Source organism: Aedes aegypti, chromosome 3, assembly GCF_002204515.2.
Source record: "Aedes aegypti strain LVP_AGWG chromosome 3, AaegL5.0 Primary Assembly, whole genome shotgun sequence".
Classification (NCBI taxonomy): Eukaryota; Metazoa; Arthropoda; class Insecta; order Diptera; family Culicidae; genus Aedes; species Aedes aegypti.
The window spans coordinates 111740250-112028607 of NC_035109.1; the positions used below are offsets into that span (position 1 = coordinate 111740250).

The following is a 288358-nucleotide window of genomic DNA, read 5'->3' on the forward strand; positions in this document are numbered from 1 at the left end:
GCGCCATCTCATTACCCCGAACACCATAACCCCGAATGCCACTACCACTTCGTGGCTTTTTGGGCTGATCAGGAAAAGGAGGTTTGGTTTGATGATTAACTCCTGACGAGTAAAAACCACCCCACAAAAGAACTAAGCACAAAAGAAAACATTGAAAGCCTTAATAGATCTTGTAGATTATTTGACATAAGTTCTCAGATGAACATTCTTGAGCAGGGGTTTTCAGCCTTTTGGGCTCACGTAATAAAATTGTTGCGCGAAGTATCTCATCGTCACTTCGTATAAAATCTGGATTTTTTTACACGCTTAGATGAATCGATCCTAAAATACCTACGATTTATTTTATTGAGCAAACTTTATTATTTCAAGGCTAGGCTGCTACGATTAGGCATCTCAATTAAACTATACTCGCTCTTTTTGTTAAATATTTCAGAATTCGTAGCTTGAAAATGGTTTGGAAATTTTAAGACTTTTGTTGTTACTTCGAACAACTGAGTTAATTTCTGTAGCGAAATATTTCTTTTTAAAGCTTTCATTAATGACGAATTCCATGTCAAATCGGTCAGTCACAGAACCCGACCATCTTCAATTTGCAGTAAGTTTAACTTACTCCGAAACTTATGATTTTAGAGAAGAATGTTCTATGAAGAAGTTGTAGTGCACCGTTTGGGCTACATGAAAAACAAAATTTATTTTTTTTAACTCAAAAATAAAACAATTTTTAAATTACACAAAAACTCCATTTTGATATTTTTTTTTATTTTCACCGAAGAATCTTGATAGTGAACAAATATTTGTGACAAGGTTTCATGATGGAGAAAATTTTAATAAAAACATCTAAGAACGATTCGATTTTCAAAATATTGTTTTTTCGTCAAAGTTAATACGTTCTGATGTTAAAATAAGAATCTTGAAATGATTCTAAACCATAATAATTACATATCTGGGAAACTTCTCTTGAAGTAGACATTTTCGAATTTTATTGGGTTCAATGGAAAAAATATTAATTAAATATCAAATTTTGAATTTTCATTTTGTTATTTTTGAATTTTCATTAAAAATATAAAATAATTTTCAATGTATGAAAATGGATTATTTTGTTCAGATTTTATATTTTTTTTTGCATTAAACTCGATATAAATCGAAGATGTCTACTTCTAGAGAAGTTATTTTTGAATTTTTTATTTTTGATTTTTTTTTATGAATTATATTATATAATATTTTTTTAATGAATATTGTTTTCATATAGTCCAAACGGTCCACTTAACTTCTAATTAAAACATTTTTCTCTTAAATCAATAGTTTCGGAATTAGAATTTTTCAAAAAAAAATTCATGCAAAAATTTATAGGATCTTTTTAAAACTTATGCTTCAGTCAAAATGGGGTCAACCACAAGTTCAGCACTCTCGGAAATATTCATAATTTTGATAAAACTCGTGAAATATTCCTTATTTTCTATCAAGGTATCTAAATTTCGATAATCAACTTTAAGGTTTGTTAAATTTTGGAAAACTGAATTTTGCAGTTATAACTGTTCCATACAAAATGAATGTGAAAATTTTCACCGTTAGAATGTTTCAAAGCTTCCAATTACAAAATATTAGCCCAAATGCTGAAAGTTTTCGTAAAAATATCCAAGGTTTAAGAAATGTTGACACCATTCACGGAGAATAAAAAAAATGTAGATACAACAAAATTTTCCTTGGTTTCAACCAAAATCTTAGGTTGAAATTTGCACATACATTATCTTAGTTTGATATTCTGCCATTCCATGAAAAACCGATCTAGTGGATCGCCGAATTCCGTGAAAATTTGCTATTTTGTTCCTTATCTGAAATAAGGATACACGTGTTTTGGATTTCTTGATTAGGGTGACTTTTTGCAAAATAGTGTGAACAGAAAAACCACGATTTTGCTATTTTTTTTATTAAAAAAACTTTTTCTAGGACGAAATGAAAGCTCAAGATTTTGACTTTTCAAGAAAAATATAAAATTTCACAAAAATAGTTTTTTCACATAAAAAATTTAAAAATTTCCATTTTTTCGTGTTTTGACGGCATCGGGGCCAAAGGGGCTATTGCTGTTCTCATTTTTCTTGAAAGATCAGAAAATTTAACGTTTACTATCAAACTTTCAGCGATGTATGTTTATTTTAGTTTTTGAGATAATTTTTTTTTTAAAATAAAAACTCAGTCTTTTTTTTGTTGGCACACACTGTGTGTTTTAGCTTATTAGATTTTTTATTTAAAAAAAAACATAAATTTTGAACAGCCCAACCGATTTCCAATATCTTTTTATGTTTTTTTTAGATTTCAACTTTTCAGAAAAATATTAAACTCTGACGGTGACCCACTAGATCAGTTTTTCGTGGAATGGCTGATTACTTTGTGCGTTGTTTGTATCAAACTCAAATTGAATGTAGTTTTAATTGAAAATGTCATTTGATTTTACCATCATTAGTTTGAACCAGCCTAGACATTTGTTTTTTTTTCTTGGTTTGGCAACGGTTGTTTGGTTTGAATAAAGTACAATTTGGAGCAAACCAATTTGTTGTTTGTTGTTTTGGTTACCTGAACTGGAGCGCTTGCAGCTCGCACTGAAGTACATGCGGCTTGAGTGTCAATCACGAAATATTTACACAAATTATCTCACATTTTATCGTATTATGATAACTCACACCGCTTTTCATTTATTTTCTTACATTTCTTCTCTATTTTTTTCATAAAAAAAATCACTTTCATTAGTTAAAATTAGGCTTTCCAATTGGTCGGCGTTTAGTCAGAGTGGACCAAGTGACATTTTTGATATTTTGAGAAAAATGGGTTTAAAGTCTAACGCTCTGTAATTTTTGAACTCGTTTAAATTTCAGTTCAATATATTTACACGTCTTTATGTTACTTTCAAACAATATAATGTGAAGTGATAATCATGAAAAATCATAATCCAAACCTCTAATAGAACGATTTTTTGATGGACTATGTGTACTTGGTCCACTCTGACTGAACCTAAGACCACCGTTCAGTGAGCTGGTTCACTCTGACTGAACAATTTCTGGAAAAATAACAATCATTTAATGCTTGCATGGTCAAATTGGGTGCATATCTCTAAGATAAACAGTTTATCAAGACCCTTTGACACCAGTATCGTACATTCTTAAATAACCCATATAGTAAATACCAAAATCAGTGGCATTACGATAGCTTGAAAATTAAGGTTTTGCAGGGTCAGGGCGTTGAAGACCAGAAATATTCAAATATGCGTTCAGTCAGAGTGGACTAAGTGAAAATCTTGAGTACCGACCAAAATATGCTGGTCCAATAAGCGGATCGTAGGACATGCCATACATACACCATAGAACTACCGTAAAGTTCTATCGGACTCTGAAATTGACTCAAAAAATGCAGTAATCAATCATTTTATTGCTTTTCAACACTTGGTCCGCTCTGTCTGCACAGAATTTGTTGCAATTTCTGACCACCCATCCGAATATGGTAAATGGTCAAAAATCAAAATCAAATGCATCGAATCATGTAATATTTATAAATTTCTGTTGATGGATAAGTAGAAGAAATGATTCGATGTCGAAAAATCTGACAAATCTCCTGAAATGTCTTTCATTTCCTCGCATTCCTCAGCGCGCTGATCATTTTCGCTGTTATGGTGATAAGCACTTGGTCCATTCTGACTGCACACTTTTATCGATTTTTGTTGATCATCCAAAGTAAATTTATTACATATCTCTGGCAGTTTACAGCATTCTTCAAATCTGATCAAAGTGTAACGGAGGTAAAGTAATTTTGCATCTAATGCGAGAATAATCCAATTTTCTCAAGTTTTGTACTTGGTCCCCTCTGACTTAACGGCGACCAATTGATGTCCGGATTTAAAACCACTGACTCGTAATTCCGGACAGTCTTTCAACACACCGTAAAATACATATTTACATTCTTAATCTTCAACAATCGTGTTACCAAACTTTCCAAAAAGCTCCATGTAAACAATGTTGTTCAAAACACTGCATGAAAAAGACTCACACACTTTTTCTGCAACTAAACGTTGTTCGTGTTTTGGCTTGCGCGTCCATAGATTTTTGAACTTGAATCTACGTGGACCGCGACGAAATGACGTTCAACAGGAACTACTAATTTGTTATTATTTTTATCAATTTTTCGGTAGTGGTAACTAGATTTAAAATGATAGTACAATGTTCTACACTGGTAAAAGTAAATAATTTGAATAAATCTCAAATATATTAGCGTTCAAATCAGCTTTGATTAATGAATATTACCAGAGTGTCCGGATATTGGTACCGTCCGGATTTTGATTCATCACGGTATCGTGTGGCAAGTACCACTCGGCTAATAAAGGCCCCGGCATAAGCCCTTATTCTGTTTTTTATAATTTTAGTATAGGTACATCCACCTTTCTTTTTCGTCATTTCTTGAAATAACCTTTGAATAATTCGATATTATGAATGTCGACGTACTACAGCGTTTTGTTGTACGGTCTCTTTTATAAAATTTGCATAACTATTCCAATGATTTTCATCGAACTGCATTAATTTAAGAACATTGAATAGTGTTTAAAACCTAGTTTCAAACTTTGTTTTTCAAAATTTTTATCAATACTGACATTACAAGTGTCGGCATAAACCTATGTTCTGATTAAATATTTTTTTATGATACATAGCTTTTTTCTTGTGATTACTAAAAATAACCTTTGAATAGTTCGACATTTTTACCCTCGGCTTATTTTCTTAATATTCTACCTTAAAATACAATTGCACCGCGAGCTAAAATGCAAAAATAGTTTTAAGTAAAAGTATTTTTTTTTCCGCCTTATCTATGCATCCATCGCATCACCGACCAAAGGTGACTCCCAGATTTTTGTCCTTCCTCACTAATATACACCCTTCCCGTGGCGATTGTGGAGATGCAGAGGTATTGTCGGTGTCTAAAAGCAACAACCATTACACCCTAATATTCCTTTCCCATCCCAACTGACAGTAAGGACTTGGCCGGCGACATTATTGATCAATAATATGAGATTTTCTAAAATTGCACTTCGAGCGTAAGCGGAAACTCCAATCCTTTATTCATTTGGATCGAAAACCAATTCTTACCAGTTCCGATCAATCGCGGAGTAGCAACCATTGACATGTACAGTCAGTCAATGCTATGCTATGTTTTGGCTAGATTACTTTCAAAATGATTTTTGAAAGTTACATTTTTATGCAGCATGAGCTCTAGATCTGACCTGGGAGGGAGAAACCAATACAAAATTTCTCTACGTCACAGTGAGCCGAGATTTTGCTGTCACGAACTGTCACTGTGAGCCCGGATCTTAAACAAAGGACAAACATGATAAAAGCGCGTAATTAGCCTAAGCATATTTTTGCATTTCATCAAAAGTAGCAAAAATCGAATTAAAATCAATTCATGCACATTCAAAAGTAACGTCACGAGAGCACCGTTAATTCTTATTGGATGTAACGTATTAGAATGAGGCTGTTTTCATTAAAACAGGAAATTAAACGCATAGAAAACTGTGGCCCTTTTTCAATGTTTGTCCAGAAAGATCGAAGGCACACAACAATTGAAAACTAGCGATTTTCACTAAGCCTGCCTTGATTGTCGTTGGCAAACTGGAGTTATCTTTCAATTTGGAAAACAATTGTATCCAATTTCGTGTGTAGTATCGGTGCCTCCCTCCCAGGATCTGACCAATTTATTGGAACCCTTCTCATCGTGACACCATGAATACTTGAAGGCTTCAAATTGAAAGTTTTGGATTAAGTGGGAATATTTTGAATAAAATTTCGGAAGCATTGGGAGAAATCTTCCATTTGTGCAAGTATGAAGAAAAAAAACACGCGGAGAGACCTGTTTCATCTACAAACAAAGACTTTCAACATTCCTTCCAGGTTACTCAGATAAGTCAGATGTGAAAATAATGTATAATATTGGTCCATAATGAGCTTTTAAAGGAAGTCTTTTTGATAAAAAAAAATTAGAGAATTAACCTGAAGTATACGTTTTAACAATTATCTGGATTGTCCTAAAAATGTATGCTGGAAAATTAAGTTTTTTTTTATTTTACAATTAAGCCTCCATGCCAAACACAGTCGAATGCGTTTTCTTCGTTTAAAAGAGCAAGATTAAGAGATTCAGATTTGTCGGCACGAATTAAATTCGTTACAGTGGTCGACTATTAATGTCGGAATCCGAACTGTTCATTTTAAAAAGTTGATTTTACATTGATGTGACCATTAGTCTTGATTGAGCAAAATGTTCTTCATTTCTTTCTACAGAATCTGCCATATAATTCTCGTAGCAGGATCGTATATGCAGCTTGGTTTTGCGAGCGATATCGTCGTTAGGTACCCATTCCCCTAAAAAGGGAGGCAACGAGGATAGGGCTGACCATTATTTCTACAACAAACTAAGTATATAGTTGCAGATAGACATAGACGTAGGCCTAGTGGTGTTTGTTTTCCTTGGATCTTGTGACGAATTGCAGCTGCGAATAGGGCCTTATATGTATTATATAACCATCTTGGGTCCCGTTTACAGGAACAAAATTCGCCCCGTATCAAATGTTGATTCTTTTGGTGGCTCTCAATAATACACAGTGAGAAAGTATAAAATGGTGTTTGCTGCAGGCACATGAATCACGAGCTGTATTAAGTATATTGCCCTGCTACACACACTTATCTTCTAAGTGAACTTTATGGATCGTAGGACATATATGCGTAGAACGACATTATATAATTATGCAAATATTGTTGAGTGAAATAAGTCCTGGTGACCCTAAAAGATCGGGCAACTGGAGAAGTAATAAGATTAAACAACTTTGTTGAAGTAGCTTTCGATAATAATCTTATCGGAGAGCAAATCTGGTGTGAAAAATCACCAAGCAAATATTGAGATAATGTGTTAATGAGAGAAAAATTGTATGCAGATTTAAGCAATCAATGAAACCATTAAAATAGGGGAGATATCGAGATGTAGAAGATCGAAACGTGAAATGCTGACTATATTACATACGACTAGTTTTCACAGTAGGTAATAGACGATTAATAATAATACACAGCGTAACAAAAATGACATTTTTGCGTGTCTCAAGGATCAAATTATGTGTCTCTAGTAAATTTGGGGTTGCTGAATCTGGTGCCATTCTCAGAAATGTTCCAGCACGTCACAATTTTTAGCTACAGGTCGCCAAAGTTGTATAAAACACTGGTTTTATTAATGTTTACATGAAATTTAAAGTACAATTTATCATACTTTTTTGTAATCTAATCCACCAAACATGCAAAATACAACTTGAACTTTCATTTCCGACATAATTTGATTGAAATTGCGCGATTAAATTTCGATTAAACCGATTTTTTCAACATGCTTGCAGTCTCCATACAAAATTCTTCGTTTCTGCTATATGGCAAAATACAACAATTCTCTAAACCATCAAAAAATAACTTTTCCGTATCGAAAGTAATACAAACTTTGATAATAAGTATTGTTATACACATAAAGTTTGAATTCTGTGGCAAATTAAGCCAATATATTACCTTACAAGCTGGCAAACTTGCATGCAAGTTGGCTGAAACAGTCATTTTTTGCATTTTCAACAGTCAATATCTCAAAAACTAGACGTGCTATGATATTTCTGAAAATGGCAATGGATTCAGCAACCCTTAATTAGGCGGATAGCGGTATTTTGGTGCTGGAGACAAAAACGTGTTCCGCAGTGTAATCGGAACAGTGCAGCTATAATAAGTTGTTTACATTAGATATATGACGGATTGGATCCGATTTGCATAAATAGTGGTGGCGATCACACTTCTAAACTAGTACAGTTCGACACTAAGCTCCCCAGCTCTATCTTTTTGAAATGAGTTCAAGTCCATTTCACATCGAAGCAGTTGACATTGTATCTGGTCTATATCACACCATGGACTAGCATCAGACGTTCGATACCTTTCGGACATGACTAATAGTGTAATTGCGGCCGTAAGTGTGAGCCAATTTGTAGCATGACACGTATATAATATGCTAAGAATAACCAGTTCTGAAGAAGTGGAGCGTGAAACTGTGATGGGTTTCTTGAGCCCTGCAATCAATTCATCTTACGTGACATCTCACGCTCTCAATCGACCAGAACTATATAGAAATGCATGCAAATTTCCCAAACACTGACTCAGTACCAGTACTACTAAGCGCAATCAAATAATCAATGTCGGCATTTATTTCTGTTAATTATCGGATATATTCGAGCCATGACACAGCCGTAGAATCAATCCACAGAGCAAGCGAGCGTCGATTGTGTCTATTTGCCTTTTTGTACGACGTGAATGTAGAAGGCAGGATTAGCCACTTTGTCCATGGTTTTAAAATCACCGTACATCTCGTATGCCGAGTGACCCTTGAAAATCGTCCTCAGGATATCCTCGAACACGGCCAGCTTGTGGGGATAGTAGGAGAGACGGAATTCACTGGTATCTCCCCTGCCGGTGCTAATGACGTAATCCATCGTCACCAGAGTGGGCTTACTGGCGACGTACAGAACCGACGTTTTGATGTCTGCCGTGTGGCTGCTCTGTAATATGGAGACGAACGAAAGGTTAGAGAGTTCAGCGATGGCGTTAATCTGCGCAGTTTATCGAGTTGAACTTACGTTGTAGTAGATGCTCTTAGCCGGCGCCGCCCCCGTATCCATGATGTTGTCGTAGTTCCTGTGATCGATCAATAGCAGACCGCCGGGTTTAACGCACTTCTCAAAGTTGCTGATAGCTTGAATGTGCTCGCGCTGATCTCCATAATTATCCAGCAGATGGGCAAACGAGTTTCCGAGGCACATCACAGCGTCAAACCCATCGCCAATCAGGTGCTCGATGTCATCGTAAAGCGTAAGCCAATTGGCTTCCTCAATGACTGCAAGTAAGAGGTGATACGTGCGTTTCAATTAGAGGGGGCTGAAACACGTGTCGGCAGCTAATGTGTGTAATGAAAACTGATTCATATGATGAGGGTTAATTTAGGGTTTCTTGGAAAAAGTTTGACGTTCATGTGAACTTGATGGAATGTATCGTTGAGAATCTGAATGGAACTCATCCTGGATTATTTCTAGTCAATAATGTATAGTGTTTAAAGCGGAAGCTGGATTGGCTGACTTGTTTTTAACCTGTCTTTTCATCAAAAGCATTACAATGACAAAATTAGAAATCATAAAAATTTAACTCCTTATTAGAAGCTTCATTATAATGCACAAAGGATGAAGTTGCTTGCTTCGTGTTGCCATTTTCGCATTCGTATATCGTGTGGCAGGTACGATTATACTCTATACCCAGGGAAGTCAAGGAAATTTCCATTACGAAAAGATCTTGGTCCGACCGGGAATCGAACCCAGACACCTTTAGCATGGCTTTGCTTTGTAGCCGCGGACTCTAACCACTCGGCTAAGGAAGGCCCCAAGTTGGAGTTATCATGCAGTTTGAAAAAAACTGTGTTCCATACTGAGTGTGTAGAATCTGAAACTTCTAAAGAAATTCAAGGAGAAATTGTAAAGGGTCTAACAGGATTATATGAAGAAATCCTCTCAAACTTCCTGGAAGAACCTGTGGAAAAAATCATGAAGAAATACCAGAACCCCTGAGAAACTCTCGTGATTCACGAGTCGTGGACATTTCTGGAAAGTCGTGGGATGAACCTGAGAGGTGAAGCTTTTTGTTGCATTTCAAGAGAATATTTTGGATTAATCACTGGAGAAAGACATAGAAGAATCTTTATATTTTTTTTCTGATAGTCCCTGAATAAATTCATTGAAATATTTTAGAGTATTGATTTGGAGGTATCGGTGGAGTGATTATTGAATGAATCTCCGGAGAAATTGTAGGAATGATCACTGGAATGATGTTTAAAAAACAAATCTCCATATTCATTACTATTGCATTTAATTCGTATGGTCAATTTTATATGGAGTAGAAAAGCGTTATTTGTCTAATTTTAACGAAAAATCACTAAATTGATTGATTAAATCTCTAGAGGAATTCCTCGAAAAATCATTTTAAAGCATTCTGAAAAGATTACAAGAAAAAAACATTTTTCGACAAGAAATGTCAAAAAGTCTGAAAAAACCAATATTATGAATATTTCAAGAAATCCGCACAGAAATCCTTAGACCCAATATTGGAGGCAAGATTTTAAAACAAAAAAAAACTTTGTACAATTTGTGGAGGAATAATTGTAGGGATTCTTGAAGGAATCCCTAGATCAATTCTAGAATGATTTAATAGAGATATTGTATTAAAATTCCCAAAGGTAATTGAGGTATTTCTGGAAAAGTTATTAAACTGGTTCTATTAGAAATCCTTGGAAAATTCTCACATATGCTTTGAACAAAACATTTAAGAATAACCCTTGAGGATTTTATTTGAAGCTTTTGGGTAAACCCCTGCGGGATTTTCTAAAGCGATCTATGGACAAACTTCCAGAGATCATTGGATTGTTTTTCAAATGGATCGCTTCACTAGAACTCTTGAAGAAATCTTCGATGAAATTCCTCAAGAAATCCCTTTGGGAATCCGTTAAGTCACATGGGAATTCCTAGTAGAATTTCATGCAAAACACACTGCATAGAGAATTTCATGAAAAAGCTCGAAAAATGAATTATATAATTCCTTAACGATTCTTGCGGGAAACCCTGGATGTGTTCATGAAGATATCTTTGTAGGTATTCCAGGATGGATCCTTGACAAAATCATTGAAAGAATCCCAGAAAAATCAGAAACTTGCTATGCAGTTTTTCAAGTGCACACTTTTAAATTGGGACACACTTGTACAATTGAAAGTCAAGTTACTCAAGATTTTGAAAGTATGCAAAGGTTGTACTAATTTTAAAACTGGACAAAAAAATTCGCAAATGCTTCTAGCTATTGTTCAATCAGCTTGCTTTCCCTCATCAGCAAACTGTTTGAGAAGGTCATTTTGAACAGAAGAATGGTCCACATCAACGAATATTAATTTCTTTTTTTTTCATTTCAAACAAATTTAAACGGCTGGCCTTGGTGGATGCTGTACTAATATGGACTTGCTGTTGTAATTCTAGAAAGAATGCTCTGCAGAGTTACATAGAATATCCAATATTGAAACATTGGAACCAATGTCCAATAAAAAATAAATAATTTTTATCAAAAATTGTTGCAATCTCCTATTGCCACGATAAACGCTTTATATATTTAGATCTCGTTAGGTTTAATTTATTGAAAAACGATTTCTTCTTTTATAAGCAGATGGATTCAATTTACGTATTAGAGTTCTGAATTTCAACGGCAAATTAAATGTAATGTGTTGTTAACAAAATGTGAATGATACAATATAGCTTAAATTTTGTTTTATCAAATATGAATGATAGTTTTGTACAACACAGGACACCGAGATATAAGAAATGAATGTAATGTTGGAAACGAATTAAACAAAATCTTGCTTGATAGTTGATTAAATGGCTCCCAATACAATCTCAATCTTAACGGCTGTCATGAATAATATACGCATAAAAATGTTCTACAAATTATTCTATAAACGATAGGATCAATTACTGCGGCATGCTTATGATAACAAGCTAAAGTGACAGATTTATTGAAGAGGGTATATAATCGAGTGAGTTGTCGGAGCAGCATTCACATCAAATAACTAATGTCTAGTTTCCCACAGTAAGCGTGACTCCACGTGCTTTTGATCATGCTTATTAAAACGATGACATGCAACTACTACCGATACTTACTCCACTTGTCGAACGTGACTTCCTTGCGGCGGTTCCAGCGTTCCTTCAGTGCGTACTTAAGCATCTTGTCGGAGGCGTCGATGGACACCACCTCGAAGCCCTCCTCCAGCAGCATGATCGAGTCCACGCCGGTTCCACAGGCCACGTCCAGAATGCGCTTGCAGCCATTGTCCCGCAGTTTTTCCACCAAAAAGTTACGGTAGTTCTCCGTGCGGGACTTTTTGTCCCCGATGAAGATTTCCCAGACCTTGGCCGCCTTTCCGTCGGCATACTGATCGCGAACACCTTCGGCCGAAATGCCATCCGAGCGCGATTGGAATACGGTGTCTGCTTGAGGCATTTTGCTGCTGAGGTTGAGGTTATTGGTGGCGGAGGGCGGTGGATGCTGTGCGGGCTATAATATGAAACTGTAAGAACGTGTTTGGAGAGATAAGAGAGGTTGAGAGTGTGGCTCACAGCCCAGCGAACGGTAGATTGGCTGCTATGGGGAGGGTCAAGTGCGAGTTGGAAACAAGCTTTGTGCGAGATTAAAGCGCTAAGTCGTGTATGTTGCTTTAACTAATACGGTGGGTAGTTATTTTTCAGAGACTCGCGTCTGCAGCAGACTGATCAAGAATGTTATGATAAAAAAAAGTTATCAATTTAGAATTGATGGCTTACATTTTTATTACTGGGGTTGAAATTCCTATTAGCTAAACTGTAGAATGAAGGTTATTGATTTCATTTCGTTTGTCTCTGGAAACATCAGCATCTTATGACATCTATTTAATCACTTCTCGTTTCGTTTAACAAACATTTTCTTACGAACATGAAGCTGCTCAACTTCTAAACTGGATTGACTTTTTTCATTCTTGAAGTAGTCTAGTGTATATGGTTTGCGGCCGTGGTGGAACCGTCAATGGCGGTCAAGTTGAAGGGAGTTTGCGATTACGAGGAAAATCATAAAGGTCTTGACAATGCTAGGTATGTGGACCTGCTACGTTTATCAGCTTCATATGGCTGAAATTTGTTTTGCATATTTTTCAACCGGTGACCGCTTGAAGGTTTCTGGAAAATATTTATATTCACATAACTATTGGAGATGTTTTCTGTCAAGTTTTGTGTTCAACGACCATTCAAGGATACACGAAAACACCTCTTGAGTATAAACATTGGCGTAGCAAGGATTTTTCCTCGAGGAGGCCACGATTTTCACAAATGTCCACATATTATCGATATAAACTTTGAAGGCATGCCTTATATGGTTCAAGATCTTGGCCTATAATATTCATAAGGAATAAGTTTGACACCTTACTGATGTCAACTATTTGTAAAACCAAGCCGCGAAATGTGTTAAGAGGTCTTAGCGAATGCCGTTTCCTACTTTTACTTCTTCAAGCCTATCTTATGGTTAAGATCTTATAGATAACCTAAAGTAATAATTGGATTAATGAACTCATCTCTTTGAAAATTCAAGGAGAAAAAAAACTCAAAAATGGCTAGCGGCCCTCGGGAAAAACGTCTCCGAGAAATGTAGGAAGTAATCATTATGAAATTATTAAACATCACATATCTAGTTAATATAGAGATGTATCTAAAAAGCTGCATTGCCATTGATTTATCATTGTTTTCAATTAGAAATAATCTTCCCCTTATTTTGTTGTTCGGATAATTTACGAATACCCTGTAGATTTGTATTAATTTTATTTAATTGAGGGTTTGTCTCATATCATTGCATATTTCAAGTTTAATTAAGGAAAATATTGATTATTTGTCTAATCCAGTGAAAAATCCTACAATAATGCCTCCAATGAACTCAAGAGGAATATCCCTCGTGAATTCTTCAGGAACTTTTAAGGTATTCAACCATGGGCTTTTATGAAATTCCGCTGAGTATTACAACGGAGATTTCTTCATGTATTATTTCCGTATTTATAGTGCTTTTTCCAAGACCTCCTTTACCAGTTTTCACTGAGTTCCCCTGGGATTTCCACGGAAAATCATTCCCGGGAATAGCTTTATTGTTCAACAGATTACCCAGAAGCTTCTTTAGCCTTTCTGATCTCTCCAGAAAAATCTCTATAAAATTGCTTTAGAAATTATATTAAACATGTCTTCAGGAAGGTCCTCTAGGTACTTACTACATATAAAAACAATTTTTAGTTTAAAATTTCATTTAGTTCTTCATTAATAATGTATTTTCTTCCTACTCGTGATTTCTTCAAGAAAGAGTTCAAGAAATTCTAGGAGTATCGCCAAAATTGTGTTCAAGATCATCAAATAAAGAATTATTTCCAGTAATTATTCAGAGAGGTTATCATCAGTATTTTCCCTCTATCCCTTTGGGGTTCTTCCTAAAGTTTCTAATCTGATTCCATCAACAAGTCTTTCTCTCAAAAATTCATCAAGGATTGCTTGAAAAATTCGCAGCAAAAATTATATTGAACAGGAGAATGTTCTTCAGAGAATCTGAGAAGTTTTCCGTAAATCAATCTGCAAAAACTCTTCCGCGTAAACAATCAAAAACTTACCGAGTATTTTGTTCATGAATATCTTCGAAGAATTATGTTATTGTTTCCTTCTGACATATTGGGCGGTATGAATAAAATGTAGTAAAGTTGAGAGTGCTACATTATCGGTAGTAAACGCTATATGTGGAACACGAATGGAACATGATTGTGTCATTTCTCTTTCTACACCTTTCGAACATACTACAAACAACGCGTTGCTATCAATAAAGGTAGCATTAGCTTCAGAGGTTGCTACTCATGCTTAGAAATTGTTGAAATGAATGGAATAATTAAAATTTGATTAAATACCATGGGAAATCGATGTCAGCTTTGATATTTAGAAAGATATTTTGAGATTTCCGTAGGAATTTTGATATTTTGACAATTATTTTGAGATTCCGGTAAGGAATTTGAAGTTTATTCGAGAGATTTGGTATTCTGTCTGGCGTTACGTCCAAACTGGGACAGCACCTAATTATCAGCTTAGTGTTCTTATGAGTACTTACACAGTTATTAACTGAGAGCTTTCTATGTCAATTGACCATTTTGCATGTGAATATAATTATGTTGTTTCTTAGGAATTCGCGGATGGCGGATGGATTCCAGCTATTTATAAAGTAATTCTTAATTTTATGTGAGAATTCTGTCATCCCAGATTCTCTGATTTCCTTTGGAATTCTAGAATCTCTATGGTAACTATGGCTTTCCGATAGGCATTCTTGATGCGTAATAACATCCGGTAGAAATCATGAACAACACGTATTTTAAATTATTATTTTCTCGGGCCCCGAGCGTCGCAGCTAATATATGAATAGTGGGATGTGTTCATAAAAATCGTAAGAATACAGCGCCACACTAAAAAACTGATTTCAAAGCGCGACGAGTTGAGGCACGTCGCGAGTCACACTGGCGCGATCTGGTTTAGTGGTGGTGCCACAATATAACAATTCTGGGATTCTGGAAGCCATCCCGGGATTCTTTTGGGAATATTGTAAATCTGACGTTTGATCTGGCTATTAATCATTTGAAATCATTCGGGTATCTTTAAGACGGTATTTCTGTAAGAGTCTCTGAGATTTCAGTGGGATTCCATCGAATTATGGTCCGAATCTTAGAAATTCTTGTAAACTTTAGATCCCTTTGATTTCCAGTTCCGTTGGGATTCCAGAGGAAATCTTTAATTATATGAATTATTTGAATGTCTGAAAGTAATAATGTTGAAAAAATCATTAATTCAACCACTATTGTGAGAATTTATTTTTATTTCTAGGAACTCCAGGTATACTACCAGGAAATTTACCAAAATAACGAGAATACCACAGAAATACTAAAAATCCTATAACCATAATCGGAGTCCAACATGCTGTTTTTTGAAACAAAAAAATCACAGAGGAAGCTCAAAATTCTACTGCTGTTTCATCAAAGTCTCAGTACTGGAATCTTGAAAATGCTAGGAACTTTATAAATTCATAATTGCTGTAATCTCAAGATTCCTTCATAGGATACAGATTTCTAGCTGAAATTCCAAAATTCTCAGAAAAATCTTTGTTGTTAAATCATTTTAAAATTCACATGCACATGAAGGGAATGGTAATCGCCAATTTACACTTTAAATCGTGTAAAATTACATAACCTACATAAGTTTGTGTTCGTGATCGATTACGCGATGTATAGCGAGAATAAGTTATATTCATATTTTCACATGATTTGTTGTATGAAAAACTTACAAATTTGTCATCCCCATTATACAGTCGCCTCTCCACATCTCGATATCGAAGGGACCATCGAGATAGGGAGATATCGAGACAAAGAAGAAATATTTGATGAATACTAGATTGAAAAACACTTCGTTGCCAAGAAAGTAATACACAAACAGACGTCATTTTGCGCTCCTAATTTGTTTTGAATCCCAAAACTTTGGTCTAGTATTCTTCGATATTGGTCATACGGAGAGAAAATTGAGAACGAAAAATCAACAGAAACACATCGAAATATGGAGGTATCGAGATAAGGAGGATATCGAGATATGGAGAGTGAAAATGTATGCAGACTGAAGGGACTTATGAAATCATCGACATAGGGAGAGATATCGAGATGTAGAACATCGAGATGTGGAGAGTCGACTGTATGCACGATTTTTTGATTTTACGCTGCACACTGAATAGATTTTTTTTAGCGTGCTGCATTCGGAATAGACTTTTCTTAACGTGCAGCATCAGTCAATACTCATATTCGAAAGTAGTAGGGTGCCGGTACCAATGGTTGTAATGTACTAGTAGATTGGACTATGGAATATAACGTACATTTTTTGATAAAAATGACATGCGCTATTTTTGGTGGATAGATCGCCTTGTTTAGTCGATTTGCCAAATTTCAGCTTTTTATTTTATCAACAAGTTATATACATAAATAAGTTTACGCAAAAAATTTGCTCCCTTGCACCAATAGTGGATCAAGTGACGGAAGCAGTTTTTTAAATAGATGTATATATATGAAGAAATATCCCAGATGATCTTTATGCTTCATTCGAAAGATTATAGTTGCTGTTCAGAGGGAAAAATACTAAACTTATGTAAAAATCAACTATTTTGTTGAAAGTTCCTTGTATCATTCCAGAACGTCTAATACTGGAGCACTAGCGCAACTACTGGAACACGTGTACCAATAGTGGCTCAAGCGATTTTATGCTCAAAAACGAATAATACATGTTCGAAAGGTTTTTTATTCATACCAAAAGTGTAGTAAACTTTGTGGATTTTGTTTTTGAGTAGATGCTACATTTTGTAAAGTTGTGGCGATTGTTTAGGAGATTTTTCAATGTTTTTTTTCAACAGATTTACTAAAAGATCTTACAATTCATTCTTGATCATTTCTAAAACTTTTTTTTTAAAGACACCTACACGTTAATGCTTCCAGTGGACGATTTGCCCTTTGAAGGAAGCACCACACTAGACATCGGATTAGCATGCAACGCCCAGTGGCACAGTCGAAATACATTCCTGACGAAAAGTTTTACGGACTGAAGCGGGAATCGAACCCACACTCCTTGACTCGATGCGGCTAAATGCTTGGTAACACTAATTGCACGGCCACGAAGCCCACATGCAACTTTTTGACTATAAGCTTAAATGGTATTTGCAGGATTTACTACAAAAGTTCTAGTTATTTTGATTTGTTCCTTTATGATGCGCTAGAAAAGATGAAGGTTTTTGCATGTTAGATGTTTTGCATGAATTCCGAAGTTCCATGATACTATGGTGAACAAATTGATGTATAAACAATTTTTTTCTTACTTTAAGAAATTTCAAACAAAAAACTTTTGGGTGGTTTTTTTTAATTACTGTGGTAGAACTGTAAAAGTTCAACGTGAAGATATTGGTGGTAGCACTGCCAAAGAGAGTGTGAGATTTTAGTAAATTTAAATCTTGGAGGAAATTTTTGCATTACATTGAACATTTGTTGAAGAATTCCTTATAGACTTTCAAATAACAGGAATCATACGTATAAGAATGCCAACATTTTTTAAAAATCATAGAATTTATCTTATTTTACTAACTTTAGTTTATTCGTTGAAATTTTGCTTTTTGAAGAATGAAAAAAATTTTGTACGAAGTTAGTCAAGAAAGTTTTCTGGACAGGAAGTAGAAACAAAAAAATGTTTAGGTAGGTAGTAACAACAGATGGACAGCGAACGATAAATGATTATTTATGATTATGAATTAATTTAGAATTAATACAGGTTATTTGAAATCTCTCAAATCAATAAAAAACAAACTTCTCAAGAATTTGTACATAAATTCTGCAAGAAATGTTTTATGGAAGATCCTCACAAATTTGCTTATCGCACACTACAACAAACTGATTCTAGAGTAACCTTTTGAGTGACAGCTGGACGATTGATCTTTCGGTTGTCGCGCGATTCACCGAACTTAGAACCACCACGCTGATGCTGTTTACGACAATTGAGATTTTTCCACTACTGTTGTACAGAATAAAAGAACGTAGCTACTGAAGAGCTTTTTGTTAAGTTTTTGTTAAGTCATGTAAATTGATTCAGAATATTGTTCTCCACTGTTCCTACACCAATGAGTATATATAGAGTTATATTTTACCGTGACTTGATTTCAAGAATTACTTAGAATACATGTCATCAATCAACATCGTAACCACAACCACAAACAAGTGACTTCTCAGAACATTACGAACAAGGATAAAATCCATACATTACTGAAATCCTAGGATCCACACTGGAATCGCAGAGTTCACCATGAACACCAAGGACCAATGTTCAGATCCCAGGCTCCGCTCTGAAATCGCAAGATCCACACTGGATTTCCAAGGTCCACACTGAAGTTCTAGGTAGCACAATGAATTTCCAGAATCCACATTAGAATCCCAGTATCTACATTGCAATCGCAGGATCCACACTTGAAATCCAGGATCCATTTTGAATTCATGGATCCACATTGGAATCCCAAAATCCACACTGGATTCTCAGGACCCATATAACTACACTACAGTCTTTAAACTCATACTGGAAGCCCAAAATCGACATTGGTTTCCTCGGATTCATATAGAAATTCTAAGTTCGACACTGGAAACTCATAATCCAAACTGGAATTCCTTGATTCACACCAAAATCTTAGGATCCACATTGACATACCAAAATCTACACAGGAATTCCAGTTTCCACACTAGACTCCCAGCATCCACACTGGGATCCCAACATCGACACTGTAATCCCAGGATCTATTCAAAAATCTCAGGATTCACGCTAGAACACCAGGATTTATACTAAAAGACGAGGATCCATACTAGAATCCCAGAATCCATACTGTAACACCTAGATCCACACTGGAACCCAAAGATCCTCACTGGATTTCCAGGATCCATACTGAAATCCTAGGACCCACACTTGAATATCAGTATCTAAATTGGAATATAAAGATCTACACTGGAATCACCACATTTACACTGGAATTTGAGTCCATATTGAAGTCCCTGAATGCACACTGGAATACCAGGATTCACACTGGAAAACGAGGATCGACACAAGTATCCCAGAATCCACACTGGAATACTCAGGGTCTACACTGGTCTAAACTGGAAACCAAAAATACCTGCTAAAATCCATTGAACTTCGATTCACATAACAATCGCAGGATATCTACACTGGAATTTAAGGATCCACACTGGAAATCCAGAATCCACATTGATATCACAAGATCCATACTGTATTCCAATGATTCGCATTGTTCTCAAAGGATCATTACTGAAGTACCAGAATCCAGATTGGAATTTGAGATCAACAAATAATCCCACTGGAATACCAGGACTCACACTAGAATCCCAAGACCTTCACAAGGATTCCACGATTCACACTATCACCCTACGATCTACACAATAATTCCTGGATTCAGACTGGAATAAAGGGATCCACACTGAAATACCAGAGTCCACACTGGAGTTCTGGGATCCACACTAATATCCCTAGATGCACATTGAAGTCCTGCGATCAACACTACAATCCCAGGATATTCACTGAGATTCTATGATCCACATTATCCACACAATAATGGAATCCCAAGTTCTACACTTAAAGTCTGCTATCCACATTACAATTCCAAGATCCACAACGAAATTCTGCGATCTGCACTACAATTCCCATATGAACATGAAAACCTAAAGATCCACACTGGAATATCAGGATCCACTTTTAAATCCTACGATCCACACTACATTCCTAGGATCCACAATGAAATACCAGGATCCACATTGGAGACCAAGAGTCCACACTGAAATACCAGCATCTACACTAGAATCTCAGGTTCGTCACTGGAATCCCAGGATCCACACTGAAATCCCAGTATCTATTCGGAAATCTCAGAATCCACACTGAATTCCAGGGTACATTCTACAATCGTTCAGGAATCTCTGATATGGAAACCACGCTTATTGTAACATAAGACGAGCGTGGTGAAAGAGCTGCTGACAAAGCAGCTCCTAAATTGAAATATTTTATGCTTACAGCGCCATCTAGTGAAAGAAATCTGAATTAAAAAAAACTCATTAGATAACCTTTGAGTTCTTTTACAACTTCAATTTTGTCTTAAAAAAACTGTATTCATAAAAGTAACTGATCTCAGAATAGATCACTTGGCACTAAAGGGTTAAGAGTAATTACTGTGTCCATACCGCTGATGGCTGCATTAGTTCTATATCGAATCAGCCTAAGGTGGGGAACCTCACGAATTAGAATGATGATCTAATTAATGTAGAACGTCGAAATCACTACACACTATTATCTAATGTTTAACATATCGTTAGATCAATTTCTCTTTACTCATTACAATTCAAAATTGCATACTTAATTGATGATAATTATTCCATTGTTTTAGTAGGTTTGTGAAAAATATCTACTCATTAATATGACCGGTTCATACACGGTTAAAAATTGACACACGATTCAAACCACTCTTGTATTGATTTTAGTTTTTATTAAGGTTTAAGGACCAATTTCAGGTATCGAATCAGTTATGATGGCCATGATGAAATCGTTAAATGCTCCTGATTAATTCCCTATTAGAAGTGGTGAGTATGTATGTATCGCCTCAATTTGTAGATAGTGAAACGTGGAATCTTGATGAAAAAAATTGTAAGTTTTGATTAATAAAAATAACACAATTATTGATGAGGTTTGCGTTGCGCAAATCCTATCCACTCCAGTATTTTCTTCCAAGCGTGCACAGAGCAATCTATTTCAATAATCGAATCGCCACCATTATTTCCAGCATCGTGTGCAATCGCGTGCATTCCAACAATGATTGTCAATAATCTTCCCATGTCGGTGCTCATTACTTAACGCATGTGACTTCCTTGAGGCGGGCTCTCGTCAGATAAATCATGAATTTGTTTGGTATCGGCAGTAAGCTTATCTGATTTGGGAATCAGATTTGATTGCTTCTGTCAATTGTGTTTTTTGCACACACAATCGTCTAATTTTAATGGTGGGAAAACGCGATATTTTAAGTCTATATGATCAGTGTTTTCAGCTTTCATTGCAATGCGTGATTGTGAATAACTGTATTTTGGGCATCAATGAAGCTAGGAAATAGTAATTAAAATACATTTGATCACGGAAATTTCCACACCCCAATGGGCGGTTATTAGCTAGAAAAAATATACGATTACGTTTCAATTGGTGAGAGTTGACTTATTACAAAGCAGATGCGCATGTACGATGAAATAGATTACCTGCTTTGCTCTTGTTCATAGTTGATCAACAGAAGTTTTCTCATTTTATTTCGTATGGGGAAAGGCATCTTATTTAAATTTCTTGTAAATGAAAGCATTAATCGAAAAAAAAAAAATATTTGGTAGGTTTTGGTCATTATCATCACTTCAAAATATTTTTTCAAAAAAAGTTCCCAATTTCGGGAAATAGTTCGTTAGATACTTTTCGCCATACCAATATTTTTCGAGTTACCCGCCGTGGAACTCGCTCTGACGTGTTGTTGTTGTTGTTTTTTTTCCATTAATGCATTACGAGCCGTTTTTTTCAATTCGGTTTGGGTTTCTTGTGTTCAATGTAAAACTTTTTTTTCATTTTTTTTGGACCAATCCAATGACCCCGGAGGGATCGGTTCTGATTATTAATGTTTACTGAGCAGAAAATCACACCGTTAATTTCAAATGTAAACTGTAAATAAAAGATATTTTTGCAATTCGGTTGCAAATCAATCAACTTTTCAGTGAGAAGTTGATGAACATAAAGGACTACTTTTCCTACCGAAACAAACAGTGCTGAAAAGTGCTACTTTTCAGTACTCTTTTCGGTGCTGAAAAGTAGCACTTTTCAGTACTCTTTTCGGTGCTGAAAAGTAGCACTTTTCAGTACTGTTTTTGTAGGCGTCAATCGAATAACCCAGTCTCTTCATGTCATTTGTGCTTATTCTGCGCGGCGTGTGAGTCGAGACGAGTCGTTCTCACCTCGGGTGACGTGAGGCGACTAATCAAATGGGAGCGAGTTGACACCTCATCGACTCGTCTCGCCTTATATGCCGCACAGAATAAGCACACTTGCATCTGATTCTAGGGTTTATTCTACGACTTGCGTATGTGAGAATTGTCGGTGTTGGCTAGCGAGGTGACAATTCTCGACTCGAATGAAGTGACTTTCCATTAGGTTTCCAGGACGAGTCACTTCACTCGAGTCTATATCCGTTGTGCGATCTGGTTCCTACGCAGGCTGGCGATTTGGGATCGGATCGTCCAGCATTTGTAGTCAGCTACTGTATGTGCTGTCTCACCTGTTCTTTCCTCCCATAGGGAACATAGAACTGCATGATACCAATGGGAGAGAGAAAAATGGTGACATTCTTGTGTACTACTGTATCACAGCCTACGTGATTGAAAAATGCTGAATGCGTAGATTCACGCATGGCTGTATGCCCATGTGGGTTCTCTTGAAATGTTTGTCTGTGCTTTTAGAGTGCATCCAGCTGAAACGGCATTTTTCGAAATAGCAAAAAATGTTGTATGCAACTCGTTGCAAAACACGATTTTTTTAGCACTCGTTGTATTTATCCAACTCGGCGAGCCTCGTTGGATAAATGTACAACTCGTGCTGAAAAAATCATCATTTTGCAACTTGTTGCATAAATAACTATTTCCTTTTTTGATTGCTGGCATTAAAATGATTAAATTATTAAAACTTTGTCACAAATTCTTTGTATCCATCGCTAGTTTTTCAGGCAATCGTGACCTCACACCTCTCCCAACCTCCACCTTCGTAGCACTTAGGGGTCATGTACAAATTACGTCACGCTCCAAGGGGAGAGGGGTCAAGCCAAGCGTGACAAAATTTACAAAATTTTCGGAGGACTCATACAAAAAGTGTGACAAAGGGGGGGGGGGGGTGGTCCAAAATGTAGAAATTCAGCGTGACGTAATTTGTGTACCATCCCTTATGAGGGTGTCGCTCAGTGGCTTCTCATTAAGTAAGTGCTACATCAACATTTCTTTCCCTTATCCCAAGTTACGGTAAAGATGGGCGTGGTCATGAATAGCAATATTCATGGTTTTGGTACCATTGTTCACGATTGGGCCAAGGTATCCTCCACAGCCTAGTACCTGAAAGAAGTCTGAATGAAGTTATCAAATGACACATGAATGTTGTTAGTATCCAATCTACGAAGTATACCGTAACTACGCTAACTATTATTTTTCCCGTTGCCTTCTTGCGAATTTTCGTTCACAGACACTAGCACATGTGCGTAGCGAATCAAGCCATATATGTAACCCAAGCTGGTCAAATAAAGATTTTGATAACAACATCATATTGTAATTTTCAAATTTCTTTAGGAATATTGGTATGATTTTTTCAGAGAATTATCCTCATTACCTAACATTGTAAAGTCCTTTTTTGTAATATTGACTAAAAGCAAAATCGCGCAAAGTTATCGCAAATATTCAGTATTTATGATGAAAAAATGGAGCTGCCGGTAAACGGCTCAAAGAACCGAAAAGCTACTAAGGATCACTACAAAAGAACATATGTAATCGAAGTTTGCAAAATAAGTTAAGTTGGAGTCTGTTTCATACCAATTAGACAGGTACAGGGCTGATAAGTATCACGACCGACTTGCGACATTTAAGCTGAACCAAACTCAATTCATCAAAAATTTTGAACTTTTATCTGTTTGCTAGGCGGATACGAGTCAAGGAGACGATATGATTTTTGGCGTATCGGACGCCTCAATCTACCTCCTTCTTATTAAAATTTTTGTTACATGTTCATATATTGCTGTAAACCGCATGAATATTCTACGAAAAAAAATGCTATTATCATTTATCAGGGATTGTAATACCTTTATTCAGGTATTTTTGTTGTTAAAAAAATGTCATATCATGAACTAATAATTGATGCGAAGCTTCACCTGTACAAAGATTGCAGAATTGACTAAATTCAGTTCCTCAATTTATGTTCGACAAAACAAGCCTCGATCTTGAGTTGCCCGAAGCAAGATCTTCTATAGCAGCCTGTCTATCTGAAAAGTAGTAGATGACTTTGCCCATTACGTGTTGTTGAAGTAATGATTGCACTCCACACATAATAGCAAATATTTCCCCTTGGAAAGCGGTGCAGAGTCTACCAAATGAGTAAACCTGATTCAGCCTTAGCTCACGAGAATATACACCAGCACCAGCTCTACCTTCAAGAAGGGAGCCATCAGTGTAAAATACTATAGTATTTAATATACTTCTTAACAAATAGCCGGACGTCCACTCTTCCCGTGAAGGGGATTTTGTAATAAATGTACTGTAATGAAATTGACAAGCAATTGTGAGATCACATGGAGCAAGGACAATTTTCTCCCAATTCACAAAAAGTGGAAACAACAGTGTGTGTAGATCTACGATTCACCGATTTTTCGTCAGTAGATCCAGTACCCATAAACGGTAGGAGCTAGAAAGAGTTTCTTGTAAGATATATGTGTAGTGGCGCAACGTCGAAAAGAGCTTCGAGCGCTGCCGTGTCATCTGTAGAGAACACAACATACATCGCCATCAAGCATATCCTTTGGAGATGGCGTAATCTTGATTTGATTGTTCTCACTTCACTTTTTTGTCATAACATGTTGTGTTAATCCATTTGATATACTTGGGATTTGAGGCCCAAATCTATAAGATCGAAAACCGCACTTATTGAGTTGCCTCAATAGCGTGTCTGTTACGAGATTCCACAAAAGTGGTGCAAAGAATACCCCTTGGGAGCATCCGCAAACACTAAATTTTCAAATCGTAGCTTGAAGCAATGTCGAGAAGAGACGCCGATTTTTGAGCAATCGATTAATCCAATTGATAATCATGGTATGTAGCCCATGGTTTCCTGCAGCTTCCAATATGGCATCGAAAGACACGTTATCAAAGGCACCCTCAATAGCCAAACACCCAAGCAGAATTGCGTCTGAGCGAATGCTTTCTTGATACCGTATACAACTTTGTTTAAAAGAGTCACAGTGGACTTTCCAGATATATAAGCATGTCAATTCTCACGAAGAGGCATGTTTGCCAAATAAATATCACGGATATGATGATCGATGCGTTCCGGACATTTCAGAAGAAAAGAGGTTAGACTGGTTGGTCTAAAACTCTTCGCTTCTTCATAGGATGCACGTACACCTTTCGGGAAAAACTTCACAGTCATATCACGTCAGGATCTAGGGATATACCCGGTAGCAAAACTGCTTACAAGTAGCTTTTTCAAAACATGTGTGATAAACTCAAATCCCTTTTGGAGCAGAACAGGATAAATCCCATCCGCTCCTAGAGATTTGGAACAAGCAAAACCATTAAGTGCCCATTGAATCGATTCAGTAGTTACGATACTGCGAGCCGAGGCCACGGACTGGTAACTACATGAAAAGACATTTGGTTCATCCGTAGATGCTATGTCCACACATCCAAAGAAGTGTGTATTGAATAAACTTTCTAAAACTTCTTCATCAGTAGAAGTAAAGTCACCATTAGGTAAGCGTATTTTGTTCACTTTGGAAATCCTTAGATTTTGCAAAGATTTTGTTCAACCGACTGACTTCACTCAAACTGGAAACATTTGTACAAAGGTTTTTCCAACCGGTTCGTCCTCAGAACAAAGAGACTTCTTGTAAGCATTGCGAGCCGACTTGAACGACTCTGATCTAGTTGAACGGTGTCTGTTCCAACTCTTTCTGCATTGTTTCCTGGGTCTAGTCGGATCGGAATTTCACCAAGGGTTACCTCGCAGACCATAGAGGATATTGTAGTATCAACGGCATCATTCAAATCATGGATTTTTAATGGATCAAGAGTGTCCATGAAATTTGGTTGCAACTAACTTAATTTAGAGTTACTAGTTAGTTGATCGACGATTCTTGAAACGCAAAGTCTGCGAAGTTACTTTCGAATGTTCAAAGAAGATGCAGCGATGATCAGATAATGATTCCTCATCTGATACATGCCAATTTGTCAATTCGTGAATGATTATATTCGAGCAGAGCGTTATGTTTAATAGTTCTCCTCTAGTAGATACCATGAAGGGTGAGCGATTGTCTTTATTAAGAAATCCGAGATCTGTACTACTAAATTATAGTCTGATGGAATACTTTAGTAGTACAGAGTCTCTCAAATTGATATCTGAGCTACCCTTTTTTTTTTTTTTTTTTTTGTTTTTTTACAAGGGGGAAATCTGCAAACAGATCCCCTGAGAAGATAACTCAGGGAATGCGGGGATGACGCACCAACGACGACCCGCTAAAACCAGCCTATGCACTGTGCATGAGCAATTCATTTAGAATTGCTCAAGTGGTGAACAGTGCATCGACATGACCCTTGGACTCAGACCCTCATCTCATATAGCACAACACGTGTAGCAGAAGTAGCCTAGGCAAACTGCTTCTCCTAGCCGACTTAAACAATGTTACAAGGGACCAGCCTCGGCAGGGCTAATCCTCTGCAGCCAACTCTTGGTCGGCGCGCCATAGACGCTGCAATTCTAACATAATGTGAGTGACAGCCGTAGTTACTGCATTCCAGCACTCGGCATCCGCACACATTCTCTCTATAATATTGTCGGGGGACGTGTCCCCTCCGCATGTAGTGAGCATGCGACCTCTCACAACAATGAAACGGGGGCAATCGAACACGACATGCTCCGCTGTTTCCTCTACACCAGCACAATTGGGGCACGCAGGAGATTCTGAGTGCCCGAACCTATGCAGGTACTGTCTATAGCAACCATGTCCTGACAGAAACTGCGTCAGGTGGAAGTTCACTTCCCCATGGCTTCTACCATACCAATCTGAGCTACCCTAGATGATGTGATGAGCATTTGCATCACTGCTCAAAGCGGAAGGCCTTTTGCTACACAGTATACGTCAACTCGTTTGAACTCATCCATCGGGAATGATTCATCATGTGGTAAATAAACCGAACAATAGACGTAATTCCTATTGAGGTCACCAACAGAAACAGTAATCGTGACAGCACATACATCTCTGGTTGTTAACTCAGAAATGAGTGTAGCAACGATTGCTTCATTAACAAGCACGCATGCACGAGGCATGACAAACGAGTTCGCCATTTCATGTTTACTGGAAGCAGCAAAAACTGGGTCCACAAAGTTACTAGATAGAAGTTTCCCTTACGAAAGTAAGGTTCTTGCACAAGCGCCACTTGGGCTGCACCATTTTGCATGAGTCTGCAAAGATTGATTGTTGCTGCTTTTTATGCTGGAGTTTGATCTGAGCTTTCCTAACTATAGCCACTACCCAAACTAGGCAGGATTAGGCTTAATTAAGCACAAAATACACTGTGTAAAAGCATAATGCGAGGTGATAATTTAAACTAAATAACAACATATTCATATTCCCAGCCATATTTAGCCTCGAACTTGAGACTGAAAAAAGACAGCCGTTTATCTCCGAGAAACACAAGGTCACATGCGCCATTGCTCCAGGTAGCACAGGAAGGGCACAATACTGTGGAGAGCGATCTGGTACTCCACAGGCACCATTATCGGTTAGGTTCTATTTAAACCCCCCTTACTATTCATTCATGAATTAGGGGTCACGTGTGAGGTGGACTTTTACTACCGGAACAGGCAGTCCGTAGTGTTCATTATTAGCCAATAGGGTAACGACTGTTTTTTTTTTTGATCTTAATCGCTAACAGTTGGCGCCAAAGGAAAAAAGTACAGACAACAACCCTTCGAACATTCAATTTATCTGTGCTGGCCGCCTAGCGGCGACACTGATGTGTGTATTCCTTTCACTGATCGCGCTACGCTGGATTCTCAAATTTTTCAAATTTCAAACACAAGCGCATGGAAGAATGGTAGTCGGTGAACTGTCAAAACGTATGGGAAATAATGAAAAACGTAAATTACTTGCAATTAGGAAACTGGATCGAAAAAGTAGTGATTAGAAATCAAGCGTAATATGAATACATAACTTTTTGTGTTTAGTTCATTTTCCATTGTGCTTTCTTTGCTTCAGGATTTCGTTTTTACTACCACTGAAAAAGAGTCATCTATTGCCTTTTCAGTTTTGAAAATCGCCCTATTGAAACAATCGCAACCGACACAACGCGACTATCTAAGCTGATCGGGAAAAAAAGGTTAATATTGGTGAATAAGTTTCAATATCCAATGCCTGTCAGCAGATGGTGTAGTATCAGACTTCCATCAGAAGCTTGACGAGTGGATTAGCGAAATGAACTAAAACATCAACCTCAGTGATCTGAAGTTAGTCTACGGAGCGGTGGAAACAGTAGCGCGAGAAGTGAAAGGTACTATTCAACGAAGGCCAAGGAACTGTTGGTTTGATGAGGACTGCCAGAGAATGACGGACGAGAAGAACATGTCTAGAAGCTTGATATTGATGATAATAAATCTTCGAGCTGTTTAGTAGAATACCTATAATGAGATGAAAACTCCGAATTTAGTACTATACCATTTAATTCCACTAGAGTTTGCATCCTTTGACAGATACGCGTATTTCGACCTCAACTGTAAGGCCGTCTTCAGTGTCGTGTACTAGACTCGAAGATCTATTGCAGAAAAACAGGAGCATGAAGAGGCAGTATGTGCTCATATACAAGAATCTATGAAAGAGAACGACATGCGTCGGTTCTACAAATATGTCAATGGTGACGGATAAAACAATGGTTGCCGCCAGTTATTTTTGAACGGATGGCAATGCCAGGCTGCTCTGAAGGACGAGCTCCCAGTTGAACTTCTCAAACACGGAAGTGAGCAGCTGCACGTACTCCTTAACCTATAATATTAAAGATAGGTGAGGAAGAACAAATGCCTATTAGTTGGTTGGAGATAACAAAACTTAATTCGGCGTAAAATATCATGACTGGAATTTTATTCATCAGATTGAGACCGCGAGGACCTTAGATGGACTGAAGCGAATTGACGCTTGTTCTAACTTGCTGTTTAAAATAGCGCTCGAAGGTGCTATCAGGAGAGCCGGAGTGCAGAGATGCGGTACAATTATCACACGTTCTCATATGCTCTTTGGCTTTGCGGACGATATCGACATAATCGGGATTGACCGTTGGGTAGTGGAAGAGGCATTCGTGCCTTTTAAGAGTGAGGATCGGACTTACGATCAACACCACAGAGATGAAGTACATGATAGCTGGTGGTCAACGTAGGTCCGTACGTGTTATTGGTAGCGAAATGATGCTAGGTGGTGAATAGTTTGAAGTGGTGGAATAATTCATGTGTCTTGGAACACAAGTGTCGTGCGATAATGATGTTACCCGCGAGGTGAAAAGAAGTATTCGGGCTTTCTACGGGCTCCGTTACCAGCTGAAATGCCGTAGCCTGCAAACGAAAGCAAAACTCGCATAATACAAGACACTGATCCTAATGGCCATAAATCGTGATCATTGAAGGAAGGCGACCGGAGAGCCTTTGGATTTATTGGACGTGAAGTGTTGCGAACAATACTTGGTGGTAAATTAAAAAAACGTCATCTGGCGGCATCGTATGAATCACGATTTGTGTATGAAGAGATGGATATTTATTGTCAAGCGTATAAAACACGGCAGGATGCGTTGGGCTGGTCGCGTTGCTTTCATGCTGGAGAAACGACAAGAAAAAATAATATTTAACAGAGAACCAGGACAAGGCCACCGACTTCGCAGCAGTTGAGGATTTAAGGGCACTTAACGTTCAGGGCGACTCGAAGCAATTGCCCTAAGATCGACCCAGTAGAGAAGACTCATCCATTCGGCGTATATTCATCGTAGCGAATTGTAGACCATCAAGACAGTAAGTAACTAAACTTGTTATTGATTTGGTTCAAATGGAAGTTCTATTTACCGAACATAACTAAAATTCACTTCTGTAATAACAGGATATTGACTAATTTGATCTTTTGAATGGTATTCGAAAAACTTAGTTTGGCATGTCATGTTATGGCTCAAGAATCCATCATTCAACCATTGAAAATAAAAAAAACAATGTTTTCGCTCAAATTTAAAGCAAACCTTATGAAAATCTTTCATTGCATTGCAGAGAGCAAATGCAATGCAATGATAGGGTAAGTGTTCCCTTAGTTGTGGGTGTTCCTATAGTTGCGGTAGTGCCGTTTTCGCAGATTTTATTACATTAACCACAGAACCGACACTGCCAGTCGACATATTGGCTTGTTGATACACTGAATAGTTGAAAAAAGTGCTCGAATTGCTTTAAAACTGATGAAATATTACTAAAATTGCTAAAACTTTACTTGCTTGTACCAATAGTTGCGGTAAAGTGTTCCTATAGTGGAGGATCCTATAAGAAAACAACGGATACCGCAATTATAGGAACAAAAATTAAAAATATACCGCAACTAAAGGAACAGTGTACCAATAGTGGAGGTATTATTTTTCACTGACATGCCGTGGATTACTGCAATTAAATCACTTTTCTCATTAAGTCAACGGTTGTTACTTCCTGTTACAAGATTAACGTGTACATTATTGGCGCATCTTGAATTTGAGTGTTTCAATGAAGTTCAATCGTGCTTAGTACCTCCACTATTGGTACAACTACCCTACATTTCTAGAAACATTGCTTTAATTTTGGGCAAAAAAACTGATTTTTATGATTTGTAAAACAATGATGGTTATTTTCCTCTTATTATGGATGCAAACTTCTTTTAGTATAGTCAGTTATTAAAACTTTGAAGGTGAAGATGCATTGGAGCCACACCTTAAATATTCAAGAGTAAAAATCTGGAGAACCCGGCATTCGTTTGAGTTGAAAACTTAATCGATTGGTCATACGTCATATGGTGGACAATTGATCAAATTTTCAGCTGCCTGGTTCTCTATCTCTATTCTTGAAATTCAAGATATGCCTTACTTCCGACTTGAAGGAACCATTGGTTAAAAATAATATGCAGTAAACTCTTCGGGTTTCCCACAATAGTCATTTGTTTTCCACTTCTTTGAATATACTGCTAATACAAAATTAAAATTTGTTAATCTTTTCATGGCAAATTTTTCAGGCACTTTTTTTTCTTCTTCACAATAATTATTTGGGACACAATTTCTATAATGAATTACAATCATTTTGAAAAACTATTTTGGCAACAGCAGCTTTTCCTAGCAATGAACTTTTTCACACAATTCCTTTTTGATCTCGCTTAAACACCTGAGAGCCCATTTAGTCCTACAAGCGCAACTTACCTAACTTTGGAAATTCTTCCTGTCCTGAGGGAGAAACTACCGATCCTGCGGAGAGGCGATCGTCAACTGCTATGCCTAAAGCTTCCAAAATATTTCGACAAATTTCGCACACGCGTCAATTTCGGCTGGCCCGTTTAATCGCGCTTGATTCCCGTCTAATGCCTTTGGCTTATTGTCGTTTGCGGGGACCGAATTGTGCCGTTTTGTACTATCAGTTCTACCGTAGCAGGATGCTGGATTGTACCGAGCGTCCCGTTGAAGTAGTGTCCTGTTTTCTTACTCCAACAGCTGGTAAATAAGCTGAGTCCATGGTATCGCACCATCACGATGATAAAGCTGTTTTGTTTTTTTCGCAGTGATGATTAATGAACGGATTCCTCAACGAAGATGGGGCTCACTTTCCATCGAATCATTGTCCTTATCAGTTATTTTCATTTGGCGGTAGGGTTGTGCAATATTGTAGAAGGGTTGAGCTGGAGAAGAATTTGTCTGGGCAGGATTTTGAGAAGATAACTGAAGGGATGTACAAACCGGGAAAGGAAATAAATCTAGTAATGTGATATTGGAAAGATCGAGATATTTTTTTTTATTTCTTCCTTAATAGAGCGCAGCCCTATTTTGAGAGGATCATATCGCGCCATAGCAAACGACTTGTTTGCGTTGCGAGAAACCGGAGGTTTCCTGATTTTCAACCGATTTTTGAATAACATAACATACTCTCATTGCAGACAATGATAGCGCTTTTTCACAATAGATTAAATCAAACACCTGCTTTCAAGTTTATTTTCATTGGATTTTCTTTTATTGCATCATAAGTTTACTCTAGTCAATAAAAAAAGTATTGCGATTTGTTGAAATTTGTTCCGTTTCAGGACAATAGTTTTTAGTCGTATTTTTTCTTAGCATTAAAGTTAGGTTATTACAGTTAGTGATTGCACATTCGTTGCCGTTCCGTGTTCATAGGTGTCGATTATTGCACCGAGTTTTGTTTCGAAAATACCCTAGCGAGATTGGATTTGTTTTCCTCGCCCGTAGCCTTTGGAAGTGCTACAGATCCGTTAATAATAAATAGATTGTGTTTATTGCGGTTGCCTTTTTTCAGACTTTGTTTTGCATATGAGCTAAAGCTGTACAGAGTTCAACGGATGGTTATTTTTTGTTTTCTGTTGATGATAGTTTGTGTGTTAATTGGTAGAGTTGCAAAGTAGCTTTATGTCATGGCAGTACTATTATATGTATTTGTGGGTAAAGTATTGCTCCTACGAGTCATGTTTTGTTATGCCTATTCGTTAGAGATTTGAGTTTGGAGCATGAATGCGATACCGTCTTAAAGATTTGAGCTGAAAATGTAAGCTGTCACAGTCGTGTGAGCTTTAAGCTATATGGTATGGGGAATTCAGATATATTTTTTTATTTTTTCTGTCTTTTATTTTAATTCTTGGAGCCCAATAAACTTTCAGTCAGTTACCAAATATTTTTCTCTAGATTTTGTTTAAAGTCTATCTCAAATCTCGAAAAAAAGCTTCCAAGAATCATTGATCAAACTTTCCAGACTTCCACTAAGGATCTCGTGAGCAATACTTTTAAATATATCTAAACACTTCTAATTTAATTATTCCTCCTAGTTTTTAAACCCTTCAAACATATTTACAAGTATTTCGCTTTCGATTTTTTTAACAATTCCATCAAAATATTCTCTTGGGATTCATCTTGAGAATTATTGGAGGAAATTACCTGAGCTTATTTCACCGGGTAATTTCCAAACATTTTCTTAAGAATCAATTCAATAACATCTTCAGAGATTCTTCAAAAAGTTCCTTCACATTCTTTTTCTAATTTGTTCAAAAATAACATCCAGCAAGCGTTTCTTTTAAGTAAACATTTCATACTTGTTAAAGAATCTTTTCAATATATTATTCAAGTTTGCCCGCCATATTATCGCTATTCAAAAGTTCAGAGTAATCCTTCAACATATTTCTTGAATATTTTTTTCTTATAGATCTTTTGAAATTAAGCCTTGAATTTCTACAACAATTCTTAATCCAAAAATCAATGTAAAAATACTACTGAATACACTTCTACAAATTCTTTTAGAGATTCACCCAGAATTATTTCAGGGCCTATATCCACAATTATTTGGAAAATTTTTCCACAGAGTTTGTTGTGAATTTTCACAAGGATTTTTTCCGCAGTTTCCTTAAAGATTTTTCAGTGGATACCTCACCTAGGAGGGGGGGGCGGCTTAACCGCTTGAATTAAGCTAGTGATAAACTTGTGGGCATGGCCTTTGAAAGCTTTTAATATCGTTGGGGATTTCATCGAAGGTACTTTGAAAATTTCAGAAATTTTCCAAAAGTCCAGGATTCCACCAAGAACACCACAAAGCATTAATTTAAATGGAGAAGCAAAGAAAATCCCCAAAGATATTTTTGAATATTTGATTTTTTTATGGGAGGTTCAGAAATGTCTCTTTTCTTTTTTACAAGTTTTTTTAAAGGTTGCTTTTACCTGTTAGTCGGGAAAACGAAATTTGAAGAAAAGTTACCGAGGTCATCTCTATGAATTTCTCGGGAGCAAGCCATTTGGTATAGCCAGAGTTATATCCCTTCTTTCAAAATGTTATGCCAAATGACCATTTTGCTAAATTAACGTTATGCCAAATGTCCTTCATGCCAAATGACACTATGCCACTTGACCTTATGTCGAATGACTCTGCTCCGAATTTCGTCAATGATTCCTCATGAAATTGCATAATTTCTTCAATCAAGCATATGACCTCGCTCCTACCAATTTATTCAACAAATTTACAAGAAACGTCTCCAGAAATTCATCCACATTTGTTTCATGATCTTCTTCTTCTTTTTGGCGTTACGTCCCAACTGGGACAAAGCCTGCTTCTCAAATTAGTGTTCTTATGAGCACTTCCACAGTTATTAACTGAGAGCTTTCTTTGCCGATTGACCATTTTTGCATGTGTATATCGTGTGGCAGGTACGAAGATACTCTATGCCCTGGGAATCGAGAAAATTTCCTTTACGAAAAGATCCTCGACCAGCGGGATTCGAACCCACGACCCTCAGCATGGTCATGCTGAATAGCTGCGCGTTTACCGCTACGGCTATCTAGGCCCCTATTTTTTTCATGATGCGCTCAAGAAATTAAATAAATAAATTTCTGTACACACTTATATGAATAATTCCAGGTATCACTCGAACAATTTATCCAGTAATATCTTCAAAAGTTTTTAAAGAATATAAGTCCATAATACTTCCAAAGATTCAAAAAAAAACAAGACTCATGATGATATTTCTCCAGATTTTTTTTGATTCCTATAGGAGTTCCCTGAGAAGTACTATAAAGATACCATTCAGAAATCTTGCAGAAATCCCTGAAGGATCCATAAGTTGGATTTATTTTTAAATAACAGAAGAATGTTCCTTTTGATATCTCTGCATTCAACGTAGCGAGTACTCTAAGAACACCTCCAAGAAATGTCTACGGTGATTATTTCTGATACGTCTCTGTAAGGAACCTAAAGCGTATCTTGAGATAGTACCAGAGTTCCTGCGCAAAAATTTCTCTAAAGGTTTCTAAAATGTCAAATTTAATTTCTGGTGGAATCTTTTGAATACTTACTAGGATGAATTCATGATATAAGCTAGGTATGCTGTTCCGCTCAAGGAAAGTAAAAATTTCTGCGCAAGAAATGGTCAAGAAAAATTCTACAGTGAGCTCCATGTGAACTGACATTTCTTTTCAACTGCGTACTGCGATCAAAGAAAAGTGCTTTTCTTGAGCATGCGACTACTTTTCTCGAGATATGCGATTACTTTTCTGTTGAAGTGCATACTTGCTATAAGGTTGAAAGGATAAAAGGTCGAAAAACAAAAAAAGGGACAAAAGCTTGAAAGCTTTTTTTTTTCAAGGAAGGAGAAAATTTCTGCCAATCAAATCACTTACGACCTTTTGTCCTTAAGACCTTTTGTCTTTCAACCTTTTGTCCTCTCGACGTTTTGTCTTCTTACATGTTGTCCATATACCTTCAAGGATCACAATAGCTTCTAGGAATTTTTACTCGAAATTTCTTGCAGTTAATTATGGAAGAATTTACTCAGAAATTGGTGTGAGGATTTCTACACAATTTCTTCGTGGACTAGTAAGCAAACTTACTGGACAATCCTTTGGGAAAGCATCTCTATGGATATTCCTGAAGAAATCAGATATCGAGTGGGTTTAACAAGCAATGAGGAATCTCTTTTACATACAAGTCGAGTCGATCAAAATGACTCGACTGGAATCACTGTCGAACAAAAAAATCGCTCGACTCGGCTCTGTCACTCGAGTTTTTCGACAGTTGTCACTCTATGTCACTGAATTACTATGGTAGTTGACGAGTGACTTCTGAAATGTGCGTGCTTACTTTGATCGGCAGTGATCACAGACGAGTCACATGTATCTGCTAGATTTAAACAATAGACCCCTATGCAGGGTAGACAATCGTCGCCGTCGAATGTAAAAAGTTTAGCCACGAGTACCCGGGCTCCACCCCGTACTTAACTTGGTACTTGAGAAGTTTGTAAATAGTAAACAAGTACAAAAGTGAAATTCGGCTCCGTAAAGCGTTAAACGCGATTGAACGTTTAAATAAATGAATTGGTAAAAAAGAATGGAAAAATTCGACGACGAAACTAAAAGAAGAATCATCATCGGCACTCTACAAGCGTTGGATTACTATTTGCTGCAGTGATCCGTTCCATAGGCTCGGCGTCATGGCAACAAACAAGCTTCCTTCGTTATGGTCGAACTTTCATTCGGGAGCTCTGAGCCGACTAAAAGTATGAATCTTGTATTTGACAGGTTAGGAGTTTAAAAAATAAGACAACAAAAAACAAAACATGTCTGGACTCAAACAAACGATCTGTAAATCTTCAAATTCATGCGCTTACCAACAAAGCTATTGAAGAAACATGAGAAGAGTGGGTTCAATCGCCAATACAAGCAATTTTCTTGTTCAGCACGTAGCAAATATGTAACAAACGCCTTCTTCGTTTGAGTTAGGAATGAAGAAAAATTTGTGCGTTTGCTATTTTGGATCGAAGTTAGTTGTGCATTCTTTCGATGACGAGACAACGACCTGGCAGACTTAATATACTGGATGACGATGATTTTTTTTATTTCGTCCTTAGTCGGTGACAAATCTGACGATAGTCGCCCTGCCCCTATGTTATTTTAAGGTTTAGCGAATGTTTTAGTCGGTAGTGACTCCAGTCAAATCTTTTTGGTCGATTCGACTTCTGAAATAGGGCATATTTAATGTTCGTTAGCCTTCGAGCGATTAGTTGTTATGCTTGAAGATCTATGGGCCTTTACGCATAGGAGTTCATGTATAATCTGGAAGTGTGTTTGAAACTGAAGCTTGGTTCAACATTATTATATGAGGCTACATGGGTACAATAATTCATTAATGTCGTTCATTAATTTCAAGAAAATCACTGTTTTTGCTTATAGATTTCAACTCCTTCAATAAACGATCATCTTAGATAACTATTGACAGTCGTTGGATTCAAGGTTCGATAGAATTTAGTTGTTTGAAGTTGCTTGGGTATAAACCTTACTATACCTCAGATCAGTCATTGCACTCGTTTAAATTACTTGTAACGAATAATATACAAGATGATTATTCTCAGATTGTTGGATGACGTAAGATAGGTGATGTATTTTTATTTTCATACATTTTATAGGATTTTCCATGAGTTCAAACCGCAATGGTGAAGTTTTGAGTCGTCACTGGTCAACATTATAAATTTGAAGAACTTTCTTAGAAATTCAGCGTAAATATTCAGTAGTTTCAATTTTAACTTAACAAAACACGACATCCCGAGCAATGCATTTTTTCTATCTTTTTAAGATGATACATTTTTGGGCAGTGACCGGTCATCACGTCATCAGGAAAGTTATTACCCTAAGATTTCTTTTATTGAGATCCAGTATATCCAGACTGGATTTTATTAATGGGATTCTAATTGGATTCTACCATGGAAATTGTCCTATTTTCCAGTTTCATCCTGTTGCACTCATGCACACCACTGAACGGTTCAGGACCGACTAAGCTAGAAGCTGCACTCTTTCTTGCTAGATTGTCGGCGATTTCATTCATCCGGGCACCCAGTATAATGTACACTAACTTTGATCGACATGTAAATGTCTTCATAGCATTCAAAGCTGCTTGACTGTCCGAGAAAATACAGATCTTTGCAAATCAGAACTTTGGAGGCAAACTTTTGTAGGTCAATGATGGCCTGGTAAATTTCAGCTTGGAACACAGTGGGACTGCGCCCCATAGAGATTATCTTGCTGTTACCAAGGCTAAAAACTCCAGCTCCGGGGATGGACCTGGAGTAGTGGTTAGAACACACGCCTCTCATGCCGAGGACCTGGGATCGAATCCCATCCCCGAGATAGTCACTTAAAAAAATCAGTGACGACTTCCTTCGGAAGGGAAGTGAAGCCGTTGGTCCCGAGATGAACTAGCCCAGGGCTAAAAATCTCGTTAATAAAGATAGAAAAAAAAATTCTTCCTTGAAGGCATTCTTTAGTAGATCTTATAAATATTGGCGCACTTCCTAGATTAGCAGAAATTATCAGATCGTGAAGCATAGCTATAACTCATTCGATAATATTTTTATCCAAACCCCTTGCTCCCATGGCTGAACTCATAGAGCTATAGAATGCATTGTCAAATGCTCCTTCAATATCGAGGAAAGCATCAACGGCTATTTCTTTGGCTTGAAGTAAATTCTCGGTTTTATTTACCAGTGACTGCAGCGCCGTATTGGTAGATTTACCTGATTGATACGCAAATTGACATTTGTGAAAAATTAGGCATTTCCATTAGCTTATTGACTTGACTTGATTACGTCGTCAAATAGGGTCACCAATATAATTTTGGCCTCTATATATTTTGGACCCCCTGAGCCATTTTCATAAAAAATCACAGTTAAAATCAAAAAACCAACTTACTTTGTAAGCTATTTGGAAAGATAAAACCATTTCTTAATTGCATCAACTGTTTGTACATAGAAAATATATGTATTTCATCTGAAATTAAATAATCAATCGGTTCATCGATGCAACCGTTACAACGCGTTACACACATTAATTGAAGGCGTCAGATTTTTTTTATATGTAAACAAAACCTTTTTCCAAGCTTCTGTACTAAACGTATTGAATTTCTTCGGCTTTTCATTGGCAAACGATTGATTAGACTATTGACAAGCATATTATACAACCAGTGTTGTGGATTTTGTAGCCAATCGATAGTAAATGCCGAGGGTTCAACATGTATATCGTGAGGGTCCAAAATGTATTGGTGTGTCCAAAACAATGAGAAACAGTTCTTCACAATTCAATTATTTTTGGTGTATTTTGGATCATACATACATTATCTCGTTGAGGAAGTTTTTCTCTACATTGTGGTATGTTGTTTAAGTTGTTTAAGCTGTGCACTTAATTAATTAGAAAGAAAAAAAAAACACTTCATTAGGCGGTCCAAAATAGGACAGTTATACTATTTTTTTCATTTCATCAATCTAGGGAATGCTTTTCAACAGATCCAGTTAATTTGATAGTTTTGCAGATGATATAGACAATGTTGGTCGGTGAATTTAAAACGTCGGAACTCCTACAGGCAGTTCTAGAAAAATCTCTATAAATTCTTCTAATGAAATGATTAGGGAATTTAAATACACGAAATTGATCTCCAAAAGTAGTTCTCTCCATATAACTTTGGGGAATCACTTGCAGGCATTTTCGAAGGAATTCTTAAAGAAACATCTGACTGTTTGGAGGAGCCATGCAATGACGATACAGTTAAAATATGTCTTAGTGTTATTGCGTTACGTCCGAACCGGGGTAGAGCCTGCTTCTCAGAATAGTGGTTTTATGAACATTTTCACAGCTACTGTGAGTTTTATTTGCAAATACTCTGTGCCCTGGAAAATTTCAAACCGAAAAGTTGCTCGGCAGCTGGGATTCGAATCCACTACCCTTAGCTAGGTTTTGCTGAATAGTTGCGCGTCTATTGCTTTATCGCTACGGCTATTTGGGCTCCTATTTAGGCTGAAATTTGTGAATGCTTAAAGGTGCTCTGACATCGAAGATGTTCAAATTCAATTTGAATTGGATTTTCAAAAATATTTCGTATAAAATTCCTTCTAAAGAATATGCATTAGAGGTACTCCTTATGAAATGAAGCTCTGACGGTGAATAGGATTTCGTCCGAAGTTACATAAAAAAATAAGAATTATGTTCCTGTCATAGCCATGTTCAAACTCAAATCTCTATTGTCTAGGTTCTGTTTCACTACAGCCCGACATGTTGCGTCAGCTCATTCCGTAGTGCGGTAAATAATCCTCATCAGCCCTATCCATCCTAATCTTGTCACTAGTCATGTCTATTGCACACGTTTAGTTAAAATCTTATTCCTCATTATCAAGCATCTGCTCCTAAACTACGCATAATATAACTACTGTCCCGAAAGACTCGCACCGCCAATTTGTATCGCTATAAGCTTTCGTATTGTTGTCGTGCCATAAATATTGAAATCGCCACGTGCCCGTCTCACTTATATGCGTTAATCGCAACTCGCCTAGACAGTCGCTCCTTATCATCGTCTGCCCGCTCCTCGTATATGTGCCCGCGTTACGCCGCACTCGCGTCATCATTATTCATTATGCGAATTAATAAAATTTATACAACAAGTTTACACTTACAGCTAAGGCTACCACCAATTTTTCGACTGTGTGTCATCATCTCGTTCCTCTCACTTTCTCAAAGGTATATAAATGCTTTCGTTCGAATCTGTGAGATGTGCGCTTGATAACCGGGCGAAACAAAAGTAGTATGAATACCTAATCAAATTGGGGAAACAGAATTATATACGTTTCATATAGCAAAAGCATATTCTTCGCTGAGAGTAAACTGAGCCCGGAAGGGAGGCTGCGCCCGAGTGGGGTAAATCGTCGTTTACTTTCAGGAAAAAAGATTCTTTTTTCAATTGGAATTAATAGAGCGATAACAATGGAAGCTTTTTTCTAAAAACAAACATTTACGATACTAACGCCTACCCATCTAGGGCAGATAACCTAGGGAGTCCTCCAGCGAAGAACCGACGGCGACATTCCGAGCGGTCATCGCCTGGTACACATTGTCCGACTTAGTCGAGTTGGACCGTTTGGAGGATCGCTTATCGCCCAGCTGCTTTCTCGTGGCCATATCCGTCTGGGACGATTGAATGTAGTGATACTCGTTGTGGGCGATCGGTTCCGCCAGGGCCTTCTTGTTCAACAGCTTGTGGATGGGCTTATGTACATGTTTGCCATCTCCGTGGCGTCTGTGATTGCTGTTGCTGTTGTTGCTACCTCCACTGTGATTGTGCGTGTGATGATGATTGTGACCATGATGATCACTCTTTGTGGCGTGCTTCTTGATAGAAGATTCCTTGTGTTGTTGTTGCTGCTGCTTCTTCTGTTGGTCCTGTTGCTGTTCTTCGTTCTTCAAGTTTGTGATATCGGTCGTTTGGCTCAGCTTGACGTCTGCAAACACCGCCGCCACTTCAACAGTCTTCTTGACGCTCAGCGCTTCCGAAGCCTTGATCGCCCGTCCGTTGCCACCTACAGTGAACAGTTCGTAATCCAAACCCAGTTTGTCGGTTCCGTTCTTACCTCCGGATGGTTTGCTGGCACACTTTTGAACTTGACCCTGTATACGCGTGGGACAGTAACACTTCTCGTGACTCAGACAGCTATCCGTGTCGCACCAAGTCGTCGATCCTTCCTCCTCACCTTGAGTTTCACCCATCGAGCAGTAGCACTTCTCATCGCTCTTGCAACTTGGCAGCGAACTCCGGTTGCTGGCTTCATTCAGTTTCGCGTTGATGTCATCTCCGCCTAGACTACAGTAACACCGATCGGCCGAAGTGCAGGTGCACGCATCCGAATCGTAGCTGCACTCTGAGCAAGATACGTATCTGAAACGATTCAAATTATAGCAAAACAGAAAAACACGAAAAAACACCACCTTCTTACCCGCTGGAGCTGTTCCGGTTGTGGTGCGCCGTCAGCGTATGCTCATGTCGAGCATCTGAAACTTCCGAACCACTTGTTCCAATTCTTGATCGATCCTTCTTATCGGCCGTCTTAAAATCCAGTGACAGTTGGTCGGAGTTGGCGGCCTGGTGTTTGGAGGACTTTCCGTGGACGCCGACCGGGACTGACCGGCGACAGGCCGTAGAGTCTCCGTCGTCGATGAAGCTGGCGTTGGACTCGCCCTGGCTGCCCTGATTGCTTCGGCTGCTGTTGGTGCCGGTTTTGCTGAAGCTACCGGATCGGCCGAGCGATTTCTTGTTCCGAAACTTCCCAAAGCGAAATACCTTCTTGAGACCCTTGGCGCCGATCAGCAGCTTGCGCCGTTGGCTCTGGAATTGAAATGAGATTGTAAGATTTATAATTTAAGGCCATGATAATGCGTTCGAAGATCATTTCTATCAACGTTGGGATGAAAATTATTTTTGTCTATAAGCTGATAAGGTCTAGAATCTCGAATGTCTGCATCATGTCTGGATAACTTTTTCAACCCCGAAAATTTTGAACCCCGAAAATACGATCCATCAAGAGCTGGCCAAGCACATTACGGACATGAGTAGTTATGGAACTGGCATGTCCAGACAAAACCTTGCCTACCAGTTGGCGGAGAGAAAATACATCAAACATCGTTGCTGTCACGAAACGGAATAGGCAGGGCGTGACTGGCTTAATGGGTTTTTGAAGAGGCACCCAGAACTGTCTATCAGGAAGCCGGAAGCTACTTCTCTTGCTCGTCTGAAGGGATTCAATCGTAGCAGCGTTGGACTTTTTTCTTGAACTTCTTACTACGAACAACGGCAGCTGTCAATATCCACCAAGTCGGATTTGGAACGCCGACGAAACGGGTTTCAGCACGGTAAGTGAATCTAGAGCTCCGATTGAACTTATTTTACTAATAAACATACATTTCAATTGCCTACCAGGAGTGTGAAAGTATTGGCGAAAAAAGGAGTGCGACAGGTTCCCGGAGTATCATCCGGCGAGAGAGGTGTCAACACTACCGCATTTATGGCCATGTCAGAAAGCGGACAGTATCTGGCTTCGATGCTCATATTTCCTCGGAAGCGGTAGTATGATGCACTAGGGCTGGGTGCACCTTCGGAGACGATTTTTGCGTGCAATGTGAATGGATGGAGCACAACAACAACTTGTTTCATGTGGTTCGATCATTTTTTATCAGTAGCTCGTCGGTCGCAGGATGCGCCCGTGCTACTCGAGCTACACAAGAAACTTGGACATGATTGAAACGGCCAGACAGAATCTTGTGAAGTTTCTGTCAATTCCACCACATACGTCTCATAAACTGCAACCGTTATGCCGCCCACAGACGCTCAGGCGGTTTGACCAACACTGACTCCACCCCCAAGTTAGTCAAACCGATTTACCGTTTTGTCTCAAATTCCGAACAGACTCATATTCCGAACACTCGCTTTTTGTATGGCGATTTGGTTGAAATGTTTCGCTGAAATATGTCACCAAATAACAAGGAAATGGCAGTCAATTGCAATTCAATTTTAACGTCTCCAATACAATTTATACCGCGTGGGTAGTGATGATTCTCTAGTTTGAGGCCAGTAGCACAAGCTCAGATCAATTTATTTGCGGAATAATTCATTTGAATATGATTCATTCGTGCTGTTCGGAATTTGAATCAAGGTGTTCGGAATATGAGACAGAATAAGCACAGTGTTCGGCATTTGAATCAAAATGTTGTTCCATACTTTTACGTAAAAACAATACTAAAACTAATTAAATCAACATTATTATTGGTACACCCAACAGCTAACAGTTAGGCTTGGCGAAGAAACAAAAATTTACATGAATATCAGCCAATTTATGCCAATCAGATGCATTTGAAGTCACGGTTGGCCTTAAGTGTTCGGAATATGAGTCAAAACGGTATGTTGCTGCAACCGTTTTACCGACTGTTAAAGTTCGTTTCAGAAACACTATATTTCTTCGCATGTTTTGAATGATCTCGACAAGTCTATGGACCGATGCACAAGTTCACTATGGACCAATGCACGAGTTCACTGATTTGACGTTTGAGCGGTGCCGAATTCACTGGTTTCCATGATCACATAAATAACACGGCACCGCTCAAAAGTCAAGGGGTGAACTCGTGCATTGGTCCATTGAATATGGGATTGTTTTTTTTTAATTATGTGGCTGTGGGTGAAATATTTCTACGATTTTTGGGCAGTAATTGTAGTGGCTCACTACTAGTGAGGAAGAGCAGAATTTTCAAAATTTAAGAACTGCAAGAAATCAATATTGATGATGAATCCCAGTTATAATTCGCACGAAGTATTCCGGCAAAACTTAAAAATTATAAGTGGTCTCTGTCGGGATTATTTTGAACAGTAATCGATATGAGAATGGCTATGGTAAATTCTTCAAAGATTCTATCCAGAATCTTTAGTGGTTTCCTCTAGTTAGTCTACTTTGAAGATTTTCCATGAATCCATGGATTATACTAGAAATTCTTCCTGGGATTCTACCAGAAATGTTATCAATAGTTTCTCTAGAAATTTATCAACATTTTCAACCAGAAATTCCTCCGGGGAAAATTCTTCAGGCATACCTTCAGATGGCATTCTGCCAGAGATATCTTCAAAGGTTCCTCTATTGATTATTCAGGATTTTCTCAACTGATTCCTTCAAAGATTAATCAAAAAAAAAAAAAAAAATCTCAAGTAATATCTTCAGTAATTCAGCCTCCAAGAGTCCCCCCAGAGATTACTATAACCTTTTTTTTAGAGGAATTGCTTCAGGAATTCCTCTAGTTCAGATATTTCTCAAGAAATTCATCACCAGATATTCCCCCAAGGATATTACCAGGACTTTGTTCAGGTCTTACTCCTTGAATTTTACTGTTTAAATTTCACCAGGAGTTGCTTCAGAAATTCCAAAAAGAACTTCATCCACGATTCCTTCTTGTAATTTTCTTACAAAGTCCTCCATGGATTAATCCAAAACCTTCCCAAAGAATTTTTTCAGTGATTCACACAATGCCTTCTTCAAGAATTCCACCAGAAATTTCTCCTAACATTCATTTAGAAACTCCTCCAGCGAAACTTCAGGAATTTCTAAACAGATTTAATAAGGATTCTTTTCCTGTGAATCCACCAGGAATTCCTCTAGAAATTCTTAAAGAGATTACTCAATCCAACAAAAATGCTGGGATTGTTCCTATCAAAAATCCTCCAGTGATTCTTCTACTGATTTCTCTAGGAAAACCTTCAAAAATACTTCAGCGAATAATCTTAAAATTCAAGGATTCCTTTATGAATTTCACTAGAAATATATTCTAAAATTCCTACAGAAATACATACAGAGGTTTACTCCAGGAACTCCTACAGTGATTCTACCCAGAATTTCTCCAACGATTAATCCAGGGATTCCTCCAGGAATTCAACCAGGAAGCCTTCGGCGATACTTTAGGAAATACCACAAAAGAATTAAAAAAACTTCATACAGTTTTAGTGATTTCGCTTACAATTTTTTGAGAGGTTCCCCCAGGTTATTGTCAGGACTCTTCTAGTGTTTCCTTCAAAGATTCATCCTCGTATCCCTAAAGGGACCCTACGAGGCATTCGACTTGGGATTTTGAAGGTATTACCACAGATAACAGACGTTGATGTCCGATTGTAAAACTGCGTAAGACAGTTAACGGTCATTTTGAATGGCAACACAAGTAGCAACCTCGTGGTGGCGCTTTCATCGCTAAGTTCCCATGACGATGTCAGTGGTGAATATGAAATATTTCAAGATACTCATATTCACCACTGATTGACGCAATTTGCTGTGTGGCGGCGCTAGTGATTGCAAGGAGTTTTAGTTTGAATATTTACACAGGTTTTCAGAAAATGTTTGTTCTAGCATAAACATCTGTTATCTGTGGTATTACTTAAGAATCTACCAGATATTTCTCCGAAGATTTTTAAAGGAATTTATTCATAATTTCCTTCCAGTGTTCCTTGAAGGATTTTTTCCAAGAAAGTCGATAAGTCTGAGACAAGTTCTAAGTAGACAGCCTTAGTCGCAAGAAATATGAAAATGGCACCGTACGCTTTTACCGCGGTACGTCTAGGGCTTGGCCTGATGTAAACTGGCCCGATAAAGTTTATGACCGCCCGGAAAAATGGATGCGATAACGTGGCTTGCTCAGCCGTCAGCTCATCCATGAATTGCTTCACAGGAGACGGTTTGGCTCTGCAGCACTTGTGGCAATGATGAACAACCTGGCGAACGATGCTCCTTCATTCAAATGGACAATATTTAGCTGAATGGTGCTCAATAGCAGCTGAGTTACAGAATGAAATAGGCGTTCGTTCAACGAGTAGACGAATTAGTGGATGCCCTTTTGGAAGAATAATTGGGTTTTTGAGGTCCCCAGCTTCTGCCGAATACCTCAACCGGGAACCGAGACGGAATCCCTGGAACATCAAATCTCGATTACTTTTTCAAATTGACGTAAGTAACTTTCATACTGTTTTGAGAAAGTTGATTAAGAAGAATCACAACCTATCTTCTAAAACTGTTTTAAAATGAATTCCCTTTTTAACATTTTTTTACCGTGTACATTGCTTAAATTTTGCATGCAATCAGCTCGCGTTACAACACTAGGTAGTTCCTATCATTTCCCACAAAAAAATGTATGACAAAATGATAAGCCGTTTCAATCAGTTACTTTCGACGTTTTTGTACCAGTGTAAAATCGACTCAAGTAGTGTTTTGTTTTGATTCGTGGTTAAGTCACTTTGTCTCCCATACAACTGAGCGGCGAAAGTAGCGGTTGGGTTGAGAAAGTGGAGAATCTTACTTTCGTCGTTTTGTAAATCCAGAAATTAAACGTTCTAAAAGTGAAAAATCGAGTTGGTTTAGAGCGGAACGTGTAGAATTTCTTCTGCGAAATACGTAGGATTGATAAAGTAAGTTTGTTAACTTTTCTGACTTGAGTCTTTTTGAATAAGTCTTCGAGAAATATGCTTTTTGGCTACGCAGCCTCTATTTTGTCAACAGCTTTTTTATAATAAAGACTGTGCAGACAAAAAGAAAATTTCATTATAGTATACAGTCGATTTTCTAGCAGCTTATCCCTAGAACAATTTCTAGAGAAAACCATGAAATTGTGTTTCGGGGCCATTCCTTGGAGAAATTCCTGAAGAACAACTGAAGAAAATTCTGCTGGAATCCATGTACAGATTTTCTTAGAGAAATCTCTGTAGAAGTCTCTAGAAAAATCCTGTAGGAATCTCGGAAGGATTATCTTAGTTAATTACTAAAGGACACCTGAAGGCATGTCTGGAATCCCTGGAGAGTCCTTGGAGGTATCCCAGAAATTATTACTGTATAGATTTTCCTGGTGTCCGTAGAGAAACCCCTGGAAAAACCCCAGAAGAGAATTTTCTGGAGAAATCCTTGGAATAATCCTTGGAGGAATCCATGGATATATTTCTGGTGGAATCCTAGGAGAAATCTCCGTGCAGAGATTTTCCGAAAGGAATTCATGTAGCGATTTTACTGGAGGATTTTTTGTAGATATTTGCCCAATGTAACCCCTGGAGGAATTCTCAGCATAATTTCTGATGAAATTACTGCAGGAATTCATTGGAGAATTCCAAGATGAATTCTTGGAGAATTCTTATGTAGAGATTTTCCTTGGAGGGTACGTCATGTAGCGATTTTTCGGTGGTGATTCTGAGTGAATTCCTGGAGGACATTCTTGAGGAATTCCTTGAGGAATTATTGAACACCTGAAGGAATTCCTGCAGGATGCATTTCTGGAATACCTGAATAATCTTTGAGGTATCTCAGAAAGAATCACATTAGAGATTGTGCTGATGGAATCCGTAGAGAAGTCCCTGGAAAAACCCCCTGTAGATATTTTTCTGGAGAAATCACTGGAATAATCCATGAAGAAATTTTTGGCGGAATCCCAGGAGAAATCTGTGGAGGAGTCCATAAAGAGATTTTCTCAAAGAGAATTTATGAAGAGATTTAACTGGAGAAGTTTTTGTGGAGATTTTCCTTACGTAATCGCTGGAGAAATTTTTTGAATAATTTCTGATGAAATTACAGTAGGGATTCATGGGTAAACTATGGAGTAATTTTAAGAGGAACTCTTTGAGGAATCCCCGGAGGATTTTTGAAGGCCAATAATGAATCCCTGGAGAAATTCCTGTGAATTACAAGAGAAATATCTTGAATAATCCTTGAAGAAATTGTCCAAGTATAACTCCTGGAGAAGGCTTTCAATATATCTCTGCAAGAGTCCTTGTAGAGATTTTCCTGGAGAAATCCTTGGAATAGTATTTAGAAGATTTTCTAGCGGAATCGCTGAAGAAATACCATAAGAAATCGCCGGGAAAATACCTGGAGAAATCTCTGGTGAAATTGCGGAACATTCATGGAAGAATTTTTGGAATAGATTATGGAGAAATTCCTGGAAGAATCCCAGCAATCTTGCAGGAACTACTTATAAAATCCTGTAGATATTATTTTTAAGAATTCTTGGGGTATTCCATATTTCTGGAGCACTATCAGAACCGGTCTGAAATGTTTTTCCTGGATACCGTAGCTTTACAGCAAGATCAAATCTGAGGGGCATGGGTGTGAATCCCATCGGTCGAGTATATCTTTGGATTGGAAATGTTTTCGACTTACCAGAGCATACAATATCTTCGAACATACCACACGATATACACATGCATAATTGGTCAATCAGCAAAGGAAATTCTCAGTAAAAACCTGTAGCAGTTCTCATGAGAAGCAGGATTTATCCCGGTTGGGACGTAACGCCAGAAACTATAAGAATTTTATGTTTGTTTTTTGGCATGGTGTCTGTTATGATCTGGATGAAATATCATGACTTTTGAGCTGTCCGGTCAAATCCTATTGTTGGCTCTCTTAATACCCTTGTATATCGAAATGAAAACACATGAGATTTAAACCATCGTACAATACATGCATATGAACTGCAGTAAATGGTATGTGACAGTTCCTTCTGGAAACAGGTTCCAGATGCCCTTGTGCCCAGAATGGCCATACTCATATATAATATTCACAGTCCCATTCTAGGGTTTCATATATTTCATTTAAAGCTAAAAGATCGAAAACCGGTTCAAAAATAGATTTTTGTGAGCATTTCAAAGTCAGGGGCCATTATGCATTATGCGTAACATTTTCTTAATGCATTAGGAAGGTTTCAAACCCTAGTCTCCAAAAAGGGTGCCGGTTCAGTCCCGTAGATGACGGTGTTCAGCTCGTAGGTACTGATAACCTTCACTGGTGATGAATTCTACGGAATGAATTGCAGCGATCCAAATTCATCACAAACCTGGATTTGACGGAACATTTTCTCAACGTCCGCGACAAGCATTACAGGTATGTTCCGTTTTTATCAACACGATCGGCAATTTTCAGTTGACAAAAACGGAACCGTGACAAAAACGGAATAATTTTCTTAGACAAAATATTTTACAAATTTGGATACAAAATTGCAGGATAACACACATTTTCATCATATAAATTCACAGTATTGATGTTTAGGAGCTGTGAGGAGCATTTATATTGTTCATTCTTATAGGTTCGTAATGAAAGATGGTTGCCTGCAGACGCCTATCAATCAATATGATTTAGTAATAAATAATTAATAGTTTTAGTTTTCTTGGTTAGAATTTCAATAAATGCAATATAGAATATTAAAACGATAATCACATAAATGTCCATTGTATCATAAGGTGCGTCTAATTTGTAAAAATATCTACAGAGTGGGTCAAGCTGATCATTGTTTTTTTTCGAGAAGGATTAAACAAGAAACAACTTCTTTTTCTACTATTCATCTTCATCCTTCTGCTTCTTCTTATTCTTTATGGCATTACATCTCAACTGAGAAAGAGCCTTCTTCTGAGCTTAGTGTTCTTATAATCACTTCCGCAGTTATCAAATGAGAGCTTTTTGCCAAGGTACATTGTACGCATTTTTAGCTTCACCCGATTGGCAATCTGAAATTAATATTTACGGTTTCCTGTGCTTTGAACTGTCAAAATCTTATTAGTAATATGATTTTGGTGATCTTTCTTCTAAAGTTATTACTACCAACTTCGACAGGGATGCACTATCAGCAAATCTGGAACTTCAGCTTCACGTTAGACTGGCAATAAACTAACCTAAAGCTTTAGTTTTTGTTGAGTATTATATTATTATTATATTAAATACTAATGGTCCTTGGAAACTTTGTTTTGCCATCAAGTAGGCTGCTGAAAATTGCATGAAATCTCCCATGCAAAACGACAAATTTGTTTTCAGTTGTTTTTCCAGTAATTCCAGAAAATTTTCCAAATCATTATTATTGTCTTTATTAACGAGACTTTCAGCCCTTGGCTGGTTCGTCTCGTGAAAAAGGATTTCTAAATCATTTCCTTCACTCAAATGCGTCGGAACACATATGCAACAGTGAAATAATCATGCAAGTCTTTTAGCCCGTTCTTAAGCCATTTTGTGATATACAAAAACACAAAAGTATACAAACTTTAGAACAAGCATCACCAAATTAGAACTTTTTGGTAAGGAACTCTTTTGTAAAGTTTTATGAATAAGCTTGTAGCTGTTGGTATATGACTCCTAATTAACCTTTTAGTCTCCATATGGAGAAGGAGTTCATATCTGCTCAAAGATCAAGGTCCCAGCAAATTTGGGATGGCAACGTTCATCAACAGTCTCACAATTTTTCATTTCAGTTCTTTACCCTCTTCCTCGATGTAAACTTAATAAACAGTCAAACAGACGTAACATTTAGAACAAATTTCGATCAAAATCATAGTTGCGAAGACATGTACGCCCAATGCTAAACCAGCGTGTTTAGCCGATGGGCCAACAAGTGGCGGTAGTATGTAAACGTCAAAAACGAACAGAAACGATGCGAGCGCTGCGGTGGTCGATTGACCACCTACCATATATTCTGGACATCGATGAAAGTGTGACGACTGTCTGTGCTTATTATATGGAGATTCCAAAATTTTCTATAGATTGCTTAGTTTCGCTGGAACGCTTCCTCTACCCCCTGGAACAGGATCTAATCAATGACTGTTTGCTATAATTTGTGCAATGCTATCGAGTTTGAGAGACAGAAGATAATGTTCAGAATATGACGGGGTCAACAGTCTTATCAAAAATAAAATAATCTCGATCATGTCTCTTACCGTTGCTCAACAATTCTTGAGTTCATTCCCAAGTGCATCCCTTATAAAAAAGGACTGAACATATATTGGATCGTCCATTAATCACGTAAGGGGTTATGAGGGGAGAGAATTCGAGATACCTCACGTGCCATACAAATATTTTTTTTATTTTCATACAAAAAAAATCATACAATAGGAGGAGGGGGTCGAAAAACTGCAAAAACTGGTCTTACATTATTAATGGACAGCTCCCATGTCTATCACATTTGCATAGAAAATTCTTTAATGCGATGTTATATAAGAAAAAGGAGAGGTCTCTGCAACTCTCTCAAGTACGTATTCCAATAATCACAAATTCCAGTTGTTGCTAGGACGTGGACAGAGCAATTCTCGATTGTTGAAGGATGGGTCAATCTTGCCCTATGCCATGCTTAGTTTGAAAACTCCAATTGGTTAGTGGATAAGAAGAAGTCAAACCTTATCGAATCGTATATGACTTGACACCTACCATGTATCGTAAGTGCTCAACATTAACAAAGTGTCGAAAAATCAATTCTGAGGCAATTGAAAAGCATTTAAATTGCTTCAAAATAAGTATTTAGTTTATATTCTGACCATATTGAAATTTAAAAAAAAAACAATTTTTTTGTGTTGATAAAAATGGAATAATTTGTTAACGAAATCGGAACGTGACGAAATCGGAGCGTGACAAAAACGGAACGTGATAAAAACGGAACATACCTGTATCTGTTTCGTCCGGCATCGCATGATGACTGACATCTTGAATGATCGGTCCCACCAGTAGCGCATCGTTCAATGTCACCCGTGTAAACGTTTTACTCAAGGCGTTGAATACAACACGGACATTGATTGTAGTACTGGCTTTCTTCACTACTGGATGACTGGGACATCCTCGACCTGACACATATGTCTAAGCTAGGAATACTCTTCCATGAAAGCGCAGTATTGCCTACGAAGATCGGTATTTTTGGCTAATCTACGCTCCGTAGCCTGAAGCCGTCGTACTGCGATCTTTTTTGATTCACCAATTCGCTTCAAAACATCTTCGTCCTTTTGTAGAGCAATAGTGTATCGGCCGCCCTCTCCCCGTTAGTACGGTACGAATAAAGGGCTCCTCACAGTGTGCTTCTTGTGGCAAATAGTTTTTGGCTAACCCGACCTGGCAGGGCCAAAATCGGATCATCAACTTCTGAAGCCGACATGGTGCAGCTAATGTTCAGTAACTGAATGGGGACCGACACTCCACCGCAAACCGCAACCGTCCATTCCTGAAGAAATCGAAGAATGATTCGATTCTCAGAACCATATCTACCGTCAATGGATCGGCCAATTCGACAACATCTGGTAGCTACCAGCTTGAAATAGTGATCGTAGGTGTAGGTAGATTGACTGTCACCTTCGGTATAAGGTACCGCGGGGCAAGTGGGTAAATGGGGTAAGTGAAAATAATTGGTATGTTTCACTGAATATGTGAATTAACGTTTTAAACTCATGCGTAAACCTTCGAGGCCATTCAGAACATTACGATAGATAAGAGGTTCCTGAGATTTTTCAACCATTATTGCATAATACAGCGAAAGATTGTTGACCTGTTAAATATAACTCCGTAACAACTTGGCGGCGTGCAATCTTATTTTAATATTTTCAGCGAAAAAAAGTTGCGGAAAATAATTTTCTGTACCACTTTTAAGTTGTCCCCTCTGACAGTTTTAAACTGCAATGAAAAAAGTTTTAAAATCAATTCGACATAGAACTAAAAATAACTAAATTAAAACACCGTCAATTTGCCAATCACGTGGGGCAAGTGAAAAGTTTCTCATTAGAGATTGAATTTGTGTTTTCTCTTTAGGTAGCTATAAGTATATAAGGTGGGCAATTATCATAGAATAGCTGAACGTGCTGATAATTCAAGAAATACTATACTCAAAGCGTTACAAGCTATTATCGTGGTATTTCTCTAAATAAAGGTTGCCAAATATTATGATATTAATATGTGTACTTCGGACAGCCGATTAAAAGTAAGACGTTGATTGAAAAGTTCCAAAATAAGAGAACGCACGGAAATCTCATGGAATATCTATGTAAAGCTAGTTCAAAACATAAAAAATGGGGTATTGGTCTACCCACATAAGAAAGTTTCGAAATACTTTATTGGAGGATTCCGTTTGATTTCTCACGAAGAGTTATCCGACGTCAAATCCGATTTAAATAAAAACAAATAACGAGCGGTGAAAATTCTGCAGAGCAGAAAAGCAATTGCTGTCCCATGATGTAAGAACTACCATTGGAAATGTTGCAGTTATAATGTTGTCGAATCATTTCACCTAACTTAACTGAACAGAAGAAAATTCAAATAACAAGAATAAAATGTTCTTTGTTTACATGTTATTTATGTTATTGTTCATTGGGACGCCTTAATAAATGTTAAAGGTAATAGGAATCGTGAATATAACTGCTAGTTTTTGAAATTATTGCTCAAAACGATAAACTTTTCACTTGCCCCACTTGTGAGGCAAGTCAAAAGTAAAGAAACGTTTTTCAAAAACTTTTTCTGTACTTTTTTCTTCAAGTTTACATAACAATAAATTTCAGCATACTGCTTATATTTGGTGGAAGCCAAGCTAAAAATATACATGACCTCATTTGTTTTAATTTAAAGTCTCTAGAATTTGAAGAATCCCACTTATGCGAAATCCATTACCCACTTGCCCACGGTACCTTAACGAGAAGTCGCATGAAGTCGGGAGAAATGCGAAATGCTGAACTTAGACTGACAATCCTTAGCGTGATGACCGGATTTGAAGCAGTTGCTGCATAGAGAATGGTTTCTGAGGACTACTTCCCTTTTTGATTGTGAAATTTAGGGTCCATTTCTTCACCCCCGCTTATTCCTTAAACCTAATTTAATCATATGGGTAAACGTTTGGTTTACGTTTTGAGCGAAGGTGAAGAAATCGGCATTTTGCTCAACATGCGATTACTAAAAACCCAAAGATAGTGATTGAAAATGTATAATGTTTCAATATAATATCGCAAAATTCCCCCTCTGCACCCACCTGCGCATTGCTGTTCTTCCGCTTCAGCTTCTTCTTCTTCTGGCGGCGCATGATGCTCTTCGAGCGCTGGTACAGCTCGTCCTTGGTCAACGTGACGGCCAGCTTGAGCAGAAACTCCTTGTAGATCGGTTTCAGATCGTTGAACGACATTCCGTCCGAGTTGATTATGGCATTGAGAATATCGTCCAGCGAGTGCAGATTCTCCTGCAGCCGGAACTCGTTGAACAGTTCGGAGAAGCCCAGCGGGGAGCCTCCTCCTCCGCCTACCTTGCCGGTGTGCCGACGGGTGGCTCGTGATTTGTACCTTGTGAGGCCGGCCGTGTTCAGGAAACTGCCGGATCGGGGAATGGCCACCCGGGTCAGGATGTCCCCGGTTGAGTTCTCCGACAGGGCCGGATAGTTGCCTTCGCCTCCCTTCGAGAGGGAGTTGTTGTCGTCGTTCGAGTGACTGTGGTCGGTGTAGATCGCATCCAGTGAGGGCCGATTTGAAACTGCGGAAGAAAAGAAGCATATTACTGAGGAACTAAGAATCATTACGCAAAGAACTAACCTGCCCTTGGAGGATTTGCCGGCAACGGAGGTGGTCGTTTGCCTTTCGGCGATCGTTTCTTGCGTTCTTCTGTGGAAGATTCTTCGTTGGCACCGGTCATGGTGTCGCTTTCGCCACTCAGCGAACTGGTGGCGGTTCGTTTCGTTTTCCGAGGAGGCCTCGGTGGGGGTGGCAGAAGACTTCGTTGGCTGGCACTGGACCGTCTGGATGATAGCTTGGCAGAGCCCGGTTGAATGTGGATGTTGGTCGTTGCGGCACTGCTGGCGATGCTCATGCAGCTGACACCGTTGCGGTTCTTGGGTCTTCGTGGTCGTTGGTTCTGGGTTTGAAGATTTGATTTTTTGAAAAGAGTTAGCAATCATAGTTTTAGGAATCTTTTTATGAATTGTAACAAGTTTTTGTACAAAACACAAAAAAAACTTTTTTAATTTTAGCTCGCTGAATTTATTGCTATTTTAAAGAAGTAAGTACAACTCTGGTTTTTGAAATACAGGTCGGACTCGATTATCCGGAGACTCGATTATCCGGGGACTCGATTATCCGGGATTCGATTATCCGGAATTTTAGACTCGATTATCCGGAATTTGTTTTTTGATGTTCTTGTTTTTCAATTTTTATGCATAAATCTGAGATAATTTGGTATTGCAATATACAATATGAATGGTTTTGCAGTTTAGAACGTATTTAAGAAAAGGTGGATTTGAAAAAGTGGTTTTTTGTGTATGCTAGCCAAAAAATGTTTTTTCTCTTGTTAAGACCCCTTCAGTTCCTAGAAAAAAATTTTCTGGCTACGCCACCGCATCATATATATAAAATAACGAAAAAAGATAATATTTAAGTTCTTTTATCAAAGACATCATTTTTTTTCTTAGTGATTCGATTATCCGGAGGATTCGATTATCCGGAGTGAAAAAAAAATCGATACTCCGGATAATCGAGTCCGACCTGTAATAATGATTGAAAAAGTGTTTCTCATCGATTTCACTTAAATTGAATTTAAATTTATCGAATACTTGAATCTAAATTTATCGCATACTACAGAAATCAGTTTTTATTTTCAGGGCCGGAATAAAAATGTGGAGGTTCTGGGCCAGACATTTGAGAGGGCCTTTAAGATGTATCAGATATCAGATATCAGATATTCAGATATCTGATTCGGTGCTTTAGAATGGATTGATAGTTTTCCAAGAAAATTTTCTGTTCAAGGTGCTCTAATTACAGTTCGTTCTCGGAGTTCAAGAGAAGCAGACGTGTTTCCACTCGATACAGCGCTGATAGTGATCATTATAGTGAACTGCCTACGGGCATCTATTATTCTTTTGAAACAATAGTGTAAGCAAAACGGAACAATGGCGGAAGCAGTTCTCCGAGCTAACTCGCTACGACTGCGTTTCGAGCGTGGCAAACCTGAGCCAACTGATACGGAAATATTCGCTTTCATGAAAGGAAAAATGGGATTAAAGAGTGATAATCTGCTTTCAATGTACAAAGATAAACCGGAGCAGTCGGTGATCATTAAGTTTCAAACTGAAGATGGCTTCAAAGAGGCGCTTTCGCGTCTACCTGGAACAGTGGAATTTGCTTACAACAAATACCAAAGCACAACTGTTCAGGTATCAGCAGCAAATGCCGTGGTGCGTTATGTGCGCATCTTCAACCTCCCGCCGGAGGTGGATGACCGTGAAATTTGGACGGCATTTTCGAAATACGGGAAAGTCCAAAGGACGATTCGAGAGAAGTATGCGGAAAGTACAGGTTTTCCAATTTGGAATTCTGTACGTGGAGTTTTTATCGAGCTCAAGGAAGGATGTGAAATACCCGCGACAGTACTCGTACGCAATCTACGCGCTCGAGTATACTACGAAAGTCTTGTGAATAAATGCTTCCAGTGCGGGAGCGCAAGCCACTTGAAAGCGGAATGCCCCTACCGGGCATCAGTGAACGAGCGGCTGAAAAGAGACCAGGTTGATGTACGCAGCCATGCTCCCTCTTACAGCGGAGCGCTTACGGGCAATTGGTCAAGGTCGAAACCGACTGGAGATAGCTCGGAACAGGGAACAATGGTGAATTTAAACAAGCTATTCGCCAACAAAACGACACGTGGATCAATCACTACGGATGATGGAGAAGTTGCGGAAGATGAGCTAGGCGAGGAGGGGACATCGGTGATAGAATCGTCGATGGAAACAGAAGGTATTGTGAAAGTTACAAGTAATGCTAATCAACCGCCGGAAGACAATGTAGTAGAGGACCAATCTACCGTCGAAGATGAACAAGAGTTGGTATCTACATCAGAAGAATGTGAATCTCGGGAGCCCAGCTGTAGCGCCGTGGGAGTAGTACCGTCGGTGGCCGATGGTAGAGAGAATACCGACTACGTCAGGTGCACCGATCTGACGAACACAAGCAGAAACAATGCAGAAGATGGAGTGAAAGGTATGAAAAGGGGAAGAAAGATATCGAAGGGAAAGCGTGGGGAAAAATCGAGTTCAAATACATCAGAAGAATCTAATGACCGGGGTGAGGGTAACAAGGGAATTTCAATCACGAATTCAATATCGGAACAGCAATCAGCAAAAACAAGAAGTCGATCGAAACAACCAAAGCTAAGCCAGAAAAATGAGAACAAATGAATTACGTAGTTTGATGTTTTTTTTGAAATTGTTATAATTAGATGATGGATTATGTTTTTAAGATAGGTTCCATAAATTTTAACAGTTCTAATGCTACGGTCAACAAATATCTCTTGAGAGATTTCGTTACCAATCATGAAATTGATATTCTCTTTATACAAGAGCTCTGTTTTGAAAATTTTGCGTTTATTCCGTCTCACAATGCGATTGTAAATGTTGCTGGAGGTAGTTCTGGAACTGCCATCTTGATACGAAGGACCTTTGAATATAGCCAGCCGTCTCTCGATTCAAATGGCAGAATATCTTCTATTATAGTTAACAACGTCAATTACGTAAATGTTTATGCACAGTCTGGTAGCAATAAGAAAAAAGAACGTGATTGTTTATTCATGGATAACATCGCTATACATCTCAATAAGTCGGGTGCTCTTTATAGTGTGGTGGGGGGAGATTTCAACTGCATTTTACAAGGATTCGATGCTGCAGGTTCTAATAAGAATTTCTCGACAGGCCTTAGTAAGCTTGTACAGTTATTTGGTTGGAAAGATATAGCTCTTGAACTTAAAAAGAACGTTTTCACTTTCATTCGAAATGAAAGCAAATCGAGAATTGACAGATTCTATGGTCCCCCAGATTTTGTTACAAAAGTGAAAAGCTTCGAAACTATTGCTGTGCCCTTTTCGGATCATTGCGGCATAATAATGAAAGTAACCATGAACAAAAATGAGATTATTGGTCGTGGGCGAGGCTATTGGAAAGTGAATAATAGCGTAATGAGAGATGAGGAAATAATAGAAAAGTTTAGCCGCGGATATAGTTCTTGGAAGATTCGTCAATTGTATGCTACTAACAAAAGCCAGTGGTGGAATGATGTTTGCAAAACGAAGATTAAACAGTTCTTCAAGTTGGAGAGTTGGAACCTTAACTGTCAGATTTATAATGAGAAGAACTATTTTTACGGGAAGATGCAGGAATGGTATAGTAAAATATCAGCAGGATTAGAAACATATTTGGATATAGCAATGATCAAATCAAGACTAATTGAAATTGAATCGAACCGTCTTAAGCACTTCGGTTTTACAATGGATGAACAAAACTTATTGCAAGGCGAAATGATAAATATTTATCAGGTTTCTGCACAAATTAAACGTCTAACGAATAGCAGTAATTTCAAATTGAAAAATAATAACTGTATCGAAACGGACAACCAAACGTTGAAGAATCTCGTTCACGATTATTATGTAGAACTGTTCTCAACTGATAACTCTCGTAATGAAAATATCGAGGCTAGAGACGATCCCATTCGGCATATTTCCAAGGCGCTTTCTGAGGAAGATAGGGTTAGTTTGATGGAACCGATTACAGAAAACGAGTTGAAACATATTCTTGAAAGCTGTTCACGGAAGAAATCTCCGGGGCCAGATGGGCTGCCGTATGAGTTTTCTTAAAATTCTTAAAGTATTCTTAAAAAGTTCGGTTTCCCGTCCGGATTAATTGATTGTATCAAGATATCGGAACGCTACTTCGAGGGTCATGGTTAATGGCTTTCTCACGTCAGAAATCAACATTAACAGTTCGGTCCGACAAGGGTGTTTTTTGAGCATGATTCTTTTCGTGCTTTACATTGAACCTTTGCTTAGAAACATTGCAAATAGCATTCCTGGCATACTTGTTTATGACAAGTTTGTTAGTATTTTAGCTTTTGCAGATGACATTATTTTGTTGGTCAGGAATGATATGGAATTTGATTTGTTATTTAGTATTTTTGAAAATTTTTCTTTTTTTGCAAAAATTAAAATTAATTACGATAAATCATTTTTCCTACGTTTAAATCAAGCTCGCGTGGGACCTCAAATGATTAAAGAAACTGATTCCTTCAGAGTCTTGGGAGTAGAATTCAAGAAAAGTTGGAGCAGCTCTGTTGATTCCAATTACAAAAGGCTTATTGCAAATCTCAAAGCATCCTTGCAGTTACACTATGTAAGAAAGCTGAATATAATTGAGAGATGTCAGGTATTAAATATTTTTATTCTTTCTCAGCTATGGTATGTAGCACAAATATTTCCACCTTCCAATGCTCATATTGCTCAAATTAGAGTAGCATGCGGAAAATTTATTTGGTCTGGGCAAGTCTTCAAAATCAACAGGAATCAATTATACTTGGATTTTTCGAAAGGAGGTCTCAGGTTAGTCGATCCAGAGGCAAAATGCAAATCATTGTACATTAGAAACATTTTGTACAATGTTGATGCTGATGGAAACATGACGGAAGAGAGTTATTTGTTATCATTGATTCAAAGCCAGAAGTTGTCACGGAATGCCAGAGAATGGATCGAAATTAGCAGATATCTCAAGAATAATTTCAATCTGTTTACAACTAAACTACTGTACGATTATTTCATAGACGAGCTCTATCAGGTTCCTAAAGTAGAAGTTGATTTTGTTGCCGAATGGAGCATTATTTGGGAAAATCTTAGTAAAAACTTCCTACCATTTGCAGATAGATCCAATGTGTATTTGTTCTTGAACGATATCATTAGCAACCGAGAAAAACTTAAAGCGTACAATATAGGGAACCTCGCAACATCGGATTGTGTTAAATGTGGAGAAATAGATTCTAATTTACATCGCATAAAATCATGCAAAGAAGCCAAACACGTATGGGACTGGTGTAGCAATGCTATTCATAACAGATTAAAGTTAAATGTAAATGATTTAGAGGATATTCTGCAATTTAAAATGCAAAATGCAAAGAAAGAACATAAAGCGGCATTATGGTTGACTATTCGAGCAATTTCATTCAATGTGGTAGGTCAAGGACAGTCTCTTTTCGTTTTTAAGAAGGGAATACGGGATCTGAGATGGAACAACCGTCGTTTGTATGAAAAAGAATTCGGTAATTGTTTAAATATTTGTTGACCGTAAACGATAGAGTAGGACACTGTTTTAAAGGAATTTGGTTGTTGTTCAAATAGTTATTAAGGAAGAACGAACTATGTAACCTTTATTTAGTTTTCAATAAAAAAAAAACTAATAAAAAAAAAAAAAATAGGTGCTTAATCAGATTGAAACTGATTTGAAACAACATAAATGCTATTAGGGCTCAGAATTAAAAACACTACTTTCAGATATTATTGAATCATAAAATGTAAAAACGTGGAATGTACCGGTGTCTGATTTCAGGAAATCATTAAGGCTGTGCGTGTAGGGAAAGGTGGGGGTGACCCACTTCGCATAAAGACGTTTCGCATAAGGACGTTTCGCATACGGACGTTTGGCATGATCCCCGGGAAAGGTGTGGTTAAATGAACACCGTGCCTTTTACCGAGAAAAAAAAAACAAATTTCGTGGATTTTTTTCACGCACGGACGATTTAGAGCATTAATCGGAGAGTTCAGGTTGATGCGGAAGTCAATCGAAGTGACAATATCAATGAAAACTAAGATTTTAGAAAACCACGTTTGAAAATTAGAAATGACGTAACTTTCAGCTCGGAGGTCTTGAGATTTTTCAGTGAGCTGAATATCGTTTTACAATTTTATTCCGTCAAATCTGATACCTTTAATCATTAATGGATATATTTTCGGAAACGCAATGAAAATTTTCTAAAATATTTGTATTGCTCACGCTTTTTGCATGATGTTTCTTTTACCACCAACAGCTGTTGATTTTACCCACTTAGTGCAGGTAAAATGAACATTTGTATAGTTTTTTATGCTAGGGAAATATGTGAAAATTTAGCTGTTTTAGTTTGAATTTGTTTCGCTGCTTTTAATAACATCCCTATTTTTGATGTTGATGTTGCGTTAGAACTATACAAATTCCTCGTTTTTCTATCAGAAACAAGATGATTACCTTAAGGTGTTAATTTGACCACCCCTTCCTCTATTTTACATTATAACTAATATAACATGTTCCACACATCAGATTTTTCTGTGGGCATTTTCATCAAATGTAACATATTGCTGCTATTTTGATAGAAAAATCCTTCGAAGTTTGAAAAGTGTGTGAATTATTTTACAACTGACAATACATCATTACATAGCATAGACTGAAAATTGATCGGAACTGGTAAGAATTGCATTTCGAGCCAAATGAATAAGGAATGGTTCCCGCTTATTCTCGAAGTGAAAATTTTACCAGATCTCACATTATTAGTCAATAACGGTTCTGGCCAAGTCCTTACAGTCAGTTGTTATGCTGAACATTTTATAATGTAGTCTAATGTGTAGTGTGTTATGATTGTTGCTTGTAGAGACCACGAATACATCTTAAACTCCACAATCACCACGGGGAGAGTGTTGATTAGTGAGAGAGGAAAAAAATCTGAAAGTCACCTTTGCTCAGGAGAAAAAGTACGACTTACTAAAAATTTTTTTTGCTCTTTTGTATCACGGTGAAAAGATATTGGAAAAAGATTTAATTAATACGTCGACATTTATATTATCGTACTAATCAAAGGATATTTTTAGTGATGACGAAAAACGAAAGGTATGTGTATGCGAATAAGGATTTAAATCGACAATTTTAGTGAAGAACCTCCCAAATTCGATTGAAAATTACAAAAACTTAAATTTGTCACGATAAAAATATGTTATCATAAGCATGAAACGAGCTCACCAGTTGACAATCCATCTTCGAATGGACACAAAAATCTTTTTGCACTTGAGTCTAATATTGGAAAGTGGGTTTTATATTATTGGTTTCAAATGAAACTTAAATTAGCTTTCAGCTATTTTTTAGTGGTGAAGTAAAGTTTAAGAAGCCCAAAAAATGTGGGGGCGGGGGTCATGCCATCATGACGATTCCCAGTTGGTCCTGGATCTTTTCGTGAAGGAACTTGCCTACTTAAAAAGTATCATCGATATACGAATGCAAAAATGTCAACTTTGGCAAAGAAAGCTCTCAGTTAATAACTGTTAAAGTGCACATGTTCTAGTGCTTAGTGTTCAGCTGAGTAGCATGCTCTGTCCCAGTGAGGACGTAATTCCAAGAAGAAGAAGAAGAAGAAGAAGAAGAAGAAGAAGAAGAAGAAGAAGTGGAATGCCAAATAGCATACAAGTTCGATCTGTAGTTTGGGTTCTAGAGTAGAGTTTTAGGTGCATGCTGACATTGGGTTGTGTGAAAACATTTTATTGAAAATATGTTAAGTGATTTTGAAAATCATTGAAAACATGACTATTTTCAGAACATAGATTATTTCAATGATTTCTTGGGCAACTTCGATCAAATTACTGAAAAGCATTCTGGTGGAAATGCTCAGGACATTTGTAGCGAAATTTATCAACGGTTTTAAATAGAAAATCTCCTTAAAATCGTTTGTAGATTTCTCCAAAAAATCTTGTATGTGTTTGTTAAAAAAAAACCTTTTAAGAATATGATAAATTCGTAGGGCATTTTATCACGAACTTCATGGAGAAAATAACTTTTGAAACTATTTTAGCAGTTTTAATTTCTTAAAAAAATTACCAGCAACTGTTTTAAAATTTGCGTCTTCGTATTAAGTCATGACTTTATTTAACAATATCCACAATAATTTTAAATAGAAATTTATCTTACTATTACGTTGTTAGAGTGATCATTCATATATAGACTCGCAGGCGGTTTCAAAAGCAAGAAAGAGGGGTTACATTATGGATTAAATTGCCCGTAGGCAGTTTGAACAGTTTGAACGGATTGACGCGGTTCAGATTCTAGCATTTGAATTGAAAAACTTGTACTGGCCACCGAAGAACCATAGGCATAGACCGAAGCCGTATGCTTCCGTAGGGTATTGTACTGTACTAGGCTAACATAACTGTATGAAAGTACTCCTAGTAAGCGCATGTGACGAGCCTCACGAGATGTCTTATGAGACTTGCTCACTAAGATATATTTTGTACGTATCCGCATCTCGTGTCTCACATAATCTGTGAACTGCGATATAAAATATCGCATGGCACACTAGCACATTTAGGTATACATGAGAAATACAACACTCTGAATATAATTTGTTTTTCTATAGCTATTTTAGCTTTCATATAACAATAGACATTTAAGGTTTTCAACATTATAACTCTTATAGTTCGGCTATCTGCTATCCGAATAGATGATTTCGGTTTTACTTTGGATTTATTTGCGAGAGAATTCGCCTTTGAAGGCTAATTTCAATGTATTTTTCATCTAAAATTCAGTATTCCAAAAAAAAAAAAAATTACTCACAATCAAGTTTTTAAAAACTTGGAACTTTAAACTCGTTGCACTTATTTCTCAAGGTGGGTGAAAAGATATACATAATTTGGAGTTGCTTCAGTTTTCCGTAGGTCAGCTGTATAACCTTAACAACTTCATCAAACGGATGGTAAATGACTGGACATTTCGTAGCATTGGTACTTCGCGTACCGGCAGGTATAAAATAGATCCGCGGTGCCGCCTGGGGTATGAGTAACCATAGGAAAGATCGGGTAACCAACCCTGGTGGGACCTTGGTCTAATGCTCTTATGATGGTGTAGCTCATCAGAGCGTCTGTTCTCCTTATTAGGGGCGGCTCAAAACAGCGTATATTCGCCATGTTAAGAGCGGCTGATCATCATCCTAGTGCCAGCGTGGGACTGTAAACAGTGCTGTGCACGATGATCCTCCGGTGAGACAGGGGGTTGGTGTAGGCCTTACAAGCCAGCCGTAAAAATCGTCAGTACAGGAAGCATACAATCTAAATTTGCACCGTTACAATCGGCATATGTAGATCTAGGCATCGAAAACGAAATTACGATTGGAAACTCGGATCATGAAACTGTAAGCCTCTCAATTTCTTTGGAAATACACGCATTCTTTCCGAATTATTGAGGGTCCGCAAGTTCGAAATCGTAGCGCTGCAGGAGGTTTGCTGGAAAGGGTCGACGGTACATACTTACGTTATGAAGACCCCTGCCGCCATCCAACATTAACACATTCAACTGGCCACAAAGCTACATCAATCACGATGCACGCGCCTAGACGAAACCGATGAGCTACGCTCGAATCCAACGGTGACGGGAACGAAGGTCGCACGGAAACCACGCTTTTCCAGGAATGCAGAGTCATCAGTTCTACTCCATAAAAACCATTTGGGAATCAATGTGAAGTTTAGTTGTAAGTGTGATGTTGTAGATGTACGATTACTTTTATGAATAAATGTTTTTTTTTTTTTATGTTAGCTCGGTGAAACGTAGCATAAATCGTATAGGGATCAGTCTACAAGAGCTGTGGCAACAGATATCGAGATGGCCGAAATGCAGAGGTGCGTAATTGGGTGGTGGCCAATCGATAACGCAATGTGCAAGTTGAAGATCAAAGGCCGCTTTTTCAATATCAGCATAATCAACATGCACAGCCCTCACCTAGCAAGTGATGATGACGATAAGGACGTTTTGTACGCGCAGCTGGAACGTGAATACGCCAGCTGCTTAAGCCATGATGTCAAAATAGTAATCGAAGATCTCAACGCTTAGGTTGGCCAGGAGGAGGAATTCAGACCGATTAGACTGACTGATTTCGCCGCCTCCATGAACATGGTCATACGTAGTACCTACTTTCAGCACAGTCTCTTGTATCGGTACAACTGGAGATCTCCTCAACATACCGAATCGCAAATTGACAACGTTTTGATTGATGTAAGACACTTCTAGGCCATTATCGACGCCAGAACCTATCGTGGCGCAAACATTGATTCGGACCACTACCTTGTGATGGTTAAAGTTCGTCAAAGACTTTCCATTGTGAATAACATTCGGTACCGACGCCCACCAAGGTACAATCTGGAACAGCTCAAGCTATCCGAAGTTGCAACTGGTTACGCGAAGACAGCAAACTCATCTATTACGGGATGAAAAGCGCTGCCAGGAAGAGTTTGAGTGCGAAGAAATGTAGCAGCTGTATCGTTGTTAGGAAACGCGTAAGTTCTACAAGAAACTCAATGCATCCCACAAAGCCTTTGTGCCGCGAGCTGAAATGTGTCGGGATGAGGATGGAGATATCTTTACGGACGAACGTGAGATGATCGAAAGGTGGAAGCAGCACTACGGTGAACACCTACACTACCCACCATAAGTATGGAATCGCGTATTGCAACACCTTGAAAAGTCTAGCATCACCTAAAATGAATATTATCTCGTGATTCTGAAGTGCTAGATCAATGTATTTTTGAGGTCATCTTAAAAAATACGTCTTTAAGCCCCTGCGATTTTTCATTTTTGTTGAAAAAACTTTTATCATTGGATTTTGGGTGATGCTAAACGTAAAAGTGCTGCAATACTCAGTTTTGCAACGATTCCATACTTATGGTGGGTAGTGTAAATGGCGCAGAGGAGGAAGACCAAGGCAGCAGGAGAAATGACTCCATCAGTACGGCGGATAAGAAAGACGTGCCAACTCCCACAATAGGTGAAGTTAAGGATGCTATCAAACAGCTCAAGAACAACAAAGCGATGGTCTTTCCTGCCTCCTGTTCAATATTGCGCTAGAAGGTGTTATGAAACGGGCAGGTTTCAACATGCGGGCACGATTTTCAATAAATCCTGCTAGTTTATCTGTTTTGCTGACAACGTGGACATTGTCGGAAGAACGTTGCAGGTGGTTGCTGAACAGTTTGGCAGGCTAAAACGTGAAGCAGATTGGGTTGGATTGAAGGTAAATACGCCGAAGACGAAATATCTGCTGGCTGGAGATAGAGAGCTCTTATTGGATCGACGGAGATGAATTCGAGGTGGTGGACGAATTTGTCTACCTCGGATCATTGGTAACGTCGGATACCAACTGCAGCAGAGATATTCGAAAAAGTATCATTGCCGGAAGTCGTGCTTTCTACGGACTCCACAAGACATTGCGATCTGGTTAACTTCACCTCCGTACTAAGTGTACCATTTACTAGACGCGTAGTCCTCTACGGGCATGAGACGTGGACAATGCTTGATGAGAATCTGCAAGCGCTAGGAGTTTTTGTACGATGTGTGCTTAGAACGATCTTTGAACCACGAGCTTGCCCACCTCTAAGGTGAACTCAGTATCCAGAATGTCGCGAAAGCTAGAAGGGTAACGCCCATTTGTGTGTGGCACGTTGTGAGAATGCCGGATAACAATCCTGCAAAAATGGTGTTTACCTCGAATCCGGCCTATACAAGACGAAGAGGAGCGCAACGAGGTGAAGCAGGATTTTGGAAGTGTGAGGCAATCGAGAAACGGGAGGCTAGCAGCCATGCACCGGGTTAGTTAGCGTAAAATTTTGGCACAGATCATGTCTTGAAGGACGTAGCGCCATCAAAAGTAAGTAAGTAATTGCTTCAAACATTTAGGGGTCGTCCTAAAAACCACCAGCCAACTTTAGAGTACTTATGGCAGCTGGTGGTGCTGAAAATACTTCGGAAAGCATCTCCTTTGGAAATCATGAAGTTTGATGCCCATATTGATATGGTTCCGGATATGTTCCTCATTGACCACTTCCCCCAGGGCACCTGGAACCTACTATAGAGTGGTCTGTGCACCTAATGGTTCTAAATATACTGCTGGAAACATCATTTTGAAGGTTGATGCCCACTTGGATATAGCTTCGAATAAAATTTACATGATTGGAAATACAAACATGACTGACCATGTTTTCCGGAACCAGTTTTACGGAAATGGTCATATTTCTGGAGATTTCCAACGAATCTTAATGCGTCTGGCGGCATTCAACTTCCTATTAGTTATAGTTTCTAGGAAAATTGTAAACATCTATCCAACTTTACACCGCACAAAAATACAAGCGAGAGAAAAAATGACATTTGGACATTACCTTAGAAAATCCGGAATATCTCTGGTGTCCAGTGGCCAATATACATGGCCAAGCAAGTTCCTAGAACAAGACCAAATTTGCCGTCGACTTCTTCCAGATGCATCAAATGTCAACCATTTTTCATAAAGTTATAAGCATTTGAATTCAGGCAAAATTATGCCTATCTCAATCATTTTGCCTATCCCCAGTATTTTGAATGCTTCATAAAATCGTGTAGTTAAAAAGTCTCGGAAAAATAATTTATATCATTATCGAGCTGAAATATTAGTTCCAAGTTGAACGAAAAACTAAAACGGTTAGTCTTGGCATGTTCCACCCTCAAGTTGGTCGAATAGTCAACGAAACAAATATTAGAAGAATTTTCAAACCCTCCGTTGGACAGCTGCTGGTCTGACTTAAATGCTTTCAATTCAATAGTTATCTAGAATATTGCCCATTAGAGTGATGCAAATTTCGAAATTTTTGCTCCCCTATGCTTAAATGATTCAAATTATGGTAAAAAACATCCTCCCAAAATTTGAAATAATTTGGAAGAAAATTGACTGTGCACAAGCCATTTGAAGTTTATATGGAGATTACTATGGAAAACGCCAATCTTATGTGTTCAGCCCTCTATCTCTTTGTCATAAAAAACTATGGAAAAGTGAACACACTCTCCTCATGTGAAATTCTTCCAGCTACAACTTTGCCAAAGATCACATTTTGATTGGACGTCAAGAAAAATTGTTATTCATCATCATAAATTGGGTTTGCCTTCAGTAAGCTTCACCAACTATTCGGCAGGCAACAGTGGTGCTCCTGGCGGGAAGAATAGATCAAAATAATCCAGGCTACTATGTTCTACAGCAAAAAAGCAGTGTTGCTCTGAAGGTAATTGAATGATCATCTCAGCATGGTTAAGACTTTGGAATCAAGAATAACAACCCCAACAAAATGTGGTCTTCGGCAAAGTTGTAGCTGGGAAGATTTTACATGGGAAGAGTGTGTTCGCCTTTTCATATGTTATTATGGCGAGCAGATAGAGGACTGAACACAAAAGGCTTGGCTTTTCCATAGTAATTTCCATATAAACTTCAACTGGCGTGTGCACAACCAAATCTCTTCCAAATCACTTCAAATTTTGGGAGAATGATTTTCATCATAATTGACACCGTTTAAGCATAGGGGAGCAAAAACTTCAAAATTTGCATCAGTCTATTGCCCATGTTTGCGAGATTGATGTAAGCACCACTGAACTTTTACAGTTACCGTTTTGTTTCGAATTTCCGGACGCGTCGAAAGCCGGACACCTTGCACATTTTCTTATTTTTTGTAATGTTTTAGTAAATGTAACTGTAATATTATTTCACAGGTCGATTTTTTTATTTTTAAAGTTTATTGTAAACTAGTGGTCCCGGCAAACTTCGTCTTGCCATCAAGTAGGCTGATGAAAACTGCTACGAATCGTCCCATACAAAATGATAGTTCCGTTCACTGTCGTTTTTCCGGCTTTCCCGGTGGATGTCCTGAAACTTTTATACACACAAACACGTCGGAACCCTTGACGAACAAAACGGAGAAAGAATCATCCAAATCCGCTAACCTGTTCGTAAGCCATTTCGTGACATACAAACACCATTCCATTTTTATTTATATAGATACTGCCCATAACTGCATATTTGTAACATTCGACAAAAGTAGGCATTGAGTAAATGGGATACAAAGTTTGCATTTTACTGCAGTATGGGAGGAAACTAAAATTTCAAAAAATCATTGAGAATTCAAAAGAGCTCATTTGAGGCTGAATTTTTGTACAACTCATATCGCTTCTTCTTCTTTCTGGCGTTTACGTCCCCACTGGGACAGAGCCTGCTTCTCAGCTTAGTGTTCTTATGAGCACTTCCACAGTTATTAACTCTCAAACCCCCAACGTCTGACTTTTCATTAAAAATGAACTTTAAAAAATCATAACTTGGCCAATTATAAATGGATTTTGGATCTTTTGGTCTCGAACGAACCGCATACTCCTCAAGATTTATTGTGTTCTGGAAGAAATGAGATTGGCCACTTGGTTCCGGAGTTATTCCGGATACAAATGGGGTATATTCGTTCCGGAAGTGATAGTTCCCTTAGATTTTTCAAGATTAGCGGTAAGAAAATTATTCATTATGTACTTTCTATAAGTAAAAAGCTGCCAGAAGGTCGAATGACATTGGTTCTCATTGATTCTGGCCATTTCAGATACCCGGTCACCTGGCACCGGTTCCTGAATGTACCCAGAGAGGACATTTTCTGAAACTCAAAGAATACTACCGTGCGACGGCTCAAAATTCCTGATTTTTTATCCGGAACATCATAGATATAATGCCAAAGACCAATATGAGGTTCTGGCCACATCCGGATACCCCGGAATCGGTTCCGGTGGGGCCTCAGTGGGACACTTTTGTAATCTTACTCACTCATACCGTGCGACGGCTCAAAATTCCTGATTTTTTATCCTTAACATCATAGATATAATGCCAAAGACCAATATGAGGTTCTGGCCACATCCGGAAACGCCGGAATCGGTTCCGGGAGGGCCTCAGTAGGAAATTTTCGTAATCCTACTCACTCATATCGTGCGTAGGCTCAAAATTTATTAATTGTCATCATGAACATCATAGCTATATTGCCGTGGACCAATATGTGGTTCTGGTTACATCCGGATACCCCGAATTGTTTATCCAACAGCATCACTCCATAAATCAATATAAAGGTTCTCACTAGATACTTGAAATCTTAGCGAAATGCTGAGGCTGGTTCGAAGGAAACAGAACCTGGACTAGGACACAGAGCCTGGACGCGGAAGCAGAACCTCTTCGTGGAGATATAGCCTGGAGGTTGAGCTGTAGTCTAGAGGAAGAGTTAGCATGGACGAAAATCTAATATAGATTTGAAGGTCAATACGCGTTGAAAAAATTCAGCGTGATGCGACTGCTGACTCATCTAAGGAACTGGTCAACAGTGTTGGAAGGAACTTGGTAGTCTGGAGAAATTGATGCTAGGTGAATTTTGTTGGGAGGAGCTCACGGAAGAGCTTGGCAACTAATTTCAATACTGTCGTTAGCAACTATAATAAGGGATACAAGGTGTAAAAAAATGGCTTCATTTTAAGGACGAATAAAAAATAATAAAATGAGTTAGTTTATGAACCAGCATCAAAGCTTAACAAATGATATAGAATTTCATCATATGACTTTCAAAGACATTTTCAAATTTCTTTATTATTTAAATTTGGAGCACTTCTGCCACAAGATTAACTGATATTCTAAAAATAAAATTATACTTTTCTCTAGTCAATTGCATCAAGGTTAACAAAAAATTGTATAAGAATGTTTTTAGCATTGCGAACGAATTCCAAAAAACGACATGTTGACAATGTGTAGGATGTATAGGATGAAATAGGATGAAATAGTCAAAAGAATTTAGAGCGAACATGTCTTAGAATTTTCTCTAAATATTTAATTTTTTCAACAACATTTATGAAAGGGACTCTATAAATTTTGATAAGGTATAGTGCCGTTTGATTTTGGCAGAATTCCCAAAAAAAATCATGTTGCCAATATCGAATCGTGTCAAAATCAAACAGTTGTTTTTAATCATACTTTTGTATTTATAAACACGGATTAAATTTAACTACAGGTCGGACTCGATTATCCGGAGACTCGATTATCCGGAGACTCGATTATCCGGGATTCGATTATCCGGAATTTTAGACTCGATTATCCGGAATTTGATTTTTGATGTTCTTGTTTTCAATTTTTATGCATAAATCTGAGATAATTTGGTATTGCAACATACAATATGAATGGTTCTGCAGTTTAGAACGTATTTAAGAAAAGGGGGGTTTGGAAAAGTGCTTTTTTGTGTATGCTGATCAAAAATTTTTTTTCTTGTAAAGACCCCTACTGTTCCTAGAAACAAATTCTGGTTACGGCACCGCATCATATAAATAAAATAACGAAAAATAAAATAAAATTTAAGTCTTTTTGTCAAAGATTTCATTTTTTTTCTTAGTGATTCGATTATCCGGAGGATTCGATTATCCGGAGTGAAAAAAAATCGATACTCCGGATAATCGAGTCCGACCTGTATTTTGAAAAAAAAAAGTCACAAAGAAACATTAAGATAACCAAGATCGGGGACTAACCCATGATGTATTTTTTTTTTGTATATAAATTTCAGGACAAGTCGGACTCGATTATCCGGAATTTTAGACTCGATTATCCGGAGTACGATATTTGATATTCTTGTTTTTCAGTATTTGTGCATAAATTTAAGATAATTTAGTATTGCACTATACTATATGAATGGTTTAGCAGTTTTGGACGTAGGCAAGAAAAGGGGGTTTGAAAGAGTTTTTTTTGTGTATATTGGTCAAAAAATGTTTTTTCTTCTCAAGACCCCCAAATGTTCCTAGAAATAATATCTTGCTACGCCACTGCATCATACGAATGAAAAATATTTGAGTTCTTTATTCGCCGATTTCAACTTTTTTTAGTGATTCGATTATCCGGAGGATTCGATTATCCGGAGTGAAAAACAATCGATACACGAGTCCGATCTGTAGTACCAATAGATAATTTAGTTGCATTGTGTAATGAAAAACAAACTAATCTTAATATGTCTGTAGATTCAAATACAGGTCGGACTCGATAATCGAATCGCTAGAACTACATTTAAATCCGCGATAAAAGAAATAAAATAAAAACACGGTTTTTTATCGTGTTTTTTTATGTTGATGAAAACGGTTAGCCAGAAATTTCTCATGGACTTATCGATATGGATTCAACGAAGATTACACAGAGTGAATATGACTCTTATCAGAACAATTCTGGAGTAATCACATGTTACTAGAATATTATATTGATCCATGGCATAATAGCTATGATGGGCAGCATAAAAATCATGAATTTTGAGCCGTCGCACGATATGAACGAGAAGATTTACAAAAGTGTGCCACTGAGGTCCTGTCGGAACCGATTCCGGGGTATCCGGCTGTGGCCAGAACCTCATATTGGTCTTTGGCACTATATCTATGATGTTCCGGATAAAAAATCAGGAATTTTGAGCCGTCACACGATACGAAAGAGTAGGATTACAAAAGTGTCCTCCTGAGGCCATCCCTGAACCGATTCCGGGGTATCCGGATGTGGCCGGAACCTCATATTGGTCTTTGGTATTGTATCTATGATGTTTCGGATAAAAATCATGAATTTTAAGCCGTCGCACTATATGAGTGAGTAAGATTACAAAAGTGTCCCACTGAGGCCCCACCGGAACCGATTCCGGGGTATCCGGATGTGACCAGAACCTCATATTGGTCTTTGGCATTATATCTATGATGTTTTGGATAAAAAAATCATGAATTTTGAGCCGTCGCACGGTATGAGTGAGTAGGATTACGGAAGTGTCCTACTGAGGCCCTCCCGGAACCGATTCCGGCGTATCCGGATGTGACTAGAACCTCATATTGGTCTTTGGCATTATATCTATGACGTTCCGGATAATAAATCATGAATTTTGAGCCGTCGCACGATATGCGTGAGTAAGATTACAAAAGTGTCCCACTGAGGCCCTAGCGGAACCGATTCCGGGGTATCCGGATGTGGCCAGAACCTCATATTGGTCTTTGGAATTATATCTATGATGTTCCGGATAATAAATCAGGAATTTTGAGCCGTCGCACGATATGCGTGAGTAAGATTACAAAAGTGTCCCACTGAGGCCCCACCGGAACCGATTCCGGGGTATCCGGATGTGGCCAGTACCTCATATTGGTCTTTGGCATTATATCTATGATATTAAGGATAAAAAAAATCATGAATTTTAAGCCGTCGCACGGTATGAGTGAGTAGGATTATGGAAGTGTCCTACTGAGGCCCTCCCGGAACCGATTCCGGGGTATCCGGATGTGATCAGAACCTCATTTGGCATTATATCTATGATGTTCCGGATAAAAAATCATGAATTTTAAGCCGTCGCACGATATGAGTGAGTAAGATTACAAATGTGTCCCACTAAGGCCCTACCGGAACCGATTCTGGGGTATCCGGACGTGGCCAGAACCTCATATTGGTCTTTGGCATTATATTTATGATGTTCCGGATAAAAAATCAGGAATTTTGAGCCGTCGCACGGTATGAGTGAGTAAGATTACAAAAGTGTCCCACTGAGGCCCCACCGGAACCGATTCCGGGGTATCCGGATGTGGCCTGAACCTCATATTGGTCTTTGGCATTATATCTATGATGTTCCGGATAAAAAATCAGGAATTTTGAGCCGTCGCACGGTAGTATTCTTTGAGTTTCAGAAAATGTCCTCTCTGGGTACATTCAGGAACCGGTGCCAGGGGACCGGGTATCCGAAATGGCCAGAATCAATGAGAACCAATGTCATTCGACCTTCTGGCAGCTTTTTACTTATAGAAAGTACACAATGAATAATTTTCTTACCGCTAATCTTGAAAAATCTAAGGAAACTATCACTTCCGGAACGAATATACCCCATTTGTATCCAGAATAACTCCGGAACCAAGTGGCCAATCCCATTTCTTCCAGAACATAATAAATCTTGAGGAGTATGCGGTTTGTTTGAGACCAAAAGATCCAAAATCGATTAATAATTGGCCAAGTTATGATTTTTTAAAGTCCATTTTTAATGAAAAGTCAGACGTTGGGGGTTTGAGAGTTAACTGAGAGCTTACTATGCCGATGACCATTTTTGCATGTGTATATCGTGTGGCAGGTACGAAGATACTCTATGCCCTGGGAAGTCGAGAAAATTTCCAACCCGAAAAGATCCTCGACCGGTGGGATTCGAACCCACGACCCTCAGCTTGGTCATGCTGAATAGCTGCGCGTTTACCGCTACGGCTATCTGGGTCCCAACTCAATCGCATATTGGGTGAATAGTCAGAAAATAATTCTGATAGAAATTTCGTTGCTACTACATATGAGGCTCATTTATAATCTCAGTGTGACTGTTATGCGGTTACAATTGCCAATGTGACAAAACAACTTGGTATTTTTTTCGAATTTTCAAGAACAATCTCACGGATTTTAGTAAGTTGATCGAAAGTATTCATCATTTGATGACTCTCCATGGTATTAACTCCAATTTGTCAAAAATGTCGAATGTGACTGTTATGCAGTTATGGGCAGGATATCAATTCATCGTAGTAGGCGCAAAAACGTTAAAATAAAAATAAAAATGTATTTCGTGTCAAGTCGTCTGCTAATTTTCTAGCCTGGTAAACAGTCTCCTAAGAATGATGCTCGGATATGTGCCCAGTGTTTTGATAGCCAGTATGTGTTTCGTTTCCATAAAAAGTGATAAACATTACGAATAATGTGTATATGCGTCGAAAACTAGTAAAATTTATTGATAAACGCGATAAAATGTCGTTATTTACAGTTAAATGCCAGTGTCTGGATTACGGAGCATGATTATCAGCTGCTTCAAAACCCGGAAATCCGTGATTGTGGAATACAATGGGGCCCAGATAGCCGTAGCGGTAAACGCGCAGCTATTCAGCAAGACCAAGCTGAGGGTCGTGGGTTCGAATCCCACCGGTCGAGGATCTTTTCTCGACTTCCCAGGGCATAGAGTATCTTCGTACCTGCCACACGATATACACATGCAAAAATGGTCATTGGCATAGTAAGCTCTCAGTTAATAAATGTGGAAGTGCTCATAAGCTGAGAAGCAGGCCCTGTCCCAGTGGGGACGTAACGCCAGAAAGAAGAAGAAGCATGGGCCGTGCTTTGAACCAAAATAATCAGAAACAGCTTTTCGAGGGTCACAGAAGTGTTCCCAAGAATTTAAAAGCAAAAAACTCAAGCGGTGCCTTTCGTTTTGGTATGTTGGAAATAAATGTGGTCTGTTATATAATAGATGAGGCATGTCGTAAAAGTACACTCAAGCTTAAATATATATACGAATTTGCTGATACAATTCAAGTTTGAAGATACACTTCTTCTTAGGTGTCCGGATTTCGAGGCATAACGGTACTCTACTATCCCAAATTGTAAGTTTTTAAAATGTCCACTAGAGTGATGCAAAATTTGAAACTTTGGCTCTCCTATGCTTAAACGATTTTGATTACGGTAAATAGCAATTTAAAATGATTTAGAAGAAATTTGACAGTGCTCACTCCATTTGAAGTTTATGTGGAGATTACTATGTAATGCGCCAATCTTTTGTGTTCAGTCCTTTATCTCTTCGTCATAATATTTTATGGAAAAGTGAACAAATTCTTCTAATGTGAAATCTTCCCAGCTACAACTTTGCCGAAGACCACTTTTCGATTGAATGGCAGGATAAATTGCTATTCATAATCATAAAGTGGGTTTGCATTTTGCATGCTTAACCGACTGCTCGGCAGGCAACAGTGGTGCTCCTGGCAGGAAGAATAGATCAAAGTAATCCAGCCTACTATGTTCCACAGCAAAAAAAAAAGCAGTGTTGCTCAGAAAGCAATTGTATGATCATCTCAGAATGAGTTAGACTTTGTTATCAATAAAAAATAACAAATTATCCTTACTTCACATCAAAATGTGGTCTTCGAGGAAGCTGTAGCTGGGAAGATTTCACATGAGAAGAGTTTGTTCACTTTTCCATAGATTATCATGACGAGCAGATTGAGGACTGAATACAAAAGTTTTGTCTTTCCCATAGTAATTTTCATATAAACTTCAAATGGCGTCTGCATAACCAAATTTCTTCCAAATCACTTATAATGTTGGGAGAATGATTTTCATCATACTTGAAACCGATTTAGCATAGGGCAGATTTGTATCAGTTTAAAATACACGTCTCAGATGTACACTAATTAATTATAAACGTTTGACATTAAATTAGAAATCAATATTCCACCTACCTCTCCACTGCCCATGTGAGCCATCAGGCTCTGATACAGGGTGGCAGCGATGACAATCGCGTCTTCAGGGGTTTGACAGACGAATCCGTGGCATTCCAGCTGCCTTGGCGAGGCGCTGGAGCGCATCACGATAGCGAACAGCGGCGAATGGAGCCCGGATGACAGTCGGCGCTTGTCCGCGGCACTGCTAAGTATCAAAATGGGCACAATTAAAACTAAGATGGTGTTCTGCGTGAGAAGAATAAAGTAAATTACCTTAGAGGTCGGAAAAGCGCTCGTTTGTCAATGTTTTCGGGATCGGTGATCAGCGGAAGGAAGGCAGCGCCTCCCTCGGCAGGTGAAACGACAAATTTCACGGCGCTCCATACGGCGATGTTCTGGAAGGGCGTCAGGAACGGTTCCCGACCGTTGGTGCTCTTCACCCGCAAACCGATGGGGCTGATGTCCAGTGTGCCGGCGTTTTGGTTCTGCAATAGGGAGAGAGAAACGGAAATCGCCATTAGGGTCGGTGTACCAATAGACAAACAGCGAAAAACAAATACTTGTTTTAAATTGAAATATAGAGCCAGCGATAATATTTTTGAGGCATCCGAAAGATTTTAATCTTGATTTTGTAAAAAAAATAGAAATTTACGAAAACATTTTTTTTTTGTAATTATTATTTCTTGAGTCACCACATGAACACATGTGCCTAGATTTGGTGTGTCGTTTCTAATTCTGAACATCATAAAAGTTTACATGCCCTCAAAATTTAGGAATTGTTTGCTGTCTATGGAGCAACATGCTTTCATTTTGCTTAGGCAATTTCCCTCTACAAGTGATCGAACCTCTATTTCTTCTCAGAGAAGGAAATCCCTTTCCTTTCTTTTTGGGTAGATGATGAAATAGACTCAAATATAGCGATGGCATAAATCTCCAAATTGACGAAGAACGTGCTTCTGGAGCCAGGCTTCTGATACCTGATACAAGTGTGTGGCGTTTAAGTTCTACAGTTGAAAGAGAAACGGAAATCGCAATTAATTACACAGATGATTCAAACCCCAACGAATCATTATCGCTGATAGACAATCGTAGTTAACCCATGGGCATTTGAGTAGCTTTGCAATCCGCCAATCGAGAGTGCACCGGCCGATTCGATTCGATCATAGCCAATCATAGCCTCACACCACTTCCAGGTTCGCTGAACCCTCCCTTCCCAGAGGGGGGGCCGGTAGTTAATCATACTGTGCGTCGACAATAGTTGTGCATCCACTATGAGACAATGGCCATCATCATCGTCATAAGCAGGCAATAGGTAGTTGTCTTGAGCAAAGCGCAACGAAAAACCGCATGGGTCTAGCCAGCGAGTGGTTTTGAAGCGCTTTTGTTCGGGGTTGCAACTTGTGAAGTACACGTGCCCAACCCCAAACGATAGTCGGGACCACTATGGGAGGGTTAAGTTCATTGTGGTGGTTAGAGGTGTAATTGACGATGTTTACTTATACCGATTTAGGGTGATGATAAATGATATTAATCTATTCTTCTTTCTGGCGTTACGTCCCAACTGGGACAAAGCCTGCTTCTCAGATTAGTGTTCTTATGAGCACTTCCACTGTTATTAACTGAGAGCCTTCTTTGCCGATTGACCATTTTTGCATGTGTATATCGTGTGGCAGGTACGAAGATACTCTATGCCCTGGGAATCGAGAAAATTTCCTTTACGAAAAGATCCTCGACCAGTGGGATTCGAACCCACGACCCTCAGCATGGTGATCTAATGTTCAAAATAAAACTTATAAAGAAAATGAAACAAATTGTCATTAAATTAAATAATTGTCCAGATAACGAGAACCCGGTAATTGTCGATACCTTAGCATCTCATTTTTGTCCACCCGGTGTTCCATAGTCCTAAGCTTGGCGTGGAAAAAAGTACCATTTCATCGCGGTCAGACGCGTGTGTACAATGTGGCAAATGAAACGGTTGTTTTTCATCGGAAGCGGCTGCTGCGGTGCTCTTCTCCTGGGAGCAAGGCCTCTTGCCGCGCATAACCAATATTTATCATTCAATCAATGACCTAAACGTGCGCTGGTTAGTGTTTCATTTTTTGTCCAGGTTTCGTTTCCCTAGCTGACGGGATGAGTTTGAGGTTTTGCGGCTATGGTCAAGACCAGTTAAAACATGAGGAACACTATTGGAACTAGTTTCGAGTTGGGCAACTGTTAGTTAGCATTTTCACACGGGACTTGGGAGAGTCTGCGAATTTTGTTGAATAGTTGGATGCTTTTTGTGAAGGTTGATATGAAGTAACCTAATTCTTGTTTGTGAATTTGGCGCGTATGGTCGCAAAAAATTTTGATCTACAAATTTGCTTACGGTGTGGTTCAGATTTGCTGATTTTTTGCCCGTTGAACTAGTTCAAAATTGCTAGTTGCTTTAAATACTAGCAAAAACTGAGTTCTTATACTACACAGATAAAAAAGAAGTAGCCATGGAATGGTTCATTGTACGAAACGATACAACCAACATGATATATGAATAAATGTCTTGAAAAATCCAACTTAAATTGTTTAAACTTTATTCAAAAGCATTTTTAGTAAAATTCTAAAATGAATTCGGAAGAAAATCGACAGAGGGTTTAGGGAGATATTTTTTCCATTGTTATTTATACATGACGAATTTCATTAAGGTGACACTGGAGACCGTGTTATTTTCCCTATATTTTGTCTCACTCAGACAATTATCATCAAAACTTTCTGGAAGCAAATCTCGAGTTTGAGTGAACCTATGAAGCTGAAAATTTATTGGGTTGTGCACTACATATATAGAATCATAGTGATACATTTTTCGCATCGACATATGGAGTGGTTCTTGGGATTTGCTTCTTGAAAAGGATAGGGTGATTACGATGACGTCCGGTGCGGCCTTAAAATATAAACATATTCTGTTCAGAGGATTCCAAAGATTACAGGATTTCACCTGGAAGAACTCCAGAATTCCTTGCCGTAATTTGTGAACTAACTTTTTTAGATAAACGTGAGGGATTTACCTTATCGGTATCAATTCCTTATGTATCTAATGAAAATCATGTTTAAACTATTTGCAAAATCCTAAAAAGAATTATTACGTATTAAAATCACTGGATGAATTTCTGTACATATTCCTACATCCAATATAAGAAATATATGGTGTAAGCTCTAAAAGAAATCAAGACATTATACTTGGAGAAATTCATCAAAGGGAATCTCTGATAAATAATTGATTGTTTGAGTAATAACTTCTTAAGAAATCCTCAGGAGAACTTCAGGGAAAAACTTTGGATAGAAGTTTTAAACAATCTGTTGAATTTTTTGACAAATGTACGCCAGTATTAAGAAGTTCTCATCCTGGCAAGACACATGTTATAATTTACCACTGCCAACTTATTTATGACCCGATCTGGTCATGCATTAAATAATTAATAATGTTGAATTGTAACATGTGTGACACCCGGGTATGCAATTGCTGGGAATTAAAATTCTGAATATATTTCTTTAAGCCAATCTTGGAATCATCATAAAATTTGTTATGGTATTTCTTATACAATTCTCACTAAGTTGTCTTTATGAAACTTCTAGTTTACAAACCTTGGAATAATTGCGTATGTTTTATTGGTACATATAGCCGCGAAATGTCAACAGATTTTTATTGCTGATAATTTATTTAAAAACAATGTTTTAGTACTATTTCAAAAATTGCATACAAAGATTGGACTCGGAAAAAATGCGACACTTTGTTTTGGATTTAACTTTTTATCGCGTGGGTGAAAGTAGTGATACTAGTTTAGAGGGTTATGTTTATGAGTGTAAAATTTTATCGCGATCTGTTAAGTAGTTTTCAAGATGCATTCGAAACAAGAAGAGCTACGCCAGCAAATCTTCTGTGCGATGATTGATAATCCTAGGAACCCACCATTCTACCGTGTCCTGCGTTGTGAAGATGTTCCAGGAGACGAAGACCATCGAGCGGCGCGCTGGAAGCGGCCGAAAACCGAAAACGAATTACCCAGAGAAGGCGCGGAAGATAAGGCAGTACTTTAAGAATAACCTGAACCTTTCCACCCGAGATACCTTGATACCTTGATGGCTACAGCGTAGCGTCACGCCAATGGCGGGCGTATTGTAGAGCTCCATCTTCGTCAGTCTTGGGCAAAACTTCTGCAGTTGCCCCGAAAGTTTAGGGTCACCAGGTCCTCTTCCACTGCGTACAGCCAGCGTATTCGTGGTCTTCCCCGAAGCCACCAACCTCTACCTGGTTCCCTGCTGAATATTATTGTCGCAATTTTTTTTCCGACATTCGCACTAAATAACCAGCCCACTGAAGTCTGCCGTATTTTACACGATTGATAATATTCGCATCTTTGTACACTTGATACAACTCGTGATTCATGCGTCTGCGCCACACACCATTTTCGAGTTTCCCACCGAGTATTATCCTCAGCACTTTACGCTCGAAAACACCAAGAGCTTTCTGGGCTGTCAACGTCCACGATTTGTGCCCGTAGAGAGCCACCGGAAGAATCAATGTTTTATACAGGGCGAATTTTGTTTCCGTTTGCAAGCTGTGGGACCAAAGCTGGTTACGTAGTCCGTAAAGGCCCTATTCGCAGCCGCAACACGTCTTTTCACTTCGCGAGAAACGTCATTGTCACATGTCACAAGTGTTCGAAGGTAAACAAATTCTTCAACAACTTCAAACACATCCTCATCAAACACTACCTCAGCACCTACACCACCATGCCTGACTCTATCTCTACCTGCAACCATGTACTTCGTTTTGGTAGAATTAATGGTCAAGCCTATCCTCGCTGTCTTCCTCTTCAGAGGCACGAAGGCCTCTTCCACTGATCTGCGTTCGATTCCAATTAGGTCTATATCGTCCGCTAAGCCAAGGAGCATGTGCGACCTTGTGATAATAGTGACATTTCTCTGCACGCCAGATCTCCTAGTAGCACCCTCGAGTGCAATGTTGAACAGTAAATTCAAAAGTGCGTCTCCCTGTTTCAATCCGTCTAACGTCACGAACGAGGTTGACACCTCGTCTGCGATCCGAACACTTGATTTCGAACCATCTAGCATAGCACTTATCAGCCTAATTAGTTTCGCCGGAAAACCATTTTCAGACATTATCTGCCAAAGCTTATTTATTTTCACTGAGTCGTACGCCGCCTTGACATCACGAAACGAATGGTGAGTCTGCAAGTTATACTTCCGGAATTTGTCTAGTATCATTCGCAAGCTAAACATCTGGTCCGTTGTCGAACGACCCTCACGAAAACCAGCTTGGTATTCGCCGACGAAGGACTCCTGGAGCGATCGCAGTCTGTTAAACAGGATTCGCGACAGAATTATGTACGCCGAATTCAGCTGGGTAGTTCCTCTGTAATTGGCACACTCCAGTCTGTGCCCTTTCTTGTAGATAGGGCGGATGAGGGCATCCAACCAGCCGGCGGGCAATTCTTCGTCCTCCCATACCTTCAGAAGTTCTCAGTGGATCGACTGGTAAAGCTGCTCGCTTCCGTGCTTGAGAAGCTCGGCCGGGATCTCGTCCTTCCCAGCAGCCTTACAGTTCTTCAGCTCGCTGATAGCCTTTTTAACCTCTCCTATGGTCGTTGGGTCCACAGGTAGATCGTCGTCATCTATGTTAATCCTGTTCCTCGCTACATTTCCATTATTTTCGTTCAACAATTGCTGAAAGTGCTCCTTCCACCTGGCAGCCACCGCCGTTTTATCGGTCAGCAAATTCCCTTCTCGATCATTGCACATGGCGGGCACAGGTACGGTATTGTGCCGCGCACCATTGACCGTTGCATAGAATCTCCGCATACCATTCCGGTTCATGCTTTCTTAAGCGTCAGCTACCACACTTTCTTCGTGCTGCCTTTTCTTTCTGCCTTTCCACCCGAGACGGGGCCAAAAAGGTCAATTCATCAAAGTGGTTCGTCCAGCAGACCACGAAGCGGGCTGGGCTACGTGTTTATAAGGTCAGGAAGGCACCAAACTGGGCTGACAAGCAAAACACGGTGGCCAAATTGCGTGCGCGGAAACTATACCGTGAATAGCTGGTCAAACCCTAAGAGGTGCGAACTCAAACATTTTGGCGCAAACGGATCCTCAATCTTTTGTCGCCATTAAAAAGAAAATGTTTGTGTCTAATTATGGTGAAAAAACGGTGAGGACGTTTTTTGTTTAAAGAGATTACCCAAATTTTGAAAATAATATTTTTTCAAACAAAAATCGTTCATAACTTGGAAAATCATCAAGATAACTCTTTCATCGAGATGTGCCTTAGGCAAAAATGTGCAAAATTAATAGTTCTGGAAGTGTTTCATACAAAATATTTATAAAAAATCAATCAAGTACATCTTACTCACCATAAATCGAAATTTATGTGGTAAATAAAGCGAAAAAAGAGATATTTGCTAGAACAGCCTAGAGATATGTGCTAGAATATACATGTATTGATATTAGATAGATCACAGTTAGCGGATTATAAGGAGTTGAAAAAATGAAAATTATTTACTGAAGCACTGGTTTGTTTCCTTTAGACAGACAATTGGGACTTATATCTGGCTTTTGCATAAGATTCAATCATTCTTTAACCTTGCGAATGCTGCCCTTGATAATTCATTGTGGCAGATTTAATGGGTTGAATTGAATTGAATGGGGTAAGTTGGATGCCCAGATAAGATAATTGCAGAGACTTATATTTCTCTATGAGAGGATGTCACGGGAAGTAAGGTTATGTTAATGTGAAGGAATTCGTCAACGTTTTGTTATTGTTTAGGGTTGATAATGTAAGAAACGGGACCAGTATTGTACGTATAACCTTCTGCTTAGTAAGCCGAAGCGGTAGCAATTTATAATCGACCACGTCATAGGGTTGGCTGGACAAACTTTATTTCGCGTAAATAAAAAATGATTTTCCTAGATCCCGCTTACTGTGATCGATCTAATATCAATACATGTATATTCAATTTTAAATGACTTTACATACAGTTATTTCGGTTATTCTAGCAAATATTTCTTTTAACGCTTCCTTTACCATATAAATTTCGGATTATAGTGAAAATATCTTAGAGCGTTGATTTTTTTATGAACATTTCGTATGATACTATCAATTTTGCACATTTTTGCTGAAGGCGCCAAAGAGCTATATCGATTACTTTCCAAGTTATACACGATTTTTGTTTAAAAACATATTATATTTCTAAATTTGGGTAATAATTTCAAACAAAAAACGTCCTCACAGTTTTTTTACCATAAACAGAGAAAGCAATAATTTTTCTAATGGCGACAAAATATTGAGGATCCGTTTGCGTTTTTCAGAGATGTAGGCATTTGAAAACATCAATTTTCTCGAAGAAAACCTCTGATAAATCTGTAACCATAAGAGATAGAACAGTAGTTTTTTTCAGCAAAAAGTTGCGCAATCAAAAGTTCTAAAAGTGCTCGTTACAAAATTTTTGAGAAAGAAATTATCGTATTAAAAGTTATCAAGAAAAAATTGTTTTTTTTTCAGTACCACCCTAACTAATTAAAAAAAAAAAATCATAACTCGCGAAACATAAGAGATAAAAATTTGGGTTCTGCGGCAAAGCTGCTCCAGATCGATTGTTATAAAACATCGTAGAACATTGTACAAAAAGCGTCAGCTAAAAGTTTATATTCTGGTCTCATGCGGGCCAATTTCACATCACTGGAAAAAACTCTCTGAAAAATATGGAAAAAACTTTGCCGAAGACACCATACATCTAAAATTGACGGCACAAACATTTTTGTCTTCCTAGATATGACTTTGGGACCAATGCGCATTGGGCGTACATGTCCTCATGACTATGATTTTGATCGAGATTTGTTCTAAGTGTTACGTCTGTTTGTCTGTGCCATTTCTTTCTTGTCTCAAGCACCAAAATACCGCTATTTATAACTTAAGGTTGCAGAATCCATTGCCGTTTTCAAAAATATCATTGTACATCTAATTTTTGAGATATTAACGTTTGAAAATGCAAAATTTTAGTCAAATTGCATGCAAGTTTGCCAGTTGTATGGCAATTTGTTTACTTTATTTACCACATAATTCAAACTTCTTGTGTATAACAATACTTATCAGTAAGTTCATAAAACTGTTGATGGTCAAAAGTTATTTTTTAGTGGTTCATAAAAGTATTGTGTTTGCCTTCCCGTGGTGCAACAAATATTAAAAAAATATATTTCCACATCCCACCCAAGCAACACATATGTTGTAATTGAGTATTATCAACTTATATATGACTAAACTTGGTTATATATCTGTTTATAATACTCAATTATAACATATGTGTTGCTGGGGCAACTGATTGTAAGGACTTGGCTGGCGCCGTTATTGTTCAATAACATAGAACAGGTAATTGCGCTCTTAAAGATCCTTCATTCATTTGGATCGAAGTGCAATGCTTACCACTTCCGAGCAATCACGGAGTAAACGGAGCAACCATTGACATGTAGAGTAAAGTGGGGCAAAAGTTCGAGTGGGGTAAGAGTTTCTTTTCAAGATTTCTAGCTCAATTCAAACCAAAACTTTTAAATGTCATGGTGGCTCGAATGCTATTCAAGTATGAGACTTTCACTCCAAATATCATAAAAATCGATTAAGATTTGTAAAAGTTATGGCTATTTGTTGTTTTTCGACGTGAATATTGTAATTTTTGGCCAAAATTCCGTTGCATTGAACCAATTGAAGATAAAATCTTTTTCAATATTTTATGTAAGGGCGTTTCTAGGCTAATTGTAAGGATGCTTTGAGGTGTATTAGTTTTTGCATAAATGCTTGGAAACAATTTTTAGACCATAGCGGGGCAAAAATTCGAATCAGCGGGGCAAAAGTTCGACCCATGTATAAACTCACGGAAAAAAATGCTAATTGCCTAAAATCCATATATTATCTTCAAATTTAGCAAAATTTGTCTGATCGTGCGAAAAATTTCATCAAAATTTTACATTTCCACTTAGTTTTGCGAAAAACTGCTATTTTCAGTATTTAACAATTAACCCTGTTTTGGGAAATTTTTTGATGAGAATTTAGTGTGTATTTTACGGAAAACTTAAGCTTACGGCTGTTGTAAAGTATGCCTGTAATAAAAGTATCGATATTTTGTGTTTTAGCCAGTGAACTTTTGCCCCACACTAGATTCGAACTCTTGCCCCACCGGTGGGACAAAAGTTCGTTAAAGACAATCAATTTTGAAACTGTTATAACTAAAAATGGGTAAATATTTTGACACAAGTATGTTCAGCAAAATGATAGCCACTAGTTCACTGTATGGTATTTGTTTTGTTTCAACTACTATTGTTTTCCTGGAAACTTTGATTATATCACTAAGGTCGAACTTTTGCCCCACCTTACTCTACAGTCAGTATATGTTGCTATGCTATGTTATGCTTTGCTTTAGCTAAGTCGTTGGGATTGGTGACAACCCTCCAAAAACAACAACACTCCACCGTGTCCTACAATAAAATTAGTGCAAATAAGTCATAGGGTAGATGTACCAAGAGTGGAGGTACTAAGCACGATTGAACTTCATTATACCGCCTAAATTCAATAAGCGCAATTAATGTACATGTTAATGTTGTACCGGGAAGTAACAACTATTGACTCAATGAGAAAAATGATTTCATCGCAGTAATCCACGGCATGTCAGTGAAAAATAATACCTCCACTATTGGTACACTGTTCCTTTAGTTGCGGTATATTTTTAATTTGTGTTCCTATAGTTGCGGTATCCGTTGTTTTCTTATGGGATCCTCCACTATAGGAACACTTTATCGCAACTATTGGTACAAGTTAGAAAAGTTTTAGTAATTTTAGTGATATTTCATCAGTTTTGAAGCAATTTGAACGCTCTTTTTAACTATTCCGTGTATCAACAAGCCAATACGTCGATTGGCAGTGTCGGTCCAGTGGCTAATATAATAAAATCAGTGAAAACGGCACTACCGCAACTATAGGAACACCCATAACTAAGGGAAGACTTACCCTACTGTGAAATGAACATGAGGCCGTAGCGTAAACAAGCAGATATTCTTCAAGACAAATCGGGGGTCGTGTAATCGAATCCTGCCGGTCGAAGATCATTTCGTAAATCTGAGAAACAGGCTCGGTTCCATCTGGGACCAAACGCCAGAAAGATGGACATTGAAACGCCGAGGTAAATACAAGAATCGCTTACCCCAAATAAAAAAAATCCCACTCGTTTTGTTCGGACAATAAACTTGATTGGAAGCTCAACCGAAACAAATGTCTCTTTTGGCAGTGCAGTTTAAACAGCACTTGAAAACTTCACTCGAACGCGGATAGGTTACACAACCCCGATTGCTATAACTGACTGACGAATCTGTACCAATTACGTCGAGCCACCAGTTGTTCAAACAAGATCTCGCTCATTGGTACATCGGCTAAATACAACACATACATCAGGCAGCGTGAGTAAACGTTATCCCTCTTTCCAACTGCCACAGATCACTTCACTGAAAAACCCCGTTTCATTCGCAAAGTGCAGCATCATCAAGTGTCCGAAAACTGTTAGTCAATTGATTGGTTTGGTTAGTCCGTACAATACGGTTCGGAGCAGATCACCCTTTTTTGCCACTATCCTTCTAATTCTTGCGATTTAATCTTGAAATCGGATTGACCTTCATCGCGATATATACTTGCGTGCCTTATAAGTTTTATATAGGGCAAATTTCACGGCATAGCGAACATCTCTACGAAATTTCGGCTAGGTCGCCGCACAGCACCCGGCTCATTTGAGGCGATAAACCATGGGTCCAATTATCGAGACCACAACAGTAAAAGTTGACTCTGCGGCTGCGGAGCGTAACAATCGATAGCCGGGCCAAACAATGGTTCCATTCAGCGCAGATCTCCTCTGGTCGGTCTGTGGGTTGCACGGGGATCATCCAAGGTGCACTTCGCAGTCCGGTCCTATTGGCAGCTCCGTTATCTTCAGCTATGGAGCGGAGCAAAGACGTAGCTAGAAGATCTTGGCAGCAAAACTACTATTTATCTTCAATTAAAACCTTTAGAGATTACTCCAAATATTGCTCCTGACTTTCTTTCTTAAATTACTCGTATGATTCTTTGGTACTCCTGATAAATTGCCTTATTGGCATTTACAACAATTTCTCCATGGAAATCTCTGCAGATATCCATCAAGAAGTTACTTAATATATTTTTATGAGTTCTTTCAATAACTACAATCGGAATTCTTCCTGAGTTTATTTAGGAAAAACTGCTGAGAATTGTGCTAAAAATACTTCAAACCATACCTAGAAAGTTGATGTTGGAAGAAGATATTCATATAAAAAGGGCCCATCGGATGATGCAAACGGTATTTTTTGCTTGAAAACGGTGAAATAACTTTGCAAGTCCTACCCCACCACCCAATCGGAAATCCTATCCACGCTCATGGAGCGGTGGCTTTCGATTTTTGGCAACGTTGCGGCGGGACATGCGTTTCTCCACGATGGTCTTCCCGACAAGCCATTTCACACCACGGGAGCAACGGCGAATAGAAGACGGACGGTAATTGCGGGGGGTTTTGATTCACTTTGAGGCGATTACAGTGCAACAACAATAAAGGCTGGTGGCTATCGATGGGTTGTTTTGGTGTTTTTTTTTTCCTCCTCCGGATCCATGCTGCTATCTGTAGGGATGCGGCCTTTATTTATGTTTTTTGATGCGCCTCGGGCGGTCAGTAATTTGGGCCGTGTAATGGAATAAGTGTGGCTTGATAAACTTTCTGATTTGATGATTAATGCAACTGGCACAAAGCGATTGTCGATAGCGGTCGAATTTGTTGGTGCTTCTTCGAGGATTAGGAGTTGAGAAATTATCAATGGTTTTTACACAAAACCAGGTAATTCAATAAGCGGCTTTCTTGGATAACTATACTGCCCACAACTCCATTTTTAGGGGCCCAGATAGCCGTAGCGGTAAACGCGCAGCTATTCAGCAAGACCAAGCTGAGGGTCGTGGGTTCGAATCCCACCGGTCGAGGATCTTTTCGGGTTGGAAATTTTCTCGACTTCCAAGGGCATAGAGTATCTTCGTACCTGCCACACGATATACACATGCAAAAATGGTCATTGGCATAGTAAGCTCTCAGTTAATAACTGTGGAAGTGCTCATAAGAACACTAAGCTGAGAAGCAGGCTCTGTCCCAGTGGGGACGTAACGCCAGAAAGAAGAAGTTCTGCATATTTGTAAGATTCGACAAAAGTAGGCATTGAGTAAATGGGATACTAAGTTTGCATTTTACTGCAGCATGGGAGGAAACTTAAATTTCAAAAAAACATTAAGAATTCAAAAGAACTTATTTGATGCTGAAATGTTGTACAGCTCATATCGCATATTGGGTGAATAGTCAGAAAATAATTCTGATAGAAATTTCGTTGCTACTACATTATGAGGCTCATTCATAATCTCAATGTGACAAAATAACTTGGTATTTTTTTCGAATTTTCTAGAACAATCTCACAGATTTTAGTAAGTTGATCGAAAGTATTTATCATTTGATGACTCTCCATGTTATTAACTCCAATTTGTAAAAAATGTCGAATGTGACTGTTATGCAGTTATGGGCAGTATAGGGCGAAGCACTGGTTTTGGACAGTCTAGGAAAATAAATTTGATTTCTATACATGGGAGGGGCCTTCCTTAGCCGAGTGGTTAGATTCCGCGGCTACAAAGCAAAACTATGCTGAAGGTGTATGGGTTCGATTCCCGGTCGGTCCAGGATTTTTTCGTAATGGAAATTTCCTTGACTTCCCTGGACATAGCGTATCATCGTACCTGCCACACGATATACGAATGCGAAAATGGCAACTTTGGCAAAGAAAGCTCTCAGTTAATAACTGTGGAAGTGCTAATAAGAACACTAAGCTGAGAAGCAGGCTTTGTCCCAGTGGGGACGTTAATGCCAAGAAGAAGAACATGGGAGGCCCTAGCTTCTTTTTTTCTGGCGTAACGTCCCTATTGGGACACAGCCTATTCCTCAGCTTAATGTTCTTATGAGCACTTTAATAGTTACCAGTGTTGGTCACATTTGAACTTCACATTTAGCAAACCCGAAACCCGTAACCCGTAGCCGGATTATTTTATTTCTTCATACCCGGACCAACTCGAATTCGAAACAATAATTGAAAAGCATATTAGAGTAGAATTGTCTAAAAAAGCAGCAATTTTTTTTTCGTGTGCTGCTATATACCCAATTTGACCAGAGTGTTTAAAAATTGTCCACTCTCAATATAAATCAAAGTAATTGGTCAATTTAGGAACCTCTATTATCAACTCAACAAATGAAAACTGCTGCCAATCCGGCAATTCTCGACGAGTTGCTTTAATTTTAGCTCGAAGGGAATCCTATGGATGTCTAGTTATTCGAGATCCATTGGAAATTCCAGAAATGTCCACTGATTTGGAGTTATTCTACATACTAAGAAATTTCATGGTAAGCAAAATACTTAATTTTCGAAATTGAATAACGTAAATTAAATGGTTTTTTGAACTTAAAAAAACGTCATTCTTGTAAAACTACGTCCAATGTGACATAATTTTTTATGATACTTACAATATTAGGCTCAATGTGACGGAAAATTTCGTGTTCAATAACTGTTGATAACTCGGGTAGAACAGTGAATTTGTGCTCGATTGCTTATTCACCACACTACACAACGGGGACAAACTACGCGCCACAGGTAAGTATGAATTATTCTTTTCTTCTCCTTTTCATGAGCTTAAGGGTATATCACTGAACATGTAAGCCTCAGAACACTTTATTTAACTTTTCTAGCGATCAATTCCACTACTTTATTATTTTAACTTAATATTACAAAATTTCTAAATTCTACAAATTCACATTCAGTGGGTGGTAAAGATTTCACTGCTTTGTTGTTCTTCTGCTTTGCTTACGTTGATAATGGTGATGATGGTCGCCGATGCCGTAGACTAAGAGAGGGAGAACCGATGATCAAACGCCTTTTATAGGCCACGGTTTCTCCAAGTCAAGTTACCGGAAGAGCAGAACACATAATTCCGCATAAGGGAGCCATGTTCAGGAGCCATAGTTTTCCATGCTGTCAGATTGCCCGCACTGAAGAACAGATGGAGCCACAATATCTCTTCTGCTATCCGTCGGATTGAATCTCTCTCTTCAGCAAAATTATTTATTATGGTTTGAAGAATAAGTTCTTACTATGGGACAATAAGTTTGTACTTACATTACTGTATTAGCGTGTTTGGAACATTCCTCAAAATTTCTCCATAGTAATTTCCATATAAACCTACATTGTCTTTGGGCCACCTTTAAATGACCACCTAGAAAGCTAAAAAAATCACAGAACACTATTACTATGATATGGTAAGGAACATTTGGGAGATTGGATTCTTAAACATTTTTAAATTTTGAACCGCACTAGTGTGCATGTATGTTTGGCCATATTCTAAAAGTCTCTAGCAAAGATGTTTAAAAGCTATTGTCCTGAACAACTTTGCTGACGACACGAACTAATTCAAGTGATCAGGATCATAAGCTAGATCTTTCTAGAATATGGCCTATTGACATGCACACTAGCGCCACGTATTAGCAAACTAGCTAACTAAAAAAAATCTGTCTCAAATTACTTTCAAGTATCTGATCAACTTTGGGATTTTTTTTTTATTACCGTACAAATTGGGCCGAAGGGTCTCAGATTTTCATGAAACTTTTTCCACAGGCAGGGCTCATGGATATATGAATAAATAAAACTGAGAAAAATTCAGGGTCGCCTATTTTTTCGGAAAACTCAGGTGGAATTTTTTTGTTTTCCCTTGACACTACTTACTTTGAAAAATCATAACTCAAGAACGAAGCATCGTGGAAGCAAAGCTTTTAATTGAAAATTTAAGCAAAGTTTCTCAAAAATCCAAAAAACAATATGAACTGGAAAAAGTTTTCCACAAAACTTTCCACCGTTGGGAAAATTCGTAAAGAAAAGCCAGAAAAACTATGCCCGAACTCGTGGAAAATTTTCAAAAAAATATTTTCGAGAAGGTGATTTTATAAGCTTTAATCACAATTTTTGGAATGCACTTTTTTTTCGTTTTTGAGATATGGCCAATTTTGTGAAAAATGTACAGATGTGCCATATAAGACTTTTCTTTGAAAAATCATAACTCAAGAACGAAACATTGTAGAAACAAAGTTTTTATATGAAAATTTAAGCAATTTTTCTCAGAAATTCAAAAAAAAAATATGAACTGGAAAAAGTTTTCCACAAAATTTTCCATGATCATGAGCTAGAGCCTTCTGAAACATGACCATATTTACATGCACACTAGCGCAACGTAACAGCAAAATTGCTAACTAAACAGTGATGTTGAGGAATTGGAACAATTGTTGAGGAATTGAAAAGAATTAATAAAGGAAATACTGCAATGAATTGGTACTGAGAGTCTAAATTTATAATAAATAAGTTCCTATTTTTACAGGAAGATCGTTGACAAGCTGAAAGATTTTACTGTAAATTTTGAGTTATCGAATTATGAATTGATTTTTTTTTTCTGAAGAAAATAGCATGGTCCAAGTATGGATAAAATTTCTGGCTGGATTTCTGCAGGATTTTCCGCAACATCTGTAAGAATTAAGATGAATTCCTGCATAAAAAAGCCGAGATTTTCGCAGAATCAGCAATGTCTGTAGATCTTTGAATATGAATTCTTCCATGAATCAAATTTATAATTCCTTTTAAAGTTTCTGCAATGGCAACGCCAAAACTCTTCTTAACTTCTGTTGAAACTCACATCTAGAGTTCTGCATAGAGCTTCTCTACCTCTTACTGAAATACCTCTATAAATACCTAAAAGGAATCACTTACCAATAGTTTCCTATATATTTTATAGATTAGCTAATTATAGTTTACGAGATATAGTTCACGAGAAAAGGTTGCCTGCTTTACAAGACTTCTCCTATACATTGAACAATGGCTTTGACATATGAGAGTTCTACTCATAAATACGTCTCACATTACGTATCAATGTTTATCACCCTTTTTTATTTAGATGTATTTTTACTTGATATTGTTTCAGAATGTCAGGATTCAGTACTTAATAATCATTTTCAATGTGTTGCCGAAATCGGGAAGAAATTGTAACCAAAAACGGGTGTTGCCAAAATCGAGATGGTACTGTACTATGATTTTCACAAATAAAAAATAAAATGGTTATATCATTTCTATGAAAATGTGGACCACCGTAATTTTCAATTACACCATGCAAAGGGCCTAACTAATACAAACAACTTTTTAGAAGACTGTTTCCGTCTAATGTTTCATTCTAAATACATCTTTCCGCGTAAACTGCTTTTTAGACCTACACAGTGTGAATATGAATGTGAATGTGAAGAAAGAGAATAAAAAAGAATACATCGATTGATCTTAATCTTTACAATACTGGGTGCCGACATCAGAATTTAAAAATTTTGTTAATTCGTAATCGTTCTATCGATTTTGATGAAATTTTCAGGAAAAGTCATAAATGAGTAATATTTTTGATTCATACATTGAAAATTTCGAATATGATTATGTTTTTGGACTGAGGTCTAAACTTGTTGGGGTGCCTAGGGTTTCTCATAATGAAAATGATGGAAGAAATGAAAGAAGCCTTGTCGACAACATTAAAAAATCAATGTGACATCAATTAACTTGACAGAATATTCAGTTTAGTGATTAAGTGTAGTGCTTCAGTTTAGATATTATTGTGGTCGTTCAATGAACATGGTCACCAAATATAATCTATGGTAGAAATGCTAAACGGACATTTCCAAAATGTCATGCACTTTCGACTCCACAAAAAGCATGAATTTCTACCCGTAAGTGAACAAATGCCATGTCACGAAGTATAAAGTGGTTTTGATCATTTTTGAACATTAGGTGGCAGGTTTCGAAAGGGCTTTAAATGTTCACTTTTGGGACCTCTTGTGCATTTGTCGTGCGACAGCTTAACACTTCAGTCGTCGCGCTGTTGTATTTTGTACAACACTGTTGAAAAAACCTCGCTTTTCGTTCACAGCAGCAGTGTGGTGGTTCTGACGGTGGCGAACCGCGTGACGACTGGAAGGTTAAATAACATGATTTTTCACATTGAATTGAATACACATATCCTCATATGCTTCATTTTCTGTTTTGCCTTACGTCCCCTCCGGAATAGAGCCTCATTTTCCAACCTGGTGTTTTACAAACACCTTAACATTGACAACCTTAAAGTTTTCTTTGCAAATTCGCCATCTGTCGTATTTGTATGCAATATTTTCCAATCTGAACAGTTTATTTGTTCTGCTTTGCGGACCATTTTTACACTAATTTTATAATTATTGATAATGTTCCTTGAATTTCCTTTTCGAAATACCCTAGGTACCAACACACATTTGGACCGAAGTTACCAAATTCAAAATTTTCAATGCACAATTAAAAAATATAACTCATTTGTGATTTTGAAAATGTCATCATAATCGATCTGACGATGGCGAAGTTACAGAAAGAGTAGTGTTTGATCTTTCGATCTTGACGCCTACTCCTGCAGGGGCGGGCGATGAGGGCAGGATCTCGGGTCGCGCGCCTATTTTCTCTGAGTGCTTTTATATCGCCGACCAAACGAGTGAAGCTGAAAGTGGATTGTTGCTGCTCAGTCAAGGTTGACGGATCAATTGGTGAGCTCGTTTTATGCCACTATTTCTAATCTATAAGATATGTACGACTGCACATGTAATCGTACATATGATTTTTCAACAAACTATGAATGGTTCGTTACTGTGAGTGTCGACATAAACTCTGATTCATGAATTATTTATGTTTACCATTTTTTTTTTCAAAACAACGCTTTCTTTTTAACTTTTGTTTTTGTAATTGAAAAAACTTTGAATGGTTCGACACTACAAGTGTAGACTTGCAAAAGGTTCACTTTATTCAAAAAAATTTGGATGGTTCGTCACTGTAAGTGTCGGCATAAGAATAAGAGTGTTAGGAATGTTACATTTAGGTATTTGTTCAACAAACTTTGAATGGTTCGTCACCTCAAGTGTCGGCATAATTTTCCTCTACATAGAAATTGTTCATATCAAATGAAAATATTATATTTACGTATAAGCATGTTTATATCTCACAAATAATTATTTATCATGATCTAACCACTTATCAAAGTGAAACCTGTGACCCAACGATCCTCTCCATTAACAAACATCCCTCCCAGTAACCTTTGTGGAGATGCAGAGGCAAACACGGTCTCCAAATAGCAAAGGTTACACACTAACATTCCTTCTCCCAATCCCACCTGACTGCAAGGACGTGGCCGGCGCCGTTATTGACCCTGTATAAATAGAGGCACTGAATTATGCATACTGAAGAAGATTATGGCCATTCCCAGCCGAACTTCTAGTTGGTTCTTTGTGTATTTTCACTGACTTCGGTCAATCACGGAATAGCAACCATTGATATGTGTAGTCAGTCTAAGTTAAGCTAAGCTAAGCTAATAATCGATCTGACGATGGCGAAGTTACAGAAATTTGAAAGTTCTATATCAGCACCCAGTACTGTAAAGGTTAATCAAATGGTATCTTGTCGGACAAAGTCCTGTGAGGAGTTCGACAAGTATACTCAAAGATTTTTTGTTGGAACTTAAAAGTTTTGTGCAACTTGTTTATTTGGAGTTATGAACAGTTCGGATAAGCTAAAAGTTTCTCGTTCAATCCAGTTTGACTGTATCATTTGATCTTTCCATTGAATAAAATAATCAAATTGAATTGCAATATAAACCTTAAGGCAATGCAAACTGTTCATAATCCCAAAAAAAAAGATTATATGGTTGGTGTTTTATTAGACTGGACTGGTTTTGAAAAAAAACGTACTCCAACCATGGGAAGTAATAGAATATCAGCATTTATTTTGTAATATGAAACTTGTCCATTTGACGAAACACCTGTATCCAAGTAATGCATCATTTTTAAAAATCGAAATTAATGGAGTCGTAGGCTAATTTTCACAAGATCATAATCCAATCATATAGTCCAGTCTTTTTGAACATCAACCGTATCTCAAAACTTAGGAGGCGTATGTAAAAAGTGAGTTCTGAATCTACTATAGTTTTCAATTTTGTTGTTTGAACAATGTTCTATCAATAACAACTGTGTAACAATATGAGTTCAATAAAAATATCATACTCGTGCACAGACATATGTAATGAGAAAGGTTTAGTGCCCACTAGATCTTAAAATTAGGGGTTTCAAACACCTGAAATCCCTTCTTGAAGCACTAGCATCAAGCCTGTAACACACATTTGGATTAGCACTTAGTACTAAAACTTTGAATAAAGAGCTTCCCAATTATGTCTTTATGACTCTGATTCATCACTCAATTGCATACTCACAAATACTGGCAAAAATCATACGCATTAATTTTCTCAACCACATTTTGCAACTATATTGCTTTATCTTAACCAAAAAAGTGAAATTTCAGTTTCCCTTTCATGATCACTATCATCGGGCAGAAGAATCACCACCCCTCACCACCTTGAAAAAAATAGACAACTTCCACAAAAATTTCCTAGCTCCTAGCTCCGAAACAATCGGTTCCCGAAGCATTTTTAGCATATGAACGGATGGATGGTACCTGTTGCCGGTCAGACGAACTTTCTAAAGGCCCGCGAAATTGCGCATGTGGCCTTTTATTTACGGTTCCGTCGTCTATCGGAAACCCAAACGGCAGCTCCTTCAGGGGCGAACAAAAGATATTTTAGGCAAACGAAGACCCTCATAACCATTCATCACCTGTGGCCGTCTCGAGACTGGCACAATACGATGCGATGTGCGGTGATGAAGATCTATGGTACCGTAGAATGAAGTTAGTTTGATGGTGAGAGGTATATTTTAATACATTTCCAGAGCTTAATAATTTATTTAGTAGATATGGAAAATATAGCAAAATACTTGCATTGAAATGGTATTCAATAACAACCCGAACTTTTCAAGAGATTTTCATTCTTTGTCGCACAAATTTTAGAAAAATAGTTTGTCAGTATCTGATTCTGTTATGATGCATAACATGGTCTTCATTACCACTTTTTACAGTACTTGCAGATGACTCCGGTAGCCCGAACCAACCGAACGATGATGCTTCATCGTTTAACTCATTAACAGCCAGGCATTATCTGCCCCTCTCGTCATGTGAGTGAGTGCTTCAGGCTTGAACTTTTTTGTATCCATTGAGGATGTGCCATAAAACAAAACTATGATGAAGAGAAGTCAATCATAGTTCATAGTCTCGTTCGGTATCCCTGCTGATGGCTATGTTTTGGTAGGGAAAATGAGTCGGCGAAATTGTTTTCCCAGCTAATCGCCAACCATAAAGTTAACATATGTTTTATGGATTTTTGAAAAACGTTCGGTGCGAAAGGAATTTTAAATATTTAAATGCACAGTAGTTTCCACCAGCATCGTCTCCATCGATCGAGTGCGCTTCTTTGGAACGCTATACGACCACGTGTGAATTTTACATTCGAAGCAAGCAATTCACTTTTTCCTAATTATTTTCGATCGCCTGCTATCCAGCTGTAAGGTCTGCTGAGTCCCTCACGGACGTGCGTGAGCTGCCTCAGCATCGAAAGTGAAAAGTGTACCCGCTAATCACAACCTTCGTATCTCCCTCTATGTTTGCGGATGGCCAAAATAACTTTCATACGCGCTTCCAAGCAACCAACATTCAGTGCAGCCAACCCATCGAAAGGGGCCATTTTCCGCCACTAAGTGGGGCTGGGCCAGCAAGCGCGACTTTGTTCAATCGGCTGACTGGCCAACATAAATAATTATGATTAATGTTTACTCATCAATCTAGCCGAACAACGCAGCTGACGCAGATTTGCTCAATGGGTTTTAAATTTCGGTTTTGATATTTCTATTTCTGTTTGACTGTTTTCCTTCCTTTAAGGTTTTGGTATGTTCATTTCAAAAGACTTTCTGTCTATGAGGGAATATGAAACCTGCTTTGCCGGGGTGCTCTAAGAGCATTTGCATGCCAGTGATCGTTTCCAATCTTATCAATTTAGCTTAGATTTGAGAAATGAAGGGGCCTAGATAGCCTGGAAGAATGGGCAATTGGAAAAGAAAGCTCTCATAACTGTGGAAGTGCTCATAAAAAACACTATGTTGAGAAGCAGGCTTTATCCCACTGGAACGTAAAGCCAGAAAAAAGATGATGAGAAATGAAATTATCAGAAGGTATTAAAGAGAAAAAGTTGAATGTGTCTCTGGGGATATAATCCTAAAAGAATCACAACGATTTCAAAAATTATACAGTGAAACCGTTTGAGTTTAACAAATTGGAAACTCTTGACCAACAAATAAAAAAACATTTCGTGTAAAATGATTTTTATACCAAGTAGAGTGTCCGGAAATTGAAGTTGTACGATATTTGAAAGCGAACGGTATACTACAGCTGTTGTTGTGAAATGTTCTAATTTTTCATCATACTTTAAAAGAGCGGTCCAATACCCCAAACTGGTAAATATGGGTGTCAAGCCTAATTATTTCCTAAAACTTTTGGCTTGCAGCTTCTGTACAGCTTTGAATTAACCTTAAATTTACTTAACATAAAACTTATGCCTTATCGTAAATAATCTATAAAGCATCAATTTTAACAAATATGGCAAAACTTTGAAGTTGAAAATCAATTCAATGAAAAGCTTGAAAGTAAAGCTTCCGAAAATTTGATCGATTTCTTAGGCAAATAAGATTGACGAACAGCATTCTTCATTTTTAACATATAATTTTTATAATGCAATAATGGAAATTTGTTTTACCTCGCAAGATTGCTTTTATATCGCATTTTTTGTTTTTGTTTTTTTTGCAAAGTATTTGTAATTTCTGACCAGCTGTGAAAATTTCATGTTCATCGGAGCATTAAGAGCCGACATCTAGACTTCTAAACTTAACTACATACGACAAATGCAATCTTTACGATGTCTAGTATCGTATATATGTGTATGCTTCATTCTTCCCGACTAACGACCCCTACTATTGAATAACCATTTCGGAATAATTAAATTCTTTATTGCACTATTCAGCTATACTACATAATACTATACACCTGTCGTATTTACGATTCTTTGACCCGCCAAACAAATCAATAGTACGACAAATTTGACCTAATAATCCTCTGAATTCTAACAGTATGTTCTAACAATTCTTGCTGACAGTCAAACGTTATTTTTGTTCAAAATGCTTTCGCCAAAACTGCCTGCTCTCTGCCAATTTTTGAAATATTGCATAATGGTCTATTAAGTCATCAAGTTTTCGGCTAAACGCTATTCGAGCTCTTAAAAGATCTTGATATTTTTGATACCTTTAAGTCTTACGATCCTTCTGGCCTAACTAACTCGGCTAGTCCACATGCAGTCAAATGGACTTGGCCGTAAGCTATCAGTACAGGATCAGTCAAACATTTGGTTCGGATTTAAACTGTGTGAAACATATGTTTAACAATGCAATGATTTTATCAGCTTTGATCCAATTGTTTATGCGTAGCCAAATGTTCGCACATTTGACAGAGCGTATATTGATAGTTTTACGACATTCTGCCAATCAGATATAAGTCTTATGGGCCTGCTAAAAGAGATTTCAACAGTGTTCAATTTTTAAGACATTCTTCGCAAATGATTTAATTTTTCTTATTCAATTTATAAGTACAGTCATCTCTCCCTTACTCGATATTGAAGGGACCATCGAGTTAGGGAGGTATCGAGTTACAGAACACAAAAGCAGTGCAACTGCGTTCCAAGGGACCATCGAGTTAGCCATGAAAACCAACTTTTACTATGGTTCTCTAACTCGATATCGAGATACGGAATATCGAGTAAGGGAGAGATAACTGTAGTTTTATATGTTTGAACTATCATTTGCTAAATGATCATCAAAATTTCAATCGATACTTCTAGCCTCACTGAAAGCATTCTTATTATTCATTTCAGCGACACTTCTCGTTTATGTCATTCAGCGAACCGAATATATTTTATCAAACTTACCTTCCGGTTCAACGATCCTCAACCCTTTTATACTCTATCTCGCCCTTAGAGCCTTTTAGATATTTTACAGTTTTGCGTAGCTCAGGAATCAAAACAATTTTGTTTTTGACTCGTTCTCACGACATAAAAATAAACAAGGTAGGCTATTTATTGGTGTAAACATCGAATTTGGTTGTAAACATGTGACGTCACTGCTATCGTACCATATACCATTCGGACCACTGGTTATTTTTTTTTTCAAATATTTGTTCGAGATGGAATGACGTCGTCAAGTAGCTGTCAGTTTTCGGAATATATCATCTTCTCACTATAGTACACCGTGGCTAGTACTAATATAGACTAGGTGAGAATGGGGCTCTGCACTGTTTTGATTTTGCATGATATTTTGATGTTTACTAGCCTTGTTGTTTACAAATATAGCGAAGGAGGGAAAGATAGAGACAGATTTTTGTGCAGAGTCCCATAGTCCAATCCAATTGCCTGCGTAGTATTGTAATGTTGACAGAATTTTCTTTGTTTGCTGTGAGAACTGTCACAACATTGCTTTTGTTTGCTGTGAGAAAGCAGCTGCCGAACATTCACTTCCTTGTTGGACTGACGTTGACCAAAAGCTCAAATGACGTCAAACAAACATCGATACGTTTTCATTCTGAGAAAATCGACTTGTGTTAGATTGATTGTGCGTTGGTATTCGTGACAGTTTGCTTGGGGACCTCTATAAGGCGTGCTTCGACGTTCTTCCGATGTGTTTGGTTTGCTTTTGTTGTCGGTATTGGTTAATTTTCAGTTGTGTGACGTACGGTGATTTGGATTTAAGTGATAGAAACGTTAATTCCGTGCATTTTAAGGCCGTTTGGGTCGAAATTATCCAGGTTGGGATTCAGCTGATGAAATGGTCGGTAGATTGAGAAAAAATAACAAGGAACAACAGTTGTTGGTGAGTAGAAAAGAGAAATCGAGTTGAGTGTTCGTGTGAGTTGCGTGAGAATGTTGAAAATGGCAACGATGCAGTTTGGCTCTCGGGAGAGTGATGAACGATTGTCGATTGTGGACGGAAAGAGAGATAAATATCGGAATCGGAAAAATTCGTTATATCCAGTTTTGTATTGCATCTGCGCGGTGTAAAAAGTAAAATGTCGATGTGCATTTCGAATCTGTAGGCTTATGCGGGCAGTTGAACCATTGATATCATGGACAATTAAAGAAAAACAATCCAATTTTACAACTCAAACGTGTGCTAAAATAAGGGCGTAAGTCGCATGATCGATTTCTCTTCATCGATTCTCTCTTCTGTGAATAAAAGTGACAAGATGAAAATTTGTCAGTATTTTTTCACATTAGTACGCAAGATTGCATCGCTGGCAAGCGGTCTGAAGTGAAAAAATACTAACAAACTTGCATCTTGTCACTTTTATTCACAGAAGAGAGGATCTATGAAGAAAAATCGATCATGCGACTTACGCCCTTATTCTAGCACACGCTTGAACTTAAACTTAACGCTGACAGAATATTTGTCAATTACAAAATTAGCCCAAATGCTTAACGCCAAGTAAACATATCCGAGGTAAAAAATGTTCGTTAATGATCGAGAATTTGACACCGTATGTACTGACCATGTTCGCAAAGTCGACGTTAGCGCCACTGACGATTTCAGCATATCTCGCGTTCAGTATCATAAGAGCGTAACTGCAGTGATCGATTTTTCTTCATCGATTTTCTCTTTAGCTGGTTACATGGCCGGGTTTCTGTTTACGACTGCTATTTGGTCGACTTGGTCGAGATATGTAATAAATTTACTTTGGATGATCAATAAAAATCGTGTGAGGAAATGAAAAACATTTCAAAACATTTGTCAGATTTTTCGACATAGAAATTCGTAAATATTACCTAATACGATGGATTTGATTTTGATTTTTGACTATTTATCATATTTGGATGCATGGTCAGAAATTGCTACAATTTCTGTGCAGTCAGAGCGGACAAAGTGTTGAAAAGCAATGAACTGATTGATTCTTGCATTTTTTGAGTCAATTTCAGAGTTTGATTGAAGTTTATGGTTGATCTATGTATGGAATGTCCTAGAACCCGTTTATTGGACCAGTATATTTTGGACGGTGCTCAAGATTTTCACTTGGTTCACCCAATAGACATATAAGAAATTAGACCGCTATTGTCGCTGCAAATCTTGTGACCAACATCTAGTAGGGGGAGATCCCCCAGTGCCGGACAGCACCCAATACCGGACAAAGTTGAAACATTGAGAAATCATGGTCCAATCAAGATGGTGTATTAGTAGAAAAGAAAGCTATTATGTAGACTAATGTTTGCGTAGAATAACACATCCTTGAAAAATGCATGCCTTTTTAAAAAAGTAGAAAAGTTTGAAAATTTTTGAAAAATTGACGTATTTTCTTAATTTTGAGCCTATTTAGTAATTATTTTGAATATGAAAAAATACTTTGGATCACGTAAGCATGATCGAACATAATCCTAATTTGATAGTATGAATGTATTTTGTACCATAATTGAACTAAATATGGACAAATTACAATTTTTGTTAAGCACCTCCTGTCCCTCAGTTTCGGACAGCTTGATTTGTTAGATGGTACATTTGTAATTATTGCGTCAGTGTCTCAAAATACTTTCATTTTTCATGGGTTCCGTCGATCATGGTATTAAACATGCAATAAAATTAAGAAGAATGAACATTCAGAACAACATCGTAAAATGTGCTATTTTTCAGCATATATGGAAGAGGTTTTTGATAGGCATCTCGCAAACTAAGGAAAACTCAAATTATTCTTGTAAATGTTTCAAATGCATTGAATTGGTAATTATAAACTATTCCTAGGGTGTACACGTTCAATGATGTTCAAATTTGCAGAATTCGAGGCATTTCCAGATCGTGTCCGGTATTGGGTGCCACCTTTCAAGATCGATCAATTTCGTACTAAAATACATCATCAAAATGCATTGTCAAAATTCATATTTATATTTTCAAATTTATTTTTGTACACTATAAAAGTTATAATATTTATCATAAATGGGTAACACGAGCCCATAAAATCAATAGTTTTCGAATTATGAATTTAGTGGCTTAAGTGTCCGGTACTGGGGGATGTCCCCCTATGCGAGATTTTGAGGTGGTACTCAAAGTGTCAAATTTTCTCCAATAAAACCATAGTAACCTACTTTGCAAATCAACAAACAAACTTTGCCACAGTACTATCGCACGCACGTTGCGTTCTCGCACAACAATGGACCGATGCACGAGTTCACTAATTTGACATTTGAGCGGTGCCGAATTCACTGGTTTCCATGGTCACATAAATAACACAGCTCCGCTCAAACGTCACATAGTGAACGCGTACATAGGTCCATTGGGTGAAACTTTTATTGTCAATCAGAAAATGTCATAATGCTTAGCATTCGATTCACGTTGAGCCCTGTCCTACTCTTTTATTCTACAAATAGAAAATCACATAATATTTCTAATAAATTCACGATTTGTCACCGTTTGATTGTAAATGCACTGCTGGTCCGCAATATTTAAGGCACCTATCATCTAGTTTGATTCAAACGCAATCAGAACGGCTCCCTTCTGTACGTTAGAACCTTCGGGATTGGAGACGGCCTTCACAATTCCATCACTGGCTGCCTTCAGAACGTGTTCCATCTTCATGACAATCAGCACGGCGAGCGAAGTACCGGCCTTTACCGAATTCCCCGGCTTAACGTCAATTGACGGATCCGCACTGGCACTGTCGGCCGTCACGGGGACCGTTTTCACTGAAAACAAGGTTTCCATGTGCAGATCGATGAAACCGGTGTGGATATCCGCCGCTTGAAAGGGACCATGTCTGGCCAGGTCAATCAGGAAGTTGACGTTCATTTGAAGTCCAACGAATTGATAGTTATGCAGCTGTATAATTAGAAGCCACGGCATAAAAATTAACAAGGCAGTCTCTTCACTGATGTAAATATCGAGTTTCATTATAAACATGTGACGTCACTCCTATCGTACCATATACCTTCCGGACCACTAGATCATTTTTTTCGCAAATTTGTTCGAGGTGGATAGGAATGACGTCGTCAAGTAGCTGTCAGTTTTCGGAGTATATCACCTTCTTAATTTTAGTACACCGTGATTAGAAGCTATAGGGCACTCGGACGGTTCACCCTCCAAACGTCCAACTTGGCAATCATCGGATCGTAATGAATGAACACTTCGTTCTGATGGTTTTTGGCAGGCACCGGGGTGAAGATGCATTTCAAAAGACCAGTTTCAGGAAGGAATTCTCCAGCTGGACCTTCGGTGTAGGTTCTGGCCTCGAATTAATAACCAGTTTTGCAAATTTGATCTGGTTTAACTTGAATTGGTCATCTCGAATGATAAACACGTGATAGAAAACAAAACAATTAGGTTGACACTTTGAGTACCAGTGGATTGTGTCTGGGGAAAATCAAGGTTACTGTGGTTGATTCATCTCCATCACAGTCAATGTATGGAGGTAACAGCGCCCCTAGCGTTCTAAATCTAATATTTCTATTGTCCACCCTGACTGAACGCATATTTGAATATTTCTGGTCTTCAATGCCCTGATCCTGCAAAACCTTAATTTTCAATCTATCGTAATGTCACTGATCTTCTTAGTTCATCTTAGAGATATGCACCCAGTTTGCCCATGGAAGCATTAAATGATTGTTATTTTCCTAGATTTTGTCCAGTCAGAGTGAACCAACTCACTAAATGGTGGTCTATTGTTCAGTCAGAGTGGACCAAGTACACATAGTCCAGAAAAAATCTTTCTACAAGAGGTTTGGACTATGATTTTTCATGATAATAACTTCACATTATATTGTTTGAAAGTAACACAAAGATGTGTAGAAATATGGAACCAAAATTGAAACGATTTAAAATATTACTGAGCGTTAGACTTTAAGCCCATTTTTCTCAAAATATGAAAAATGTCACTTGGTCCATTTTGACTTAACGCCGATCATTTGTGTCTCTGTAGAAAGTACTCATCATCCTTTATCGTACTGCTCCGTAAAATATATCGAAAACCGATTGAATTTCGTGTAATATGGTAAAGATAAAATCGACGAAGAGAAATCGATCACTGTAGATACACCTGCATGATAGTCAATGCGAGAAATAGCTCACTTGAATGGAAAAGCCAGCAGTATGCGGTGCCGCCATGTTTTGGAATCCAACATGTTCTAAGCAACTGTTGGATATTCAAATGCATTTCAATTCGGATACTCAAGTGATCTTGACTACTGTCAAATCTATCAGGTGGGATTGGGGTTGCCATATACGTGGGCAAAGCACATTTTGTTTTCTTTATTTTGGTTCAGGGCGAGTATCGTGAGTTCAGGGAGTGAATCGCTGTTTTTCCGTTCGTTTGGTTCATTTCTCTCTTTCTCTCTCTCTCTCTTACCCGCTGATACACTGAAGCGTTCAAAAGATCCTGTTCACTAAAATGAGTGATTCGGATCGGGTCCAATCATTTAAATGAGCAATTTTGCTCATATCTAGTTCTTGATCGATATTAAATCAAAGTATGCCTAATAATGTAATTGGAATGAAGTAATTCTGTGCTGTTACTTCAATAGTGCGATTTCTTTTCATCGATCCTCTCTTTCGTTAAAAACTTCGCTAATTAGATAAATCTGTAATATTTCTTGTTAATGAATCAAGATATAGTGATTTTTTTTATCCTACAGCACAAAAATATGGTACGAAAAGAGAATCAGTTTTCTGCAATACCGCAAAAAGAGCAACGATGAAGAGAAATCGATCAATGCAGATAAGCCCTTATGAAAAAAAACCCTGAATTGTCAATAGCGCTTACGTTTGCAATTATGACCATACACAGTTTTACCAGGTCCGTCCCACTCGGGTTCAGATTGGGTACCACTTCTAGTACTGCATTTGGTCCCTCGGTAGTGTAAAAGGTACCCAAGTTTGACAGATCGCAGTACACTTTTCTCGGCATTCTAGATTACCTTATGAGCCATAAAATTTTAGGCAACTGCAAGGGACATGGAGGTATTTAATTTGTCTTTGGTTTTACTAGTCTCAGGGGCCGTCCATTAACTAGGTAAGGCTTCATGGGGGGAGGGGGGTTCGCAATTTCTTACGCGAGATCATTTTTTTGTTAATTTTTATACAATTAGCAGTCAGTGGATGCGGGGAGTGGTAAACAGCTAAGACGTTAACAGCGAGAGGAAGAAAATGTCAGCTGGCAGGTTTGCTGATGCAATTTTTCCCTCTATCGGTTGCTACCGTATCCATAGTGCCGTAATGTTTATTATTATGGGTTGAAAATTCAAATGAAGCATTTTCTGCAGATGCAAACGACAACTTCAGAATACAGGTACTAAATAAATGTATTGTTTATATTATGTATAAGCATTATTTCAATTGTTCTGTTTCAGTATCCTGTTATTCCACCACGAGAGAAAATATTGGAAATAAAACAAAATCTCACTGTGAGGGTGACACAGACGATTGCGTAGCGCAGCTCAAGACTTGTTTGGCTCGAAAAAGACAGTTTCAATTATGGAGGATATTATGTACTGCAGAAAACTAAATAAATTTATCAATTTCAGATGCTTCTTGACAACGTGCATTTTGAAGAAGGGAATTTAAAACTAGAAGTCATCAGAATTTTGTTAAAGGGGACTCCTTCATTACATATTCCCAAAAATCCAGGAATTGATATACTCTTCATGTCCTTTTTTACGGTTGGACCGACAAAGGGACAGCTATAAAAATGTCGAATGTGATGTCCATTTAATTCTTATATAGTAACCATAATGATTTTTTTTTAACGGGTCAACTGGTCCAACATCATCTAGGTTCTATATTCTAATAAAATCTCCACTGCACAGTGATTTTTTTTGCCGATTTTGTGATCGAAATAGAATAGCGTCTAAACTGTTGGTTTTAGTGAAAAAGTTTGTTCCGAGAAGTTTCTTGATTTGTAAAAGCGCTTCTTTTGATACTAGCGGCCAGGTGATTAAATCACCTAAAAGTGAGATAAAAAAAATAATGTTTTTACCTGTTCGAGATAGACGGTCGGTGTCTTCAGCAAAGTTGTAGCACATGTTAATTCAAGACACTTTGTCTAAGACACCAAATTTCTATCTCTTATACATTACAAGATATGTAATTTTATCTTAAAATGACCCTTAAAAATCAAAATTTTAGTATAACTTTTTTCTACAATTTTTGACATTTTTTGTATCTTCTACAAAATTGTTCAACTACCAAATCTACATGTTTTTGCTGAACATTGCAACTTGCTATCTCTTATGATAAAATAGTTATTTTCAAATAATCGATTTTTATGGGGCTTTTTTGGACTAATTGCATTAATTGACGCACATAGCGATTTGCGATTCTGAAAGGACTATTTTTTCACTTTCAAATGACACTAAGAACTTTTGGCCAGAAGCGGTCTATTGATTTTTATGTTTAAACTAGTTAAACCATAAAAATACATTTTTTTGCGGTTTTACGACTTTTCTCTCGTTTTCATAACGTTATTTCATATATAACATGTTGGATTTGATACGTTCTGACCATTTATATAATTTTTGATATACTACCTCACCCACAAACTTCATTTAGCATGGAAATGCTTTTTTTATTTTTGTTTAAGTCATAACGTTTGACCCAACTTTTGACTCTCCATAGAGCGTTAGGTAATTTGTAAACGGTGCCATTCGTTTGTTACGCAACCTTCATTTGTGGCGCTACCATGTAATGTCTTTGTTCCTTTCAAAATCTCGCGATACGCGGCATAGCTAATATAAATCCTGTTCGTGTTATACAAATTCTTCTATGATGTAGGAACAAAATTTAAAAAAAACTATCGAGAATAATATGTGTGCTGACACTTCTATAGTGAATGTAAATTTCACTTATACTAATACAGACAAGGTATTTTCTGATTTGATATAAAACTGTAACAGTGAACGCCGATTGGACATGAATCAGAACTTTAAATTCAGTGCATATTATTGAATTCTGTTATAACTGTTAGGAACTCTGTGAATTCAGTGAGAACTGTTGAAAAATGTGTGGTTCAACAAATACAGGTATAGATTTGATTATAAATTAGTTGTACCTTTCCTTATTATCATGATTTATCATTTTCATTTGTTTGTTTTATTTGTTTACCGGCAAAACAGACCGATGCTCCGAGTAGGAGCTATAAAATGCATTTTTATGGTTTAACTAGTTTAAACATAAAAATCAATAGACCGCTTCTGGCCAAAAGTTCTTAGTGTCATTTGAAAGTGAAAAAATAGTCCTTTCAGAATCGCAAATCGCTATGTGCGTCAATCTGCGTCCAAACTAATGCTATTAGTCCAAAAAAGCCCCATAAAAATCGATTATTTGAAAATAACTATTTTACCATAAGAGATAGCAAGTTGCAATGTTCAGCAAAAACATGTAGATTTGGTAGTTGAACAATTTTGTAGAAGATACAAAAAATGTCAAAAATTGTAGAAAAAAGTTATACTAAAATTTTGATTTTTAAGGGTTATTTTAAGATAAAATTACATATCTTGTAATGTATAAGAGATAGAAATTTGGTGTCTTAGACAAAGTGTCTTGAATTAACATGTGCTACAACTTTGCTAAAGACACCGACCGTCTATCGCGAACAGGTAAAAAAATTATTTTTTTATCTCACTTTAGGTGATTTAATCACCTGGCCGCTAGTATCAAAAGAAGCGCTTTTACAAATCAAGAAACTTCTCGGAACAAACTTTTTCACTAAAACCAACGGTTTAGACGCTATTCTATTTCGATCACAAAATCGGCAAAAAAAATCACTGTGCACTGGTTCTAAGCGAATGTTTAAAACGAATTGAAAGCATAAAGTTCTCGACTTTGTTGTTGAACAACGTTTACGAAAAAAACAATTTTAGGGAAAATGTTGATAGGATCTCAAGTCTTGCTGACCTGATGGAGCAAAACAAACTTGCCAGCTGTCAAATATTTTTCCAATATGGCGGAATGCTCAAAGTGACACATTGATTTACCTCCCTTGTAGTAGGATCTACTAATCTGAAACCTTGTCTCAAATTGTTATTCAGACTAGAGTAATATGTTACGGTAATTCAAGAATTCACGGTACAGCCCTTGTTACTAGCAATTTCAATCTATTTTGCCAAGTAGATGATTAAAGGCTCGGAGTTTGCCAGTCCCGAGACAAAACTTGAAGTCAAGACAACAATCATAAATTCTGATTCACAGAGACTTTTTAATACTGGCAGTTCAAGGACTGACGTGCATGTTGATTACTGAACAAATTGATCTGTTAGTCACCTTTGGTCAGTAATGCAATTTTTGAATTAGGAGAAAAAATACGACTTTTACTTATAAATAGTTTTGCATTTTATTTTCGCAGTGGAAATATATTGGAAGAAGGTTTAAAAAAAGAACGTCGACTTTCATAATAAATGATTTTTAGTAATGACAAAAAGGAAAAGCAGCATATAACAATTGAATTGAAAAAAGACTAGGTGTTATGCATCAATTTTCAATATTTTTTGGAAATTACATGAACGTAACGTTGCCACGATAAAAATGTGTTATCATAAGCATGAAACGAGCTCACCAGTTGGTCCAATCCATCGTAGACTGAACACGAATATCTTTTCGTACTCGCACAACGCGAACCGGATACGGTTGATCCTGATTCTGTCACTCATTCAGAAGGAGCATGCAGCAGAATCAAAAGGCATGGTGATATGCAATTCACTCCAAAAATGTTTTGCGTTAGTTACACGATGAATAAACTATGGTTCAGAAAGAAATATAAATTTTCATGTGCTTCAAAGTATCGCAAAAACTAATGATTTTAATATTATCAAAAATCGGCATCCAAAAGAGGTACCAAAACAAAAAAAAAACGGGAAGGATCCTAAGTAACCACTAGCCCGCTAATTCGCCTTTTTGGGCTTAAAGGGCTGATATACGACTTATATGGGGCTTGATAAAAGCCCTATATTAGCACGGAGGGCAAATTAAAGTGCTATTTAATTATTTGGGATGTTCTAAATTAAAATTATTCAAAAAGCGGAATATAAACAGTAGTCACTCTTGTGGGTCACCAGCTATCATGGGTCTTTTGCATTTTAGTTGTATGTAGAACAGAATGATTAATAATCGTTATTAGGTGACAAATATAAGTGTGACCACTAAACGTTTGCGAGTAAAAACAAATCTTAAAAAAAAAAACTGAAATCAACAGTTGGTATCCAAATTTTTATTATTGGGGAAATGGATGGATAAAATCTGTTGATTTTTTCAACCTTATGATCATTTGAATATTTCAACTGTACCGACTTAAGATATTTTTAGTCTTACTCCCACCAGCATATCGGTGCCCAGTAGTGCTTATTATTAAAAACCATCTTCGCAAAGGATTTGAAGAAAATGATTCCCCTACAAATAATTCTCAGAAATTGGATTGCTCTTCAAATAATCTTCTACACTTTCCTGAATTTTGATTGATTAACTTCAAATTATTTTGAGAGCTAAACAAATTCATGAAGAACCTTTTGTCTGCAATTATCAATAGGTTTCTTGCTTCCAACATTCAAAATGTTCTTCACATCTACCATTGGATAATCAATGATTCTTCCCTAAGTTGTCAGATATAACTGACTATTCGATCGTGTCAAAAATCCGTTGAACGTTGGACTTCAATAGTTTTTCAATTTATGATTTTTAGAGTGAACACAGTCAGTGAATTTCTTGCAAGATCACATAGTATTTGCAAAAGAATATTTGGCAAATTCTTATCTAGATTTACCCAGATCATCTTTTCATGGTAAATAACGGAGTATGATTTACTAATCTGAAACCTAGTCTCAAATTGTTTGAAAGACTAGAGTAATATGTTCTGGTAATTCAAGAATTCACGGTACAGTCCTTGTTACTAGCAATTTGAATCTATTTTACCAAGCAGATGATTAAAGACTCGGAGCTTGCCAGTCCCGAGACAATACTTTAATCCAAGACAACAATCATAAATACTGACTCACATAGACTGCTGAATACTGGTGATTCAGGGACTGACGTGCATGTTGATTACTGAATAAACTTTCTAGCTTGATTCCGTTTTGCTGCTAGTACATAGTCTTTTAGTTTATAGTATTTTTCTGAGACTAACCAACAACGTACAGAAGAATAATCCAACCGTTTCGATGCATAGTCATTTACCAATATTACTGATTCCTCAGAAATCAAATGGAGTATGTTTGATAAAGAGCTCGCCTTCCTTGGAATGTAGGTCTCTATGAAAGGTGTAAATAGCGAGACCATTCCATACCATACTGCCTCAATCTCTATGAAAAAAGTCTGTCAAAAGCTGTAAATAATTCGAAACTTCCTTACTCACCAATGGAAATAGAGTAACATGAAATGCACTTTACACTAAGGTTACAGAAAATGCCATAATAGATTAAAGAATGGTCGCAATGAATTTGGAAGGTTCTCAGTACAAATTTTAACGCATATTGAGTATACCCCATTAGGCATTAAGATGTTAGGCATAAATATGTTAGGAATAATGGACATTAGGCATAAAGCCATTAGACATAATGGACGTTTGGCATAAAATAACTTGCGTGTTTGTCATTCAAAAACTCTTCTCATATCGAAAATTGTTCGGGTCCATTAACAAATTCCATTACGTTGATGGGGGTGGGTGGGTGTCTTTAAGATGTAACAGCTCATAAAAATAGTGGAAAAATCACACAAAAGCGTTACGAGGGGGTGGGTTAATTGGTTGATTATAAATTGTAATTTCCGGTGTTATGAAATTTGACAATGAATCGATTATCGCAAGATATCGAAGTAGATTGTTATCATGGTCATTGTTATCATTCTAAAGTCCTGTTCAATCCATTTTTATAGGCATCTTTTTATACTTGCAATGTGCAAGTGTTATTTCTTTCTAGAGATGTTTAGTTTGGTGAGAATATGTATTTTTTACATTTCTTTTTAATAATTGCGTTAATTCTAAAGAAGGGAAATCTTCCATATAATTATTAGTACTTATAATGCACATAATTAACTTGAAGACAGCAATCTAGAGTCAAGCCAAAAATTCATGTTACGATAGGTGACATTATCTTCAATGATAATATTCTGGTAGTGTGACGCCAATAAGAGCGTTACATTCCCACTCCGAGTCTGCTCGTCAATATAATGTGGTGAAAACAGTTCTTTTGCCTCTTCTGCCAACAATTTTCGATGGTTTTCAAACAATTTTGATCAGCCACATTTGAAAACATTACCAAAAGCACCAAATTCGTCGCGTTTGAAAAGTAAAACTTGATTTCAAGTCAATGTAACAGTCAAGCTCAAATTTAACATAACATAGCATTCAGCTTTAAGCATGGTTACAGCGTCGTTCATATTCTCGGAATTACTTCCCAACCCAAGCTCTTAGCTTAGTGTTTTAAGAGCACTTCCACAGTTATTAATCAAATATTTGCTTTTCCAAAGTAGCCATTTTGCATTCTTATTTGTGCACGACGCATGGACACGTTTGCACTTCATGGCCGAGGATCCTGGATCGAAACTGAACTAAAATACCTTCAGCATGGCTTTACTCTATGGTCACTGAAGTTACCACAAAGCTAATGAAGGCAATTAACAGCATTTTCATGCTAATCATTTTTATCAAGTTTTGTCCTAGAAATTGACCTCAAAGGATTCACAACTATGGGACGACTGCAAGGCAATCGTATTTCAAAGGACACAATTTTGATCTTGGAAGCCCTCCACTATTACCAAAAAAGTCAGCTCACTTTTCACACAAATGTTTTTTTTTTTTTATTTTGAGAATTATGCCAATCGTCCATTATGCCTAGTGTCCATTATGCCAAACATCCATTATGCCAAACATCCATTATGCCATTATGCCTTTCGTATTTATGCCTAACGTCCTTATGCCTAATGTATTTATGCCTAACGTCGAACACCCGGCCCGTACTAGGAATTAAACCATCAACGGGGAATCGTTTTATTACCACGGACGTTATTTTATGTCTGTACAACAATAAGACCCATCATTCCTACCGTTTTGATTCATATTACGGACACTTAAGGCCTCAATGAAGAATAACCCATCAGGAAGCTTATGATTCCTCGGCGCTATCGAGCCTTTAAAATACTTAAATTTCGAATAATGAGTGAAGATTTTGTTTCTGATGCATGAATAATTTTAAATAAATAGAAATGTGTGGACTTTTCATCATTCTTATTCCGGACGCTTCACTACTTTTGCCATACATTCCGGACACTTTGATTCAAATTCCAGACAGCTCATGAAAATCATAAAAAGGCAAGTAAAATCATTATTTGAAATTGGTAAACCACTAAAGAGGTGTCTATAGCAGTTGAGTATTATAAATTTTTATAGATATCTATAGAAAATTTTCATTAAAATGAGCCTCTAAAGTGTGAACTTTTGAACGGAAAAAATTGAAACATTTCATGTGAAATGTTTCCTATACAAAGTAGAGTGTCCGGAATAAGAAGCTGTCCGTAATATGAATCAAAACGTACTTACATTATGCTCTCTTTCGACCAACAATTTTGTGTAAATTATGCTATATTAAATCCCATCCTCCAGATCGATGGACATGCTATTTAATTTAATATTCAATTGCGATTGCATTCGCTAATAGACGATCATGGTTGCCCTAATTCCATGTGGCATGATCGATTCAATCTTAAAAGTAAACCATCCTTCGTGAAACCAGTCTTCACACAACATTCCTTGAACAGCAAAGAGTCCTCCATCGAATCAATTTAAAACCCACTCCTCGCTTAAAGGCAAAAATCTTCAACCCACACATTTCCCCCCAGTAGTGCGTGAAAAATGGGAGTTTCTCCAAACTCTGTCAGCACCCGGTCCGGTCCGTGTCGCGATCTTGTCTCTTCGAAGCAGGGAAAGTGCTCGATGAAGTATGACCGATCCAGTTTTCCAACCAATAGTAATATCAGCTTCTCACTTGAAGAAAATTTCTCCACACACGACTCGATTGCCATCGTCGTCGTCTTCACCTTCGTCACTCCACTTACAATCTTGTCCTGTTCACGTTCACTTTTTCCTGCCTGATGTCCGCCAGTATCAAGTAACGGCCACTATCAGTCGTGACGCAGATATGCCAAACAGTGCAATGCAGGCCAAAAACCATTAGATGACCAGTTGTCCAACCCGTGCAAATCAACACCAGCCAATTGAGAAGCAATTTTAAGCGTTTTTCCCCCAACTTGACCGCCGTCACGCGGCGATAGGGGAAGTGGTGGTAAAATGAACAGGGGTTAATAAAAAGAACACTCGCGAATCATTCAAAAGAGTCTGCCTAAAACGAGTAATCGAATTACGGTTCTTTTCAAAAGAATCAAGTTTCACTGGCATCTAAATTTTTGGAGCAAACTACCGTTTTGATTCATATTACGGACAGCTTCAAATTCCGGACACTCTACTTTGTATGGGAAACATTTCACGCGAAATGTTTCAATTTTTGCTATACAAAAGTTCTGAATTTCATGGCTCGTTTTAGTAAACTTTTTCCATAAATATCTTTGAAAATTTATAATGCCCAACTATCTTAGATGTCTCTCTGGTGGTTTAACGATTTCGATTGATGATTTGACTGTTCCATTAATGATTATCATGAGCTGTCTGGAATTCGATTCAAAGTGTCCGGAATATGAGGCAAAAGTGAGGAAGCGTCCGGAATAAGAATCATGAAAAGGCCACACATTTTGATTTATTTAAAATTATTGAAGTTGCGGAAGCGTACTCTTCACCCACCGTTCGAAAGTAAAGGGCTTCCGATGCTCGATAGCGCTAAGGAATCATGCAGAATGATTTATTTTGTATGCTCTATGCTGGGTTATATTTCCCTGAGTCCTTAAGTGTCCGTAATATGAATCAAAACGGTACTTAAGTTTGACTCAAGTACACCAGACATGGAGAAAAAGTTGGAGTAGTTATAAAACATGTGTTCAAACTAAAACTGTTTATTTTTCCAATCTTTCATTAAGGCCCAAGTAAAATTGGAGCAAATGTCATAACTGAGAAAAGCTGATTTTTCCGTTTTGTCGATTGTTTCCGAGAAATATGCTTTTTCAGTTTTGACATTTGCTCTATTTTTACTTGGACAAGACGAAATTATTACCCAGTGAACACAAACTCGTATACGATAGCGCATAAGAGTGCAAAAGTGGAGGCGATATACGTACATGCGTCATAAGGCTTCATGCAATATGTACGTATATCACCTCCACATTTGTACTCTTATATCCTATGATATACGATCGAGTGTTTACTGGGTAGCCCTGGGCTAGTTCATCTCGGCTTCACTTCCCTTCGTCACTGTTACCTTTACGTCATAAGTGGCTATCTCGGGGATGGGATGCATGTGTTCTAACCACTACTACAGCAAACCCGTCCCCACTAAAACTTATATTTTCCTTTTAAAACGAAAAACATGTTTTATTTTCGATTTTATTAATCTCTCAAAATAGTCGATTTACTTTTGAGAGTGAATCACCTGCGATCTACTACCATGATTGAACCATTATGCCCATCTCTATAATAATGCGATAAGACCAAACCAATGCAATATTTTTATACATTAGGAACGAGATAGAATCCCGTAGGTGCTCATTTCTCCATCACTTCCCCTATGAAATTTCCATAACACTCCGATCGATTGGTTGCTCCGCGTTCACGGCCAAACGGGCTTTCGGGTAGGTTCAACATGACTCCGAGGTCCACTTTTCTGCTTTATCGAATCATCGTTTACTAGTGGGGCTTGTTGAGGGAATAGCTTTGAGTACCAGAGGTGGCGAACTTGTCCCATCCACGGAACTGGATGCTCTCTAGGTGAACGAGATATACGCTACCCATACCGAGTGCTGCTAGAAGGAAAAGCTGGTACCGTTTCGAAGTCTTACGAAGATCTTACATGGAGGTTAATGCAAAAAAGGGATATTTATTGCGGCACTTCATCACTTGGTAATGGATAAAATCTTGCTCGAAAAATAAACTTCGATCGTTTAGAAGGAGGGTAATGCGATGCGATGACATGGAAATTGATGCTTGTGCACAATTTCTATAGGATGAAAGGCTCTGTTACACTGGATAAGAGTACTTTCCATGACATAGGTTTTGTTTAGCGTGCAAGGGTTCATATTATTGCTATTCACTTGTTTTTTATTTTTTGTTTAACGACCGTTATACGAAAATTTAAAAAAATCAGACCAAATATGTTATCTAGCTATTCTAATTTCGTAAACATAAGTTTGACTGAATCTTATCTTTTCATTTTTTATGAAAATTCATCGACTTCGATCACACTTATTTATTTAGTAGGAAATGCAACAGATTGTACAAAACATGTTTTTCCCTCGTATACCCCAAACCAATCAAGTTGCCTCTTTGCTAGACATATATTCTTTTCTATCACAGTTACCACAAAGCTGCAGATGGTTGATTACCTGATAAATGGGGCTGAAATATTTAAACTTGAAAAATCTGTATTAAAATAAGGATTAAATCGATTCAACTAACAAAACAAACACTAAGTTACCACCCAACAATTATCGCAGACGATTCTCAAAAGTGTTCACACATTTTTTTTTTCGTCAAACGAACCAAAACAACGTATCACGCTACACCACCAACGCCTTATGCCAAGCTGCTACGGATGCGATACCCTGCAAGGGATGTTTCTTGACTCGTGACCAGACCAGAAACATACCCGAAAAAACAACACTCAAAAACGCGTAAACCATATCCAACGCTGCCGTAGACTTTGCGAAAATGAAAAGTGAAATGTGTGTGCTCATCATAATTATGATATTTATAAGCTGACCACACGGCATCCACAGAGCGCGTCGGGCTTGCTTACTATCGACTTCGGGCATGGGCGGTACCAGAAAGGGGCAGGCCCCATACCCCTGGACGATCTTGTATATGGATTTCTTTTATAAATGGCCTCCAGCACTCATATTTGCATCAAGTTACCTTTCTTAGAGTATTATCGAAGCATACCAAACATTCAGGCCTCTCAAAAAGATCTCACCAGAAATTGTTCGAAGGTTCTGTCAATAGTACGCAGTTAATCTCGCAAAAAAAAAAATTACAAAGGTCCGTGACGAAACTCAATTTTTTTTTGTAAAGTATATTGTTAGCAAATTCACTTGTTATATTAAAAAAATATACAGGAATTAAATGAAGGATTCGAGAAGGAATATTAAAAAATGCACTCTGTATTTTTCCAGCAATTTCTTCTGGAATTCCCCTTTACATTTATATATTTTTTCTGAGATTCTTCAGAGAGTTACTCCAATCACCACTGCAAGGATTGTTCCATAAATCGTTCCTGCGGGCAGGCTTGATAAAACCACTAAACATCACCAAAATTCGGTAGCATGCTCTAGAACAGCGTGCTATATCTACCTCCTTGTAGGAAGCGAAAAAAATATGAAGCCTCTTTGCTTGAAAAATGAACGAGGAAGATGCGGCACAAAACACAACGGAGGAAAGAGTGCTATCAGAAGTTGATTCAGAACTCCACGAGGCTTGTTTTGTTCTGGTGGGTCACTCGAGAGTTTTTTTTTAAGTTTGGGTAAGGGTGAGCATAGAAGCAAGAGAAGAAAAAGCAAGCAATGCACTCTCTCTCAAATCGATTGAGGATTTGTGTTGTGAATTTTGAGTTCAATTTTTACCCCCCAGAAAAATCTATCACCTCATTTTTCCATCGCAGAGAAGTTTTAGTCAATGTTTCCTGCGGGTTCCTGGAATTTCTCCAGCGATTCCTCAACAATACTTTGAGACATATTTTTTGGAATTCTTCCAAAAGATCATTCATAATTCCTCTCAAAACTACTTCTAAAACTGACCTATGGAATCCTGATGAACCCTAAAAAAACGCGAATTCTTGAATTGTTCAAGAAATTCTACCAATAAACCTAGTTTATAGGGGTTCTTGCAAGTGTTTGACTAAGATGGCGCCATTAAGATTTTCTCACATGCTCCTTTTTCAAACATTTTCGTTTGACTTCGTTTAAGATTTGCAACCCAGAACTCTTATTTAGTAATTATTTTTAAACGTATTGAAAGAAACAGTCATTACAGGTTGAATTCATTCAAGCTTTTTTTTTAGTAATTTCACAATATAATTAATAAGGAATCACTCTTGATAATTATATTTCAATTCTTCTATGAATATCTCCATTAAATCTGTTTTTGAAAGAAGTTCTTGTTACGCGGTTTTCTGTTTTAAATACCTTTGAGAACTCTTTCAAGAACTTTTGTGGACGTTCCTTCCAAATTATGTCTTCATGTCCTTCTAGAATTCTTATATAACTGAAAGATTATCGAAAGCTTCCTACAGATATTATCTTACGAAGATTTCAAGAACTACCTTAACAGGAATTTCCTAAGAAATTCTTTCAGATGTTTGTCCATGCATTGCTTATTAAATTAAATTGAAATTTGATGTTGAGATTGTTTCAGCAATTTTGCTTAGATACAATCCATAAAGCCTTTTCTAGAATCTTTGACATTTGGTTGAATAACATTTAGTCGAACGACGTTTAGTCGAAAGAACATTTCGTCGAATTGATATGTAATCGAATATACATTTGGCCGAAAAGAATTTAATTGCTTTAAGACGCGTATGACATTTAGTCGAAAATTTTATTCGAATAGGGATTTTTCAGATTATCATTTTAACGCTAATACACAGTGATTGGATTATTGAAGAAGGGGACAATTTATGCGGAACGTGGTATTACTGGCGGCTGCTAATGGTGAATATTATTGATCAAACTTCAAGCCTTCAACATTCGACGAGTGATATTTTGGGATTCCAATTAATCACCTAGAGTCCCCTACACAGTCTTTTGAGCTTTGGCGTTGTTGACATTACTTGATGTCATTTCTCTCATTCATGCTTATTCTGCAAGTCTGATGAATCGCGACGAGCTTATCTCACATGTAATTTTTACCAACGGTCTACGCTTTGAAACTTGATCAATGATTTAGGTTTAAATCACTCAATTTGAAAGTTTTTCATGGATATAATTCAGAAGTTATGTATAAAGAACGATGACATTTTGAAAGAATAATAAATTCACCAATGCTTAAGACAAAGTTGGCCGTCATTGAAAATTGTACACGTCGTTGATAATTGTTACTAATTTGTCTCACGATTTCGAATCAAAGAAAATCAGTTGGTTTTGCACTGACACTGCTGAAAAAGTATCATCACACTTTATGCATGTTAGTGCGTACAGTGATACTTTTTCAAGTCAATATAAACTATCAAGGCTAAGTTTTATCACTTTGAAATGCAAACAGAAAAGTCATCATTGTTGCCAAAACGAATGACGGACTACTTAGCCTTAATCCTCTTAAATACAACCCCGCCTTCAGACGGGGTAAATTTTGGAATTTTGTGTATTTTTTCTTAGTTCAAAAATCAAAGATTTTATGTTTGGCTTTAACCTTGGGCCATAACACACATACTAGGAAAGTTTTATTTGATTTTTGAATTTTTTTTTTTTTTGAAAAAACGTGTTTTTATAACCTAAAATTGATCATGCAATAAAAAAATTTGTACATTTTATGTTTTTCTACAATCAATCGATCACAGAAGAAGAGCCTGGTGGAATTGAAGTAATTTCAAACCGAAACTAAAATATGAACCAGAAAAAAATTAGTAATTATATTTTTAAAAGTACCACAAAACTTAAAGTTTTATTATTGTCATAAATTGGTAACCTAAAGAGGCTTCATGAAAAAATGAGAAGGATAAGGATGTTCAAAAATAAAAATTAGAAAAATCAAAATCCAAAATTCATAAATTTGCTAATAAAAATAAATCATTGGCCAAAACGTACAGATATCGATTTTAAATAGCAAAACTTAGATTGAAAATAAATATTTAAGTATAAGAGGGTTAATTTTTATATAACTGACCACCGAAAACATATGGTACGCCTTTTTCCGAAGAATGATGAAATTTTGGAAAAATAATAATTTCAACAGAACCATTTTTCTAACGTTGAGCAATAAATAGAGTACTGCCCTTCTATGCCTACATGTCCTATGTAAACTTTATGGACCGCGGGACAAATATGCGTGGAACGACAGAGTACTATTGTGAAGAAAATTCAAAATAACTAACTCCATCCGATTTTGTTTTCTGCACGTAGATACGTTCCGTGCAAAAAAGTTTCCTGTTCGAAACTTCAAAAACCGGTTCGACGAAATGTTCTTAAGCTATTCGACCAAATGTACTTTCGACCAAATTTCATTCGACCAACGTCGTTCGACCAAATGTCCTAAAGCCTTTTTTTCAAATCATTTTTCCCTAGCGTGCGAGATCGTTACTAAGAAGGTGATTGCATTCAAAGCTCTCCCGCATCAATTGAAAAACGCTGATTCAGATACTATCCTAGGAATTCGTCTAGGAATATTTGCTGAGCCTTCTTCAGGAAGTTGGCAAACATCTCAGATAAAAGGAACTTTTAGGAATTTTCCTTTATGTTTTTTTTTCAAGCATGAATTATTGGATTATACCTACCGTAATGTTGGGCGATTATGTTCCAAAATATCTTGTGGGATGAATGTAGTATCCTGGTTGAATGTTTGTCAAATTATGTAGACGATTTTACGACAAAATGTTATCATGATAAGAAAAACAATTTTCAAAATGGTTAAAATAGGTTTCACAATCGGTCTATTTTGAAATTGTATTTTGTGAATTAAAGAATAAACAACATAAAGGTAGGCCATTTTGTTGGGAATTGGAAATCTGCTTACTCAATGAAAATTTTTTCTCTGAAAATGTTTGTTTTTATCTTCATTGCAGATTTGTAACTGGCATAAGAAAACAAATCTTGAAGGTATGAATAAGTTTACTAAAATGGTGTCTTTATACGGCCTTAGTAATTGTTGATTGTGTGGAGAAGAACCCTTCAACCGTTTATCAAATATTTCCCAATAAAACTATTTTTTCATGGTAAAATTTTATTGAATGTCAAACCAATGTTAGGAAAATTAAGAGTAGCTTTTAAACGTATAAGGAGTGTATCGAAAAGTAGTCGCAAACATTTAAAACAGTCTCAAAAATATTGGGTTGAACCCACAAACAATTTTTTGATCAGAAATACTTAACAATGTATTTAAAAATTATGATGCGATGATTGATTGATTTGACTTTATTAACGAGATTTTTAGCCCTGGGCTAGTTCATCTCGGGACCAACGGCTTTACTTCCCTTCCGAAGGAAGTCGTCACTATAACTTTTTATGTCATAAGCAGTGGCGTAGCTAGGGTTTTAGGGGCCCGGTGCGGAGGTAGATTTGGGGGCCCCTCAAATAGAGGTTTGCAAAATATGTCTTATTAGCTTGCACATACCTACATATTTTAGTCAAAAACGTTTAATATTTAAAAAACGTGATTCAAAGGTCAAAATATATTCTGCTAGTAAAAATTTACCCATACGAAGACTTAGCCAGGAAGTCCGTCAAGGAGTAATTTTTGATGTTATGTCTTGTGGAATCAAAAAATATCTATGAAGCAATTGCTGCAGAAGTTCCTATAAATTTATGTTTTAAAGGATCTTTAAAGATAAATATCTTTATTTAAGAAATTTGCAGCCCGAGGCTGGCTCATCACTTTCTTTGAAGAAATTCTCGGATTACTTTCTGTATGATGTACGGTGTTTAGTAGTTTGCTTACGGTTATACCTAGATGAACGCTTTAAAAGCTTGTAGAAAAATATCTCAATTCATAGGAAAATTGCTGTTGAAACGGCACTATTTTAGTATTGCGCAAATCACTGAAATTGTTTTGTGGTTTTTGATGCAGATCTAGGAGGCAATCAAGATTAAATATTGATAAAATTTTGGAATATACCTTAAAAAACATGCAGGAATTCTTCTGAAGTAAAAATATTTTCCTGGAACTCTGTCAAAATTCCTTAAATTTGTGGATTTTTTTTTATTCTTGAGAAAAAACTTCTTATAACAGAAGTCTTCTAGGAATATATAAAAAAAATCTTGAAAAAACTGGTAGAATCTCTTAGAAGTTTCTGGGAATATTACTGCTTTTATCACTTGAAGGACTTATTGTAGTAATGAATGAATCCATGAAGAGCTGTCTGGAAAAAATGAGGGACGTGTTTAAAAGGATTTCAAATTATCTGAGGAATTCAAACTTCTAAGATAAATACCAGATGAAAATACTTAGGAAAACCACAGAATTTCATGGCCAACGGTACGCCAAGAAATCCCTCCAGTGATTTTCAGAGGGCTCCTCAGTGGAATTTGTAGTTAAAACCTTGATAAATTCCGAGAATGATTTCTGTAGGAGTTCTTGAACGATCCTTGAGAAAATCCGGATATAAACTTTAGGATTTTCCGTGGCAATTTAATTAAAAATCCCTTAATGAATTTACAACCATATAGGTAAGCTAGATAGATTATTACTAGCAATATTATAGTGTATTTCTTTCAAAAATTATTAGAAAACTCCTACTGGCATTGTTTTGAATAGTATATACACTTTCTACATGAAAGCGCTGGAAAAAGTTCATTGGATTTGTTGCTCATGTTTATTCCGAAGAAATAAGGAATTTCTGCAAAAATTCCTGAAAGAATTCCAAAATGAATAATTGAAAATATTTTCTCGTTTTTTTTTCAACGAAATCTTAAAGAAATCTCTGGATACGTTTAATAAAAAATAATAAAAATTCCATGGCATAATTTTGAAAAAAATATCAGGAGAAATGTTTTAAGAAATGCCCTGATGAGTTGTCAATTGAGAATAAGTTTGGATGATTTAAAAATAAAATCTGGAAAATTTCAATATACATTCAACGTTTAAAATGAAAAAAATAAACTAAAATTAGTAATATTAACTTTTTGTATTTTATCTGTTTTTGACATTTTTGTCATTTATTCGAAACGCAACAAAATAAAAAGTTGCTGTGAACTGTTGAAAACCGTGTATCTGCACCGAAAAAAAATCTTAGCAGTAAAGTCTTTTTTAAATTTCTTTTTTAGTATCATTCCAAACATTACATTCATTTCTTATATCTAGGTATTCTGTGTTAGACCACACTATCATCCTAATTTGGTAAAAAATAAATTTAAGATTTAATTAACATTTTGGTAACAACATATTACATTTCATTTGCCGTAGCAGTTCAGATTATTTACAGGTGAGTTGATTTCACCTGCTTATAAGAAAAAAATAAACACGTTTTTAATCTACTTAACCTAAACTAACCTAAATATATAACGCATTAATCGTTTCAATAGAAGATTGTAACGATTTTTGCCTGAAATAATTAATTATTTTATTTGGCATTTATTCCAATGTTCCAACATTGGATATTCTATGTAACTCATTGGTACTATACCAGGGAGGAATCATTTTCAAAATTTTATTTTAAATTCTCTGCAGAGCTTTCTTCCTGATATTACAACAGCTAGTCCATATTGGTACAGCATGCAACATGGCTGGTCTGAATTTATGACATTTATGATACAAAACATAAGACAACAACAACCTTAAAGAAAAATATTTTGTATAGGTCTTAGAAAAGCAAAGAATTTTGTCTGTTTTTTTTTAACGAATTTAATTTAATTTCATATAATAAGAGCATGTTTTCCAAAAATTATATTTTTGGAGAATAATTATGAAAAAAATAAATTCACTTGTTTTCCATATGAGAGTTAAAGTTAATTTATTACATTATATATTTTTTCAAAAGATGAAGAGGGTGTGTGCCTCTGTGGAATAGATATTCATAGAATATCACTCAAAATTATTGTTTCTCCTTAAAATTTTAATAAATGGACCCATGGTATTCATTTTTCAATATCATTTTTATAAAATAAAATAAAGGTTGTTAGCATGATTGATAAGCTTGTTTTTGAATTTAATCCCAATATAAGGTAATTGTAAGAAATTTATAAATTGAGTGCCAAATATGTGCATTAAAAAATCCAAAAGCATTTCAACCCATTAATAAGTCCTCAAACAGCATGGAAAAGGTCGCTTAACATGCACAGCGAGCGGACAATATAGAGTATTTGAAGGTATACTTTTAAAGGAATAATCAAACATTATCAAGAGAAGAAACCAAAATACTATTTCACATTCAATTCTAAACTCGTAAATTTTACCATTGGGTTTAAAAGTCAAAGATCTTTCAACCTTATTCGGAGTTAAAAAAAAAACCTAGAGATTCTAACAAAAAATAATTTGAAACTAATTGATATCAAATTACTTATTCAAATTATTCGAAAGAGGAGGACGTTTTCAGCGCAAAGAGGACGGGGGGACATATGAACAAAAAGGAGGACATGTCCTTCTAAAGGATACCGTTTGAACGTGTTTTGAACAGAAATACTGCTTTTGAAGTTTCGATGATCACGATGATTACGATGAAGGAGCGTTGAATGTTAATATTTTTCGCGCCCTCCGTTGTGGTCTCGGATTTAAAAGAAAATTAATAATTGCATCTGCCTAAATAGTCGACCTAAAGTCGTTGGCTTACTCATTCTACATGCTTCTAAGAATATCTCGAATATTGAAATTTGAACAAAATGTACACCTTTAGCATTTGACTCATGTTTATACTATTGAGAAGGTATCTGTCCAATTTATAAAATGAGTGACAATTAGAATGGTTAATATCGTAAGAAAATATATACAGGGTCAAATTTCACCAATGCTCCAAATTTCTTGAGGCCTACAAACTTGGTTAGATTTGATTGGAAATCAGAATTCATGAAGTATTATATACATATAAATAATTATGAATCCAAAGCCGTAATTAGACTCAACAACTTAAGTATCTACATCAGGGCCCCGTTTAGCTATTAGAAGACTCGGATTTCTCATGCGTGCTATCGATTGAATAACAACATAGGAAATAATCTACAATACAAATATTCGTGGAGGTCCCTAAAATGTGTAAAATGTGGGATAGATTTAGGTTGGGCTGAAGGCCCCGGTAGGACCGTGACTGTGGGCCCCACATTTTAGGGGCCCCAGTCACGGTCCTCCCGGAGCCCTCAGCCCACTCTAAAATATTAAAAACTAGTGGTCCCGGCAAACTTCGTCTTGCCATCAAGTAGGCTGTTGAAAACCGCAATGAATCGTCCCATATAAAATGACAGTTCCGTTCATTCTCGTTTTTTCGACTTTCCCGGTGAATATTCTGGAACTTTTATACACACAAACACGTCGGAACCCTTGACGAACAAAATGGAGAAATAAGCATTCAAATCCGTTGCCCCGTTCGTAAGCCATTTCGTGACATACAAACACCATTCCATTTTTATTTATATAGATAAGGGATAATCAAGGGGCCCCTGAACATCGCAGATCTAAGTCTGCTTGTCTTGCTCAATTTTTTTGGGATCTTACAAATTGCCAGTTTCTAATAAGCTATGTTGGACTTTTAATACTATGAGATATCCGTACTGCAATTTTGGGGCCCCTAGGAGCTCGGGGCCCGGTGCGGACCGCACCCACCGCACCCCCCTAGCTACGCTACTGGTCATAAGTGACTATGTCGGGGATGGGATTCGATCCCAGGTCCTCGGCGTGAGAGGCGAGTGTTCTAACCACTACACCAGGTCCGTCCCCATGATGCGATGATATTGTTTCAATAAAGTGGCATTTTGTACGAAAATTTTGCAAATTACTAACAGATAACGATGAAAATCTTGCACACCTCTGAAAAAATTGATGTGTTAATAAATGTGTAAAATTTTAGGAAAAAATGATTTTTGTTTATGCTAATACATTCTATGCCACAACTCTCATGACATAGTATAAAAAATGTTTTGAAAAATACATTAACAAGCAATTGAAAGCAAATACCAAAATCGAAAAAAGTCGATTTTTAAGGACCTTGTTTTTTGATTTTTTCTTTCTACACGTTAACGGTAATATCTAACGATTGGAACGAATAAAAAATTATTTTTTGATTGGAAAAATTCCTTTGCATATTTATGAAGTAACGTAAGCAAAGAATGGTACTCTATATAATTTCCGCTGTATATGACAGAGCTTCAAAAGTTGATTATACAAAAGTGACTTTCTAAAACCGACCTTATTCCAGTAATGGAGCTTTTTTAGTGCAATAATTTATTTTTTTGAAATCCGTTTTACGTGCTGTGTGAAATAAACATATTTTCCGATAGAATAAGCCTTTCATCCTATTTTGTTTGATATAAATTTTGTTCAATACAAATCATCGAATCATTAGAAGACACTTCAAAAATGTAATTTTGTGCAAGATTTTATTTTCTATGCTTCATAAACCTTGTTGTATTTATATTCATATTATTCAATATTTTTTTTAGTAGCTTCAATACTTGATGACATGATAAAGATTTGTGTGAAAAAAGCTTTTAAAAAGATGAACTATGCTCTGAGATATACCGTTTTGAATGTTTGCGACTACTTTTTAATACACTCCTTAATGCGACATCACAGAAATTTTGATAATCGAAATCGAATTATAGCTCTCTTGAAAGTCATTACATACGGGTATGGAAACAATCAACTTCTCCCCACTCCGAATTACGGTGCATAGAATCTTCAGGACATTACAAACAAAATTCACAACGATTTCTGCAGAAATTAAGGCAAGCGTTTCCTGAGATGTGCCAGCCTTAGGCTGCAAATCTTTTTAACAAAGATAAAAGTAATAATAATAATCAAAGTAATAATAATGATCAAGTCCGAAAGAAATGGACTTCACTGATTTTGAAGATTTTTTCAACAACAATCCTTATTGAGAGATAATTATCTCTAAAAACATTCCAAACACATCATATCTGTGGAATCCTCATTGAGAGAAAGGTAGAATTTCTGAAAAATGTGTTAATTGTGGAAGGAGTTTTCAAGAAATTTTTTTTTTAATTTATATTGAAATCTCTAGAATTCTTTTATTAATGCTTCAAAAATTTTCCTGATGGAATTGTTGTTGCAATTTTACAGAAGTGTCTAGAAAAATTTTAAGATAATTTCAACATGAATCATTGTTGAAATTTTGATTGTGTGAGATATTTTTTTAGATTTGAGGTAATAATTCTGACAGAATTTTAGTAAGTATACCTGGGAAGATTTCTGGAGAAAATTTTAGAAGCACTTTAGGAGGTTTTTTGATAGACATATCTAAAAAAATAAGAGAAATCCTTGGATACACTTCAGTACGAATCTCCAAAAAATTCTAAATGTTAAAGATGAATGAATAAATCATCAAAAAGTATTTATGATAGAGTCCTAAAATAACTGGCAAAACATAACTGCGAATATATCTTGAAGGTAACGGGAGACAAAAAGATATATCTAGTTTAAATGAGTATTCTATAAGAAATCTTGAATTCATTCCTAGCTGAATAAGAGAAAACTGAATTTCATCCCCGAATGAAAAATAATTGATTATTTTATACTTTTTCCATTCTTTATAACTGATAAGATATAACAGAGTCAAAGAGCAATGAATTTATTCAAACCAAAAAAAGTGAAAGTCAACTTCTTAGTTAACCCCTTTACAAGCAGATGCATTTTTTCACTTCAAAATATATTCAAATTGCTCTTTTTTGTAAATATTTTTTAAATTTTGTATACTAAACTGACTAAACTGACTCGGCCAAAATGTTTAATCAATGTGTCATCATAATCGTAATCTTATATTCTTTAAAGAACACTCACAAAATTTTGACGGAAAAACTATTCAAAATCAATAAAACATTAGTTCAAGTCATCGTGTAAAATTTCGGGTTCATCCTTCAATATGGTATATCGTGCAAAAGTTTGGGTTCACCTGAACTTACTTAAACAAGAAAATTCTGTGTAATCTCAAGCCAATCATATACACGTCATTATTTGCGTTTGAAAAAGCTATGAACTATTGAAATCGCTTGAAAAATGTCAGAAAATGACCAAAATGATTGCGTGCAGCTCAGTTGGACCCCCCCTAACATTTGCACGATACATACATCATATTAAGGGGTGAACCCATACTTTTGCACGGGAGTGTACAATCTTTAAGAAAAAATCAAGGATTTGATGGAGTTGACGATTTCATTTTCAATTGGTCACAAGAACCTCCCATAGAGTGTGATAAAAGTCAATGTGTTACTTGGGAAGGCTGTGTTTGATTGTCTTTGCGTAAAATTCATGAAACTGTTTAGGTCGCTTGCATACCCTCTTTCCCCTCTTAATGAGAATCCTGACTACACCCATGACTCCTAGCTTGCCTTCCAAAAGAAAATCACCGCGTCACTCCCAGTGGTTGTAATGGCGACCAAGACGACGACAACAAGAGCTCCCCTCGAAGGAAAAACCGTAAAGTCTCTAATTAAAAAATCTGTTTAACGAACTGTAAAATCTGAATATATTAAGGTGCTCGCACTTTTCCTCGTTCGTAAGAGAATGTACATGGGCCACATGCTTTTGCCAGCTAAGCGATTATATGTATGTTGTGTCTAAGAGCAGCACACGTTTCTTTCACACATCGCCCAAGCTGCGTTCGAAATTCGTATTTCACTGGGTCAGTAACTTCCCGTTCCATGCTCCAGGCAGAACGATAGTGACAGTGAAATTCCCGACTCGAATCAGGTCAGGAAGCTGACTTAGGATGGGACTTGTTTTCCACCCAGATGCAACTTTTCCTAATCGAACTAGGCCACATTGAACTTTCCAGCAGCCGTAGTTCGATATCGAGAGCGAAAGATGATTAGAACTGGTTTCTGCTGCAGGGGCTACTGATTTGCGAGCTGTCCCGTCGTGTAGTTGAAACTTGCAGTAGAAGTTGGAAAGTAATTGCTCGGTGATGGCAAAAGGAAAGTGCCTAAGCATGAAAAACTGGTCCAGGATGGCACACTTCGTACTCTGGGTGGCGGTTTAGGTAGATTAAGGGGAAGGGTTGGGAAGGAGTTGGGAACTAAAGAGTGACTGTTTGCGATAAATTGCTTGAAACAAGAATGATGTTGTGAAGGCATTTAAGATGTTTCAAAGGCGTTTTAATTGGTGAAGATGAATGACAGCAGATGCCATGAAACTGATACACTTGAACGTAAGGAATGTTATGATTGTAGGTGTATTCGTGTATGTGCTAGTGTAGTGAAAGTTTTTAGGTTTACAAAATACTACAAAAATTACAAATTTCAAATAATTTCTGTTCTGTTATTATTCGAGATGGTAAAAATCTTAGTTTTGAGATGTTATATGGTACAGTCAACTCTCAATTACAACTCAATTGAAGGGATCATGTAGTTAGGAAGATATAAAGTTATAGAACAAAGTTCACATGCAACTACGATTCTGGGGACTATAGAATGTGTCTTCATATTTCGAAAATAGATATTTAAATTTTTTCTTCATTCTGGCATTACGTTCCTTTCTTTCTTCGTCAATCGATCATTTTAGCAAGTGTACATCACTTGGTAAGTGAGCACGATGATGCTTTATGCCCTAGGATATCGAGATAATTTTCAATTCTAAAAGATTATCGACCGGTGTGATTTATACCCACAATCCTCAGCATGGGTCTCTAGATGTATGAGCACTTATCAGCAATCAGAAGAAACTCCATTTTTCTCTCCATTTTTTGTAGATTCCACTTCATGTTATCAAAAAATGTCTTGCATTTTATTGAGTGGATTCTTCGAAAGCCATCTGAAGAATTCTCTGTAAAATCATTGTTTTATCCTTTGCTGAGCTGAGATTCTTCAGTGGGTTGTAGCCGCATTATTCAATAATTTCTTTGTGGATATTAGTCCGATGATTCCTGCCCCATTATTTAAAGATATCTGTACTGCCTACAGCTATGGACAGAATGAAATACGCGTTGACCGTTTTTCATATAAAATGCTTAAGTTAACGAGATTTTTAGCCCTGGGCTAGTTCTGTGTTCTAACCACTACGTCAGGCCCGTCCCCAAAATGCTTAAGTTTGCAAGCCTGAAGCCCGGCTTGTAGTACACGAATTCCACCCAGAATGAGTCAAAACAACTTTAAATCGATTAAACTAAACTTTTACAACCCGGTAATCTTCGATTTGAATAAAATTTTATTCATGCTTTCAGTATGGTAGAATAAGTGTTTTCCTAAAATGAATCGATCATTTTGACTCAAGAATAACTTTTAAAAATGGCCTATGAGTTTTACCATGAGATTTTTTTGAAAAATTCGTTGTCCGAAACTTTCGAATTTAAAGAAAAAAATCTATCTGTTTGGGCTGCAAGTAAAAAAAATATACACTGAATAAATATTTAGATTCTTTAACATGAAAAATCCAAAAACAAAATTTTAATTGTCAATTACACAAAGAGTCTAGTTATATTATTTTTAAGTTTTAACAATGGAATCTTGATTGGAAATACATGTTTGGGAAAAAAATTATGATGCAGGTTTATTTTATAAGAAAGATTTTCTAAGAACAACTTTTGAATGATTTTATAAATTGGGTTTTTTTTTGTTAAAATAAATACGTTTGATAATGAAAGAAGAGTTTTGAGACTATTCTGAACCACAATCATTATCATGATCACTTCTCTAGAATTATTTCAAGTTAAAAAGACAATTGATTGATTCAATCATAAAAGAGCCGTTTTCATTAGTTACTAGTTGACCCGACAAACCTTGTTTTGTCACGCAGTAGACTGTCTGGTATTGCTAAATAACTATTAAAAATGCTTTCTTCTTATGTTTTCCTTGCTTTTCTCGTGAAATTCCTTGACTTTTTGTAAACACACACACGTCGAAATACTTCACGAATCTAACTGTTAAAGAACTGTTAAACTTTGTCCCAAATATATTTTTTCTATTATGATTCTTTGAAGAAATTTTAAAATATATTAAAAATTATGTTTTTGTGTAGATTAAAAATGATGTTTAAGTTTTAAATTTGTCATGGTGAAAAATAAAATATTTGTTTCGGTGTGTAATTTTTTCTTGTAGTCGAAACGATTTACTATTACTTCTCCATACAACGTTTTCCTCTACAATTTTGAAGCTACAATTTTTAAAATGAATTGCATGTTAAAACTTTTAGTCCATTTACAAAACTTATTCTTGACTCAAAATGACCTTAAAAACTTATTCTACCATAACGTGAATTGAAAGGAATCTTTAGCTGATCAAATTTCAAGTTATTTTTGAGTAACGGTAAAAACGTCAAGTCAATCGAAACACTACAAGCCGAAATATAAGCCTCCAAACTTGACTTTTTCAATGGTTTCGTATGCCGGCGGCATACTTTTTTGTTATACTATCATTAAAAAAAATATGTTGTACTATCCCTAAGAATTCGCATATTGTAATTTTTTTTTCGACAAAATCAGTGTTTGTTTGATCATTTTTCATTTTCTGTAATTGATTTTTCATGAAATCATGTTTAACATTTAATAAAATTAGCTCGAATGTTGAACATTGAAAATGACACACTGGGCAAAATTGGTCAGTATAAACAAGAAACATTTTGAAAATAAAAAAATCGATATCTACTTAAATCGAATCTCTAAAATGTGTAAATAGTGTCAACATTTTTGCAACTTGTGAATTTGATCATGTCATTGTAAAATTAAGCTTTGTGACTCAGTATAATATGCCTTAATGAAAGCAAGTTTTGTCCTTCAAATAAACGTGTTTTTCAAGAATAAATGGATTATTGAGCGAAAAACTATGCTTGTAACAGTGCACTATGTTCCAGAAAACAGTTTTACGTGGAAAAATAAATTTTGAGCTTTAGAATGAAACGTTAGACGAAAACAGTCTTCTACAAAGTTGTTTGTATTAGCTAGGCCCTTTGTTTGGTGTCATTGAAAATTAGGGTGGTCCACATTTTCATAGAAATCGTATTACTAACTCTTTTATTTGAAGATACGTATACATGCTCTGGGGACGGACCTGGTGTAGTGGTTAGAACACTCGCCTCTCACGCCGAGGACCTGGGATCGAATCCCATCCCCGACATAGTCATTTATGACGTAAAAAGTTATAGTGACGACTTCCTTCGGAAGGGAAGTAAAGCCGTTGGTCCCGAGATGAACTAGCCTAGGGCTAAAAAAATCTCGTAATAAAGTCAAACCAACCAACTATACATGCTCCGCCAAAGTTGTAGACCATACAATTTCAAGCAACTTTGCCAAAAAAAGGTTTTTTGTAGTTCTTAAATTGATCGATTTAAAGCTATTTCCCTATGATGACATAAAGTGGTCCAAGAAAAACTGGATTTCTGTTTCTAACGTTATCAATTCTAATGTCTCATCAAAGTAGTCTATGAACCACTTTTAGAACATTGAAAACTGCGTAATTTGGTGATCGAAGGAATTTATTATCTTTCCGCTTGAGAGTTATTGTTGTTTTTTCTCTGAAAAAACAAGCTCACTTTGATTGTGAATACATCTGATCGGAGCAAACATTAAAAATATATTTTGACGGCATTTTAAAGTCCAAATCAAATTGCATATTATATACATAAAAAATATACAGATATGTTGTTTTTGTAACTCTAATAAAATGCCTTTAAAAACATAGACTTTTTATTATAAAAACGTCAATAACTTTTGAACTACAGAATATATCAACAACCTTCTTGCATATATATATGCGTTTTCTTAGGTTCTTATAGTCGTTCATAGACTACTTTGACGAGAATTCAATACTGAATATACTGAGATATACTGAAGCAAAAAAACTTATTTTTCTTGGACCACCTAACGTGAATTGAGGAAAACTGCTTTAAATCGGTCAAATTTTGAGCTACAGAAAAACTTTTTAAGGCAAAATTGATTAAAATAACGTTCTACAACTTTGTTGAATAGTATATATCTTTTGTTTTGCAAATAAAAAAGTTTATCTTATTATTTATATTATATTGGGGACCACTCTAGTTTTATAAAACACTGAATAAAAGACTTATTTTTTAATAATTTTGTGGAAGATTGTTTGTGTATTAAATTTGATTTTTATGCTCAAAATGCGAAATAGTTACAAATACATTCAACAAAAATCATTTAAATAGGTTTTCTGCCATATCTTATATATATTATATTTCTCGTCAAAGTAGTCTATGAATGGCTTTTAGAACTTAAAAAAACGCAAGTTTTCATGCAAGAAGATTGTCGATATCTTATTTATATCAATTTTTTTATTATTTCAAATTTTTTTTTGTGGTAAAATGCCTTGCCTTTTGAGGCATTTAACCAGAGTTACAAAAATAACACATCTGTAGTTTTTTGATATAATTTACAATTTTATTTGGCCTTTTGAATGCCGTCAAAAGATATTTTTTTGTATGTTTGCCTTACCTCACAATCAGAGTAGCCTTGTTTTTCCAGAAAAAAAAAACTCCCAAACGGAAAGAGATAAAAAGTTGCTTTACCCTCCAGATTATGCATTCTATAAAACCCTAAAAGTGGTTCATAGACTACTTTTATGAGATAATAGAATTGAAAACGCTGCAGCCAAAAAACAATTTTCCTTGGACCACCCTATGTCATCGTACAAAAATAGCTCTAAATCGGTCAATTTGAGAGACACAACAATTTTTTTGGCAAAGCTGCTTGTAATTGAATGGTCTACTAAACTATCTTTATTTTATATTTTAGAAAGTTTATATAAACCGTATGTGATGGATGTGACGACATTTGTAAATAAAATTGATAAAAACTGCTTCTTGTCACATTATTGAGTTGATGCTGTACAGCTTCGTCGTGATATAAATTTGTAAAACAATTGTTTAATACCACAAGTGTTATAAAACATAACTTTATGATTCGATCAAAAAAATCTTGTAAATGTTCCATCAATAACAAAATAATCAAATATTTGTCATAGAAATAACACTGACATTAATGTCATTAAAAAAACATAAAGAAATCCCATCAATTTTGGTATTTATTATTGGATTACATGCTGACTTCCAGGAATTATGCTAGATAAACTGCTATTGTTCATATTAAAAATCACTTCAATGTATTTTTATTAAACATTTAGCACAGACCATAATTTACAAAGGAATAAACTATAAGTTTAATTGAGTGACGAACTAGCCATTCTGTGTTAAAACTCACATTAATAAAGATTAAAACCTTAAGTTCAATATTTTTTCCTCAATATTTTTTCGGTATTTTTCTTCAAAATATTTCTTTCGTATATTACTTGAATTGTTCATCCATAGATTATTGAATTTTTGAACTTATTTCCGGAGATTTTGATCGAATGCTTGTTTAAGTAATTATTTTGAATTTATGAAGCGTGGTGTTCGCACAGGTCTGGTGCGAATAAAGGTTGCCTGGAGGTTGCTTAAGGAACTCCAACAAAAAATTATGAAAGAACTCCTGGAGGAATTCCTGAAAAAACACGTCGTGGAGAAAGTTCTGAAAAAAAAAACTTCTGGAGGACTTCCTGAAGGAACTCTTGTAGATATTTCTAGAGGAAATCATGAAGGAATTCCTGGAACAATCCCTGACGAAACTCCTTGGGGAAATCCAGAAAAAAAACTCTTGGAATTCCTTGAGGAACTCCTGGAGGAATTCCTGAATTAACTTCTGGAGAAATTCTTGTTGGAACTCCTGGAGGAATCCGTCGAGGAACTCTTGGAGGAATCCCTGGAGGAACTCCTGAAAGAATCCATGGAAGAATTCCTGGAAGTAATTGCTAAAAGAAATCCTAAGGATGTCCTTGGAGGAAGCCCTGGAAGGATTCGTGAAGGAACTCCTGATGAAATTCCTGAATAAATTTCAGGAGGATTTTCTAAAGATACTTTTAGATGTATTTCTGAGGATATTTCTGCAGGACTTTGTGAAATAATTCCTGGAGGTATTCCTGAAAAGAATACTAAGGATATGCCCGAAGCAACTGCAGGAAAAATTCCTGCAGGAATCAATAAAGAAATGCCTGAAGTTGCTCCTGTAGGAATTTTTGAAGGGATTTTTGAATAAATTCCTGAATGTAGTGCTAAAGGAATCTGGAGCATTTCTTGAACAAACTCTTAAGCAACCCCTGCAGGGCCCTGGAGAAATTCCTGGAGGAATTCCTCAAAGAACTCCTGGAGGAATTCCTGAAGGAACTCCTGGAGACACTTCTGTAGGAATTCATGAAAGATGCAGGAGTTCTTTCAAAAATTTCTACAGGAGCTTCTCCAGGAATTTCTTCAGGAGTTCCTTTAGGAATTGTTCCAGGAGTTCTTTCATGAACTCTTGTATGTACTCTTGGGGGAATCCCTGAAATCTGGGTGAGGCTTCACTGCCATGCAAAATTTCATTGTTATCTTGATGTTTATGATACAAAATTTCCAAAGTTTTTAAACTTCACTTAAACACTTAGATATCTCCTTTCTAAACATTACAATAATAGTACAGGTTTTAGACCTAGTAAAAGTAGCAAACATATTCCAACGATTTCCAACAAAACTGATATTTTCTGTTGTTGTTCTTTGTTACATACTGTAGTGAATTTTCCAGCAATCCACAAACACGCTCATTTGTCTCAAAAAGTGAGATCTCTCAAAGGTTGTTTTTAATTCAAACTTTGTTTTTAATGACAATTTTTCAGTATAATATATATTAGCATTGGTATTGGCATTGCGAATTTCGCACTAATTCATATGTGGTACAGTCCTAGAATATTGTTTGAAGGTTTGCGTCATTCCTGTCCTTTAGCAAAGTCAGAAATTTGGGACTAACCTCTAACTCTTAGACGAGATTGACGCACCATCCAATAGTTGAGAGCTGTCCTGGCTACTTTTTCTGCGAAAGCTCTGCCGTTATACGCATAATTATCCTATGTTACTTTTTGTGCATTTTGACTTTTTGTCATCAAACAGTTTACTTTTACGTATAGTTTTAGAGAACACACACTGAAAATTAACTTTGTTCGGAAACTCAATGAAAAGCAAGCCAAGTCAATTTGTCCCATTGTTGAATTTCCACGCATAACTGTCCCACTACTGTTTTTCTACGCATAACTGTTACACTATACAATTCGCTGCGCTGATCTAGAACAAAATTTTTTTCGAGATTTCTTGGCGTATTTTCGGTCCTCGGGTTTCTTAATAAAACAATTGTTTTGATTAAAGCCGACGTTTCGAGCATTTATTTGCTCATCTTCAGGGCAAACTACAATTTTACAAAATTATGCTATTGTTAAAGTCAAGTCCGAACAATAATTAAAATTACTTACATCGTCAATTGCTTTTAAGTCAAGTGGATTTGAACAAACATGGAACGAACGGCTAACAACATTACACTGGAATTACAAATAAATTTCGGACATAATGATATAATTCACATTAACTTTGTATCATTTTAACGGAGCACGAACTTACACAGCTTTCACCCGAGCACATCTAAACAGTTTTAAAACAAAATGTCAATGAGTGGCCAACTCAGGGAGATTGTGTGGAACAGACGAAAAGGACAAGAACACATTAAACATAAAGTAATAGTATTCTATTGTCCACTCAATTTGCGATTGAGTGCAGAAAACCTGAATACACAACGTTCAAATTACTTGTATCGGTCCTAAAATTGACCGTTTTGGTGTCACAGAAAATGTGACACATTTCAAGGATTTGCAACGCTTGTAATCGGCTGTCTTGGTCAAGGATTCTTGTTTTCGACAGATCGAATCGATGATCATTATCAATTGCGTGTTCCATTAGAGCCGTTTTTTTGAATTCATCAATCCTCTCAATCGCTCTTGTAGGATCGGTTTGCCTTAACTCTGTGTATCGATTTATGAGAGATCTATGCCCAGAGAGGCGGTTTTTCAGCTGTTGTGTGGTCAGCCCAATATAAGCACAGTCACAGTCAGCGCAAGGAATGCGATAAATCACATTCCTTTTATGCAGATGCGGTGTTGTATCTTTGAGCTTTGAAAACAACAACCTGTTGGTTTTGACGCATTTGAAGCCCAACTTAACATTCGGAAAATTTCTACGAATCACCTTGTTGAGAGCTGGAGTGAGATTTTCGACATGATGAAGGGATCGATATGCTTTTGGTTCGAGACTCGCATTGCTGTTATTGTTTTCTGTATTCGTGTTCTTGTTGATATATCGGTTAATTAACCGATTTATCAATGAACTAGGGTAGTTGTTAATGAGCAAGTTTTCTCGAACCAACTCCTTCTTCTCATTTGTAGACTTGCACGACGACAGACGGAATACTCTTCCGATAAAGCCCGTGGCCGTATTTATCTTTAGTGTGAGTGGATGAAACGAAAAGTATTGGACCAGTAAAATACAATCACAAAACAACAAGCTTGTGAATAAGCTCTTCAATCAAGAAATGATCGACCAACAAACTAAATCCCGGCTTGTCTCTTATCACGCCACCTGTCCAAAAATATATGGACTCCCAAAAATACACAAACTTGACAATCCACTGAGGGTTATATTATCATGCATAAATTGCCCGACTTATGATCTGTCAAAATACCTTGCAGACATTCTACACCGTTCGATCGACCACAACAAATACAATGTGCAGAACTCATATGAGTTTTGCACATTCATAAACAATATCACTTTACCTCCAGGCTATGTATTGGTCTCGTTCGATGTAGTAAGTCTGTTTACGTGTATTCCACGAGATGATGTGATAAAAGCGGTACGAAAAAACTGGAGTTTGATAGAGAAAAATACCACGATCAAAAACTTAGAAACGTTCATAGAACTAATCAACTTCAATCTGTCCTCCAGTTATTTCGTCCACCGAGGGATCTTCTACAGGCAAAAATCAGGAACGGCAATGGGAAATCCATTGTCGCCTGCACTGGCTGATTTAGTGATGGAAACGTTGCTCGATCACGTGCTTGAAGAGATCGACGTTCTCATTCCATTTTTAAAAAAGTACGTCGATGATTTGATCACCGCTCTTCCAGCTGATAAGATTGAATACGTGAGAAATGCGCTCAACGGGTTTAACTCACACATTCAATTCACATGTGAAACTGAAAACAACAACCAATTACCATACCTCGACATGTTGCTTATACGCACAGCCGAGCAAAAAATCGTCACTGATTGGTACAAAAAACCTGTAGCTTCAGGACGAATTTTGAATTACTTTTCGTTTCATCCACTCACACTAAAGATAAATACGGCCACGGGCTTTATCGGAAGAGTATTCCGTCTGTCGTCGTGCAAGTCTACAAATGAGAAGAAGGAGTTGGTTCGAGAAAACTTGCTCATTAACAACTACCCTAGTTCATTGATAAATCGGTTAATTAACCGATATATCAACAAGAACACGAATACAGAAAACAATAACAGCAATGCGAGTCTCGAACCAAAAGCATATCGATCCCTTCATCATGTCGAAAATCTCACTCCAGCTCTCAACAAGGTGATTCGTAGAAATTTTCCGAATATTAAGTTGGGCTTCAAATGCGTCAAAACCAACAGGTTGTTGTTTTCAAAGCTCAAAGATACAACACCGCATCTGCATAAAAGGAATGTGATTTATCGCATTCCTTGCGCTGACTGTGACTGTGCTTATATTGGGCTGACCACACAACAGCTGAAAAACCGCCTCTCTGGGCATAGATCTCTCATAAATCGATACACAGAGTTAAGGCAAACCGATCCTACAAGAGCGATTGAGAGGATTGATGAATTCAAAAAAACGGCTCTAATGGAACATGCAATTGATAATGATCATCGATTCGATCTGTCGAAAACAAGAATCCTTGACCAAGACAGCCGATTACAAGCGTTGCAAATCCTTGAAATGTGTCACATTTTCTGTGACACCAAAACGGTCAATTTTAGGACCGATACAAGTAATTTGAGCGTTGTGTATTCAGGTTTTCTGCACTCAATCGCAAATTGAGTGGACAATAGAATACTATTACTTTATGTTTAATGTGTTCTTGTCCTTTTCGTCTGTTCCACACAATCTCCCTGAGTTGGCCACTCATTGACATTTTGTTTTAAAACTGTTTAGATGTGCTCGGGTGAAAGCTGTGTAAGTTCGTGCTCCGTTAAAATGATACAAAGTTAATGTGAATTATATCATTATGTCCGAAATTTATTTGTAATTCCAGTGTAATGTTGTTAGCCGTTCGTTCCATGTTTGTTCAAATCCACTTGACTTAAAAGCAATTGACGATGTAAGTAATTTTAATTATTGTTCGGACTTGACTTTAACAATAGCATAATTTTGTAAAATTGTAGTTTGCCCTGAAGATGAGCAAATAAATGCTCGAAACGTCGGCTTTAATCAAAACAATTGTTTTATTAAGAAACCCGAGGACCGAAAATACGCCAAGAAATCTCGAAAAGCAGTCTCGACGGTCGATATCCCACCAAATCTAGAACAAAATAGTCAGTAGGCAGTTTTGAATTAGCTGGTGTTAGGGAATATCGTTTTGAACACCTTCTTACGTTGGCTTTACATTCCATGTGGAACACAACCTGTTTTATGTGTTTGTATTATCGGGATGCATTCATAATTCATGCGAGCCTGACGTCAGATTTGATTCAAATTTTCAATATCAAAATTTTATTTCCCATCCGTTTTTCAAGGAATTTCAGTTGAATTTTCAGGGTCGATCACAAAATTCTTCTAGTGTTTGAAACCGCGGCCATCGGATTTATCACGGGGAGTAGTGAAATAATCCCACTTGAAGAAAAGGTAACCACTTTAATTTGGAGTCCATGGCTTGTGACTAATTAACTTCATGATTTAGCAAACCAAGTCTAACTAAAAATAGTTCGACCGTTTTTGGATGACTTGGCCACATGCTGGGTTGTTCCGAATACCGATTCCCTGGGGGGAAATGGCTTCTAAACCGTTGGTTCTGAAACCTAGCTGGCAACATCAAACTACATAAATTCCCAAATCCAGGCTAAAGAAGGGTAATTCAAAGGTTCTTGGATAGCATGATAACATGCCAGGTTGTTTTGGATACCTTGTTCTGCAGAGGAGGTGACCATTATATTGGCGGTTCTGAGACTTATCAAACTTGATAAAGTCAAGAAGAAGTCAAAAGAAGAATAGTTTAAGAGGTTTTGGATGACCTGGCCACATACTGGGTTATTCCGGATTATTGGTTCTTCGGTGCAGGTGGCAAATATGTTGGTGGTTCTTAAGCTTAATTTGCGATGTATCGAATATCAAGATTTTGCCAAACCAGTCCAAAGAAATGCCAAATCGTGTGAAGATTTGTGTCGTGAATTTTGAGTTAAATATTTACTCTGCAGAATAACCTTGACTTCGCAGATGAGTTTCTGTCTAGCCTGCAGCTGGAAGAGTCGATATATGAATTTAAAACATCTTATAAACTCTCTAAATAACTCATCCACTCTTTTTCACTAATTCATTAACTGTCTCATTATCACACATACAGAAAACTTTGCTTTCCATCCTAAACTATAAAATCGTATTTCTTCACTTCCCCACACGTGGCTCCGTTTGGCACATGTCACTTGAGCCATCATTAGGTGCCTTAACATTGTCTTGAGGATATACGGCCTCTACATTCGGTACAATCTATAACGGTAAGAACGGTCATTTGCAGCAGTATGCTTAGCACATCATTGGTCACTACTATCAGTGGGACTGTTATGCGTAAAAATTCACCAAAAACCCTGCATTTCTAGGCATAACAGTCCCACTTTGAATTTTGTAGCTAAATTTACTTTATTTCCATAATACAAACTCTTGACTCTAATGAACACGCTATTCTTTATACTATTGTAAAAATTTTAATTAAATTTACCACACACCTGGTCAGTCGAGGCCTAAATGTGTTAAAATCTTTAAACGCGTTTTTCTCGATTGCATATTTTGGAACATGGGACAATTATGCGTATAACGGCAGAGCTGTGGAATGGGAAAGGATTATCGATTTAACACCTACTGAAGAAAGATGCAGAGAGTTCTACGATCTTTCATAGGTGTTACGGGATGTTGTGGAATGTTGATGGAAAGGGTTGTGCCGTAGGATACGTTCGGTAGACGTACAATATTCACGCAATGTGCGTAATGTGCGCAATGTGCGCTGCTGATCAAAACAAACTCACCAAATTCCATTTTTGAAACTCCTCTGCAATCCGTTGCTTCTCTAGCAATGAACACTGACTAAGATAGATTAGAATTGTTCCAGGTATAACTTGATATCACACTAATCACAAGCAAACACCAATAATACAAGTAACAATAATCACAAGCAAACGAAAAATCCGGGTGACGTGATAACGGCTCAACTACTACGAATCACGTAAAAATTAAGTCCGCAGAACACCTCAAAATTAACATTTGCGAAATTAAAACAAGTGGCGTAGCACCATCCACCGATTTAATTTTTTTTGCCAGCCGAATTGTAAACGCGGAACCGAAGCAAACGTGACAGAAAATTCGAAACGCGACCGCCCACGCGCACGGCTTACTGCGATCTCCATTTTGCAGTAAAATATATATGTGACTTTCTAAAACATCGGGTTCTACGGATTACCTAAAAGCAATGGTTCGATTTGAAAAATATGTCTATTGTCCTGTAATATCTGTTGAACTTGTAATTGCATACTATGGAGAATCTCAGGGAAACCTCCTAGAATTCCAATGAGCGAAATACTTGCTTATATGTGCATTTCAGATGACAGAAACGGTCTGATGATTATGGCAGGCTATTCAGCAACACTGAGCTGAGAGTCGTGGGCTCGAATCCCACCGGGCGTGGATGTTTGCGTACAGGAAATTGTCTTCCCAGAGTATCTTCGTACTTGCTACACGATATACACACTTAATTTATTTTGCCGAGGCTGGTAAAAATATTCGCCGAGAACAGAACAGCTGATATTTCGTCAAAAATCTCGGTAAAAGTTCAAAGTGCCGATTGTGCTGTTAAAAAAGTAATATAAAAGCTGTAACTATTGCCGACTCAACTGAATGACTCATTACACAGCGAAACAAAAATGATTTTTTCGCGTGTCTCAAGGATAAAATTATGTATCTACACACTTAGATTTATTTCACGAGCTCGGCTGTGCGAATCTCGGTTTCCCGATTTTAACCGAAACTCAGCTAACAAATTCTCTGGTTGCTTAGCAACGAAGCACGATTTACTGATACTCGGCTTTTATTTGCTGAGATCCCTGGTAATTTGTTTTCCGACTACTCGGTTGTGCGGATCTCGGTTAAAATCAGCCGAGATTCGGCATTCTGAATTAAGTGTGTAGTAGATTTTGGGTCGCTGAATCTGATGCCGTTCTGAGAAATGTTTTAGCACGTCACGATTTTTAGCTACAGGTCGCCAAAGTTGTATAAAACACTGGTTTTATTGATGTTTAAATGAAATTTAAAATATGATATATCACACTTTTTTGTGATATAATCTACCAAACATGCTTATTAGGACTTGAATATTCAATAAAGATACAATTTAGTTGAAATTTCACGATAAAATTTAGTTCAAATCGATTTTTTCAACATTCTTGCAGTCTTCATATCAAATTCTTCGTTTCTCTTATATGGCAAAATACAATACTTTTCTGAAACATCAAAAAATAACATTTTACCATCGAAAATATTATGAACTTTATTGATAATTATTGTTTTATACATGAAGATTGAATTCTGTGACAAATTAAGCAAATAAACTGCCGTACAAGCTGGCAAACTTATATGCAAGTTGGTTGAAAGAGTCAAATTTTGAATTTTCAACAGTCAATATCTTGAAAACTAGACGTGCCATGATATTTCTGAAAACGTCAATGGACTCAGCAACCCTTTATTTTGTTAATAGCGGTATTTTGATGCTAGAGACAAAAACGTGGTCCGCAGTGTTATGTGCCATAACACAATAAATTGTCGGAATATTTACATGTAGGCGAATGGGTAATTGGCAAAGAAAACTCTAAGTTAATAATTGTGGAAGTGCTCAAACAACAATAAGCTGAAAAGCTTACTTTGTCCGATAGGGACGTAACACACCAGAAAGAAGAATAATAGTCGCAATTAAATATTCAATGAATTGTGCTTTTTGTCATTTTATATGCAATTATACATTTAAGGGCATTTTAATACATCATAAATACGAATTCAATCAAACCGATTTATCTCACGTTTGTTTCAACGTACAAGCTAGGAAACCTTTAAACTGTAGCTAAGCTGGTCCTTTCATTTTCAATCAAAAGAATTCCATACGCCATAAATCGCATTGTGCCTATTGTCTTGACAACCGTAACCGAGTCATCACTGTCGACTACGACGCAACCGGTGCTTCACGTGGTCACGAATTTGCTTCGGAGAAGCGGTTGATGTAAGCGCGGCGACGGCGACGGCTACCCATCCAAAGTTCATTGTTTTCGACTGACTCTGAGCTTTGATGGGACGTCGAGACATCGACTCGAAACGCAAGAAAAATAAAATAACATAAACATCGTAAACTTGCCAAAACTCGATCACGAGTGACCGTTTTCCGATTTTACATAACCGGGCGGGTGTCATATAAAACAATCATCGGAAATAGTATCCGCGTGAAAGACAAGGTGTCACGCGATTCGAGTGTTACCTATCAATCCCCCAGTGCGAGAACTATTATGCGTCAATACTACCATGAGTCGCAGGAAATTTATAACATCACGACATTTATAACACTAGCGACGACTGGCGTCAGTTTTCGAAAGTCCAACATGAGGGTTATCCAACAGTTTGAAATAGCAAATTATGTTGAACAAATTATTGAAATTAATGTTTCATTTGTCTGCATGAAAGTGTGATTTACGATTCACATGTTTACGATGTTGATTTATTGTTTCAAATCGTCATTCATGACATCGTTTTGGTGGTGCAATGCATCACAAAAGTCATGCTACTAATACACTGCCCATAACTGCATAACAGTCACATTCGACATTTTTGAAAAATTGGAGTTAATACCGGGGAGAGTCATCAAATGATAAATACTTTCGATCAACTTACTAAAATCTGTGAGCTTGTTTTAGAAAATTCGAAAAAAATACCAAGTTGTTTTGTCACATTGGCAATTGTAACCGCATAACAGTCACATTGAGATTATACATTAGCCTCATAATGTAGTAGCAACGAAATTTCTATCAGAATATTTTTCTGTCTATTCACCCAATATGCGGTATGAGTTGTACAAAATTTCAGACTCAAATAAGCTCTTTTGAATTCTTAATGATTTTTTGAAATTTTAGTTTCCTCCCATACTACAGTAAAATGCAAACTTGGTATCCTATTTACTCAATGCCTACTTTTGTCGAATGTTACAAATATGCAGTTATGGGCAGTACAGTCGTATGTTTTGATAACTTCCAGAAATATTACGATTCAAACAAGGGTGACAATATAGTCGTAGCGGTGAATGCGCATATATTCAGCATGATCATACTGAGGGTCGTGAAGATCGAGTAAATGTCATTCAGATAAATATCTTTCGGGAAAACTGGTTGTTGTAGAATCTAATTGTGCAAACATCATAAATTTTCCCATAGCTTTAGCGAAAAATAGTCTTTTAAACAAGAATTTCAGCAACGAAATGTTTGAAGTATTTAAATTGTTTATTTTTTTTTCATGCAGCATAGCTCATGATTTGTTAAGGTCAATTTAAGGTGAAGATCAATCGAAGTTATTTTGATAACATTCAAAAAAACAAATCTGAAAAATCAAAAAATTGATTAAGTACGGTGCAAATTTAATCATGCGTCAACTTTTAGCGCAGAGCACATTTTGATTTTTAGGATATGTATTTTTGAACTTAAGCTCACACATGTATATTTGATGCTGGTCGATTTTAATATTTCCTTGCTTTCTTTAAATAATGAAAGCCCTTACAAATAAAAGTAGGTCAAAAATCGTTTTAATTTTCAAAATCAGCTCTACACGAATAAATTGAACTTACACATAGTTCAACAGACCTTATGCACATGAAAGTCTGCCCACAGCATAATCAACCTTTAAAAATGTTCCCTTGATCGACTCTTTCCACTCGAATGAGTGAGTTGTGCGATGCTATTGCTCGCTTGTCTCGCCTCTAGGTGACCACTATTGTTCAGCAACCGAAAATTTGAGAGATCGGTGGCTGCTCTCAACGACGCGGCTCAATGGATATTTAGGTGAAAATTTCGAGTTTTAAATCACCACTATGACATGGTGTGTGTCTTCGTATTTCTTTCGGAAAAACACATCAACTGCTGTGGCCTTCAACATCGAAGACCTACGATTTCCTCATGAGCAGCAGAAGCAGTACAACGTTCAGGTATGTGGGCTAGGAATACCCAGAACCCAGATTGCTGCAACCCCATCCAAAAAATTCACCGGTTTAGAGCATGGCAAAAACGATGCTCCACGCCAAACAACGTAACTTCCGAGTTTAAATCGATAGCATGCGAAGAATGGGCCGGTTCATCGCCACCACCGGTTGTACCGCAAATTGATCTCAATGGTGCCTGGCCGAAACCCTGCCTTGACTGGCTCGGCAAGGCAACGGTGAGGAATAGCTTTTTTCGCGTTGCTGCCCTACTTTTGCCGCTGCTGGCCCAAGTACAGTGACTCAAATTCATATTCGTACAGGGCACTAATTGCACATCATGGTAGTAAGAGCTATCAAATGAAATATCGAATTTAAAATATTCGACTACCGTCAAGTCTTCAGTCGCACATTTGTCGATGCCAATAGAATTTTCGTGCAATTTTTGCAAACAATAGAGTAGTAAAAACAAATTAAATAATTTGGGTCATACAGTCAATTAATAATAATAATTTTGAATAAAAAAGAAAACAATGATTGTTTAGTTAGTTATCATACTATGGTTTTTTTTTTGTAAACTTGTTGATCTGGCAAACGCTGTCCTGTCCAGTAAGCGTTGCAAAAATCTCCATATAAAGCGTTAAATTTGTATCACTCTTTTATTCAACCTACTTGGTAGATTTGAACAAAGATTATTCGTCACAAACACGTTGCAGCTCTTATACAATGCAACAGTGAAACCGTTGATCCGTTCTCAAGCCACTTCGTGACATACAAACACCATTTTATTTTCATTCATATAGAAGGTAGACAGATTACCCACAGAATCAGATTAAAACTAATGTTTTTCCAAAATACTGAATCGAAAAGGTACGAGAACTAGACGCATGGTGTATGATTCATTTGCGTGCAATAACATTTGTACACTCAACTTTAGATTTATTTTTGGAGTCAAGGGTTGAAGTAACCGTAACATCCTTGTAGATGGGTTCTTTTATCCCAACAGTTGTAATGGATTTGACGCGCTCTTCTTATAACAAACCATCCCGTGGAAAACTTGACAGCTATTTGCAAATTTCATTATACTTTCCTTTGGATCATATCATTGGAAGGAGATTCTCTATTTCCCGCGGGTTTCGCGTAAGAGTCTCTGCTTACGGGTCCGCCACACCCCATTTTGGCCCTTCATACAATGGTATGTTGAATTCAGATTGATAATGAAAATTGACTGTACTGTTAAGTGGAGCCGCATGCAGAGCAAGACTCAAGCTAGGATGGTGGCTACCTACATACATACATACATACATACATACATACAACTTTAGATTTATTTTTGGAAACATATACCTTTTTTTGAATTTATACTCAAATGATAATTCAAAATTAAGCGTCTTTGGAGAATCCACATTTTTGATTGACAGTTTAAGAAAAATAAGCAAATTTTCCTGAGTGTAGTACAAGCAGTGGTTGTAAAATATAATAACAAACTTGAGAATAGATTGCACAATTATTCAATTATTTCAAAAAATTATCAAAGTTACCTTGTTTTACAATACCTAAGAAGGTGTATTTAGAATAGAATTTTGCACTACATTTGGACAATTTACTGAATAACACATTTGGAATGAAAATAATTAAAATTGCAACTTATTCAATGGTTTTGGCTATGGAATCAAATAAGTCGAACATTAAGGTATTAACAACTACCGAAAAACTAAACATTACACATACTACGACTCCCTGTTCGTGAGTTTGGTTCTCACCGAGAGGACGTGTCGCAAACTTCACATCAATTTGTCCATTTAATCCAATTGCAAAGTATATATATGGTATTGTTTTTCTGTTGTTGTTAAACTTCCACTCGGCTGGTTAGCCGTAAACCACGAAATAATCAAACAATACATATATTTACATAATAAAAAATAGAAAAACATTTAAATATCAATGGAATGAAAACTGATGACTTTGTTAAACATAATCCATAGCATCCCGTTTAGTTTTAAACAAAATATGATTGACAGTTACATGATCGTGTAAATTCAAAGTGAATTCGATTGAAAAATAATTGATAAATAGTTGACACGAAGATAAACTTAAATTTACATTTTTTCTAGTCGTGTGTTGCAAACGAGATTCGTTGGTCCTGGAAGAGCTTTGATTGAAAATATTCAGTTCGCAGAAATCTCAATGGGATAGGAACTGCATGGGCCCAGAGAGCCGTAGCGGTAAACGCGCAGCTATTCAGCAAGACCAAGCTAAGGGTCGTGGGTTCGAATCCCACTGGTCGAGGATCTTTTCGGATAGGAAATTTTCTCGATTTCCCAGGGCATAGAGTATCTTCGTACCTGCCACAAGAAATACGCATGCAAAAATGGTCATTGGCATAGTAAGCTCTCAGTTAATAACTGTGGAAGTGCTCATAAGAACACTAAGCTGAGAAGCAGGCTCTGTCCCAGTGGGGACGTAACGCCAGAAAGAAGAAGAAGGAACTGCATCATTAAGTTTAGATTATTGATTTTGGCATAGCTACCGTTTTGATTCATATTACGGACACTTAAGACCTCAGTGAAGTATAATTCATCCAAAAGCATATAAAATGAATCATTCTGTATGATTCGTCCGCGTCATCAAGCCTTCTAAACAATTAACTTTCGAATGGTGGAATAGGATGTTGATTCTCCAACATTAATAATTTTAAATAAATAGAAATGTTTGGACTTTTCACGATTCTCCGGACGCATCCTTACTTTTGCCTCATATTCCGGACACTTTGATTCGAATTCCGGACAACTCATGAAACTCATAGATGGAAAAGTCAAATTATTAATTGAGATCTGCAAACCATAAATAATCATACATATCTGTGAAAAATGTTAACTAAAACGAGCCTCGAAAGTGAGAACTTTTAAACGGAAAAAAATTAAACATTTCGTGTGAAATGTTTCCCATACAAAGTAGAGTGTCCGGAATTTGAAGCTGTCCGTAATATAAATATAAATCAAAACGGTATAACACTTTTTCAAACGTAGTTTTTAATCAATTTAAACCACATCTTTGTTTTCTTTAAATAGAACAGGCTATAGTTTTGGGAACTTGTAATCAGAAGACACAGTGTGTTTGTTTGACAAGTTGAGACATGAATTTGCGAATAAATACGTGTTCTAGTGGGACTCGAACTCACGACTCCGTGTATGCTAGACAGGCGCTTTAACCAACTAAGCAACAGAACACCTTATGATTTTGCGGAATAGAAAGCCAAACTGAATTCGAGTACTAACTATGAACAAATCTCTTTTCGCAAATTCATGTCTCTTTCGGACTTTGATGCCAATCCTCCAACACGCTCACGTTTGTATCTCCCGATCGCAAGTGAGAGCGAATTGTTTATGGATGCTGAGTTCTTACGCTCTTACACTAAAAAAAATATATATTTTTTTTCGAACCATTACTAATCCATACTTTTTTATACCAAGTTGTACCAGACTCAAATTTATTTTCAAGAGTACTTTAAGATGAAAATGGTTTGTAGTTGCTTAATCAAGGACGGATTAGAAATTGGTGAGCTCGTTTCATACTTATTTTTCCTTCTTCCTTCCTTTTTTTTTCTCAAATGCGTTAAATATGATACTATATGCTCTCGTCCTGACAACGGTAAGAATATTGCGAATCAACAAACTTAAAATGGTTCGTAACTCCAAGAGTCAGAATAAGTTTACTCTCATTTTTTTCGTATTTACTTAAAATATTATACAGTATTGGACAAAACATTTGCAACTTTTTAGATTTTCCATACAAAATGGTCAAATTTCAAGGCTTGGATCTCAGTTATTTGTGGACCGATTTGAACGAAATTTTCACAGTACATCACACATAACTTGGATTTCAACATATATTTTTGAGAGATGATTCCAATTACTAGTTCAAAAGTAATAACGGTTTGACTAAAGTGAAATTTTTTACGAAAAATTATAAACGATTTATCTAAAAATAGGAAAGCCCTACACATAAACTGTCTTTAGCAAACTTGTTCACATTGTCTAAATATACAACTTTGCTGAAGACATCATAATGATATTCCTTCCACTTTTTAAGTTATATAAGTAATAAAAAATTGCCAAAAAAATCACTTCGGTCAAACACAAATCTCTCAAAAATATATGTTGAAATTCAAATTATGTCTGATGTACTTTGAACATTTCGATCAAATCGGTCCACAAATAACTGAGATCTGAGCCTTCGAAGTTGACCTTTTTGTATGGAAAATCAAAAAAGTTACAATACTATATATACTAGCATGTTAATAACTCACAATTGATTATTTATCATGGTCTAATCACTTAACAAAGTGAATCGTGTGACCCAAAGATCCTCCTCAATAACAAACATCGTTTCAAGAAACATTTGTGAAGATGCAGAGGTGAACACGTTCTTCAAATAGCAAAGGTTACGCATTAATATTCCTTCGCCCAATCCCACCTGACTGACTTGGTCGGCGTCGTTATTGACCCTGTATAATGAGAGGCACTGAATTATGCACACTGAAGAAGATTATGATCAATCCCAGTTGAACTTCTAGTTGAATCTTTGTGTATGCACATTCACTTCGGTCAATCACGAAAAAGCAACCATTGATATGTGTAGTCAGTCTAAGCCAAGCTTAAATTAAATATGGTCCCGTTTTGTTGTTTATTGATTTTAAAATAAAAACTAGATCTTACTTGGGTACGTGGGAAGCATTAATAAACTTTTAACTGGAATACATCTTGCTGGTAATCGCTTTCGATAACGTGTAATTCAGGCAAAAGTTCGTAGTAGTTCTGTTTCAGCACAGACAAAAACACTGGCAACTCTGTGTGGGTTTTACACTTTATTAGGTCATATAAACATAAGCAAATTCATCAAAGTACTACGAAGTTATATATAATATGAAAAAGTGTTCAACAATAATTTTTGATGGTGTAAGTGACGTTGAATAGCAACTGTTTTAGGGACGTAATACCAGGAACATCTTGTTGGCGTTTCAGTGACAGAGAAAGTAAATCTCGCATAACTTTTCAAAAGGGCTTATGTAACAATGAGAAGTTTTCTCCCCTCTCGCTCACTCTCGATTATAACAGTGAACTATTCAAGCGTTTGGGAAGTTTTTCACTATAGATCGAAAGACAATGTCCTTGGCCATAGTTTCATACAAAAATAAACGCAACTGAAGAAGTTAAAGTGGCTCAGTTATTCATTAAAGAGAAAGTAAACAAAGAAATACTCTCAATGTTAGATAGAACATTTGCGAAGCTATGCGAGAAGTGAGTGTAAAAAACTATAACAAACAATTTGCATGTCATAACCTTGTCCATCCTTAGCCGAGTGCCCAGCAAACCAGAGATCATACAAGAATGTTAATTTCAAATTGTATAAATGTACAGTATACGTTGGAATCGGATACAATGAAAAATTGAATTGGTTGAAATTGTTTATGGAGTAAGTAATATGATCTGATTTGAATTTGCATCTTATCAAATACAAATTTCATTTGACAAAATATGCAACTTCAAATTGTCATACATTACGATTTGTGTTTTACTTGATTTGCTTCTATTATAATCTTCAATGTGAGATTGGATATGAGTTCATCAGTTGTAAATATTATATCATACAGGGGAAGTTTACACATCGCCGGGTGCATCACAAAACCAGGCAGAAATCAAAAAATGAATAAAACTAGCAAAGTAGATCAACAACAAGAAATCAAAGTTTTATAGAAACACAATAACATCACTTTATATAAGCAATTCTGTTTATTTTTCAACACTCCACCTCTCTTTGAGGAGGGGCGACTGAGGTCACAAATCGGTCCCAATTTGTTCCCCAGTCTTACAGAGCTGTTACAGCTGAATACTTACATTTGTTCGATGAAAATTTTAAATCACACAGGAAGAGAGACTATCACCCAAACGTTTCACTGGCAAATTGTAACAACGTTTATTGTTTTAATTAGATAACCGACGGTCAGAAATCTGCAGCTTGTCTCACGATCTTCTACTCGTGTCCATTTTCTTTGTTTGTAAAAATTAAGTTATGTAAACTGCAACACACAGTCATACACGAAATTATAGTAAACGCCAAAAAAACTTGTCTGGAATTGTATTATGGTCAATGTATGTACATATATGGTCTCCACATATATGCGAATCATGGGTATTCATGCATTTTCAACCATTTATTTTTACCGAATAAATGAGTCACCGTCAAATGAAGAACAAATGGATTGCTTCATAACATGTTCAGCTGTGTTATACTTGGAGATAATTGATGTAATTATGAAATATACCTATGGCAAATTCTCTTGCACATAGGTGGCAGTGCAGATGGACTATATTTTTGGATTTATATTTGCTAAATTTCCGTGTCATTCAATAACGACTCAACGGCACAGTGGTAGCTTGAATGATTAGCGATCTGAAGATCATTGCATGGAGGCTTACACCTACATGTTTTACCTTTTTTGTGTTTTGTTTGTTTGTAAAAACAAAGTTACATAAAATGCAAAACACTATTATATGCGAAGTTATACAAAGCATCAAACGCACTCGTCTGAAGTTGTATATACCGCACTGAATTTTCAGGAATGTGCGTATATGGCATCCACATTTGTTCACATAGAAGGAATCTATGCATTTTAAACAATCTATTATTTCCGAATAAGCGTTCACATTACTGAGTTGTAACTCTGCTGTACGAACAAATTTGTTGGCTGGGTGGTTAGAATCCACGACTACAAAGCAAAGTCATGCTTAAGATGTGTGGGTTCGATTCTCGGTCGGTCCAGGATCTTTTCGTAATGGAAATTTCCTTGACTTCCCTGGGCATAGAGTATCATAGTACCTCAGTTATTATCTGTGGAAGTGTTTTTTGACCACTAAGTTGAGAAGCAGGCTTTGTCCCAGTGAGGACGAAATGCCAGGAAGAAGAAGGTGAAGCGCCTTTTCGTTTACTCAGTTTAAACTAATGCCTCGTAATATGGAACTGTTGCTTCCACTATGGGGTAAAAGATTGCATTTGACTTACATTAGATGTCATATTTCTCGAAATAGAATTGAAGTTTTAGAAAACATAGTACTACGTTTTGAAGGTATTATTTTGAGGTACAATTTACCTTAATAATAGGATCTTAAATGGGTTCAGTTCTATAGACATTTTCTGCGAAACATTAATTGCGAACTATTTCCCCGTATTTCTCTATGTTGAGATAATATTACACCCGATTCTGTTTCTGCACGGATTTTTTTTACACGGCCGTGCAAAAAAAAAGCTTCCATACATTTTTTTCCGCCAAAACCTTATTTTTGCATGGTGTTACTTATTTTACACAGTTTTTGAATTTTGAACTGAAAACCTTTTTTTGCACGGTACGCACCCCCGTGCAAAAATAGAAGCGGGTGTATTCTCTAAGGAATGTTTAAAAAAACTGTGTCATTGTTAGATTTATTATTTATCATCATTTTTAAATGAATGAAAAATTATATTTTCATGAATATAATTCAGTTCTTAACATGTTCGCAAATAAATTACCTAAGTGCACTTCAATCAATCTGAGCGATATTATAATCTTTATATAGTCGTCAACATTCATAAAGTATTTTTATTTTGATTTATCATATGATAGTTTATAAAAAGTGGTCGTACAATGAATGCTCTGTACGAATACGTATTTGAGTCACTGTAGCTATCGCCGAGAGCGTGGTTCGGTACGACGATGGGAAAGCCAAGGGAAAGGTTAACAGAAAACGCTAAATGGGCATGAGTGTGATCATCTATTAACGTGTTTTCCGCCATTCTATTATCCAAAGTATGCCGCGCTGCAGCAAAATCTCTCAATGGTGGTGTAGGCAAAGCAGTATTTTGTGTTTACTTTTTTTTTTGTTTCGAGGGAAATGGTCGTTTTTAATAGGACTAAGTATAGGGGCAATTATGGCATCGGAAAATTAAAACTGACCTACAGCTCGCAGTAATTGGGCCCCCGCCGGTAGGTGTCGGTTCGATTAAAGGTGCAATTAGTCGAAATATGGGGTTGGCGATCGGAAACGTAATTTGGCAGCCGGAAAGGACGGGTCGCTTATGCTACCAACCGAGTGGTAATATCAATATTTTGGACTCCGCGATGCGTCACGACTAGGTTACACGAAAGCACTATCATTTAATACCAAGCAAAAGTTTTTGAAAGTGAGCATGAAAAATGAAATCTGAGGTTTAGCGTAAATTGTATGGGATGGAAATATAAGACAATTTGAGGGGGTAATATAGGGGGCTTGTAACTCAAATATTCCCAAGTAATAACTAGCCCGCTAAATCGCCTTTTTGGCCTTATTGGGCTATTATACGGCTAGTATAGAGCTTGTCAGCTGTATAATAGCACGCAGAGCGAATTAAAGTGCTATTTGGTTACTTGGGTTTTCGAACAGATATGTGCTGTTTACATGTCCAACGATTCTATTATTAGGTAAAGAATGAATATCAATGAAAAAATGAATTTTGATCGTACAGTATGGCCCATAAAAAAGTGCGAAAATTGTTTGAACGTGAATACAGCATCCACAGGCGTTATTTTTTTGTTCATTGATCTTGTGAGTGAATGTAATTACTGATTATTGTAGTATATTCTGACACAACTTCGCTATCTAGGACAATTTTTGTCATATTTTTCTTACTGTCCTAAATAATGCAATAAAGGAAATAAATTCAAAAGTTTTGTCCGCCCAAAGCTAGAAACAGCGTCTAATTGTCGTATACTCTGGTGAAAAACTTTCCACCTTCAAAAATCAATCTTTATTGTTGAAAATTTAGTTTGTTTGGTATCAGAGGATAGAGGAGTTCTTTGAGAACGTGTTTTTCATGATCACAATAAAATATTTTGCCAGGGTCATCGTTTTGAGGGCATTTGCGTCTTATTGGTTTGATATGCCTTTATTTTTTGATAAAGTGGAATAAAAAATAAATACGGAGGCCTATAACAGATTTTTGAGGACGAAATTGGTTCCTTCGGTAAGAGACAACTTATAGCAATACTAGTCATAGGTTTTGAGCAAAACGGACCCGCTTATCACACTTATATTAAGGTGCAATCGAAGCTCTCCCAAATGAGCCGTTTTTTCGAAAATATGTTTAAGTCTCTAATTACCCAGGTATGAAACAATTCTATTATTTGATATGGGCGTATGCTAGAGACAAGGCCAGTGAAGAATCTCACGCCATCGTTGATGTTTTAGAAGCTTTCATCACACAGATATTGAACTCGACGTCCGCATGATAAAATTTGAAGTTATGCTTCCAATTCCTCTCTGGTAAGGTGAATGTAACAGATAAAAATCATGTCCAAAGCGAAAAACTGAGTCGAAATAGATTAAACAATACAAGCAATGAATTATATGTATGGGTCATCCAGATTTTCTATGCAAAAACTACCATAAAACATAATATAACGATTTTCGCATTTTTTATGGGTCATACTGTATTGGCGCTTAAGTCGACTATACGAACATGGGTAATGCAGTTTTCATAGTAATTTCTGTATGACCATACTTCATCTTTGTGCCACCTTTTAATTGCCACCGAAAGAGCTGACAATTTTACATAACTCTATTTTTATCGTATGGATGGTAAGAAAGATATGCTAGATTGTATTTTCAAACTTTTTTGAATTTTGAGTCGCCCTAATGGACCATCTTGGATTCCAAAACCCACACAACTTCAAATTATTATGGCCTTGATTATCTTCAGAGTACTGGGTTCTGCTAACCAAGTTTCAAAGTTCATTAACTTTGTTATCAATAGATTTTAGTGACATTTTCAGGAAAAACTAAAACATTAGTGATAATTTTGATGAACCAACTATTTTTAATATGATTATGGTTCCGTACTAAGGACCAAATTCGCTAAGGTACTTAGGATATTTGTAAATGTAAATGATGGGAAAATGCAAGAAACTTCAAAAATTATAGAATATTGATAAATAATAGATTAACTAGTTAGAAAAAATTACCTTTTCAATTTGCAGTTCAAAAGCTAAGAATGATCGATTTTCAGAAAAAGTTATCGATTCATTACTGTGGAGGAGCTCTTGAACATCAAACTGAGCAGTAGGGTCTGTTTCGTTTTGTTTAGAGGTACGTAAACACAAACTTCCCTATAATTTTCATTATGAAAAACCCAAGGTACCATAACAAGTTTAGCCCTAATAAATTCGCGGTTTTCCGACATTACCCGGAAAACCATTACCCGGAATGCAATTTACCGGAAGACCATTTACCGGAAAACCAGTTACCGGAATGAACCATTTACCGGAAAACCATTACCCGGAAGGACCATTTACCGGAAAATTATTTCTTTATTTCTAGAGTTTTTTCATGAACGTCCTTTTGACCGTTTCACGGTCATTCAGGTCAGTATATTGACTTAAAAATATTCAAAATGACCACCAATGATAATGGACAGGGGAGGTCCTTCCTTCAAAAATTATAAGCATCGAAGAGAAGTCTAAGATATCTTCATACTTGATCATGTCAATATGCACCATCTTCATATATTTGCAATTCAGATGGTTCACCCTTCTTTTAAAAAACTGGCTAAATTTGGCTAAAACTATGTAACTTCACTTTGAATGTTCGTCCGTCGGTTCTCCAAGTGTCCAAATGTTAATAAATAAGCAATTATTAGAACTATTAATACGATTGGTTGTGATAATTTTCGCCGAGTGTCAATTCACCGAATATCATTTCCACAAACGTTAATCAACCGAATGCGAATCCCCCTTATATCCCTTTTTCTAGAATGAATGTTTTCGGGTTATCATATATTCATTCTTTATTTGGTTGGCGGTTCTTTCGACTTCCATCGATCTCAGCATTTTTGGTAAAATGTGTTTTGTCGAAAATAACCAAATATCTTCTTCTTATGAATGCTTACTGCTCTTTCTAGTTCATCACCTTGACACGGAGTTCCAAGTACAGAGATTCAGAGTTACCACATTCGGAGAAAAATAGCACAGTCAAGCAAAATCAAAGGAAAAGTAGATGTTATGAGTTTCAATACCTCGAAATACAAAGATGAACGTCACTGATTTGGGGGAGCCTGAAAGTTAAAATGAGAATTACACTCTTGTATGTCGCTTCCTTCGAAAGATTAGTGTTTTTTATACTTTGATACAATATTAAAATTGGGTTCTAAACTGTTTTAACTTAACGAAATAAGAAAACTATTATAACTCCAAACACTTTTTTATACTGAGATGTTCCATTCACTCAAATGCACCCTACCTTATTTGTTAGACGATTTTTTCGATTCGTTAATATTTGGCATCAAAAATATATAAAAAAAATTCTATTCATTCTTTCTATCCATGCCTGAAATGTTTTGTTTTATAGCCTCAATTTTAAGGCATAGTTTTCCAATTTATAGCAGGTGATTCTTTTTTAAGTAATTCGCAAAATAATTACATGTTCAATCAAACTTTGGTATCGTAATATTTTTTAATAGCTCAAGGCCTACGTTGCGACAAAGGGAAGCTTTTCAGAAAGATGAAACAGAGGTTGGTAGAACTGAATACCGCCGATTCAAAATTATTTCTGGTTGACAAATTTAACAACGTTTTAAAGCTACAGTACTTACATACTTGTCAAATTATGAACGAAGGCAAAAATGGTCGGTTGTCATAGGCTCTCAGCTATTAACTGTACAAATGCTCCTAGACCAGCTGAGAAGCAGGCTTTGGCCCAGCTGAGTCGTAAAGCCGGCAAGAAGAAAAACATATTTGGTCCATAGCTCTTCGGAGACGTCTTTTGAAAAAGTGTTTATGGGAACCGAGGGAGTCGAGAATGTCCATGGTTAACGTGACATAATTTGTGCTAAGCATCGATGAAATAGAATAAAAATTGTATACATAGGGTAGGTGTACCAGTTATGGACATAGTGGTTCTCTATTTCGCCATACGGGATTACTCGAATGTTTTCACAGTTTGAAAGATTTTGTGTGCTGTAGTAGTAAGATTTAAGATATATCTTGATGTTTAAACATACAAAAAAAATTAATATGTGAAAGTTATCTAAATTTTACGTATGGCCAAATAGGGAACCACTATGGCCATAACTGGTACACTTTCCCTATGTACTGATAAAGGTCTTTGAAAATTGAAGATTTGGATTTCCGGGTAATGGTGTATTCCGGTAAATGGTGCATTCCGGTAAATGGTTTTTCCGGGTAATGGTACATTCCGGTAGATGGTCTTCCGGTAAATTGCATTCCGGGTAATGGTATTCCGGGTAATGGTATAGAATCAAATTCGCAACAAACGACGTATTCAAAAATGAGAAGGCATGAATCGAAAATATTACCATTTTCTCTTAAATTTCGAATATTTTTTGAACAGTATTGAAAAAACTACTTTTAAATCACTGCAGTTTGGAATTTGAGACATAACGGTGTTTATCTCTGTTTTTTTTCCTGAAAATTTTATCAAAAGATGGTGAACTTCTTATTTCTCGAAAAATTTCTCAAAAAACTTCTACTTTCAGAATCTGTGTCAATGATCATTGGTCATCTGGATCCGAAGATATTCCGAAATTACTTGGGGGACCGACGCATAGTCGTAACCAACATAAATATCTTCGGCTACAGTTGTTTTCTCATATTCGACTATTTTCCCTTCGAAACAATACTTCAAAAACTGTATGTTGTGAAAAAGTGAAGCGATTTGGAGCAACTGTTATTGAGAAATGATCATTTATGTTTCACCACTTTGATCATATTACGATCTTGCAGGTTACAACAAAAATCATATTATAATATTGAAATTTCTCAGAGACAAACCAACCAATTTACCTGACATTTCAAAACCCATATTTTTTTTATTAATTGACATTAAACAAAAAAGCGATCAAAGAAATTTGATATGAGGAACGATGGTCCACCAAAGAAAATTGGAATATCTTGCCCCTGAATTCCTGATGGCCAATTATCAATATTGATGAATATTCTAAAAATAAAAATAGTTTGTCATGTATTAGAGAAAAAAGGGTGCAAATTATTAAGAAACGAAATAGTTATCATGATATGATTTTTTTGTGGTAAAATAATGAAGTTGCTGATTAAGGGGTTGATGAGTTTTCTTAAGAAAAGTTTTCAATACATTCGTCCATGAACTTTAACAATAATGAAAATAATCGCTTCCGAAACTTTTCTAATGACACGTTTGATAACTCTGCTAGAGATTCATATGTGATTCATATATATCATCTTTTGGGTAATCATCAGCTAGTCGTTAGATGCTATCCGGAGAACTACTGTAGATGAAAATTGAGCATGACAGATTTATTAAAGCAAAAGAATATTGAAGATTTACTTCACTACAAACAATTTTGAACGCCTGAATTTCAAAGTAATTTGAAAAATGTGTGCAATATGTATGAAATAATCATTAACAGTTCATTCTGCATATCCTCACTTTTTGTTTCTAATTGCTTGCATAATATATCGCTTTTTCGGTTTTAAATTTGCGAAACGCCCAAAACACCACTCCTAATGAACTTGCGCATAACTTTAATGAACCAGTTTGTGCGTACCATTAGCCCTCTTACAACATGCATGTTTTTAAACTCCATCCAACGGAGCTCATCTCATGGAGCCTTCAAAAATCGCTTACAATGCAACTCTCGTCATCACTTGCTGTATACTACAGCGTATTGCAATCAGCTGATATTTTAAAACTTTTAGCACCTCGATCAATTGATCGATTTGGCGTGGATTGGTCACTCAAACACGGCTTCGAAACGACTGCCGCCGACTGCTAGCTGGTTGGATCGATGTATACAAACAGCAAGCCAGCATCGATCGGCCTCAAAACGACTAGGGTTAATTAAGCTTTTCTATCGGCGCGTTTTTGCAGCCCAATTTTTACCAACATTCGAAAAAGAGAAATTTTCGCCAAAATTGATGCTTGCCCAGATGGCTTTCATGGGTTGAAAATTAAAAAAAACGGGGATGAACGTTTGAAGCCGAGCTTTGGGTGGATCCCCTTTTTTCGTGGGTCTTGTATAGACTGGGGGTCATTTCGTTAGAGCACTGACGATTCACAGTGGGGAGTTACGTGTTATTCATGTGTATAGTTGATAAGCAGCGAAGAGCGATTATGATGGAGTGTTTGCTTTGTTTGTCTTTCTCGAAATTATGATGATTGAAGGAGCCTCTGGAGAGCACTAGGTGTTGAGACTTTTTGATTTGTAGGTAGGTGCATTATGCGAATGCAAATCTTTCACGACTAATGCAATATGGGAAGAAAGTGAAATAGCATTGCGCATCGTACCTACCTAAAGCTACAAGTACTTTTCAGTGCTAAAATTAAAAAAGTGCTACTAAAACAGTAATTTTCAGTACTATTTTTTCTACTTTTGATCCTTTTACGATCCTTGTTCGGACCCGTGCCTTCGATTTTTCATTGGACCAGTTATAGCTAGCGGTGGTAATCCTTCTTGGACACCGTCTTGGAAAAAACCTCTTTCTAAAGAATATTATTTCGTTCACTTTAACAAAAATTGTCTTAATAATATTAAAGCTTCAGAAACCTGGAGGAAATTACCAGAACCCCACTCAGTGCCGTCGGTGCCAAAAGTGGGATCATGGTACAAAAAATTGTCACATGGATGCTAAATGCATGATTTGTGAAGGTTCTTCTCACGCCAAGGACGTCTGTCCAGTGAAGGAAGATACCGATAAGTTCATATGCGCCAATTGCGGGGGCAATCATAAGTCCAATTTTTGGGCTTGCCCTTCGCGTAGGCGAGTCGTCGAGGCTCGTGCCAGGCAGATGAAAGATAATATCCGTTACGATAACGGTCGTTTCCAAAATTTCCCTGGTAGAGTATCGAACAATGCTCATTTTTCAGTTAACGATCGCTTGATTAGCACTCATACCCATCAGGTAGATCATAATCATGCTCATTGACAAACTAATTTTAATCCGTCGGGGAGCCGTTCGAATCTTTGAATATCGAATATATCTATCTTTGTCGACATCGTAGCTGGTAATTTGAATTCTCCCCTTTGCATACTATGAGTGCCCGTTCTAATTGTTTCATCCTAACTTTTTTGTTTATCGTAATGATCTACTTGATGGGGCATGTGGGGGGGTTGCAATCATCATTCAGGGTCGTATAAAACATCAATAATTCTCAAATCAATTCCAACGGCAGTATTTTATTTGATGAGCGCTCTTCAGGATATTTCTCAATTCAATACCCTGATAGCCCCATCTACGATTGATTTGGTCTTAACCGACTCTAGTCACCTTTGTAGCCAACTGATTACTCATGCTGATTTTGATTCTGATCATGTCCATGTTACTGAGCCGACTGGAATATATATATATATATATATATATATATATATATATATATATATATATATATATATATATATATATATATATATATATATATATATATACATATATATATATATATATATATTTTTTTTTTTGTTTATTATAGAGGTTTTAAACCACCGGGTTCATTCGCCTCTTAGACTGGAATATATATGAAACATACATAGATAGTAATCTTGATATAAACATTTCTTTAAAAACAAAGCTTGATATTGACAATGCTCTTAAAACTTTAACATATTCCATAAAATTTGAATCCGTGATTATGGACGATGATCTTAAACTCTTGATCCGTCTTAAAAACTTGAGGAAAAGGCAATTTGAATGCACACGCTGTCCTGCTATGAAAATTATACGGCAGCATCTGCAGAAAAAAAAAGTTAAAAAACGATTTTCACAATCAAGAAACAAAAATTTTGAAAATAAAATTTCTCATTTGGAACCCTGGATCTTAGCCCTTTTGAAAATTATCTAAAATTTTGAAAAAACCTCAGAAGCCAATACCGGCGTTGAAAGAGGAAAACAAATAATTACCGTTTTGATTCATATTACACGGACATTCAAGGCATCAGTGAAGTATAACTCGTCTGAAAGCTTATAAAATAAATCATTTTGTATGATTTCTGCTTTTTATTGAGCCTTCAAAACATTTTTCTTTCGAATGATGGGGGTGAAGATTTTGATTCCGCAACGTGAACAATTTTAAATAAATTGAAACTTGTGGACTTTTCATGATTCTTATTCCGGACGCTTCCTTACTTTTGCCTCATATTCCGGACACTTTGATTCGAATTCCGGACAGCTCGTTAAAATCATAAATCGAAAAGTCAAATTATCAATTGAAATTGTAAAATCACAAGAGAGACGTCTAAGGAAGTTGGGCATGATAGATTTGCATAGATATCTATGGAAAATGTTCATTAAAACGAGCTTTGAAAGTAAGAACATTTGAACGGCAAAAATTGAAACATTTCGTGTGAAATGTTTTCCATGCAAAGAAGAGTGTCCGGAATTTGAAGCTGTCCGTAATTTGAATCAAAACGGTACTAACTAATTGCGAAAAAGCTCAAAATTTAATTTAGGACTTACTAGTCTAATAGAAAATCAAGGTACTCAGGACTTCGAAAACTTTCTCAATCAAGAGAACGTTTTCGAAAATTCCTGGGATACTGATTTAGAAGAAGTTCTCACTAGAAAAATAAAAAAAATGAAAGCCCCTGGCGATGATGGTATTTTTTACACCCTCATCAAGAAATTTCCACAAAGTAGCTTACATTATTAGTTGATATATTCAACAAATGTTTTCAATTAGCATATTTTTCTGGCAAATGGGAAACTGTAATTTTGACGAAAATAATGGTCCACATCAACGAAAATTCAATTTTTGCCAATGGACAGTTCGGATTCCGCCATGGACATTCGACCACTCATTATTTTTTACGTGTAACAAATTTGATTCATTCCAACAAATCTGATGACTATTCTACTGGTCTTGCTCTTCTAGACATAGAAAAAGAATTTGAGTGTTTGGCATGAAGGTTTGATCGTAAAGTTAAAAAACTTTAATTTTCCGACATACATTGTTAGAATAATTCAAAGTTATCTGTCAAATCGTACACTTCAGGTTAATTATCAGAACTCCAGATCTGAAAGACTTCCTGTAAGAGCTGGTGTTTCCCATGGCAGCATTTTGGGACCAATATTATACAATGTTTTCACATCTGACTTACCTGAGTTACCTCAGGGATGTCAAAAATCCTCAGGGATGTCAAAAATCCATCGTCCGCCAAAGGACAAAAACTGCGTGTCATCTGTAGTCGATTGCAAAAAAGTTTGGATATTTTTTCTTCATACTTGCAAAAATGGAAGATTTCTTCTAATGCTTCCAAAACTCAACTAATAATATTCCCACATAAACCAAAAGCTCTTTATTTGAAACCTTCAAGTAGACATGTTGTCACGATGAGAGGGGTTCCAATAAATTGGTCAGATGAAGTTAAGTATCTAGGGCTCATGCTAGACACAAATTTAACTTTCAAAAATCACATTGAGGGCATTCAAGCCAAATGTAACAAATATGTAAAATGTCTCTATCCACTTATTAATAGAAAAACAAAACTTTGTCTTAAGAACAAGCTTTTGATATTCAAACAAATTTTCAAGTCAGCCATGTTGTATGCTGTACCAATATGGACTACCTGTTGTAATACCAGGAAGAAAGCTCTGCAGAGAATTCAAAATAAAATTTTGAAAATGATTCTAAAGCTTCCTCCCTGGCATAGTTTCAATGAGTTACATAGAATATCCAATGTTTAAACATGGGATCAAATGTCAAATAAAATAATTAATAATTTCAAGCAAAAATCGTTGCAAACTTCTTTTGACACGATTGATGCGTTATATGTTTAGGTTAAGCTAGGTTAAGTAAATTGAAAACTTTTTTTCTTTTTCATAAGCAGGTTAAATCTACTCATCTGTAAACACTCTGAACTGCTACTGCAAATGAAATGTAATATGTTGTTAACCAAATGTTAATAAAAGCTTAGTTTTGTTTTACCCAGATTTTAGGATGATAGCGTTGGCTAACACAGAACACCTAGACATTAGAAATGAATGTTATGTTTGGAATGATACTAATAAAGAATTAAAAAAGACTTATGGAGCAGTATACGGCAATTCAGCCTTATAAGAACACTATATTACCTTGCAGCCATTCCATGAAAAACCGATCTAGTGGGTCACCGACTCCCGTGAAAATTTACTATTTTGTTCCTCATCCGAAATAAGCATACACGTGTTTTTGGATTTTTGGATTACGGTGACCATTTCCGAAATAGGGTGACTAGAAAATTTGAAATCTTAGGCTTTCATTCCATAAAAAAAGATTGGAAATCTGTTGAGCTGTTCAAAAGTTAAAATTTTTTTCAAAAATAAAAAAAATCTAATGCGCTGAGACCTACAGTGTGTGCCGATGAAAAACGACTGATTTTTTATGTTCAAAAAAATATATCTCAAAAACTAGAAAACATACATCGCTGAAAGTTTGACAGTAAACGTAAAATTTTCTGAACTTTCAAGAAAAAATGAGAACAGCAATAGCCCCTTTGGTCCTAAGGTCTTCAAAACACGAAAAAACGAAAATTATTTTTTTTTCATGTAAAAAACAATTTTTGTGAAATTCTATATTTTTACTGAAACAAATCTTTAGCTTTTATTTCGTCCAAAAAATTGGAAATCGGTCGAACGGTTTAAAAATTACATTTTATTTTTAAATAAAAATTTTGCAAAATCGCGATTTTTCTGGTCACAAAAAATCCAAAAACACGTGTATCCTTATTTCGGATTAGGAACAAAATAGCTTATTTTCGCGGAATTCATTTCCTATCGTTTTTTCATGGAATGGCTGTTTGACTACTTTGGCACTTGAATCTGTATTGACGTCCATAATCGTTGCTGAAAAATGATATTAAATTCATATTCCAATGTTGATTCACTTTACTTTCGCAATCATAGGTCTGAGCGTGTAAAGAAAACCATTTAATCTTACCGCAATATCGTCCAACTTAATGGCGCATGTCAGAAACGTTACCGAAAATGCACTACCAAAAAATTATAGGCGCTGACATGATTGCCTGATTTGCTTGTTTAACAAACACATTTCCAGATGATAAACGTCAATCGTCGTTCGTAATCTCCACTTTATCTCCGAACTTTCAGCGTGCCGCAGATGATTCCGTCGTCACAACAATTACCTTCAACTGTCCGATAACTGACAACTCTCTGACATTAGCGATCGTGTTGTAACTCGACGACCACCCGCGCACCCCACGCATTGCTAATTCGTGGTGTCCTCACTAAATGGTAGATACAACCAACACACATGCTGCCAAAAAAATGTGGGATCCCTTCGAGTGGAACTAATTGTGCAGACTGAAAGCAAAACATTTCGATCGCTGGAGGATGTGCGCGCCAATTACCGATCGCTTAATCTCGGCAAGGTGCTGTGCAATCCTTTTGTTGCTGCGGATGCGATTCACTATGTGATTGCGACGCATAGTGGTTCAGATTTTATAAATCGTGTCATAACCCGCAAGAGTTGGAACGCAAAATACTTAAGAGAATTTTGTACAATTACGATGAAAACCCAACATAGTCAGAAGAAATAATCGAGACAATTTTCAAATTCGGTACCAATACTTTTCCCTGTAGCATCGTTTCCCAAACTTGGCTTTCGCGACCCTCCGGCCTTTTATCACCAAAAGCGATAAATCATCAAAAAGCGATCTAAAGAGACGTTTTATTATCAAAAAGCGATCTAAAGAGACGTTGGGGGCTCGCGAAATTCAAGTCTTAGAGGCTATGCTGTAGAGCATAAGATGGATGTACCGGGTAAGTTTAAATAAGGTTTTACAAATAAATTCACTTGCAAGTTGCTGATTTGGCAAGCTATCTGCAGTTATATAAAAAAAACTTAACTGGTACAACAAAATGGACAATTTTACGGAGAAAATTGTCTTTAACCTTTCAGTCGTCACGCGGTTTGCCACCATTCGAATCACCACGCTGAAGCTGTGTACGATAAGCGAGGTTTTTTCACTACTGTTGTACAAAATACAACAGCGCGACGACTGAAGTGTTAAAATAGAATTTTCGCATTCACTCAATCGAACAAAGGTCCCGTAAGGTTCTAATCCACTTAGTCAGTTGCCATTGTGGACATGACGTCATAAAATAGTATTGTATGGTATGTTTAAAGTATTAGTACATTAAAGTCGGTTTCAGAAGAAGCATAAGTCACTCATTTTGTGCGGCCAAATTCTATGCGGATCAGACTTAATGTGATATTGTAGGTAAATGTTTGACTTTATTTTACAATTTTGACAACTTTTTGAACTGAACCACTGTGTGGCGTCGTCGTCGTTGTAGTCGCCACCGTCTTTTCCTAGGAAGTAATATTCATAAGCCATGCGAAAAACGGCGGAAAATTCACTTTCACTGCCCAGAAGACCCCATGCGGCGAAGACTCAGAAGCTGGTTGGGTTTCACTTTCTTTTACACGATCACGATGAAAAGTGTGCGTGTGCGTGCGGTTCATGAAGCCCTCGGCGTGGCGAGTGAATTGTGCGAATCATCACACCGAGGATTATCTAAGTTTTCGATGAGTTTGAGGTAGGTATGGGGTAAACTGAAGAGGATTCACATGCCAAATTTTTCACGCCCAGGGAAATTGGTTTTTCGGTAAACAAAAACAAAAACTAACTCAATGATCATCGGTAATGTTGATGAGAGAGAGGGCCCTTATGGCTTGCATCTCAAAACATCATTCAATACCCCTATTGAGCTGCTTCTTTGCGAGCATTGCGAATCGGTAATCATGAAGAGGGATGACTATTAATCGTTTTTTTGCTCATCAAGACGATGGTCAGTTGCGACGAATGTAACAGAAACAAATTTCGTAATCATTCCGACAGCGGCTTGATTTTACGTGGTTTACAAAACCTTTGATATTGGGTTTTATTTGTTATGATTGACAGCTACACAGCTAAAAAATAATGATGAAGACATTTCTAGACCTTACAGTGTCCTTAACCCTTCTAACGTCACCATAATTTGTTATATGTATTTCTTCAGTGGCGACAACATTATGTTATTTGATTATTATTGATTATCTTTGAAAGTTATTTTCGCATTTTATACATAATTGTCAAAACATTGAAATTTCACTTCAATTACTGCAGAAATACAGCCAATTCTCCATAACTCGATATTGAAGGGACCATTGTCCCCCACATTGATATTGAAGGGAGTTAGGGAGGTATCGAGCTATAGAACACAAAACCAGAGCAAATGCGATTCAAGGGACCATCTAGGAAGCCATAAAAACCAACATTTACTATGGTTCTCCAATTCGATGGCGAGGTATCGAAATATCGGGTAAGGGAGAGATGACTGTACCTGTTTTATTCATAATTTGAGAAATACTGGAATCGTGGAATTTCCCAGAGCAAGCTTAAATTTTTGTCCTGAATCCCGGGACAAACAAAATGGTCGGGAATTGGATTATCTAGTTCTTTGGTACAGCTGTCTTCTGTTTCATCAACACGATCGGCAATTTTTAGTTCTTCTTCTTCTTTCTGGCATTACGTCCCCACTGGGACAGAGCCTGCTTCTCAGTTTTTCCACAGTTATCAACTGATAGATAGATAGATAGATATCATTATTTAAGAGATCTGCCAGCCCGAGGCCCTCGACCGGTGGGATTCGAACCCACGACCCTCAGCTTGGTCTTGCTGAATAGCTGCGCGTTTACCGCTACGGCTATTTGGGCTTATAATTTTGTACTATGCTTTATAGATACCGTAAAACGGGGTAACTTTGATAGTTTTTTTTTGAAGAAAACTTGAATATTTTTGCATGTTGTTTCAAAGATTTACAATTTATATTTTTAAAACAAGTACTGGCATCCTAGCTATCGATTACAGTCGATAAAATGACAAAAGATTTATTTTGATTGGATATATAATTTTTCATATAATCGAAAGTTGGTTTTCTGTTTTGGGGTAACTTTGATAATGGAGCATACCTCGAACAAAACTGAATGAATTACGAACATTTGTAGGGCATTGCATACCTCTAGGCGTTTAACGTTATATGGAAATTTCTGACTTAGATTACAAAAATGGTCCCAGTTTGTGAAAATGCTTTCCGCTAAGAGATTTGAGACCGTATTCAAGTTCTATGATAACTAGGCTGTCAAAGATAAGTGGCCAACTATTCAAAACTACATCAAATAGTGATCGTAGAACAGATTGTTTGTAAACGTTTCGAAAATGCTAAAATTGTGTAAATTTTTTAAATTCGTATAAAAAGCCTAAAATGTTCTTGATTCAAATGAAAACCGCTCTTACATGAAGTGTCATACTAATGTTCTTTAGTTTTGCATTCGTTTTGCTTAACTGATTAACAGAAATGATGACATTTCGTTTAGTATGTGGTGGGTTACGCACTATCAAAGTTACCCGCATTATCAGAGTTACCCCGTTTTACGGTACGTGAAGTTTATAAGGCGTTGCATACCTCTAAACGTCATATGGAAATGTCAAATGTTCGCGATTCTATCGGAAATAGCTCTGACATAAAGTGTTATACTATTACTCTTCATCTTCATCTCAACCACAATAGCAAGGAAAAACATTCTCTGGGTTTATTGTTTTGTTAAAAAAAAATCTCTACCCATTTCAAGCTAAGAAAAAAAATTGATGACATTCTGATGCATAACTGGCGATTCATGACTGTATATACAGTATTGGGCAAAATATTTTTAGATTAGATTAGATTATTAGGTTATCCATTTCAATAGTTGGATCTGAGTTATTTGTGGACCGATTTGATTGACATTTCCATAGTTATTCAGATATAACTTGAATTTTAATATATATTTTAAAGATAATTTTCCAATCTCGAGTTCAAAAGCAATAATGGTTCGATTGAAGAGAGTTTTTTTTTCGACAAATCTTAATAATTGAAACAATTAAAAAAATGAGAAATAGCTTCGTGGTATTTGTGACAAAGTTGTAGATTTGGACAAGATGAAGTAGACTGATGTGTCAATTATGATGAGAGTCATTTTCTCAAAATTTGATGTGATTTGGAAGAAAATTGGTTGTACACACGCCATTTGAAGTGTTTATATGGTAAACCTTTTGTGTTCAGTCCTATAAGTGCTCTCCATAATAATCTATGTAAAAGTGAACAAACTCATCTCATGTGAAATTTTCTCAGCTACAACTTTGCCGAAGACTACATTTTGATGAGACGTGAGGATAATTTGTTATTATTGATAACAAAGTCTAAATCATGCTGAGATGATCAATCCATTACTTTCAGAGCAATACTGATTTTTTGCTGTAGAACATAATAGTATGGATTACTTTGATCTATTTTTTTCCGCCAGGAGCCCCACTGTTGTCTGCCAAACAGTTGGTGAAGCATATAAAGTGCAAACTCACCCTACGGTGGTGAATACAATTTATTCTGACGTGAAATTAAAATGTGGTCTTTGGCAAAGTTGTAGCTGGAAGAATATCACATGGGAAGAATTTGTTCACTTTTTCATAAAACATTATTACTAAGAGAAAGAGGGCTGAACACAAAAGGTTGGCGTTTTCCATAGTAATCTCCATATAAATTTCAAACGGCGTGTACACAGTCAAATTTGTTTCGAATCTTTCCAAACTTAGGGAAGATACTGTTTACCATATTTATCGTTTAAGCACAGGGGAGCCAAAATTTCAAAATTTGCATCACTCTAATGAAGAAGTTTTCTAAAGCCAGTTTTTTTGTGTAGGGTTTACTCATTTTCAGATGAGTCGTTTACAATTTTTCGTCAAAAATTTCAGTTTGGTCAAATGGTTATGCATTTTGAACTCGTGATTTAAAAAAATACTAAAAATTATACAGTCGACTCTCGATATCGAAGGGACCGTCGAGATAGAGAGAAATCCGGACATAGAACAAATGTTTAATGAATACTATATTGAAATCAGGAAATCAGGAAAATTAAAAACAGTTAGACGTCATTCCGTCCTCGCAAGTTGTTTTGAATCCCTTAAATCTAGTTTTGTAACTTTTGATAATTGGCATATCATACGGCGAGAAAATCTACTAAAAATATGAAAGAAACAGCATCCTAGCTGGTTGGGACGTAACGCTATAAGAAGAGAAAGGATATGAAATGCTGTTAATTCAATTCTGTGTTGAAAAAAAAAATCATGAAGTTTAAGGCCTAATAAGACAACGGCTTTTATAATCACTTTTGGATTAAAAATCAATAATTTTGAGCCGTAGAAAGACATCAGGTGCATGATATTCTGGACGTTTCCCATTAGGGCCCCTACCGAAACCGATATTCGATGACCATGTTGCCGAAATGATCACTGAAATTTTATAAATTGACGCTTATATTGAGCGATTCGGTAATCCAATCCGCATGGTTATTAAATGAATTAACTCATTACGAGTGGTAAAGATGGACAAATTATGGGTGAAATTATGAAAAAAACCACGTGCTCGGCTGGGATTCCAACCCAGGACTCTTGTATGCTAGACGAGCGCTTTACCAACTAAGCTACCGAGCCACTTGGAGACCCAATAACAATTGAAATTTTATGATATATAAAATTTTCCATTGATCTTTTAAGTTTTTATCCATTCCCATTCCTTTTTTTCAATACCATAGGTAGCACAACAAATTCGAACCTCGATCTGGAACCATAACCAAATTTAAAATTTTCAATATATTCTCATTTACAACCCATTTGTGATTTTTCCCGAAAATCTTATCAGAATCGATCGAATGATGGCGAAACTAGAGAATGATGAAGCTTTGATGTCGCTACCCAGTACTGCAAAGGTTAATCGCATTTGAGTAGTATAGAAGTTTTCTATGCACCGCCGTACGGGGTGACATTGAGCCATAAGGTTAACTTTGGGCCAAACGAATAATAAAATAATGAAAACAATGTGACAAGCTTCAAGAATACGTAACAAATAGCCACTAGATGGTCAATGATTGGTTCTCGTTCTCTCTAGCCATGAGACGCATCGAAAAGGGCGGTCAAAGTCACCCCCTAGGCCCAATGTCACTCTTCACGACGGTACTCTTTTTTTTAAGTTTGAGTAACAATGTACGGAAACAAAATTATGTTTTTATGTTTTTATTTTCTTAGTAACGGGATGGCTTTTAATCAAGTATTTATTGAACATGTGTTATTTGTGGAAAGTCGATACGAGCTAAGACAAAACCGTAATCCGGAACATCAGGATCCATTTTTTTACAATATATTGGGAGCCCAGAGAGCTGTACTATCGCTCAACTATTTAGCAAGGCTAAGCTGAGAGTCGTAAGTTCAAATCCTACTGGTCGATATTTTTTTCGCAAAGGAATTATTTTCGACTTTCCATGGCATACCTTCGTGCCTTCCACACGATATACTCATGCAAAAATGGTCAATAGGCCAAGAAAGCTTAGAAACAGGCTCTGTCTCAGTAAAGACGTAACGCCAGAAATAAATTTTAATTTGATAGAAAAACTTTCTTATCCACGTTTTCTTGTTACCCACAAAAGGGAAAGGATTGCGGGGGAATGTGTGGCCATTTGAAAATTCAAGGCTCTTCCCACGATTTTAGGGGTCAACAACAAAGGCTCATGATTCCGCTATGCTAAACCATATTTAATGGTTTTAATGTGAGTTGAACCCATAATATAAACAGTGCTTGAATTTAAGTGGAAAATAATCATCATCGTTTTACAAAATTTCAAAACCAGTTTTTTCATTCAAAGTTGAAGCAATGTTCAAGAAAATCTATCATTGCATTGCACTGGCTATCTGTAATGCAATGATTGATTTTCATAAGGATTTCTTCAAATTTGAACCAAAAAATCGGTTTTTAATTTTTAATGATTGCTGATGATTGAATGATGGATTCTTGAGCCTTAAAGAGCATCAACAACCAACATTATAGTATCAATTTCAAATTTAACTACTGTCATCAGCAACTAAAAAATTAAATGAAACAGTACTCACCCCATGTCCAGCACCACTCAGGTACAGCTGCCACAGCGGTTCCTGCAGGCCCACCAGGCTGGTGACCTTATCCTTCAGTGGCAGCGAGCCAAGACATCGCACCGAAAAGGTTTGCCCATTGGCGGGTGGTGCCGCCGCTGCCGCTACACCTCCGACGTCTTTTTCCGCTCCACCGTGCTCCTTGGCCACATCGTTAAACATTCGTTCGATCTGCGCTTGGACGCAGTTGCTACTTCCCCGGCGGCTGACATGACTTCCGCCACTGCCTCCACTACCACCACCACCACCTCCCGGGCCACTTGCACGCATATCCCGCAAATTGTTCGCCACTCCGCTGATGTCCAGATTGTCCCGATCGTTGATGATGCCCCCGCCGATCCGACTAACGCCACTAATCGATCCAGCGCCATGGATCGACGAAGACCGGCGGCGACCTCCGGGCCCTATTCCGAGGTTCAACGAGCTACGATCATCGATCCGTTGGCTGATGATCGATCTAGAATAGGAATAGACATCGTCGTTAGCTTGCGGGCCCTTTCGGAATTTGCGCCCAGCGCCAGGATCGAAACCGGGACCGGGATCATGGGAACCGGGAACAGAGGGACCAGAACCACCAGACCGCAGGTTGCGCCGATGGTTCGGATTAATCGGGTTATTGATTACGGGATCGTTGGGGCTCGGGGTTACACAGATATGCTCCCCGGTACTGTTATAGTTATTAGTAAACCCATTGCCGCCGGTGTTAGGGCATTTGTCAGTCCGGGAATTGGTAGTGTTATCGTAAAGGCATAGCTGGTGGATTATGAACACAAAGAAATCACTAACTGTTTGCCACATTGAACCGACTCGTGCGGAGAATGAGCATCGGATGCACACTGCGTATTGCACATGAGGGGCTCTGCAGTTATCACTTCGAATTGTATTTTCCCCCGCTAAAAGAGTTACTCGACAGATGAAGATGTCGGATGTCACAAACGAACTTTATCTTCCCTAGGTCGCCAATTTTGCGCAAATTCTTCGCAAGCGTTAATTGCCTTCTGCAAAGATCACTGTTTCTGACCATCAATTAACTTTCGTCAGCAAACCGTCAGATTTCACACACTGTAGTCGATCATACAAATCGATTCCGGCCGTATCGAAAAAAAAGTTGTTTCGTTCAGCCAAAACAGCCCCCAACAACACTTTGGCACACTGTCTTCTGCTGGTTCGGCAATCGACACGAAGGCGACGAAGAAGGCTTGTTAAACACCATTAATCATTTATGAGAATCACAAATTGTCGAAATTCGGCCAATTAAATGCATCCCCTCGCGCGTCAACTCAATCAAAACGAAACGCACAGAGGAAAAGCTTAAACGCGATCTCTCTTCGGCTAAACACAACACGAAGGCGTCGTCACCTAACAGTCTCCTAATGGTCAGACGAGAGATAAGCCTATAACAATCACCGAAAACACACAACAAAATCCGGAGATCACTCGTGCACGATTTTCACGCCGAAGAAACGAACGGTCAGAAAACGCGAGCTTCGAGGTTTCAAAAAATGCGTTCCGCACTGCACAAGGTTCGAGCGACGATTGAACGGTACCGACCAGAGCCCGGTATCATCCAAAGACACCATCCGAAGACTTTTCTCCGGCGCCCGTTGCAGTCCATTTCCCGCTGACCTTTCTCCTAAACGTGCGAGCAAACGTGTTTGGCGGCTTAGACTCGCCATCGCGTCGCGGCGTCGCGTCGGATGCCGAGCTTTCAAAGTTTATGAACCGATTCGAATAGGAAGCTTTTCGTCGATCGTTTTCCCTTGGAGATGATTTCTGTTTCATTCGCGTTCCAATTTTGTGATCGAACTAGAGCTAATAGGTAATGGCTTAGGAACCTAAACTGCCCATAACTGCATATTTCTAACATTCGAAAAAAGTAGGCATTGAGTAAATGGAATATTAGGAGTGCATTTTATAGCAGTAGGGGAAGGGGTGGTAAAATGAACACCTTAAGGATATCATCTTGTTTCAGATAGAAAAACGAGGAATTTGTATAGTCTATCGCACAGTATCAAAAATAAGGATGTTACCTATAGCAGCGACATGAATTCAAACTAAAATAGCTATATTTTCACATATTTTTATTGCTAGCATAAAAAGATGCAAATGTTCATTTTACCTGCACTATGTGGGTAAAATGAACAGCTGTTGGTGTTGGTGGTAAAATGAACATCATGCAAAAAACGTGAGCAAAACAAAATTTTTGAAAATGATTATTGCGTTCTCGAAAATATATCTATTAAGGATAGTAATACATTCAAACAGAAATCCAAAGGTATCCAATTTGACATCATATCATAACGATATTCACCTCAATGAAAAACCTAAAGACATCCGAGCTAAAAGTTACGTCAGTTTCAATTTTCTAGCGTGGTTTTCTAAAATCTTAGTCTTCGTTGATATTTTCAGTTTAGTTGACCTCCGTATCAATCCGAACACTCCGATTTATGCTCTTAATCATCCGTGCGTGATAAAAATTCATTGAAGTTTGTTTTTTTCTCGGTAAAAGGCACGGTGTTCATTTTACCACCACTTCCCCTATGGGAAGTAACTGAAGTCAAAAAAATACCATAAATGCAATAGTAATTATTTGAGGCTGAAATTTTGTACAGCTGATATTGCATTATCACACTAGGATGCTCATGTATAATTTCAAAGTGACTGTTATGCGTTTACAAAAGCCAATGTGACAAAACAACTTGGTATTTTTTTCGAATTCGCTAGAACAATCTCACAGATTTTAGAGAGTCGATCGAAAGTGTTTATCATTTGATGACTCTTCACGGTATTAACTCGGAATTGTCAAACATGTCGAATGTGACAAATATGCTGTTATGGGCAGTAAAGTGGTCGTGAAAAAAGTGAATAGAGACATGATTCATGATAAGTTGGTTCATCATGAAGGTTATGAATAGAGTGGAGATTATGGAAAGGTATTATTTCGGAATTTTTGGTCATAATCTTCATCAGTTCATGAAACATATTATGAATCATAAAGTTGTTTCGTCGGTATTCATGAAGAAATATTTGGTGGTATTCCTCGATAATTTCCTGGTGGCATTCTTGGAGATATTCCTGAAGAGATTATCTGAGGTATTCCTGGAAGGGATTCCAGCAGTAAAAATTCTTGAAGGATTTTACAAGGAAAATTTATGAAGATGTATTGTGTACCTCCACTTATTTAAATGAAAGCTTATACCAACCATCAGGGTTCATTTTAAATTTGAACTTCTCGTCACTTGATCACTTGATCACTTTGTTTTGATTCTGCATATTGTTTCATGATATTCCATTCGATTTAACCCGTTTAATAAGTTGAATAACGTCTGAATCATTTTAAATTTGAAAAATGTGCAGATTAGTGGGGTGCAAATTTAAAAATGTTCTGATTAAAAGCAAAAGGAGTCCCGGTGCCTAAGGAAATTGCTTGAAGAATTCTTGGATGATTATTTTGAAAATTAGTAGAATAAGTAGAATACCTAAAAAAGCCTGTGATACATTCCTAGGAAAACCACTATAGGAATTTCGTACTACAAAGTAGTAACTTGATTAATCCCGCAAAATTGTAGTGGTAATTAATTTCATGATATATTTTATAGTTTAAAGACACATAGTTTGGTTCGCTATGATTACGTTTGTGGTTAAAGTTTAAGTTTAAGTTGATTTAAGTAAATGTAAACTCTCATTCAAAAGTTAAGGGTCACCACCTGAAAAAATATACATACGATTATGGTCAACTGAGGTGTAGAATGAATAAATCTTACTTTGTAGGAACTTTGAACAAACATTTGAATATTGTTTATCAAATTTCAACTTGAGATTGTGACACAAGTCAAAAACTAAACTGGAAAAAACAAGTCAAATTTTCTTAGCATTGAATCGACCAATATTTTGAATCAATGAGGCATCAGGAATTTAATCTCTTATTTTTTAAAGGGACCTGCAAAATTTTGGAGGAAAAACCTGAAAAAAATGTTCTTCTTCTTCTTCTTGGCATTACGTCCTCACTGGGACAGAGCCTGCTTCTCAGCTTAGTGTTCTTATGAGCACTTCCACAGTTATTAACTGAGAGCTTTCTTTGCCAAACTGCTATTTTCGCATTCGTATATCGTGTGGCAGGTACGATGATACTCTTCTTCTTCTTTATGGCGTTACGTCCTCACTGGGACAGAGCCTGCTTCTCAGCTTAGTTTTCTTATGAGCACTTCCACAGTTATTAACTGAGAGCTTACTATGCCAATGACCATTTTTGCATGTGTATATCGTGTGGCAGGTACGATTATACTCTATGCCCTGGGAGGTCGAGAAAATTTCCAACCCGAAAAGATTCTCGACCGGTGGGATTCGAACCCATGACCCTCAGCTTGGTCTTGCTGAATAGCTGCGCGTTTACCGCTACGGCTATCTGGGTCGATGATACTCTATGCCCAGGGAAGTCAAGGAAATTTCCATTACGAAAAGATCATGGACCGACTGGGAATCGAAACTTTCAGCATGGCTTTGCTTTGAAGCCGCGGACTCTAACCACTCGGCTAAGGAAGGCTCCTGTTATTCAAGTCATCCTGCAAATGTTTGAAATACCCTCTATTATTGTGTATAATCCGTAGAAAAAATAATAAAAATAAGTCAAATGTTCTTGAGAGAACAGATGAAAAATTAAAGAAGGGTGTCTCTTAGAAAATCCTAGCGAAACATTTTTAAGGAATCCTTGCTGGAGCACCGGGAGGTGTCTCTAAAGGAAGATTTTAAGCAATCCTGGAAGTAATCACTGGATTGTTTCCTGGGAGCATCTCTATACGCATTTCGGTATCAATTCGTAGTCAAATTTCCATAAAAGAATTCCAAGAAGAATATTGTATAAAACCCCAGATGTGTCATTAGGAATATCCAAAGGTTTTCATGCAGAGTTCCAGGATTACTATGATCAGAAGGTTCTTCAATACTTCCTGAAAGTACACTTCTGGAGGAAGAAATTCCAGAAATTATGCCTGAAGAAATCATGAATTTCTTCCAGAATTCCAAAAGGAACAATTTGAAAAGTTCTCAATAGAACTTTTGCAATAAATTCAGATCCACTTTATATGGAATACATAAACAAGTTCACAGAAAATACAAAAGTGTGTTCTAGAGAAATAAAAATATTTTTTTTTGTTGAAGATTTCTAGACAAATTTCCTGGAGGTTTTTCAAATGTAATTTTTGGAGAAACTCCAGAAGGTAGGTTTGGTCAAAAATCACATTTCATAAACCCAAACCCGACCCGTATCCGACATATTTTATTTTTTAAAACCCGGGCCCGACCCAAACCTGAAAAAATAATTTGTTTCCGAACTCAAGCAAAAAAATTTCTGTTTATAAACCCGGAAGCAACATTTGAGAAAATCCTTCTAAAACCCAGTTCAGTTTAAAATTACTAGTAAATTAATCTTTTCTGACATACGTTGGAGAGTGTTCTTTCTTTCTCTGCTCATAATGATCACCAAAGACGACTCAAACCCGACCGAAACCTAACATTTTCCAAGCCAAACCCCGACCTAAATCTCTCAAACTCTACCCGAACCTGAACTCCAAATTATTTTTGAACGCGAACCCGTCGGGTTGGAAGCCCGAGACCAGACTATCTCCAGCATCCCAGAAATAAAAATTGGGAGATCAAGAAACTCCCAGATAATTTTTTGAAAAAAACCTTCGATGAAGTTCCTTGAATAATTCTTCAAATCATTCCTGAAGCAATCCTCAAACGAACTACTATGTTGTTGTTTTGAGTTATCTCCAGTATAATTCCTTGTAATTTTCTTCGTGAAAAAGAGGAGAGAAATTGCTTTAGCAATCTCTATTGAAAGATCTGGAAATGCTGATTGTGATTTTGAAAGAAACCTTTACGACTTAGAAGTTTAGGGTTTAGGGTTAAACATTTCCTCGAATTTTCACCGCATTGAGAAATTGATCTAAGACTTCACCTCGCTTGAGCTGTGTATCACGAGCGAGGTTTACGAGGTTACACTACAAGTACAACATTACAACGACACGCGTGGTGCGTGAAAAGAGGTTGTCCATGAATCACGTGATTTATACAAAAACAAAAAATAAAATTTGTTTGTACCGTGTTCATTGGCCACAACTCTCTTCCCCCTATATGGTTCCTTAAAAACCGACCTCTCTCCCTATATGACTCCCTCGCCCATCTTTATGTACATCACTTACAATATGGGTCAAGATTATTAATCCCTATATCCCACATGTGAGCGGTTGCACAGAAAATGACGACTTTTTTCACAAATTTCATTTTTATATTTTTTGATTTGGATGAAATTTTGCACATGCTTTCTTTATGCCCAAAAATGCCTTTTTGCATCATCGGCTCGCCATTTTGACTCTAGCTTTACTTTTGACATAACTTTTTTGTCCATGATTTCTCCATCTTGACCCACTGTGCAAAAGACTTCATTTTTTGTCTACTTCAACATATAAAAAAAAATCAGAAGTACGATTTTTGAGAAAATTGATTTTTAAGCTTTATATTCGATATTTTACAACATTTTTTTTTACAGTGTATATTTTTTTTCAGATAGTCCCAACAATAACCTAAAACTTTGCGGAAGACTCCAAACTGATCGGACTAACCGTTTTTAAGTTATATTATAATGACCGAAAATTGAAAATTATATCATAATTTTGTATTAAAATCGCTGTATGTATACAACGGTAAAAGTTAGCCTGATTTTTCCGTATACCTTTTTTGTTGTAAATTTTGCGTACTTTCATAAAATCGAATTTAAAAATATTTAAAAAGTTTATTATGACCATTTTCAAAAATTCACCTTTTTTTCAAAAAATCATAATCTTTTTGTCCATGATTTCTCCATTTTGACCCACTGTGCAAAAGACTTCATTTTTTGTCTACTTCAACATATAAAAAAATAAAAAAATCAGAAATACGATTTTTGAGAAAATTGATTTTTAAGCTTTATATTCGATATATAAAAAATAACAACATTTTTTTACAGTGTACAGTAACTCTCCCTTACTCGATATTCCGTATCTCGATATCGAGTTAGAGAACCATAGTAAAGGTTGGTTTTCATGGCTAACTCTATAGTCCCTTGGATCGCAGTTGCTTTGGTTTGTGTTCTGTAACTCGATACCTCCCTAACTCGATGGTCCCTTCAATATCGAGTAAGAGAGAGATGACTGTATATTTTTTTTCCAGATAGTCCCAACAATAACCTAAAACTTTGCGGAAGACACCAAACTGATCCGACAAACCGTTTCTAAGTTATATTATAATGACCGAAAATTGAAAATTATATCATAATTTTGTATTAAAATCGCTGTATGTATCTTTAAAACGGTAGAAGTTAGCTTGATTTTTCCGTATACCTTTTTATTGTAAATTTTGCGTACTTTCATAAAATCAAGTTCAAAAATATTCAAAAAGTTTATTATGACCATTTTCAAAAATTCACCTATTTAAAAAAAATCATAACTTTTTTGTCCATGATTTCTCCATCTTGACCCACTGTGCAGAAGACTCCATTTTTTGTCTACTTTAAAATATAAAAAAATCAAGAAAACGATATTTGTGAAAATGGATTTTAAAGCTTTATTTTCGAAAAAAATACAATTACAAAATTCGTCCATTTATACGCATAAGTTATACAGAAGTATTGTTGGATTGTTACTTTTACTTTGGAATAACAAACTGAAATCCTTCTATTTTATTTATGAACATATGTGTATTCATCTGTCTAGAACAATTTATATGGTCAAATAAGGTACGATACTATGCGTTCAATTGGAAAATTAGTATATTTTGCTCTTTTACAACTCAACTTAGATAAAACACGAAAAGTTTCGAGTAAATTTTGAAATTATTGTTATTTTATTTTTTTTTATGTCAGAAATGTTAAAAAAAACTTTTAGGTGGATTAATTCAAATTTTCTATGGTCAATTTGACAAATTCAAGCTAGGAATGGAAGAAAATAAAGGAAAACAACATTTTCGGATATTAAAGCTCAATAAAATTCTCGTAAGCAGTCTGCCAATAAATGATGATAATTCTTGATCCACTTACCCCACCCCATTTAAAAGTAGGGGTAAGTGTATCATGTCCAATATATTTGTATTTATTTATAAAAATTACATATTTTTCATTGTGATTCATTCAATTAGAACTGAAGTGCTCACCATATTTCGAAAAAAATAATAGAATTCGATTTAAGACAGAGATACAATGGATTTTTGAATGATGGAAAACAATTTTCAAATTAATTACTTTTTGCCGCTAACAAGTTTGCTTGTGTTAGTGTACGTGTAGTACCAGTTTTGCAATAGTATCAGTGTGGGCATAAGAATATAACCTAAAACGAATCAATGGTGCGAAAACATTCAACATATTCAAGTAATTATGCTTCATTTTGACAAATGATCCACTTGCCCCTCTGATACACTTCCCCCACTGTACCTTATGTTTTACTATCCTGGAAACGATTCGCACAAAAATCCGGGACAGGGTTATCAAATAATCGTTGGTGTCCTTCTGACAGTATATATTCGGTTGATTTTTCTATGGGATTCTGAGCAGGATTTTTAAAAATCCTAGTTGGCCAACTCATATAGTACACGACAATTTTCCAATAAATTTGGAGATTTTGACGGAATCTTGGATACAAATCTTACAAAATTCTAGACAAGATTTTTGGAATTGGATACACAGCGTAACAAAAATGACCTTTTTGCGTGTCTTAAGGATCAAATTATGTGTCTCTTATAGATTTTGTGTCGCTGAATCTGATGCCGTTTTCAGAAATGTTCCAGTACGTCACAATTTTTAGCTACAGCTCGCCAAAGTTGTACAAAACACAGGTTTTATTGATGTTTACATGAGATTTAAAGCATGATTTATCAATTTTTTTGTAATCTAACCCGCCAAGCATGCAGAATAGACTTAAACTTTCAATTTAGATATAAATTAGTTGAAATTGCACGATAAAATCTGGATAAAATCGATTTTTTCAACATTCTTGCAATCTCCATACAAAATTCTTTTTAACTTTTATGGCAAAGTACAATACTGTGGGCTTCGTGGCCGTGCGGTTAGTGTTACCAAGCATTTAGCCGCATCGAGTCAAGGGGTGTGGGTTCGATTCCTGCTTCAGTCCGGAAAATTTTTCGTCAGGAAAGTTTTTCGACTGTGCCACTGGGCGTTGCATGCTAGTCCGTTGTCTAGTGTGGTGCTTCCTTCAAAGGGCAAATCGTCCACTGGAAGCATTAACGTGTCGGTGTCTTTTAAAAAAAAAAAAAATACTATTCTAAACCACCAAAAAAATAACTTTTTACCATCGACAGTACTATGGACTGTGTTAAAAAGTATTGTTTTACTGAAGAAGTTTCAATTCTGTGACAAATTAAGCAAATAAATGGTCATACAAGCTGGCAAACTTGCATGCAAGTTGATTAAAATAGTCAAATTTTGCATTTTCAACGACCAATATCTCAAAAACTAGACGTGCTATGATATTTCTGAAAACGGCAATGGATTCAGTAACCCCTAATTAAGTAAATAGCGGTACTTTGATGCTTGTGTGTGTGTGTGTGTGTATGTACAATCCATCTCCCACTGACCGGCAGTGCTTTTATGGAAGAAAATTGTATGCATGTATTTTTGATACCCTTCGATATCTTTATATCTGCAGACAATTTTAGCCCGGGAGATGAAAGGTGATAGCTCTACTGAAATTCCAACGACCCATTTCAAGAATGGCAGTAAATACACACACATTCTGAGGTCATTTTCATATACAGTAAGCCCCGCATAAAAACACCCAGACATCAAATGGATATATGAAATGTTTTTACACTTCCCGAATCGAAAATTAAATTTTCGACCCTGGCACGTATTTAGTTTCAAATGATAATAGGTGAGTAAATAATAATAATGAACGATTTTACCTGGATGTAATGCTCTTTTTTTTCCGTCGCCACACTGAGCTTACCGCCAAATATTATACACTTTTTCACTGCACTGCGCGCATAACATGATCGCTTCACCCGCCCCCGCAGGAGCAAGCGTCACGGTCAAAGGATCACACACCAAATAGCGGTACTTTGATGCTTGAGACAAAATCGTGTTGCGCAGTGATATCTATTATTATTAAAATGAGGTAAAATAGTTATATATAAACAACTTAGAAGTAGAGTAAAATATTTTAAGAAAATAGTAAAATGTATAGTAAGATTTGTATCGTTTGAAGCATAGATAAATAAACAAAACGAGAGAGCAAACGTGTTTTGTATCTCACCGTCGTCACGACGTCTCGTCGCGTCGAACGAAAAGCTTTCAATAGACTGCGCATACGAACCGATTCGAAAAGGAAGCTTTTCGTCGATCGTTTCCCTTTGGAGGTGATTTCAGTTTCATTCGCGTTCCAATCGGACGAGTTGTTGCTCACGCGAAAGAAAACATACAGGGGATCGCGAGAGAGCTTTCGTCGATCAACGTTCGAAGCGGTTGAAGAATCCCGTTCACCCACTTTGGAACTTGAAACGCGAGGTTGATGTGCTTTCGGTCGTTCAGAGCTACCCAGACCTAGGTCAACATTTGCAAACTTGTCTGAGCATTGGGAAAACTCGATAAAAAGTGAACGTGTTTTTGCGCGACTGCCCAGCGGACGGATTTTCTCCTGTGGATACCTGGATGCGCTTGTTGCTGATAGCGATAAAATAGGACAAATAATATGTATGCAACGAGTAGGTTGGGAAATTCAGGTTGCGCTTCATTGACTGATAGAATTTTTAAGTGAACAAGTTGAATGGAAAGCTTGCTCGGACGTTGTTTATGAACTTAATAATGGGGATGTTATACGGATAAGATATCGTCTGTAAAGCCGCCTCTTACATTGTACAAATAAGGTCACCTTTTCGACATGCAAAACGTGTATCTATAAAGGAGCAGAAAAATGTATGTATGTAGAAGAAATATACTGTCATTGATAGTAGCAATGCATAATGGTTCCATTTGCTCTTCGAAACGGTCACAAATCATCTTTTACATTATCTGATAAAAAATACTATCGTAAATAATAAATCTAAGTATGTACACAGATAAAAATATTTAAATTTCAATGAAGCGTAAACAGAAGAGTATAGTAAAAGTAAATCAAATTCATCTATTGCTACAGCATCACGTTTGATTTTCAACTAATGATGCTAGAATGTTACATGATCGTGTAAATTTAAAGTGCATTCGATTGAAAATTAAGCAATTTGGCGTTGACATTTCAATTCATTTTGATGCTCCGAATATGTGCATGAAAATAAACTGAAATTTACAACATATTGTTAGCTGTGTATATGAAATTAGGGGCCTTCCTTAGCCGAGTGGTTAGAGTCAAAGCCTGAAGTTGTCTGAGTTCAAATCCCGGTCAATCCAGGAGCTTTTCGAAATGGGAATTTCCTTGACTTTCCTGGGCATAGAGTATAATCGTACCTGTCACACGATATACGAATGCGAAAATTTAATCTTTGGTAAAGAAAGCTCTGAGCTGAGAAGCAGGCTCTATCCCAGTGAGGACGGTAATGCCAAGAAGAAGAACAAGCGTGGTATTATTTTCAGTGGCCATTTGCGACTGTTCTAGAGTGCAAATGTGCAACCATATGTGTCTGGCACATATTGAAAGTAGCAGATTTTGAATACAGAATCCTTTCGAGTGGGTTAAGTTTCCTGGACATAGGATGCAATTTTGGTTAAAGTAAGGTGGGGCAAAAGTACGATTTTAGTAGTATAATCTGAATTTTGAGAAAAGGAATAGAAGTTGAAAAAGAAATAAATACCACACAGTGAACCTTCATCATATTGGCTTAAATTATGGTGAACAAACTTGTGTCAAAATATTTACACATTTTTAGTTAAAACAGTTTCAAAATTGACTGTCTTAAATGAACTTTTGCCCCATCGGTGGGGCAAGAGTTCGAACCTAGTGTGTGGCAAAAGTTGTCAGAAAACTTTCAAGCCCAAACATGTTTTTGTTGGCTTTACTTCCAGCTCTCTAGGTACTCAGCTTTCAGAGAATTTAAAGATTTCTTCATGGCCTAAAATTTTCGATACATGCTTCTGTTATAAAAATATCATGTATTGCTACAAGTCTACTGAATTCTATGCTATAAATTCAAACACAATGAAGCATTCTAAAATTCTAGCTTCTCTTAAAATTTAAAATGAAAATATCCTAGTCTCACTATGGTCCTCCGAACATTTAGGGGGTTAGTGTCAGGCCCTGCAAGCCAGCCGTAAAAAAATCAAGCAACGAACAATCAACGAGAGAATACGAACCGGGACAATCGGCGAAGACCACAGCGACGTAAAGGGACTAGCGATTGGAAGCTCGGTACGTGGAACTGTAAATCTCTCAACTTCATCGGGAGCACACGCATACTCGCCGACGTGCTGAAGGACCGTGGATTCGGCATCGTAGCCTTGCAGGAAGTGTGTTGGAAGGGATCAATGGTGCGAACGTTTAGAGGTAACCATATTATCTACCAGAGCTGCGGCAATACACATGAGCTGGGAACAGCTTTTATAGTGATGGGTGATATGCAGAGGCGCGTGATCGGGTGGTGGCCGATCAATGAGAGAATGTGCAAGTTGAGGATCAAAGGCCGGTTCTTCAACTTCAGCATAATAAACGTGCACAGCCCTCACTACGGAAGCACTGATGATGATAAAGACGCTTTTTACGCGCAGCTTGAACGCGAGTACGACAGTTGCCCAAGCCACGACGTCAAAATCATCATAGGAGATCTAAACGCTCAGGTTGGCCAGGAGGAGGAATTCAGACCGACGATTGGAAAGTTCAGCGCCCACCGGCTGACGAACGAAAACGGCCTACGACTAATTGATTTTGCCGCCTCCAAGAATATGGCCATTCGTAGCACCTACTTCCAGCACAGCCTTCCATACCGATACACCTGGAGATCACCACAGCAGACAGAATCGCAAATCGACCACGTTCTGATTGATGGTCGGCACTTCTCCGACATTATCGACGTCAGGACCTATCGTGGCGCTAACATCGACTCTGACCACTATCTGGTGATGGTCAAACTGCGCCCAAAACTCTCCGTCGTTAACAACGTACGGTACCGACGGCCGCCCCAGTATGACCTAGAGCGGCTCAAGCAACCGGATGTCGCAGCGGCATACGCGCAGCAACTTGAGGCTGCATTACCGGAAGAGGGTGAGCTGGACGAAGCCCCTCTTGAGGACTGCTGAAGAACAGTAAAAGCAGCCATCAACGATGCAGCTGAGAGCAACGTCGGGTACGTGGGACGGAGTCGACGGAACGATTGGTTCGACGAGGAGTGCCAGGAGGTTTTGGAGGAGAAGAATGCAGCGCGGGCGGTCATGCTGCAGCAAGGGACCCGGCAGAACGTGGAACGCTATAAACGGAAACGGCAACAGCAGACCCGCCTCTTTCGGGAAAAAAAAGAACGCCGCCAGGAGGGGACGGAGTGCGAGGAGATGGATCAGCTGTGCCGGTCTCAGGAAACCCGTAGGTTCTATCAGAAGCTCAACGCATCCCGCAACGGCTTCGTGCCGCGAGCCGAGATGTGCAGGGGTAAGGATGGGAGCATTCTGACGGACGAGCGTGAGGTGATCGAAAGGTGGAAGCAGCACTTCGACGAGCACCTTAATGATGCTGAGAGCACAGGCAATGAAGGACGGGACAACGGAGGAAATGCCTTCGTCAGTACTGCGGAAGATGGAAACCAACCAGCCCCCACTTTGAGGGAGGTTAAGGATGCCATTCACCAGCTCAAGAACAATAAAGCTGCTGGTAAGGATGGTATCGGAGCTGAACTCATTAAGATGGGTCCGGAAAGGCTGGCCATTTGTCTGCACCGGCTGATAGGCACAATCTGGGAAACAGAACAGCTACCGGAGGAGTGGAAGGAAGGGGTAATCTGCCCCATCTACAAGAAAAGCGACAAGTTAGACTGTGAGAACTTTCAAGCGATCACCATTCTAAATGCGGCCTACAAAGTACTATCCCAGATCATCTTCCGTCGTTTGTCACCCGTAGTAAACGAGTTCGTGGGAAGTTATCAAGCCGGCTTCGTTGACGGCCGATCGACAACGGACCAGATCTGTACAGTAAAGCAAATCCTCTAAAAATGTCGTGAATACCAGGTCCCAACGCATCACCTTTTCATCGATTTCAAGGCGGCATACGACAGTATCGACCGCGTAGAGCTATGGAAAATCATGGACGAGAACAGCTTTCCCGGGAAGCTCACGAGACTGATAAGAGCGACGATGGAAGGTGTGCAAAATTGTGTGAAGGTTTCAGGCGAACACTCCAGTTCGTTTGGATCCCACCGGGGACTACGACAAGGTGATGGACTTTCGTGCCTGTTGTTCAATATTGCGCTAGAAGGTGTTATGCGGAGAGCCGGGCTTAACAGCCGGGGTACGATTTTTACGAGATCCAGTCAATTTGTTTGCTTTGCGGATGATATGGACATCGTCGGCCGAACATTTGAAAAGGTGGCAGACCTGTTCACCCGCCTGAAACGCGAGGCAGCAAAAGTTGGACTGGTGGTGAATGCGGCCAAGACAAAGTACATGCTAGCTGGTGGGGCCGAGCGCGACAGGGCTCGCCTAGGTAGCAGTGTTACGATAGACGGGGATACGTTCGAGGTGGTCGACGAGTTCGTCTACCTTGGATCCTTGCTGACGGCTGACAATAACGTTAGCCGTGAAATACGGAGGCGCATCATCAGTCGGGCCTACTATGGCCTCCAGAAGAAGCTGCGGTCAAAAAAGATTCACGCCCGCACCAAATGTACCATGTACAAAACGCTCATAAGGCCGGTAGTCCTCTACGGGCATGAAACGTGGACGATGCTCGAGGAGGACCTGCAAGCACTTGGAGTCTTCGAACGTCGGGTGCTTAGGACGATCTTCGGCGGTGTGCAGGAGAACGGTGTGTGGCGGCGAAGGATGAACCACGAGCTCGCCCAACTCTACGGCGAACCCAGTATCCAAAAGGTGGCCAAAGCTGGAAGGATACGATGGGCAGGGCATGTTGCAAGAATGCCGGACAGCAACCCTGCAAAGATGGTGTTCGCTTCGGATCCGGTTGGTACAAGAAGGCGTGGAGCGCAGCGAGCTAGGTGGGCGGATCAAGTGCGTATCGATTTGGCGAGCGTGGGGCAGAACCGAGGATGGAGAGATGCGGCCACGAACCGAGTATTGTGGCGTGAAATTGTTGATTCAGTGTTATCTGTGTAGATGTTAACTAAATAAATGAATGAATCCTAGTCTCATCCTCTTACTGGCAAAATAATTTTTAACCACAAATATTATTTGAAACACGATATTTTTAAGTATTTTTGCGCCCTTTTTCGACAAGTTTTTTTTAAATATAATAGAATTATAATATAAATATAATTATAATCTGTTTCGATTTTGTTCATCGGTCACCTGGTTCCAGAGGCATTCCAAGATCCCAATGGCACGTCACCATAACACACGTTAATATTTCGGGCTACAGAATTTTTCCTCATGCTTGATTATTTGATTCTCAAAAAAAAACAAGCTAGGATGAGGGTCTATTGTGAAGAAAATAGCTGTGTTGTTATATTCACCAAAATGGTTTTGATGAGTGAATTTAATGGATAGCGCCGAAAATTTTTGTTGTATAGGATTCATCGAATGTAGCGCGGTTGTTGCACCATGACCAGATTAATTATTCGAGCTTGCATACACAGAAAACATAACGATAAGAAAAAAAAATATCCGAATAATTCAAGTTTATGCATTAATGACTATTTTCTATTCTTCTTTTTATTCAGTAATTCTTCCGGAAGATCATCTTTATTATTCATCAAAAAATTCTGAAAATTCCTCAGAGATTTTTCGGAAAACCTTACTGAAATACCTCATCAATTCTTCCGTTAATTTCTCTGGAATTATTACAATAATTCCTCTGAAGTTCTTCCGTTAATCCTCATGAAATCCTTTTTATGAAACCCTTCTGATATTTATCAGGAAATCCCTCTGTAGTTCATGCATAAACCTATCTCGAGCTGTTCCTTATTTTGGAAATGGAGGAATCCCAGAACTCTTGCAATTTCTTTATGATACTACAGAAAACCTTTCAGAGAATCTTTCAATAATCTCTGTGGGATTCTTCCGAATAACCCTTTTCGGATTCTGCCACAAATCTCTCGAAAAGTCCTCTTAATCTTTTTCGAAAATTCTTCTAAAATTATTATAGTTATCTCTCTGATCGCTATGTGATTTTTTTTGAAAATCTTCCTGGAACTTTTCTTGGATTATCCCGTAAATTTCTCTAAGATTTTTGTGGGAATCTTCCGAGTTTCTTTCGTAAAATTTTCCAGGAATTCTGTCGAAAATATTTCTATAATTGCTTTCCACAGGGATGGAATTCTTCATAAAGATCTGGGATTCTTCTGAATATCTTTTGAAGATTTTTACAGAAATGTTTCGGGATTCTTTACAAAAATACCTCAGAATTTCTTCCGGAAATCCATGCAAAATAATTAAAATAAACCATCTGAATTTCTTTCCTTGGACCTTTTTTAAATATCTCTCTTAGATGTTTTTCTGGATTACCTATTCCGATTCTTCTGGGAGTCTCCCGAAAATCTGTCTGAAACTTTAGTTAAAAATATATTATTTCACTGTTAGAATAATTCATTCACATTCTTGGAATTTTTCCAGAAATTCCTGTAGAATACTTCCAAAAAATTTTCCAGATATCTCTCGGGGATTTATTTAACATTCTTTTTCATGGAAATTTTTCCAAAAATTTTCTCAGAATTTCTTTAGAAAACTCCTCAGAAATTGTTGGGAAATTCTTCTGGCACTTTTCTAGAAATTCTTCTTTAATTTAACGGAAATTTGCTTTAGTTTTTCCAGAAATTTTTCTGGAAAAAAATTGAATATCCGTTTGGAATTCTGATATTCTGATACAATCTGTCTGTGGTTTTTCGGCGAGTGTTCTTAATTTATTGTGATTCATCAGTTAATTTCCTTGGAAATTTTCTTAAATTCTGGATGGAATGTTCAGAAAATCCCTCTTGAGTTCAAATGGAAATCCCATAAGAAATCTTTCGGACAGCTCTTCTGGGACTCTTAAAAAATACCACCGAGATTGTTACGGAGAAAAGTTACCCTGGAATAGTTCTGCTAATTCCGTATGTTCTCCCGTTAATTTTTCTGGAGTTCAAACATCGCTCTGGTATTATTCCGGATAATTTTGAGAAATTCTTCCTGATGTCTTAGTGAATTCTTCCAAAAACCCTGAATTTCCTGCAAATCTCACATGGATTCTTTAGAAATAACTTCTGAGATTTTTTGGATATCACTATGAAATACATCATAAACCTCTTTGTAATTCGTATATAAATCCTCATGGGACTCTTTCAGATTTTTGCGGAAATACTCAAGAATTCTTTTCCCAACCAATTCCCTTCCCAAAATCATTCAGAAATCTCACTGTGATTCTATCGCAAATTCCCAAAATTCCTCCTCACTAATTTTTATTTTTATTTCTTCTGTACTAATAATCACGTTTCCTTGTAAAGGTTTTTACCCCCCAAATTTTAATTTACACATTTTCGCCCTCTTTGATTGGAAATTCATCCCCAGGGGGCTAGAGGAACTTCTGAAAAGAATTAACATTTCTGGAAATACAGTTCAATTGAAAAACATTTAGACACAATTGTGCTTCGAATTTCATTACTAGTTTGTTTACTTCGGAATATGCGCAGCTCTTCAGAAATACCAAATTTAGGGTCGTGGGTTTGAATCCCACTGGTCGAGGATCTTTTTATGTTGGAAATTTTCTCGACTTATCAGGGCAATCAATACCTTCTTATCTGCCACAAGATATACATATGCTAAAATGATCAATTGACAAAGTAAACTGTGGCAGTGCGCATAAAAACACTTGACAGCTTTGAGCAGGCTCTTTCCCAGTTCGGACGTAAGGAAATAACGAAGAAAAATAAAACATTTCCCGAAAGCACTTGGTCCAGTCTGACTGAACACCAAACATACGAAAATCTGTTGGTTGATGTAAAATGTTTAAAAAAAATAGTTATTTATCATAATATTTGTAAACAATATCTTGAGAAATGCAAACAAGCATAAACTTTTCCTCTATAAAACTATCGTCACCTAATTTAGGCCAGCAGGGTAGCGATTTTAATTCGTTGATATTTTCTTATTCCTAAACGTTCCATATATGATGATGATCAATTTTCGTCTGCCGTGCCTAACGAGCTAATGTGAATGGTTTGGTTTCCTGGTGCACAGACAACGGGACGCAGATGGACGTCAGCAAAGCCAATCAGTTTCATACTGCGCCAACCGCATGTTTGTCATAATTAGGCAGCAACGTCATTTAACGCGTTAGCTCCCCACGAGTTCCCGAGCATGTTGAACTCTAAGGCGTGAATTGAAGACAACTTAGGACACAAACTCTTTTTATACAGTATTGGTCTAAACATTTGAAACTTTTTCGATTATCCTTAAAAGATTATTTTTTGTAATAATAGATCTTAGTTTTTACGAACAGATATTTTTGAAGAAAAATTATAAACAGTTTATCTGAAAATGTGAGAGCTCTACACAAAAACTGTCTTCGACAAACTCATTCATCTCAACGAAATTTATAAGTTTGCTGGATATACAATGACGAGTTGTGTTGAGTTATGTCAACTATTAAAATGTCTAAATATTCACTTTAGTTAACCCATTATTACTTTTGATATTTTGATTGGAAAGATCATTCAAAAATTTTGAAATTCTGGGTATGTTTAAAGAATTGTAAACTTTTCATCTAAATAGATCGATAAACTCAGAGGCCTTCCTTAGTCGAGTGGTTAGCATCCGCAGCTACAAAGCAATGACATGCTAAAACGGTGTCTGGGTTCGAATCTCGGGGTTGTCCATTCATCCAGTAATAATAGTAGTTCAAAAAATACTTGAATCAAAAATTTATATTATTAAATAAAATTATTATATCTAACAAATCTATCAAGATACAGAGCTTTCTAATCTACAAAAAAAAAATATTTACAATATATTTATGATTTTTCAGATTTTTACAATATCGGCAGAGGTTCACCCACATAAACAATTGTGTTTCTCCATTTCATGCCAAACACTGACCCGTTCATTCCAATGAAATCATGTCCACCATGTATTAAACTTTTTTCATTGGTTTTTCGTTGGGAAGTAGCAGCTTTCCTATCCTCTCCACTCCTGCAGCACAATCCGCCATTGATCTGCCATCCAACTCGACAAACCCCGTCCATATCCATCAGTTCCACACCTTGCGACACAATTGCTCCTCTAATATTTGCTACCCATCGGCAGAGCCATCTGTTTTGTGCCAAAGTTACTTTTTTCAGCTTTGGAAATGCTTCCGGGAATCTTTGTAGCTCCTTCAAATGATTCCCCCAAAGATGCAACCTCTCCAGTTTCGGTATGCTAGACATTCCTATATCGAACACCACCAATCCATTCTTCGAAACATCCAGCATCTTTAGGTGATTGTTGTCCTCGAACCACTGCACATTCAAATAAGACAAGTTACAATAGGCTACATCAATCTCTTCCAGCATCCTTAGGGATGTCAAGCTGGGTGACCACTCTGAAAACTTTCTTGAACGAACGGTCAGCTGTTTAAGATAGTTGTTCGGCTCGTCAGATGCCCTCAATGATACTAAACCCGTATCGATAACCTGGATCCTCTCCAAACGGGTAGTTGAACCTATGAGCATTTCACGTACCGTTCCTTTGCGGAACGTGATCCTCCTTGTTGATGCTTTCAACGTCTTAAACATATCCGGTCCAAAGGAAGGAAAATGGCATCTGCGAAACTCCAAATGTGTATCCGTGGGTAAGTTGGCAACGCTGAAATTGGCCGTTGTAACATACTCGACCGGAGAGCTTCCCAAGGCCCGATATTTGCCATTGTAGCGACAGCTGCTCTGCGGTAGCAAAGATGTCACCACTATGAGAACCGTTGTTAGCGTTAGGCTAAAATTGAATCGGTTAGCAGATCGATATAATTTGTAATGAAATTTCTTACGCCGAGATTGCTGCCATAGTCTATTTCAAGCCACCGTTGAGACAATACTGAAACTGATTGTAAACATAGGCAAACTCTATGAATTATAATAATGAGTGCAATTACACACCGCTCATGAGCGGCCCCTGATTGACTGATAAGTTTGAAAGAAACTGACAGCCGTAAGAAATGTTTCTGTTTTTTTTATTGCTTTGGATAGATGCACCACTGCTGCACCAGAGTATGGAATGATGATGACTCAGATCAGATTATTTTTGAGACGGGCGGCAAACGGCAATAATGTTGAATATAAGTATAGCTCAGTGTGTCTTCCTCTTTCTGGTATACTGTCTCATCTGGGATAAATCCTGCTTCTCAGCTAAGTGTTCTTATGCGTACTTTCTATTAGCTGAGAGAATCCTTAGTCAATTGATCATTTTTGTTTGTCACGAAAGGATCCTCGACCGGCGGGATTCGAACAGCATAGTCTTGCTGAATAATTGCAACACCTTCAAATGAAATATATTATACAGCTTTATTACATGATATGCAGATATGCCAATATGTTAGTATTACTAGTAAAAGAGTCCAACTATCTTTAAACGATCTGCCTTGTGCCAATCTCCAAGTAGCAGTATAATGTGTAAAGCGTACATTGCCTTGAACTCAAACTGCGTGGTGAAGTAGTTTTGAGATTTGAAGCTTTACTGCAAGCACCAAAGAGTCCAAACACGTTTAGTACCGTGTTGGTCAAAGATTAAAAGCCTTCAAGTTACTGTGCCTTGTTCCTCTCCTACTGTGAAAGAAGCTTCGATTTAGTACAGCCAGCTGATAGGGTCTTAGTTTGACGATGTTTTCGCCTGCTAGTATGCAACAATTGCTGTGCGATCATGTTTGAGCTACTCGCTTATGATTGATGGAAAATTGGCACGATCGCTTTAAGGTGAAACATCTTGGAGTACAAAGATGGCCGTCACAATGGCCGACTTGTGCCCCTACTCACGATTTCAAAGGCACTAAACTGGAGAAATAGTTGTCAAACATTTCTGATCTTCTTATTTTAAGCTTTCTGCTTGTGCACAAAGCTAAAATAAAAAGTTCACTGTTGTTGGATACTTCCTTCGCGAGATTTGTGCCTTTGAAGTTTTAGTGCAATCTTAGAAATTGATTCCAAACTGTTTCACCTTAAGTGTTAAGCTTTAGCGTCATGCAGCAGGTGAAATAATAATGCTTTGTGTGTTCACAGTTAAATTATTTTATAGTCAGTAACGATTTACTTATTGAGCAGGTAGCCATGTTATTCATTAAAAAAAACTGAGTTCAAAATTAGCGAATCCAAAGGTCATACATTTTGCGTAGAACCAGGAGTAGATTTAAAACATTATATTAAAACAAACCCCTTCTAACATCGATAGATAATAAATTTAAATTTTAACAACCTACAAATATGTTCATACATTTTTTTATGAAACTTCATGTAAAATTGTATGTAACATATGTAACGCAGATTGCTTTTCCTCGGAATAACTTTTCAGTTCAATGGTTAATTGTGGGGATGCATAATGAGAAAAAACGCTATATGAGAGGGATTCCAATAAATTGGTCAGATGAAGTTAAGTATCTAGGGCTCATGCTAGCTTTTGAAATTTTAAGGCCAGCCATGTTGTATGCTGTACCAATATAGGCTAGCTGAAATCGACTCACCAGTAGAAAATCTGAACTGCTACGGCAAATGAAATGTAATATGTTGTTAACAAAATGTTTATCTAATCTTAAATTTGTTTTACCAAATTAGGATGATAGTGTTGTCTAACACAGAACACCTAGATATAAGAAATTAATGTAATGTTTGCAACGATACTAATAAAGAAATAAAAAAAAAACGCTATGTCACAGGGATGAACATTTTAGTTTCGAAAAGTTCTTTCAAATTCAAACTGCGTATCAACAAAATTTTAAACCGTCCGTAACATTATTGCATTATTATTTGCAAAGATTGGCTTGCAATCAGTTTTAATGGCATTGGAAGTAGGCCGCTAGGCCAAAGACCGTTGGACTAAGTGCCTTTAGACCGAATAGACCGAATAGTGTTGGTAGACTCACATTCAAATTTCAATCATTGATTACTCTCGCAAGAGCCAACTTAGGATCTGCTTCGCAAAACTCACGCATGAGCTTTCAATGCAAAATTACTTGCTGACGCTCATGCCGTTGAAAATGATTCAATCATAAAACCCATCGGAAATCTGTCGGAACTCATGGTATTATTTACATTAGAAATGTTAAAAAAAAATAAGTGCTATGCCTGAAAAATCTATCGAAATACTAGCCAATTAGTCAAACAGATGAGTAAACTCATGCGATTTTAGCTGTTTCATGCGTGACCTACATGAAAAAACAGCTAGCGTGAAAAATTAGAAGCATTAGATACGAGAATTTGAGATTTTTGCAATTCTGTTTAGGTCAAGATATTGTTTGGTGAAAATTACAAACAACTGTTTAAAATTACTAACTCATTTATAAGTATTTTTCCTTCTTTCAAACAAAGGCAGTTCTTTCTAGTTATATTTCACAGCGGATATTATGGGCTTTAAGGTAATGTAGATAATTTTGACCCAGGCATTGTAGAATTCGTTCTCAATTGATTTCAATGCATGTTTAACGTTCAACGCCCCGTCATCGTAATCGTCGTCATCATCGAAACTTCGAAAGCAGTTATTATGTTCAAAACTAAAACTTCTTCGATGAAAATGTGTTCATTGTGTTTCGGTTGGAGAATAGAATACAGTGAACACATTTTCCTGTAAATTTCTTGATTTTGAACGAAAAAAACTACTTTCGAAAATTCCGAAATCAATGACGGATCCTGCCCCGTTAACCCGCAAAGTGCCGGGACGAACCTAAAATTTTCAAAATGCTCGTTCTCAGTAATGCTCCAACCGATTTTCGAGATTTTTGGCTTTTAGTGAAGGGGAATAGTTGTACTAACTTTCTGCGTTGGTGCCGCCCCGCCAAAACCCTCCCCGTTTTTTGGAGATGCAAATATGTCTGTGTTTTTTTCTGTTTTTCACGCTGAGCTGACCAAATAGCTCTGGTTCTTAATTGGATTCGTCGCCCAGTTACCTAAATCTTATCAGAGAGGTACCGTTCAGTGAGGGGATGGTTACACACATCTCGGGAGTAACTTGGCTCCGATGATAAGTAACCTGGTTCTCCGGAAAATCCGGAATATTCGTGAAGATGGTCAATTCGTGAAAGTCGTCCTAAACAGCTGCGGTTTTTTGCCAATTCATGAGATTTCATTATCAAAGAACGTAATAGATGATCGGAATTGCTTATCGACATGAGTGGCCACAATAACGGCCTCCGGAAGATCCGGAACATCCGTAAAAATGGTCATTTCGTGAAAACTATCCTAGACCACCGGGATTTTTTCCAATGTTATCAGAATTGATAATTATGGAATACAATGGACGATTTGGACTGTTCATGGACATAGGTGGCCACTATAATGACCTCCGGAAGATCCGGAACATCCGTAAAAATGGTCATTTCGTGAAAACCATCCTAGACCACCGGGATTTTTTCCAATGATATGAGAATTGATAATTATGGAATATAATGGATGATTTAGACTATTTATGGACATAGGTGGCTACTATAATGACCTCCGGAAGATCCGGAACATCCGTAAAAATGGTCATTTCGTGAAAACTATCCTAGACCACCAGGATTTTTCCAATGAATTCAGAATTGATAATTATGGAATATAATGGATTATTTAGACTGTTCATGGACATAGGTGGCCACTATAATGACCTCCGGAAGATCCGGAACATCCGAAAAAATGGTCATTTCGTGAAAACTATCCTAGACCACCGGGATTTTTCCCAATGTTATCAGAATTGATAGTTATGGAATATAATGGATGATTTGGACTGTTCATGCACATAGGTGGCCACTATAATGGCCTCCGGAAGATCCGGAACATCCGTAAAAAATGGTCATTTCGTGAAAACTATCCTAGACCACCGGGATTCTTTCCAATGTTATCAGAATTGATAATTATAGAATATAATGGATGATTTGGACTGTTCATGGACATAGGTGGCCACTATAATGACCTCCGGAAGATCCGGAACATCCGTAAAAATGGTCATTTCGTGAAAACTATCCTAGACCACCGGGATTTTTTCCAATGTTATCAGAATTGATAATTATGGAATATAATGGAGGATTTGGACTGTTTATGCACATAGGTGGCCACTATAATGGCCTCCGGAAGATCCGGAACATCCGTAAAAATGGTCATTTCGTGAAAACTATCCTAGACCACCGGGATTCTTTCCAATGTTATCAGAATTGATAATTATAGAATATAATGGATGATTTGGACTGTTCATGGACATAGGTGGCCACTATAATGACCTCCGGAAGATCCGGAACATCCGTACAAATGGTCATTTCGTGAAAACTATCCTAGACCACCGGGATTTTTCCCAATGTTATCAGAATTGATAGTTATGGAATATAATGGATGATTTGGACTGTTCATGCACATAGGTGGCCACTATAATGGCCTCCGGAAGATCCGGAACATCCGTAAAAAATGGTCATTTCGTGAAAACTATCCTAGACCACCGGGATTCTTTCCAATGTTATCAGAATTGATAATTATAGAATATAATGGATGATTTGGACTGTTCATGGACATAGGTGGCCACTATAATGACCTCCGGAAGATCCGGAACATCCGTAAAAATGGTCATTTCGTGAAAACTATCCTAGACCACCGGGATTTTTTCCAATGTTATCAGAATTGATAATTATGGAATATAATGGAGGATTTGGACTGTTTATGCACATAGGTGGCCACTATAATGGCCTCCGGAAGATCCGGAACATCCGTAAAAATGGTCATTTCGTGAAAACTATCCTAGACCACCGGGATTTATTCCAATGTTACCAGAATTGATAATTATGGAATACAATGGACGATTTGGACTGTTCATGGACATAGGTGGCCACTATAATGGCCTCCGGAAGATCCGGAACATCCGTAAAAAACGGTCAGCTGGAAGATCCGGAACATTCGTACAAATGGTAATCTCTTGAAAATCATCCTAGACAAACGCGATTTTTTCCAATTATAAAACATAACGAATGATATATATTTGTCATGGATATAAGTAGTCACCAAAATGGCCTCCGGAAGATCCGGAACATCCGTGAAAATGGTCATTTCGTGAAAATCATTCTAAGCCACCATGATTCTATCCAATGATATCAGAATTCATAATTAAAAGACAAAATGGATTATTTGGAATTCTGATATTATTGGAAAATACGCGTTGGTCTAGAATGATTTTCACGAGATAACCATTATTTCGAATGTTCCGGATCTTCCGGAGCCCATTTTTGTGGCCACTTATTTCCATCAACAACCGAAATCATCCGGTACGTTCTATAATTATAAATTCTGATATCATTGGAAAAAATCGAGTTGATCTAAAATTATTTTCAAGAAATTTCCATGTTTGCGGATGTTTCGAATCTTCCGGAGACCGTTATAGTGGTCACATATGTCTATCAACAATCTAAATCATCCATTATATTCTGATATCATTGGAAAAAATCTTGATGGTCTAGGATGATTTCCACGCAATGACCATTTTTACGGATGTTCCGGATCTTCGGATGCCCCTACAGTGGTCACTAATATCCATGAACAATATAAATCATCCGTTAGGTTATACAATTATAAGAGATGATATCATTGAAAAAAACCGTGGTGGTCTAGGATGGTTTCCACGACATGATCTTTTTTTAGGGATGTTCCGCATCTTCCAGATATCATTATAATGGCCTCTTTTTTTTCATAAATAATCTAAATCATCCATCCGTGGCGCTGGTCTAGGATGATTTTCACAAAATGAACATATCAACGGATGTTTTGGATCTTCCGGAGGCCTCTCTGGTGACCACTATATAGGGAGACTTACGGCTTCGGCACCATTCGACTATTATCGGCAACCAAATTTCAAACGCCAAATTCACAGTATTATTCTATCAAACCACGTCAATGAAAACATTCAGATGATTCTTTATTCTGTCCACTTCCCAATGACGAGATTTCCGAGACTGAACAAACAATAACGCCAGAGATGTCATCAATTCAAATGAACACACCTCAAAATACAACTGATTTGGAGCTGTCGAAGAGATTTACCAGCAGATCTTATGGGAAAGTTGCCGAACAGGATGGTCTAGGATAGTTTTCACGAAATGACCATTTATACGGATGTTCCGGATCTTCCGGAGGCCATTATAGTGGCCACCTATGTCCATGAACAGTAGACCTGTTCATATTTTGCAAAAGTTTCAGAAATCAACCGGTCAAGTGATGTACCCAGTTCTCATGATAAATTGAAATTCTGGTAAAAATTTCAGCTCATTTGGTGCAAATTTAGATGTGCTTCAAATCAGTTTTATGTTTTTGGGCTGTATTTGAGCTTTAAAAATTGTAACTCACGAATGAAGAAATAAAAGATAATTTAATTGCCGTCAAATGAAAGCCACACCAAAGTAGCAAAAGTTCTCAGAGTATATTTTTTTATTTAATAATAGACCATTTTTCTTCTGCGCGACATAGAAAAATGTCTGGTTTTAGATAGATATTTGCCCACAGAAGGTACATACAGATCATTTATCCATAGTAAATGTTCAGGAAACAAACGCTTCATATATATACTATTGCAGTCTAGCTAAATTTTCCATGTAGCTATTGAGAATAAATTGTTAAAAATCAATAGGTTTGAAGCTATCTCAAATTTCAGCAGCCCTACTGAATAACACAATGACACAAGCATTGACCAATATTTTTTTCAAACACGTAAGCTTTGCTTTTCAATGATCATTGATGATTGTTTGTTCTAGAAGAGCAAATGCTGCTGTTACTGTGATTTAAACAATATCGATTGCAGAAAAATGTTTCATAGCCAACGTCGTTGGCTCAGTAGGTAACGTGTTGAGCTCATAATTGGATGGTCAATGTTTCGATTTTTCTTTATGCATGAATGTATCGAATATTTTTTTATCACAGTTTTCTGCACCACAACATCAGGCCTGGAAGAAAAACATGCGTTGAGAATTTTTTAAGGACCATTTTGTCGCCAAATTGAATTATTTTAAAATGAGTAAAGGCAGGTGGCTCAATAGCAGCCATTCTGCCTACTGAAAACTCGTGAGAATGAAACAACTAACATTCAAAGCTACCTATTTGTTGTACGCAATTTGTTAAATGTTTTGTATATTTTCAATAAAAGAGAACAATTCAGTAATAACACTGTTTTTATAGTGGCCACCTATGTCCATGAACAGTCCAAATCGTCCATTATATTCCATAATTATCAATTCTGGTAACATTGGAAAAAATCCCGGTGGTCTAGGATAGTTTTCACGAAATGACCATTTTTACGGATGTTCCGGATCTTCCGGAGGTCATTATAGTGGCCACCTATGTCCATGAACAGTCTAAATCATCCATTACATTCCATAATTATCAATTCTGATAACATTGGAAAAAATCCCGGTGGTCTAGGATAGTTTTCACGAAATGACCATTTTTACGGATGTTCCGGATCTTCCGGAGGTCATTATAGTGGCCACCTATGTCCATGAACAGTCTAAATCATCCATTACATTCCATAATTATCAATTCTGATAACATTGGAAAAAATCCCGGTGGTCTAGGATAGTTTTCACGAAATGACCATTTTTACGGATGTTCCGGATCTTCCGGAGGCCGTTATAGTGGCCACTCATGTCGATAAGCAATTCCGATCATCTATTACGTTCTTTGATAATGAAATCTGATGAATTGGCAAAAAACCGCAGCTGTTTAGGACGACTTTCACGAATTGACCATCTTCACGAATAATCCGGATTTTCCGGAGAACCAGGTTACTTATCATCGGAGCCAAGTTACTCCCGAGATGTGTGTAACCATCTCCTCACTGAACGGTACCTCTCTGATAAAATTTAGGTAACTGGGCGACGAATCCAATTAAGGACCAGAGCTATTTGGTCAGCTCAGCGTGAAAAACGGGAAAAAACACAGACATATTTGCATCTCCAAAAAACGGGGAGGGTTTTGGCGGGGCGGCACCAACGCAGAAAGTTAGTACAACTATTCCCCTTCACTAAAAGCCAAAAATCTCGAAAATCGGTTGGAGCATTACTGAGAACGAGCATTTTGAAAATTTTAGGTTCGTCCCGGCACTTTGCGGGTTAACCCTTTGGGGCCGGCGCGGTCATATATGACCGCAGTACAAAAAAGGCTGTAAAAAAAGAACCAATGAACAAATGTATATACTGTCTTCGGCAAAGTTGTCCCAAATATACTCTTTTATCAGAGAAAAATATGAAGTATATGCCTTTATGACCTAATTGACAACCTAGAACATCCTGAACATCCTGAAGTTTAGAAAATTGAACTATAAGTACATACGAAGCGTGAAATGCTGTTTGTGAACATAAATGATGTTCAGGCTAGATAATACAGAATTACTCTTTTAACGAAAACACTATTTCACTTGCTTTGCTATGTCCTGGGATGTTCTAGGACGTCCAAACTGTCCTGAAGCACACTCTTTAAAATCTACAACCGTAACAGTAATTGTTTGGGTTAAAAACAATAACATTACAAATTCAAATAGAATCTACCAACCTCTGAGAACTTCAAGAGCTATTTCAAGGAACGTTTGGGATATTCCAGGCCCTCCAAATTACCCTGGAGTTCAGAACTTCAGGTCTACACTTGTTCCAGTAGTTATTCTCGCTAAACTGAGTGAAGTTATATAATCTACAATGTTTACTGAACCTTGTCACAGATCAAAAGGCTACTTCAAGAAACGTTTGAGGTACATTTATTCCAGTAGTATTTCTTGCTAAACTGGGTGAAATTATATAATCTACCATGTTCACTGAACTTTCACACGTATCAATAGGATGTTTTAAAGAACGTTTGGAGTATTCCGGGCCCTCCAAATTACCCTGGAGTTCAGAACTTCAGAGCTACACTTATTCCAGAAATTTATCTCGCTAAACTGAGTGAATTTATAAAATCTTTCCTGTTCACTAAACCTTCTCATGCATCAATAGGCTGTTTCAAGGAACGTTTGGGATATTATAGGTGCTCCTAATTACCCTGGAGTTCAGAACTTCAGGTCTACACTTATTCCAGTATTTTTTTCTTGCTAAACTGAGTAAAGATATATAACTTACCAAGTTTACTGAACCTTGTCACGGATCAATAGGCTAATTCAAGGAACGTTTGGGGTATTCTAGGCCCTCCAAATTACCCTAGTGTTCATAACTTCAGGTTTACATTTGTTTCAGTAATTTATCTCACTAAACTGAGTGAAGTTATATAATCTATCATGCTCACTAAACCATCTCATGGATCAATAAGCTCTTTCAAGGAACGTTTGGGATATTCCAGGCCCTCCAAATTATCCTGGAGTTCAGAACTTCAGGTCTGCACTTGTTCAAGTAATTTATCTCGCTAAACTGAGTGAAGTTATAAAATCTAACATGTTCACTGAATTTTCTCACGGATCAATTAGCTGTTTCAAGGAACGTTTGGGGTATTCCGAACCACCCAGATTACCCCGGAGTTCAAAAATTCAGATCTACAATTGTTCTAGTAATTTTTCTTACTAAACGATGAAGTTATTTAATATTCACTGAGCTTTCTCACGAATCAAAAAGATATTTCAAGGAACGTTTGGAGTATTCCAGGCCCTCCAAATTACCCTGGAGTTCAGAACTACAGGTCTTCCCATGTTCCAGTAATTTTTCTTTCTAAACTGAGTGAAGTTATATAATCTACTATGTTGACTGAACCTTCTCATGGATCAATATGCTATTTCAAGGAATGATTGATGTATTGCAAATCCTTCAAAATTTCCCCAGGACTTCAGCACTTCAGGTCTGCTATTTTTCCAGTAATATTTCCTTCTAAACTGAGTGAAGTTATATAATCTACCATGTTCACTGAACCTTCTCACAGACCAATTGGCTATTTCAAGGAACGTTGGTGATATTCCAGGCCCTCCAATTTTCCCTGGAGTTCAGAACTTCAGGTCTACCCTTGTTCCAGTAACTTTTCTCGCTAAAATGATCAAAGTTTTCCCTTTGGGGCCGGCACGGTCATTTATGACCGCAGTCGGAAAATGGCTGTATAAAAAGAACCAATGAATCATGTATTTATTATTTATTTATGATTATTATTATTATGTATGATCTTATGTACTGAACATCCCGACAAGTTATATAATCTAGAACATTCGAAATGATCTGATAATATTTGCTGAACACTCAGAAGGTTCAGAATATACGGTAGATTACAGTTCATCACCTTGTATGATAAACAAGATTGTTATTACAAGCATAGACTTCAAGTTATGAACTCAAGAGCAGTTTGGAAGACCTAGCACCTCCCAAAAAAATATTTGTCATCATTTCTTGTTATGTTTAGCATTTTGAGCACCAAAACTATTGATAGGCGTTCAAAAAACTGTATAATAGTTCTTGGAAAAAATCAGGCCCCAAAGGGTTAAATGTAAAACCAAACGTTTTAAGCACAGTTTCAACATGGTGCAATCTAAAATAAAAAAGTTTTTCTAAGAGCAACTTTTGGTGCATTTCTGAAAATTCAATTTCTGGCCGTAGAAAAGACGTTTTGATGCTGTAATATGATTCTTCACCCAAAAACAATTCAAAATGCTATTAACAACGATCTTCCTAAAACTAGCCGTTTTCTAGATATTTAGGATTCAATTATATTAATATCATAAAACTTAAGAAAATACGCCCGTTTTTTACATTATTCCAGTTACGTTCAATGTTCAATGTTACCTAAATCTCTTCCCACATTAATATCCCATCTACTTTTTCTTTGACATTTAGACGGTTGGATGAACTGTTTAAAAGATACAGGATGATTGTTGAAATATTGTTGAGAATTAATATAAGTATTACCACAGACAAACAGACGTAACACTGGATAAATTTCCATCGCCCACGAATTTAACGATCAGTTTAAAATACAACAGTTGTCAAGTTCACAACCAGAGGCGCGCGCGTCGCTTTCCTTCATTTTTTTTTGTTATTCTTCGGGAACGGTCTACAGCACTTGTACACTTTTGTGAGATCCATTTTGCTCTAATGTTGAACGTTAACTGTTTATCTGTTTAACTGTTAATCGCTTCTATAACTATAACTAGGTACCTAGTGTAGGGAATATTTGTAAATTTGTACGGTTATGATTTGCCAGCAGGGTCAGGTATACGCTTGTACGGGTAAGCAAAATGGGAGGTACTTCGAGTAAGAGAAGTGGGTAGATAGAAAAGTTCGATAGAATCCGCTATAAAAGGCAGGGAACAATCAGGCTCTGGGCATTCTTGTGTAGATTTTTTTTAAAATGGTGATGCTAAAAATACTTACGCCCTTATCAGAAGTTACTCTTGATTTTAAATGGTCTCTCCACCAGTGGAAAAAAACTTATTCTATTATATCGAAACTATGTGCTAAGTTCCATTTGAATCCAAGGTAGTCGAGTTTCATCGTTCACCGATTTGACGTGGATCCGCTCTATACTGCCATTTCGAGACTAGTGCAGTTATAAATCTGATTTTCACAGATTCTATTCTTGTACTTATCGAGAGCAGATTTTGAATTTTGAGTAATTTTTTCGATTTTTTGTTGATATTGTTACATTTCTAGAAGCTTCTCTTATCAGTTTTGCACAAATCGCGTTATACCTGAGCGACTTTGTTGAACGAAATTTGTGCTAGGCCATAGAGTACGTACAATAATAAAATGAAAAATATATTTATCATTGTCAATATGATAAATGATCAGACCGAAAATGCGATTACAGCTGTGATCGATTTTTAACACCTGTACTCCCAACCCCCCTCAGAGAATCGGAAGTGAAAATTTGACCATGCATATCTTTGTCATTTTCGAAGCGATTTTCAAATTTTTTTTTTCTGCGATGGAACCGGACACTATTTAGGATTGATGTTTGCTTTGAGGTTTTTGAAATAGATGCGTCTACCCAAAGTTATTGAGCAAAAGACACATCCTAGTTTTTTGGAAAACGTATTTTTTTCACAAACTCAATGATAAAACAAAATTAAAAGCGATGACATTTAGTTTTTTTTTTTTAAATTTATTTGCTTGTTTGAGTGTAGTGAACACGTTTAAGCAGAAATTGGAATTTTTGATTACACTCATAATTTCTTTCACTCAAAATTTTACGGAAAACCCTATTTTTAACCCCTTTACCTGTAACTCAAAGCGATGTCATATAGTTTTTTCGACATGAAATTAATTGTAAAATTCAAGTGAACATGTTTGATTAAAAATATGAATTTCCAAAAAAAAAAACACTCAAAAATTATTTTACCCAGAAAACCACACAAAAAACGTATTTCCTGAGCTTTTTTTTTGTCTATGGATCAAAATTGAAGGCTATGACGTACAGTTTTTCGGCATGAATTTATTTGCAGTGGTCAAGTGAATGTTGTACAGCCAAAAAATATTTGCTTGACTACACCCAAAATTGTTTTACCTAAATAACAACATAAACAACATATTTCAGGAGTTTGTTCGCCTGTAAATAACCACGCAAGGCTATGACATGTAGTTTCTTCGGCATGAATTTTCTTGTAAAAGTCAAGTGAGCATGTTTGAGCAGAAATTGAAAATTTCGATAACACTCAAAATTTCCATTACCTAAAACATTACGAAAAACTCTATTTTTTTGGAACCGTTTGCCTGTATCTCAAAATTCAATGCGTTAACATATAGTTTTTTCGACATGAAATTGAATGTAAAATCAAGTGTACATGTTTGAGTAAAACATGAATTTCCGATAACACTCAAAATATATTTTACCCAGATAACTACACAGAAAACGTATTTCCTGAACATTTTTTTTTTGACAATAAAGCATAATTGAAGGCTATGTCATGTACTTTTTTCGGCGTGAATTTACTTGACTACACTCAAAATTGTTATCACCTAAAAAACAACATAAACAATTTATATCCCACGCTTGTTCGTCTATAAATAAAGAGGCTTTTTGGCCAATAATTTTTATACTCAAACATGCTCACTTGACTTTCACAATCAATTTCATGTCGAGAAAACTATATATGATCGCTTTGAATTTTGAGCTACAGGCAAACGGGTCCAAAAATAGGGTGTTTCGTGATATTTTAAGTAAAAGCTTTTAATTTTGATTTTCAGACGTTTTTTGCGTGGTTTTCTGGGTAAAATTAATGTTAAGTACAGTAACCCCACACAGTTGAATTACCCACAATTTATGAATCAGCTGATTTAAGATTTAAGAAATTATTATCAAACTTATCACAAAACATCACAGAATCATTTTTACTGATAAGCAACACATAGTGTTCAGCCATTTCAAGCCTTTTTATCTCAGTAAAAAATTTCTTGATCGCGGTATGAATCAACTACATTACTAAAATATTTTTGTAGCTATTTGGGCTGTATGTTTTGCCAACTTTGTCAGCCGTGTGGCATTTGACGCTTAGCTAGAAGCGAAGTTTTAAAGTTTGTTTCAAATATTTTTTGTGAGAGATTAAGCCCCAGAACACTTTTACAGATTCAATCAACATATCTATGAGAGATAAATGCGTATTCATACTGGATTTGGCTGAGATTTTTGAGTAAAACATTTGATCAATAAATTGTAGGAAATATACACACCAGCCACAGTTTATAAATCAGCGTTCAAACTACTAGTGCTTAGTATTTTTAAAAAAGATTCTTAGTTTCAAGAAATTTCCAATGTAAAATTTTGTTGCGGGAGAGCAAAAGTGGTCTGGGACCGTTCATAAACTACGGATTTTTTATTTTTTGGAAAAGGAATTTGCACATACAAAGAAATGTCCATGATTTTGGAAAAAAAAAAATTCTTATGTAAAAAGTTATTTAGGGGGTTTATAGTCCTATAGTGCTATAAAAATTGAGGACGTTTTTTATGTAAGGCCTCAAAGATTATTATGTCGAATAATTTTTGGATAAATAAAAATCCTAAATATGTGGAGTTGTGTTTGTTCCTTCGACCTTGACGCTTGCTCCTGCGGGAGCCGGTGATGAGGGCAGGATCAAACATGTCGCGCATCGGTCGAGTAAAGTGAAAAAGTGCCGCGTTCGATTAGTTCTTTTTGATCTTTCGACGTTGACGCTTGCTTCTGGGCAGTGCGTCAAGAAAGCCCGAGCAGCCCGAGCAGGGTCGCACGTCTATTTTCTCTGAGTGCTTTTATATAGCCGAGCAAAAGAGTAAAGCTGAAAGTGGATTGTTGCTGCTCAAGGATGACGGATCAATTGGTGAGCTCGTTTGAGGCTACTATTTCTAATCTTTAAAATATGTATGACTGAACCTTTAATCGTTACAACGGTGAGACGTAAATATGATTTTTCAACAAACTATGAAAAGTTCGTCACTGTGAGTGTCGACATAAACTCTGAATCATAACTTATTTATGTCTAAATTTTTTTTCAAAACACCTTTTTCCTTTATTTTTGTAATTAAAAAAAAAACTTTGAAAGGTTCGTCACGTGAAGTGTCGGCATAATTTTTCTCTACATAGATATTGTTCATATCAAATGAAAATATTATATTTACATATAAGCATGTTTATATCTCACCAATTATTATTTATCATGGTCTAATCGCTTATCAAAGTGAATCCTGTGACCCAACGATCCTCTCCATTAACAAACATCCCTCCCAGTAACCTTTGTGGAGATGCAGAGGCAAACACGGTCTCCAAATAGCAAAGGTTACACACTAACATTCCTTCCCCCTATCCCACCTGACTGCAAGGACGTGGTCGGCGCCGTTATTGACCATGTATAAATAGAGGCACTGAATTATGACACTGAAGAAGACTATGGCCAATCCCAGCCGATCTTCTAGTTGTTTTTTTGTGCATTTTCACTGACTTCGGTCAATCACGGAATAGCAACCATTGATATGTGTAGTCAGTCTAAGCTAAGCTAAATAAAACATCCTAAATATGTGAGGAAAAAAAAGAAACAGAATAGGTGTAAAAAATGTAAACAATTTATTTAGTTACACCTGATAGGTTCTCCGTAATTTCGCTATAAAAACGGAGTATCGATTCTGCAGAAGGGCCAAAAGCAACGAGTGGAAAAGAAAATAACTGGTTTGCATCATCTCTGATTGATATCAATACCAATTGTTTGTTATTTTTATGATCACTTTCGTTGCACGTAAGTTTTTTTAGATTAACTCTCAGGCTATACTGTTGGCTCTATTATCAGACACATGGAGAAGTTAATTAGTGTTAAAGTTAAAATTTCACATAACACATTCAGCTTCAAAATTTGCTTCTTCTTTTTAGAAGAGTGATGATGACTGTCGTTCGACACGAGGTCCAACCGTAGTTTAGTTCGCTATGGGTTGATCACAAACAATTTAATAGTTTTGAACATGGAAATCGATAGCAAAGCTCATCGATTTCAACATAACAAACTCATTGCGCAAATCGATTAATTGACCAACTTGAACATAATGATCATGACACAAGCTAACCATAAGCAAAACACACTGAATCCGTGTTGGGTGATGATCTATGCGTCCATAGGTTGACGCATACAAACCTGAAGGGAAAGCTTCGGGAACTCATGTGGAAAAATTTTGGAATCCCTGTAATCGGTTGATGAATCAATCCATAAACCAAAACAAAGGAATTTAATGTGTAACACACACGAAGTTTGCAAGAAAATCACAGCGATTGGACGTTCATGAATCGATCGATAATTTTAAACACACATATCGAACGTGCGAATTTTCATCACTGCAGTAAAGGCAGTCGAAAGGTCAAGCATTTACGAGTTCTGCAATCTAGATATAATGATTGTCTAATTACACTACCTGTCATCATCCTCCAAAAAACATGCTCCAAGAAGCATTAATTTCTTCAAAAAATATTGTTTATTTTGCTCTATATAATTTTTCAAATTTAAGCTGAGCTTTAAATGATTCATAAATGTGGGACCAGTGTATTATCGAAAATTTATTTTTTACTCGAACATGTTCACTTGAATTTCACAATCAATTTTATGTCGAAAAAACTATATGTCATCGCTTTGAATTTTGAGCTACAGGCAAACATACAAAAATAGGAATATTCGTGATATTATAAGTAAAAGAAATTTTCAGTGTAAATTTCAGTCGAAGATTTTTTTTCTGCCCTAACATGTTCACTTCACTTCTACAAGAAAACTCGTGCCGAAAAAACTACATGTCATAGCCCTGAGTTTTTATTTACAGACGAACAAAATTAGGAGATAAGTTGTTTATGTTGCTTCTTAGGTAATAACAATTTTGAGTGTAGTCAAAATAATACTTTTCGACTGTGCAACATTTACTCGACTTCTACAAGTAAATTCATACAGAGAAACTTCAAGCAATAGCCTTCAATTTTGGTATACAGTCATCTCACCCTAACTCGATATTGAAGGGACCATCGAGATACAGAACACAAATTTTTCGTGTAGACCATATTGTTGAATAAATGAACTATGGAAATTGCAGGAGCAGTAAGGTACCCTTAATTCGGATGAAATTGATCGACGTGTTACACCATTTTATTTCTTGTTAATACAGCACCAATACCAATATATGTAGTATGTAGTAAATTAATGTCGTTTGTCTCAACTATTGTCGAGTTGTGTGTAGTGATGTCAAAATTTAAAAAAAAAAAACAAAGCGTACACTCAAATTTCCCTTAAAAGTTTAGCATCAGTGGATTGTCAGTCCCCAAACAATCCGCTGATGCAAAACTTTTATAAGAAATTTGAGTGTATGAATTGTTTTTTTTTTTAGCTCAAATATAAACTACTGAACTTGTTTTTAAATGCAAACATTTTCAATCATTAAACTGTTTATTTTTGGAAACCGTTTTTTCAAGGGAATTTATTTAGCTAATGCGTATTGTGCTGGTTTCCAAAGTTTAACTTTGCAATTTAATGGTCAAATACACGAATTGTAAGAATTTCGACATCATTTTAAGAATCCTTGGAACCATATTATCTACATAATGATTTTTTTAATTCTTAAACTGGTTTTGTAATTTAATGATCAATGTGTCCCAGTTACTGTTAAAACTGTGAACGTTTCTATGCAAAACAAACCTTATTTAAAATATATATTTTTAAATCAGCATAAGACATATATGAACTAGAAAACTTGGAATATCTGTGATGCCAACCGAACAATGAGCATCATTGGGTAGAAATGCAGTGAAGTTTTTATTGTCAGGATCCACAAGAAGAAACTGTTGAAACTGTTTAAATTCTAAAAAAAGATCTCGTATTTGACTTCTAGCTATAAACTTTGTTTTGGATATTATTTAAATATAAAAAAAATAGTTCAGTGAGGAAAGCTTTATACCCAATAGCTCAAACCCACTAAACTTGCTATGTAGTTTGAAAGCGCGCACAATTTGAAATTAAAAATCATCTTACTCTGAATTTCAAAAGCACTATTTTTCAAGTGAATTAGATTTTGAGGAAGTCAGTTTAATTAAAAAAATACTCTATTTCAATCATAAATCTTATGGGATTGAATTAGTTTTTGCAAACTCTGCGCATAAACCGCTAGTAATAGCAATTTAAACACACTGTTTTGAATAGTAGTTCGTATTGCAGGTATTCGTTGTAATCATTCCGTTATCAGTCGTTCGTCTCTCTCTCCACAGAACCCGTACAAATTGCTCCATTATTTTGTTCATCATCCCATATATTTCATTCGTTTATGAATCACATTGCTGTGTGCTGGTGATCGTTTGCACCAGTGAAAACTTTTGCAATGGATTTGTTGTTTACGCCATTCTGGCTTGTGAAGGTCACAAATTGCAGGTTCCTCGTTCATTACTTGTTGCTAACTATTCTTGCGAGTAACCCGGATAGTCGCAAATTTGCTTCAGGCAAACTTGACCGTCATCATGGAGGTAATAATGTTGTAAGTAAACAATCACATTATTTATCAAAGTAATTCATCCAAGCTTATCATTGTCGTTAGATTGACCATTCTACTATTCTGCACTGGAGTATTCTCCAAGGACTCATTCGTCTGTGAAGACGGCAAGAAGCTCAAGCTGGGAATTTGCATTATCAAAAACTTGAACTACGAGTACCTAGACGATCTGACGGAGGACAGCTTCCCCAACGCCACTCATCTGGAGTTTCGTAACAGCTACATTCCCTATTTCGGTAGACATACGTTCGAGATACTCCCGGGAGGAGTTAGACAGCTAACGCTTCGCAATGGCTATGTGCGGGAAATCAACTTGCAGTCCTACTCACCCATCGAACGACTCCAAGTAATCAACACAGATTTGGTCACTTTAGACGCAGTATCGGAACCCAATTATAGCTTGAAGGCACTTTTCGTTCGATCGGCGGTATTTTCCCGATGGTCCGCAAGTCTTCAGTTCTTGAAAGCGCTGGAAGTGATCGACGTAGCGTACTGTAACTTTACCTTCATCAGTTTGGATTGGTTCGAGGGAAATGAAAAGCTGCGACTGCTGGATGTATCGAACAACAAGTTGAAGACGATTGGCAGTAGACCAGGGCTGACATTGCCAGCGCTGCAGGAGCTTTACATTTGGGGTAATCGGTTGGAGTTTCTGTGGCGGTTTCCGGACGTGTTCCCGAATCTGTTGATACTGAACCTGTCGGACAATTTGTGGCGTTGCAGTTGGGTTTCGATGGCAAGGGATGCGATCCGTGATCAGGGCATTGTGGTGATTGATTCAGATTACTCGTGCAAATCGGGATGGGTGCTGAATGGAGGACTATGCTGTCGAATGCACGCAGACTCGCGATTTGAAGAAGATGATAGGCTTGATGCGGATGTGACAAGAGGTGCAAAGCAAAGTCCATCTTTTTCGGCGGTGTTGGTTGATTACATCGTTAACGAAACGAGTGGTAATGTGATGGGGATGAGAATGGGGAATTCAGTGGTCTACCTTGATGAACATGTCTCAAAATAAGGCAGATGTATGTTGGAATCCCGTGAGAACAACTCCAATTAATTTTCTTTCTGGAATATAACACGCGAAAACTCATTTACTAGTCCAATACTTTTATTTCACCGACCAGATCATTCCAACCGATCTATCGCAACGCTCTACATCAAACTGACTTTCATTCATTGTGCACAATTCAATTCAAAATACAATAGGGGTTTCTAGCACTTGATTTTAAATCCAACATGTATGGCCATAATCGTATATGTGCAGTGATAACCATGATTTATAACAATTGAGTAATGAAGTGCTGAGTTTTTTTTTCAAGTCAAATGTTTCATTACAATTACAGCTTTTGAAACTGATGATATTGCATATATATAAACCATTAAAATTCGTTGAAAAAATTTGGTTGTTTGTATTGTGCTGTATTTTCCTAGAGGTTCTCCTTTTTGCCCAAGTCAAGCAAATTTCCATTTCAGTGAGATCCAGGGTCAATAGAGAATCAATACAGCTATTCGTCCATGTAAGACTGAGCTATCTCTTATCAAATAAATCTGCTTTTTTTTCTGGCACAAGAAGAGCCATACGGTCTTTAGCTGTAGAATAAAATCATTCGGATCTAACACAACTCTCAAAACATTTGAACGAACTGGTCATCTGACATGCACTCTTATTTTCAAGGTAAACTGTCCTCAGCATGAGTATAATCAAGAATATCCATATACCTCCCTCTTTTGATTGCTTATCTTTTTTGTCGGGTACAGATGAGTATTTGAAGAACACACGATTATAAATGAGAAAAAAATATTCCCGATTACTGACGGGTATGCATGGCTATTTATGAATGCAAACAAATATTCACTGGTAAGGTAGAAAGGTGTAATACGCCTCCCCCCTTAAGGAAAAACTGCTCTATCGCAGTAGCAAATGCATCACTTCTAAAGTTTTTAATGTCAATGTTGGTCATGCTCTGCACGCAACTTTATCTTTCCAGGTCGCTTCAAAAAAGTGTACAAGATGATAATAAATCATCGAGCTGTTTAGTGGAATACCTATTAGTTGATGAAAAACCGAATTTAGTACTATACCATTTAATTCCACTAGAGTTTGTGTCCTTTGACAGATACGCGTATTTCGACCTCAACTGTAAGGCCGTCTACAGTGTCGTGTACTAGATTTGACTCGACAAGTTGAGCCTACACTGACGAAGTTAGGGGGTAAAAATGATGGATACCTCCTTAAAACTCATATTTTGTCCATAATATCTAAGTTTGAATTTCTACATTTTTACAATGTTTTACAATGCTTAAGGTGCTGTAAAAATACACATTTTTGCCGAAGCGCTAGCTCTTCATTTTGAACATTTACGAACGATTTTCTGATTATTTTTTTTATTATTAGTACATTACATTACATTCATTTCTTATATCTAGGTGTTCTGTGTTATTAGACAACACCATCATCCTAATTTGGTAAAACAAATTTTAGATTTTATTAACATTTTGTTAACAACATATAACATTTCATTTGCCGTAGCAGTTCAGATTTTTTACAGGTGAGTTGATTTCACCTGCTTATAAGAGAAAAAAAACGCTTTAAATATACTTAACCTAACTTAACCTAAACATATAACGCATTAATCGTGGCAATAGAAGATTGTAACGGTTTTTGCCTGAAATTATTAATTATTTTAATTGACATTTGTTCCAATATTTCAACATTGGATATTCTATGTAACTCATTGGTACTATACCAGGGAGGAAGCCTCAGAATCATTTTCAAAATTTTATTTTGAATTCTCTGCAGAGCTTTCTTCCTGGTATTACAACAGCTAGTTCATATTGGTACAGCATATAACATGGCTGGCCTGAAAATTTGTTTGAATATCAATAGCTTGTTCTTAAGACAAAGTTCTGATTTTCTATTAATAAGGGGATAAATACATTTTACATATTTATTACATTTGGCTTGAATGCCCTCAATGTGATTTTTAAAAGTTAACTTCTTATCAAGCATGAGCCCTAGATACTTAACTTCATCTGACCAATTTATTGGAATCCCTCTCATCGTGACAACATGTCTACTTGAAGGTTTCAAATAAAGAGCTTTTGGTTTATGTGGGAATATTATTAGTTGAGTTTTGGAAGCATTTAGAGAAATCTTCCATTTTTGCAAGTATGAAGAAAAAATATCCAAACTTTTTTGCAATCGACTACAGATGACACGCAGGCTTCGTCCTTTAGCGGAGAGGCCTGTGTCATCCACAAACAAAGATTTTTGACATCCCTGAGGTAACTCAGGTAAGTCAGATGTGAAAATATTGTATAATATTGGTCCCAAAATGCTGCCTTGAGGAACACCAGCTCTTACTGGAAGTCTTTCAGATCTGGAGTTCTGATAATTAACCTGAAGTGTACGATTTGACAGATAACTTTAAATTATTCTAACAATGTATGTTGGAAAATTAAAGTTTTTCAATTTTACAATCAAACCTTCATGCCAAACACTGTCGAATGCTTTTTCTATGTCTAGAAGAGCAAGACCAGTAGAATAGCCTTCAGATTTGTTGGAACGGATCAAATTTGTTACACGTAAAAGTTGATGAGTGGTCGAATGTCCATGGCGGAATCCGAACTGTTCATTGGCAAAAATTGAATTTTCGTTGATGTGGGCCATCATTCTGTTCAAAATAACCTTTTCAAAAAGTTTACTGATGGAGGAAAGCAAACTGATTGGACGATAGCTAGAAGCTTCTGCAGGATTTTTGTCTGGTTTTAAAATTGGAACAACCTTAGCATTTTTCCATTTGTCAGGAAAATATGCTAATTGAAAACATTTGTTAAATATATCAACTAGAAATAATAAGCTACTTTCTGGAAGTTTCTTGATGAGGATGTAGAAAATTCCATCATCGCCAGGAGCTTTCATATTTTTGAATTTTTTAATAATAGTTCTCACTTCTTCCAAATCAGTCTCCCAGGCATTTTCGAAAACGTTCTCTTGATTGAGAATATTTTCGAACTCCTGAGTAACTTCATTTTCAATAAATTAAAATTTTGCGCACTTTCAAACTGCATAGCAAGTTTTTGAGCTTTTTCGCAATTAGTTAGTAATAATTTGTTTTCCTCTTTCAATGCTGGTATTGGCTTCTGAGGTTTTTTCAAGATTTTAGATAATTTCCAAAAGGGCTTAGAGCCAGGGTCCAATTGAGAAATTTTATTTTCAAAATTTTTGTTTCTTAATTGAGCAAAACGCTTTTTGATTTCTTTCTGCAAATCCTGCCATATAATTTTCATAGCAGGATCGCGAGTGCGTTGAAATTGCCTTCTCCTCACGTTTTTAAGACGGATCATGAGTTTAAGATCATCGTCTATAATCACGGATTCAAATTTTACTTCACATTTTGGAATTGCAATGCTCCGGGCTTCAACAATGGAATTTGTTAAAGTTTCAAGAGCATTGTCAATATCAAGTTTAGTTTCTAAAGAAATGTTAACATCAAGATTAGAGTCAACATACGTTTTATATATATTCCAGTCGGCTCGTAAATAATTGAAAGTGGAGCTGATAGGATTTAGAATCGCTTCTTGGGATATTTGAAATGTAACAGGGACATGATCAGAATCAAAATCAGCATGAGTAGCTAATTGGCTACAAAGATGACTAGAGTCGGTTAAGACCAAGTCAATCGTATATGAATTTCTAGAAGAGGAAAAACATGTATGGCTATCAGAGTATTGAATTGAGAAATATCCTGAAGAGCACTCATCAAATAAAATTCTGCCGTTGGAATTACTTTGAGAATTATTCCATGACCGATGTTTGGCATTAAAGTCATCAATGACAAAAATTTTTGACTTATTGCGAGTCAATTTTCGCAAGTCAGTTTGGAGCAAATTAACTTGGTGTCCAGAGCATTGAAAAGGCAAATAGGCAGCTATGAAAGAATAGGGGCCCAGATAGCCGTAGCGGTAAACGCGCAGCTATTCAGCAAGACCAAGCTGAGGGTCATGGGTTCGAATCCCACCGGTCGAGGATCTTTTCGGGTTGGAAATTTTCTCGACTTCCCAGGGCATAGAGTATCTTCGTACCTGCCACACGATATACGCATGCAAAAATGGTCATTGGCATAGTAAGCTCTCAGTTAATAACTGTGGAAGTGCTCATAAGAACACTAAGCTGAGAAGCAGGCTCTGTCCCAGTGGGGACGTAACGCCAGAAAAGAAGAAGAAGAAAGAATATTTACCAAACTGTGTTTCAACAGAAACACCTAAAGTTTCAAAAACCTTAGTTTCAAATGATGAAAACAGTTGATACACCTATGAATGATGATTGCAACTCCCCCACATGCCCCATCAAGTCGATCATTACGATAAACAAAAATGTTAGGATCTCTTTTGAGTTTAGATCCAGGTTTTAAATACGTTTCGGTAATAACTGCAATATGCACGTTATTAACCGTAAGAAAATTAAACAGCTCGTAATCTTTACCATTCAGAGAACGAGCATTCCAATTTAAAATATTTAAATTATTATTTGGATCCATTAGAAAAACGTAATCCAATAACAATTTTATTTGTAAATTTTACACCTACTTGGACTGCTTCAGTCGTAGTGGTGGCTTTGAACATTGCATCAATCATTAGATTCAATTGTTCAGTTAGAAAATTGAAATCAGAGGCAGACATGTCATGTGATTTCCCATTAGAATTTCCGGTAGACGAAGATGCGGAGTTACCTGTGGCGGTAGGGTTTTTTTTCATTTGATTTGAAACAAGTAGAATGGGTACCCATGGATCGAACAGGGGAGGAGTTCGAATTTCCTGCTACGATATCGGCAAAGGATTTACCGTGGGTAGATACATTTGAAATTGAAAGATTCGAACGGCTACCCGACGGATTAAAATTAGTTTGTGAATGAGCATGATTATGATCTTCCTGATGGGTATGATTCATGATCAAGCGATCGTTAACTGAAAAATGAGCATTGTTCGATACTCTACCAGGCAAATTGCGGAAACGACCGTTATCGTAACGGATATTATCTGCCTGGCACGAGCCTCAATGACTCTTTTGCGTGAAGGGCATTCCCAAAAGTTAGCTTTATGAGGGCTTTGCAATTGGCGCATTCAAACTTTCTGGTATCTTCTTTCACAGGACAGACGTCCTTAGCGTGAGAAGAACCTCCGCAAATCATGCATTTAGCATCCATGCGACAATTTTTTGTACCATGACCCCACTTTTGGCACCGACGGCACTGAGTGGGGTTCTGGTAATTTCCTCCAGGTTTCTGGAAATGTTCCCATGTCACACGGACATCGAACATAAGTTTTGCTTTTTCTAAAGCTTTAATATTATCTAGTTCTTTTTTGTTAAAGTGAACTAAATAATATTCTTGAGAAAGCCCTTTCCGAACAATGCCAGATTGGGTTCTCTTTTTCATAATGATTACTTGGACTGGGGAAAATCCAAGTAAATCATTTATTCCATTTTTGATCTCTTCAGGTGATTTATAGTCACTTGAGAGACCTTTCAAGACAACTTTGAACGAACGTTTAGTTTTGTCGTCATAAGTAAAAAAATTGTGCTTCTTCTCTTCAAGATGTCTGAGAAGAAGTTCACGAGAGAGTTTCCGGCAAAACACGACAGTCAGCTTTCTTTGCGATTTGGAAGGAAACCTTGATCCCCCTAATGGAGTTCAAGATCTCCTGCCTAAGTCCCCCAAATTCGGAACAACTGACCACGATAGGCGGCACTCTTTACTTCCTCACTTGAATCAAAGAGCCTGGGCTAGAGGCTGCTTCGATTTGGTGTTCGGAAAATTTGTCTAGAGCATCGAACTGATTGCTCATTTCGATACAATTATTCATTTCACCCTTGGAAGAAAGTTCACATTCCGGGGAAGCGTCCTTTCTTCCATTCTTGCCACGTGTAGTGACAGTTTTAAAACCCACTTTTTTGGAAGGAAGTAGTGAATTCAGAGATTCACCCTTCCTTTTGTTAGTTGTTGATACCATGTTTAGTTAATAAACGAAAGAAGACGTGACCTTCGAGAGGTTTTTTCCCAAGACGGTGTCCAAGAAGGATTACCACCGCTAGCTTTCACCAACGGGTCCAACGAAAAATCGAAGGCACGGGTCCAAACAAGTATCGTAAAGGGATCAATAGTAGAAAAAAAAGTACCGTTTTTAATTTTTGCACTGAAAAGTACTGTTTTATTGCTTTAGGTAGTTTTTAAGAAAACTTCCAAGAGCAGAGAGAATTCGTGTACGCACAGCACGAAGGTACGATGCGCACTGAACGATTTTCTGATTATTTCACGTCAAATAGAAGTGTACATATTTTGTAAAGTTGCAAGTAGTAGCAGCTAAAGAGCGAACATGAAATTTTTGCGACACATTCAACAGGGCATAACTTTTCTACCATTATGTAAAAATCAACCAAATCAACCACTTTCTCATTGATGTGTATTGTTTACATGCTGTCGAAATCGAAGTCGTTGACGTCGGACCACGGCAAAGAAGCTGGAAGAAAACCGGGACTGGAGGGAAAGGTGAAGCGGATGATTAAAGAAAATTCCAACGTCTCAAGCCGTGATTTGGCTAAAAATATCGGCATGTCGCAGAGCTACGTCCAGAATGCTCAGAAGAGAGCTGGACTACATACATACAAGGTACAGAACTTCCAAAACCGCGATAAGCGACAACAATCGACGTCTAAAACTCGGGCACGGAAGCTCTACGAGAAGATGCTGACAAAATATGGCTGCTGTGTGATGGACGACGAATAAAAAAGCCGATTTTAAGCAAATTTCGCGGTTGGAGTTTTTCACAGGCAAGAGCAAGTTCGATGTGGACGACAAATTTAAGAAGAAGAAAATGTCGAAGTTCGCCTCCAAATATCTCATTTAGCAGGCCATCTGCTCTTGCGGACTGAGGAGTGAGCCTTTCGTTACAAAGGGCACAGTAAATGGCGAGATCTACAAATCTGAGTGCCTCGAGAAGCGCCTTTTGCCGTTCTTGCAGCAGCACGACGAAGCTCCGATATTTTGGCCCGGTTTGGCATCATGCCACTATTCTAAAAGTGTGCTGGAGTGGAATGAGGCTAATTCTGTCTATTTTGTTCCAAAGGACCTGAATCCGCCAAACTGTCCGGAGCTGCGCCCGGTGGAGCAGTACTGGGCAATAATGAAGCGGCAACTTCGGAAAAGCAAGAAGACAGAAGGACATGTTAAGAAAATGGGAAAAAAACCGAGAAACTGGTACCGGATGACACTGTTAAGACTTTGATGGGGGCATCAAGCGAAAATTCCTACAATTTTACACTCAAGGATCCATCGATTAACTTTTCTTTTGATTTTTGAAGTAAATATATGTATAAAACTACCCAAAAATTTTGGTTTAATTCTAAACATTACAAGAAAATTGGCATGACATTTTTGGTGTCGCAATAATTTCGTGTTCGCCCTTTAATGTAAGCATCATGCTGTTCCTCAACCTATACCCTTTCAATATATGCACAAATAATTGCGGGGTCTAGCGGGGTCCATAGCAGTTTGTTCAATTGAAAATGGCATTTCCTATGTGTAGCACCTTAAACATTGTAGAACATTGTAAAAATGTAGAAATTCAAATTTAGAAGTTATGGACAAATCATTTTTACCCCGCAACTTCGTCAGGTAGAGGTAGAGCTTTTCCGTCTTCGACAAACTGCCATGAAATGATGTCGCCTACAATATACCCTAGACAGTTTTAAATTTTGACAAAAAATGAAAAAGTTATTTTTTCTTATTGTACATCACCCTAGATGAAATTTTTTTTCAGTGTCTAAATGAAGTACTCAATAAACGATGAAACTTTGTAGAACATGTCAAAACGCTAAACCCAATAGTTTTAGCGCAAACACACATGTACCACTTTTTTTATTTCGTCCCATTGTGGCGTCGGATTGAATTGCATATTTCTTTATTACTGTTTGAAGAATGAGTAGTTACTATAGGATGATAAGTTTGTACGAACAGTCCAGTACTAACGTGTTTGGAACATTTTTCAAAATTTCTCCATAGTAATTTCCATATAAACCTACATTGTCTTTGGGCCACCTTTAAATAAACACCTAGAAAGCTGACAATCTAACCGAACACTATTTTTATGGTAAAGATTGTAAGAAAGACATGGGAGATTGGATTTTCAAACTTATTTTAAATTTTGAATCGCACTGATGCGCAATCAGGCTTGCATATACATAATAGCGTTTGATCAGATGTCATTGTTCAATTATAGTATACATACTGATTCAAAAAATATACATTTGTTAGTGGGAGGGGGGTCGAAACACCGCCAAAATTGTTCTACGTAATTAATGGACAGCCCATATGTCCAAAGAAAGTTCTTTGATGCCATGTTATGAACATGAGCATGAGCATGATTGACCGCCCGCAGATGCTACTCCGTTATTGCAAGAACAGCTGTACTTACACAGGGAACTAACAGACACTACTCGGGATCAGTAGCATCCTCAATGTGTAAGTACTGGTGCTCTCATTATTATAACAAACAATAACGGCGCCGGCTGCGTCCGAATGCAGGTCAATTTAGGGATGGGAGCGAAATGTTGACGTGTTACTTGCTTTACGGCCTCGGCTTCCGTCAAGTTGACACTGGATACGTCCTCTGCACTTCAACAAATAGAAACTGGGAGTTTGGATATGGCAAAAGTTTGGGTAAAAGATTCGTTTGGTAAACGATAAATATATAATTTTAAATTAATGCGCCTAACCGGATTCGCGTATTACTCTATAAAAGCATTGAACGCCGAACAAGTGTTCGTCGCTCGCCCCACAGGAGCAAGCGACAAGATCAAAAGATCAAACACTACTAACGCGATCCGCGATACTATTCCACCGTGATTCGCGAACGATACGCGACATGTTTATTAATTTATTTATTTATATATAAATTTATTTAATTTCATCTGACTCTCAGTCTTAATGAAATATATGATGAGGAAAAGCCCCCTTGAGTTGGTTAACATATAAACCTTACTCAAAAAAGCATAAGAACCCCATATCTTTTCTTCACAAAACATTACACAAGCATTCTTACAACTTATATCTAGCAATAACAATTAAGCACACAGGGGACGGACCTGGTGTAGTGGTTAGAACACTCGCCTCTCACGCCGAGGACCTGGGATCGAATCCCATCCCCGACATAGTCACTTATGACGTAAAAAGTTATAGTGACGACTTCCTTCGGAAGGGAAGTAAAACCGTTGGTCCCGAGATGAACTAGCCCAGGGCTAAAAATCTCGTTAATAAAGTAAAAAAAAAAAAATAAAAAAAAAAAAAATTAAGCACACAAAAAAACATATTAAAATCAATTAAACATAATACCAATCGTTAAACAACTATATCAAGAGATCATGCCCCACGGTACCGTATTACGTTATAAGCTATGTCGAAAGGCGAGAGCTGATCGGTTGAAGTCAAAATGCTCGTAGTACTCGTTGAATCTGGCTGATATAAACCGTATTGGATCGTGCAAGCTATAGTTGGCGGATCGGTGTCCAAGGTTAAGAAAAGCTCTGGAACGGAGATTCCTGGTTGGAGCGTATATCTCGAATTCGTCCAAAAATGCGGGAGGATCTAATTCTCCTAACAAGGATTTAGCTGCAAACACTGCTTGGTTGATAGCTCTTCTCTTCTGTAGAGTTTCGAAACTCTGATCAAGGCCCAAAAGCTGACATCGGTCTTCATAAGGTGGCAAATTAACAGGATCGTCCCAGGGTAGCGAGCGTAGAGCATAGCGAATGAATCTTCTCTGGATAGCCTCAATTCGAGTAATCCAGGTTATTTGATATGGACACCAAACTACATCACTAAATTCTAATATCGACCGGACGAGGGAGCAATATAGAGCATTCAAACACAATGGATCACGAAATTTGCTAACAATTTTGAATCCCAGCTGCCTATTTGCTTTAGCGATGATGTCCGAGTAGTGAATGTTGAAAGTCAAAGCTGTGTCGAGATGGAGTCCTAAATCACGAACGTTATCAACTCGTTGTAATAGTTGACTGCCAATCCTGTATTCATGTAGAATCGGCTTCAGCTTGCGATGAAAGGTGATAACATTGCATTTTGATGTACTCAATGTAACGAAGTTAGAAGAGCACCATTGCTCAAAGCAGTTTATCATATTTTGCAACCGGAGGCAGTCTTCAGCACATCGAACTGCTAAATATAATTTGACATCGTCAGCATAGAAAGAGCGACACCCTCGTGGAAGAATAATTCCGACTTCGTTAATAAATATGCTAAACAGCAATGGCCCTAGGTTACTGCCCTGAGGCACCCCTGATTGATTAGTAAATGTGTCAGACTGTTTCACACAAAGAACACGATCAGTTAGGTATGATTTGAACCATCGAACCAACTGTGAGGACACGCCTAGTTTTTCTAACTTTGCCAGCAGTTTCACATGATCAACGCGGTCAAACGCCGCCTTAAGATCTGTATAAACAACATCAACTTGAGTTTCAGCATCCATACTCCTCATACATAAAGAAATAAACGGAGCAAGATTCGTAGATACCGAGCGTTTTGGAAAAAAAAACCCATGTTGATCACTGGATATGTAATTCTTGCAACTAGCAAAGAGAGCATCGTTAACGATGATTTCAAACACTTTTGAGCAGGCGCTAAGTGATGTAATGCCTCGGTAATTTTCTACGTTTTGCTTATCGCCTTTTTTGAATACTGAGAACATGAAGGATGTCTTCCATTGTCGCGGAAATTCGCCGTAGGGAGAGGTTGAACAACATCGATAAAGGTTCGGCTAACTCTGTTGAACACTTTTTCACTATACAGGATGGAACACCGTCAGGACCAGAAGCATTAGAACTTTTCAGCTTTTTGATAGCAGATTCAACAAGAGCTGGAGAAACTTCAAAGACTGTAAAGTTGAATGCATCAATAGGAGTTGCTCTTGTAGCCTCCTCAGCATAAGCCTGTGTTGCAAAGTAATCGTTGAATACGCTTTTGAAGTATTGAGCCAGAAGATTGCTTTTCTCCAGCGGCGTCTGAGCCACCAATTGTCCCAGATGAATTTCCGTTGGGAGGCCTCCCTCATTCCTTTTTTCATTGACGAACGACCAGAACTGCTTGGGGTTTCGTCGGAGATTTTCCTGTGTGCGATGTGTGTGAAGCATATACCGGTATCTGTTGTATATTCGATATTCATTGCTGGCCAAAGAGAACACTCGCTTATTGTAAGGGTTACGAGATTTACAGTATTTTCGTGCTATAGAACGCTGACGCCGCAAATGACGTAGATGACTATTGCTCCATTGAGGTTTCGGAGCAGGTCTGCGCAGAGGGGCAGAAATCGAAATAGCTTGCATTAAAACCATAACAAAGTAATCCACTGCTTCATTAACGGAGGTGCACATTTCGAGTGCATGCCAGTATGTTGAGGATACGTTTTAGGGATTCGTAATCTGTTCTGTGAAAGTCCAGGTGAGGCAAATCAGCCATCTCTACGAATTTAGTGGGCAAGGGTAACCTCACAGACGTTTCTAACGCAGGATGATCTAGATCAAGGCTAACCAACGACTCTAACGCTTCGGAAACTGTGCAGTATGGTAGAACAGATTCATTCGTAAGCACAAGATCAAGCATACGCACATTTCTATTGAGAATAGAATTGATTTGTGTTAAACCGTTGAGATTTAATCCGTCAAAAAGACTGCTGCAACCAATTGGAAAGTGTGATCCTGCCCTCGTCGCTCGCCCCCGCAGGAGCAAGCAACCAGGTCAAATGATCAAAAAATACTAGTTCTTTGATGCCAAGTTATATAAGAGAAAGTAGAGGTCTCTTCAACTCTGTTAAGTACGTATTCAACTAATCACAAATTCCAGTTGTTGCTAAGGAGTGTATCGAAAAGTAGTCGCAAACTTTCAAAACATTCTCAAAAATAATGGGTTGAACCTACAAACAATTTTTTGATCAGAAATGCTTTACAATGTATTTAAAAATAATGACGAGGTGATATTGTTTCAATAAAGTGGCATTTTGCATGATAATTTTGCAAATCACTTACAGATGTTGATAAAAATCTTGCAAACCTCTGAAAAAATTGATATGTTAATAAATGTGTTAAATTTTAAGAAAAAATGGTTTTTGTTCATGCTTATATATTCTGTGACACAACTCTCATGAAATAGTGTAAAAAATATTTTGAAAAATTCATTAACAAGCATTTGAGAGCAAATACAAAAATCGAAAAAAGCCGATTTTGAAGGACCTCGTTTTTTGATTTATTCTTTCTACACGTTAATGGTAATATCGAACGACTGTAATGAATAAAAAAAAATGTTTTTTGATTGGAAAAGTTTCTTGCATATTTATGAAGTAACGTAAGCAAAAAATGTTACTCTATGTAATTACCGCTGTATATGGCAGAGCTTAAAATGTTGATTAAACAAAAGTGACTTTCTAAAACCGACCCTGTTCCTATAATTAAGCTTTTTTTAGAGCAATAATTTATTTTTTTTGAATTTCTTTTTACGTGCTGTGTGAAGTAAACATATTTTCCGATAGAATAAGCTTTTCATCCTAGTTTGTTTGATATACATTTTGTTCAATACAAATCATCGAATCTTCAGAAGACACTTCAAAAATGTAATTTTGTGCAAGATTTTATTCTCCATGCTTTATAAACCTTGTTGTATTTATATTAAAACTGCATATTATTCAATATTTTTTTAGCTGCTTCAATATTTGATGACATGATGATGATTTGCTTGAAAAAAGTTTTTAAAAAGATTAACTATGCTCTGAGATATACCGTTTTGAATGTTTGCGACTACTTTTCGATACACTCCTTAGAATGTGGCCTGAGCAACTGTCGATTATTTAAGGATGGGTTAATCTTGTCCAACAGACCATGCTAAGTATGACAACTCCAATTGATTAGTGGATAAGATGGAGTCAAACCTTTTTATATCGTATGTGACTTGACATCTACCATGTATCGTAAATGCTCAACATTAATATAATGTCGAAAATTCAACTTTGAGGCTATTGAAAAGCTTTTTAATTGCTTTAAAATAAGTATTTAGTTTATATTCTTAAAATTGAGGAAATTAAAAAAAATGTTTTAGTGTGTTGACAAAAGCGGAATAATTTGTGGACAAAATTGGAACGTGACAAAATTGGAGCGTCACAAAATCGGAACGTGATAAAAACGGAACATACCTTTACTAGATTGAAAATCACTTCGTTACCAGAAAAAATGAAAACAAACAGACGTCATATCACCTCCGCAAATTGCTTTGAACCACTTAAATCTAGTCTAGTAACCTTTGATAATGGGCATATACGTAGAGAAAATCGGGAATAAAAATCACATCGAGATAAGAAGATAACATGATGAGTAGGATATTGAGATCTTGAGAGTGAAAATGTATGCAGAATGAAGGGACCGAAACAATCATCGACATAGGGAGTGATATCGACTATTGACTTGTTGAAGTTTTAGCAATTCTAGTGAAATTTCATCAGTTGTAAAGCAATTTGAACGCTGTTTTTATCTACAGTCAACTTTCCACATCTCAATGATCTACATGTCGATATCACTTCCTATGTCGATGATTGTTTCGGTCCCTTCATTCCCGTTACAACATTAATATGTACAATAATTGCGCTTCTTGAATTTAGGCGGTTAAATTAAGTTCAATCGTGCTTAGTTCATCTGCTATTGGTACATCTACCCTAGATGAGTTTGAAATTTTAATGCTCACTAGCTCCTCTTACTGACATCATATGGAACCAACTGAACAATAAATTTATAGCCGTCGAACAAATGATCAACATTCTTCTAACACTAGTCTTCTAACGTAACTCAAACTTGAGATATAAAATTTTGAAATATTTGATGCTCGCCAGTGCACAGTGGCCGCACTCCATACAAATGCTGGCCAATAGTACAATTCTCACTCAAAACGTTTAAAAATGATAATTATTTGCCATAACATGATTTTTTAGGGCAATTTGAAAGAAATAGTTGCTGAAACAGAAAATCAATTATTCCGGTACATTTGGCAGATTTAGTTTAAAATAGCATTCTTTTTTAATTTAATCAATGAATTCAATTTAATTATTATGAAAATTTATTGGCTTTTTTCGGTGAATAAAAATACCTATACTCAGAGTGAAAGGGAGTAACGAAAGTAATGAAATGACAAGATGGATAGAATCGCAAGCGAGCGACGAGAGAAATGAATAGAAGTTGAAAATTTGTTTTAACAGAGGGCCATATGTGTGAACCACACAATCGAAACGACAAATCGTTGCCTAACGTGCTGGTCTTGAACGGCTAGATGTTGTAGTATTTTAATCTCTCTAGGTCACATGCTGTGATAAATCAAAATATACACCGATTGATCTGAAACTTTGGGGAATTGTTATTCAATACTGAAGAAATCAAGAAAAACTATCCGTAAAGGAATTTGCAAACATAATTGTTTTGACTTTTTGCCTGCTTTTGGGCCACTGTGCAGTGGTAGTTTTTTTTTTTTTTTTTAATTAAAACAGACATGCAATGTATAGCCTTTGGTTCAATGAGTAACTTTGCTGAAGTAATCATTAAGTAACCGTTAGACCGTCATAACAAATATATATATATATGCCTAATATAATAATATTTTGTAAGCTAGCGCAAACATGCGATGAAATTCCAAACTTACCTATGTGTACTATGTTTGTCCTTTCCCTGATGTAAAGTTTCACCGAAGAGGGTATTGTTTTATATAAAACTGTTTCTGAGATATAAGCGTCAAAAATTTGTAAAATTTGCTGTTGTTGGACACTAACCCCTCCCCGCATTGAATCAGTCTTCTTCTAAATTTTCTTATATTTTTTTGTAAAGTTCAATTGAATTTGCTTTCCAAAATCGGTTTGACTTTCGCGAAGTTATAGCGATTTGAATTATGGGTCAATATGACCCCAAGGCACCGTGGTCTGTGCCTATTTTCATGTAAATTACCATAGAAAACTATTTTTCATGATAATTGAAAGAAAAACTTTGTGTAACTCAACAAAAAAAAAAAAAAAAAAAAACTCGCGGGAAAGCACCAACATCTAAAAAAAAATATATGAATCGGTGCACTAACAAAAAACAGTCTTCATAGTTGTCTGGGGTCATACTGACCCCAAACACAAACAAAGGGTTAACCATTTTTTAGGATCACAAATGAATTCAAAAAAAAACCTTGATCTGAACTAATTAACACGATAACACGCGATATTAATGTGTTTGTAGCATTGTCTACATTGACCCTCTCTGTCCCATGCTAGCTCCAGAGCTCCGTTGATTTTCGACAAATTCGAGACAAGCCGAACCAGATGGATACTATGCAATATGATTAAACTCATCAGATCAATCAAAAAATCAACTCACTGTTTAAATAGTTGAACCATTGATAAATAACAAAATTTACTATTGAAAGCGACCAAAAAAATATATTCCGTTTTCGAAAAAAATAAGACCATTTGCAACATTTGTTTGTTCAAGTCTATTTTGTAACAACGCTCATTCGTAAAGAAATAGTTCAACAAAGTCGTTGTAAAAAGAGGTTTAAAATAGTAAAGCTCTCAATTGATTTCTTTATACTAAATTTCACATAGAGCTCCAATGCGTGGGTTGAATTCTATTTAAGAAATTACATAGTTGAAACTATCTTACTGATTCAAATCGTCTGTCAAGCAACTTCCTACTCACTACTATTTCAAGAAACTCCAATCGCCCCGGTTTCCACATTTATTTTGGCAGTCCTTTCAATCAAGTCCATTCTTTCCTTATACCTATATCTCGTAACCTCCTGTTCCGCAGCCTCCAAGTCTTCTCGTACGCTTCTCAAAGTCTCCTGCATAGCAGCAACCTTCTTCGAGTACTGTTGCTCCATTTCGGACTTCTCCTTCACCAACGCCAACTTTTCCCGCTTCAATCCACGAACTCTTTCCCTCAATTCATCACATGTCCTTCGCTCCGACCCAGCATCCGATTGTTCTGCCATCATTAGTGGTGGAGGCTCGGAAGTCACCTTCTTGAACTCCAATCCAACTCCATCGGCCTGTTCCTGGAACTCGATTTCGATCAGCTCGTATCGAGCGGGAACGTCCACCGGAACCCGATCGTAACAGCACAGTCCACCTTCGCTGTGTTCGCTGCAGGCACTGTCCGAGTCGAACAGTCGGATTCTGCGGTCCCAGATCTGCTTCCTCACCGATGCCACCCACGGACAGTTCCAGTAGTTGTCCGAGAGTCGAATTCGTTCCAATTTTGGGAATCCAATCGGGAACCAAGGGATTTGTGACAGATGATTGTAGCTGACGAAGAAGCTCTTCAGTCGACCCAGACGAAGCTCGGAACTGGCGTCCATTTGTGCGATGTGGTTCCATGACAAATCCAGAACCAACAGGTTTTCCATTTGCTGAAACCAATTCAGGTTGATGTACTCGATTCGGTTCTGCGAGAGATCCAGAATCGAAAGGGCATACAGATAGCGGATGGATTTCGGTAGAGTTGTGATGAAGTTGCGGTTGATCAGCAAGGTGTTCAAACTGTGGTTGGGCCCCGGTGTAATGTTCAAGTGTTGCAGGCCAGTTTTATCTATACGGAGTGTGCTCAATGTATCTGAGCTGAAAATGATTGTGGTGATATTGCCTCCTTTCAAGGTGATGGCCTCCACGTCCGGCAAGTTGTGAAACAGAATCTCCGAGAATGTGGGAATGTTGCTGTGCTCGATTACCAAACGACGGGCCTCTTCGAACATGACAGTTGCGAGGCTCTCTTCCGATTCGATATGTTTAGCACATAGCACGTGGAACCGATTTGCTTTCGATCGCATGGGTATAACTTGGCGAGGGCAATTAACAATTGTATAAATATGAGAAAACTAAAAATAAAAGAAATTAAAGAGTATTGATTGGAGGATACAACCTGGCATACCCAATAAACGGAAGGCCTTTCATTTTGAGTGGTACAACCAGCAGCACACTAGACTTGCAAAAATCACAACCATAACTAAGAGCAGGGCATGCACTTTGCCAGTGGGAAATTGCAGCACGAGTGATCGATGTGTTTTGTAATCTAAGCGACTGTAGACGCTGATAGTGTGATTCTATCCCAACACAATGCTAATGATCTCCTCGAGCCCGAACGATTGTGATCAAGAGTTCCTCGTTGGAGATGATTCGACGTTCTGACCTGTAATCTATTATGGGCTGCATCGCTAAATCGTTTATTACGTGGCTCAAAGTGCAATCTGATGCTTGTAGACTGGGTCAGGAAGAGTTTGATTGATGCAAAAGTTAATTTTACTGAGTGAATTATACTCATAAAAAAGTTATGAGTGAAGGTTCTGTATCACAGAAAAATTTATTAGCGGTAGTGATTTCAGCCACCGAAAGACACAACCACGCACATGTTGTATATTTTAAGCCTTTCTTTTAAATGCTTATACCGTGAAAAGGGGTAACTCTGACAATGCGGGTAACTTATACAGTGTAAAGTGACTCCATGTAATGAGTAAACTCAGGTGGTTCGTTTTGCATAGAATTTGTGCGCGAATATTACAAGTACCGTTTTGTCTCAAATATCAAATATCACCCATATTTCAAACACTTGACTTTTTATAAAGATTTTTCCAGAAACTACGCAATTTTCTTCGCAGGGTGATACATTTTTCTATAGTTTAAGTCCTATACATTAAAAGTTGTCAAAATATCAATTCTTACCTTTGAAATCCCTAATGTTTGGAATTTGAGTCATGTTCGGAAATTAGAACCCAACGCACTATGGTCCAGGAATCAGTTTTACACGGAAAGATACATTTTGAGCTTTAGAATGAAACATTAGACGAAAATGGTCTTCTACAAAGTTATTTGTATTAGTAAGGTCCTTTGTTTGGTGTTATTAAAAATTAGGGTGGATATTATACATGCTTCAGCAAAGTTGTAGACCATTCAATTTCAAGCAACTTTACTAAAAAAGGTTTTTTGGTTCTCTTAAATTGACCGATTTAGAGCTATTTTCCCAGGGTGACATAGGGTGGTCCGAACAAAACTGGTTTTCTGGCTCTAGAGTTTTCAACTAAAATTTCTCATCAAAGAAGTCTATAAAAGACTTTTCGAGCTTTGAAAAATACGGTATTTGGCAAGTGAAGAAACTCGACATCTCCTTCCGTTTGAGAATTATTGTTGTTTTTCTTTTAAAAACATGCCTACTTTGATTGTGAATATCTCTGATTGGGGCAAACATAAAAAATATCTTTTGACGGCATTCAAAAAACAAAACGAAATTGTGTATTATATCGATAAATTACAGATGTGTTATTTTTGTAACTCTAATAAAATGTCTTGAAAAAGATATATTTTTTATCACAAAAACTTTAATAACTTTTAAACTAAACTAGATATCATCAATCTTTTTGCATGAAAATTTGCGTTTTGTTAAATTCTAAAAGTCGTTCATAAACGACTTTGACGAGACACTAATATTAAAAATATTAGAGTTGAAAAACTTATTTTTGTTGGGCCACCCTGCGATTATTAGGAAAAAATGCTCTAGATTGGTCAAATTTTGAGCTACAGAAAAACTTTTTTTGGAAAGTTGATCACAATCACAAGTTATACTGCTTTGCCTAAGAGTATATACTAGAATTTTTGCAAAAAAAAGTTGAATATATGATTTGTGTGATATTGTGGGCCATCCTAGTTTTAAATGATACAGTATGAAAGCTTACATTTTAAGAAACAATTTTGTAAAGATCATTTTTGTCTAAAATTTTATTTTCATGCTCAAAATGTAAAATAATAAAGAAATAAATACTATCAAAATCTTCAAAATAGTTTTAAAGCCTTATCATTCTTATTTCAGACTTCTCGTCGAAGCGGTCTATGAACGACTTTAAGAACTTAACAAAACGCAAATTTTCATGCAAAAATATTGTTGATATCTATTTTAGTTCAAAACTTTTTGGGATGAAAAATATTTGTTTTTCAGGGCATTTTATTACAGTTACAAAATTAACACATTTGTAATATTATATACAATTTTATTTTGTCTTTTGAATTCCGTCAAAGATATTTTTTATGTTTGCCCCATTCAGAGATATTCTCAATCAAAGTAGGCATGTATTTGAGAGAAAAACAACAATAACTCCCAAACGGAAGGAGATAGCGAGTTTCTTCACTCACCAAATTACGCATTTTTCAAAGCTCTGTTTCATAGTCTACTTTGATGAGAAATTTGAATTGAAAACTCTAGAGCCAGAAAACCAGTTTTGTTCGGACCACCCTATATCACCGTAGGAAAATAGCTCTAAATCGGTCAATTTACGAGCTTAGCTTAGCTTAGACTGACTACACATATCAATGGTTGCTATTCCGTGATTGACCGAAGTCAGTGAAAATGCACAAAGAATCAACTAGAAGTTCAGCTGGGATTGGCCATAATCTTCTTCAGTGTGCATAATTCAGTGCCTCTATTTATACAAGGTCAATAACGGCGCCGGCCACGTCCTTGCAGTCAGGTGGGATTGAGGGAAGGAATGTTAGTGTGTAACCTTTGCTATTTGGAGACCGTGTTTGCCTCTGCATCTCCACAAAGGTTACTGGGAGGGATGTTTGTTAATGGGGAGGATCGTTGGGTCAAAGGATTCACTTTGATAAGCGATTAGACCATGATAAACAATGATTTGTGAGATATATACATGCTTATACGTAAATATAATTGTTCATATAATTTCTATGTAGAGGAAAATTATGCCGACACTTGAGGTGACGAACCATTCAAAGTTTGTTGGACAAATACCTAAATGTAACATTGCTGCAGCTGTCAGTACGAAAGCATGTGTTATTATATTTTACTCATTTGAAAAGAAACAAAAGACTCAATTGGTTGGGACATCATAGAACACTCTTATTCTTATGCCGACACTTACAGTGGCGAACCATCCAAAGTTTGTTGAATAAAGTGAACCTTTCGCAAGTCTACACTTGTAGTGTCGAACCATTCAAAGTTTTTTTTAATTACAAAAATAAAGGTATATAAGGGGTGTTCTGACAAAAAAAATGTTAAACATAAATAAATCATGAATCAGAGTTTGTGTCGACACTCACAGTGACGAACCATCCATAGTTTGTTGAAACATCATATTTACATCCCACCATTGTAACGATTAAATGTGCAGTCATACATATTTTATAGATTAGAAATAGTAGCATGAAACGAGCTCACCAATTGATCCGTTATCCTTGACTGAGCAGCCACAATCCACTTTCAGCTTCACTCGTTTGCTCGGCTAGCATTCAGAAAAAAAAAATAAAAAAATAGGCGCGTGACCCGAAAAAAAACACGGACGACAGCTCGGGCTTTCTTGACGCACTGCCCAGGAGCAAGCGTCAAGGTCGTCGAAAGATCAAAATGAACGAACCGACCGCGGCACTTTTTAACTTACTCCAACCGAACTCCCCGATCACGCCACTTTTTCACTTACGAGATCGACGCGCGACATGTTTGATCCTGCCCTCGTCGCTCGCTCCGGCAAAAGCAAGCGTCAAGGTCGAAAGATCAAACAGAACTCAGCTCTAAATCGGTCAATTTACGAGATACAAAAACACTTTTTTTGGCGAAGTTGCTTGAAATTGAATTGTCTACAACTTTGCTGAAGCATGTATAATATAATTTCAACAAATAAGAAAGTTAGATACACAATTTCTATGAAAATGTGGTCCACCCCAATTTTCAATTACACCAAGCAATTGCTTAAAGGACCTTACTAATACAAACAACTTTGTAGAAGACCATTTTCGTCTAATATTTCATTCTAAAGTTCAAAATGCATCTTTCCGCGTAAAACTGATTCCTGGACCACTGTGCAATGGTACAGAATCAGTTTCAGAGTTGTTTTAATTAACATTTAAAATTTTAATTACCAAGACATTCGGAAATTTTTGTTCAAATTATAAAAAATAACTGAAGTTTTCGCGTTCCAAAAACATATCCAAAAAGCTGCCCCACGGTTCTCATTTATTTATTTTTTCGTTGAAGGGTCCCTGAATAAAATCGTAATAATACTTATTTATCTATATCAGCCATTCCATGAAAACCCGATCTAGTGGGTCACTGAATTCCGTGAAAATTTGATATTTTGTTCCTTATCCGAAATAAGGATACACGTGTTTTTTTGGATTTTTTGGTGGGGTGACCATTTCCAAAATAGAATGACCAGAAAAATCGCGATTTTGAAAAATTTTCATTTGTTTCAAACTTTTTAACCGTTTGATAAATTTTCAATTTTCTTGAACGAAATGAAAGCTTAAAATTTAGACATTTAAAGAAAAATATATTTTTTGCAAAAATTGTTTTTTTGAATTAAAAAAAAAATCAATAATTTCCGTTTTTTCGTGTTTTGAAGGCCTCGAGACCAAAGGAACTATTGATGTTCTCATATTTTTTTCTCATAGTTCAGTAAATTTCACGTTTACTTTCAAATTTTCAGCGATGTGTGTTTTTTTTATGTTCTCAAATTTTTTGTTTAATAAGATAAGATAAAAAATTAGTCATTTTAAATCGGCACACACTGTAGGTCTCAGCGAAATAGATTTTTTAATTAAAAAAAACATAACTTTTGAACAGGTCAACTGATTTCCAATCTTTTTTATGGAATGAAAGCTTAAGATTTCAACTTTTCAGAAAAAAAAAACCCTAAAAAAATTTTTTACATGAAAATATATACAAATTTCCTAAAAAACTAGGATTTTTGTTTATAATTTCATTGACATTTTTTTTCAAAGTTTTTTGTTTTTTTTTTTTGAAATTTTAAGCTTTTCTTTGCATAAAAAAAGGTAGGAAATCGGTTAAGCTGTTCAAAAGATATGATTTTTTATTAAATAAAAAATCTATTCCGCTGAGACCCACAGTGTATGCCGATAAAAACTGACTGATTTTTTATTTTCACAAAAATATATCTCAAAAAATAAAAAACATACATTGCTGAAAATTTGACAGTAAACGTAAAATTTACCGAACTTTCAAGAAAAAATGAGAACAGCAATAGTCGTTTTGTCCCGTGGCCTTCAAAACACGAAAAAATGGAAATTATAATATTTTTAATGTAAAAATAAAAACCAAAAATTTTTGTAATGTTTTATATTATTCTTGAAAAGTCAAAATTTTTAGATTTTATCCTGTCCAAGAAATTGAAAAGCACTCAAGTGGTTCAATAGCTATATTTTTTATAAAATAAAAAAAAAAACAAAATCGCTATTTTTCTGGTCATTCTATTTTGGAAATGGTCACCCTAATAAACAAAAATCGAAAAACACGTGTATCCTTACATCGGATAAGGAACAAAATAGCAAATTTTTACGCAACTCATTAACCCACTAGATCGGTTTTTCATGGAATGGCTGTATAAATAAAAATGGAATGTTGTATGTCTGTCACGAGTTGGTTGGAGCACGGGCTATCGGATTTTGAAAATTCCGTCATTGTTAGGTTTCTGAAGTGCTCCAACGTATTTGTGTTAGAAAAAAAGCTAGCGATTTTCAGCGGAATAGTCGAAAAAACGAGGGTAAACGGAACAGCCAACTTTATGGCAAGACGACACTAGTTTATAATAGAAGCATAGAGCAGTTTTAAGTTTGATGTCAAGCACCTTCACAAGGATTTCGAGATTGGTCAAAAAATTTCGTGGTACTATATTTCCGAAAGTTTAAATTTTTCTTCGAGAAATATGAATTTATAATTATAAGTCAAATGCAAACCTTTGCCCTCACTATGGGCAAAAGTAAGCAATTTAACGACAAGATTATGATAAATAGTTAATTACGACTCTTTTTACACTCATCTTTTTTTCCTCGTTACAAAACTTCAGGAAGGAGAAACATTTTCTTCGCTTTATGTTCCAATAGGAACGCGATTTGGTTGAATTTTGGTCGAATAATCCGTGCATTTGATAAAGATTGAAACTCAAAAGTTGACTGGGGGAATCTGTTTCAATAATTTCTTACTTTTCTCATCTGCAAACGCATACGTCGTTTCATCCTTCCAGGCAATGAGTTTGATGAACGATTATACGGTTGTATTGACGTAAAAACCAGGTCACTGTCATAGCAACCAGGTTTATACGCTAAACTATCCGAATAAACGCTCTGTAAACCAAGTGTTTTTTTTTCGTATAAGTAGGTGTATGTGCTCATGTCAATCCGTTCTCCTTTTATAGTTAAAATATTGCAAAACAAATAAGCGCTGTTCACATGTCCAACCAGTGAATGCATATCAATGAAAACATGCATTTTGGTCATATTGGCGCTTACGTCGACTATGCGAATATGGGCAGTGCAAACGTCATGGTATACGTTCGCACTGTCCATATTCGCATAGTCGTGATTCGTATTGCCCGAACGTTTCATATCCCGGACACCGGCCTTAACTCACCTAAAAATCCTTTTTTAAGATAGCTTTTTTTGCATGAAGAATATAGAAGACGTGATAATTTGAGACGTGTAAAAAAGACCAGTGTCTGGCTTTCGAAGCATCCGGAAATTCGATGCAGCACGGTACATCATTTCATCCCATTAATATGTAAGTTTGAAGAACGATAACATGAGTGAATTGACGTAAACACCTGGTTCTTGTCATAGCAACCTGGTTCATACGCTAAATATGTAACGTTTTGCGTTTTGTCGATAAAAATATACTTATAAAGCTTGTGGACTATTTACATTCTAGTATTTTGAAGCACAATCATTCGGATTTGATTTTGATCGAGTCTTAGTTTTTGTACAGACCTGCACACACAAAGAGCCTATTCTTTCAAAATATTTAATAAATTCGAAATGGCGAGAGATCGTGATTCTTTTTAATGTATTCGAAGCAGAGCAGAATCTTATTACAGAATCAAGAATGTAGATTTGAGTACCTTATACCTTTAAATTTCGTCCTAATTGCTTGTATTTGACAGATACGAGTAACTGACAGGAAGAAGGCTACAAGTGGAAATACGCGTATCTGTCAATAAGATAAGCAATTATGGTGGAATTAAAAGGCACAAGGAACTTAAATCAACATTCTTGAGAGTGCGTGCCTTGGCCCTTGGAAAAACTAACATGGCTGAAGCTTAACTTAGCTTAGCTTAGACTGACTACACATATCAATGGTTGCTGCTCCGTGATTCACCGAAGTCAATGAAGATGTACAAAGAATCAACTAGAAGTTCGGCTGGGATTGGCCATAATCTCCTTCAGTGTACATATTCAGTGCCTCTATTCATACAGGGTCAATAATGCAGTCAGGTGGGATTGGGGGAAGGAATGTTAGTGTGTAACCTTTGCTATTTGAAGACCGTGTTTGCCTCTGCATCTCCACAAAGGTCACTGGGAGGGATGTTTGTTAATGGGAAGGATTGATGGATCACAGGAATCACTTTGATAATTGATAAGACCATGATATTTATTTTTATTGTGAGATATGAACATGCTGTTAAATATAATATTTTTTTTTTCAGCACTTGGAGTGACGAACCATTCAAAGCTTATTGAACAAATAGCTAATCACAACGTTCCTAGAGCTGTCAGGATGAAAGCATGTGTTACCATATTACACTGATATGAAAAGAAACAAAAATTCGACTGAGTGGACCATTACAGAACACGCTTATGCCGACACTTACACTTACCGTTACAGTGGCAAACCATTCAAAGTTTTGTTTTAATTACAAATAAATCATTGTTTTGATTACAAGAAATTAAGGGGCCTATTTTGTAAATCAAGCAGATTTATGTGACTTGTCTGTATTCATTGTTGATCAAAGCAAGCATGCATATTTCAGATGTCACCCGTCAACTCCAGCCACATAGAGTGACAACTGTCGAAAAACTCGAGTGACAGAACCGAATCGAGCGAATGTTTCGGTCGACAGTGACTCCAGTCGAGTCAGTTTGATCAACTCGACTTATAAAATAGACCCCTAAATATGAAAGAAAAAAATCTGTAAAACATAAATAATTTATGAGTAAGAGTTTATGCCGATACTCACAGTGACGAACCATTCATATTTTGTTGAAAAATCATATTTATGTGCCACCGTTATAACGATGTAATGTACAGTCATACATATTTTACGGTTTTGTAGTTAAAGCATGAAACGAGCTCACCAATTGGTCGGGGTTCTGCTAAACCGTTGCACCAAGTGCCAAAACCTTTATTTTGAGACTTTTTACTTTGAAGTCCACTCAACTGCAAGTATATCACGAATGACTCTTTTGAAAATTTTACCGCTCTTAAATGACAAACAAGGCCCAATAAGTAACTCAAGATAGAATATTAAAGAAAATCATCATATATTTTCCATGTAGTCAGATTTGATTTCAAATTAAGAAGGACTCAGTTCACTCTGGCCGAACAAAAATTGAAGAAAATGGTTTTCAGTTCGGTATGGTTGAATGTGTTTCATGATTTTTAGCAAAACAAGAAAAAATAATGAAGACAAATGGTTCATATCATCGCCATGCATGCTGAAATGCATGTCACAAATGTTTATGCACTCCTAATGGAAAGTATTTATAATTTTCCATGGAACTGGCCATCTTGTCATGTTGAGAACCTCTGTGAACAATAAGTTTGTACCGTTTTGTCTCAAATTCCGAACAGACACAAATAAACGGATATACACGGATAAAAATCTGATCCCCACACCATGATTTACAAATCATGAAATTCATAAATTGGTTAGGTCATAACATCAGGATCGCAAATCATGGTTACTAGAGTCATAATCATGATTCCTAAGCGGCGCACTTTGCTTCATCTCATTCGTATTGATCACTTCTAATTCAAGATGACGAAGCAGTTGAGTGGTAGAGTACGTAGCTTACAATCGGAAGGTTCTTGGCTCGAGTCTCAATGTATGCTATTTTTAACTTTTTTTTTATTTTGTCGATCATAAACGGATGCGCGACTCAGCATTTTTGGCATTTGAATCATGATTCCGAGCAATCAGCAACAAAAACCTAACGCGTGTGTTGCGTTACGGCATTCTGACTCATGATATCATGAGTCCAAATCATGGTGTATTTTCATAAGATGAAAACACACTAGAATCATGATATCATGAGTCATAATCTTGTTTTTGGATTCTGATTTCTACCCGTGTACTGGGGGACGTCAAGACCCAAACCTATCCATATTATTCCTAACACTGAGCTAAATCAAATTCAAATCCAAATGATTTTACTTAAAGAGATAAAAACGTTAAACGCTCACAAACTTTATTTTTATTGTTTTAACGGAAAGACGATGATACATAAGACAAACCGTTTGTTTGTTCGAATTGGTGAGTGTATGTGCTCATGTCATTCCGTTTTCCTTCTATAATTCAAATATTTTCGAACAACTTAGTGCTGTTTGCATATCCAACAAGTGCATTATTAGGATAAGAATGCATAGTAACAAAGAATTAATTTTGACTTTTTGGAGCTTGTGCAGAACTGATCTACTAAGGAATCAAATCCATACAGTGTTGCCAAGGATTGTGTCTTGTGTGCTGAGGATGACTCTTGCCCCGAATTTTGCTGAAGCTTGTGCTGGAGACATTTCTGAAAAAACTTTTTAGGAAACTGCTTGTGAAATCTTTGAAGAGATTTGTCGGGGGAATACTTGGTAGAATCTCTGACGAAATGCCTTGTGGAACTCTTGGAGAAATTGCTGAATGTATTTCAGGAGCACTATCCCTAGAGGAATCTCTGGAGAAATCACTAGTGAAACCCAATGAGAAATTGCTATTACTGCAGAGACTATCTAGGAGAAATTTTTGATAAAATTCCTAAACGAAACTTCGAAGGAGTTCTTGGAGAAATCTCTGGAAGAGTCTTTGGAGATATTTCAGAACGGGTAAAAATACGGTACTCTAAACAAGGAGGAAGAGTCGTGATTGCGGGAGAAAGGTGTAATTTTATGTTATGAGAATACACTTTGACCAAAAATCATGAAATCATGATCCATTTTACCAGCGGTGGTTCGTTGACGTTGATACAGCGCAACCCATTGACGTTGACTCTAACAACCTTGAAAATCAGCGCAACGGCGTTGGCGTTGACCCGCAATAGAAACGCTAACGGCGTTAATCGTTGATTAACGTTAACAGCCCTGCTACATAGTCAGGATAAAACGTTCCAAAATACATTTTGGAACGTCCAACAGCACCGGCAGATAAATTGTGTCGTGAAACAATATGGAAACTCTCGGAAATGTTGCCAAGAATGCCATCGCTATGAAGGCAAAGTTCCGAAGAGCATGGTCTTTAATTTGTACTTTTTTTACAAACAAATCTTTTTTATAATTTTATTGAAAAACATCACCCATCGCAAACGACACATTGACTAAAATGAAAAAAGTGACAGTAAGATTTGTGTAACTCCTGAGCATTTAAATTCATGAATAATAGTCATGGTTTCATGACTAGTGGTCATGATACCATGAACCATAACATTTTATAATATCACGACTTCTTGATCATGAATCCGGCAACGGATTTTTTTTTTCTGTTGCCGGATTCATTAAAGGCGGGTTTCAAATTTCACTTTGTCATAGTAACCAGCGGAATTTGAATCCCGCCGGGGACTACGACAAGGTGATGGACTTTCGTGCCTGTTTTTCAATATCGCGCTAGAAGGTGTTAAGGCTCCCCCAAATCATTGCAATTTTTTACGGCGACAGCGACAAACAATTGCCGCGATTTCGCTGCATGCACAGTTTGATGAGCGTGTCTAAGCCACAGCGACACGATTTCGCAGCGATGTTCGTCACGTCATTCTAGATGGTTATATACAAAAGTGTTTGCAGCGACTCAACAACGAAGTCGCGTCGAGTTTTTGTCGCTGTTGCTGAAAAAAATCGCGTTGATTTGGAGGAGCCTTTATGCGGAGAGCCGGGCTAAACAGCGGGGATACGATTTTCACGAGATCCATTCAATTTGTTTGCTTCGCGGATGATATGGACATTGTCGGCAGAACATTTGAATAAGTGGCAGACCCGTGCATCCGTCTGAAACGCGAGGCAGCAAAAGTTGACCTGGTGGTTGATGCGTCAAAGATAAAGTACATGTTAGTCATCTCGTGCAAAAGTTTGGGACCATCCCCTCAAAAACATACAACAGTGTTTTGTCCATATATCTGTGATTACAAGTCTAATTTAGACTTTCAATGGCGCATTCGAAGGGCTATGAGTTGATCTTACTTTCACATTTTTTCATATTTTATTTATGAAATTTGAAATATAGCTATGAAATTTCAACTTTATTCTTCATTGGAAGCGTAATCTTATATTCTTCAAAAAGCGCTTGCGTATTTTTGGTGGAAAAATCTGGCAACTATTCAATTCTAATAAAAAAGTCAATAGAATGTCACGACTTCAAGTAAAAATTTAGTAAATACAAAAAAAAAATAATTATGTCAAACAACCTATAACGTAAAATTAACTCATGTCTTGCGAATGCGCCATAGAGGGTTTCAATTAGACGTGTAATCCCAGAGATATTGACAAAACACTTTTGTATGTTTTTGAGGAAGTTAACCTAAACTTTTGCACGGGATTGCAGGAGGGCGGATCAAGCACATGAGGTGTTGAACTGTTGATTCAGTGTTATTTGTCCAGATGGTAACTTAATAAATGAAATGAATCAAGACCCGGAGAGCGTGAATCCCAACTGAAGATGGAGAGAGACAGCCATGAATTCAGTGAATTTTTGAGGTTTTGTCAAGCTCATTGATTTAGAATCAAATAAATAAAATCAACATATTACTGCTGGAATGTAATTTTCCCATATAGAGATAGAATCTAAGATCTAAAAACACTGAAGTAGATATTATCTGGGCCTTTGTTGAAACTACAGAATTTGGAGTGCAGATATTACTGATCGTTTGAATGACATTCATCCAATGCATTCTATAAATGCATAGTCATTATATTGGGAAGTGCGCAACAGCTAATAGACAGTGTCTATATATGCTAAGAGCAGTAATTTATTTTAAGTACAATTTTGAGTCTTTAGGATCCTTCCCGAATTTGTTTTGTGTTTAAAAATCAGTTAGGAATTCAAACGTAAATATGAAGAAAAGCTCAAATTGAACTATATGGATTCTTGAATATATTAATATCAGTTCGAGCAATTTATTGTTCAAATCTATGAAACATTGCCTCTTTGGAACCCTTGGTATATAATATAAGATAACTATAATCAAATGAAAACCGAATTTAGTACTATACAATTTAATTCCAATAAAGTTTGTATCCTTTGACAGATACGCGTATTTGTCCCTCAACTGTAAGGCCGTCTTCAGTGTCGTGTACTAGACTAGTCGTACTAGACACACGAAATAGACGACCTTACAGGTTAGTTAGAAGTACGCGTATTTGTCAATGCATATCAATTTTAGCGGAATTAAATGGTATAGTACTAAATTTGGTTTTTCATTTATTTATATGTATTCCACTTAACAGAACTACGATTTATTACCAAGATAAAAATTTTAAGATTCCGTAGCAAAAACTTAATATTAAGTTTCCGTAGTGAACACCAGCTATGCCTTTCCCGATTAAATTTGAAAGTACCCGATATCCACTCTACTAATCAATCTACTCACCTCGTATCGTCGAACATCGCATCGATCCTCAGTTTGCAGATCGAGTTCCGGCTGACGCTGGACATGGACTCCAGCTGGTCGGCATCCAGCAGCCGGAACCCGGACGAAACGCTGGACCCCCTCCGGGGTCGACTCATTCGTTGCGGGTGCAGCACATCCATATTGTAGGTCACCATGCCTGCCGCACTCACCCAGATGATGACGTAGCACTCAAATCACTCTCACTTGATTCTCACCACACAGTTGTTCCTAGTTCCTCGCAGCACGTGAAGAGTCCATTGTTGCGGTTGACTTCACGGTTCGATTAACATCACAACAGCAATTTGCTTCCACAATGGCAAACTCGGCTACGGTGCCGTGGTCAAATTTCCGCGCCCGGCGCTATTTTCGCCACCCACCTGGCGGTGGTCCATTTTTGCGTCACTTCAAATTTCCCTAAATGTTTACACAAAAGCACACCTCGCACAGGTGCTAATTGGGTCACGTTCACACTTCGGCGATCGAATGCTGGAGAAGGAGAGATGAACTAACAAACAGACGGTCGGTAATTGAGTTGAGCGATTGGTTCCGACTCTTAGACGGATTCCTAGATAAATTGGGCAAATCACTTTGCTTGATCAGTTGAAATCACTTTGTTTGCGCGTTGTCCATTGATGGAAACTTTTGGAATAAGGTTTGTATTTTTGCACTATGGTATAGAAAGCATATTTACGAGACGAGATGCATTCAAAGCGTTGAAATGAAACTTTATTCAAAAATTGTTCTCGACAAAGTTATAGTACAGTACAGTACAGCCAACCCTCCAGAACTCGATTTTGAAGGCACCATAGAGTTAGTGAAATATCAAGCTACAGAACCACTGTACATTGAATTTCGATTTGAGGTCCAGACAATGCTACATATAACTCATCGCGGGTCATGCAAAGCCACTCGCCCATTTGCCTGTGGAATTACCCCGATTTTTTCTCACCTCGTTCGGAGATCTTCAGCCGCAAAGGCTCACACAGTTGTGGCACATGCCGCCACACCGAACCAGCATCAAGAAATTGGTTCGTAATTTAACGGTTCACCGGTTCCCGACCGCAGTGGGATGTTCCCATTTGGATTTAATTCAATTTCTGGGCTTCACAACTCACAGGCCTCTCCGAATCTGCTTCGCTGAGTGGTTACAGGTCGCATCGAGTGGTTGTTTTGCTTCTGCTGGACGGCCAAGTTGATGCCAATCATTATGGTCTGATAATTTGTTGGAAAACAATCATTCACAATTTGAGCTGCCGATCGGCAAAAGAGCACAGTGCAGTGGGTCGATGAAGCAGCCCGGTCATTTATTGGTTGGACTGTTTCAAGTTCAATGGTGATGATGTGGTGGCACTGTGGAAAAGGAGAGAGAAGAAAGAAAATGATATAATTTATGGATATTTGGCTCAATAGTTATGAACATATAGAAATTATATGTGTAGACTTTTTTGTTTCAGATTAAATAAGGCGTGGCGAAACAATTGACGGAAAAGGTCAACTTGGGGACCGGAACAACAGATTAATTCTCAAAAATGGCATGAAACGATTCGTTGAGAAGTAATTGAATAATCTAGTACTGGTGTTTGGTGAACATAACTTTGGGTTTTGGTTTGCAGTCATTGATAAAAGTGTAGGTCTAGATGGGCAAAGGGAGAGGTTGTATGGTTCCACTAGTAATTTTAACAGGGCTGATATCAACTGAGTGCCTTTAATATATGCTTTTTCATTATGCTTGAAATATGTTTATGTATTTTTCATTTATTTAGTAAACATCTAAACAGATAACACTGAATCAGCAATTTCACGTCAAAAAACTCGGTTCGTGGCCGCATCTCTTCATCCCTGGTTCTGCACCACGCTTGCAAAATCGATGCGCACTTGATCCGCCCACTTAGCTCGCTGCGCTCTACGCCTTCTTGTACCAACCGGATCCGAAGCGAACACCATCTTTGCAGGGTTGCTGTCCGGCATTCTTGCAACATGCCCTGCCCATTGTATCCTTCCAGCTTTGGCCACATTTTGGATACTGGGTTCGCCGTAGAGTTGGGCGAGCTCGTGGTTCATCCTTCGCCGCCACACACCGTTCTCCTGCACACCGCCCAAGATCGTCCTAAGCACCCGACGTTCGAAAACTCCAAGTGCTTGCAAGTCCTCCTCGAGCATCGTCCACGTTTCATGCCCGTAGAGGACTACCGGCCTTATGAGCGTTTTGTACATGGTACATTTGGTGCGGGCGTGAATCTGTTTTGACCGCAGCTTCTTCTGGGGGCCAAAGTAGGCCCGATTTCCACTGATGATGCGCCTCCGTATTTTACGACTAACGTTATTGTCAGCCGTCAGCAAGGATCCGAGGCAGACGAACTCGTCGACCACCTCGAACGTATCCCCATATATCGTAACACTGCTACCTAGGCGAGCCCTGTCGCGCTCGGCCCCACCAGCAAAGCAAACAAATTGACTGAATCTCGTGAAAATCGTACTATCTGCTGTGCTGACGTAGCCATCGTCTTCACTGTCCTGTGTTTTCTGTGCCATTCAGGTGTTCATCGTAGTGCCGCTTCCACCTTTCGATCACCTTGCGTACGTCCGTCAATGCTCGACAATGTCTTTGACAGCGCCATTAATGGCTGCTTTCACTTTTTTCCTGCAATCCTCAACAGGTGAATCAAGATGCTGCGCGTACGCATTGGCGACATCTGGTTGTTTCAGTCGTGCTAGATTCTACCGAGGTGGATATCGGTATCGTACATCGTTGATGATGGACAGTTTTGGGCGCAGTTTCACCATCATCATGCAGTGTTCGGTGTCATTATTAGCGCCACAACAGGTTCTTTTGTCGGTTATGTCAGAAAAGTGCCGTCCTGCTGAGGGGATGTCTGCTGAGGGGAACTCCAGGTGTACGGATACAGGAGGCTGTGCTGGAAATAGGTGCTACAAATAGCCATATTCTTGGAGATGGCGAAATCTATCAGTCAACAGACCGGTCTCGTCAAATCATCGGTCTGAACTCCTCCTCCTATCCAAACTTAGCATTCAAATCTCCTATGATAATCTTGACGTGCGTCGTGGCTTGGGCAGTGATCTTACACGCGTTCAAGCTGCGTGTAAAATTCGTCAGTACTTCCAGAGTGTGGTCTATGCACGTGATTATGCTGAAATCGAATTTAATTAATTCTCAAATTGAACATTCTCTCATTGATCGGCCGCCATCCAATTACGTGCAATTGCATATCGCACGCTACCTCGAACCACGACACTGTAAAACTGAAATGAGCCTAAAATTTTCCTTTTGCAGGGTTTTAGTTTATGGCTGTACCTGTCACAAAATCCTTGCTTCATAATATTGTATCGGTGAAAAATTGAAATATTCGAGTTTTAATATTTTATACGCAAAACTTCTAGGTGGAAAACTCATCAGACAGAGTATTTGAATACTTTCCATGACTCATAGCCGTTAAATTTCATTTAATTCCAAAAACAATGCAAACAAGATTTGATAAAATCTTAGATTTTACACTATAACCTCAATTTACGAACTAGATCGGGGGTGCGTAAATTGAGTTGGTGCGTAAATTGAATCAGTGCGTAAAACGAGGGAGCTCAGTTCGTAAAACGCCGTTTTGCCGTTTGGAGTCTATTTATATGAAATAAATTTGTATTATTTAGAAAAAATATGCTCTTTTAGCACCATTAACATATTATTAATACATTGGGTTCTAAATCAGGCTAGAACGTGTGCAAGTTAAGGTCTTCCAAGAACTCTTGGAGTTTGGGCATATGATTCTACATGAGATAACGGAGATCAATTTATCACTTCTATGTAGAATAATGTCTCACAATACTGGACCCTAGAAGATTGTTACATTTTTAAGAAGCGTTTGTTTTGTCAGATCCAAGTTTTGGTAATTAAGTGAGTACAACAGGTTTTCTAGTTCGTCCAAAAACTTCCTGGAATATATACCTGAAATGTACTGGCCTATTAAGCGATCGTTTGATATGGCACAGGCCCTTATCTATTCATAGTAGTAAAATGAGTGTTTTTATAATTTTTGCCGATGTCCTAGGTCCTCCAAGGACTCCATTGAATATAGGCGAGATAAGAGGCTTCTTTTCAAATACTCCACAGACCCTTAACCATTCATGTGAGTAAACGGTGTATTGTAATAATTTGTGCGGATGTCCTAAGTCCTCCAAGGACTTCATTGAATATAGGCCTTTGAATCTACAAACGTGATCAATGATCTATAGCTGGTTTTTTTTAATATGGCACAGTATCTTAATTCAAGTCAACGGAATATTTTATTGATTTATACGGATGATTTTGGTGCTTCAAGTACTCCATTGAATAAAAGCCTTTGGATCTTCGGCCATAATAAGTCATTAGAAGATAATTTTCAAGTACTCGAAAGGCCCCTAACCATTCCTGTTGGTAAACGGTGTATTGTATGAATTCGTGCGGATGTCCTTGGTCCTCTAAGATCTCTCTCGTATATGGGCATTAGGATATACAAGCGTAACCAATCATCAATAGATAGTTCTTCAATATTGCAAAGGCCTCTTACTGTCCATATTTGCAAACGAAGTGTTGTATAGAGTTGTGTCGATGTTTTTGTACTTCCGACGTGGTCCTCGGAATATATGGGCCTGAGTATCTACAAACTTAAGTAGTTGTACATTGATGATACTTATTTATAGCATAAAATCTAAACTCTTAAGGCTAAGTAGCCCGTCATTCGTTTTGGTAGCCTTGTTGATTCAATTCCAAAATGGCGTCGGACATTGGTTTTCGTCATGCTCTCATCGTGCCCATTCCGAAAATACCCATATTGTCTGGGTTTCCAACGGTTTTTCTCAAACAGAGGTCGCCATCTTGGATTCCAAAATGGCGTTGGACATTGATTTTCGTCATGCTCTCATCGTGCCCATTCCGAAAATACCCATATTGTATGTGTTTCCAACGGTTTACCCCAACCGGAGGTCAATAATTTCCCATAGAATTGTCGAAACTCAATTTACGCACTGCGTAAGAAAAGTGACGTAAATTGAGTTTACTGTGTTATAAAAGTGACTTAAATTGAGGTAGCGTACAAAAAGACTTCGTAAATTGATGTTTTAGTGTATTACTTTTAACAGAGGGCTTATGTACCATACGGCATTATGGAATCGAATAAATTTTGAAATTATTTTTCTATATCATCATTGTAACTTAGTTTTCTATGATAGTTTGAGAATAAATAGTCTGTTTTTGCTCAGATAAAAGACATGATAGAATCTCCAATATAAAGCAGTTATTTAACCTTTTCTTTGGCATTTACCTATTCATCAACATTCTGTTGAGTAAGTTGAAACTGCTTAATTATAAAGGGAGCATTTATTAATCAATTGCAACGATGTCAACTGGAGAAATAAGCGAACTTTTACATTAGCCACAAAACCGACACTTCCAATCGACGTATTGGCTTATTACACGGAATATTTGAAAAGAGCGTTCAAATTGCTTTAAAACTGATGGAATATCACTAAATTGCTGAAACTTTCCTTACTTGTACCAGTAGTTGGGGTAAGAAAACCACGGATACCGCAATTATAGGTACACAAATTAAAATTATACCGCAACTATAGGAACAGTGTATCAATTGTGGAGGTATTATTTTTCACTGACATGCCGTGGGTTACTGCGATGAAATCATATTTCTTATCAAGTCAATGGTCATCACTTCCCGTTACAACATTAACATGTATATTAATTGGAGCTCTAGAATTTAGGCGGTTAAATGAAGTTCAATCGCGCGTAGTACCTCCACTATTGGTACATCTACCCTAGGTTTCGTAAGTCTAATGTAATAAACATATGAACGAACCTAGAGACATATGTCGACTACTTAGATGAAACTCGATTTATATCCATCCCTACAAATCACGGGTTTTTCAATACCTCTACTCAGGAACGTGAAAACTTCTGTGAATATCCTACATTTTATTATTTTTGTCAGATTATCAAATTGCTTTGAATATAGAGTTGGTTTATCTCCAATTTATACAGTGCCATAGGCATTAAAGTTATGAATGAAAATCACTATGAAAGTTTGATAAAATCAAATCATAAACAAATACATGCATTTTTTTCTGATCTTCAATTCTGCATAAATTCAACAATAACATCTTTATCCTTTTATCGATTTCTGATGAGTTTTGGAGTAGTACTAAAATTGAATAGGAAAAAATGTTGTTTCTCAAAATTTTATCATTTATTCTGTTAAGATGTTTCTGTTCTGATTATATCATTGATTCTGTTAAGATGTTTCTATTAAGATGATTATGTTCTGATGGCAATAATTCCGACACATAATTTCACAAGTTTTGATATCACGATAAACGACTTTGTTTGGGATTACCTATGAAACGGATACAGCGGTTCCAATTTGGCCGTCTTAAGGTAACATTAAATAATGATTTGATTCTTTATTTTGTAGATTCGACTTAACAAATATTTTAGTATAAGTTTTAGTTTAATTGGGTTTGTCGTATGGTCTTATCCACTGGTGTACTAAACCAACTCGGTCGAAGATTTTTGACACTAGAGCGGGCCCAGATCACGAGGGGACAGGCCCATGGCACGGGACGTCTTTTAGCGTAGCCAACATCTCCATGTGTTTACTCATTTTCGGGTAATTTAAATCGAGAGTGCAATCAGAATGCAAAGTTTTGTTTAATGTTTATGATCCATACTCGAGCAAGTGTCGCAATCAAATCACTCATTGCATGCTTGGATGCTTGCAGGATGCCTTTTAATGTTTGCTCTCCTTCCAAAACCATCGAAATGTTGAATGTGCTTCAACTTTTTGGCACTTTATTAGCTGATTTAACAATATCAAAAATTGATAATCAAACCATAACAAACAATTAAACAAAGCAATGGTCTTTATTTTCACAGTTGTCACAACTGACAGTGGGCGATATTTATTTATCGCCCGGGACATCCTGGCTACGAAGAACACTGTGTATCGATATATGGTTGTCATGGGCCTGCGAGGGGATCATACGGGTGTGTGTCCCCACAAGTATCACAATTCTCAGACCGAGTATATTTAGTACACCGGTGGATTAGACCATAGTGAACATTAGCACATCGCTATTTTTGTTTCATTTCAATGCATTGGGTTGCAAATATACATTTTCAGTTTTCTGTCATTCACAACTGTCAAATACAATACGGTAACTAATGTTTCTTTCGATCTTAAACTCCTACACTTGGCGCCAGTGGCAACAATTACAGACAACAACCTTACGAACATTCAGATTCCCTTACAGGCCGCCGAGCGGCGACACTGATGTTTGTATTCCACTCACTGATCTCGCTACACTCGATTCTCAAATTTCTCAAAGTTCCAACACAAGCGCATGGAAAAATGGTAGTTGAGAGCTGTCAAAACCTATGGAAAATACTGAAAATCGTAAATTATTCGCAATTTGGAAACTGGATCGAATAAGTGGTGATTAGAAATCAAGCGTAATGTGAATGCATAACTTTTTTATGTTTAGTTCATTTTCCGTGGTGCTTTCTTTGCTTCATAATATTGTTTTTATTACCACTGAAAAAAAGCCATCTATTATAGTTTTGAATATTGCCCTATTGCATGAATTTCAGTCCCCAGGCAAAAGCATTTCAAAACTTGAAACTAGTAGATTTCCAAACTAACAAATGTAGCTATAAATAAATGAAAACCCAAATTTAGTACTGTGCCATTTAATTCCACTAGAGCTTACACGCTCGTTCAGATCTACTCAAAAGTGAGTAGATTTCGACTCACTTCGGAACAAAGTGGAACTGCTCAAAAGTGAGTAACACCATCGTTACTAACTTTAGAGTAACATTGTCAAATGTCAATATGGGATTAATACTTACTCACTTCGTTTAATCTGAAATTTGCGAAAGTGAGTAGATGTCACTCACTTCAGGAAATAATATTTTTGGAAATAAATGTATTATGTTATTCATAAAATCAGAAGAAATATACAAAGAGCATAACATTTATTTATTATCTCTTACATAACTATATGAATAATACATGAAAACAAGTAAAAAAAAAGTATTTTTGTTGAAATTTTCGCTGCTCTGGAATGGATCCCCGGATGTTATAAATCTCTGGGGGATTGATGAAAGTCATGGAGAATGTAGTTTGACCGTTTGACCGAGCCAGTTAGACTGTAAAGAATTGATAATTAGTCCAATAAAAAGTATGACGGTAAAACTTACTGTTTATATTTTTTTTCTTGGGGTTGTTCGATCAAATCCAGGACTTGGTCATTTTCACTCCGACCTCGTTTCACTTGATATCAGGATTATTGACTTCGCAGCACTTTTCTGGAATTTGCCGGTTGGACTTCCGAAGCGAAGTTTCAAGCAAACTAACTTCATTGCTGTGCCGGCTCGGCTTTTGTCTCGACTTATTTTGATAACAGTCCGACATCACGTCGATGGAAGAAATTTCACCACAACGGAGGATTTGTCAGTTCGAGCGCGCGAAATGTTCACAAGTCTTTGACGTTTACAAAGTGAGTCAAATATGTTTGTGTTTACTCAAAAGTGAGTAAGGTCGTTTTCTTTCATGGTTGAGTAAAAAGTTACTCACTTTGATGAAATAAAGTTACTCACTTTTGACAGCTAACATGAAACTTCAAAAGTGAGTCAAAGTTACTCTCTTTTGAGTAGATTTGAACGAGCGTGTATATCCTTTGACAGATACGCGTAGCTCGACCTTAATTGTAAGTCCGTCTTCAGTGTCGTGTACTAGACTCAACTACAACGAGTGTAGTATACGACACTGAAGACGGCCTTACAGCTGAGGTCGAAATACGTGTATCTTTTAAAGGATACAAACTTCGATGGAATTAAATGGTAAAGTACTATATTCGGCTATATACATTTATTTAAAGATATTCCATAAAACAGCTCGAAAAAACACCAGTTAGTGAACTCGTGCATTGATCTATTGTTAAGCATTTTTAGTCTGAAATATATATAAAAACTAGTGGTCCCGGCAAACTTCGTCTTGCCATCAAGTAGGCTGTTGGAAAACTCCATGTGAAGTCCCATACAAAATGACAGTTATATTCACTCTCATTTTTTCGATTTTTTTTTACCCAATTCTCAAAAACTTCAGCAAAAAGTCTCATGTCAGAGAAGTTGACAAACTTAGTTTGTCGATTCTACGTGTTTCGAAGACGAAATTCTACACGTTCCGCTCTAAATCAACTCGATTTTCACTTTTAGAACATTTGGTCGAGGTTCTGCTAAACCGCACCAAGTGCCATTTTTCCCAAATTGAGTTTTTTTTACACCAGAGGACTTAAATAATCATAACCATAAAAATATCAAGTAATTTGAACAATCCCTTGTTATCTTAGAACACAAATTTTCTCTGGAAGTGCATGTAAAACTGTAATTTTGTTCAGCCATAGTGAACCATAAACCAGCACACGTCATAAGATGGAATTTATTTTTCTGATATAAAGCAAGATTTTTTCAATATCCTCCTATACCCTTACAATTTATCCATTCAAAGCAACTCATAGAAACAGAGTCCATTGAAGTTTGACAGCAATTGACTAATTAAAATTAAATATTGTGTTGGTGGCGTAGATCTATTTTCTTTGAAATAACGTATTAATGTAATCTGATGCTGTGTGAACAACTGAGGTGGACTTGGTGCGCTTCAGTTGTTCAGAAAATAGCGTTATCGCCATTAAACACTGTCAGACAGAGTTCACATGACTTGTTGCAAGTTTATCACCCTAGCGTTAGCACACTAGATTATCACTAAGAAGGCACGAGTTTGAATCCCGATGAAACTTTTTTCCGTTGTTCTATCCGATGATAATGGAAATCAATCTACTTTCAGAAGATTATGTGGTTATTTTTATATTGCAGTAAAATATCAGCAGGTTAATGTACAGCGGAAATGATGGTCATTCCTGGTGTACACATCACGTATTGAACTGTGAACTTGTTCAGCAAAAGTTCACCAAATGGAAGTAACTTGGTACGTGTTCAAAACCAACTGAAGTTAAAGAATGAAATTTCCACATACACCTACACTACACAAAATACTGAATTACAATTATAAATATTCATCACAAAACATGTACACCGAAACCACTGTTTTTTTTTTTTTTTTTTTTTTTTTTTTTTTTTTTTTTTAATTTCTTTATTAGTATCATTCCAAACATTACATTCATTTCTTATATCTAGGTGTTCTGTGTTATTTGACAACACTATCATCCTAATTTGGTAAAACAAATTTAAGATTTAATTAACATTTTGTTAACAACATATTACATTTCATTTGCCGTAGCAGTTCAGTTTTTTTACAGGTGAGTTGATTTCACCTGCTTATAAGAGAAAAAAAAAACATTTTTAATATACTTAACCTAACTTAACCTAAACATATAACGCATTAATCGTGGCAATAGAAGATTGTAACGATTTTTGCCTGAAATTATTAATGATTGTATTTGACATTTGTTCCAATGTTTCAACATTGGATATTCTATGTAACTCATTGGTACTATACCAGGGAGAAAGCCTCAGAATCATTTTCAAAATTTTATTTTGAATTCTCTGCAGAGCTTTCTTCCTGGTATTACAACAGCTAGTCCATATTGGTACAGCATACAACATGGCTGGCCTGAAAATTTGTTTGAATATCAAAAGCTTGTTCTTAAGACAAAGTTTTGATTTTCTATTAATAAGGGGATAGAGACATTTTAAATATTTATTACATTTGGCTTGAATGCCCTCAATGTGATTTTTGAAAGTTAAATTCTTATCTAGCATGAGCCCTAGATACTTAACTTCATCTGACCAATTTATTGGAACCCCTCTCATCGTGACAACATGTCTACTTGAAGGTTTCAAATAAAGAGCTTTTGGTTTATGTAGGAATATTATTAGTTGAGTTTTGGAAGCATTAGGAGAAATCTTCCATTTTTGCAAGTATGAAGAAAAAATATCCAAACTTTTTTGCAATCGACTACAGATGACACGCAGGCTTCGACCTTTGGCGGAGAGGCCTGTGTCATCCGCAAACAAAGATTTTTGACATCCCTGAGGTAGCTCAGGTAAGTCAGATGTGAAAATATTGTATAATATTGGTCCCAAAATGCTGCCTTGAGGAACACCAGCTCTTACAGGAAGTCTTGCAGATCTGGAGTTCTGATAATTAACCTGAAGTGTACGATTTGAACCGAAACCACTGTGTAGAATCACAACGCACTAGCTGTCAAAACAGTACAGCATAGACCATGTAAATAGTAGCATAAGTAAAATAAAGTTAATTGATATCGTCACCCCGCCGCGTATACATGCACTAATCGATGCGTTCGGTTTTGTGGTGTCCGAATAGTCCCCGTGGGTTTTAATCTATAGTTATCCCCGTCGATTAGTGCAGTGTAGTGGACAAACTCATGAAATTGAGCCAGAAGCGGAAAGAAAGACCGTTTGCTTACCGGGAATCAAAACCCCAAGTGAGAAGAGTTGTTAAGTGCTTTGTACAGTACGCTTTGGCAGAGCAAATTCATGGTTTTCTGCGATCATCACAATATTGAAACACATCACTGAACCTTTGAATAACTACGAATCCGTACCAATCTCAGTACAATTTCACTTGTGTTGTCGAAAACTACGAAACACATCCAGCCATACCGAATCAAGAACCATATTTTTCGATTTTTGTTCTGCCAGAGTGAACTGAGTGCTTTATATGTTTATTTAAAATTCAACTACATCGATAATTTATGAGGATTAACTTGTATATTTAATCTCGGGTTACTTATTGAACACTGTGAATCGTATGTGAGCCATGTTATAACCCTCCACGTGTACGCTTCACCAATGACAGTTCCTCCGTTGAATATGACCTGTCCATGAAACAAGCTATTCATGGAATTCCAGATCAATTTCGATGTATTACTATCCCACGTATTTTTAACGCAAAGTACCAGAATGTCGATTCCTACAGGAGATATTTCACTGGTGGGTCCTGTATAAATGGATCCACTGGCTTCGATTTCTTCAATGAAAACTCTCCCGCCTTCCGAAAACTTCAGGAACCTTACACGGTTTATGTTCCTGAGCTGGCAGCAATCAACTTCGCTTTGGGGATGATCTCAAACATGCCCGCAGACCACTTCTTCATCTTCTCGGATAGTCTCAGTTCTATTGAGGCACTCCGATCGATGAAACCTGTAAAGCATGCATCTTACTTTTTTACAAAAATAAGAGAGCAGATGTGTGCACTGGTCGAAAGATCATATAAGATTACCTTTGTATGGGTCCCCTCACATTGCTTAATTTATGGCAATGAGAAGGCGGACTCTCTCGCAAAGGTGGGCGCTGAAGAAGGTGAGATTTATGATAGACGAATTTCACACGATGATTTTTTTATTTATTACATCAAAGTTCTCTTCACGGTTGACAAAGCGAAATGGCCAACTGGGACGGTGGTTACATAATTCCTTCGCTTGTCTTGTATAAAAGTTTAATTCTCTTGCGTTCTCCTCTCCAGTTTTCTTTTCTGTGTTGTCCCTTTTGTGTTGGATTGGGGATCCAGGCCATCCGGCAGACGAGTACCGGCAAGAAATTGGTACTAACACCATGACACGATAATAGAGCTACCACGCTATACCTCCCGGATGAGCTGCAGAGAGCCCTGAACCCAATCCTTACCATGTCCTTCCCTTTCAAAATTTTGACCATTAACCTCAAATTACAGTCAAATTTCTCGGAATAAAGTTGTTGGCACTTGGTGCGCCTTAGCAGAACCCCGACCGTTTCATATCCAGATTTACAAAATAACATAAGCAAGACTTTCAACTTTCGCAACCTAATCACTACATTTATCCCTCCGATATATGGAGAGACAAAGTGATTAAACCACAAATCAAAAAACACTATTTGAGTCGATTTTACACTAGTACAAACACGTTGTAATTGAATAAAACGGTGACATCAAATTATTGTGGGGAATAATAGAAACTACCAGGTACTTGAGCTCGAGCTGATTTCATGCAAATTTATCCGCTGTTCACGGCGCAGAAGTGTTGAAAAGGGATTTATTTCAAAACAGTTTTAGAAGACAGGTTGTGATTTTTCTTGACGAACTTTTTCAAAACCATATGAAATTTACTTACGTCGATTTGAAAAAGTAATCGATAATACATGCTTTGCAGTTACTGTTTGGATTGTTCATATAGGGACTGTAATACCTTTATTTTTCAATATGAGTTTCACAATTCATTTGTGGAAAAATATGAGACTGCACTATTTTCATATTTTCCCACAACATTTCCAAACAAAGTGAGTTTATGTTTTTTAGCATTACAATTTATACTCCAAAATGGTATATTAAAGCATGGATAATGGGCACCGGCCTGGTGTATTGGGTAAAACACATACCTATCATGCCGAGAGCCTGAGATAGAATCCCATCCCTAAGGGAGTTATTTTTCTCGTTAATAAAGATGACAAACATGGATGTTACTATGAATAAAACTGTTGGTTTGAAAAACCGTATGGGACGGGACAGTTTTCTTTTATGGGCAGCTTGCTAGTTATTGAACAATCAATATAAGCCAGTCAATCTATTCTACTGTCGTTTATTGTCAAAACAATCACCTACTTGCGATTCTCTCTGATAGTAAACCTGATCCAGATCTAATGGTGGCGCAATATCAGCGTCAAAACTAGGTCAAAACGGTATCCATCCCGAAGCGATTCGATTCGCTGCAGAAGGCGATTGCATGCGGGGTATTGCTGCTTCGGATCGGAAGAGAAAACCGTTCTCGCGGTGTTGTGGTGAGGATGATGATCCCAACTCTTCAGGGCAAAATTGGCACCGGACTGCATGACAGCCTTATGTACGTGTGAGTGCCGGGTTGAACGAAATGGTATTGGGAACCCGGATAAAAATACATTGTATTAAAACAATACAACTTAATGTAACAATACTATTTAAATCTTGAAAAAATACGATACAGGCTTTTGTAAAATATTTTTTTTGGTTATAGTTATCAAAACTGAGCGGATTCGCGTAAAACATAATTTGAATGGTTTTGAACGGTTGAACGAAAAGTTTATGTATTGTTTCGAATGACAAAATATTTTTAAAAAAATCCGAATTTTACCCACTAACAAGAATATTGTTGTTATTATAATACAATTCAATGCAAAACAAAATCAATTACAATATTATACACTAATGGTTTAAAAGATCCAATGAATGGTGCGTTTTTATCCGGGAATCGATAAACTCGACCCTGAAGGCTGGAGAAACTGGATCTCCTGGTATGGACCGGCGGCGGACACTTTGTTACAGGTACCTGCTACAGATACGGCGAACATCATGCGGTGACAACGACATTCGCTTGCGGCCAGGAAGCAAATGACTCGGAACTTGTTGAATGGTTTAACGTAACGGGAGCTTTTATCGGATCGTTCCGAATTCGCAAACTTTTTCAGCCGTCAAGTCAATGACTGCGGACTGGTTTGTTCGCGTGTTGGAACGAGCTTAATGCCGAATTTTATTTTCTTTTCATTGACAATCAAATTTGTTTGAGTATTCATTGGACAAACGATATAGATTGTACGTGTGGTGATTGAACGGCATTGGGTTCAACATAAATTATTCAATACGGAATAAGAGCGACAATTGCTGTTGAATTTTACAGTTCTTGAGTCGACCGATCTACTATTACCAAAACGCTGTGAATAAGTCTTACTTGTTCCGATATTTTTAACTACAGTTTTGAGTAGCAAAAATGAAGTTTGAGGCCCTAGTAGAGCGAATGTCAAAACTGGAAAAGCATTACTCTCTGTCAAATATTGAATTATTTTCGAATACAAATAGTTGTATGAAATTATGCACTGCATGGTGTACTTCTATAAGTCACCACATAATGCTCCATTCACAACTGAAAAACTTTCCATTTGCTTTGATTGGCATTGGCATACATGCAAAGAGGCATCCTAACTCACCGGCTGATCGATCAATTGCAGCAGGCCCCTACACTAGCCTTCCTCAATGACTTTTCAACAGATTCCCACCGCCTTTCAACGCCTTTGCGTAGCCGCCCTCAACGACGCACAGTGGTCGCAATCCATACAATTGTTGGTCAAAAGTTCAATTTTCATTCAAATCTTTCAAAAATCATAATACATTGACAAAAGATAATTTTCCCCTAACTTCCCGTGGTGATTGTGGAGAAGCAGAGGTAATCTCGGTCTCTAGAAGCAACAACTGAGCAATTTTCGCTGAAACCAGGTCGCTATCGGCACCCATCGTTAGAATTCAAATTTTATGTCATCGATCGCTAGTATATGCTCAAACTGAAGGGTGGTCCTTTCGGTTTCTCAAATTGATGGACCCCTCGTACGCCAGCTAGCCAAACAGTTTGCGATTTTTTTTTTTTTTTTTTGATAATTTACAAACTTCATTTTTTAGCTTTTGTCCAACTTTGAGCCACTGCACGACGATGGCGCTCACGCATTAGTTCTCCGGTTGGGCAGGTGTGATGCTTGATCGGTGTGAAGTGGCTGCCTGCCTGCCCGAAGCAATTATGACGGAAGAAGATCTCAGCTCGTCGATAGGTAGGTAACAATGGAGAGGCGTGGAAACCGAAATTAAACACACGATTTAAAGTTCGCCGAAGCACTCGGAATGTGGGTCAGTGAGGACGGAGGACTGGGGCGGTGATTGTGCATGGGTTGTTTGTTGATGGTATTTCGGTAAACTGCTTATAGTTTGAGAGAAGAGTGAAGATGCCAGAGAAATGTTGACCTTTTGGGTGAGGTCGGTGATCAATCATTTTAATGTTTGGAATGTTCTTTTAAGCTTGGTGTTGAACTTTGAACCGGCAGTTGTAGTGAGTAATTATCACCTCAATTGCTTTCGATTATCATTGGAATAGAGTAGGACGAGGTTCATTTACCTATAATTACGAGGAAACACAACAGTCTTTTTCTTCTCTGGTACAAGGTGTGTTCTGTAGCCTATATCAATCATGAGTAGTGGTATTTTTTAAAACGTATAACTATTTGGAGACAGTTTTTGTGTCAGTATCGTCATCATTCAATTATAATTATTAAAATATGGGACCTTCCTTAGCCGAGTGGTTAGAGTCCGCGGCTACAAAGCAAAGCCATGCTGAAGGTGTCTGGGTTCGATTCCCAGTCGGTCCAGGAGCTTTGCGTAATGTAAATTTCCTTGACTTCCCTGGGCATAGAATGTTATCGTACTTGCCACACGACATACTAATTCAAAAACGACGACTTTGGCAAAGAAAGCTCTCAGTTAATAACTGTGGAAGTGCTCATTGACCACTAAGCTGAGAAGCAGGCTCTGTTCCAGTGAGGACGTAATGCCAAGAAGCAGAAGATTATTGAAATAAGTAAACAAATATTCCAACTGTGTAATATTAGAGGCAGCTTTCTTGCCTCGTTCCTCCCTATGTTATACTAAACGAAATAATTACCAAAATCAATTCAACGATAACGTATCCAATTATTACAACCTGATCATATACGGCTATCACCAGGTAATATTACACGTTAAAATTGATAGACACAGATATCACATAGAGTTTACTTTTGTACAGTAAGGCGCGGCAAAAGTTTTTTTTTCCGATAGTGGGACAAAAGTTAGAATTTTCGGGGCAAAAGTTCGAGCTTGTTAAAGGAATTTTTGATACAAAAGTATCGATATTTTAGTCGATGATCTTTTACCCCTCAAATGATGTAAACTTAAGCACAACTTATTTTGGGAAAATATGGGCCCAAATCGGCATAAAATCCATGCGGCTGATTGTGGTTCTCGAAAACCTTCATATTTCATTGAGAAACCGCCAAGGAATCGAATAATGTTTGTTTCATTCACCGGAATCTTGTGAATGTTTCCGTTTTGAAGAAGGAACCCCCGAGGAGCAACAAATTAATATTTTGATATCATACCATAATTAGGTATAATTCAGTTGTCAACACCACATTTTAGTATTATGCTGGTATTGGATTTATTTTTAAACTATAAAACATACTTCATTTTGGTATTGGATAGCTATTGAGGACTGCTGGAGGCATTGAACTACTTTAAAAAAAAAACACTTTTATATGAAAAACCATATTTAGGTATAACAATACCTGATACAATTATTAGTTTGGTGAATGTAGAATCTGCAGGTATTTAACCTCTTATGCAGGGCTCATTCATACCTCATTCAGGTTGTAAGTATTGAAAATAATCTGGTATGGAATACCTTAGTTTGCTATTCAGTAGCACTTTTCTTCTGCTCGGGTAGTTGATTGCGGGTAACTAAATATGTTTATCCAAAAAGGAAATCAACCGGATAATCCTATCAAGGATTCCTATGGAGTACAATATATCCACTTTCAATGACTGAGGTCCGTTGTGATAAGGTTACATTAAATTGCGGCAATCAAAGTATTTTTTGGTAGATACAATCGGAAAAATCTTTGGAGTACATCCCATTTTCCTAAATTTTGCATTCAAATTCAATTGCATTTTTCAGAAGAGATGACCTTATATCAGAAAAAAATGAATTTCCCTGAATATTCTACACCAGAAAAAATATTGGTCACAACGATTCCAACATTCCAAAACAGCATTTTTAGGGTAAAATGGAAAAAATGGGCTGTTTCAGTCACCCAGACCAGTTTAAATGTGGACCATTGTATTGCTAAGATGATATTATGTCGGTATAAGCATAATTTCAATAGCCGCAATAAGTTGTAAGTATACTTATAAACATAAAAAAAATCAAATTTTCTGGCAAAACGGGCGTCTCCAGTCTACTAATCACGGTGCTCCCCTGACCGTTTTTATCAGAAAAAAAATCGTCAAACCTGTGCTCACCAGCCGTGTTCATTAGCTAAGCTGCATGCCTGGGCAAAATTGAAAAAAAAAGCATCGTAGGGGCCGCCCTTCTGATTGCATAAGTTTAAGTTTTCAAAGGAAATCTGAGATATTTGAATTGGTTTCCATTGACCGTGATTACCAGAAGAAATATGCCAAGAATTTGATTCGAATTTGACTCATTTGGTTATTTGTAGCTTCTAAGTGGAGTTTTGAATGAGAAGTTAAACAAATTTTGGGATTACGGCCTTTTAGAAGTGTTACCATTAAAAGCACTGATTTCAAAAAGATTAATCAGACATCCTAATACCGCACTCTCCCACTGCAACGCGCCCGCAAGGAGAAGCTGGCACACGCCCCAATGTACATAAACCCGCATGGATGCGACACCTTCAGAGTCGGATCGCCACACTGCGTTCAAAGGTTGGTCGATTAACACAGTACAAACTGGGGAATCGATCAACGAGGCTAGTTCGTCATGTTCCTGAAACTGTTAGGCCCGCAGAGCTCCGAGATCTCAGAGAAGTCGACATTACTGAGGTCCTCGACACTCATGTACAGCGGTTGAGTGCTCTTGCGAAACGATTGTGACGGAAGGAACAAAACCGGATGTTCAACATAAACGAGAGGGAGTTCTACAACCGCATCTGAAATGATAAGGTTGACTTTGGTGAGGGACTTCCAGAGTTTGGCGACGTTACACAATTTTGGGCCAATTATGGGAGAACCCCACCGAACACAACGGTGATGGAATGTGGTTAGCAGAAGAAGAGAGACAATGTGATGGAGTTGGAGACATGGTCGTGGTAGCCGCTCAGGATATACGTGAAGCTACCCGGTATACCAGGAATTGGGCTGCACCAGGACCTGATTTTGCGCACAATTTCTGGTATAAAACACTCACAGCGATCCATGGTCGGATGGAGGAATCCTTCAATACGGTACTAGGAGACCCCACGCAGCTACTGAAATTCATCACCAGGGGTGTCACATTTCTTCTGCCAAAGGACCAAAACACAGCTGACCCAGCGAAGCACAGCCCAATAACTTGCCTTTCAAGTCTGTACAAAGTGATATCTTAGGTAATGGCGAGGAGGGTGCAAGCCCATTGCGACACCAACAACGTGATGACCGACGAACAGAAAGGGTGTCGCAGAAACACGCAAGGCTGTAAAGATCAGGTCATTGTAGGCCAAGCTACCCAAAAGCAAAGAAACCTGAGTATGGCGTACATCGACTACAAAAAGGCATACGACTCAGTACCGCACTCGTACCTTCTCAAAGTACTGCTGTTGTACAAGGTAGACGGAAACGTCATCAGGCTGATGCAACACGCAATGCGGATGTGGAGCACATCCCAACACATTACCGACGGTACAGCTGTTTTACGGTCCAGGACTCTCAGCATCAGGAGGAGGATTTTTCAAGGCGATACCTGTAGTCCGCTGTGCTTTTGCCTGGCCATGAACCCCCCCAGCAAAACACTCAACCAATTCAACTATGGCTACCAACTGAAAAGTGGGGAAAGGAGTACAAAAGTTACCCACACCTTCTATATGGACGACCTGAAGCTATTTGCGGTATCAGTACAGAGGCTGCATCAGCTGTTTCAGCTAATTACGACATTCAGTAACTGTATTTGAACTGTATTTTGTAGAGCTTTCTGTCTGCTGGCAACAAAGTGAAGGCGATCAACAAGCTTGCTGTGCCCCTGTTGACGTATAGTTTGAGGTTGGTAAAGTGGACCACGACTGACTTGGAGGCGATAGAACGAGCAGTACGTGCGCCACCCAGAATCGTCCATTGAGAGAGCCACCCTGCCACGTGCAGCAGGAGGAAGAGGCGTCACCGATATCCAGGCACTATGTGTCTCTCAGATCCAGCAGCTGCGGGCATATTTCGTAGTAAGATAGAACCGCCACGAAATTTAGCGCACTGTATGCGAAGCTGACCATGGCTTCAGCGCCCTGCATATGACGCAGGAGCACTACCGACATAAAAACCGTCGATGAGTTGATCGCAACGTGGAAGCAAAAGGAGTTGCATGGAACGCACCCCCATCAACTGGAGCTCGAGCACATCGATAAGGTGGCGTCAAACACGTGGCTGGTGCGCGTTGACCTCTTCTCACAAACAGAAGGTTTCATGGTAGCCATCCAGGACCGGGTAATTGCGACGAAAAACTATCGGCACTACATATTGCACGAAGACGTGGAGGACCGCTGTAGGAAGTGCAATTCAGTAGGGGAGACTATCGAGCATGTCGTTGCCGGCTGTTCAGTACTAGCTGGATCAGCCTACCTCGATGGTCACAACGAAGTTGCCAAGATTGTGCACCAGCAGCTTGCACTTAGCACAACTTGGTGGACCGATTTGTGCCCTACTACAAATACCTACCTGACCCGGTTCAGGAAAATAGTTGCATAAAACTGTAGTGGGATCGCGAGATCATAACGGACGTCCTCATCCGTGCCAACCGCCCCGACATTGTAATCTACGACAAAAGGATGAATGAATAACACTCATGTACCGCTGGACTACAATGTTCAATCAACGTTCTCTAACAAGATAGCGAAGTACCACGAATTGGCGGATGAATCGAAGCAGATGTGGCACCTCGAGGGGGTCCGTATAGTTCCGGTAGCCCTCTCAGCTTCTGGAACTGTCCCGAAATCTCTCCTAAGGTCCCTTGACCAGCTGGAATTGAAGAAGGACCTACACAGCATCCAAAAAGCGGTGGTTCTTGGAACCTGCAGTATAGTGAAACGGTTCCTGAATCACCACAACTGAGAAGCTCATTCAGCAGACTCATTAGAATAAGTTAAACCGACGAATGATATCCACAGAGAATGATCCCATTGGCATACAGATTGCCCAGGGTAGATGAAAGTTACCAACATTTTTTGCTGAGAAGTGTCCAAACTTAATAATAATAATAACAATACAAAATTGGCTCACTAATGTCTTATTTTGTCTGAGCCTATGAAAAATCAGTTTATTGTGAAATACTTTGGCGGCATATAAATGCAATGTATCATTGAAAATATTTTAACATGCTTAACATAATACATTCAGTTGATTGCAATCAATTACAACTATTCTTTATTTCAGAAAAATAGCCTTTTTAAAGACAAAAGGGAGTAAAATTCATGGACGAGAACAACTTAAACCGATTCAGCAGTATAGTGGAGAAACATTACTGGTTCGAATATGCAGATGAGCTAAAGATCCGTCCAACTCGAAATGGCAAACAGACAGTTCTAGCACAGATAACAGATATTTATGCTATAACAAAAATCTTTAGGAAACCTGTGTAAAGATTCAAGCTTCAATACGTTGAAATCACTAGCGCCGCCACACAGCGTATTGAGTCAATCAGTGGTGAATATAAGTATCTTGAAATGTTTTATATTCACCACTGACATCGTCATGGGAACTTAGTGATAATAGCGCCACCACAATGTTGCTGCTTGTGATGCCATATAAAATGACCGTCTATTGTCTTACACAGTTTCGTAATCGGACTTGAACATCTGTTATCTGTGGTTCTAGTATGTCCGAATTTTCGATTTGTCCCCTGAAACAGAGGACAAAGATACCGCAGCAGTTCTGGGACAGTTCGGAGGGATTCGGAAACACGTGCGTGAGAGATATCCTGCAGAATAGGGCTACCAGATGATGTGGCGTCAGAGGAGTCCACATTGAGATCGGAAAGGAAATTCCGGTGAATTTGTACATCGGTCACAATCGTGCAACATGTTATTACGTGGGATTGAAGAATAAATGTTTGTCCTGCAAGGCGGAGAGACAGAATAAGACCATCTGCTCGAGACTAGCGGAAATCAAGAAAAAATGAGTCTCTGGTCCAGCCAACAGCCAAATGTACAGTCAGGTGGTAGTAAATATACGAATAGCAACTAGTTCCAGTGAAAATGAGAGTAGACCGTCTTCGTCTATGACGGTGCTCCAAGTACCGAAGCGCTCCAAGTTCCGAAGATCCAGAAGAGAGTGGAAAAGGCGACGCCAAGCGTAACAGTAGCGACATGTGCGAGGCAACTGAGTGCTGAGTGCGGCGTACCAGACCGCTTTAGATGTGCAAGTATCGCACTTTAGTGGCGGTGACAATGTCGGTTTGATGGATACGAATGGCACATCACGCGCACACACGGAGGAGAACGGTGTGAAACGACCACCGGCGACCACCAGCGAAAACGAGAGTTCAGATGTCTCAGGTTCAGATGTGGAGAAAGATGAAGGACGTGGGAGGAAAAAGAAGCAACACACTGGAAATTAATCGAATGCCAGCAGAGGGTACTCGCGTGGTAACTCTCGAAGAAGTTTCTGATGGAATATAACACGACTAAATTAGTGATGGTATGTGTGAAAACATCGGACGATTGGATGAATTGTTTATAGCTCTAGAGTCGATAGTTTTGATGGAGTTCTATTTGGACTGTAGTCGTTCTTTAGAATATTCAAAGAAGCTTACAGAGTTCGAATCAAACATACGAATAAAATATTTACGAGAACTTCGCGGATTCTGTTGCAACTTTTGATATACCCGAAGCAATCCTTCAAATCTAGTAAAAAAAATTACGGCGTTCCTCGGATAAATCTTCATTCTAGATAGTCCTGGGCATATGTTTTAAAAATTTCTGGAAGTAGTTTTTGTTGAAATTTGATTTGTTGTATGATTTTGTAAGATCCTTTAGAAGTTTCTTTATCGGATGCTTGGAAAGATGTTTAATAGACTCCTGGCAAGACTTTTAGTGGACTCCGAATGATCTTGGAACAATATTCCTCTACATCTATGAGAGCGTCGGTGAGCCGCTGGTCTCTCTTTAAGTGTCATATCAACATTATCCTTTCCTTTCCTTTTCCTTTTAACGGAGAAGATGGGCGTGACCGGCAATGGAAATTATCATGTCATCTCTAGCTTCTGATTGAACAGCTGTTTCATCCAAAGTAATTTCATAAGTAATTAGAATAAAAGTGGTAAACTAAATAACATGACAGTTCTAAGTATGTAATCTACGAAAAACTCCGTTAACACGCAATGCAACGCAACGGATTCTTATGTCGAGATCGTTTTTGAACCTAGGTTGGAACTGGCGCAACCCGTTCTGAATCACAGTTTCAACCCCAAGCTGAATCAGGTTCGACCGAACTACAATTTGCTTGACGTTTGTTTGTTTATGTATTGATCACCGACCCAGTTGCTAATAACAAAAACGACATTAAAAAGTGTACAAGTCGAGTCTAGTACACGACACTGTAGACGGCCTTACAGTTGAGGTCGAAATACGCGTATTTCGTCACGTATTTGTCAAAGGATACAAACTCTAGTGGATTAAATGGTATAGTAGTAAATTCGGTTTTTCATCTACTTATTAGAAAGTTGAATGAACGAATGAATGAATTGTCTTTATTAACGAGACTTTCAGCCTTTGGCTGGTTCGTCTCTTCTCTCAAGGTTATTAGAAAATTGTTTGATCGATTCCTGTCATGACTTTTATTGCATTCTGAATGATTTTGGAATAATTCTTCCGTTATCTGGGGTGGATTACAGAGCAAATTATCGGGTGTGTCTGTCAAAGATATCTGTCGATTCATGAATAATCTTTGAAAAGTGTTCATGAACTTTTGTTTGAAAATCATCAGCTATTGGGGTCCGCGAAAAGTTTGTAAAACTTTGAAGGGGGTCGCAGCTTCAAAAAGGTTGGGAACCACTGTTATATAGTGTACCAATACACACAGCTGTGGTAAACATCAGTAAAGATGGTGAGGGGATCGAATCCCATCATTTGTAATTGACAGTGTAAATTTCATCAACGTCTACGCACATTCCGATTCGAAGTACAAGCAAGAACATGTGTTCACTGATTAAATATAAGTGCACTTAGGCGAATTCAAAGAGAACGTCGTTCTCAAAGATTTCAATTACATAATTGATAAAAGCGACTCGACGGGCGCAGTGAAAAATATTTGTAACGGACTGAAGAAGTTGGTTAGTAAACACGATAATGTAGACGTAGAACTTTCGAAAAAATCACATCGCGTTTTTACTTTTCTGAGAGGTGATTTAACATCCAGACTAGATAGATTGTACGGTATGAAATATTTCGTAGAACGCGTAACAAAAGTTGAAACACTTGCAGCTCCGTTCTCCGACCACCACAGGGTAATTATGACGGTGGGAATCATTAAGGGTGAACAAACGAGTTTTTGTGGTAGAAGGTATTGGAAGATGAATTCTAGCCTATTTACGGATGAAGATCTAAAAGAAAAATTTAAATCTTATAATGATCAGTTGAAAACCAGAATTTCGTTTCAGAACATCAATTTTTAGTGGAATAATGATTTAAAAAGTGGGATCAATGTTTTTAAGGGTGATTCGCTTAAGATGAACCAGCAACTATCTCGTGAAATTTTTGTTTGCTACAGATGCTTCAAGGATTTTGCAAAATATCCAGATTTAAACATAGATGTGTCAAGAGAATTAAAACAAGCGAAGTCTAAATTGATGAGCCTGGAACAGAGTCATTTGAACAGATTCAGATGTAAACTAAAAGCGAATTCGTTGCACTCGGACGATAAGCTTCAGAATCATTTTCAAAATTTTATTTCAAATTTATTCCTGGTATTACAACAGCTAGTCCATATTGGTACAGCATACAACTTGGCTGGCCTGAACATTTGTTTGAATATCAATAGCTTGTTCTTTAGACAAAGTTTTGATTTTCTATTAATAAGGGGATAGAGACATTTTACATATTTTTTACATTTGGCTTGAATGCCCTCAATGTGATTTTTGAAAGTTAAATTCTTATCTAGCATGAGCCCTAGATACTTAACTTCATCTGAACAATTTATTGGAACCCCTCTCAGCGTGACAACATGTCTACTTGAAGGTTTTAAATCAAGAGCTTTTGGTTCATGAGGGAATATTATTAGTTGAGTTTTGGAAGCATTAGGAGAAATCTTCCATTTTTGCAAGTATAAAGAAACAATATCCAAACTTTTTTTTGCAATCGATCACAGATGACACGCAGACTTCGTCCTTTGGCGGAGAGGCCTGTGTCACCCGAAAAAAATATTTTTGACATCCCTGAGGTAACTCAGGTAAGTCAGATGTGAAAATATTGTATAATATTGGTCCCAAAATGCTGGTGAGAGGTTGAATGTCCATGTTGGAATCCGAACTGTTCATTGGCAAAAATTGAATTTAAAAACAGTTTAATGATGGATGAAAGCAAACTGATTGGAAGATAGCTAGAAGCTTCTGCAGGATTTTTGTCTGGTTTTAAAACTGGTAACGTAATCCGGGGTAACATTGATCAGCGAGGTAACATTGATCGGGATGACTCATCTTGTTAAACGTTCAGATAAAGATTTATTGACGAAGCATTTTCGAACCATGAATGGTGCTTCTCTTTCGTATATTCATAAGCTAATGATAATTTAGGTTTTTGCCAAAATTGCGTTTAGTTCATGCGCAAATTTGTCAACTTTTTGAAACAATGATTTCTATCATTTTCACTGACACTACCGAAAATTCATGTCTCACATGAGTTCTGCAGACGATGTGATCAAGGAAAATGCAGGTGTTACTAAAAATGGCATCGCCGAAAACGATTCCGTTGTCAAATCTTTCATAAGTTTATTTATTTAGGCAACATTAACTAAATACTATTACGAATGTAGAATTTCCTGCGGAAATTGCCTACTTTTAGGCGTATCGCGTTCAAGGTGTTTTTAATTTTGAAATAACTCAAAAAGTAAATGACTTGTAAGAGTTTGGTCTTCGTATTCGGCTTCAGGGGCCCTGATTTTAGTAAGTAACGACATTTCCAATATTAGCGAACGTTGTTTACTTGGGTGATCAATGTTACCCCATATCAGCTGAATCAAAAAATCACTTAAAACATTTATTTAAACATGTTTAAATCTTTCGAAAAACAAAATGAAGTACATTGCTAGGAGCGGTGGGTGCCAGTACTTGTTTTAAAAATATGAAACTTGTATCATTTGTATTGTGAAGTGAAAAATTTAAGAAAAACTTTAAAAAATGATCAATGTTACCCCGGATTAAGGTACCGTAAAACGGGGTAACTTTGATAGTTTTTTCGAAGAAAACTTGAATATTTATGCATGCTGTTTCAAAGAATTTTAATTCATATTTTTAAAACAAGTACTGGTATCCTAACTATCGATTCCAGTTGATAGATTTCGAAAAGATTTATTCTTAAGGTGATTATAAAACGAAGCCAAAATTCGAATTTTCAAGTGCACAAGACTGGAGAATCTGACAACATTTCGCGAAGAAAATCAATCAAACTACTTGCTTGCTGGTGGTGACCGATGGGATTAATTTTTAACGCGGAGCGCTGTTTGATTCTCAAGTCTTGTGCTCTTGAAAATTTGAGGTGTGGCTTCGTTCTATAATCACCTTAAGGTGATTCCAGAAGTTTTTCCGCGGATATATAATTTTTCATATAATCAAAAGTCGATTTTCTGTTTTGGGGTAACTTTGATAATGGAGCATCACTCGAACAAAATTGAATGAATTACAGAACATTTGTAGGACGTTGCATATCTTTAGGCGTTTAACGCTATATGGAAATTTCTGACTAACAAGGGAAGGTCACGATGGTGTTACACGGGGTTTTCAACCAGACTATTTTTGTTAGATTCTACATGTCGAAATATGAAAAACCCCAGAGCCTTTCGGGTGATGGAGCAGTGGTGTAGCCAGGAGGGGCTCTAAAGGGGGAAATTTTGTACGTATGTTATATAATTAAGCTTATTGGAAATTCGACAAAAATATGTTTTCAGTATTTATTTTGATGGTAGAAAACAGAATTGACATTAATGTATGTTAAAAATGTTTTTTTTCCATGCCATAGGCGCAATCGAGATAGGTTTCTCGTTGGTATACTATTCTAATAAATCCAAATTTGTTTTGGTGTCCATATTCCATGTTAGTTACGCCAATGGCATGAAAATACATTATAAACATACATTAATGTATATTCTGTTCATTACTATCGTAATTAATACTGAAAAAATCTTTTTGACAAATTTTCAATTGACTCAATAATATTATATTCGTATAAAATCGACCCTTTCAGAGCCCCTCCTGGCTACACCACTGCTTCATCACCCGAAAGGCTTTGGGGTTTTTCATATTTCGACATGTAGAATCTAACAAAAATAGTCTGATTGAAAACCCCGTGTAACACCATCGTGACCTTCCCTTGTAAGATTACAAAAATGGTCCCAGTTTGTAAAAATAGTATTCGCTAAGAGTTTTGAGACCGAATTCGAGTTCTACTATAACTAGGCTATCAAGTATAAGTGACGAATTCATTATGACTTCATCAAATAGTGATCGTAGAACAGATTGTTTGAGAGCATTTCAAAATTGCTAAAATCTTATAAATTTTCCATATCTGCATATAAATCCTCAAATGTACTTGATTCCAACGGAAATAGCTTTAACATGAAGTGTCATACTAATACTCTTAACTTTTGCATTCGTTTTGCTTAACAGATTAACAGGAACTTTGTTATTTCGTTCAGTATGTTGAGAGTCTCGTATTATCAAAGTTACCCCGTTTTACGGTACCAACTTATCATTTTTTCATTTGTCAGGAAAATATGCAAACTGAAATAGTCCACTGTGAGATATTTATCTCTTTTAAACTGATATAGTTTATCTGAAAATATTGGTTATTAGACGAGGCTGAACTTTTGCCTCACCTCACCCTTCTACTATTAGCGTTAAATTTTCTAACAATTTGAAATTGCAATGCTTTACTTTGGTTTACTAGGAACTTTTTTTGTGACGAAAAACAGATTTATCGTCATTTAAGACTAACTACAAATAAGTGTGTTTGGAGAAATATCATAGCCCAGTGCAATGTGAATCAATTATTGCTCTGTGAATTTTATCAGCAGAATAATTGCCCGTATCAGCAATACGCAAACTCATTGAAACAAATTAAACAAAGTAGCGCCTCGACCGGCCCCGTTACAGCATCCAGTGTGAATGATTACAACTGAATTACCCCCCACAGTTCAATCCGGGCGGTCGTGGAGGAAAGTTCGCAGCAAAATGCTTCAGCTCATTCTGGTGTTCGTTCTGTTCACTGGCCTCACGTATTATGTCGCGTTTCGTCGATCACGGAAGCGCCTCTACGAGCTGGCCGCCACATTTCCGGCTCCGTTCGATCTTCCGTTGATTGGCAGCACCTACATCGGAATCGGACTGAACTCCAAGACAATAATCCAGTATCTTCTGAAGTTTCTCCACAACCTGCCATCGCCTTTCCGAGCATGGATGGGTCCATTTTTGGGCATCATATTCGACAAGCCCCAGCATTTGGCGGTGATTTTAAACTCGCAGCATTGTGTTCAGAAGTCTGTGTTTCAGAAGTTTTTCCGCTTCGACAAGGGACTCATCAACTCCGATCGGAATATATGGCGACCGCAGCGGAAGCAACTGGCTGCGCCATTTTCCTACCAGGTGGTTGCTAATTTTGCGCCGAGCTTTAACGAGTACGCCGAAGCGCAGCTGAAGTACTTGGATCGATTCGTAGGAGCGGAAGCATTCGATATGCTGCCAAAGTTGAGTTTTTATGTGCTGTCCAGTACGCTGGCCAATTTGTTCAAGGTTCAACTGCACAGCCACGAGTACGACTTCATGGAGAAGTTTGTGAATAATTCAGAACAGTGAGTTGGGTAGAATTTTCCGATAGCGAACTTTATGGTTGAAGAAAAGATTTTCATTTCAGAATGTGGATCAATATGTTCCGAAGGGTGTATAAACCGTGGTTGATTCCGGAGTTTATATATCGATTGACTCCCTCCTACAAAATGGAACTTCAACAAGTGGGAAAACTAAGAGCGCTGTCAGAAGAGGTAAGATTTAATTATGCGTGGTACAAAACTCTCACAGTGGGCGAACATTGATTGAAACCATCGAAGAACTCTATAGCACGTGTTGCTCCTTCTTCTTCTTTCTGGTGTTACGTCCCAACAGGGACAGAGCCTGCTACTCAACTTCAGATATTACATGAGAGCAGTGCATCAAATTGTCATCGAAAAAGACGCAAAACAAACAACAAAGCAAGCGCACAATTGTTTGTACCAACTGTTGCGGTTTGGAATATGTACAATCATGTCAAACATAGGGGGCAACTTTGTTGCAACCGTTTCAACTCGTGATTAATCAGTTGTTTTAACAACACAATCAAATGTGTTTTATTTAAAAATGTGCCAATGTTTACCAACACGGAGAAAGTTATTGAAAATTGCAATGCAAAGACTAGAAAATCGCTACGCACGCAGTAAGCGATCAATATCATATTCAGTTCAAGTTGTGAAAAACTGTTGTTGCGGAATGAAATTGTTGCATCAAGAATATGATAGGACAATGTATGTTTTTTTCCACAAACCACAAAAATAATAAAACCCAACCAGCTGCTTTGTTTCTTGCGGCCCACGGAGGGTTTGAAAAATCTTATCTGGCCCTTTGACTGTTCTACCAAATTACCAAAGCATCCCAACATGTGGATTACAACAGAGTTATAACAGATTTTGTTACTCAGTTAGTCCTTTTTTTCTAACAAAATAAATTATAATTTTAATTTTCTCTGCGCTAAACAAAATTTAAACAAAATAGGTTATAATTTAAACAAAAATTTAACATGTTATGCTCCAAATTAAACAAACATATTCCTACTTGTTTTCAATTAATTATGAATCGTGGTTTAGGCTAACCAGCCGAGTGGAAGTTTAACAACTACCGAAAAGCTAAACATTACATATACTTTACAATTGAATCAAATGGACAAATTGATATGAAGTTTTGCGAAAAAGTTACACGTCTTCTCGTTGAGAATCGAACTCACGACTCTCTGATCTCAAGGTAGGGCGCGTTACCCCTACGCCACTTCTGCGTCCATGAGTCCTCTCGTGGCGTAGGGGTAACGCGCCCTAACTAGAATCAGAATTGCAAAATATATGTAATGTTTAGCTTTTCGGTAGTTGTTAAAAAATAACTCATAAGCAGTTGCTCTATGTTTTTTATAACATATTGTGTTATAACAATGTTTTATATTAAAACAAATTTGAAACAGCTTTTGTAATTGTAACTGATTTTGTTTTAAGGTGAAGATGAATCGAAGCCAATCCTCAAATTTTTAAGAGCACAAATCTGGAGAACCAAACATCCGTTTAAGCTGAAAACCTAATCGATTGGTCCCTAGCTGGTGGTGACCAATCGATTAAGTTTTCAGCTCAAACGGGTTTTCGGTTCTCCAGATTTATGCTCTTAAAAATTTGAGGTTTGGCTTCGATTCATTTTCACCTTAATTATGTTATAATTTCCTCCGTCAACTCAAAGCGCTAGTTACAAAAATTGAACAAAATTGGTTAATTGTTACAAATCTTGATATAATTGTGCTATAATTTTGTTAAAATCCACTGCTCAGTTTTTGTTATTCTTATTTATATTTATTTAAGTGACTTTTTGCCCATGGTGAGTTCAACTTAAAACCAAGGCTTATTATTATTTCTATTATTGATTTAAAACTTCGGTTCATTGATTTTTATGTTATACATTGTTTGGTTATGATCTGATTTCAAATTAAAGCATCAATTTCAACTTTGGAGAATACGTGAATAATTAGCAGCAAGATTTAATGTCCTCTAGTAACTGCAGTTAGGCAATTTTCTAGAAAAAAAAAAGTTTTTTCACTATTCAATTAATTTGAATACAAAGTTTATGTCACTAATCAAAAAAGTTTATCATTAATTTATTACCCATTTCTTCTCTTTTTTATAGATACAACTGAATCTACATCAAGTTTTGGTAATTGTCTTCTATTCTAGAAGTACAAAACTCGTAAAACACTATCTCACCGAATCATAGGCTGCGTTGAAATGAATTTCACATAATCTTGGGAAAGATTCATACTTCATGAGTAAGTTTTCAAGAAAATATGTCAAAAGTGTGGGGCCCAGATAGCCGTAGCGGTAAACGCGCAGCTAGCCAGCATGACTATGCTGAGGGTCGTGGGTTCGAATCCCGCTGGTCGAGGATCTTTTCTCGATTCCCAGGGCATTAGAATATCTTCGTACCTACCACACGATATACATATTCAAAAATGGTCAATCGGCAAAGAAAGTTCTCAGATAATAACTGTGGAAGTCCTCACTAAGTCCTCACACTAATCTGAGAAGCAGGCTTTGTCCCAGTTGGGACGTAACGCCAGAGAGAAGAATGTCAAAAGTCTTGGGCAACATTCGCCTTGACTGGTGAGAAAGATTTTAAACAAATTATAAAAAGATTCCAAAGAAACCGTGACAGAATTATCGAAAGCGCAAGAATTTTCGACAGAAATTGACACCACACAATTCTAGCTGAATATGGGACACGACTTTCACTAGACATTGAGTAGTATTTTCAAATAGTTATAAGTGGAATTCTGGCAGAATCATATGCAGAGTTTTGGCAGAATTGGACTTGATAAAACCTCACCTCCAATACTTCGACAACTCACTCTGTTCATAGTCGCCTCTCTCCATCCTCGACTAGACCCTCGGTCCCCAGGTCCAGGTGCACCGGCGAACACTATCTTTACAGGGCTATTGTCCGGCACTCATGCCTCAGGCCTTGCCCATCGTATCGTTCCAGCTTTGGCCACCTTGTGGATACTGCCGTAGAGCTGGGCAAGCTCGTGGTTCATCCTTTGCCGCCACACACCGTTTTCCTGCACACCGCAGAAGGTCGTCCTAAGCACTCGGCGTTCGAAAAACCCTAGAGCTAGCAAGTCCTCCTCGAGTATAGTTCACGGCTCATGCTCGTAGAATACTACTGGTCTTATGAGCGTTTTGTACATCGGGAATTTGGCACGGTTTCTTCGCCCGCTGTTTCTTCTGGAGCCCGTAGTAGGCACGACTCCCACAGATGATGCGCCTTTGTATTTTACGACTAACGTTGCAACGTAGCGTTGTTCTCTTCAACAAGAATCCGATGTAGACGTCAACCACCTCGAAAGTATCCTCGTCAATCTTGCACTAGGTCGCATCTAGTTGCGCAAGTATGTATTTTATTTGCAACGCATTCACCACCAGTCTGACTTTTGTTGCTTCACGCTTTAGGCGGGTGAACAAATCTGCCACTGTTTCAAATTTTCTCCCAATAAAAAAAAAAAAAAGACACGGACACCGTCTTCAGCCATTTAGCTGCACAGACTGTAACTTAACACTAGACAACGGACAAGCATGCTCCAATGGTACAGCCGAGAAACATTCCTCACGAAAAGTTTCAGTGGCTGCAGCGGGAATCGAACCCACACCCCATAACACGATGCACTCATTGCCTGACGACACTAACCGCACGGCCACGAAGCCTTACGCGAAGCAGACATGGATGTCTGGATCTCGAGAAAATCGTGCTTTGACTGTTAAGTCCAGCTCTTTGCATGATACCTTCAAGCGCAATATTGAACAGCAGGCACGAAAGTCCATCACCTTGTCTTAGTCCCTGGCGGTATTCTAACGAATTGGAGTGTTCGCCTGAGATCTTTATGCAGTTTTGCACATCTTCCATCGTTGCTGTAATCAGTCTTGTGAGATTCCCGGGAGAGCTGTTCTCGTCCATAATCTTCAATAGCTCTACGGATGCCAAACTGTGGAGCAGTATTCGAGTGTGGCCCGAACTAATGAGCGGTACAAGGATTTGAGGCAATATGGATCTGTGAAATCGTTGGAAATACGGAAGATGAAACCCAATGTTCTGGAGGCTCTCTCAATGACGTAGGACAGATGATGTTTGAACGTCAGTTGAGCATCCACAATAACGCCAAGATCTTTTACATCTTGTACTCGTTGAAGCACCTATCCCTTGAAAATATGCTAGCTGAATCTGTCTTACGAAGATCTTGAGCGCATGTTTACCTTCCTCTGGGTTGACCGACAGTACGATCGCTCCGAGGGAGTGTTGAGTCGTCAGTGGCTATGTGCAGAGCTACTGGGCAAGCAGCTTGTTGTAATTCAACAATGGTCGGCGGTGAAACCACACACTCCGGTCAACTGTCAACGGGTTCTTTGAGGAAACTCGGACCATGCCACCACTAATCGTCTTTCGAGATCTAATGCCATTATTCCTCGGGAAATCCGGTCGGCTGGATTCATTTCCAATGGAACATGTCTTCACTCGCAGCCCTTAGTTAGGAGCTGGATCTCTGCGATCCGATTCGACACGAAAATCATTGGACTGAGATTTTATCCAGTGAAGAACGATGGAGGTTCTGCGAAATCTGTTGTATGTCACAGGTTGTCAGCAAGCTGACTGCCGAGAAGAGCGGCGCATAGCTCCGGACGAGGGATGGATTGTCCACACAGTGGAGCAACACGAGGCTTGGCAGTCAGTAGATGACTGTGGAGCTGTCTAAATGTATCACGAGATACGACGTAGATGCAGCATCCATATGCTGCTTTCGATGCGTCGCAGAAACAGTGTTAACCATGATTGCGATTTTGCACGACTCTACGTGGCACGGAGAGTGCCTGTAGTTGGTTGAGCTCCGAACGGTAGGTTGTCCACCAAGCAGTGTGTTTTTGAAACAGTTAGTCATCCGTCGGTCAGTGTTGTAACGAAGGACTTGCACACACACTTTGGCCTTCATCGCTATAGGTTCCAGAATGCTGAGGGGATCGAACAGCTGTAACATTTCGGACACAACGAGACGTTTGGTTGAGACATCTCATAGAGACAATGCTGAAATTTTAAATTGAAGTGTGTCCATTAGAGTGATGCAAATTTTGAAATGTTTGCTCCCCTATGCTTAAACGATTTTATTTATGGTAAATAGCATCCTCCCAAAGTTTGAAGTGATTCGGAAGAAATTTGACTGTGCACACGCCATTTGAAGTTTATATGGAGATTACTATGGAAAAGACCAACCTTTTGTGTTCAGTCCTCTAACCGCTCTAACACTGTCCATTTGAGGAAGCCAGAGAAGTTCCAAAGTCTTGATGGCTGGAGTCCGGTCGATTTCCTGTTCTGGCTTTGTTTCCCACAACTGAGAAGAAACGCTGGCGAGAACGGCGGTGTTGTTTGTTGCCCATTTTCGAAGAACGAAGCCAGCTTGGTACAACATCTCAATTAACTGCCTACAAGTACGAATGTTCCCTTCTTGATGACAGGAACCACCAAAGGATAGCTTTCTTCTTCGTCAATGTGGAGCTAGCGAATCCGTACGTAACGGTTTTTAGCTGGTAGATGCGAACTGGTTCTGATGGATCTTTACAGAACAATATTTGTTGATACTTCCGGTCATCAGAGTGTACCTAGATTTGTCGGAACATTTTCTCGGCGTCTGCGGTGACGACGTATCGAGGTAAGCGGATGTAGATGACTGTTGGTCCAACGAACAAAACTTCGTTTGGCGATAATCTAGAAGCGCTTCGACACTATCAAACACGAATCGAATTTTTGTAGTTGAACTCTCGGGACGGTGGATGGCACGGCGGGGTAGGAAAAACTGCGAGCTGCGCGACTCGCGCGGATTCACCTCCTCCATTTGACCCAAACTTTCGTGTTCCTCCAAGAACTGGTGATAAAGATAGGCGATACGAAGACCTTCATCGACTGCAAACTTCTTCTCTATAGATTGCGTCGCATGCAAGCTGGTAAGAATCGCCAAGCATTGGCAGTATTTCCCCACACACTTCCATTTTAATCTCTGCCGACGGTTTGTTGGAATATACCTTCACAGCGTTGCTCGTCGGGAGTGTAGCTTCTACCGCCGTCGAGGTTGTCGATTTCCCAGAATCTTTCAAGTCGCTTGTCCAGGAGGTCATCAGTGCAGATGTGACATGTCTGGACTGCCGGCGGAGCATGGGAAGGATCTGGTATTTTTGACGTAGGACTACGTCTTTGTTTTCTATATTGGGGTGCACTTTAAAAGCACGGAAAATGAGGCATGTAACGAAATTAGGGGAGATTTTGAACTTTAATAACTCAGTTGTTTATGAACCATTTATTATTATTTTAGTATCATTCGATCAGAAATGTATCTACGCATCGTTTGTAATATATCCGATAAGTGAATTTTGTTGTTGAACTATTGAACCTTTGATAAATCTTGACCCCTTTCTTATCCAACCAATCATGTTCGAGCATTTTTCGACGGTATCGCTTCCCACTATAAAAGCAAATGGGTCCCTGCTTCTTCGCTCAGTCTTCTTTTTGCGGTCGGACTGTGAACACGATCGGGCAAGTCATTCTCGCTTTGCGTTTGCACCCGCGTCACAGTCCAATTTGTGGATTCTACCCCATTACCCCGAATGCCATTTCCCCGATTGCCATCACCCCGAATTCCATTACCCCGAATGTACCATTACCCCGAATTCCATCACCCCGAATGAAATTTCCCCGAATTTACAATTATCATGACATAATGATATTGATGACATTTCCCGCGATATTGGTAATGTCATTCGGGGTGATGGGACGTTCGGGGTTTTGGAATTCGGGGTAATGGCGTTCAGGTTAATGGCATTCGGGGTAATGGGATTCGGGGTAATGGGGTAGAATCCAATTTGTGTCGTCAGAAGAGGAAGACGCAAGGTTTATTTGCGGCGGCGATAACGATGGCTTGGGCGCTTCTCCGAGCGGCAAATTACTGCCGCTCGGAGAAGCGTCCAAGCCATCGTCATCGTCGCCGCAACTTTATCCGCGCTCCCAGATTTCGACTCGTGATAAATTCAGCATCGGTGGTCAAGAAGCAAGCCCGATAGGAACCAGATACCAGAAGCCCCCAGAGTTGCTGATCCGATGAGCTGCTGCTGGATCCACTACCTGTTGTTGTTTGCGTTGAGAATTTCCCGTTTGACCATGGCAATCAACTGATAACATCCCGCAGTGCTATTTATCTGCAATCGGCTCTTGTGAGGGCCATCAAATTTGTGGAAAAGAGTTGAAGGAATAATATATCCGACCTTATTACATCTTATATTCCTCAATCAATCCAACAGCTTCGTACAAAATTTAATTTGTCATGAATAATTGACTATTCGTGGACGCTGCTGCAGTGCCGTCGGGGTGAGTGCTCAACATTTCACAACGATTGTAAACTAGAGTGAAATTTCCGACAGTGTCTTTGATTTGCCATATTTTATGGGAACACTTCGATTACGAAAATGATCACATGTAACAAAATTGCGACATGTTTAGAATGCTTTTAAAAAGAAATTCCCATTGAACAATTTTCATCATTTTGGCACCCATGGATCAGAAATTTACCTTCATATTAAAGAAAACTATTGATTATCAATAGTGAACTATTGAATATTTAGTAAATGTCAACCCTTTCATGCATGTTCGACCAATTTCTCACGCATTATCATTATCCGCAATTTTCAAGTAATTCTAAGTCCAACTCATTATTGGCACGTATGCATTTCCCAGATTGGTCGATTAGAAAGAGAAGAGCATGAAAGGGAGGAGCATAATCTGCTAATCTATGGGTATATAGCATGCTTCCTTCATTCGATTCGGTTTCATTCCGTTTCTACTTCCGAGCTGGCAAGAGCTTTTCCGATCCTATGCAGCGACGTCCGCACCTGCTCTGACCTTCAAGCTAGCGATCCAGCGTCTGGTGATCGGTGGTCAAGAAGCAAGCCCGTTAGGAGCCAAATACACAGAAGCCCCCAGAGTTGCTGATCCGAAGAGCTGCTGCGAATCAAGCGTCGGACTTATGAAATCGTTCAAGATTTCAAGAGTGAGCATCGTTTCCAGATTTCGCCTTGTGCCCGGTGATCCACTACCCGTTGCTGTTGTGCGCCATCCACGGACCATGGCAATCAACTGATCAATCCCGCAGTGCTGTTTATATGTGACCGCATCGAGGCTAAGAAAGCCATCGGCCCTTGTCAGGGCCATCAAATTTGTGGAAAAGAGTTGAAAGTATAATATTTCCGACCTTATTACATCTTATATTCCTCAATCAATCTCACAGCTTCGTACAAAACTTAATTTGTCATGAATAATTGACGACACAACAATTTGAGACTGAATTCGCGGACGCTGCTGCAGTGCCGTCGGGGTGGAAGCTCAACATTTCACAACGATTGTAAAATAGAGTGGTATTTCCAACAGCGTCTTTGATTTTCCATATTTTATGGAAACACTTCAATTACGAAAATTATCACATGTAACAAAATTGCGACATATTTCGAATGCTTTTGAGAAGAAATTCTCATTGAACAATTTTCATCAATTTAGCACCCATTAATCAGAAATTTACCTCCATACTAAAGAAAACTATTGACTATCAATAGCCAACTATATAATATTCAGTTATTGTCAACCTTTCCAACTATTCATGTTCGATCCATTTCTCACGCATTATCATTTTCCGCAATTTTCAAGCAATTCTAAGTCCAACTCATTATTGGCACATACCCATTTCCCAGATTGGTCGACTAGAAAGAGAAGAGCACGAAAGGGAGGAGCATCATCTGCTAATCTAAGGGTTTGAAACATGCTTCCTTCGCCGGATTCGGTTTCATTCCATTTTCGCTTTCGAGCGGAGCAGTTCACCGCTCAGTAAAGCACCCCAGCCATCGTCATCACCGCCGCAATTTTCATCGCTGGCGGAGCTTTTGGCTCGCGCTTCCAGATTTTGACTCGTGATCGTGCGTCGGTAATGCAGTCAAGAAGCAAGCCCGTTAGGAACCAAATACCAGAAGTCCCCTGAGTTGCTAATCCGAGGAGCTGCAAATCGAGCGTCGGACTTGTGAAATCGCTCAAGATTTCAAGAATGAGCAACGTTTCCAGATTTCGACTTACGCCTGGTGATCCACTACCCGTTGCTGTTGTGCGCCATCAACGCCGTTTGATCATGGCAATCAACTGATAACATCCCGCAGTGCTATTTATCTGTGACCGCATCGAGGCTAAGAAAGTCATCGGCCCTTGTCAGGGCCATCAAATTTGTGGAAAAGAGTTGAAAGAATAATATTTCCGACCTTATTACATCTTATATTCTTCAATCAATCTCACAGCTTCGTACAAAACTTAATTTGTCATGAATAATTGATGACACAACAATTTAAGATTAAATTCGCGGACGCTGCTGCAGTGCCGTCGAGGTGAGAGCTCAACATTTCACAACGATTGTAAAATAGAGTGGTATTTCCAACAGCGTCTTTGATTTCCCATATTTTATGGAAACGCTCCACGAAAATTATCTCAAGTAACAAAATTGCGACATATTTCGAATGCTTTTGAAAAGAAATTCTCATTTAATAATTTTCATCATTTTGTCACCCATGGATCAGATATTTACCTTCATGATGAAGAAAACTAATGATTATCAATAGTTAAGTAGTGAATATTGAGTAAATGTTAAACCTTCCAACAATTCATGTTCGACCATTTTCTCACGCATTTGCATTTTCCTCGATTTTCTAGCGATTCTAAGCCCAACACATTATTGACACATACCCATTTCCTAGATAGGTCGAACAGAAAGAGAAGAGCACGAAAGGGAGGAGCATCATCTGCTAATCTTAGGGTTAAAAGATGCTTTCTTCGCTGGATTCGGTTTCATTCCAGTTTCGCTTTCGAGCTCATTCGAACCTGCTCAGCGAGGAGCACCTCGCAGCCACAAGTCTGCTGAGCTGTGATCAGCGTTTGGTTTGTGAAATCGCTAAAGATTGACCTGCGCTTCCAGATTTCGGCTCATGATAAACTCATCATCTGTGGTGCAGTCAAGAATCTAGCCTGTTAGGCACCATTACCACTATTATTAGGCAAATCAAGCGTCCGGCTTGTGAAATTGCTCAAGATTTCAAACTTGAGCTACATTTTAAGATTTCGACTTCAGTCGTGTGGTCCAATACCTGTTGCTGATGTGTGCCATCCACACGACGAAACATTCAGCTGGTTCGTCGTATAAGCAGAGGATTTTTCGTTTAACCATGGCAATCAACTGATAATATCCTGTAGTGCCATTTATCTATGACAGCATTCGTGCTAACAAAGCCTTTGGCTCTTTTTAGGGCCACCACATGTGCGTAAAAGAGATATCGGAGTAATATTTCCGACTTAATTTATTACATGGCCAAGCAATGAACAATATTTCTCTCAAACCATAAGACCTACAAAGCGATAACTGGATTTACTACTGAATCACTACTGTTCTTTCCAATGCTACTGTATATTTCAGAGGAGGTTATTAATATAATATCAAAATGATCATACATCCTGAAGTGAAATTTCACATTTTCATAGATAAATATGACGAATGATTGACCAAATTGCAAATCGTTATATGCATTAATATTTACGAAAGTTTCGAGCACTGAAAACAGTATGAAGTCAAAACGAGCAACAAGAATGACATCAAATTCAGTTACATTAACCATCGTGGTCCTACGTCACCAGTTCGTACAACTTCATAGGGATGTACCCTTATAGCTTTTTCGCATACGATGTACCCTAGCATTATCTTAAGTAGTAGGGTAAAAGCACCGGTTTTGGCCAGTCTAAGAGAAAATGTCAATAAAAAATAAATGGGAAGCCGTATTTATATTACAAATATGTCAAATGCAAGCTTTCAATCCATATTATGTGTGTAAAATATCAAAACTGAGCTACAGCCATATTTTCGCTTTGAAAATCCCGTTGGTCAATATAGGCCAGCGGAACCAGTTTTGGCCAGAGATTTAACTTCGGTTCCTATATTGGCCAATCGCATTGATTTCTCATGAGAGTGGCCAAATTAGGAGTGCCTTGGCCAAATTAGGTGTACGGGAGTTAAAATCATAAGGAAAATGAATTGTTTTTCTTATGTTTTGAAACAATTTGGACGAGTAAATGAATGTAGCTCTATCATGTGAAAGTGATCAACTGAACTCAAAAGGTTTCATGCTGATTGGCTATGTAAAACGGAGTATAATCCCTATGGCTAACAACTGGCATATGGCCAAAACCGGTGCTTCTAGCCTAGCGGATATTCAGCGGTGAACGAAATTTGCTGGTGTTCTAGCAATGTGAAGAACAGTTCAGCACTGATAATGATGTCAATCTTCTGGCTTATGTTGAACGGGGGATGCGTCATTGGAAGATTATGAGGAATTTGATGGCGATGTGGTGGCTGGGTAGCGAAACTGTTAGTTTTGGTAATACCAAGCAGTGGACGTTCACGATGGACTGGCCAATTCCACTGACCGGTGAGTTGAGCTTGGCACGCTTTAACCAATGTTTCTGGCAGAGCCACTCACTGATGAAGCTAGGTTAGGAACCACTGTCCAACAGAACTCTAGTTGTTGTTGACATCTTTCACTTTGATAACAGCGGTCGAAATCACAACCGTGTTCTGGCGATAATTACGAGCCACTTCAATACTTTGACAGGTGGTTGAGGCGAGTTTATTTCGACGGGATATTCGACCGACGGAGTGGAGGGGGCAATACCGACCGAATACGAGTGCGGAATCGTTCGGATAAGGGTATGCGAAATACCGAATGATTCCGTCAAATACGCTTCGAAACGAAATTCCGCGGAATTCCACGGAACTCGCACAGGCGAAATTTGTATTTTGCTATTTCGTTTCGTTTCGCCAAATTGTTAAAATATTTCCACGAAAAATTGAAAACAAACGGAATTACGCGAAATTCGAGTTTAATTTCGAACAAAAAAAGGCAAAGCGTTCGCTTCTACTCCTAGCTACAGTCAAAAATGGGTCCGTATTACGGATCAAATCGATTCATATCATGGATCAGAACACTATAACAGCAAATTATCTGAGAGGTTAACGAATGGTGTGCTAATGAAAGCATACGTTTTGGCGTTTCTTTAGGAATCGTCTGAGCTACAATTATGTGAGCAGCAACGCGGCGCGGCAAGATTTAACATTTAACCCATACATTTTCTGTCAAAACCTGCCGCGCCGCGTTGCCGCTCACACCATTGTTGCCCAGCTCTTAGATTCATAACTGGTCGGTGTTCAGACAGACTGAACCAGGTGTTTTTTCATGGTTCCAGAAAAACGTTCCCCAGGCATGCGAAATATCCAAATATTCGTGTTATTTGCTGTAATAATGGAACTTATCTATTTGATGATACATCTGTATAAAAATAGCATAGGAAAAATCACATTTGATTGAGTCCTTAACGTATCTTTAAAACGCCAAAATATCATCTAGTCCGGTCTGTTTGAACACCGACCAACTGTGGTATGGGTTTCAATGCCCCACAAATATGAATCAACGCTTCTAGGTATATGTATGACATTTTATATCCTACGAATGGAACAAAAGTGTTTAAGCATGTTATTGTTGATTGCGATGCTGTATAGATTTATGGTTTGCGTAGGTAAAATAGGTTCTGCGTAATTGCTACTCTATTTGATGAGATATTCTCTGTTTAATCCAACTCTGATCCATATCTGTGTGCTATCCATAACTGTTGGATGACTGGTCCGCAGGATATGATAAACTGCACTGCCGTTGTAAAGTTTCCAAAAACGCCCATTTGCCCTAAATTCCTCGCGGCGAATAGCCCAGGAAAGGAACAACTGCGTTTGATGAACTACCGCAATGTTATCTTCCATAAGAATGAAGAAAGCAAAACCACGGTTTCCTCCGGGAAACATTGCGTGTCCTGTTGAGCAAATCCGTTAATATATCGCAAAAACTGTTTGTACACAAATGTAAAAAAAGCTGCGGAGCGTGAGTCCCTGATGTTCTGGATTTGCTCAGGTGGTGCAGATTATTGATGCGCGCATTAGTTCTCTCTCTTGCTTTCCCGCTATGACGTCACTTTTCACACAGCATAAGAACAGCTCTCCCAAATCAACGCGATTTTTTCCGCGATGGCAACAAAAAATCGCCAAGATTTCGTTGTTGTGTCATAAAACTCTACATGTAGCAGCGAAATCGCAGCGATTGTTTGTCGCTGTCGCCGTAAATTTTTTTTTTCGATTTTCGCACATCTAAATCCCGATTAAAAAAATATGAGCCAAACATTAAATTTAGCTCATTGAAAAACGGATTGTCTGAACGAACATGGGTGAACTTGTCAGCCTTATTTGCGGTTTCTCTATGCTATGTAGTCCAGGTTCAAAACTTTTTTTTTCGAAATTTTCAAATATTTTTTAAAATACTCTCGAGGCTCAAAATTTAGGGAAAATATGGTTTTGTAGTCTTAAAACTGACTAGAATCTGAATCTGAAAATGAGATAATACCAACAATCCTTTATTCTACCAGAAATCGTCCAGAAATTCCTTCACAGATTTTAAAATAGGATCATTTCTCCAGTATTTGCTCTTCAAAATAATAGAAATACCTTCAGTATTTTCTACAAGGTTTACTCTAAACGTTTGCTTTCGTCCAGATTTGATTCCTCCAAGAATTAATTCACAGTTTATGCAAGGCTTTTCCCGAAATTTTTTTAGGAACTTCTTAATTAACCCCAACAGGCAATCCTGGTTAAGCTACTGCCGCAATATCTCTTGGAGTTTATCACTTTTGCAGTTCGTTTAAATTTATCTTGATTGATTTCTTAGGTATGTGTTGATGGATTCTTTAAAATTTAATTTAATTCAATACTCCAGCAAATACTAAAGCAAATATTCCAGTGATTCCTCTGTTCTACTTATTTTTCTTCTTCTTTCTGACGTTATGTTCCAACTGGGACAGAGTCTGCTTCTCAGTTTAGTGTTTTCATGATCACTTATCGACTTGTGTCCCCAATCTCATTCATTCATGCCACAAAGCATAAAGTACAGCAATCGAGTTACACGAAACATTTTTTTTTATTAAAAAAAATGTTTCGACCCACTTCTTAGTTGTAACATTTAAGGCTAAGTACACACTTAAACGGATTCGCCGAGAACCCAACAGCTGATATCTCGGTAATAATTAAACGATTATCGGTAAAAAATTTACCGAGATCTCGGTAAACGTTTACCGAATTTCGGTGACGTTCGCCGAGATCTCGGTAAAAATTTCGGATTGCCGAAATCTCGGTAAAATAAGTACCGAGATTCGGAATTAAAAATTACCGAATTCTCAGCTGTTGGATTCTCGGCGAAAAATTTTACTGAGGTCGGTGAAATAATTTAAGTGTGTAGTCCGTCATTCGTTTTGGCAACAATGATGCCTTTTCAGCTTGCCTTTCAAAGTGATAAAACTAAGTCTTGATAGTTTATATCGACTTGAAAAAGTATCACTGTACGCGCTAACATGTATAAAGTATTCTGATACTTTTTCAGCTGTGTCAGTTCAAAACCAACTGGTTTTCTTTGATTCGAAATCGTGAGATGAATCTGCAACAATCATCAACGTACAAATTTCAATGACGGCCCACTTCGCCTTGAATTAAACCCACTCATTGGCTTGTGTGAATGTCAGAAATGTTGAGATGAAACCTTATAAAGTTGTTAAGAAAATTTCAAACAAACAGAAAAGAGTTACCAAACATGTAAGGATTCCGCTGAGCAACACTAAGGTTTCCATATGGTAGAAAATTTAGAAATACGTTTTTTATGCCTATGGTCAAATTTCCAGCTTTTGACAAGAAAAAAAAACTTAAACGTGTATTCCGCGAAACAAATTCAAAAATTTCGTTTCGTTTCGAAAAATTCCGTGAAATATTTGATTTCGTATCGAGTTTCACGAAATATTTTTAAATTTCGTTTCGTTTCGTCATTATCAGCGCAAGATATTCCGCGTATCGTTTCGTTTCGTATCGACATGGAAAAAATCCATATCGCATACCCTTACGTTCGGAACGACGAAGTCGCGAGTGGTGTGGCATCGGCAATCGGTTGACGTACGGTGGAGGTTATTTCGCGTTGCGACATTTGGTACGAGGGCGACCCGATTGCTTCAGCGAGTTGACCAACTACAGTTGGTGTGGGTTGGTTGGGGACTGCTGCGGATCCACTAGGAGCCGAAGCAGACGAAATCGGCAGCAAGTGCAAAAGAGAATGATGCTTCTTGGAGTATTGCTTGCAGGAACCGTTGGAGCAATCCTTTGCCATGTGTGTACCATGCTAGCAATTTACACAAAGCCCGTGCTCCTTAACGAATTCGAACCGTTGCTGGGAAATGAGAGCTTGAAAACCACTGCACTGAAACAGAAGACGCACTTGCTTGCAGTGAGGGTAGCTTTTCAACGAGACGTAAATATTGTGAATTTGTACCCAATCACCAATCTTTCCTCCGAACACCGAAATCTTGATTTCTGGCAGCCAAATTTATCATTGGCTGAGCGCATACCGAAGATGGTGTGCTAGGCTGTTCAGGAGGGGCTACGGGAAGTTTGTTCTGCAACGGCCCCTTCAACTAGAGGTACGACAGTTGGAAATCGCGACGCTCTGCGGAGAAATGCTCTTCACTTTCTTCCAACATCTTGACTTCCTGTTGGCTGGCGAGGAAATCACGCCATAACTCATCAAGAAACTCAAGCTGTGTGGCTATTTGGTCCTGATGAGCGGGCTCGTAGCTCTATGAAATCACTGCGATATGATCACGACGGAGCAGCCTTTACGGAGGAAAAAACGACGGTGAAAGAAACGAACGTATGGGACACTAAATTGGCACTTTGGAAGATTCGAAATGACCGATCGACACTACAAGACAAAGAACACGTGCATTTTTTTTAAATAGCTTTATTAGACTGACTGAGTGCTCTATTATTATAGAGGGTTCCTTAAGAGTTATTACCTGATGAGTGTTTGTGTGGATTGAGTGTACTATGTGGATTGTACACGAAAAAAGTGGCATATTGTAGTTCCTTAAATTTATCAATCTTTTGTCATTAACAAAGCCTTTACAACGAAGTTCAAATCATCGAAATATGAACAGTATTGAATAACGAACTCTTTTCTCGTTCTCTCCCTTATACAGATTGTCGAAGCACGCAAGGTATTACAACAGAAATCACACCCAGGCGATGACCACAACGCCAGCTCCGAAGTTCTCATTGAACGCCTGGAACGTCTGACCTACAAAACCGGAGATATGACGAACGAAGAGATGATGGACAACATCGACACGTTTCTCTTTGCGGCAGTCGACACAACAACCAGCACAATGGCAAGCACCCTGCTGATGATGGCTATACACCCGGAGGTTCAGGAACGGGTCTACCAGGAAGTGAGCCAAGTAGTCCCTAACGATTACATCGCGATTGAGGACCTGCCGAACCTGGTCTACTTGGAACGGGTGATGAAGGAAACGATGCGTCTCATCCCCATAGCTGGCATGCTGAACCGCGTTTGCGAGAAGGAACTGCAGGTCGGAGAGTGGACCATTCCGGTAGGGGCAACCATTGGGATACCGGTTTTGAAAGTGCACCGGGATCGTGCTGTTTGGGGTGAGCGGTCCGATGAATTCGATCCGGACAATTTCTTACCGGAGAAGGTTGCCCAACGACATCCGTACGCTTATATTCCCTTTAGTGCCGGCATTCGGAACTGTGTCGGGATGCGGTATGCCAATGTTTCAATGAAAGTGTTGCTGGCGAAGTTGGTGAAACGGTTTCGCTTCAAGACGGATTTGACGATGAAGGATCTTAAGTTTGAGGCGGCTTTTCTTATGATGTTGGCCAATAAGCACATGATGCGAATCGAAAGGCGGTAGGTTAACCCGTGTTGAAATGAGTGAAAGTAAAACATTGAATCTCTCATTACCCTGTAAATACTTGACGGCTTTTAATAATGTTTCGTCATATGAAGATTGTAGAACTGGCCAGAGAATCTCGGGAATGTTCCTGTGGCCGGAGTTATTCCGGTAGGTCACTAAGTCAAGCCAGGTGAAAAAAAACTGTTCATCTGACATTAAAATCATTTCAGTTTGCGTAAATCAACAACATCTGATATTCAACATAATATAAAAAGAGATTTGAATCGTTTGGAATGTATGGATATGGTTACTCGGAATGAATGTCCGAAAGAAACCGGCTATAGTTCTGTATGATACTAAACCGTTTCAAACCTCAAACAGTAGATCACAAAAATGCGTTTCAATGAGCTTGGTACAAATGTTTAGAGACAAATTGCAAAAGCCATGGTTATCCATTTCAGTGTTTGGATTATGATCCGAATAAGCCGATTGAACTATATTCGGAGAGTGTAACAATTCGCGAACCATAACAGTTCGTGGCACATCGCAATTGGAGAGCCTTATGAATGTAAACATTCACTCTCTCGTTTGGTACGTGGCACAAGAGCGGTCAAGAGCACGACTCTCACAGACTGCAACAGTATCAAGATATTCGGGTGATTCATGTTTTGTAAAAAAAAAATGGTAATAATTTCCATATTTTCTGGTTATGCAGACTTTAACAACCTAATTATAATTTATTGGATCATAGAACATCCCTTTTGTTGCAAACATAGCACAAAAAACAGTGAGTGGTGCGTGCCTATCTTGTTTTCGTTCATGACTTGTTATTGTGCTCTGCAAGATAAATCCACGTAATGCGATTATCTGAAAATCTCGATATACCGTCGCAGTGATAATAAAAATCATCAAATGTTTCAGATTTAACAAATTTGAAACATTTGCGTCCTTGAAGAACAAAGAAATCCAAGCCTACTTGAGTTTTGACGTTGCGTTTGAATTGCGCGCATATCTTCTGCGCGTTACCGCCGCCGCTGGATGTGTATTTAAATTGAGCGCCGCTATATCTTCCACGAACAATTAATGTCATGCGTGTTGTATGAATGCAGGCGGATAAAATGGATGAAATTATGGCTCGTGTGACAATGATCGTTAAATTTTCCAAAGTATGACCGTTTCTCAAAAGGTCATACTGATATGTTTAATGACATAGAATAAAGCCGATTCCGGAAACTATCAGTGCAATGACTTACAAACAGAAGTACGGCAAACACAAATCTATTTTTACCCAAACTGAGCCAGTGACCCACACCAATAGCTCCGGCCACAGGAACATTGTAACATTCCCGAAATTCTCTGGCTATATTTAGTAGCTGTACGAGTATACCAGTATACTTACAAACATATGTTGAAATCCGTAACGTATGCGCTGGCCGGTGAGAGTTTTTGATGCCCAGTATATAAACTGGATTTTGGTTTCATTTTGTCGATACAGGTCGGACTCGAATATCCGGAGTATCGATTTCATTCCGGATAATCAAATTCTCCGGATAATCGAATCACTAAGTAAAAAAATTAAATCTTCGATAAAATAACATAAATATTATCTTTTTTCGTTGTTTTATCTATATGATGCGGTGGCGTAGCCAGAATTTATTTCTAGGAACAGTAGGGGTCTTTACAAGAAACAACAAATTTTTATAAGCATACACAAAATACCACTTTTTTAAACCCTCCTTTTCTTAAATACGCTCAAAACTGCAAAACAATTCATATTGTAATATTGCAATACCAAATTATCTCAGATTTATGCATTAAAATTGAAAAACAAGAACATCAAAAAACAAATTCCGGATAATCGAGTCTAAAATTCCGGATAATCGAATCCCGGATAATCGAGTCCCCGGATAATCGAGTCTCCGGATAATCGAGTCCGACCTGTATGTAGTATATTACACGGTTTTCACTACGGTCTGTGATTTGCACTTAAAATGCTTAATTTTCCATTATGTACAATATTTATGAACTTCAAACACAAATTTAGTTAAAATTTCATTCGATATTCATTAAATACGTATCCAAAAACGCCTCCCATTTCTACCGAAGTATAGCTCGTTAGTTCATAGAAAAAAAAAGAAACTGAGAACGAATAAAAAAATAAACTAAACACTGTCTTATTTTTATTTCGATATTCGATTAAATAATTGTTATAATGAGCTCTCCTCCCCTCGACACTTCGAAAACACTATCAACTTTTACAGGTTTCAAGGAAAGGAAGGTTCCTGGAAAATGCTGCTCAGGATTCCTGGAGAATCCTGCTCAGGGACCCGGAAGAATCCTGCTTAGGATTTCAGGAGAATCCTGCTCAGGATTCCGGAAGAATCCTGCTCAGGATTCCAGGAGAATTGTGTTCAGGATTCCGAGAGAATCCTGTTCAGTATTCCGAGATAATCCTGTTCAGCATTTCGAGAGAATCCTGTTCAGGATTTCGAGAGAATCCTGTTCAGGATTCCGAGAGAATCCTGTTCTGGAGAACAATTCCAAGATTTCAGGAGAATCCTGCTCAGGATTCCAGGAGAATCCTGCTCAGGATTCCAGGAGAATCTTGCTCAGGATTCCAGGAGAATCCTGCTCAGGATTCCAGGAGAATCCTGCTCAGGATTCCAGGAGAATCCTGCTCAGGATTCCAGGAGAATCCTGCTCAGGATTCCAGGAGAATCCTGCTCAGGATTCCAGGAGAATCCTGCTCAGGATTCCAGGAGAATCCTGCTCAGAATTCAGGAAAATTCTGTTCAGGATTCCAGGAGAATTCTATTCAGGATTCCAGGAGAATCCTGTTTAGGATTTCAGGAGAATTCTGTTCAGAATTCCAGGAGAATTCTGTTCAGAATTCCAGGAGAATTCTGTTCAAAATTCCAGGAGAATTCTGTTCAGGATTCCAGAAGAATTCTGTTCAGGATTCCAGGAGAATTCTGTTCAGGATTCCAGGAGAATCCTGTTCAGGATTCCAGCAGAATCTTGTTCAGGATTCCAGGAGAATCCTGCTCAGAATTCCAGGAGAATTCTGTTCAGGATTCCAGGAGAATCCTGTTCAGGATTCCAGCAGAATCCTGTTCAGGATTCCAGCAGAATCCTGTTCAGGATTCCAGCAGAATCCTGTTCAGGATTCCAGCAGAATCCTTTTCAGGATTCCAGCAGAATCCTTTTCAAGATTCCAGCAGAATCCTGTTCAGGATTCCAGGAGAATTCTGTTCAGGATTCCAGGAGAATCCTGTTCAGGATTCCAGCAGAATCTTGTTCAGGATTCGAGGAGAATCCTGCTCAGAATTCCAGGAGAATTCTGTTCAGGATTCCAGGAGAATCCTGTTCAGGATTCCAGGAGAATCCTGTTCAGGATTCCAGCAGAATCCTGTTCAGAATTCCAGCAGAATCCTTTTCAGGATTCCAGCAGAATCCTTTTCAGGATTCCAGCAGAATCCTGTTCAGGATTCCAGGAAAATTCTGTTCAGGATTCCAGGAGAATTCTGTTCAGGATTCCAGAAGAATTCTGTTTAGGATTCCAGGAGAATTCTGTTCAGAA

General features: G+C 37.5%; 6 protein-coding genes across 8 annotated transcripts; 2 read left to right on the plus strand and 4 right to left on the minus strand.

Annotated features, from left to right (window-relative positions):
- Positions 1–8216: 8216 nt before the first annotated feature.
- Positions 8217–31686, minus strand: LOC5576784 (glycine N-methyltransferase). 2 transcript variants are annotated; one of them, XM_021851564.1, is made up of 4 exons: positions 31504–31686; positions 11783–12176; positions 8678–8934; positions 8217–8599 (listed from the first exon to the last, which is right to left on the minus strand). In XM_021851564.1, exons 2-4 carry the CDS (start codon positions 12120–12122, stop codon positions 8330–8332), a joined length of 867 nt encoding a protein of 288 aa, XP_021707256.1. In that variant the 5' UTR covers positions 12123–12176; positions 31504–31686; the 3' UTR covers positions 8217–8329. The 2 variants fall into 2 exon arrangements, with proteins under 2 accessions (XP_021707256.1, XP_001662871.1); XM_001662821.2 differs by having other exon boundaries at positions 11783–12189.
- An 8877-nt stretch (positions 31687–40563) lies between these two features.
- Positions 40564–240547, minus strand: LOC5576785. Its single transcript, XM_021848887.1, has 9 exons — positions 240152–240547; positions 239182–239707; positions 170221–170716; positions 76033–76244; positions 75778–75964; positions 54458–54776; positions 53908–54398; positions 41589–41977; positions 40564–41530 (listed from the first exon to the last, which is right to left on the minus strand). The coding sequence occupies exons 2-9, from the start codon at positions 239355–239357 to the stop codon at positions 40633–40635; spliced, it is 3168 nt and encodes a 1055-aa protein (XP_021704579.1). The 5' UTR covers positions 239358–239707; positions 240152–240547; the 3' UTR covers positions 40564–40632.
- LOC5579282 lies at positions 189281–190693 on the minus strand. The gene is made up of 2 exons (XM_001647540.2): positions 190389–190693; positions 189281–190336 (listed from the first exon to the last, which is right to left on the minus strand). The coding sequence occupies exons 1-2, from the start codon at positions 190403–190405 to the stop codon at positions 189397–189399; spliced, it is 957 nt and encodes a 318-aa protein (XP_001647590.2). The 5' UTR covers positions 190406–190693; the 3' UTR covers positions 189281–189396.
- On the plus strand, positions 208228–209960 carry LOC5576787. The gene is made up of 2 exons (XM_001662824.2): positions 208228–208458; positions 208519–209960. Exons 1-2 carry the CDS (start codon positions 208442–208444, stop codon positions 209489–209491), a joined length of 990 nt encoding a protein of 329 aa, XP_001662874.2. The 5' UTR covers positions 208228–208441; the 3' UTR covers positions 209492–209960.
- On the minus strand, positions 225033–226708 carry LOC5576788 (leucine-rich repeats and immunoglobulin-like domains protein sma-10). Of its 2 annotated transcripts, none has more exons than XM_021848888.1 (2): positions 226475–226708; positions 225033–226390 (listed from the first exon to the last, which is right to left on the minus strand). In XM_021848888.1, the coding sequence occupies exons 1-2, from the start codon at positions 226479–226481 to the stop codon at positions 225261–225263; spliced, it is 1137 nt and encodes a 378-aa protein (XP_021704580.1). In that variant the 5' UTR covers positions 226482–226708; the 3' UTR covers positions 225033–225260. The 2 variants fall into 2 exon arrangements, with proteins under 2 accessions (XP_021704580.1, XP_001662875.2); XM_001662825.2 differs by having other exon boundaries at positions 225033–226430; positions 226484–226707.
- A 26659-nt stretch (positions 240548–267206) lies between the features above and the next one.
- LOC5575191 (cytochrome P450 4C1) lies at positions 267207–285543 on the plus strand. Its single transcript, XM_021848889.1, has 3 exons — positions 267207–267857; positions 267920–268046; positions 284062–285543. The coding sequence occupies exons 1-3, from the start codon at positions 267241–267243 to the stop codon at positions 284794–284796; spliced, it is 1479 nt and encodes a 492-aa protein (XP_021704581.1). The 5' UTR covers positions 267207–267240; the 3' UTR covers positions 284797–285543.
- The last annotated feature ends 2815 nt before the right edge of the window (positions 285544–288358 follow it).

Coding starts and splice junctions, on each gene's coding strand:
- LOC5576785 (XM_021848887.1), bottom strand. CDS start 239,357: ATGGTGACCTACAATATGGATGTGCTGCACCCGCAACGAATGAGTCGA. Junction 170,717..239,181: donor GCGATGTTCGACGATACGAG/GTGAGTAGATTG, acceptor TTCCTATTCTAG/ATCGATCATCAGCCAACGGA. Junction 41,978..53,907: donor GGAAGAACAGCAATGCGCAG/GTGGGTGCAGAG, acceptor TTTCAATTCCAG/AGCCAACGGCGCAAGCTGCT.
- LOC5575191 (XM_021848889.1), top strand. CDS start 267,241: ATGCTTCAGCTCATTCTGGTGTTCGTTCTGTTCACTGGCCTCACGTAT. Junction 267,858..267,919: donor TTTGTGAATAATTCAGAACA/GTGAGTTGGGTA, acceptor TTTTCATTTCAG/AATGTGGATCAATATGTTCC. Junction 268,047..284,061: donor TAAGAGCGCTGTCAGAAGAG/GTAAGATTTAAT, acceptor TCCCTTATACAG/ATTGTCGAAGCACGCAAGGT.
- LOC5576784 (XM_021851564.1), bottom strand. CDS start 12,122: ATGCCTCAAGCAGACACCGTATTCCAATCGCGCTCGGATGGCATTTCG. Junction 8,935..11,782: donor AGTCACGTTCGACAAGTGGA/GTAAGTATCGGT, acceptor TCTTACTTGCAG/TCATTGAGGAAGCCAATTGG. Junction 8,600..8,677: donor CTAAGAGCATCTACTACAAC/GTAAGTTCAACT, acceptor TCCATATTACAG/AGCAGCCACACGGCAGACAT.